Genomic DNA, 288,358 nt, shown 5'->3' with positions numbered 1-288,358 from the left:
GTGGCGGAACTAGAGAGTGTTGGGCCCAGGTGCGAGAATATGCTTTGGGCCCCCCTATGCAGTGTCCCCAGTAGTGGTCCCCCTATGCAGTGTCCCCTATGCATTGCCCCCAGTAGTGGCCCCCCCTATGCATTGCCACCAATAGTAGTCCCCCCTATGCATTGCCCCAGTAGTAGTCTCCCCTATGCATTGCCCCCAGTAGTAGTCCCCCCCCCCATACAGTGCCCCCAGTAGCGGACAGTGGCCCTGATTCAGAGCCGGGCGCTCTGACAGGTAGCTCGCTCTGAATCAGGACGTCTTTTTTTTTTTTTATGGAGCGGCCTCCTGGCTCAGCGCTTGCGACCGGGTCTGAATCAGGCCCACTGTCACCATACAGTGCCCGAAGTAGCGGCCCCACTATACAATGATCCTAGTAGCGCCTCACCCTATACAGCATCCCCAGCAGCGGCCACCATCCCCATACAGTGCCCCCAGTAATGCCCCCCCATATAGTACCCCCAGTAGTGGCTCCCCCTATACAGTGCCCCTAGTAGTGCCCCTCCATGCTGTTCCAGTCTCCGTGCCCCCTTGCACACACACAAAAACGAAACTTACCTGATCCCATGCCCACCGCTGTCTGCTCCTCCGGGCCCACTCTCGCTCTGCACTATGGGATGGGAGAGATGTCATCATGATGTCTCTCCCATCACCTGCTGTGAGGGGAACCAGAAGGCGGAGTTCATGGGTGAGCTCCTGCTTTCTCCCTCCATTTACGATGCAGCAGCCAATGAGAGTCTCTCTGACTCTCATTGGCTGCTGTAACAAACACACAGTTTGTAAACTGTGTAGTGCAGACCGCTACTCACTGCGGTCTGCCCTACACTTGGTACACTTGCAATACCAGAAATACGTATACGCTATTGTGCGACTAGTTGCATACACAACAATGCGACTACTACACAACACGTATTATGACATTAACGCTATATTGCGACTCGGTCGCATACACAATAATGCGACTTCCCCCTTTTAACACAAAAAACTATCGATGAAGGAAAACAAACTTTTTCCTCCCTCGTCCCTGGATTCTCAATCAGCGCTCCTAAAGCCACAATAACAGGTAGCAGACTCTCAGCAACAAAGTGATAGCAGATTTCGAAGGCACAATGCATTCTCCTGCTAGGCGCCTCCACCCTTTTGCTGAGAGATCGCTACCCAGTGGTACCTAGTGACCGGTAGTGTGATAAACACTGCGAGCCCCCAACTATCGATTCCTACCTATCTATACCATCTAACAATCGATTCCTGCCTATACCTTCTAAACAATATTCCTTCCTACACCTTCTAAAATTGTCACTATTCAGCATAATGAGTCGCACAAGAAATAAATGCTTTCAGACTTTGAATGTGGTTCCAAAGCACAAAAAGATATTATTCAATATAAAAACAGATGGTTACACGCTGTGATCTAAATACAATTAGCGCAAATAAATCATACAGACCCAAGGTACAGTTGTTATATACGCACGCGCTCTGCGCCCAGATACCGGCATCAGCATTAGAAACCTCCGTCAACAGCACAGCAAGAAGACTCAAGACTGGGGTCAGAGAGCGCACATATATACTCTTGCAGGGATAGGCAATACAATAGACAAGTTTGACATGATTCCATTGGTTCTTCTTAAAGGTGCTTTTGTTACATGATAGTTCATAGGTCAATTCAAATAGACACAAACAGCCTCCAACCGCTCTCTGTGTCCTTTTTCCTGCTGCATGCTAATCTAAGCTGCTAACATTACAGAGTACATTTTAATGTTTTAACTCTCTATAATCCATAGTTTGCGATCTTCTCACCAATGGTACCGGAAATCTGTTGAGACACAGTGGATCAGTACAACACCAAACACCGTCTGCTTACCATGTACTAAACCTTAGATATCAAATAATCTTTATTTCACAACATTAGTAATTACTGAATAAACCTTGAATATTACACATTAATACTATGGAACCTTTTACGTAAGTGTGCAGTGTGTAAGTCTTAGGGAAATTGGGCACTCCCATCCACCCAGTGGGGTACGGTCAGCAGAGTCACAGTACTTGTATACACAGTGGGCTACGGCCCAAGGAGTCACAGTGCTTGTATGCACAAAGGGGTACAGCCCAAGGAGCCACAGTGCTTGTATACACAGAGGGCTATGGCCCAAGGAGTCACCTTTTTTATACTTAAAAATATAAAATTTTACCTTTTTTTACACTGGAGCAGTTGGGCATGAGTACAGCACAGCATACATCAGCATGTCTTGTACACACAGCCACTTGTGAGTCTGGACATAACCACTTTAATCAGCAGAGTATAGCACAGCATATATCAGCGTGCTGTGCAACGTGCCCCCCTATACACAGTCCAGTGGCGGAACTAGAGAGTGTTGGGCCCAGGTGCGAGAATATGCTTTGGGCCCCCCTATGCAGTGTCCCCAGTAGTGGTCCCCCTATGCAGTGTCCCCTATGCATTGCCCCCAGTAGTGGCCCCCCCTATGCATTGCCACCAATAGTAGTCCCCCCTATGCATTACCCCAGTAGTAGTCTCCCCTATGCATTGCCCCCAATAGTAGCCCCCCCCATACAGTGCCCCCAGTAGCGGACAGTGGCCCTGATTCAGAGCCGGACGCTCTGACAGGTAGCTCGCTCTGAATCAGGACGTCTTTTTTTTTTTTATGGAGCGGCCTCCTGGCTCAGCGCTTGCGACCGGGTCTGAATCAGGCCCACTGTCACCATACAGTGCCCGAAGTAGCGGCCCCCACTATACAATGATCCTAGTAGCGCCTCACCCTATACAGCATCCCCAGCAGCGGCCACCATCCCCATACAGTGCCCCCAGTAATGCCCCCCATATAGTACCCCCAGTAGTGGCTCCCCTTATACAGTGCCCCTAGTAGTGCCCCCCCATGCTGTTCCAGTCTCCGTCCCCCTTGCACACACACAAAAATGAAACTTACCTGATCCCATGACCACCGCTGTCTGCTCCTCCGGGCCCACTCTCGCTCTGCACTATGGGATGGGAGAGATGTCATCATGATGTCTCTCCCATCACCTGCTGTGAGGGGAACCAGAAGGCGGAGCTCATGGGTGAGCTCCTGCTTTCTCCCTCCATTTACGATGCAGCAGCCAATGAGAGTCTCTCTGACTCTCATTGGCTGCTGTAACAAACACACAGTTTGTAAACTGTGTAGTGCAGACCGCTACTCACTGCGGTCTGCCCTACACTTGGTACACTTGCAATACCAGAAATACGTATACGCTATTGTGCGACTAGTTGCATACACAACAATGCGACTACTACACAACACGTATTATGACATTAACGCTATATTGCGACTCGGTCGCATACACAATAATGCGACTTCCCCCTTTTAACACAAAAAACTATCGATGAAGGAAAACAAACTTTTTCCTCCCTCGTCCCTGGATTCTCAATCAGCGCTCCTAAAGCCACAATAACAGGTAGCAGACTCTCAGCAACAAAGTGATAGCAGATTTCGAAGGCACAATGCATTCTCCTGCTAGGCGCCTTCACCCTTTTGCTGAGAGATCGCTACCCAGTGGTACCTAGTGACCGGTAGCGTGATAAACACTGCGAGCCCCCAACTATCGATTCCTACCTATCTATACCATCTAACAATCGATTCCTGCCTATACCTTCTAAACAATATTCCTTCCTACACCTTCTAAAATTGTCACTATTCAGCATAATGAGTCGCACAAGAAATAAATGCTTTCAGACTTTGAATGTGGTTCCAAAGCACAAAAAGATATTATTCAATATAAAAACAGATGGTTACACGCTGTGATCTAAATACAATTAGCGCAAATAAATCATACAGACCCAAGGTACAGTTGTTATATATGCACGCGCTCTGCGCCCAGATACCGGCATCAGCATTAGAAACCCCCGTCAACAGCACAGCAAGAAGACTCAAGACTGGGGTCAGAGAGCGCACATATATACTCTTGCAGGGATAGGCAATACAATAGACAAGTTTGACATGATTCCATTGGTTCTTCTTAAAGGTGCTTTTGTTACATGATAGTTCATAGGTCAATTCAAATAGACACAAACAGCCTCCAACCGCTCTCTGTGTCCTTTTTCCTGCTGCATGCTAATCTAAGCTGCTAACATTACAGAGTACATTTTAATGTTTTAACTCTCTATAATCCATAGTTTGTGATCTTCTCACCAATGGTACCGGAAATCTGTTGAGACACAGTGGATCAGTACAACACCAAACACGGTCTGCTTACCATGTACTAAACCTTAGATATCAAATAATCTTTATTTCACAACATTAGTAATTACTGAATAAACCTTGAATATTACACATTTTATGTAAGTGTGCAGTGTGTAAGTATTGGGGAATTGGGAAAAGATGCTAATTAGCGCTGTGCGGCTGTGTTTTGTGGAGTACACCATGGAACGTGTTATGCAGGGATAATCATTTTATATGTTGTAGTGACTGTCTGTATTAACATGGTGAGGACTTTTAACTTCTTTCTATTGCGTGGGAATCGCACGACGCTAAATAATAGCATCGCCGTATGTACTTATAATGGCAAATTTCACTAAAAATGGCGCTGGGCAGCCAGTCGCAAAATGGCGTCTCATTGCCATTCGCAAAATGGCGTCGCGCTGATCTAATTTTAAACCGATCCTGTCTCAGCCAATTATCCGGCTTCGACAGAAGACAAACCAATTTTAAATCCTGGGTGCTTTGTTGCAGTCACTAAGGTCAAAATCCCGCCAGGGAAAACATTCATAGCACCCGAACTCCGGTCTAAGTTACTCCAGTGGGCCCATTCTTCTCGTTTTTCAGGTCATGCAGGAATGGGGAGAACTTTGGAACTGATCCTTAGGAGTTTTTGGTGGCCGACTGTACGTCGCGACGTCAAGGACTTTGTGGCAGCCTGTACTATCTGTGCTCAGCATAAGGTGCCTCCTCAACTTCCTTTGGGGTCCTTATGTCCACTTCCAATACCTGATCGTCCTTGGCCCCATATATCCATGGACTTTATAACAGACCTGCCCTCCTGCCAGGGGTTCAACAATACAATCTGGGTAGTGGTCGACAGGTTCTCCAAGGTCGCTCACTTTGTCCCATTAAAAGGGTTACTGTCGGCTCCAAAGTTGGCTGAGGCATTTATAAAGGAAATCTTCAAGCTACATGGGTTCCCCAAAGACAGTGTTTCAGATCGTGGGGTACAATTCACTTCCAGGTTTTGGAGGGCGTTATGTAAGTGCTTTAATATCAACTTGAGTTTTTCGTCTGCATACCATCCTCAGAGCAATGGTTAAATGGAGCGTGTAACTCAGGATTTGGAGAAATTCATTCGTATATATGTCTCAGCTAATCAAGACGATTGGGTTTCCTTGTTGCCATGGGCTGAATTCGCTCACAATAATTTGTACCATGAGTCATCGGGGTACTCTCAATTCTTCATTCAGTATGGGCTACATCCCGTGATACCAGAAGTTCCTGCTGTTCAGTCAGTGTCCCTCCCGGCTGTTGGTTGCTCAGCGAGTCGGTTCTTCAGGATTTGGAGGGAGGTGAAAAAAAATTTGTGTAAAGCTTCTTCCAGGTATAAGCGGGTGGCAGATAAGAAAAGGAAAAAGAGTCCTGTACTGAATCCTGGCGATAAAGTCTGGTTATCAACTAAACACTTACGATTAAAAGTTCCCATCATGAAGTTTGCTGCTAGATTCATTGGTCCCTTCCAGATTCTGCAGGTCATCAATCCGGTGGCTGTTCATTTAAAACTTCCTGGTACTCTTAGGGTTCCCAACGTGTTCCATACCTCTCTCCTGAAACCATTGGTGCTTAATCGATATTCGAAGCAGTGCAACCCTCTTACTGCTATTCCAGTGGATCACCAAGAGGAGTATGAAGTCAAACAGATTCTAGATTCCAGAATGTCCCGAGGTGCAGTTCAATTCCTGGTGGATTGGAAGGGATACGGTCCTGAAGAGCATTGTTGGGTTAGGGCTTCAGATATTCATGCACCCCAACTCCTTTGGAAGTTTCATCAAAAGTTCCCTGGCAAGCCATATGTGGGGTGTTCGGTGCGCACCCCTAGAAGGGGGGGTAAAGTCACAGCGCTGCCGAATCTAGGTTGCCCTTACCTGGTCCGGGGACGCTGGAGTCCGGGCCGGTGTGTGACAGCAGGCGGGAGAACCTCGGCACCCGCTGTCAGCTGCTCTTCTTCTTCCCCGGCGGCTGTGTTCAGGCGGGCGCAGTTCTTTAAAAGCGCGCGCGCCCCTCTGTTAAATATTTAAAGGGACAGGCACCTGTAATGGAAGCAATGATTGGGGACTAGTTGAACTCTGACCTATAAAAGGAAGTTCCTGGGAGCACTCCAGTGCCAGAGTATAGGCTCCATTACCATACTCCAGCGTTCCTGTGCATATCCTGATTGTTGGTTCTGACCCTTGGCATGTTTTGTGACTCTGATTCTGCCTGACCCCTGGTTCTACGTTGATATCTGGTTCTGACCTTGGCTATTCCCTGTGACCCATTTACGTCTGCTCCCTGGTACCGCTTCGTCTGTTTGGTTCTGACCCAGCTATGTCGACTACGCTCAAGTCTCCTGTATACCAACCAAGTGCCAGCACCTGTATAGGGAAACCTAACCTGAGGGCCGTGACCTGTGTGTCGGACGCAGCCAAGTCCATACCTTCTTGTGAGGGTCCCTGGTGAAAACCGCCAGCACATTAGACTCTGCGCCTCAGGAATAGGTCTAGCCAATTCTCTGAATACGGGTAGCATCCACTATCCACCCGTGAGTTTGTGACAGGAAGACTGTGCACCCCAAATGTTCTTGGTAGCTGTCACAGATGTGGTTGCCACTAGGAGAGTCTATGACAGTGCAGTGTGGTAGTTCCTTTATGAGGAACTGATTGTGACATGGTTGAAATAGTGAAGGGCATCCGTTTTCTAAAGTACAGTTAAGCATGCTGTTGACAGTAACTGGTTTATGCACATTTCCAAGACTTCTATTATGACCCATCCTAGGTCTAATCTTTGAGCATAAGGAGCATTGTGTGGACCGTTAATCTGACTTCTGGCTTTGTGGACTCGTAAGATATCTCTCCCAATGAGTAGAATTATTTGGGCTAGTGGGTCCAGTTCTGGTATCAGATGTGCTATACGTTTCAAATGTGCATGATGGATAGCTGTGTCTGGTGTAGGGATTTCAGACCTATTATCAGGGATCTCATTGCATTCAGTGATAGTGGGTAAGGGAAGGCATGTCTTTCCATCTAAGGACTCAACTTGATAGCCGATTGCTCTTCTCCCCATTGTCTCAAAGCTCCCTGCACAAGTCCTTAAGGAGTATGGAGTGCTGGGTCCTTTGATATTAAAGGTCTCAAAGAAGGTTGATCTGGCTAGAGACTTGTTACTTTGATCATCTAGGATTGCATAAAGTTTGACGGCTTTCTCTGGTTGGCCGTTAGGGTAGACTCTGACTAAACAGATTTTGGAGCAAGATCTGCCACTAATAGTGTCTTTGCAGACTTCAGTACATTGTGGTTATCTCTGGTATGACTGCAGTAGTGTCTCTTTGCTCCACACTGAGCTCCCCGCCATGCTCTGTGTTACCATAAGTGTGTTGTAAAGTCAATGGGGAAGGTCCAGGGTATAGAGCTGTGTTCTGTGCTGTGACATTTTATGCAGTTAGCACTAACATTACAATCCTTGGCAAGGTGGGTTGTAGAAGAGCAGCACTTGTAGCAGATGCCGTTTTCTCTTAGGAATGCTTTGCGGTTCTCCAGGGACTTTTCTCTGAAGGCTCTGCATTTCAGGAGAGGATTCAGTTTGTTATGCAGGGGACACTGCTTGGCAGGATCTTTATCTTTGTTCTCTTGATGAGTAGAATAGGTAGACCTGTGGGAAGAATCTGTATAATGCACATTAGTCTTGTGAACTGCGGCTGACATTTTGCGGGGGTTAGGTAGAATAGGGGTTGAGCTAGTCAGTGTAAAGGCAAAACTAGGATCATTCCTGGTCTTAGCTTGTTGGTGCACGAAGTCCACAAAAACAGAGAATGGTGGAAAATGGCATGTTATGCCGCTGCTTATATTTGGAACCATGGATGAGCCACTGCTCCTGCAGATTGTAAGGTAGCTTTTGCACTATAGGGTTAATGCCTCTGGCTGTGTCGAGGAAGGCAAGTCCTGGTAAGTCTCCCTCACACTTGGCTACTTGAAGCTCCATTAGTAAGTCACTTAATTCTCTCAGTTTCTGATAGCTTTTGTTAGGCAACCTTTGGAAATCATCAATTCTTTTGAATAGTGCACTTTCTATTATCTCTGGAGAGCCGTAGCACTCATTTAATCTATTCCAGATCTTTTTAAGACCATTTTCAGGGTGGTTAATATTGATCCCTCTTAACCTTCTAGCATGTTCAGCGGATTCATTCCCAAGCCATTTAATTAAAAAGTCTATCTCTTCGCTATGTGAAAGGCCTAACCCTCTAATTACATTTTGGAAAGAGGATTGCCAGGCTCTGAAGCTCTCAGGGCGATCATTGAACTTTGAGAGTCCGTTTGTGACCAGCTCACGGCGAGCAAGAAACTTGGCAAAGTCTAATGTGTTTGATTGGCTCTAGGAGATGCTGTTTGTGCATTAACATGGTGAGTAAATGGTGCGTGGTCATACCTGTTAGGATTCTATGGTTCCTGTTGGCTTGTATCATACCACTTTTGTGTGCGGGTAGTTGTGCCTTTGTTGTAGTTTGCAGATTCAGACACCTGGTGTGGGGGAGAGTTGTCCCTCATGGGTTCCCTGTGTCTAGAATTCTCTTGTTTGCAAGTTTGCAGTTCACTGTTGACTAGTGGGGGCGCTGCATTGTGTGTTTGGCTTGTTTCACTGATGAAATCTGAATGCATGCTTTGTACTGATTGAGGTTTGCTGTCCATTTTGGATGCTTGATTTACATATTTTGATGTGCGTTGCAATGAATTCTGCGATCCAAGCTCTGCGTCAAGCACATTCATCCTCCTTATATTAATAAGTTCTACAGACTCTAAGAATTGTGCTTCGGCCATAGCAGCTGCTGCCTCCTTCTCTGCAGTGAGCTTCTCACTAATTGCTTCTAGGCGTTGTTTCTCCATAACTCTTTCTGCATCCAGACATGATCTCTCTATTCCTTTCTCTGCTTCTGAACGTGATTTTTCTATTTTCAATTGCATCTCTTGTTCAGCAAAGGTTGCCCGCGCTTTTGCAGCTTGCCATTATGGCTGCATTGCTGATGGATAAAGATTTGGAGGAAGTAGAGACTTGGGCCCTTGTTTTGTATGAAGATGTCATTTTCTGTGACATGATGGAATGGAAATGCTTGACTGTGTAGAGGTTGCTGTATTGTAATGTGCAGATAACTGAGCTGACACTGTAGCAGGTCTCTGAGTAGTCAGGGTCTTGGGACTGTTGTTAGGCTGTTTGACTGTGCAGGGACTGTTGTCTTGCCATATGCAGGTGGCTGTACTGACAGTGTGGAATTCCTGTGTAGTCAATGGCGGTACTCCTATTGCTGAGTTGCCACGGTTAGACTGTATAGAAACTCTTGTGCTGTCAAATGCAGATAGCTCTGGCTGGCAGTGTAACAGATCTGTGAGTCGGTATGTGTCCCACTTGCTGACAGACAATGTTGCTGACAAAGTCAGATATATGCATCATACGCTGGGAGCCGATGTTTTACTGTACTGCCCCGCACTAAGTGTCTGACAAATTTGGAGCAGCCAGCATAACCAATACTCTGTCTTGCAATAATCCAGTCAGATGTGATCTGAAGAACTGAGTTTATTATTCAATAGAGGAACTTGGATAGAAATAATAAGTAATGTGATAAGTGATGATATGACAAGTGATGTGATGAGATGAGTGATGATAAGTAAAGGTAAAACTGTAAACAAACAATGAAAAGCAATTACTATATGTACATTGGAATGCAAGGCAAACATATACATAACGTGAGATATGCAAACAACATGAAACATACAGTATGCAAATTATAGGCTGTAGTGTCACATAGTACAGCTAACATGCTTTACTGACTAAGCAGATCTACAATATGATGGCACAGTTGAAGCTTAGAACTCACCATTGGATGCTGTACCAGGTTGAGCATATGTAATGATGACTGTCTGGGACCATGTGAAAAGGAAAATGGCTGCTTACAGTTCCTTTGGCCCAGAATGCATTGCTAGACTGCTATGGAATGTTAAGAAAGACAAAATAGATCAGATTTAAACTGCTGCTGTCCTGACCACTAGGTGGGGCTGCTAATGTGAATTAGTGCAACATAACAAACCCTATGCTGAAGGCATGACAGTGAGGTATACCTGGCTGCGGTGTGGCCCCGCCCCAGAGCTGCAAGCAGTGTCTGAGAGGTGAGACTGAGCTCTTGTTGCCTCACCCCTCGTCTCTCCCAAGAAAGACTTTTTATGATGTAACAAGTCACATGGTCAGTATACTGAGATGAAAAATCACCTCCTGCATGCATGATTAAAATAAGCTTACACTACACACACAGTTATTCTGGTGGAGAGTTAACTCTGGGTGCTGAACCGGTCTGAGGTGCTCTATGGGGTTGAGGTCAGGGCTCTGTGCGGGCCAGTCAAGTTCTTCCACACCAAACTCCTCAAACCATGTCTTCATAGTACTTGCAGCCCTGGGGGGGTGACGAATGGCTGTGTGTGTCACACTCTGCTGTACATGCTGGCACCAACAACTGTGGAGCTGTGGTGGTAGTATATGCGTGTATATACTCGTGTGTGTGTGTGTGTGTATATATATATATATATATATCTGTATATATTTATGTGTGTATACTGTATAAACTGTATATATATCTATATGTGTATATACACTGTATATATATATATATATGTATGTGTGTGTGTGTATACTGTATATATCTATATGTGTGTGTATATATATATATATGTATATATACTGTATATATATAAAAAATCAGTGTGTTATGAGTTAAATGGGACTTCACTTTACACCAAAATTGCTCCCACTGGACCCGAAAGGGGAGTTTCCAGGATTGGAAAGATGAGGAGTCATGGTTATCATCATTAAACCGCCCCCCTAAATGAAAAGTCTAGATCCGCCCCTGCCCTCCACCACCAAACTTCACAGTTGGCACAATGCAGTCAGGCTGGTAACGTTCTCCCGGCATCCGCCAAACCCAGACCCGCCCATCTGACTGCCAGAGAAGCATGATTTGACACTCCACAGAACACGTTTCCACTGCTCTATAGTCCAGTGTCGGTGTGCTTTACACCACTCCATCCAATGCTTGGCATTGGACTTGGTGATTTGAGGCTTGCATGCAGCTGCTCGGCCATGGAAAATTAAGCTCCCACCGCACAGTTTTTGTGCTTACATTAATGCCAGTGTAAGTTTGGAATTCTTCAGCTATGCAATCAGCAGAGCGTTGGCGACTTTTACACACCTTAGCAGTCGTTGACCCCGCTCTATGATTTTACGTGGTCTTCCGCTTCATGGCTGTTGTTCCTAAACGCTTCCACTTTCTAATAATATCACTTACACTTGACCGTGGAATATTCAGCAGGGATGAAATTTCACGAACCGTCTTATTACAAAAGTGGCATCCTATCACCGTACCACGCTTGAAGTCACTGAGCTCTTCAGAACGTCCCATTTTGTATCACAAATGTTTGCAAATGGAGACTGCATGGATAGATGCTTGATTTTATACACCTGTGGCAAAGGGTCTGATTGAAACACCTCAATTCGCTAATTAACAGGTGTGGCCAAATACTTTTCCATAAAGTGTACATACAATCACAAACTAGTTGCGCGCTGTGGAGGGGGGCGGGGAGCGCTCAGCAGCAGTGAGTAGTCTCCTACTGCAGCCCAGTACACAACAGCATGTGCTGGGCTGCCTACAGGAAACAGTGAGGGGGCGGCATCGGACCTGAGCCCCCTCCGGCCCCTCCAGCAAGCCCGGGCCTGGGTAATTAGTACCCGCTCACCCCCCCCCCCTCGTTCGGCGCCCCTGGCCTTACATTGTGAGATGTCATGTCAGCAGATACAGTTGATAAATGACAGTTCTCAGTACAAAATGGTCAGGGCCAGATTAGCAATGGGGCGGATGGAGGTGAAGGGGACAAAAATGTAGAGATAGGTAATAGGGGGAAGGGTGAGAAATGAGATACAGGGAAACATGGGAGTGAGGGGTGCATTAATGAGAGACAGGCAGATTTAAGGTGTGGGGGCCATAAAGGAGAGATAGGCAATAGGCTGGGACAGAGCTGAGAGACAGGTAGATGGGCGGGGGGGGAGAGGGGGAATAGAGCTGAGAGCCAGAGGATAAAAAATAATAATTTGTGACCTGGAGTATGATGGGTCCATAATGCTAATACAGAATTAACTTTAATTGTCTTCTCTTTGAAATATAAAAGCTAGCACACTTTACAGTCTCTACTTAGCAAACACTGCAAAGGGCCACACAACAGTTACCAGTCATGGCACGGAGCCAAAAGGGGCAGTTCTTTTATTTGGGCGGTTTATTTGGATTAAATTTAACTTTTTATATTATGTCTAGATATATTAAATTCCTTTAAGTACCATTATCAATTTTAAATAAGATGATACTTATTCAAATGTTAATATTAAGAAGATTAGGCATTCCTGCTAGTAACAGAATTATAGGGATTATACATGCATTGCCCACATTTAGGAGCCAGTGTCACATTTTTAAGCAACATTAATTATTGGCTATACAATATGACAAGTAATATAATCTTGGTCCTGCTGCTAAAACAGCAGAAATATAATCCCACTGGCATTTAATGCATAACCTCCCCCCATGAATTTAGAGTTTCTTTTTACAACGAATGTGTTTCAACTAATGTGTTTCAAAGTGACCGTAAAGCTCAGACCAATAGTTTAGTTACCTTTAAAGCCAATTATCCTGGTCTAAAACTAAGTTTATAAATTGCTTCTTCTTTGACCTTTGAACATTGTTACAGGCAAAAGGAAATAAACTTTGATGAACAAATCTTTACTATATAATAATTATTCAACATACAATGTAGGCAAGTATTTTGGAAGCATAACTGTATACTTAAAAACGGTCAAAGGTGAAATCTATACAAAGGAGGAATTCAATTATCCACAATAATGCAATAACTTAACGCACATTAAGTTATCGTATCCTTCGCGGGTTATTTTTGCTTATTGCGGCTATGCCCAGTCACGTTTTTCATGCAATCCTATTGCATTCGTACAATAATTTTTTCGCAGAGGTACCACCCAAGATAATTATAGGTAAATATGGGGAAATATGCCTGTACCCATAAAAGCTGATATAGGATAACAATCTAAAAGTGTATTAGTGGCCCTAACAAAAGTATTTGGGGTTCTTAAAATGGGTCAAAGGGCTGTTATATAAATGTTTCTAAAACAGTAAATGTTTATCTTAAATTGGGGGTACATAAAAATTGCCTATAAGTACATGTTTGTGTCATTTAACCACTTAACTGATTGATTTTTTTTTTTTTTAAACTCAGAAATTGTCAGTTTTTTTAATGAGTGAATTAGGTGAAGAACATGTATTTTAACTTATAAAAAGAAAATATATATATATATTTTTTTAATGTTTTTAAAAAATAATTTGTTTTTCAAACATCGGATCACCACTATTGGAACATCGTGACCATCACGATCTTCCTTTTCCCAGCGGCTGCAGCCTACAGGTACACACAAAGGGACTGATGGGTGATTAATTTACTTTTCCCCAGTGGCTGCTTATCTCTGCAGCCGCTGGGTGGGGGTCCTGCTGTGCTGGCCGATTAGCAGTGATCGGCAGCATGGCAGACACTGGGGGAGGGTGCAAGCAGGCAGAACGGAAGGTCCCTCTGAGAACAGCAGCTGTGGGAAGATTCTCTTCCTGCAGCCGCTCACACTATTTATCTGACTGGTCACATTGTTAACGACCAGATCAGATAACGCACAGCCTGGTATGGTCGCAAACAATGCGGCCATGCCAGGCAAGTGCTTAAAGACACTTAAAGGCATATTTTAAAGGTTTTTTAACACCCACCTGCAATCTTTAAAACACATGTCTCATTCGTATAGCACCCCCATATACCTGTCCCACAATTTCCTGCACTTTCACTTTTTCACACCAAAAATGACATGTCATTATTGACCAAATTAATCTAATTAATTTTTTATTTTTTTTGCCTAATTAATCATTAGTGGTAATAGGGGTTTTGCACAACTTTTTACCTACTCAGGAGGTGATGAAAACTTTTTGCGGCACATGGTAAGGAGAATTTGCACCCTCGAAAAGTCACGGCTAATAGGATTGTACAAATTCGCACTATAAGCTGTTTTTCGCAGAAAAGCGTCTTATCGCGCTACTTGAATTTCCCCCATAGTACTACTATTACAAAAATTACAAATGCCATCTTGAATATACAGTGTGTTTCACTCAATATTGGCCCCAGCTGATCACTCATGCGGGAAGTGAAGGCCAGCTGTTCCCCACCCTAGTCAGCCACACCATCTGCCAGTGAGGATTTACAGTTGGTATGGTTCCCCTATTAGAATTTTGGTTTGCGCTGCACCCCCACCTCTGGAGCCGCCACTGCTAGTCAATAGGTATTCCTGCTTCTGACAGTGGTATGGTGTACTTGCCTGGATACTAATGGCAAACATGTAAGAGGGGTGCGGTGCATTGCCTGCTACCTTGCAGGTGTACTTCAGTTCTTTACCTTGCGTCGCACCCTCTCACCTTCAGGCTGTGTGTTGAACAGATGGTCCTGGAACTCCCAAATAGATCACACGGACACGATGACCTAGGACGAAGGAGACTATGTTAGTACCGTACCTCCTCACGTTGACCGACACGCCCTACCCTATATGGGGCTCAGGCCTATGGGCCTGCCTAACTGTGGGGCTCACTTAGTGGCCTGGGCCTAATACCCAGTCCACCTTATTGTTTGGGTGGCTCGGGCAAGCTGCCCACCTACTTTTCCCTTAGTGACCTAGACCTAGTACCCAGGTCACTTACACCTATATAAGGGTCAATCCTTTTATTGTGTGTAATGCCAGCTACTGAGCCCTGGGCTATGTGCCCGCCTATTTACCCATGGGCCTAGTGCCCGACAATGCCCCACAGGCCTAGTGCCTGACAACCCTGGTGGTCTAGGGAGGGGGGTAGATGGTAGGCCTCACGGAGGGCCTACCTGCTCCGTTGGAAGAGGCTGCGGGGGGGAACTTCATGAAGCTCTTTTACTTCCCTCCCCCGCAGTCCTCTCCAGTCCTCAGCCTCACTCTTCGGCCGCTGGCCCGTCCTGGCCAGCGGCGCCGCCTCTTCTTCTCTTCCTCCAGCCGGCGCCGCCTGTCTTCTTTCTTGACAGAGGCATCTTCTGGCCTCTTCCGCAGCCGCTGGATCTGTTGTCGCGACGCTCTCTTCGGAGAGGGGACACATCTCCTCTCCTTGTGTCGATGCTGGAATCAGCCACTTGATCCCAGCACGGCTCTCCACAAACACTTTAAACAATTGCTATGACTTCCTCTTTTTTTCATAGACCAAGGTATGTCTGTGGCACATTTCACTAAATTATATATACCCTGTATAAGGTATGTATGTGGGTACATGCCTGCAAACAGAGGAAAGTACTCGGTTTGTCTTCTAATCTGCAGGATAACACAGCTCGATGCCCTTTTGTTGCAGATTTAGGGGCATATGTAATTATGTATCAAAGCTTGATGTGAGATAAAATTGTAAAATATATATCACCAACCAATCAGCTCCAAACTCAGTTAGAAGTTGATTGGTTGGTGATATATCTCACATCAAGCTTTGATTCATATGCCCCTTAGTAGATGAAAGTCACATATTGAGCATAAGATAAAAACAGCAAAGGAAATGATACAGCTTCCTGATATGTTAGTGAAACACCGTCCACACCAGCAGAGATGTCCAATTAAGGAATGTACATTATCACAGGAAAGTGACTTTTCGTCTGTTTGTTTGTTTATTGATTGATTGGGGATCCGTTTAAACTTTTTAACAAAAACTCTAGTGCTCCACGACCAGGATAGATAGTATACAGACAGAACTGTACAGTCTGGTGTCAGGTTGGGATATTCACACGACAAGCAGCAGCAGCAGCAGGAGACAGAGTTAAGGGGAGGACTTTTAATTATGTGTGTGAATTAGTTTTTTTTAACCCTATGGGTGTGTAGAGGGGAGGGGAACAATATGGACTGTCCCTCTCCCAGCTGGTAGTAACACAGAAACTGCATTGTACCAGTCTCTGATTTGAGAATAATAACAAAGCAACAATTTAAAGAGCAACTGATGGAGACCCAGACACATGGTTAGGGCAGGAACTACAGGAACTTCCTCCAGCATCGTAAAACTATCTCAAAGTTTGGAAACGGAGCACTGCAAAGATAAACATCGTTACACTATATTACCAATATGACTTGTATTACATTTCTATTTTATATTTGTCTGCAACTTCAGGCTTTCTTTCCACCTGGTTAGTCACACTGTGTTGCCACTTGCACAGAACGGAGTAGTGTAGGATTCTCAGAGGGGTCCGATGTGTGGATATCATCTTCATTTCTATTCTGGATTATCAATCATGGACACTACTTGGATTATCGGTAAAAAATCACAGCGTTCGCCTTCCCACCACGTTATACAGGAAATCTAACAGAGAATGCTGTCATATACCCGATTCCCAATCCGGAGACACTCTTGTATATGGTAGGTGATAGAATTCTGCACTTACTTTTAAATGTTATAAAGAAGAATAAACAATGTTAATAATAATACTTTAATTGTCTAACAATGGACATTCAAATAACATAAAACAAACACACACAAAAAAAACGCTTTAGAAGGCTATGTAAGAAAAGTTATTGCTGCTATAAAGTGAACAGATTAGCAGGCAAGCATACATTTACTGAAAGCAGGGGTGTATTTATAATGGGTGCAGGGTGTGCGGTGATGGGTCCAGGGAGGACCGCACCGCACACCCTGCACCCATCCTTTTTTCTATACTGTACTTACCTCTCCGAAGTCCCACAGAGTAGCGCTACTCAAAACGCATGGAAAATGGGTGCCGCCGCCATTTTCCGGGTGTTTTGCACAAGCACAGTAGGAAATTACCAGGAAAATGGCTACCACGCCATTCTCCCGGTGACCTGCGCATGCGCAGTAGACTCCGGGCACATACTAGTGACCGGAGTCTACTGCTGCTGTCAGTTTGCTGACAGCAGCCGGGAGAGAGAGGTGGGGGCCCCCGTACAAGGAATGCACATGGCCCCTCCTCTCTTAAAACGCCCCTGATTGAAAGCGTTACAAATACTGTATTGGGCACACTGAAATTTAATAAAGCTTCACTGCAAATATATCTAGTCCCAGTTCGAAATCACTTTGGTGTCCCGAGTAGAACAGAGTCCTGATTCAGGTCTTCTTCAATTCAGAACTCGGATTTAAAAACTGAATCACGTGTTTTGGATTTGCCTTTAAGTCCCGTCCTCATGATTTCTGGTACTGTGGGGTGGTTAATATTGATTGGAAATAACCAGTGGTATTTGGAGCCCAGGGCAAATTTAAAAATGGACACCCCTTATGTGCGTGTGGCGAAAAATGGGCGTGGTCACTTAAAAATGGGGCGTGTTAACATGACACACACCCCTTTATCATCACTCTGAACATTCCTTTCCACATACACCTTAACCCCAGTAGTGCCCCTTATACAGTAACCCCAGTATGCAATGTCCCCAGTTGTGGTCCCTCTTAGGTAGGCCCATAGTAGTGCCCCTTATACAGTACCCGCAGTAGTGGACCCCCTTATGCAGCCCCCCATTAGTTCCCCCTTATACAGTACGCCCAGTATGCAATGCCCCCAGTAGTGGTCCCCCCCTATGAAGTGCCCCCAGTAGTGGACCCCTTATGCAGTGCCCCTTATATAGTGCCCCAGTAGCAGTCCCTGAAATGCAGTGCCCACAGTAGTGGTACACCCTTATGCACAGGGGCGGACTGGGCCGGAGGGCAGGGTGCCATCTGCCTCCCGGGCCGATACAATTTCAGTGTTCTAGAGCCGCCAGGCTGCGGCAGGCAGAGGATGCTTCTGCTCCTCGGCCGCTGTCCAGCTAGAGAGATCCGACTGAAGTAGCAGGGACAAAAAGAAAATGGCTGCCCCCATAACAGACTACAAAAAGATGGCCGCCTTCGACCAATGGGGAGCCAGTTTTCCCTACCCAGAAACCGAAGGGGCAGGAGAGTGGGAAAAGGGGGCGTGGCTTATCGAGTGGGCTGAAAAAAATTAATTTTATGGCACCCATGGAAGTGAAAGTCAGAGGACAGAGATGAGTTTCACAGAGTGGAGGAGAGCCTGCTTCCTGTCTTTTCCGCTCATACCAGGCAAGTGGAAGGTGGGGCGGGGCATATATATATATATATATATATATATAAATATAAACACACACACATATATCTATATACATTATATATATATATATATATATATATATATATGAAAGGATATATAACTATTACCACACAACTGTTTTTTTTTCTGTTTAATATGTATGACCAAAAAATTTGTTAATTAATAATAATAGCAGATAAAAACTTTAGATGTCTATGTAGTAAGACTTGGAGAGAGATAAAGTGGATGGAGAAAACATACCAACCAATCAGCTCCCAACTGTCACTTTACAGGCTGTTTTTGAAAAATGACAGGAGCTGATTGGTTGGTACTTTATCTCCATCCAGTTTATCTCTCTCCAAGACTTAGTACATAGACCCCTACGTACTATGGGCCTAATTCAGAGGTGGACGCTATTGCAATTCGCACGCAGGCTGAGCGATTATTTGCCATTGAGCATAAGATCTCCGTGCGAGTACGCAGACCACGGAGGCCCATTGCAGATTGGTTGACAGGAAGTGAACGTTTGGGGGTGGTGACGGGGGGTGGTTAAGGAAACGGAGGCGTGCCTGGGCGTTTGAACGCCGTTTCATGGGCGTGCATAAATTAGCCACTGCGAGTGTATACGCAGCCCTGCTGGCAGAAGAGCTCCCTAGGCTGCGGCAGATCAGACCTTCCGCAAGTGTAAAATGGCCACCGATGTCCTTTGATGTTACCGATATTTATGTGTGCATGCGATCGCACATGCAAGTAGGAACGCATCAGTGTGCGTCTTTATGCTCGGTGATCTTTGCTAACATTAGCATATTTTCACAGCTGCGAGCGCGGGGAAGCACGGCTGCGTACGCATTAGCGTCTACCTCTGAATCAGGCCCTATGTCTCCAGCAGCCCAATCCACGCAAGCACACCCGAACGTACAGCTTTCCCCTATGACTGCGAGACACCAGAGCACATGATTTACCTGAAGGATATGGAGCAGGCTGAAAGCTTTGGGCCAGGATCCGGCAGGACAGGCATTATTAGATGCTACACACACAAGCTGCTGGTCATTTTGTAATTGTGAGTGAGAGGCTTAAGCAGAGGAGAGGGCAGACTGGCGGCTAGACACAGGCAGATGGTAGAGGCTATAGCTGAATAACACCTCACCATGAAGAGGCCCCTATTTCCACTGTGACCTTAGCACAGTCTACGCCTTTTTCTTTTTTTAAAAATCGGCCCACCATAATAAACAGCCTTAATTGACCTGATTTTATGCAAACCACACCCCCAACATTATTGTCACGCCCATTTTTAAAATTGCATTTGCTGGGCCACTTGCTTGTGTTTGCCTCCCAGGCTGAAAGTTGCCAGCCAGCCCCTGCTTATGCTGTGCCCTTTATTTAGTGCCCCCAGTAGTACTCCCCCTATGCAGGTCCCACAGTAGTGGTACCCCCTATGCAGTGCCCTTTATATAGTGCCCCCAGCAGTAGTCCCCACCTGTGCAGTGCCCCCAGTAGTGGTCCCCCTTATGCAGGCCCCCAGCAGTGATCCCCCCTATCCAGTGCCCCTTATACAGTGCCCCCTGTAGTGGTCCTCCCTATTTAGTGCCCCCAGTAGTGGTCTCCCCAGTGCAGTGCCCCTAGTAGTAAGCCCCTTATATAGTGCCCCCAGCAGTCGTCCCCCACCCCCCGTGCAGTACCCTAGTAGTGGTCCCCCTTATGCAGGCCCCCAGTAGTAATCTCCCCTATCCAGTGCCCTTATACAGTGCCCCCAGTAGTGGTCCCCTAGTAGTGAGCCCCTTATATAGTGTCCCCAGTAGCAGTTTCCCTTGTGCCCCTAGTAGTAAGCCCCTTATATAGTGCCCCCAGTAGTAGTTCCCCCTCCCAGTAGTAGTCCCCAGTAGAGGTTCCCCCTCCCGATGCAGTGCCCCCAGTAGTAGCCCCCCCCCAGCTGTAGTCCCCAGTAGTAGCCCCCCACCCCGTAGTGCAGACACACAAGTTACAAAAAAGAAAAATACACTTACCGGAATCCACGCTCCAGCTCCGGCCACTGCTCCCGCCGCTGTCGTGCTCTGCAATTATGACGTCTCTCCCATTACCCACCGCAGGACCCGGAAGGTGGAGCTCCTGCCCGGCTCTTGCAGTGGGTGCTGCAGCAGTCAATAAGAGTCTGTCTGACTCTCATTGGCTGCTGGTTAACACATACATCGCCGCCGCGTGGCGGTGATGTGTGTGCAGCAGCAGTTGTAAATGAGATAACAAGTCTGAAGGAAGCGCTTCTGTAATCCAATGTAACGTGTATGTGTGACCAATTTACTGGACACAATAGGCAACAAATGTATTAGATATAATTAGCAACAAATGTAATCAATGTAACAATGAATACGTTATGCGTGAATTTAATCTTGGATGACCACCAAATAATGAAATCAATATAAAAAATAAAAATGAATATAAATAAAATTAAATGAAAAATATAGAAAAATGGATAATGCTTGGATGTTTAAAAACTGATAGACACTGCTGTGCTATTAGTGATGTATAAGCTCTTTTGTAAAGGTAAGTTGGGTGCCTGCTGCTGAAGTGCAATGCAGCGGCTGCTGTCCCTAGCTTACCCTAAAGCTTGACCAGACGTGGAGTTCCTGATCCTCTCCCCCTGCGCCGCTGGTGTCTTTGCCGGCGGTCGTTGAGGATTGCAGGTGAACACTAAGCCCCGTCTTCTTGTGCGGCATGGATGTCCGACTTAGATTTTTTTCAGGGCCGGCGTCCTTCCCGGCTTTTGGCTTCTGAATGTAGAGAGCCGTCAGCAATAGTGTGTAAAAGGCTCCAACGCGTTTCATGCGTTTCCGGACTTTATCAAGGAAGCCAGAGCACCCGTTGTCATTCCTATTTATGCCATTAGGTCCTTCGCAATTGGCTGCAGGGATCTCCTGCACTTGTGTTGTTTAACTCATTAGTTATCTTTATTGTTGAACTTTAAAATAGCTGTTAAGGTCACAAACATTATGGATGCTGAATAATGTGTGTAAAATGAAAGGGAATTAATGGTAAGGGAAAAAATTATATATATATATATATATATATATATATAAATTAAAAATAAAAATAAATAAAAATAAAATAAAAATAAAATTATAATCTTACACAAATAAAACAAAAACAAAAATGATTTCATATTAAGGTGGTCACTAAAATACTGGTATTAAGAGAACTGGTTGCTGAATGGCAAACGGTTACTTAATAAATGTAATTATTATTTATTAAAGGGTTGATTCATGTATTCTTCAAAAAAGAGCTGAGTTCAAAGTCCAAATTTAGACCTCCAGGATGTAGGGTTTTTAACTCGTAAATCCACTGGGTTTCTTTCTGTGACATCTGTTGTATAAAGTCACCCCCTCTCCAATCAGGATCAAGTTTCTGAATTGCCATGAACTTGAGTCCCTTGGGGTTGCTGTTGTGAATCGTGATGGGTGTGAAAGTGATCTGAAACACGTAAGCTCTTCCTGATATTATTAATATACATTCAGAAGCCAAAAGCCAGAAAGGACGCCGGCAGGGGCGGATTGGCCATTGATTTTACCAGGATTTTTCCCGGTGGGCCGGACTGTTTTGGGGCCACTTAAATCATTTATTTGTGTGTGTCATTTTTTTTAAATACATGATCCATCCAGAGCTGGCCGGAAGTGGCCCTTGTGGCTGAAGGTGGCCCGACATATTTTGTCAATGGTGGCTGACTCCTCCCTAGGGATCAGCCACCTATGAGTGTGGTTAATGGCCCGGCAGAGCCCGCCCCTTCCGTATTCGGGCGGGCACCGTGCTCCCCAGGCAGATACGACTGCTGTTTTAGCGCCACCCGCGGCTGCGCTGCAGCATGTACATTACATGGCACAGCTCAGGGAGGCAGAGGAATAGGTGCTCTTTAACCCCAGCCATTTATTTGTTCTCCCCGTGCCTGCGCTGCTGAAGTAATCAGCAGGCGCAGGCTTGCAATAACGAGTAGCTGGGACATGATGACCCAGCGCAATGAATAAAGTTTTCTTTGTTTTGTTTCCTTTTTTGGCTCAGTGCGCGTGACGTCATGACGTTCGCGTGCTGAGACAGAAGAACAGAGAAGGAGCCACTGCGATGAGGAGCTCAGCAGAGATCATGGTAGGAGAGGTAAGTGATGCTGCTGGAGACACTGGTGTGGAAGAAGCTGAGGGAGATCATGGGGAGATGCTGAGGGAAGGGGTTGGAGGAAGCGAGGGAGGCCTAGAGAGTAACAAAGTGGGAGCATGGAGAAACACTGGGGGGTGGAGGGAGCTGAAACTATGGAGGTACACAGAGGGGTGGGGGAGATAAGGCCATGGAGATACACGGGGGGGAGAGATATATATGAGACCTATGGAGAGTCACAGGGTGGGAGTGGGGGAGCTGAGGATGCTTGAGAGACAAGGTTGCATGTGGCAGCTTGAGAGATGTGTGGGTGGGGGGCTGGAGATATTCCACAACTTTTAAGATTAGCAGCAAAAGGCTGGGGCACAATCTTCCAGTTCTATAAAAACCCATATTACCTCTGTTATGATGATGACATTGGTTATATTCACATGCAAACAGATGCCTTCCGGACCATGTAATCGCCTACATGAATAGTGACTACCAACTGAGGTTACCGTCTGCCCAGGGAGGAACAATTTCTTCAGAGGTTCCCTGCTGCTGAGAAACCATGATATAGGTAAGAAAAGTCTCAAGCCGACTGTTCTGTTCCTAGGAGGGGATAGGGGGGGTGTACCAGGCCCCAAGATTTCTGTTATCTGCCCTGCATAGACCCTGCATTGAAGGGGATAGGGGAGTGCTTTGAGGTCCGGTGGTATGTCATACCGATTCCGTTTCTTAGACCCCACGAGCCATTCAAGATAGGTAGATGCAGGGGAAAAGGAATCCCATCCCTATGGGTTTCCCTTACTAAAGGTAGGTAGATGCAGGGGAAAAGGAATCCCATCCCTATGGGTTTCCCTTACTAAAGGTAGTTGGACAGTATATTGGGGGGGGTATCACAAGGTCTTTCAACATCAGATGAACCACCGGGTGAAATATGTCATGTTCTTACACTTTCTCCAGATCAATATGTGAACTATTTTATTGTAAATTACATAATGCACTCACATAAAACAAGATTGTAAAAGCCTATCATGTAGAAATCACATCAGAATTAGATGTTTAAAAAAACATGTCAGATTGATAATGAGGTGCTCAGGAATGATGGTTCCCAAAAGTCCCTCTGAACGTCCTGGCAGTTGGTGAATAGGGTGATTACCAAGAACCCTGCAATGGTCCCTTACATATGCTGGGCTGGAGGCAGGTAAGGGTATAGGGGAAGAGGTAACACTGCTGGGCTTTAGGCAGAGTAAGATATAAGGGCAGAGCTGGGCTGGAGGCAGAGCATGATATAAGGGCAGAGGTGGCAGAGCTGGGCTGGAGGCAGCGCATGATATAAGGGCAGAGGTGGGCTGGAGGCAGGTAAGGGTATAGGGGAAGAGGTAGCAGAGCTGGGCTGGAGGCAGAGCAGGGTAAGCAGAGCATAATGTACAGGATCTGCTACTGCATTAGGATCCCAGGGACAGCTGTCACTCGAGGCAGGGAACATGTGGAATCTCCTGCCCACTCTCAGGACTCAAGAGGACAAGCAGCACTCTCTTCAATCTCTCAACTTCCTCTGTGAAATTGTCCGGAGTGTAGCCAGGAATTCTCTACATCGTGGGTGCATTTTCTCCTCTGAAGTGAACCCCACTCCCATGATCACTGGCCGTACACAAGTAGGAGTGGTTTCAGTGAAAGGAACTGATAATAGGTAACATCAAGGTGCAGAACCTGCAAGGTACAGACCCCCCTATTCATTCAGTGTCTGTAGGTGGGTCCTTGTCACAACCCTTCTGTATTACCTGGCTGGTGGTCCCATGCACCAGCCTGGGGGCTTCTATAGCAGGTAACAGGTCTCTAGCATCACTCTTGGGGTATCTTATATTGAGTTATTATTATCATGCATAGTTGCTGCAGAACTTAGTGCAGCCATGATGCACCCTCCTGTTAGTTACACATGCTGTGCCTGACCAGCCAGCCAGGCTGCTGCACCCCATCACACCCTTTATATAATTAATTATTTATTGCTGCTTACAATTACATACTGATCACTGGTGTGCTGTTTTTGTTAATGTACAGCTTCTTAGGTCATATACTCTATTGTGTATTTTTTTTTACAGTACATATTTTAGTAATGATTCTACATCAGGTATTGTTGGACTACAACACTCAGCATTCATTTGACTTCTGGAGAATTAGGGGTCTATTTACTAAGCAGTGTTAGGAGACAGAGTGAAAAGTGATAAGGTGCCAGCCAATCAGCTCCTAACTGTCATTTTTCAAACACAGCCTGTGAGATGTCAGTTGGGAGCTGATTGGCTTGCACCTTATCACTTTACACTCTGTCTCCTAACACTCCTTAGTAAATAGACCCCTTAGACTTTAACAACAACCGAGAGACCCCTGTTGTTCTGATTAAAGTCACTGAGATGCCAGTCACATAATGTAGGTCACCAAAAGATCTGACTGTAAAGACTCTGCCTCTGGGTACAGTAGGTGCAAAGGTGCAAAGAGCATTGCATGGAGGCAGCAGAGAGTGAACAGTGCATTCTGTGATTATACACCTGGTTATAACTAAACAGCAACAAATGCCATTTCCAGACAAAGGAGCAGCCTAGGGAATACTGGGTTAAATATCAGCATTTTCTTGATTCTTTACCTTCTATTATGACATGCAAAGTTTGTTCCTACAGACTTGAAAGGGATGTGACTGGAGTATGGGGACCAGCATACACATCTATGTTATTACTGTGTGAACAGGGTTTCACTGATGAGACTGTTTTATATGCTTTATATGTCTTAACATTTTAAGATGTTCTGTTGTAGGTCCAGGGAGTATTTTAAATGTCAATATCCTGGAGTCACAACAAAATGGTACACAGCATACAATCTGACCTCTACATTAATAATAATAATAATAATAATAGTTATTATTATGTTATTTATATATAGCCCTTTTCTCCTAATAGGACTCAAAGTGCTAAAATACTTGATGTATAGCACACTACTTTATAGTCTTTTTTTTGTGTGTTAGGTCTGCCTACTATGATATTCTCTCCTTTGTGTTGCTGTAACTCCACATACTATTGCATTTTATTTTAACCTTGACTACTAATTGTGTGTAAGTCCCGCCTACTTTTGTGTTAGCCCCACCCACTGTTTTTGGTCCCGCCTACATGAGGCCACTTCTAAAAAATATTTCCAGGGCCACTTTAACTTCCCAATCCGCCCCTGGACGCCGGCCCTGAAAAAAATCTAAGTCGGACATCCATGCCGCACAAGAAGACGGGACTTAGTGTTCACCTGCAATCCTCAACGAACGCCGGCAAAGATACCAGCGGCGCAGGGGAGAGGATCAGGAACTCCACATCTGGTCAAGCTTTAGGGTAAGCTAGGGACAGCAGCCGCTGCATTGCACTTCAGCAGCAGGCACCCAACTTACCTTTACAAAAGAGCTTATACATCACTAATAGCACAGCAGTGTCTATCAGTTTTTAAACATCCAAGCATTATCCATTTTTCTATATTTTTCATTTAATTTTATTTATATTCATTTTTATTTTTTATATTGATTTCATTATTTGGTGGTCATCCAAGATTAAATTCACGCATAACGTATTCATTGTTACATTGATTACATTTGTTGCTAATTATATCTAATACATTTGTTGCCTATTGTGTCCAGTAAATTGGTCACACATACACGTTACATTGGATTACAGAAGTGCTTCCTTCAGACTTGTTATTACCTTCTTTCTATTTTGTTAAATAGTTAGTACGGAAGCAGCTACATCATTTCCAGGTGCGCTATTGTTATTTTACTTTTTTTGCTAGTTGAAAATGAGAGTCTGTCTGACTCTTATTGGCTGCTGGTTAACACACACATCGCTGCCACGCTGGCGGCGATGTGTGTGTTAAACTGCACAGCCTGAGCCCGCCTCCCACCCTCCTCCTGGCGCTATTGGGTAAGCGCTCAAGGGGAGAGAAGGGGCTCGGCTGTGCAGCACAGGACCAGCGCTGGGCGCAGGGAAGCCTAGCGCCGGTCCTGTGTAAATGTGTAGCGCTGACTGCACACACTGCGGTCGGCGCTACACTGCCTAACTAGGACAGGCCGGACCGTGGCCGGCGGTGCCCCCCACCCGCCGCCTGTCCTACAGCGCCCAGGGCACATGCCCCACTCGCCCTGCCCTAGATACGCCACTGGAAATAACAGACAATTAATGTTATTGTTGTTTATAATACTATACAAACAAAAACAGGTCAAAATTAAATGGCTTTAGCTGTATGTATAAATATTTTAAGAAATCCAAAACTGAAACCAAATCCAGACTGAAAAACTTGAGGGTGGTTTTGCCAAAACCAAAACACAATGATTTAGAAAAAAAAACAACAACATAATAGCAGCTGCTGCCTTCTATAAAGTCTTAATAGCAAATTCCATACAACGGCACTCACCGGACTTATTTTGTGATTCAATAAAGGACACCTGACACATAAGTGCTTCTTAAGGTGGGTACACACTGCAAAGATATATCTGCAGATTGAGTGATCTGCAGATATATCTGTAGATGATGGTTGTTCATATACAATGAAGACCATCATCTTCCAGGCAGCCATGGGTCCTGCTGGCCGCCACTGCATGTGTACGTACGATCGGCTGATCGCCCGTACACACTTGCCAATACACAGATATATCTGCAGATATATCTGTCCATCGGCACTGCAGCACAGCCAACGCGATATGTCTGTAAACGACGTCGCTGGTACACACTTTCCAATGGACAGGGCTGGATTAAGGCTTGCGGGGGCCCCGGGGCAACTAAGTTGTGGGGGCCCCCTCCAAGCCACAAGGCGCATGTGCCTACTAATCCCCCCACCCCAATCCCCCTGAAGCCACATGGCACCTGTGACTACGTCCGGTCCCGCACCCCCCTCCAGCCCCATACAGAGCCTCTCTTACCTTATGTGTCCTGGCTGGCAGAGCTACTCCTGGGTTCCCTCCTCAGCGCCACGGACATGTGTCACATGACGCTGATGAGGGGACCCGGGAGCCGCTCTGAGCTGACAGTGCTACTGCATTCAATAGAACAGCCGCAGCTTCTGAGCCCGGCCCTCATCCGGTAACAGGTGCTGCTGGACACCTGTTCTCGGCAGGGTCACATCAATGATTTTTTGGGGCCCCTCTATGTGTTGGGGCCAAGGGACGACCGCCCCTGTCACTCCCCCCTTAAGCCGGCCCTGCCGACGGGCACCAGATATATTGGCCGATCAATTGATCGGCCAATATATCTGCCAGTGTGTACCCAGCTTAACGTTTCAGGTTTATTAGACCCGTCTTCAGAGAATACATACATAATAAAAACACAAACTTACCTCACACGCGGCTCCGTTTTCCGTGTTAGCCAAACTTCCGGTAAGGACTCTGCTCAGTAACAGCAGACCACGCCACCCGTTGCCACGTTAGCCGACAGTGGGACACCTTCACCACAGTCATAATACAAAAAAAATACAATTTAAAAGCATCTGGACAGATCATCCTAAGTGCACATCATACATATCCTGACCTTATTATATTATTATAGATAAACTGAGGCTATGTATAATGAATTACCCCAAAATACAAGAATACAAGACGACATTAGACACAAAATAAGTCTGGTGGGTGCCGCTGCAGCAATAGTAGATACCGCACTCACAACCAGTAGTAATGCAATTAGAGGCAGGGTGCTCCACTAAGGAGAAAACCAATAGGTGCTCCATGTAAATATCCAAGAATGGCTTAAAATACAGCCAGAGAGGGCACTCACCGCAATGTTCAGAGTTAATCAATCAGATTTAATAGAATTTTTTTTTTGTACATGTCACCATAATTGTTGTCGATGTTTCGGCCCCAAAGGGTCATTATCAAGACAAGTGACATCCATCCAGCATGCTTACAAAAGGCATCTGGTGGTATTACCACTTACCAGTATGCCTTTTATTAGCATGCTGGATGGATGTCTGAGGTGACTTGTCTTGATAATGACCCTTGTCGACAACAATTATGGTGACATGTACAAAAATGTTTTTTTCTATTAAATCTGATTGATTAACTGAACATTGCGGTGAGGGCCCTCTCTGGCTGTATTTTAAGCCATTCTTGCATGGATATATATATATACTTGTTACTACTGAACAGGAGCCTTCATCACAGTCCACTTCAATTGAACTTTCAACAATAATCAGATTCCAGGATATTGGATATAAAATATATATTTTAATTGGCGGAATGTTACAAAAGACCACTATGGGTTACAAAATTAGATGCAATATTATTTATTTTTACTTATCGATAATTTTTTGACCAATATCCTGGAACCTGATTATTGTTGAAAGTTCAATTGAAGTGGACTGTGATGAAGGCTCCTGCTCAGTAGTAACAAGTAGGCCAAGGAAAAAGAGGGAGGTCTTCTCATACATGGGTGGGCTCTCAGAATCCACCTCTCCTAAACCTTTTTCTTATGAAAAAGCTATTTCTACGCCATCTGGGGTATGCAATAAACTTGAGCAAGAAAATACGATAAATATTTTCGAAATTTGAATGATAATCATTTCTACTATTTTTAATTTGCAAGACAGAGATTCAAGAAATTCAAGAAACAGAAAATTATCACAATCATCTTTCACAAAAAAAATAAAATTTACTGCTTTAATACATATGACTAATACTACATTAGCACATTTATAATGGGATAATTCATTTAATCACATTTTTTTATGCATAATCCAGCTTGATACATCAGCCCCACAATGTGTTCAGGTCTTTTTGCTAACATTTTTTTTTTTACCTATTGAGCATCAAAGTGTGTTTAATAGGCTTAAAGAACATACACTGCACCATGACATTAACACCCATGTGTATGATCCCTAATACATGTATTATATCCCGACAAATAATTTTCAAACTTGTTTGGTTACAAAATATAAAACTACTATCTGTGTATGTACTGAGAGACTAGGAGAGTCCCTTTAAATACGTTAGTGCCATTAGGATAGTTTGTTAATAAGAGGCCCTGACCCCTTAGACATGTCACTACCTGCATTATTTGTTTCCTTTGTATGTGCTTCATTTACAACAAATTTCGAGCTGTTGTAACATGCACCAATTTGTGTATTGAAATCATATGAAAAGTCACATTTTGTAGAGAGCAAACCACAACACATATGTACATATGAACAACAGCATATTACTCCTTGTAACAGCGAGAGTGACATCAACTCTTTCCTGTACAACAGCTATAAGTTACTAGCAACAGTACTACATTTAAAGACAAGCAAACAAAAACAGCCAGTAATAGAGTGGGTTCCATACAAAAAGTCGACAATAAAAGGTTGACAATGATTTGGTCGACATGGAAGAAGGTCGACGTAACAATAGGTCGACATGTCCAAAAGGTCAGGGTTAGGGTTAGGATTTAGGCACTTACTTGTTAGGGTTAGACACTATGAGGAACGGATAGGGTTAGGCACCAAAGGGTGGGTTAGGGTGAAGATTAGGTTTAGAATCACGTGTCAACCATTTCTGTGTCAAACATTTCCATGGCAACCTTTTGATCCTGTCGACCCTTTGTACTGTTAAACTTTTGTTTTCATGTCGACATTTTGGTGTTGACCTTTTTATCATCGACCATTTGTATCACACCCAACAAAGCATTATAAGTGGACACGTAGCTCCAGGAATTAAGGTATGGCTGTATGAAATTTGGAAATTATACCCCTTTTACACCAAAGTCCCGGGTCCGACCCAGGATTTGGAACAAGTTTCCAACCCGTATCAGACCCCCTTTTACACCGCGTAGCCCTGGTCGGCACCGTTCACACTGAAGCCGGGTCATTATGACTCGGATCGTGTCGTTTACAGTGCAGGGTGATCTGGTAAAGACCTGTGCTCAACCCTGCAAGTTACCCGAGTTGGAACCTCGGGTCCCTGGACTCGGGTTGATGCGCATTCACGTGCATCAACCCAGGGGCGTATTTAGAGGCCTCCTCCTCTCTCTCCGTCGGCTACTGTATACTGACAGGTTCTGTAGACTCCGGGCACTAGTCTGTCCCCGGAGTCTACTGCACATGCGCAGGACACTGGGAAAATGGCACGGCATCCATTTTGGCATGGCGGGATTTTTATGTAAAAGGTGTATTAGAGATCTAGACAGGAAATTGATTAGGTCTGGCTCTGTGGGAGGTTGTAGGACATACAGAATTACACAGACACATAAACTGTTTTGTAAATAAGTTGTTTTAGTAACACATCTAGTTGTACAGTACTGAATAGTTTATCAGTACTTGTCAATAGGTTGTAGGCTCACAATTGCTTTTGGTGCTGGAGCAGCCACTTTTAAGACAGCCTTCTTCCATTAGTACCCGCTAGTTCCTGTCATGCTGCTGATGACTAGTGTCTGATAGAGCAATGTAGTAGCTAACAATCCAAGCACAGATTCTAGTGGGATATGATGCAAATCCGAATCTTATACTGGACTCCATCCAAGTCTTTGCTAGCTAAACTGTAAGCTCAGTAAGAAACGATGTAGAAGAAATGTATTCAGGGACGTAACTAGGGCTGTGGGAGCAGTGCCGTCACACACAGCTCAGGGCCCTGCAGAGCTGCAGCATGTAGAGCTGCGGTAAGTTCTCTACTTCCTAGAGCTGATGGCCCTGCTCTCTAGACATTACGTCACGGGTTTAGGGAGTATGCACAGTACGGCATAGACCCCTGTTACGGTCCTGAATGTATTTATAAGAATTCATGCAATGATAACGAATGTTTGTGTGCAATTTACAAAAAGATACTTAGGCCGTGGTGTGAAAATGCACCAAACCATATATATAGATATGTAGCTACATAACACCAGTCGTCTGGTGCACCCATAGATATGGCTGTTTCTTTTGCCATGTGCTCACTTTATCGCCAGGGAAGTGGGGGAAGTGTGGAGAGGTGGGGGCCAGTCCGGGAGACTTGCCTTCTCTTGCAGGCAGCCGGGAGCGCCACCCGATTTTCAGGAGCCTCCTGGCCGTTCTGGGAGAGTAGGTAGGTATGATCTTAATAGTTCAGTTTAGCTGGTTGTGTTAGCCATATGCTCAGAGTGCAAATGTAATTTGATGGACCTGATGCCTGTGTGTTTATCCAGTATATAGGTACTTCTAGATACAGGCTTGCCTACCCTCCCGATTTGGTCGGGAGCCTCCCGAATATCGGGTGCCGCTCCTGACCCCCCGGAAAGGCAGGCAAGCCTCCCGGCTGCCGCCTAGCCCCCCCAGACTACTAGTAAAAAACCCCGCTGCCGGGGGGCCCGATGACGCGATTCGCGCTGAATCGCGTCACCGTGGCTCCGCCCCCTGCTTCACAATGCCTTTTTTCCGGCATTGTGAAGAGGGGGCGGGGCCACAATGACGCGATTGTGTGGTCCCGCCCCGGCTCCGCCCCCAAAACGGCATCATAGCCCGGCCACGCCCCCCACACAATGCAGGCATTCAGCTCCCTCCCGAAAGGAGGGAGCTGAATGTCGGCAAGTATGTAGATATACTTCTGGATGAATTTTGATTTTGGATAACAGTGAGGACATATTGGATACAGATCCAATTGCTTGGTCACAGTGTAGTAGCTTTAGGGGTCTATGTACTAAGCCTGGGAGAGAAATAAGGTGAACAGAGATAATGTACCAACCGATCTGTCATTTTTCAAACACAGCATGTAGAGTGGCAGTTAAGGTGGGTACACACCTGATAAATACAGTCTGCAGGATCCGTCAGTCACTGCCGGCCCGTGCAGCAAGTGACCCACCACAGAGCAGCACAATATATTGGGCATCGGATCTGCAGATATATATGTCTGTGAACGATAGCCCCAGTTTCCTGAGGACCAGCGCATGCGCAGTATATTCAGGCATGAAGCCAGAATCTACTGCATTGACAGGGAGGAGGGGCGCTCCCAGTGATAAGCAGCTTTCTTTTAAATGGCCAGATCACTGGCCAGGTAAGGGTTAATGTATGCTAAAGAAGCGCTTGTATAGTGGATAGTACTTAAATGTGATACCAGCAATAGTGAAACATACAAACAATAACACTCAATACATAGAACGTGGATAAATGTTTAAGCGCTTTCAGTGAAAAATGAAGTGTCCTGAAAAGGTTTCCCCATTAAGACGTGGGCGCTGGATACCAGGGTAAGTGGGATAAACTGACCCTACCTTTCCCTGTGTAAGATCTTCTCCTTGCGGGGGCTGGCTGTGCCCAGGCGGCTGCAGTATGATCAGCTGTATGACAATTCCGTCTGCCGCTTGTAATATCAGTGGCTCGCCGGAGCAGCGTCTTTCTGCACTCTTCTGCCTGGTGGAAATCTGCCGTTATCGTGGAGAGGAATTCGCGCTCACTAGAATAGTGACATCAGGGGTAGTCTGAACACCAACGAGTTTCATCCTGTAGGACTTTATCAAGGTGTTGCTGTGAAGCCCTTGTTCACCTTTTATCCTTGTGCTAGCCTGGTAATTGGCTGGTTAATTATGTCAATCAGACATGTCTCAATCCTGCATATTTAGCCGGGTAACAGGATAAAAAGCTGGGCAATCTAAAAGTGTGTATTTCTTTAATATGTGCATACAATAAAAATGATAAATGAATTTATAAAATCTATTTAAAAGTAGTGTGCAGTTATAATTGGTTTAATAATAAGCCAATTAATGTGAATGTAAACCACAGAATGCTGACAGACAAACATTTACATAACATTATCAGTAGAGTGTATCATGTTGTTCCATTTGTTGCTGGATTGTATCATATAATAAATAAATAAATATAAAATCAGTCTTTAAACGAAAAATTGATACAAATTATAATTTGAGAAAAGCTCCTAAATCAAAGTCTATATTTAGACCCTTGGGGTGTAGGGTTCGAATTCTGTATATCCATTCAGTTTCTGTTCTTGAAATTTTTATTTCGATATATCAGTCGTGTGTACCCAGCATTACGAGCTGGTTGGTTGGTACTTTTATATCCATCCACTTTATCTCTGTCCGAGGCTTAGAGCTCTATTTATTAACTTATTTTTACTAAAATAAAGTGAAAAGGGTGTTTTCACACCCTTTTCACATTATTTTAGTTTCACATAAGTTTACTAATGGGCAATTACTAATTAGGGCTTGTACTCCAAGCCCTAATTATCAAATGTTTTTAGTAAGCAGATTGCATTTCCCATAATTGTGATGGGCCAGATTTACTAAAAATAAAATGTGAAAAAATACCAGGGGAAACCCTGTGATAATAACGCCACATGGAGATCTCGTTATCCAGGCTTTGCGTTTGCCCTGGTTCCCCGACTCCTGCTCTGCCCTAACAGGGAGAGCAGAGCCGTCACTCGGCCCCCAGTGATCAGCTGTGTGATCTAAATAGACAACAAGCTGATCACTGCAAAAAAAAAAAAACTTACCTAAAGCCAGGGACTGGTGATTGGTGCTCCGGTGATGTCCTCTGGCGCTCTGATCAGCTGGTCAACTGCTGCATAGAACAGCTGACTGAGGTCACAGTGCGGTCGCTGGGGGGGGGGAGTATGGTGAGCCAGTTGGCGCATGTGCAGGCACCTTCCCACTGTATTGTTTGCGAAAAATACAGTGACAAGACTGCGGAGGGGATTCGCAGGGACAGAGCTTTATCCCTGATTTACAGGACTATTAACAGAACTTTTAGTAGTCCTCAAAATATTGATCAATATAACATGGAGCTGCGATCAGGGATTATCTATTATTTGAGGTCTATTTATCACTATTTTGATGTTTGCTAGTACTTGCTGTGAATGCTGCCAGGTTTATGACATTTAATTGCCAGGTCCAATAGCAAGGTTTCTGGTGCAGGGAGCAATACTGGTCCTTCTTTTGTTCTGTGTACATGTGCAGTGAATACCCATCTGGGCTTTCTGGTTGAAGCTCTGCCACTGAATACAGCACAGGAGAATGTGCACAGATGTATGCTTCTATGTACTCTTCTTCAAAGATGCATTTTAAGTCCAAGATTTGTATGATGCTGTGATTGGATTAGCCACAAAAACATTTTAAGTAACAATATTGAGGATAGAAATAAGACCACCTGTGACTAATTAAGCTAGTCAGGCATTCACTAATCTGCAGATCTATTTTTTGTGCCAAACTGACCATGATCCATGTTCAGTTCGGCCCTACATGTAGACAAGCCTCTGAAGAAGTACCACCTGAGGGGCAAAACTTATTAGGCTATGACTGGGTACACATTAGACAGCTGTCATCTCGTCAAAATCAACTGTGTACCCACTATGTTGGCCGTTGTGAGCTCCCATTTGGTCATCAGCGGCATCGTCAGGTCGTCCCTACATGCGGCTCAATCTGCCGAAATGACTGATGACCCCATGCAGCAGGATGTGGCGGGGGCCGACATATCGGGCCCGTCCATGGGGGGGGGTCGCCCGTCTCATCGCTGCTTGTTTTAGGGCTAGCTAGCATTATTGACGGGTCTCATGCTATGCATGTATTGAGAAAGCACCGCTCTCTCCAGGCAGTCATTCTGGGGAACTGTTTATTTTTGTACAAATACCACCTTTATCTTATCAGTCAGCTACTTAGGTTTACTTACTTTCTGGTTAAAAAAAGAGTACAACAACCTGAGAATTTACACTAGTTCTTATTTCTGGAAAAATATTTTATTTCTGGAAAAATTTGTTTTCCATGACCACTTTTTAAAATAGTAAATCCAGCATTTCATATAAGGTTTGTTGATAATACCAAATAAGGCCATCTTCCCAATTGGGAGATCCAGGGTTCCTTTAAAGTCCTCAGTTTTGCTTAATTTACTTCTAGTTGACAACCTCATTGTAATGTACTCTGGATGTTGACCCCTAGACAGTCAGAAATTAACGGCACTGACACAGGTTAATAACATCCAGAAAGGAAGTTGAGAGAAAACTGTGGCTGAAGGGAAGACCTCTACAAGCAGATTACACCAGCCTATTAATGAGAAACCTTCTGAATGTGGTATGAAGATAAGCCACGGCAGTTCTCAAACTTTTAATTAAATGGGCACTGTGTCTCTGGAAGAGTGGTGTTGGTGTGCTGTCTTTGTCTTTGAGTGTCAGCATGATATGTGCAGCGAGTTCAATACTTCATCATCGGAGGCCATACAGCCTTCGATGATGAATAGGCCCTTAAGTATTTTTTAAACAACAATGTTCATTTAAAAAAAAAGCCAAGCCATAGTTAGTTTAACTGAGTCACTTTAACATTGTAGTAATATACAGTCAGGTGCATAAATATTTGGACATTGACAGAATTTTCATATTTTGGCCTCTATTCACCACCACAATGGCTTTGAAATGAAACAGACAAGATGTGCTTTAACTGCAGACTTTCAGATAAATTTGAGGGTAATTACATCCAAATCAGGTGGACGGTGTAGGAATTACAACGGTTTCTATATGCGCCTCCCACTTTTTAAGGGGCCAAAAGTAATGGGACAAACTAAACAATCCTAAATCTGACTTTCACTTTTTAATACTTTGTTGCAAATCCTTTGCAGGCAATTACAGCCTGAAGTCTGGAACGCATAGACATCACCAGACGCTGGGTTTCATCCCTGGTGATGCTCTGCCAGGCCTCTACTGCAAATGTCTCCAGTTCCTGCTTGTTCTTGGGGCATTTTCCATTCAGTTTTGTCTTCATCAAGTGAAATGCATGCTCAATTGGATTCAGGTCAGGGGACTGACTTGGCCATTGCATAACATTCCACTTTTTAGCCTTAAAAATCTCTTTGGTTGCTTTTGCGGTATGCTTCGGGTCATTGTCCATCTGCATTGTGAAGCACCGTCCAATGAGTTCTGAAGCATTTGACTGAATATGAGCATATAATATTGCTCGAAACACTTCAGAATTCATTTTGCTGCTTTTTGTCAGCAGTCACATCATCAATAAATACAAGGGAACCAGTTCCATTGGCAGCCATACATGCCCACGCCATGACACTACCACCACCATGCTTCACTGATTAGGTGGAAGGGGTTTTTCTTCACCAGGGAAGTACTTCTTCTGTCATCCACCACAGTTGTTTTCCGTGGTCTTCTGTGTCTTTTGGTGTTGCTGAGCTCTCCGATGTGTTCTTTCTTTTTAAGAATGTTCCAAACAGTTGATTTGGCCACACCTAATGTTTTTGCTATCTCTCTGATGGGTTTGTTTTGATTTTTCAGCCTAATGATGGCTTGCTTCACTGATAGTGACAGCTCTTTGGATCTCATATTGAGAGTCGACAGCAACTGATTCCAAATGCAAATGTCACACCTAGAATCAACTCCAGACCTTTTACCCGCTTAATTGATAATGAAATAATGAGGGAATAACCCACACCTGTCCATGAAATAGCTTTTGAGTTGATAGTCCCATTACTTTTGGCCCCTTAAAAAGTGGGAGGCACATATATAAACCGTTGTAATTCCTACACCGTTCACCTGATTTGGATGTAATTACCCTCAAATTAAATCTGAAAGTCTGCAGTTAAAGCACATCTTGTTTGTTTCATTTCAAAGCCATTGTGGTGGTGAATAAAGGCCAAAATATGAAAATTCTGTCAATGTCCCAATATTTATGCACCTGACTGTATATGTGGCACATGCCATTCTGGACTAATAGAATATTGAACCATCTTTGTGTAAGGTATTCAGACCCGCTCGCGAGCGCTATGCTATGCGCTCGCGAGCGGGTCGATGTTTGGCCACAGCGAATGCGCGCGCCGGAGCCGGCTTCAACGCGCGCATGCCCTGTTAGAAATGGGCGCTCCGTCGCTCCGGGTCTCGCACTGAAAGGGGGCGGCTGTCGATTTTGATCGACAGTTCACACCGTTTTGGAGGCGGGCAGGGGGGGTGGCTGGCCAAACGGAGGCATTCCCGACGGAACGCCTGCCATTGGGGGGCGGCCCCACTGACATCACAGAAGCTCACTGGGGCTTGCGGGAACGAGACCATCAATGTCGTCAGGTTGCTTCATGTTGGGGAATAGGGGAGAGAGCCCAGCGCTGAATGATATCGTTAATGATATCGTTCAGCTCAATGACAATATCAGGGAGCATATCGTCTAGTGTGTACGCTCACTTTAGGCTTTGGGCTGGGTGCATCTGAGTCTGTCCCACTAACACTATTACTACTGTTGGGATGTAGGTATGAGAGCCGCCAGTCTCAATCCCTACACCGGAATCCGGACAAGGGAGTTAAGATAAGCGTTGAAATACCGATGCCATTTTAATCCCAGCGCCGGAATCCAGAAGGACGGCTGCCCGAAAGTGGTAAGTCTGGGGCGCACTTAGCATTAACCATGGGGGGAGGGCTAGCAGGGTTAGCGTTATTTTTTTTTTGGGGGGGGGGGGGTCGAGGTTACGGTTAGTCACCCCTAGGAGGGAGGGTTATGGTCAGGCACCACTAGGGGGGGTTAGGATTAGGTACTAAGGGGGGAGAGTTAGGTTTAGGCACAAAGGGGGGAAACTTAGTTTTAGGCACTAGCAGGGAGGATTAGGGTGCAGGGTGGGGAGGGTTAGAGTTAGGCTACAAGAAGGGAGGGTTAGGCGGAGAAACGGGGAAGGTAAGTATACTTACCCGACCCCTATCGGGATACCAACCATCGGGATGCCACTGTCGGTATTGTGATAGGAGGCATCCCGACAGCCGGCATTACATACCCATTCCCTACTGTTGTTTGGCAGCTGTGATCTATTCGTATTAATAGATTGATATTTACAACCACAGCAGGAAAACAGATTCCAATGACATTTTTTAAAGGGTAAGGCAATGAATGCTTGTATTGAGTTGAACATAGTAAGTAGCTTTAATTTGAATTGGAGTCTGGTTTTAATTATTATTATTAATAGTTACTTATATAGTGCAGCATGTTCCATTGTACTTTACAATTGGGATCAAACAGTAATAAAACAAGACTGGGTAATAACAGACATATAGGTAAGAGGGCCCTGCTCACAAGTTTACAATCTATAGGGAAATAGTATATATGCTACATATTGCATAATGGTCCAGTCAGATTGCAGAGGCTCTTGTTGGGCTGTATGACCCAATCACACAGGACTGTTGGCCAAGGGTCAGGACATGGTATAGTAGGTGCAGGGGCCCAGAGGCTTGGAGGGCCCCAGACCCGAGTCATAAAGTTGCATACCAATTTCCCAGATATGACTTCTAAACAATTGGGTCAAGCCAGCCTGAATGGGGAGACATTACATTTTTATTGAGAGGTGCGTGTAGTTGATATTATAATGGTAAAGGGGCACTGTAATTTGGCATAATCTGAACTAGGCACTGTAATGTTACGTAATCTGGACTGAAGGGCACTTTGATGTGGCATAATCTGACATGTTCATTGTACTGTGGTGTAATATGAATTGGAGGGCACTATAATGTTGCATAATATGAACTGGGGTATTGTACTGTGGCATAATTTGAACTGGAGGACACAGTAATGTGGCACAATGTGAAGCAGAGGCACTATAGTGTGGCACTATAGTGTGGCATAATATGAAACAGAGGCACTATAGTGTGGCATAATATGAACGGGGGCACTGTAATGTGGCATAATATGAAGCGGAGGCACTATAGTGTGGCATAATATGATATGGGGACACTATGGGGCCTATTCATGATGTTAATTATCGGGGACCCCGATAATTAACACTCTAATTTGCTGCGGCCACATGAGCAATTCAGCATTGCTCCGGTGCGGTAGCAGCTGATGTGAAATCAGCTGCCCCCTGTCGGAGCAGTGACGGCGGTGCGCATGCGCAACCTACAGGTCACGGATGCGCACACAATCCCCGACGTCCGGCGGAAGGAGCCGGACAGGGGCGGAGGGATCCTAAAGGATCCCTTCTCGCAACCAGGACCTACTTCCCATAGGGAAGAGCGGGTTGCGAACCCCAAGCGGGGGTATTCTCCATCTGAAGGTGGCGAATGCCCCCCGCAGTCAAGCGCAGAAAATATATTATTTTTTCGGAGCTTGATGAATTCTGTCCCCATACTAGTGTATGGGGACAGCGGGCCATTCCGCAAACAGAAAGTTAGTAGGAGATATCTGTGATATCTCCTGCTTTACCTTCTTAATGAATTGCCCAAATACTTAATTGTCACAATTGCAGGTGAAAATGTGCTTTTTCACCTGCTTTTGTGACAGTTAAGTGATGACGAATAGGCCCCTATGTCATAATGTGAATTGGTGATACTGTGTCACATAATGTGTACTGTCTACCCTACAATGTGACATAATTAAATAATAGGGCACTACTGTAGGGCAAAACATTAACTAGAGCGCTACTATGGTTCAAAAAATAAACTAGGAGCCCCTTCAAAATAGAAAAATATGTAGAGTTATGTGGACAGTGTTGTGGGGATGTAATTGGGTACCTTATGAGGGAGGTTCTGGAAATTGATAAGCTTGCATGAAGAGGTGAGTTTTCAGGGAACGCTTGAAGGTTTGGAGACTAGCGGAAAGTCGTATTGTGTGTGGGAGTGCATTCCACAGAGTGGGTGCAGCCCGAGAAAAAGTCCTCTAACTGTGAATGGGAGCAGGTAATGTCTGTGGATAAGAGATGCAGATCTTATGCAGAATGGAGAGTCCTGGTTGGAGAGATATCTTGAGATAAGTGAAGAGATGTATGTTGGTGTATTTTGGTTAATAGCTTAATGTGGAAGTAAAAATATTTTATATATAATACGGTAGGAAACAGGTAACAGGACTGACAGAGTGGTGCAGCAGGCAAACGTTTAGCAAGGAATATCAGACTCCGGCTGCATTCAAAATGGATTTTAGTGGTAAGAGTCTGTTTTGAGGAAGACCAGTGAGGAGAATATTGCAATAATCAATGAGGGAAATAATGAATATATGCATTAAATTTTTTGCAGTGTCTTGTGGAAGTTATGGTCGTATTCTGGATATGTTTGTTTAGATGTATGTGACATGATTTGGAGACAGATTGAATGTGGGGAACAAAGGACAGTTCACAGTCAAGGATGACACCTAGGCAGCAGGCTTGTGGGGTAGGGTAGATTGTCCAGTTAACAACAGTGATGGAGATATCAGGTTGGTATTTATTATTGGAATTATTATTAATTCTGTTTGGGAAATGTTGAGTTTGAGGTGGCGAAATGACATCCAAGATGAAATGGCAGAGAGGCATTCAGTGACACGGACCAATACAGATGGTGACAAACCTGGAGAGGATAGGTAGATTTGAGTATTATCAGATGATATGGAAATCTGGAAGAGCTGATAAGTTTGCCAAGAGATGTGGTATAGATTGAGAAAAGCAAAGAACCTAAGACTATGGGGCCTATTCATCATGACATAATTATCACTAATGATAATTATGTTTTAAGTTTGCTGCCAGTTTAAAAGATGTTTTAGAGGCATTCATCATGCCTCCAAAACAAAAGCTGCTCTTTTTGTGAGTCAGCTTTCGGAAAAGTGATACTTTTCCCCATGCAGCTGAGGTATCCACAAGGATTACATTACTGCTTCATGGCTCTCCCTCACTCTCTATTCCCCCGCTCTCTCACCATCTCCCCCCCTGCGCAACACCTCCGGTGTCCGATCCGGACCACCACCTGTGGGTGTCTGATGGCCCCCCCGCCACATACCCTCTCACCTCTTCCGTTGGTGTCTTTGGCCAGTGATTGTGGCTACATGTCTGTGGTAAGAGCTCCGTTGCTCAGCAGTACACACACAGCAGGCGGGATCTTAATAGATCCCTGTGCTGTGGCTGGCAGGTATTTCTTCACAGGCTGAAGTGTAAACAGCAGCCTGTGAAGGTTATCAGGGGCTGAACACCATCTCAGAATGACGCTCAGTAACACCATCAAGTTCCGAAAAAAAATGCTTTTTCAGAACTTATTGAATGGCCCTGACACTTATTTTTTACAAAAGTATTTGAAAATATTAATTTTCACATGCTTTTGTGAATAATAAGTGATGATGAATAGGCCCCTGAGCCTTACTCCAACTTATAGAGGTAGCAAAGAGGAGGTGGATTAAGAGAAACGAACACTGAAAAAGCGATTACATAAGTAGGATGAGAACCAGGATAGTGCTGTGGGATTGTAGTGTTTGTATAAGAATGAGTGCAGGGGCGTTTCTAGAGAGGAGGGGGCCCGTGTGCAGTCTCCGACATGGCCCCCTCCTCTCCGCCCGGCAGCGCACTGAGCTGTGCGCAGCCAGCGCCGGAGTTATAGACTCTGGGCACTAGAGTGTGCCCAGAGTCTATAATGTATGCACAGGTCACCGGGAAAATGGCCGCGGCGGCCATTTTCCCTGCACTGCGCATGCGCAAACGATGAGAAAATGGCCACCACAGCCATTTTCCAGTCGGTTTATAGCGCCAGACCCCCGCACCGACGTGGGATTGTGGAGAGGTAAGTAATATTATGGGTGCAGGGTGTGCGGTGCGGGGCCCCCTGGACCCAGGGGCCCGTGTTCCCTGTACACCCTGCACCCATTATAGATACCTGAATGAGTGTCAAATGCAGCAGAGAGATCTAGAAGAATATGAAGTGAGTAATGGCCTTTAGATTTAGCAGTGATCAGAGCATTCACTATTTTAGTCAGTGCTGTCTTATTGGAGTGTTGGGAACGAAAGACTGTCTGAAGTGGATCCAATAAGTTGTGTGAGTGAAGAAAGTATGTGAGACGCGTGTAGGTAAGTCTCTCAATTAGCTTGGAGGGGCATGGGAACTGAGAGATGGGACGGTAATTTAAGGGAGAGTTATGGTGTGTACACACTGGGCGTTTAAAGTGGACGACTGAACGATAACGATATTGTTCAGTCATCCACTTTATCGTCCATTTTTAACACAAAAACAATGAACGATAACGACGACGCGTGTTCCAGCGGGTCGTACGTCATCATCGTTCATCGGGTTAACATGCAGGCCAACCTGACGATGTCGTCAGGTTGCTGCATCTTATGGAATGGGGGAAAGAGCCCGGCGCTGAACGATATCGTTAATGATGAGAAGAGTGTAGATACTTCATCTTCGTTTGTGGGATCTAATGAAGAGCAGGTGCCAGAGGGTTAGGGGAAGGAATTGAGCCAGTCATTGGCAGAATCTTGTCAATCTTCTCCTTGAAATAGGAAGTAAGATCTTCTGCACGGATAGTAGCTGGCAGGGTTTGGTGTGGGAGGGGTAAGAAGCAATTGAGGCTCCAGAGGTCCAAAATTTAAATCGAGGAGCCACACCAAGCCCACCTCTGGAGCCGCCACTGGTAAGAAGTGATTTAAATGTATGAAAAAGTTGCTTTGGGTTAGAAGCTTAAGCAGAAATGTTAGTTTGGATAGATGTTTGTTAGTCTCATGCGAGGAAGTATGTACAGGTATGTGACCTTTTACATGGTTTAAGTTTTAGTAACATTGTCTACACATAACTGATTTTATTGTGTACACATTGTTTACTATGAGTATAGTGTTTATAGTACTGTACTTCTACCACTGTCATGCCACATCTTATGTTCTAATCTAGGTGCATATACTATTCTTCACTCTCCAGTCGCATACCCTGCTCTTGTTATATGGGGGGCTCTACAAGCTAAGTCAGATGCACTAAAAAATCTGTCTCAGTTCACATTAGCAACTCCCAAATGTTTATTTACAGATATCCATGTAGCGGTCTAACTTCATAATGTCAGAAGTTCAGTACTGAACGGCAACATTATACACTAAGCACCTATTCATTTCCAGCCTATTAAACACACACATTTGTTAAAGAATTTGAAAACTATTAAAATAATTCATTGTGTTCGCTGTCTTTGACTTGTGTTGGCATGAACAGAGGTTACCCAAGGGTATTTCTGAGGTCGGATTGATTTCCGCAGAACTAGACTAGGTCGATATCAATGGCAAAACAATAATGATGACCTCAGTGGCAGTATAATACCACCCCATAGCTCATCCCGTCCCACTCTCTACATGACGTTCATAAGCCAAGGCATTCACAGAAGAGATATTGTTCATAATCCATTTGTCACTTACATGTGGGTGAACTGGCCTGTTGGAATACATGTGTCTAGTCGCATTCTTTACTGGCTTAAAAGTCATCAATAATGCAATGTTATGTGAATCTCTTCAGATGCCAAAGAATCCTTGGATGATAGTTAAATCAAAATATATGTGTAATTTATTAATAAGAAAATATGCAGAGGTACAAGATGTTCTTTTTCTCCAATTTGCGAATATTTGTCTGTCGTGGCTGCGCAGGTACAACTTCCGCCATAATTTACAGTTACTTGCACCATTGATGCCAGAAAAAGTAAAACATTAGTTTAAAATTTTCTACTATTTTGGGACCTTTTTAATGGACCCAATTAATGCTGAATATTTGTATTTTTTCTCTTTCCTATTTACCCCTTAAAAAAATGACTGTTGGAGCTTTGTCTATGCATTAACTAAGGGCCTTATTCAGCAGTGCACGCTAGTCGGGAATCTGCGCAGGCGCTAGACCTGTACTGCTCATGTACAGTACGTGTCCTGCCTTGTCGCACACAGGCGAGCAGCAGACTGTCAGATTTCCTGGCCTCTTTGTTGTATCTGCGGCGGCTGGCTTGCGTGAACCCATGGGTCACTGAGCAGGCTGATGTTATCGCAGATTATCCGATGCTGCATCCTTGGACGCAGCTCGGATAAGTAATGTATACAGGAGGCATGACGCCTCCTTCTGCATTACCATAATTGCAAGGACGGAATTGCATAGCATAGTGCAGTTTGGCAATTCCGTCCTGTGCAGACTCAGGGCCTGATTCAGACCCGCTCGCAAGCGCATATCGCTTGCAAGCGGGACGATGGTGGCCCAGTGCTCACTGCGCTTGTGCAAAAAGCACTCGCTCCGTGGCTCACTACAAAAGGGGCGGCTGTCGATGTTGATCGACAGCTCACCCCGTTTTGTAGGCGTGGCCGGGGGTGGCTTCACAAACGGAGGCGTTCCCAAGCGAACGCCTGCCCTTTGTGGGCGGCCCCACTGACATCACCAGTGATGTCAGTGAGAGAACTTCCGGCTCTATTAGAGCCAGAAGCTCTCTTGGGGCTTGCGGCCACGAGATCCTACATCGCGACCATCATCCTGGCCGCTCGCAATAGCTGTGGTTGGTCACCCACAGCTATGCGAGCGGCCAGGAGGCCGCAACTAAAAAAAACTGTGCCCGCCCTGATTCAGAGCGAGTGCTCGCTTTTTGCACCTCTGAATCAGGCCCTCAGGCTCTAAGTCACTAATAGGTCTCTTTACTATTATATGGCATTAAGAAAGATTTTCTATCATCATTTATCTCAATTGAAAATCAGTTATCACCACAGATTACTAAGAAAAGATCGCTGGGGCAAATGAGTGACTTGGGCTTCTAGTTCCACATTTATTATTATTATTATTATTATTATTATTATTATTAAGTGTAGAAAAACAATAATAATGAAGTTGCAATTTGTTTTAGAAGAAAATGTTTAATCTAAGTAAATACTGTAATAATGCTGGCTGCTCCATGCTATTGGCACCCTGAGGTTGTAACAGCAATAAAAGGACTGCAGTAGAACAAGTACTGTTGCGATGCTTCTTAAATAAACTTTCCCATGCTTTGTAAGGGGACGTTTTTCACTGGAGAAATATAGCACATAGGACTCCATTTATTAACCAGTCTGTGTAGGTACGTTATTTAGCATTACTGCTCACTGCGGCTTTTAGGTTTTCTTTACTTGAATTTGTCAATAGTTCATTTCCCGGCGAGCGGTAATGCTAAATAACCTGTCAGCACTGTGTTTTCTCTCCAAACAGCGCTGATGAATGGAAGGTTTTTTTTATATTGGGCGCATGCGTCGTGAGACCTGGCTCCCTTCTTGTTTTCCCTGCGGCAGCAGCAATCTCCCTTCCAAGGTCAGCATGTTGTTTGCTGAGTTGGGAGAGAGGCTGCTCACAGGGATGGAGAGGTCTCTGTGCTGGGGTCCTACAGGAGGGATGAAGAGTGAGGGTGGAAGGAACTTTGCCACCAGTTGCTGCTGGAAGGAGGGAGAAGGGGGCCGCCGGCTGCTGCAGGAGGTAGGGGGCCGGGGGACTCTGGATGCTGCCGGAGGGTGGAAGGGGGTTCCACTGGATGCTGCCGGAGGGTGGAAGGGGGTGCCACTGGATGCTGCCGGAGGGTGGAAGGGGGTGCCACTGGATGCTGCCGGAGGGTGGAAGGGGGTGCCACTGGATGCTGCCGGAGGGTGGAAAGGGGTGCCACTGGATGCTGCTAGAAGGAGTGTGCCGGTTGTTGTGCACTGGGGGCGGGTGGGGGGGCGAGGCAGCCGGGTGCTATCCATGGAGGAGAGGGGAGGCGCCAGGTGCTGCAGCTGTACACTGGGGAATTATGGACAGGACGGACCACAGTGCTTTTTATGCAGTAATATATAGCATGCACACTTATTTTCCCTCACAAACGAGTTAACACACCTGAAACGCGTTAGTAAATGGAGCCCATAGTTTATCAAGTGGGATGTTTGTCTTTAGTTAATTGGTTACTGGTGGCAAGTTCTTGATACTTGGAGGAGATTTTCAAAAGTTCACACGTAGTCCCTCACTCAGCACGTGAAACAATTATCAAGAACTATCTGAAATCGTGACCACAATGGACACACTTCAAAATAATATCTCCTGGCACAGATCATGCGTACAAACCATAACGAGGTCGCATTCACTGAATTTCAATCTGCGGTTGGTTCTGGTCATGCCAATGTTCCAGATTTGCCTTTCATTCAAATACTAAATAAAAAGGTTATGCAAGGGTGACATTTTTTAAACAACATATGGCTCTAACATTCAAACCCGTCTTCAAAGATCATACTGTATTGATGCCTCTTTTAATCAGGGAAACTATGAGTATCTCTACAATCAGAATGTTCACAGTTTTGCACGGTCCTGGAATGGGGACAGTTATCTTTATGAGACAGTCCCTACTTGAGGGCTCTGCATTGTCTCGTTTGCTTGCCAGTCAGGCAGGAATGTCCCTTATCTGCTGTTCTACATAGCACAACAGCAGTGAATGGGTGCCGCATCTACCTGCCAATGGTGCTTGTGGCATGGAAAGGGTGATAGGAAAGGTACTAAAAAGAAGATAGGGTTAAAAGGCAGCTTAGCGCTTTTCCGTACAAGGCATGCATCCGGGGGACATTGCAATGTCTTTTCTGTGACACGGATATTCCCTGTTCACAAAGTGGCCGCGTCCCAGTCCCCACGATGGGGGGAGGGAATGGGTATGATATACCGCCGACCGCATGGCCGGCGGTTCGATTCCCGTCAGTGGCAGCCCGACAGGAGCAGAGTGCGAAGCAGCGGAAGCCCGACAGCGCTGGAAGTCCCGATCGTGGCTAGGTAAGTATCTGCTAACCTAACTTAACCCCCCTAACCCTAACCCTTCTTAGGGGTGCCTAACTCTAACTTCCCCCCCAAGTGCCTAACCCTAACCACCCCCTTCCCCGCTGCCTAAACCTAAGTCCCCCGGGGGGGTGCCTAACCCTAAGTCCCCCCCGGGGGTGCCTAACCCTAACCCTCCCTCCCCCTAGCCTAACCCTCCTGGGGGGTGCCTAACCCTAAGTCCCCCCCGGGAGCCCTAAACCTAACCCTCCCCCCCCCCGCGGCTGTCTGCTCGTGGCGCCCGGCATCACTACGATCGTGATGCCGGGCGCCGGTCTCCCGGTGTCGGGGAAATGCGGGCGTCTACATGTAGACACCCGGCATTTCACCCATGCCGGGATAAGACAGTTGGGAAGCCGGCTGCCGGTATTTAGGCAGTCGGCTTCCCGATTGCTTCCCGGGGGGAGTGGGGATGGCTGTCTTTGAACAGAGAAGTAGTCTCTGTGCAAAGGTAGGGAGTGTTTGTGTAAAGATGAAATTTGGGGGTCTGGTAAGGGCTTAATGCCACCGCCTTTCTTGTTTTTATTTTGCATATTGGTCACTAGAATGCTTTTGGTATTCTATATGGATCACTAGAATACTATCTGTAATGTACACATAGTATGTCACTAAGACATACTTGCCTACCCTCCCGATTTGGTCGGGAGCCTCCCGAAAATCGGGTGCCGCTCCCGACCTCCCAGGAAGGTAGGCAAGTCTCCCGGCAGCTGCCGATCCCTCCTGCCCCCCACCGCAATGACAGGGAAAATCCTCGGCAGCGGGGGGCCTGTGACGCGATTCACGTTGAATCGCGTCATTTTGGCCCCGCCCCCTGCTTCACGCTGCCTGTAATATCTGCAGTGTGTAGCGGGGGCGGGGCCAAAATGACGCGATCGCGTGGCTCCGCACCCCGCTCCACCCACAAACTCTTGTAGTCTGGCCGCCCCCGTTTGCTGGCCACGCCCCCCAGTCAAGCCGATCTGGCTGCTCCCTCCCGGAAGGGGAAGCCAAATAGACGGCAAGCATGCACTAATATTGTATTGTAACTACTTCCTGCCATATTAGATTAAGAGGTCAGTGGCTCTAAATCTCTCAAGCAATTGTTTTTTTTCATTGCCAGCCAAAGTGTGCAGTGAAGGAACAGGAACTGAGTGAAATGTGTGCTGAATGCAAAACACTTCTGCATTCAGTGGTGAGGAATGCTGGGATGTTTTTTATGTGCTGGGAGCCCCAATAGCAGGCTTGGGGAGATCCTTTTAGATTTAGTTTTACCTGGATCTAATAACAAACTGCTGTTGGTTCAGATGGGATCGGTATGAAATATGCGTCCGGCGCTTCAAATCCCGACGCCGGAAGACCGGCAAGAGAAGATCCCGACAGGTGAGTTTTTTAAGTATTACTAACCCTGTTCTCCCCCCTAACTCTAGCCCTCCCTTAGGGGTGCCTAACCCTAACACCCCCCTTCCCCACAGCCTAAACCTGTCTCCTGGGGGCGTGCCTAAACCTAACCCCCCCTTCCCCTAACCCTCCCAGGGGGGTGCGTAACCCTAATTCCCCCCAGGAGTACTTGACAACCCTCCCCTCCGCGGCTGTCCGCACCTGGCGCCCGGCTTACCTTCGTTCGGTATATGCAAACCTATACTACCACACATAAAAGACCTGGGAGCACACTCCTCTTTATAGGAAAGGGCCGGTGCTGTTGTAGGGGAAGGTGAGACGGAGACGCAAGTTCTAGAAGTTTACCAGGAAGCTTAGGTCTCTATTCATCGTCACTTAATTTCTACAAAAACATTTTCACATGCAATTGTAGAAATTAAGGGCCTGATTCAGACCCGGTCGCAAGCGCTGAGCACTCTCGCAACCTGGTCGATGGTGGGTCCATCGTGTGCATGCGCGAGACCCGGATAGCGACGGGCAATGCGAGAGGACAGGAGGCCACTCCACAAAAAAAAAAAAAAAGACGCCCTGATTCAGAGCGAGCGCTCTGATTCAGGGCCTAAGTACCCAGGCCATTCAGTAAGAAGGCAAAGCAGGAGATATCACAGATACCTCCTGCTTACCAGAATGGCCCGCAGTCCCCATACACTAGTATGGGAACAGAATTCATCAAGCTACGAAAATACAATATTTTCGGAGCTCGACTAAGGGAGCATTTGCTCCCGTTTGTGGCTCGCAACCCGAAGGATGCCTCCACCCCTGTCCGGCTTCATTAGCCGGGCGTTGGGGCTCTTGTGCTCATGCGTGACCAGGAGATCTAGCAGGCGCATTTGTCTCACTGCTCCTTTCGGAGCAGTGAAAAGATAGGAAGCCACTCGCGGAGACAGCTGATTTTCAGATCAACTGTCTCCGTGCCACAGCAATGATGAATTGCTCCGGAGCTCGCGGCGAGTTAGTATGTTAATTATCGGGGCCTGATAATTAACATAATGAATAGACCCCTTAGAGAGCAAAATTAGGACAGTCTCATGGGGATGCAGTCAGGAAGCCGACTGTGAAATCCCGGCAAGGTACTAATGACAGGCGTCGAAATCACGACGCAAGTCATTAGACCTACTCCAGGAGCCCGACGCCCAGCATACTGAATGAATGTAAGCCACGTGCGGACAGCCACGGGGTGGGAGGGTTAGGTTTTAGTGCTCCCGGAGGGGCTTAGGGTTAGGCACCCCCTGGGAGGGTTAGGTTTAGGCTAGTGGAAGGGGGGCTTACGGTTAGGCACCCCCCCGGGAGACTTAGGTTTAGGCTGCGGAGAAGGGGGGGTTAGGTTTAGGCACTTAGAGGGGGGTTAGGGTTAGGCACTAGGGAGGGAGGTTAGGGTTAGGCACCCCTAAAGGAGGGTTAGGGTTAGGTGGGGAGTAGGGTTAGTTAATACTTACCTTTGGAGCTGGCGGGACCTTCACTGCTGCCGGCCCTCCGGCATCGGGATTTGAACCAACATAGGTCCGGCCTTATTTCATACCGATCCCGTCTCATGATCAAAGTAAAATTTTTGACCATTTTTAGCCATGTCGGGTGATAAATTGAAGCCTTTGAACAAGAGGTTGAAAAAGTACTATGAAATATGGCATCTGACAGCATTGCTACATTTTAAATGATGCCTTTCAGGCACTGAAGTAACCAGAAACATGAAAGCTAGAATATAGACTTCTGTGTGTAAAGTTGCTCTTGCATGCTGTAATTCCACTAGCCTAAATATATTTGCCTGCAAATCTCATTGTACATGGGACCAAAAGTCTCCCAATCCCAGTCTAATATTTTTTTTATTGAGATGTTGATTAAAAGGGATGCATTCGGGATGCCGACTGTCTAAATGCCCACCGTCGGCATTCCGACAGTCATTAGACCTACGCCGGGAGCCCAACACCCGGCTTACCGATTGAAGGTAAGCCAGGCGGGGGGTTAGGTTAAGGGCTCCCAGGGGGGGTTAGGGTTAGGCTAGGGGTAGGGGGGGAGGTTAGGTTAGTAAATAGAAAAAATACTTACCTGTCGGGATCTTCACTGCCGGGCTTCCGCTGTCGGGATTTGAACCACCGGCCATACTGCAGGCGGTAAATCATACTGATTCCGATTAAAAGTGGAAGAAGATTCAGTCAGACAATGACAATGATCTGGCCATACGAATATTCTGACTACAGTAAATATCCCTATAGGATCAGAACATTCGACCTGAGGTCTTGATTCAGACCCGCTCGCTAGATGCATTCGCACGCAGTTAGCGTATGCAAGCCGGCAAACCCACAGCAAGGTAGGAGATTGCACGCCAAGGCATTAGCACGCCCACTATGTCTTGGCATGTGATCGCGGTGTGTAATAAGACGCCCACTAGTCTGTCTCAAGACGCCCACTTATGCACGTCATCTCCAGGAAGTGTATGCAACCATAGGTACCATCGAGTACCATCGGAAGCGAATGCAGCGCTTATGGTTGACCATAACCTAACGCAAGCACTGCGAGCACTACAGTGTAAAATTCAGCCATGTGACGTGTATTATGACGCTCCGTCTTAATTATGCACACCTCTAAAATGGCGTTGAGACGCTCAGGCACGCCTGCATTCGTACCACCACTCCCCCGTTTTCATCGACCAACCCCTGTCACCATCCACAAACGGCTTGTCCTGTCACTCATTCTGCCGGGCTGTCTATGCGCAGCGAGCGAACGCTTCTCGATCGCATGGAATAGTTTGCGCAGGCGCAATGCGATGCATACGCATGCGCACATTGCGAAACATCGGCAGCTATGAGCGAACGCAGCCTAGCGGTTCTGATTTGGTCCCAGAGCACAAAATGAGTCTATGGCCAAATTGGTTGAAAAACTGTGTGTTACAGAGCTGAATAATGTACAGTACATTAAATAAATGCAGTAGTTATACTTATCAAATATGTTGAAAAATATATAGGGAAAATAAAATTGTACTTCTAAAAAAAAATAGCTAAATATAAAGAAAAAATGTGTATGTGTTATCATGCATGTATTGCATGAAGTATTTTAGATATCTTCTATAAAAGTTTGATGGAATTGTTTGAGTTTTACTTTTTGTTATAGATACAGATTATTCTTAAAAGTAAGCCCCAAGCAAGCCACTAGGATTAAAAAGATCACAAGTATAATAAAGGGGAGATGTACTAAGCTCTGGAAAGTGATAAATTGGAAAGTTATAAACTACCAGCCACTTAGCTCCTAACGGGTGTGGTATAAGAGATAGACAGTAATTAGATAGACAATGTCTAGATAGACACCAGATTTTAGACAGTCAATAGTTAGGCAGGGACAAAAGGTTGACAGGTACAAAAGTCAGACACACTAAAGTTAGACATGTAAAAAGGTCGACAGGTACAAAAGGTTGACATGGTCAAACGTTCGACATGAAAATGGTCGACACAAAAATGGTTGAAATTTTTTTTGTTTGTTTTTTAGCCCTAATCTTCACCCTAACCCTCCCCTTGGTGCCTAACCCTTCCTCCTGGTGCCTAACCCTAATCATCTGGGTAAGTGCCTAACCCTAACCGTGGGGGTAAGTGCCTAACCCTAACCCTATAAAAAAAAAAATTGTCGACCATTTTGTGGTGACCATTTTCATGTCTAACTTTTGACTCTGTCGACCTTTTTACATGTCTAACTGTAATGTATCTGACTTTTGTCCCTGTCTAACTATTGACTGTCTAACATCTTGTGTCTATCTTGTGTCTATCTAGACATTGTCTATCTAATTACTGTCTATTTATAGTCCATAACCGCTCCTGTCATGTTACATGCTGTGTTTGAAAAATGACAGTTAGGAGCTGATTGGTTGGTAGTTTATCACTCTCTACTTTATCACTTTCCAGAGCTTAGTACATCTGCCCCGTAAAGTGAATTAATCTGATTATTAGCATATTGTTAAGAAATTCACATTAAAGTTTGCAGATCCTTAAGCAAAGTTTGAGTTTTGTTTTGTAACAACCTTTACTGAGTACAACAAACACTTTGATAATGTTTCTGAACATACAAGAGCAAAGCAGTTTAGACCCATTTACTATATGTTACATATGAATAATAATGTGATGCAGGAGGAGTCTGATTACCATGTTGTCATTTACACGCTGGCCCCAAGGTGCAGTAACCTACTTTTACAGTATATGGCGTTCGTTCAAAAAAGGCTATCTGTCCAGACCATACTTGCCTACTTTTGGAAAAGCATTTCAGGGAGATTGTGAAAGAAGAACCTATGAGCGTGACAGTAAAGTGGGCGTATACTGCTACATCTGAGGGGGCGTGTCATAACACTGATTGACATCCACATGTAAATGAGCCCCAAAGCAGTTAGTAAGATCTACTTGTTGATGAAAACACACTGATACTTCTCAGAAAATACATGTAACCATAGGGATCATTGTGCCTTATAACCAATGCAGGGAAATTATACTAATGATCCCATTTAAATGCATATATCTCTGTTTTTTCTTTTATACAACAGCTACATAATGGGGTTAAGGTGAAATGAGGGAGATTGGTAGACTCTTCAGGGAGACAGGGAGATTGCTGCTATTTCAGGGAGTCTCCCTGACAATGAGGGAGAGTTGGCAAGTATGGTCCAGACTGATGTATGTAGTCTGGCAAATGGCCTAATTAATCTAGCTGGACAGAGCAATAATAATTTTTTACAGCCCCAGAATATAATGAAAATGGCTTCTGTTGTTCAATGAGTAAATATTTTTATTTTTTTGTATATAACAAAATAGTTAAGGGTCGTTATCTCAAACAAATTTAATAAAGAGTTTGTTGAGCCTTCAGCGTTTTTTTAACAGCCCACATTGAATTGCAGTTCGGCAGCCAAATATTTCTTTGCCAACATTCAGCCATGTAAAGTATGTTCATGCAATTCAAAACAGGCACTTCTCTTTACTTAGCCAGTCCCATTAACCCTACTAACAGCCTCCTCAGTGCACAAAGGCAATGTTTTGTTCTATGCAGATAAAAGACTTGTTATTAACTAAGAGGTGTGGAATAGCGAAGCCTCAGCCGTCATCATAGCATGTGAACGGCCTGTGTCCAGGGAGTAGCTTTGCATTGGGAATCACGTCTGGAGCAAGAGAATGACCTCACAGATCACATTCCATAATACTCAGTCCTTGTGCTTTTATAAAAGACATTTAGACTACAGTAATTTAGGGAGAAAAATATTAAGTACATTTATTGTAGGAATATGTGCTCTAGGGGTGATATAATCTAGTTACACATAGTATCAACAAATCAAATACTGTTCAGGTTTGTGCAGAGGTTTGTATTAATACAGACCCTTATTGTCATTTGTTTGGGGTAATAATCCCTTGAATTGGGCAGCTCTGCTGTCTAATGACTGTAGCATTTATCCAGACAGACCCATCTCTTCTTTCAGTCAATGCACTAGATTTACTCCTTTCCTGCAGCTCTCCAGAAGAGTTTCCCAGTACAAATCAGTACAGGGAACAGCTGCATCACACAAATAGAAGGGGTCACCAAGTGAGGGATCCCTGTAAATATCTGTGGGGAAAAGGAGTTGTAAAATCTTGCAAAGTGGAAAAACCTTTGAGTCAGTAGTAGTTTGTGATGTATGAGGTCCGAGGACTTAAAGTGCCCTGTGCTGCCTCATATCCAAATAGCAACAGAGTCGGCAGTCTCTAGGACCCGTCACAGCTCAGCAGGAGGTCTGACCTCGACATGCGTTATTGCGCATGTGCACCCTGTTGGCAGGTCTTTTCTCAGCGTTCCAAGAGACTGGATGTGTCCTCTAAGACTCCTAGCCATAAGAATCACATATAGTACTACAGAGTACCCTGTACCACCACTGCTATTACTAAGGAGCATAGCGCCACTGACCACCGGGGCATACACCATCTTGGCTCCCGGGGCACTATAATGCCCAGCAATACCCTTACGCTACAGGCGGCTCCAACATTGTTATTGTACCTATTCATTCCTGTGCCTCTATGCCTCCTTGTTGTTCTACCTGGTTAAATAAACCTGAAACCTGGTTAAGCTGTACCACATGTGGACTAATCGCCACATGCACCTCTGCTGCACAACTCACCTATACAACAAGGGTGCAGTGTGCCCTCAGTGTACTCTGTGGTTATATACATATATTTACATCATACCATTTATCAAGTTACGGACCCCAACGTCCTTCCCTGGTCACTCTGCCAGTAGGTTACGTGCCCAGACGCACTCTGCTTATACACTGCTAATAGCTTGTATGCTCTCACCTGCTGGGTTCTCTTTCCTCCTGTCTTATTGTCCACCCCCATCACCTTTGTCTATTTCCTTGTACTGCGTCTCTTGCCTGTTCTGTATGCCACTTGTTTATTATATACATTACCTATTACATCTTATGACTGGAATTATACCTAATTTTTGCTATGCTTGTATTTATGCTTGAATGTCGTGTATTTTACTTTTTGGTCCTTTACATCTTTGTTCTGTTCTGTTTCCCCACTGTATGACGCTGTGGACTTATGTAGCTCCGCATAAACAAATTATGATAATATTCTTAATTTTGTTAAAATATCTCCAAACTGGCTGAAACATTTCTGTGAACACTTAGGGGCCTATTCATCAAAACATAATTATCACTTGTAATAATTATGATTTGAACTTGCTGCAAGATCAAACAGAGTTTAGGAGGCAATCATCATGCCTCCTGCCCTAAACTATCACTTACGAAAAATGGGTTGGGTATGAAATACCGGCAGTCGGTATGCCAGCTGTCAAAATACTGATAGCGGCATCCCGATGCTCAGTATCCTGACAGGGGGTACGTAAGTATCCTTACACTCTCCGCTTCTGCCTCCCTTCTTGCACCCTTACCCTTCCCACCCCGCACCCTAACTCTCCCCGTTAGTGGCTAAACCTAACCCTCTCCCCTTAGTGCCTAACCCTCACTGTCCATAGCCTAACCCTAACCTCCGCCCAACCCCCCCCCCCCGGAGCCTAACCGTAACCACTGTGGTACTTAACCCTCCCCGTGCGGCTAAGCTGTCCCACTATACTTATGTTCGTAGTGTTCACTCTAGCTCCGGCGGCAGGCAGGGCGCCAGAGCTAGAGAGGGCAACCTTGCGCGTGCGCCCAAAAAGGGGGCGTGGTCATGAAAAGGGGGCGTGTCTATAAGACACGTCCCCTTTTCATTATACTTGGGGGCGTGCCCGGCGCTTACGGGCAGCCCCCAAGTGCTGCAGAAAGGGAGAATAGATGCCGTGCATGCGCAGCTTGAAGGCAGGCAGTGAAAACTGAAAAGGAGCAGGAGAAAAGTCTGTCACTTCCGAAGAACGGACTTTGTGGAAACAGCAGCTTTTCGGGGGATGTAGTTAGTTTGCAGACGGACATGATGCCGGCTGTTGAAATCCTGGCGTCGGAATCCCGACCCGTGACTAAACAAAGGCGTCTAAATCCCAATGCTAGTTTAGATACCGACGCCGGAATCCCGACAGCCGCCATCTTGAACATAGCGTTCCCGCTAGGCTGTTTTAGCGGGGCGCGGCGCCCTGCCCTCCTTCTGGAGGGCAAAAAGCACCCTGCCCTCCAGGAGGAGGGCAAAAAGCGCCCTGCCCTCACAGCCTGCGGGTGCCGTTCTCACCCGCGGGACGCAGTGTCCCGCGGGTGGAGAAACATGCGGTGACCCGGTCACCGCCGGAGAATAGACGCCGGGCGCATGCGCACCCGCAGGCTGTGAGGGCAGGGCGCTTTTGGGATCGCAGCTTAGGTGGCAATAGCGTACATCTCTGCCTGCTTGCGATGCCAGTAAATCTGCGTAGACACTTGCATGCCCGTTTTCTGGAAACACTGCCAGCACTGCTGCCTCAATGCCTCAAATGGCCGCAGCTTTTCAGTCAATCTGTGTCTTATGGGGCACTGCAGGACCCGTTCTGCACATGCGCGGAATGATTCATGCGCATGCGCAGTCCCCCGCCATCAGTGATGTACGTAAACCATCAGGGTTGCGTTAATCTCTGAATCAGGCTCATGGTTACTTACAGGTGTATCTGCAACCCTCATATGAGTCTGCCTCAGTCACAATTACGTGAACATGTCGTTACTGTGAGTGCACTGCTTTTGCCAGCCCTTTCCCCGTCCCACCTCTCCACTCATAATCAGTCAATGTAAGATGCAATCAAATTCAGATATAACATAAGCGGATGCTTGTTTTGGTGGTCAGGCGTAGTAGGAGGAGAGGAATGTTCAACTCAGCATTATCTTTAATGCCAGTATTCCCATTTATGTAACTACAAACTGCAACCCTATTTCCCTGCTTTAGAGTAATGAGTTAGTGGAGACGGAGGAAGGTGATTTGAGCAATGCAATCCTGACTAACTGCCTACGTTCTAAGGGGTTGGTTACGCGATCCCGGTGCACACAATGCCTGTGGTCAGAATCCCCTTGCCAGAATCCCAACTGTGGAAATCCCGACTCGTGGAGGTAAGTAAACGCTAACCCTCCCCCCTTGCAGCCTAAAGCTGGGTAGACACCTAAAGATTTTCTGCCCAACCATCCAATTAGTTGATTGGTTGGGATGAAAATCTGGTAACGGATGGGAGTAACTGATGATCATCAATTTGCTCCTAAATGCCAGAAAACAGATGAAAATGGTCGTCAGAAAAGTTTGTTTAATGTTTGATCTAAACAATTTGTTCAAACAACATTTTTTGTCCATTTTCCGGTGTTTGGGAGCAAAGTGCTGATTGTGATTTGCTTTCATACCTTACCAGATTTTCATTCCAACCAATCAACTACATGGATGGTTAGACAGAAAATCTTTACGTGTGTATGCACCTTAACCCTAACCCCCCTCCCCCCCGAAGCCCAATCCCAAACCTCCCCTCCCGCAGCCTAACACCAACCCTACCCCTAGTGCCTAACCCTAATATTCACCACCGGGATTGCAGCTGCTGAGATTCTGATCGTTGGAATTGTGTGTGCCGGGATGCCGACTACATCCCCCTACTAAGAATAAGTGCTAGTGGAGATATCAAAAGTGTGAATATTCTTATGCTTATGTAATCTCCAATGCTTTCACTAAAGGTACAAGTTGAGTCTCCCATATCCAAATATTCTGAAATACGGATTTGTTTTTTTAGCATGACTAGTGACACCTTTGCTTTCTGATGGTTCAATGTACACAAACTTTCTTTAAGGCACAAAATTATTAAAAATATTGTATAAAACTACCTGCAGGCTGTGTGTATAAGGTGTCTACGAAATATAAAAGCATTCTGTGTTTAGATTTGGGTCCCATTCTTAGCTGACTTTCTGGCTGCCCCTTCCGGGAGGGAGCAGCAGATCGACATAGCAGGGGGGGGGTGGATGTCATAGGGGGCGTGGCTGGACATCTTACTGGCATTTGTGGGCAGAGCAGGGTTGTGTAGCAGGGGCAGGGCCAAAATTATGCGATTCTGTGTGAATCGCGTTATCAGCCACCCGCCACTGCGGGAGTTTCTCTCTTGTAACTGCGGGGAGGGGGGGGGGAGCCAGGGTCGGTGGCTGCCGGGAGGCTTGTCTACCTTTCCAGGGGGGCGGGAGTGGCACCCGATTTTCAGGAGGCTCCCGGCCGAATTGGGAGGGTAGGCAAGTATGTGGCATGTAAAAATTCCAAAATACGGAAAGATCCAATTTCCAAAATACCCCTGGTCCCAAGCATTTTTGATATGGGAGACTCAACCGTATTGCATTATACCCTTCGTAATAGTATTATTAGGTAAGCAAATACAAAGTCATTCTTACGAGTTTAAAGGCTCTGCTGCCGGACACTGTAAAATCCTGAAAGCAATATATGTAAGCTATTGTCTTTCACAAACAGTAATGAAAGAATAGGTTAATATTATTGCTTTCTAATAACTTGGTAATACTCATATACCAGCGATCCAGCATGAGTGAGATATTCAAGTAAAGTGTGATCTAAATACAAAACTAGTAGTGTTCAGTAGAAAACGACAAGTTATATGTCATTTATGTCAATTATTAACTGACTCCTGTCCATTAAGACAAACAGATTTACAGTACACTGCTTGTGCGTCAGCTAATGCAGTCAAGACCTTGGGTAACGCAGCTCTTGCACTTAATTGATCTTGGGTTATTGATCACTCCATTATCACTGTAAGCAGAACTCAGCGTCTTTCAATAAAGTTATATATGGTACTGAAGTCACCTTCAAGCCAACATTTCAGTTTTATGGTAACACTTTCTTCACAGACCATGAAGTCCTGAGTGCTGATTGGATGTAACACATTGGGTCTCTTTATTTCTATTTACATTTACTCATGCTGCTGAGGTCCACATAGGAGCAATACATATAAGCTTGTTTAGTTAACTGTATATGTAGGAACATTACCTTTCTTTCGCCTGTTTGTAAATATACTGTTGTACTTACTACACCAACAGATAAGCAAGGTTTTTTCCAAAGGCAAGTATTTTTGTGTGTGGTGTTCCAGCACACTGGTTTTGTATACAGTATTACGCTATGCATAGTTTTATTTCATATGTATGTATGTAATTTATGAGGAAACATTTGTTTAAAGTATCGCAGAAAAGCACAATAGTAACTGCAGTATGGTACACAGGCACTTTAAGAGTAAAAACAAAAAAACAATTCCCCAGGACACAATAGGCGGGCAAAAAAGATTTACGGTCACAATCCCGACAGATTCTGACGGTAAGTATTAGGGTTAGATTAAGGGTTCTTGGTTAGGCACTAGGGGGAGAGTTATGCTGGCCATACACCTGCACGACCAGCATCAGATCCGATTCATCATACATTTCCCTCAGATTCCCCGGAGCTCCCTGGCAGTCCCGGCAGCATATTTGTTGTTTTCCTTAGCACAGGATCTGTCATATGATCGATCCTGTGCCTCACGCGCTCATTAGGGAAACAGTCATTGAAATGACTTGAATTGCCACACTATGGATCGCATGAACAAAATAAACGGCACGATCTGCACACGATACGATGGAACATATGGGCTGCACATCTGATCATAAGATCCGATTATAGGAGCTGCGGGAGCGCGCATCGGATCTTATCTTACTAAAAAAATACAAGATTTTCACAAGATCCATCATATGACTAGTCGAAAATCGGGCAATTGGCCCGAAATCGTGCAGGTGTATGGCCAGCATTAGGATTAGGCTGCGGGAGGGGAGGGTTAGGCTGCGAAGCAGTTAGAGTGAGGGTTAAGATTTGGGTTAAAATTCTTACCAAAATCCGTTGATGGGCGGGATGCCGCTGTCAGTATTGTCACTGTTGGATCCTCTAACCAACCCAGACTTACATCCTACATAATAATAGTAATGTAATCTCAGTTACACCTGGTTAGCTCTCAGTTTAGAAATACATAAATGTATCACCCAAAGTGGTGCTATTATCATGTATTATCATGTAGTGTAGGACCAAAAGAGCAGAGACGTCTTGCTGTGGCTGGTGGCTTACCATATGTTTGCAAATGTACAGTATGTAACTGAGATCTCTGCATTACTATTATCATGTAGGTGTCAGGATTCAATGTGGGATCAGCTGTTACTTACCACAGAGCCGGCTTCCCCTGACTAGCAAGTGCCGTGGGTGACATGCTAAGTATTCTCACCAGGGCCCAGGTGACTTCTACGCGATCCTCCATTTCGGAGTTCCCGCAGCGGTGGTCATGGGCGCAGCCATATTGTCTGTATCACCTGACCGGTCTCTTATCAAATGGTAGCCTTGTCAGTTCTCAGCTGACTCTCTCCTCCAATGGACAGCTACCTTATAGTACGACTCCAGGAAACAGGAAGTTGCCTCTACAACTCTTGCCTACACCTAGAAGCTCCTGTTTCTAGCATCGTTCCAGGCTCCACGCTGAATGCTTCCAGTGACTATCTCCAGTGATATACTTTGACACTAATCTGCATGCTGATCTCCAGTGATGTACTTCAGTGCTATTCTTGTGTGCTGATCTCCAGTGATGTACTTCAGTGCTTTTCTTGTGTGCTGATCTCCAGTGATATACTTCAGTGCTACTCTGCAAACATTCTCCTGTGATTTTCTTCTGTGACTTTCTACAGTGATATTCTTCTGTGATTCTTCTGTGATTCCCTGCAGTACTATTTCTCAGTGAGATTCCACAATCACCAGTGCAAATCATCAGTGTTACTCTTCAGTAATAATCACCAGTGCAGATCTTCTGTGTTCTATTCCAGTGCTTCCCCTGCATCTGAATCACCAGTGTGTGTACTCAGGGCCTGATTCAGAGCCGGACGCTATTTGCGCTCGCTCGTTCAGAAAAAGGGGCCGTATATTTTAATAGAGCGCTCGATCTTTGCGGTCTGTTGACGCCTCTATGTCTGAGCGAGCATCATACGTCATCTCCGCTATTTATTAGATTCATCAAGTACATCGAAAGGCGTTTGAACTGCTCGCAGTGCTTGAGGTTGGATTTTCCTACCGCAATCATGCGAACAGTTCAGGCTAAGAGACAACCAAGTGACATGGCCGATGACGCTGCTTTGTTAATTATGCACACCCTTAAAACGCCCGTTGTGACCGTTTGGCACGCCTGCGTTCGGATCTCCACTCCCAGTTTTCAAGCACCTTCCCCTGTTACCACCCACAAACGCCTCATCCTGTCACTCAAATGAGCAGGCACTCGCTATTTTGCGAACACACGATTTCCGACCACAATGACTGGTTAGCGCATGCGCATTACGACCCATACGCATGTGCAGATGTGCGAACATCGCTTGGAGCGAACGAGCGGCCGCTTATGAGCGGCTCTGAATCAGGCCCTCAGTACATCATCCATGTACTAATTTCAAGTATTCTACTACAGTGCTTCCCCTGCATCTGAATCACCAGTGTGTGAACTCAGGAGCTCATTCACACCCGCCCGCTAAGATGCATACTCTCGCCGATGCCGATGGTATGCATTGTGTGCATGCGTATGCATCGCAGTGCGCGTGCGCATACCTTAGCGAAAGTTCACAATGCATTCGCTCGCTGCACATAGACTACCCAGCAGAGTGAGTGACAGGGGAAGCCGTTTGTAGGTGGTAACAGGGGCTGGCCATTAAAAACGGGGTGTGGAGGTTTAAACACAGGCGAGCCTGAGCATCTCAATGGCATTTTAGAGGTGTGTATAATTATAAGACAGCATCATAGTACATGTCACCTGGCTTGTTTTTAAACTGAAATTCTCGCAGTGCTTGCGGCAGGGTATGGTCAACCACAAGTGCTGCGAACGCATCCGATGTTACCGGATGAACCGATGGTTTCATACACTTCCTGGACATGATGTGCACAAGTAGGTGTCTTAAAACAGGCTGGTGGGTGTTTGCATACACTATGTGATCGCTCTCTAAGAAACACTGGGCGTGCTAATGCATTGCTGTGCGATAGCACTACCTACGGAATTTGCATACACATTGTGCGAGCAATCGCATCTAGCGAGCGGCTCTGAATCAGGCCCTCAGTACGTCATCTGAGTACTGTCTCCCGTGTTCTACTCCAGTGCTTATCCTGTGTCCGGATTCACCAGTGTGTACTCAGTATGTCATCTGAGTACTGTCTCCAGTGATAATCTCCAGCACTACTCTGCATCTGTATCTCAAGTGTTGTTATCTATCTTCAGTGATAGTTCTCTGTGTATCCATCTCCAGTGGTAAACTTCAGTGACATTCACTGCATTACATTTCCAGTGACATTCTCTACGTGATACTTTTCAGTGACATTCTCTACGTGATACTCCTCAGTGACAGAAGACACAGTGATGCAGGTAGGAGAGTGTAGTGACCAGGAAGTGCACCGCAGTGTTTAGAGATCAGAACTCAGTTTCCAGCAGCAAGAGAAGACACAGTGATGCAGGTAGGAGAATCAATGGACACTGATGCTTAGTGTAGTGAGGGGAGAGTTACAGTGAGTAGGGGGTGAGACAGACTCCCTACACTGAGACCTTTTTCCATGTGTACCTCTCCAGCCATTGACCTCACCACGACAGGGCCCCTAATAATGAATTTGCCCATTTTCACATGTATAATGGGCCCATATCGGACGATGAGTAGGCTCCTCTGTCTGTTATCTCCATATTTATACCTAATCAAACAAAATACTTCTAAGAAATGGCAGCCACATGAACATAGAATTGGTGTATCATCACATTTTGGTCTACTGGTCTCTTTTATTCAATGTTAGCAGGACTGAGTAACACTATGGCCACCTAGAATGGATGATGTAAATGAGACGCTAAGTCATATCTGCTGCATATGGTTTTGCAGATGCAGGATGTGACGTGCCTGCATTTTTAGCCGACACTCCCCCTTACCACCCACAAATGTTCCATGACTGTCAATCACACTGCAAATAAATACTTGCTGCGAGCGATTACAGTAATTTACCCTGACCCATGCACAGTGCGACTCAGACGCATACTTAGATGGACGATAAATGTTCAACTGCAAAAACATTGGCATAGTGTACAGCTCTGAATCAGGCCATTAGTACTGTACGTTGCTTGTTTGTTTTATATTGTGATTCTTAAAAAGCTGGCACTTACAGATTATATTGATAAATTGACTTGTATGCTTTTAAAATGTCACTCTTGGACAACACTTCCTATATCTGATACAGTACTGCACAGTATAGTGAGGAACACACATCAGCATGTGATGACATTAATGATCCAATAATAAAAACATTGTTCTTTCAGCTCAAATGCCCTTTCAAGAATTTCTTTACATACAATGCTTGTCTTTCACACATACATCCGTCACATTTTAGCTACCTGCTGTATGACAACTATTTGTAGATGTTCCAGCTGCAATAGGATACAACTAGACACATTGGGCTCCATACAGTAAATTATCAGCAGTTTTTTTTTACTTTTGTTTTGTTATTATTCTTTTTTCCAGAAATTGTGATACAGCTTGATAGTTTTCATTACTGTACTGTAGTCAGTAAAATTTAATCTTCTGTGCCCTCTAGTGGTTTAAATATCTAATGCAATCCACATGGTTATCTGCTCTTTAATTCTTGAAATAGGTTTTGTGTATATACAATCTTTAATAAATTATGGGTAATCTCAGTAAATGGCACTCCTATCTCTTCACATCATGACTAGGGGTGAGCGGGTTCGGATTTCTGAAATCCGAACCCCCCCGAGCCCCCCCGATCCGAGGCAGATCCGAGTCAGGCTCGACTTTTTCCGCCTGACTTGGATCTGAAATCGAGGCAAAACGTCATCATCCCACCTTCCGGGTCTCGCGGGTTTTGGATCCTATATAAGGTACCCGCGTCGGCGCCATTTTCTCACTCGGCTGTGGACAGTGAAGAGGGAGGGTGGGAGTTAGGGCTGGCTGGGCTGTGTAGTGTAGTGTAGTGTAGTGCAGAGTAGTGTTGTGCTGTGCTGCTGTTGTCCATAGGGGCTGTGTCCACTACTTCAAAGTCCATAGGGGCTGGCTGTGTTGTGCTGTGCTGCTGTTGTTAATAGGGGCTGTGTCCACTACTTCAAAAGTCCATAGGGGCTGGCTGGACTGTGTTGTGCAGTCAGTTCTCCATAGGGGCTGTGTCCACTCCAAAGTCCTGTGCAGTGTCCCAGTCCTAAAGGGGTGCTGTAGTGTTGTCCAGGGGGTGCTCTGTCCATCAGGGGTGCTCCCCCCAAGTGCTAAAAAAATAATATTTTTTCTGTGTTTGTGAATTGTGTGCGCAGTAGCCGCACGTGCATCAACAAAATAGTGCCAAGCGTGCGCCTGTGTCATAAGTAAAGGGCCGGCTGGCTTGACCGTTAAAGGGTGCTGTAACCCCCAAAGTACACTCCAGTCCAAACCAAATAAAAAAATATTTTCTGTGTTTGTGAATTGTGTGCACAGTAGCCGCACGTGCATCAACAAAGTAGTGCCAAGCGTGCGCCTGTGTCATAAGTAAAGGGCCCGCTGGCTTGACTGTTAAAGGGTGCTGTAACCCCCAAAGTACACTCCAGTCCAAACCAAATAAAAAAATATTTTCTGTGTTTGTGAATTGTGTGCGCAGTAGCCGCACGTGCATCAACAAAGTAGTGCCAAGCGTGCGCCTGTGTCATAAGTAAAGGGCCGGCTGGCTTGACCATTAAAGGGTGCTGTAACCCCCAAAGTACACTCCAGTCCAAACCAAATAAAAAAATATTTTCTGTGTTTGTGAATTGCGTGCGCAGTAGCCGCATGTGCATCAACAAAGTAGTGCCAAGCGTGCGCCTGTGTCATAAGTAAAGGGCCGGCTGGCTTGACCATTAAAGGGTGCTGTAACCCCCAAAGTACACTCCAGTCCAAACCAAATAAAAAAATATTTTCTGTGTTTGTGAATTGTGTGCGCAGTAGCCGCATGTGCATCAACAAAGTAGTGCCAAGCGTGCGCCTGTGTCATAAGTAAAGGGCCGGCTGGCTTGACCGTTAAAGGGTGCTGTAACCCCCAAAGTACACTCCAGTCCAAACCAAATAAAAAAATATTTTCTGTGTTTGTGAATTGTGTGCGCAGTAGCCGCACGTGCATCAACAAAGTAGTGCCAAGCGTGCGCCTGTGTTATAAGTAAAGGGCCGGCTGGCTTGACCGTTAAAGGGTGCTGTAACCCCCAAAGTACACTCCAGTCCAAACCAAATAAAAAAATATTTTCTGTGTTTGTGAATTGTGTGCGCAGTAGCCGCACGTGCATCAACAAAGTAGTGCCAAGCGTGCGCCTGTGTCATAAGTAAAGGGCCGGCTGGCTTGACAGTTAAAGGGTGCTGTAACCCCCAAAGTACACTCCAGTCCAAACCAAATAAAAAAATATTTTCTGTGTTTGTGAATTGTGTGCGCAGTAGCCGCACGTGCATCAACAAAGTAGTGCCAAGCGTGCGCCTGTGTCATAAGTAAAGGGCCGGCTGGCTTGACCGTTAAAGGGTGCTGTAACCCCCAAAGTACACTCCAGTCCAAACCAAATAAAAAAATATTTTCTGTGTTTGTGAATTGTGTGCGCAGTAGCCGCACGTGCATCAACAAAGTAGTGCCAAGCGTGCGCCTGTGTCATAAGTAAAGGGCCGGCTGGCTTGACCGTTAAAGGGTGCTGTAACCCCCAAAGTACACTCCAGTCCAAACCAAATAAAAAAATATTTTCTGTGTTTGTGAATTGTGTGCGCAGTAGCCGCATGTGCATCAACAAAGTAGTGCCAAGCGTGCGCCTGTGTCATAAGTAAAGGGCCGGCTGGCTTGACCGTTAAAGGGTGCTGTAACCCCCAAAGTACACTCCAGTCCAAACCAAATAAAAAAATATTTTCTGTGTTTGTGAATTGTGTGCGCAGTAGCCGCACGTGCATCAACAAAGTAGTACCAAGCGTGTGCCTGTGTCATAAGTAAAGGGACGGCTGGCTTGACCGTTAAAGGGTGCTGTAACCCCCAAAGTACACTCCAGTCCAAACCAAATAAAAAAATATTTTCTGTGTTTGTGAATTGTGTGCGCAGTAGCCGCACGTGCATCAACAAAGTAGTGCCAAGCGTGCGCCTGTGTCATAAGTAAAGGGCCCGCTGGCTTGACCGTTAAAGGGTGCTGTAAACCCCAAAGTACACTCCAGTCCAAACCAAATAAAAAAATATTTTCTGTGTTTGAATTGTGTGCGCAGTAGCCGCACGTGCATCAACAAAGTAGTGCCAAGCGTGCGCCTGTGTCATAAGTAAAGGGCCGGCTGGCTTGACCATTAAAGGGTGCTGTAACCCCCAAAGTACACTCCAGTCCAAACCAAATAAAAAAATATTTTCTGTGTTTGTGAATTGTGTGCGTAGTAGCCGCATGTGCATCAACAAAGTAGTGCCAAGCGTGCGCCTGTGTCATAAGTAAAGGGCCGGCTGGCTTGACCGTTAAAGGGTGCTGTAAACCCCAAAGTACACTCCAGTCCAAACCAAATAAAAGAATATTTTCTGTGTTTGTGAATTATGTGCGCAATAGCCGCACGTGCATCAACAAAGTAGTGCCAAGCGTGCGCCTGTGTCATAAGTAAAGGGCCGGCTGGCTTGACTGTTAAAGGGTGCTGTAACCCCCAAAGTACACTCCAGTCCAAACCAAATAAAAAAATATTTTCTGTGTTTGTGAATTGTGTGCGCAGTAGCCGCACGTGCATCAACAAAGTAGTGCCAAGCGTGCGCCTGTGTCATAAGTAAAGGGCCGGCTGGCTTGACCGTTAAAGGGTGCTGTAACCCCCAAAGTACACTCCAGTCCAAACCAAATAAAAAAATATTTTCTGTGTTTGTGAATTGTGTGCGCAGTAGCCGCACGTGCATCAACAAAGTAGCGCCAAGCGTGCGCCTGTGTCATAAGTAAAGGGCCAGCTGGCTTGACCGTTAAAGGGTGCTGTAACCCCCAAAGTACACTCCAGTCCAAACCAAATAAAAAAGTATTTTCTGTGTTTGTGAATTGTGTGCGCAGAAGCCACACGTGCATCAACAAAGGAGCAGCGCCAAGCGTGCGCCTGTGTCCCATAAGTAAAGAGCCGGCTGGCTCATTTCTTAAAGGGTGGTGTAACCCACAAAGTGCACTACTCTCCAGCAAAAATAAAAAAATATTTTCTGTGTTTGTGTGCGCCTTAGCCGCACGTATATATCAAATCGATATAACATAAATGGAGGACCAAACTTTCTCCGATAAAAATAAAATAGAGAAAGATCAAGAACCACTTCCTCCTAGTGCTGAAGCTGCTGCCACTAGTCATGACATAGACAATAACATGCCATCAACGTCGTCTGCCAAGGCCGATGCCCAATGTCATAGTAGAGGGCACATACAATCCCAAATGGCAAAGTTCAGGGAAATGACCTTGAAAAAAACATTTAAATCATCTGAAGAGAAACGTAAACTTGCCAATATACCATTTACGACACGGAGTGGCAAGGAATGGCTAAGGTCTTTCCCTATGTTCATGACTAGTAGTTCAGCTTCACATGACGATGGAAGCCCTCCTCCCACTAAAAAAATCAAAAGAGTTAAGCTGGCAAAAGCACAGCGAAGAACTGTGCGTTCTAAGAAGATATCACAAATCCCCAAGGAGAGTCCAAGTGTGGTGGTGGTTGCGATGCCTGACCTTCCCAGCACTGGACGGGAAGAGGTGGCTCTTTCCACCATTTGCACGCCCCCTGCAAGTGCTGAAAGGAGCACCCACAGTGCACTTGCTGATATGCAAATTGAAGATGTCACTGTTGAAGTACAACAGGATGAGGATACTGGTGTAGCTGGTGCTGAGGAGGAAGTTGGCGAGGAGGATTCTGATGGTGATGTGGTTTGTTTAAATCAGGCTCCGGGGGAGACAGTTGTTGTCCGTGGGATGAAAAAGCCCATCACGGTCATGCCTGGGCAGAAGACCAAACATTCCACCTCTTTGGTCTGGCAATATTTCTATCCAAATCCAGACAACAACTGTCTTGCCATATGTACCATATGTAAAGGTGAAATAAGTAGGGGTAGGGACGTCAACCACCTAGGAACATCCTCCCTTATACGGCACCTGCAGCGCGTTCATAAAAAGTTACTGTCAAGTTCAGAAACTTTGGCTAAGACCGTAGGCAGTCCAGGGACACCTAAATCCCGTTGTCCTGTTGTATCCAAGCGCCTGCAAACCACACCATCAACTCCCTCCTCGTCAATTTCCTCCTTAGTCAGGATCAGAAGTAGTCCTGCAGGCCATGTCACTGGCATGACTGACTCTCCTATCCATGATTCCTCCGGAGGATCCTGCATTGCTACGCCTACTGCTGCCGCTGCTGCTGTTGCTGCTGCTGGGAGTCGTTCATCATCCCAGAGAGGAAGTAGGAACACCACTACTTTTACTAAACAATTGACCCTCCAACAGTCCTTAGCGAGGAGGATGAAGTACGACAGCAATCATCCTGAAGCAAAACGTATAACTGAGGCCTTGACTGCTATGTTGGTGTTAGACGTGCGTCCGGTATCCGCCATTAGTGCAGTGGGATTTAGACAATTGATGGAGGTAGTGTGTCCCCGGTTCCAAATCCCGTCTAGATTCCACTTCACTAGGCAGGCGATACCGAGACTGTACAGAAACGTCAGAAAAAGTGTCCTCAGTGTCCTGAAAAATGCCGTTGTACCCAATGTCCACTTAACCACGGACATGTGGACAAGTGGAACAGGGCAGACTAAGGACTATATGACTGTGACAGCCCACTGGGTAGCTGTATCACCTTACGCAGCAACAGCAACAGCGTCACCAGTAGCAGCATCTCAGAAACGCCAGCTCGTTCCAAGGCAGGCTACGCTGTGTATCACCGGTTTCAGTAAGAGGCACACCACCGACAACCTCTTAGAGAAACTGAGGGAAATCATCGCCCAGTGGCTTACTTAGACTCTCCTGGGGATTTGTGATATCTGACAACGCCACCAATATTGTGCGGGCATTACATCTGGGCAAATTCCAGCACGTCCCATGTTTTGCTCACACAATAAACTTGGTGGTGCAGAATTTTCTGAAAAGTGACAGGGGCGTGCAGGAGACGCTTTGGGTGGCCCGAAAAATTTCTGGCCACTTTTGCCATTCAGCGACTGCGTGCCGAAGACTGGAGCGCCAGCAAACACTCTTGAACCTGCCCCACCATCACCTGAAGCAAGAGGTTGTGACGTGGTGGAACTCAACCCTCTATATGCTTCAGAGGATGGAGGAGCAGCAAAAGGCCATACAAGCCTATACATCCACCTATGACATAGGCAAAGGAGGGGGTATGCACCTGACTCAAGCGCAGTGGAGAATGATTTCCGTGTTGTGCAAGGTTCTCCAGCCCTTTGAACTTGCCACACGTGAAGTCAGTTCAGACACTGCCAGCTTGAGTCAGGTCATTCCCCTCATCAAGCGTTTTTTGCAGAAGCAGCTGGAGAAAGTGAAGGAGGAGCTAAGACGGAGCGATTCCGCTCGGCATGTGGGACTTGTGGATGAAGCCCTTCATTCGCTTTGCCAGGATTCCAGGGTGGTCAATCTGTTGAAATCAGACCACTACATTTTGGCCACCGTGCTCGATCCTAGATTTAAAGCCTATGTGGTGTCTCTCTTTCTGGCCGACACAAGCCTGCAGAGGTGCAAAGACCTGCTGGTGAACACACTGTCAGCTGAAGCGGAACGTGACACGTCAACGGCTCCTTCTTCATTTTCTCCCGCAACTGGGGCTGCCAGGAAAAAACTTAGGTATCCTAAGCAACCCGCTGGCGGTGATGCAGGGCAGGCAGGACCAAGTTTGGACATCTGGTCCGGACTGAAGGACCTGGCAACAATTTCTGACATGTCTACTGTCACTACATATGATACTGTCACCATTGACAGAATGGTGGAGGATTACATCGGTGACAGCATCCAAGTAGGCATGTCAGACAGTCCATACCTGTACTGGCAGGAAAAAGAGGCAATTTGGAGGCTCCTGTACAAACTGGCTCTATTTTACCTGAGTTGCCCCCCCTCCAGTGTGTACTCCGAAAGAGTGTTTAGTGCAGCCGGGAACCTTGTCAGCGAAAGGCGTAGGAGGTTGCTTCCACAAAATGTGGAGAAGATGATGTTCATCAAAATGAATTATCAACTCTTCCAGGGAGACCAGCCTCCAGAACGTACAGAGGGACCTGTGGTGGTGGATTCCAGTGGGGACGAGTTAATACTCTGTGAGGATGAGGATGTACACAACACTGAAGAGGGTGAGGAATCGGTGGATGAGTAGGATGAGGACGACATCTTGCCTCCGTAGAGCCAGTTTGTGCAGGGACAGATTAATTGCCAGCTTGTTTTGTGGGGGCCCAAACGAACCAATCATTTCAGCCACAGTCGTGTGGCAGACCCTGGCGCTGAAATGATTGGTTTGTTAAAGTGTGCATGTCCTGTTTATACAACATAAGGGTGGGTGGGAGGGCCCAAGGACAATTCCATCTTGCACCTCTTTTTTTTCTTTGCATTATGTACAGTTTGGGGCCTAGTTTTTCAAACTGCCATCCTGTCTGCCACTGCAGTGTCACTCCTAGATGGGTCACGTGTTTGTGCCGCCCACTCGTGTCGCTTAGCATAGTCATCCAGCTACCTCGGTGCAGCCTTTTGGACATAAAAACACTATTGTGAGGTGTGAGGTGTTCAGAATAGACTGGAAATTAGTGGAAATTAAGGTTATTGAGGTTAATAATAGCATAGGAGCAGAAAAACCAACACATTCTGTGATTTTAGCTGTGTTTATGCTTTTTTTAAAAAAAATACAGATCCAAAACACAAAACCCAGAACCCAAAACACGGAAGGGTGGTTTTGGCAAAACCAATCCAGATCCAAAACACGAAGAAAGATCCAGATCCAAAACCAAAACACAGAACACGAAAAGTGGCCGGTGCACACTCCTAATCATGATTAGTGTCAGTGGCAACACTGGGGTCTGTGTCACTACCATCTTTACATTCTTTGCGTGCAACACCAAGTCGCATGCTCACGAAAGGGGGCATGGTCTCATACTCATGAAGCCACGCCCCTGTTGTATTATGTTTTAGGGCCCTGACTGCTTGTCACACCCCCGTTCTCGTCACACTGGGGGTCTTCCCAGGGCTCCAGGCATACGTGTCATCTATAACCGCTGTTGGGTAACGCCCAAAAAAAACAGAGCAGCTCTGCTATTATGGTGTTTCCCCCTCGGATAGTGTCATCTGGGGCGAGGCGCAGCCCCATAGTGATGCCACTAGTGTGGCATTACTAGTCAGAGTAAAACAATCACTCTACCCAACAGCCCCCCTCAATGGATGACCGGGGATTGTTCCATCCTGGAAATTTGCCCTAGTTAGTAGGACATTGATAACGTAATTTGCGGAAAGCCCTTGCTACTCCATGATGAGGGTCACATTATTGTGCAGCGTAGGTCGGGCCATAGTGATGCAGGTTGCGTTGTAATGCCCCTCAAACTTGCCTACTTTAAAAAATAGGCTAGTATGGCTGCTTTAAGTATGTGGAACTAGCTATTTCTGACATATATAAGGTGAAAAAAATTTAAAATAATTTATTTAATAAAAGTTATATTTTATATATAATTATCCTCTATGTGCACCAACAAAGAGACAATACCATTTTCTTCTCTTTTTTGTAAACTCCTACTTATTGTCCTTGGTAGCACCCCCATAGAATGATTTCATATGTACCACAAATTGTCTAATTGGGGCCATTACACAAGTATATATATTTTTCTTAAACCTAAACCTAGTGCAGAAGTGCTTACCCAGCCCCCTACCCCTAATTTAATAATATATAAGCATATAATAAGGTTACCAACCTTTCCTAATTTTCAAAGCAGTTCCATTGTTTTAGAAATGTATCCCTCAATTTTTTTATTCCTAGATATTCCGCCATATTAATGACTAATTATTATTCAACTGCATAGTTCCTCCTGTGTGTAATCTATCTTTCACTAGCAGTTCTTTACATATATAATACCAATTAAAATAGTATACTCTCAGTTTGGAGAATGTGTTTTTCTTATATTTTTGTCAATTATTACTAAAAACTGCATATCCTGTAAATGCAAAAGGAAGCTTTTTTGGATACTGGGGAATCCTTGACTGCAATCTCATGTTACTTCCTGTGTCAGCTGCTGAGTAATAAGATGCACATTGGAACTGTTAAGCTCCATACACACGGGATGATCTATTCAGCTATCGTTATCGCTAAACGATCTCCCTTGAATTTCCCGGTGTGTTGGATGAACGATATAATTTATCCACACACCAACAATTTCACCCACGACCAACAACCATTCCCTCCTGCAGGTACTGATAGATATCATCCAGATTGGCCTGCATGCATGGACAATTAACGATATCGTTATCGCCCATGTGGGAACGACCATCGTTGATCGTTGGTCGATCGTTGGCAGCATAAAAATTAACGATTTAACGATGAACGATATCGTTAATATTGTTAATTTAAATCGTACCGTGTGTACGCACCATTAGAAAATCAGCGACAAGCACTTCACGTTGACAGGGGGGAGGATTACAAATATGCCTTTCGGCGTCATATTCATATGTTATATACGGGTTCGGTACGAGATCCCGGCGCACACAATACCGGCGCTCAGAATCCCGACTGGTTTCAAATACCGACACCTGTAGATAAGTACTCTAACCCTACTCATTACCCTACACTCAAACCTATCCTTCCCCCCTGCAGCATAACCCTAGCCCCCCCCCCCTGCGCAGCTTAACCCTAACCCTTCCCCTAGTGCCTAACCCTAACCCCTGACTCTAATACTTACCGTCGAGATGTCAGTGGTTGGGATCCTGGAGATGGGATTCTGACATGGTCGCCGTGTTACAGCCGGGAATATCCACTGAGAAGGGATGGCTGCCGTGCCGTGCCGTCCCTGCAAGTCAGTGGAGTATAGGATATAATGCATACTTACCAACATTCAGCTCCCTCCTGCCGGGAGGGAGCTTAATGCTTGTGTACAACGGGTGGGTTTGACCGTACAATGACTAAGTATTGGGGGTGGGGCTGGGACGGGGCCAGGGCATGACCACGCTAACGCATCATCGTGGCCCCACCCCCTTTTCCCAATGCCAAAATGAAAGGCATTATGAAGCAGGGGACGGGGCCATGATGATGCGATTCAGTGCTAATCGCGTCTCCGTACCACCCCGCTGTTTGTGTGTCGGGCTTGCCAGCCTTTCCAGGGGAGCCGGGAGTGATACGCGATATTCGGGAAGCTCCCGGCCAAATCGGGAGGGTAGGCAAGCCTGATACAATGTCTCCTTTCACACACGCCGGCCGGCTTGTACTGCTGCTGTGCATGCCCAATAGACATAGAAAAAACCCCAAAAAAACATTAAAAACTGCTCAAAGTCGTATGTGAAAGGCACTGAGGGCTTCATTCAGAGGCGGCCGTATGGTCTACGACCGCACGGCCACCTCGATGTTTGCCCAGTGCGCATGCGCACGAGGGAGCCGACTCCTTCGTGCGCATGCGTGAGACCCGCTACGAACGACAGCGCCGGTCGTAGCGGGTCTCTTTCCAAAGGGGGCGAGCTGTCGATGTTGATTGACAGCTTGCCCCGTTTGGAAGGCGGGCCGGGGGGGTGGCAGCCCAAACGGAGGCGTTCCCATGGGAACGCCTGCCGTTTGGGGGAGGCCCCACTGACATCACTAGTGACAGAGCCAGAAGCTCTCCGGGGCTTACGACAAGTGAGACCCTACCCTAGGGTCTCGCTGTAAGCCCCGATGGTCACGATGGTCTATGACCATCGCGACCATCACCCTAGCGGTCGTTAGAGCTGTGGGTGTAAACGACCGAAACAGAGGCGGCCGGTCAGGATGCAAGCGGCCGCCCAGTTTCTGAGCGACCGCTTGCATCCTTTTTTTTTGCCCTTTTTTTTTTGCCAGCTGGTGTGAAAGAGCCCTATGGCTACATGTATTTTCTGAAACCTATCTATGTTTTCATCAACAAGTAGATCTTACTAACTGCTTTGGGCTCATTTACAAATGGCTGCTAGTCCACTTTATGACACGCCACGCTCATAGGTGTTACTTTCACACCCTCCCTGATATGCTTTTTCATAAGTAGGCAAGTATGTGTAGCACCCATGATCTGCCAGGCATTTACTGTATATAAAATCCTCTGACTATAGAAATATTGTTTGTGACTGATCCTGAGTATACCCTAACCAGAGGCAGGAACTAATGGCTGTAGTCTTTCCCTAGCCGGTGCATTGCAGTGGGGCCCCTGGGGAGTAAGGTGCCTGCGAATCCCCCCATCTCTGATCGAATCATCTTTATTATCCATAGCACTGTCAGACTGATGGCTGTTGGAGTCTGCTACCCATCCGGAATTGCCTTTTACAGTCCAGACTGTCACCGATCCTGGATGAGCTAGGCTGCTGCTGCACATGTGCTGCCTGCTGGGCACCAAGGGAGCCTGGTGATCTTGTGAGTGCCGCAGGTGGGAGAAGATGGCCTCTTCAAGTCCCCAGGCTCTGACCAGCCTATCCACTGCTGCTCGCACTGTCTTTCCCTGTTACCCTCTTCCTCTGCCTGTCACCCTCTGCCTCTCCTCTCTGCCTCTCCTTGCTCCCTTTGGCTCTCCATGTCAGCCTCAGCCTGTCACCCTCTGGTCTTCTGCCTCTCCATGTCACTCACTGCCTTCTCCATGTCACTCTCTGCCTCTCCCAGTCACTCTCTGCCTCTGCCCCTAACCCCCTGCATCGGTACCCGGATCGACAGTGAGAAAATTGACAATGGAAAGGTCAACACCACTTGATCGACAACAATATGATTGACAGGTACAGAAGGTCGACACCACAAAGATCGATGTGGACATAAGATCAACAACAAAGATCGACAAGGATGATTCACCAACATGACAACCTCTGCCAGCAGACCCATCTGTGGAGCCCCTGAGCAGTGCTGCTAATATCAGACACAGATGAGTTTAAAAGGGGCCACAGATTGTTATTATTAGATTAAAGGTGGCAGAGATTATTATTAGACACTGGGATGGTGTCTGTATTGTTTGGCCGTCACATGGCGCACTACTATCTAGCATATTATGAACTCAGCATAAGGCCTATAAGGGAGGGGGTCTAAAGCATATTTTTGCACTTGGGCCCACCACTCGCACACAATACCCCCTAACACACAATACAGTATTTAAATGAATATAGTCATATCAATTTAAACTACAGTCTGATTTTGACAGGATGTGGCAGTTTGGGGACAGGTAGTGGACGGGACCGGCCTACGTTTCGGAAAAAGGAGGCGTGTGTTGCCCCCATTTTCTGGGAGTGTGAGGCCAGGGTCTGCATCTTCCAGTGAGTTCTGTCCTCGGCAACAGTGCTGCGAGGGGCAGGTTGCAGTGCTGTCAGGACTTGTCTATTTACACCAGACGCCTCCTGCTGCATTAGCATATTAGCTGTACAGTATTGTGCAGCCACTTCCCTGCAGCTGTGTAATACCATACAACTCTGAATCAGGCCCATAGAACACTAGGGTCCATTTTTTCCAGAAGCAATTAACTTACCAGTATGTTTTTGGACTTTGTGGGAGGAAAGTGATGCACCCAAAGGAATGTCACCAAACAACAAACTTCACACAGATAGGGCCTTGTTTGGAATTGAACTCAAGACCCCAGTGTTTTGAGCGATTAATGTAATTATCCAAGATGGTATTGTAGCAAGAGAATGCAACAATATGCTCCCCCAGTGGCAGTTCCAGGAGCGGGCAAGGGCGCTGCAGCCTGATTGCATGGCCGCAGCCACCCCACTGGCGCCATCTAATATGACGTCTCCCACCTGCTGTAGCCAGTTGCGGCGCCCGCTCTTGTCCACAGCTGTTTGATGTGCAGGGAACAACTGCACATCACAGTACCGCCGCAGTTTATTACTAAGAGAGTAATAAACTGCAGCAGCCCCATGATGTACAGTTGTTCCCTCCCACTGTCTCCCAGAATGCCGGGCGTGACAATGTTACATCGCGTGACGTTGTCAAATAAGACATTCTGGGAGCAGCCACGGTGAGAAGGGGACTAGTCGGAGCAGCAGAAGGAAGAGGGACCCATCTGCCTTCTCAAGGTAAGTTTAAGGCAAACTGCTCCCCCACCCCTATACAAATGACCTCCCCCCCAGCCCATAACTCCCAAGTTAGGGATTCCTCAGGAAGGGGCATTCACCTCTGAATTAGGATCTACGTGTGATGTGTCACTTAACTAATCGAAGCACAGCAAACACTGCTTAGGAAAACCTGCACTTAGCAGTAAACTCCTCATAGTGATGGTCATTGAAGGCGATGCCATCCGATGGTCAATGGTTTTAAACCATCAATGGTTTAGCCATCGATGGTTGGGTACTGTGCATACCTTGGGTATCAGGTCGGCATCACCAATGTTTTTTCAACGTCAGTCTGTTGCCATCAGTGGTGCAGCATTTGTGTTGTACTATTGATGGAAAACCCCTTGCCTTCAGCCATATGCCATTGATGTTTGTAAACCATGGATATTAAACCACTTACCATTGGTTAAACACCATCGATGTCTGTAAACAACCAATGGTCAATGGGCAACCCTAAATCCTCAGTGTTATAGATGTAGCTGCAGCAGTATGCACACGGAGAGGTGACTGTGGGCCTGATTCAAAGATGCACGCAATGTTGATGTCATATACAGTGGAGTGAGGTCCCTGAGTATTAGGTGAGATGCTCATTCTGAGACAACAGAGGCTTGCTCAGAGGTTTGATGTGCGACTAATGTTTTCAATGTTGTAGGTAAATCTGAGTCTGACACCCCCTGCTACATTTACAATCCCAGCACTGCAACAGAGGTTGCAATCTGGGATATGGTGAATGATGCCGGACAGCTGAGTAAGCCTCAGCTTATGCAGGCTGGTCGGCTTGCGAAGCCAGGAAACTGCATCCGTGGACCCAGAACCTGGCCTTGCCACTCCTGGAAAAGGGGAATGCTGGCTACCCTGCCCCCGCCCCGCCCCGAAAATGCTCCTGCTTGTCAATCAGGCAGAGGCATAGCAGGGGCTTCTCCACCACGCTAAATGGGCAAAGCAGCCTGAACAAGGTAAGTCCGTTGCGTCCTAAGCGTTAGCCGTGGAGGGGAGGGTTAGGTTTAGGGAGTGTAGCGGGTTAGGGTTAGGTTTTTGTGGGGGGTAGATTAGGGTTAGGCACCCCTAGGGGGGAGGGTTAGTGTTAGACATCCCCGGGGGTAGGTTATGGTTAGGCACCCCCCCAGGAGGATTAGGTTTGGGGTGTGGAAAGGGGGGGTTAGGTTTAGGGGGGGAGAGGGGAGGGTTAGGGTACTTACCAGCCGGCGTCGGGATCTCCTCATGTCGGGCTTCTCCTGTCGGTCGGTATTTCATACCGATCCTGACAGAAAAAATAGGGGCAAGAACAGTGGAAGATGGAAGAAATAGGTGGAAATGTGAAGAATAGGGGGATAGAAGGAATACTTGCAAGAATAGGGGCACACAGGAGAAAGAGGGGTAGAGAGGATAGAGGTGGAAGAGAAAGGGAAAACTGCACAATAGCTAATTGCCTGGTCCAAAATATAAGTTTCATATAAGCCCAAGCAGGTTCTTTATGTGATAATACAACTCCATTATATAATAGAAATATATTCACAAAGCTGGTGCAGACTATGGCAGACGTAGTGGCTCACCGTAATCCCTGAGGATTCAATGCTTATACAATAGATGTATAATATGAGCTTGTAGCAGGTTCTTTACATGGTCATCGTCAGCTCCTGGAAACTCCGGGATTGATTCCAGATGTAAAATGATATATAACAAGTCGTCACATACCGGCTCAGTTTCTGGTTATATCAACTTGCCTCAGGGTTTGAGGATGGATCCTAGCAAGACTCAGACTATTGTAGATTGTCCAATTCCTACAAATGTTAAGGTGATACATAGGTTCATAGGCTTTGCCAACATCTATACACGTTTTATTGAAGGTTTCTCTAATATGGGTTATTTTGCATTACCCTTCACTGCTTCACCAGTTTTAGGATTGACAATGACTTTTGGTTTTCTAAGCAAAATCTTAAAATAAAAGTGTCTACTCCTAAGTTTATAGTTCCTCTTAACATCCCAGAATCTATAAAGATGAATATGTTTTTTTCATGTTTCTTTACTGAAACCAGTCATTAAAAATCCTTAATGTCTGATCACTCCTTGCCTCCTGGAGACCCTGTATAGTTGATGAACATAAATAATTACTTTTAGAAATAATATAGGTTTGATGCGTACTTCAGTATTTGATACAATGGCAGGGATATGGTCCAAAAGACAATATATGGGAACCAAGAGAGAACATCCCTACTCCTTTGATTGTTGCATGAATTTCATCAACGGTATCCGGAGACTGTCAACGAAGCACCATCCAGACACATCATTGAAAGGGGTTAACACTGAGAGATGTCTGATAATCTTCAGTTTTCAAAAGTCACTGTGTTTTTGAAACTTGACTTTGCCCTTATCCTTTAATCCTTTAATGCATTCATAATTTGATGTGATTAAAGACGAGGACAGGCAGCTATAATACTGTACTTTACTAATTCAAATGACTGAATTGTTTAGATTGCGTTTGTGGCAATATAACAGATGGTTGGGTCCCTGTCAACAGCAGCTATTCTGTTCCTTTTCTCTAAAGAGAGAGCTTGATACCAAAACGGACAATGGGGTAAATTTATCATAATCCGCATTTTTTATATGTGTGAGATTAATATTTCTCTCAGAAATTTGCAACGTGAAAGTGGATATTTTCACCCAAATTTACTATTTGCCAGGAGACGTCCTGGCAAAGAGTTGGAAGCAGTGTGATAGTGTAAAGTGGCCAATCACCCAACCGCGTAGGTTTGCATTTTGACTTACTGGTGGAGGCCAACCACATGTAAATCAAAAAGCAAACCTAGGCCAAGGAAGGGAAAACCTAATCAAAAAGTCAGGAAATACTAGGCCAAAAACAACACAGAATGATGAGGGTAAAACGGGAATTGTGTGGGGGGGCAACGCAAGGAAAGTGGTGGAATATGTGACGGGGGGGAGGATAGGAATGGTACAAAAAGAACACATATGAACTTGGTGAGAGGTAAACAAAACAAAAAAAAAAATCCAATTTTGTTCATCTAGTGAGGAAAACACCTCCCTCCTCAAATCATCCAGACAGTGAGCTTCAAGTAGAGAAAAAGACAAATACACACAATAATAGATAAGACAAGACTGGGAGAAGGGAGAGGGGAGGTAAAACAGAACACTCAGCCAACAAAAGCAACATACTAATATGCACGCAAAGAGCCAGATGCAAGAGCCTTCCAGCAACGCCCTCCAATCTGGCTTGATGATCTCAGGAATCTGTCCAGTCTTCAACAGACAAACAAGGCAAAGAAGCGGTCTCTGGATTCCCATCCTTCAGGAAGGACAAATCTATCTCGGAATCTGAAAAAGAAGGCAGGTGAACATTCACACCAGAGTTAAGGCAAGGCGACAGTCATGCAACTCATCCAATGCTTCACCATCCGATAATGTACTTTACCAATGAATATGGATAACATGGGACAGGGGCAACAGCCCATAACTAGCATGTTCATACAATAACCATGCAGATAGCTGGAGCCTGCATGATGGCATACACTTCAGAAGTGATATGCCTCTCCCGTTAAACCCCAAAAGTATGAGGCCAGAAGAAAGCTGCATGTAGTGCAAAAAGAAGCTAACTTAAATTCAAATTAAAAAATAGCATAGATTTAGATATGACACACTTAGTAAAATAACTGATACATGTACCCTATGAATTCCCAGAAATATGAGGCCAAGGAAAGGTGGTAAAAGCATATAGCACAAAGAGAGTTAATCCAATATGGTGAATACCGACCCAAAAACTCAGGGAGAGCTAGCCAGCAGAAATATGATACAAAGCTAGCAGACAAAACTCAAATGCAGCCTTAGTCAAACCTCAAGAAGATGACGCCAGGGGCCTGTGGCATTGGGAGCCTAGTACTAAATTAGTTATCCCACAGAGAAATCCATACCAGATAAGAAAAGCTCAAGGAAGATCAGCAGGGAAAATATATATAACTAGTTAACCATACGCTCATGCATCGTCCGTCAATCCTCAGAAAGATGAAACCATAATTGCCAATGGAGCGTGAAGTACAAAAAGAGCCAACTAGCTGTGAAGAACTGAACCAGATAATAAAAGCTCAAGAAGGGCTAGCAGAGATGTGATGCCAACTAATAATATACCATCCAAGCAGCTCCTGATAATTCTCCAGAAAGATGAGGCCTAACCGTTTAATAAGAACACCAGGAAGGGCCAGCTAGCCACAGTATATGGTACATAGCTAGCAGAACTCACAGCAGAACTCATACAAATCTTCCATTAAACCCCAGCAAGATGAGGCCAGAAGAGAGTGAAAGTGGGCGTCCAGTACAAAAGGAGCTATACCACTGAAAAATCCTTAATAGATAAGAAAATGCTCATGGAGTGTCAGCGGGATATGATATATAAATAGAAGAAAACACCCTCAAGAATCTTCCCTTAAACCTCAGAAAGATGGAGCCAATAATGGCCCCAGAGCATGAAGGACAAATAAGGACTTAAAACATTTTTTAACCAACTAAGTTAAATTGAGGGAAAATAATTTACAAAGTATGTACTTACACAATAAAAGATGGAATGCTAAAGACTGACTGTATAAGAAAGTTAACGCAGATTTATCATGATATCATTGCAGGACAATCCTCTTTGGAAACACGTTAAGTAAATATGTTATTACGACTCAGTGCAATGTTCTGTGAAGTACCCACTAGCAGCCTGTAGATGGTGGTATTTACTTTACAATGTATGTACAACTACTAGTGGCAAAATTCTCAGTAGCTGTGCAGGTGCCTTAAAACTGAAACGTTCAGGATTAATTGTAAAACTAAAATAACCAAAACAGAGATTATTTTAAAATACATTCAATTTATTAACATGAAGTGCATAAACTGTACTTACACTAATACACAGTGAACTGGGTTCTAACAAGTAAATAGACTATTATAATTCCCAACAACTCTTCGAAGAGCCACACAAACTTGTTTAGTACTCTGCATGAATCCCATAATATCTAAATAGAAATGCATTTCAAGTAAATTTTTTAAAGTCATTCTCTTATACAGTATATGTTTAATTAGCAAGTACTTGGTTTTATGTAAAGCAAGATACTAAAATCTGCAAATTCCAGAATTTCAGCTTCCAGATACAGAAATCCTCCCTAAATTACGAATTCTCAATTTCAAATCTGTGATTACAAAAATAAAAAGCGTAACTCCTAGCTACAGAAATATAAGAATAATCACATTCAAAGTTTAATCACCATACTCCAATTTATGGGGCAACTGACGTTTGACCAGGCAATGGGTCAGTGTAAGGAAAAATCTTTGATTGTGATAGTAGAGGAAAGAGGTGTAGATGTCTTCTACAGCAGCGATTAACAAAAAAAAAAAGGAACAGAATCCCCCCCTTAGACCAGGTACACATTAGAACGACGGCCATACGCGCAGACGGTTGGAGCGATTTTTCTTCACTCCGTACCATAACAGATTGTCTGTACACACTACAATTTAATAAACGACGGAATGATACCTCGTTCCGTCCATCATTAAAATGCACAGCCGCACAGATGATTGTTTGATTGACCGTGCAGAGTGGTCAAGCAGTCTCATATGTCAACCATGTTAGTGCGCAATTGTGCATATACATTAGATGATATGCATAGTTTGTGATTCCGATACAGCAAATCGTACTGAGAGGGGGGGAGTGGATACTATTACCTCCGCCGCTGCTGCTTTAGTTCGGGCAGGGAGAGAGAGGACTGACTGCTACCTGCAGCAGCAGCTTCTCCCCAGCCCAGCACATATGCTGCTGTCATGCTGTGTTCTGGAGAGAGACTGCTACAGCAACGGTCAGTTCTCTCTCTCCCTGCGTTATATGTGGGGAGGAGCAATTGCGTTGGACATATTAAGTTTTTTATTATTTGTAAGGAGGGGGTCCGGCCACACTTCCCCAAGTTGGCTATGCCGCCTCCCTGCTTCTGGGCCCGGCAGAGCTGTCGGCAGCCCAGCGTGCTGATATCATTCTATTGTCTACCTGGACTTAGTGGCAGAAGTATAATTTTTCCTGAAAATTTAGCTAAAATGATACTTTACGCATGATCTTTGTTATAGAGCAGTGCACTCCGGCACTCTCTCCTCTCTCTACTATACATGCTGGGGACTAGGAGTTAGAGGTGAGACACCTTAATACCGATGTTAACCCCTGCAATACCATTATTCTGCTAACTTCTGATACTGTTGTTACCCTGTTGATATCAATACCCCAGCATCCTAGTTAAGGACTCTCTGCATGGCCTAACAGTCACTTTTACATGCCGCCTGTCATTATTGATATAGCCAAAATTTTAAATACATTTTCTCTACTTGTCAAAATATCTGATTCCTATCTATACACCCATCTACTCTCATTTTACATACAACTAACACTGTCCTCACTAGTTACTTCACTACCCAATACAGGGGTAGTCAACCAGTACCACTCCAGCTGCAGCGGAACACACATCCCAGCATGCCCTTCCATAGTTTTGCTGTTTGGGCAGGCATGCTAACTCTGCGGCAGGGCATGCTGGGATGTGTAGTTGTCTTATGCTGAGGCCATTTCTCGACTGTTCTACATACAATACAGCAGGAACATACACTTTTCAAATTTTAATTCACTTTTATACATTTGGGTGAAAAGTCTTTTATTATCTCCACGATAAAAAGTGATCATTTTACTTGAAAATCAATAATACTCGTACATCTGCCCTAATCTCTCCATTGGTCCCCCCCCATTTTTTAAGTACAGAACTTATGGAACTTATGGGGATGAGATGTGGCCTTATGTCACTGTAACCCCTAATCAGGGTTATCATAGGTAAACATGTGGACAAGGAGATTGTAGTATACAGGTGTATGCTTAGCAAGTATAATTATATTTGTATTGACTTGTGGCCTGGATTATATGTATTTGGTGGCATTGTGAATAATTACAGTAAATGTCATCATTATTGTCAGTGGACTTCTTTATTTAAGATGGGGACAGTGCAGGAGCCCTCAGGCAGCTATACATGCAGGGTTGGCAGTTAAGTCGAGGGCAAAACTCTTCAAAAGCCCCGCACACCATTGAGACTAGAATCACTGCCTGCTGGCCTGGGACTAAGAGTGGGCTGAAGGTGGGAATGAAGCAGTTCATGGAGGGCACTATAAGAGGAGACCGCCACTCCTGAGGGGGACTGTGCAGTTTACCTTGCAAGCCGGAGGGAGCTGATGCTGGGAGCCGCGGCTGGCAGAGCGCACTGCGCTGAGGCGGCTGCGGGAGGTCTGTGTTCCGGAGAACAGCGCTGCCCATCAAACGTGATGCCGGTCACAAAGAGGCGGTCCCTGACTGTGCAAGCCATCCCTACAGTAAAGGTCCGTCCCTCAAAAGGAGGTGCAGCTCATGATTAGAGACGAGGCCTTGGACGGAGATGTCTGCGTCTCTGAAGAAAAAAATTAGCGTGCTGGGGAGAGAGCGTGTAGCAGCACCGGCTCCGGGGAAGGTGGAAGCAGCGGCAGGCTACGGAGGACAGACAGGCAGAGCTCAGCCTTGGAATGCCCCTAGCATTCTGAGTTGCCCCTAGGCATTTGCTTATAATGCCTATGCCTAGGGCCGGCTCTGCGGATCATGCACCTGCGCAGATTCCCGAACATCAGAAATCTGCGTTCAGCAGTGCACACTGAATAAGGCCCTGAAGCTCAATCAGTATAAACCATTAATCATGCATTACAATATTTGTCTTCACATGGCCTCAAGTTGGACAATATTTGGTTGAAATGAGTGAGGATTTGTTGATTGCCAGTGCTAAAAGTAAGGCCGGGTACACACTAGAACGATATATTCACAATTTGTCATATTGAAACGATAAATCGCGAAGATTGCTTAGTGTATACTGTATACCCGCAATTGCGCGCTCCCATGGGTCACATACGAGATCTTCTGATTGGCCGTGCTGGACAGCCAATCATACAATATCGTATGCGGGGCTGTGCAGTTTAACTAAGGATGGAACAAGGTATCGTTCTGTCGGTCATAAAATCGCATAGTGTGTACGGGAAATCTTGGATGGCCCGGGGGAAAGGGAATTCGTCCTGACCATCGGCAAGATTGCTCGTTGTTTAGATGTGTACCTGGCCTAAGGGGCTTCCCAATGATAAGTTCAGAAAGATGGCGCATAGAAAGACTCTGGCACTGTGCCAGACTCTTTGTAAGGTCCTGTGCTGCGCCATCCGCCTGAATACATTACTAACAAGATGGCACAGTGTGAGAAACATATAGAGTCATCACACGGGAGGCAGTGGTGAGTCCTGAGTGTAGTGCACACAGGCCCCTGGACTCATTGGATTCATTTGCCCATGTGCACTGCACACCCTGCGTCCATGATAGAGATAGAACAATAGGGTAAGAGGGGAGGAGAGCAAGATATGGGATAGGACAGGGGGAAAGGCATACATTATATGGTTGATATTGATAAAAATGTGATAATTATCATTATCGCTTGTATTGATAGATTAACATATTCAAAAATCTGCAACCCAAATGAAATTTTACATTGCGGTATACATCACATATCTGAAGTATTTCACAGAAATGTAAAACCTAAATATGTTACCGGAGAGATGTCGTAGGTACCCACTATGCAGGGATGTTTTGTAATTCGACTCATAAGGGGGTGAGGTGAAAAGGGCTAAAACGTTTCCTTCCCCTGTGCAATGTCCCGCCTGACTGACTCATAGTGGCTGCAGCACAGTTCAGCATTCAAACACCAACTGTCACCCCAATTGCTGCCAAATATCACTGGCAGTTGGTGTGGCTTCTCTATTTCAATAGTTAGCAAAGTGAATGTGTTACTACAGCAGTAAGGTGGGACTGTCTTAGAGGTGAGGCAGGGGAATGTGTTACTACACAGGTGAGGGAGGGGAATGTGTTACAACACGGACGAGGGATGGGAATGTGTTACAACAAAGGTGGGTGGAGGTAATGTGTTACTAAAGAGGTGAGGGAGGGGAATAGAAGTTACTGCAGGTGTGAGTGAGAATAATATGTTAATACAGGTGTGAGGTAGGGATTGTATTTCTACACAGGTGAAGGAGGGGAATGTCGAATGTGTTACAACACGGGCGAGGGAGGGAAATGTGTTACTACAGAGGTGAGCGAGGATACTGTGTTAGTGTGAAAAGTAGCGATAACTCGTTAGCCAACACTCACCACTTTTCCACGGCAGAGTCCTAGAGCCTTCGTTCCCAAATTGCCAACTGATCTACGATCCGGATCCTCTTCACCGTTTTAGTATCAGGTTCAAACCAGCCTGAAGCTGTAAGAGAATGGGGTATTCAATAACAATCCTCCTATGCTTGGTGACACAATAACCGCTAGGGATGAACGCGACCTTCACCGGTTGGGTGAATGGTCATCATTGGCACGGGGCCTCAGCTACATAGTTTTCACCTATACAGTGCTCACACACTCAGGTGTAGTTTGGATCTCACGCCGTTGTGCGAGATCCCCTAACCGGTGTTCAAGGTAAGAACAGACAGAGGAAGAGAAAGTATAGAATGTTTGGATCTCTCACCGTTGTGAGAGATCCCCTATCTGACGCTCCAATGAAAGGCAGACAGACACTGAGAGATACTCACACTAGTCCCCTTGTCACCTTGACGAGTCGTCCGCGCCCCTGAAAATCAAACAAAACAATCCCCCTTCCTTCACGGACAAACACGCAAACAATGCTGTACCAACTGGGTTACCTCTTCGTATGCCTGGAAGCTTGAACTTCACTTCCAGAAACTTCCTCCGTAAACTCTCTGCTATAACAACGAGAAGATTCAGGGCAAACAACAAATAAACGTCTTCTTACACACTATATTAACTAGGCTTGGGAACAATACACCTCTAGCGGAAACACTCTCGTTTCAGCTGTCCCTCTCTTTCTCTTCACGGCTGACCGGCCCTGTCTGTGCCCTTCTGTGAACACACCGCTGCCTTGATCTACTAGGCTGAATCTTCAGAGTTCCCCCTACAGGGGTTCAGCACCGGAGCCGCACAGCCCCTTGCACTGACTCCTGAGAGGGGGGGGGCTTACTCAATATCCTATGCCCAGTACTCAACCTCACCCAGCTGGGGCTAAAGCGGGTGATCCGAGTCTATTACTCGGATTACTTTATTCCTCGAACCACCTATCAGCACTCTGTACCCAGTGGTACAGACCTCCAGCGCCGGTCACTCTGCTGCACAGGACCGCCGACCTGTGAATGATCGCTTCGGTTCTTGCCAGGACGCCTTTCACTTTAGACCCACCTTCCTTCGGCCGATCCCTAGGGATCTAGGCCTAACGCCCAGATCACTTTGAAGCTGGGCCACCTCTGGTGAATCTAGTGGTCTTTTAGTGAACTGGGCCTAATGCCCAGACCACCTTATATGCAGGGCTGCCTCTGAGAGTCGTTTAGTGACCTGGGCCTAATGCCCAGACCACTTTATATGCAGGCCTACCTCTGAAGATCGTGTAGTGATCTGGGCCTAATGCCCAGACCACCTTATATGCGGGGCTACCTGAGGGTCGTGCAGTGACCTGGGCCTAATGCCCAGACCACTTTATATACAGGCCTGCCGCCTACTTGAGCCCGAACAACCTGGGCCTAGTGCCCAGGTTGCTGACTGTAGAGCCTAAGAATCCCCTACAGGGCCTAATGCCCCCTGCTATCCCCGGGGCCTTGTGCCCCTCCTACGTGGCCACAGGCCTAGTGCCTGATTATACCCACGGGCCTTAAGCCCGACAACAAATGGTTTATTTGATTTTAAATATAAGTAAAGGTGGCCCACGGCCGCCTACCCTGTCCGTTGGGAGAGCCTGCAGTGGGGAACTTCGATAAGCTCTTTAACTTTCCTCCACTGCAGAGCCCTCCGGTCCTCAGCTTCGGCTCCACTGACCGCCGCCCGCCGCTGTCTTCCTGCTCCAGCAACAGCGCTTCCGTCTTCAGGGGTTGAGCACGGCGTCTTCCGGCTTTTTCCGGCGCCTCTGGAACTCTTCTCCTCCGCGGACGGTCTTCCTGGCTTGCTCTCCGCCGACGGACTGACTCGCCCCGCTCAGCAGCGCCTAATATATGGAGCCGCGAGGGGGCGGAGCCATGACACGGCGAGCCACAATTGGCTCGCCGTGCCAGACTCGGATTGGCTGTCCGCCCACGAGCCATTACTAGCTCGCCAGCGGCGCCAAATTCAAAATCCGCGCTGGTGGTTGGACAAGCTTGAATCTTTTCAGATGCAAGCTCGTCCAGCCCCGTCTCCCGCCGCCGCACCGCACTGCCCGAACCGCCGACGCCTGCCGGTCCAGTGGTCACTGGATTTCCCCACACTGATGACCCCGCTCACATTAGGGAGTGGAATGTGTTACTACACAGGTGAGGGAGGGTAATGTCTCATTATAGCAGTGACACATTACTATAAAGGTAAAGGATCATTGTGTTACTGGAGTGGTGATATGGAAATGGAAACAGTAAATATCTAAGGTCTACCCAGGCGAAACTGGGTACATCAGCTAATATATATATATATATATATATATATATATATATATATATATAATTTATTATTATTATTATTATTATTGTTTATTTATATGGCGCCACAAGTGTTCCGCAGTGCCTTACAAGGTACATAACCAAAAAAAAATGACTTACAGTAAAATACAATACAATGAAGGACAAGGACATGGATTATATACCTTGATACATTGGTGGCCATAACACCCAATTAAGCAACAGAGCATAAGCACCAAGTATTAGGTGTCCTAGTGGTGGGTAAGAATTAGATGAAAATAAAGTAAGGAGAAGCACAAGAGGGTAGAGGGCCCTGCTTGCAAGAGCTTACATTCTCAAGGGGAGGGGCAGACAGGCATGATACAGATGGGGAAAACAGGGAGGATTGAACATCTAGTAGCAAGTAGCATATTATTATGGATATATATATATATACTGTATATATATATATATATATATATATATATTTGTTATATATATACTGTATATACATATATATTTATATCCATTATAATATTAATCAGCTTGCCCCGATCTGTGCTAATACTTTTTATACTTTTGCACATATATCTATCTATCTATCTATCTACCTATCTATGTACACACAGATATATTTATTTACTTTAGCAAATAATTGTGAGTCTATTGTGTTGCATGAAAGAATATTTAGTAGACTGTCCAAAACCACCAGTGGAGCACACGGGAAAGCCTGGTGGTGCATTAAACTAAATATCAATGATGCAGGAGGGCTCAGTACTTAGTGTCAGGCATGAGAGCATGGCATTATTTTCTGCATGTAACTCTATTTTGGGGAGGAAGTGCTGCTTTGGAGAAATATTTGCAGAGAGCACGAGTGAGGCGTGCCCCTCCCCCCCCCCCCCCCCTAGCTGGAGTACAGTGACAGTGACATCACAGCTGCTACAGAGGAGAGATCGCTCAGTATCCTGCACTGGTGACATTTCTTTACTGCACTCTTTTCCATCTGTCACACAGAATCCCATAGCATACGTCTGAGGAGACATGTCGTCACTTCATCAATAAAAAGGAAATTATTCGTTTTTGGGGATTGGTATGAAAGCTATTTGGCCTTTTCATTCTAACACACCTGCTGAAATCTACTATTTTTAGGAATTAGAAGTCATGCCTACTTTTTTTTTTTTTTTAAATCTGCCTAAACCTGTTCACCAAGGTAACGGATACAGATAGAGACTTGGAAAATATACACAGTACTGGATCTGTTAGTGCTGCAGTGCTGATTCTACGAGTACAGATGGAATTTTTGTCTTCTTTGGGAGTATGGAGTTCAACTAAATTTGGTTATTTATTAGCAAATGTCTCTGTGACAAAATATTTCCTTTGCGTAAGTTTATATTATCCTCCTATTGTTTGTTCAAGAATCGAAAAAGAGTTGTACTTAAATGCGCAATAAACAGAAGAGATTCTGCAAAACATGATCTATGTATTGCAAGAGTGGAGTACCAATAGCAGTGGCTATCCCAGTATAAGATCATATAGCTGTACACTGCATAAGCAAGCCAAGGCTGGAAGGTCTTTCACCCTATTTGTTTTTTACTATCTCTGATGATGATGGAAATGTGCTTTAAAGGGAGATTTAAAGGGTGTTTTGTATGGGCCCTTTTTAAATGTAAGATAACTGCACTGTATGTGGCAAAACCAAACTCTGTACATTGGTGGTCTGTCCAGCACTGAAAACGTAGACGTGGATATGAGTTTACCTACAGACTGTGGGTTTCTGGCTCTTACGGACTACGAAGGGCGTAAGATATACAATGGACATGTATATGGGTCACCATGTGCAGTCAACAGACCCATTGATATTGTGCAAAGAAGAAGACGGTAACTACCTTTTCTTATTTTATTTTGCTGTATTTAGCTGTTAAAACATTGTTGTGAAGTTCCGGGATGAATGCTTAGTTGATTGTAAAAATAATGTACCATGATATGGCAACTAGTTTCCAGTCTCTGTGCTCTTCTGGTCTCTTAAAACTAAGTGGGGTATTATATGTTGACAGTCATAATATCGACATTCATAATGTCGACAATAGACCATGTGTACAATATGTAGACAGCGATGAACTATGGACATGTTAGAGTGTTGACATTTCATGCCTGCCGGCCAGCAGTGAATTACCTGCTCCCGACAGCTGCAGCGGTGTCTTCTTAGTCCCGGCGGTCATGTAACTGTGACATCCGAGTCAGACCACTTATCCTCTGGTGTTTGGGTTCCTCCCTAATCCTCCCTCTAGTGCCTAACCCTAACCTCTCTAACACCCCACCACCACCACCTTCACCTCCCCTGGCAGCCTAACCCTAATGTTGACATTCTTGCACTGTTCACATATCACCTGTTGACATTCTTAGAATGTTGACACATTGCCTGTCAACATTTGAACAATGTTGATAGTTATTGTCAACCTCTTGACTACTTCCCCTTATACATGATCACAGTTGATGGTGACACTGCCTTAGTCATTATGAGTATATACAGCCTAAATTAGTAGTTGAGCACTGTATCATGTCAATCTATCCACCAGCCCTTAATTATTTTTTACTAATGACCAAGTAGTAAAAAAAAAAGAAAGAAAGAAAATGAAAAGGAAGTACAGCTATGCGAGCGTCCAAGAGGCCGCTCCAAGTTTAGGTAGGAGGGCCCTGATTCAGAGCGAGCGCTCTGGTCAGAGCGTCCGGCTCTGAACCAGGCCCTCTGTGCGCTCTGCGCATGTGCGACCTCCACTCACTGAGCCTGCGCCTGCAGAGCATTACACCATAGTGGGGGATCCACCTGATATGGGGTCTGTGGAGCATAAGCATGTGTATAAGGGGTACTACTGTGTGACGTTACGTGCATTAAGGACACTACTGTGTGGCAGAAAGTGTATAAGGGGTACTACTGTGTGGCGTAACGTGAATAAAGGGTACAACTGTTTGATGTAACATGTATAAGGGGTACTACTGTGTGACATAACATGATTAAAGGGACTACTGTGTGGTGTAATGTGAATAAGGCCCATTGCTGTGTGGTGTACAGTCATTTGAATTGGCACTGATGTGTGGACATGCCCCTTTCCCATGAGGCCACACCCCTTTATTTTATTTATTTTTTATGGGGAGGGCACTATTTTTTTATAACTGACACTGACAGTATGTTGCTTAAATGTACAAACATGACTAGTATTATCTCTTGCTAAGTTATAAATATCAGGCAGGATCCGAGCTCGTGAACAGAAAGCTGAGGTATTCATTCTGCAACAGCATACACAGGCTCAGCTGTTCGTCTGTGATTACTTGCAAACAGTGTTGTCATAAGATGTGGAAATAGAAAAAGGATCATTGCGTAGGTGTGTACCACGTTATTCCATCCACTAAGCTGCTAACTTCCCAGTATGACCTCATGTAAATAGTTTTTTTTTAATTTGCCAAAAAGTTTTCAGGAAGAAAAAATGAGAATGCAAGTAGCAATTAGGGGTGTGCACCGGACACTTTTCGTGTTTTGTGTTTTGGTTTTGGATCTGGATCTTTCTTCGTGTTTTGGATCTGGATTGGTTTTGCCAAAACCACCCTTCCGTGTTTTGGGTTCTGGGTTTTGTGTTTTGGATCTGGATTTTTTCTTAAAAAATAAAAAAAAACGCTAAAATCACATAAATGGGCCTTTTTTTGTTCCTACGCTATTAATAACCCCAATAACATTAATTTCCACTCATTTCCACTCTATTCTGAACACCTCACACCTCACAATATTGTTTTTAGGCCAAAAGGTTGTACCGAGGAAGCTGGATGACTATGCTAAGCGACACAAGGGGGCGGCACAAACACGTGGCCCATCTAGGAGTGGCACTGCAGTGGCAGACAGGAAGCCAATCAGCGTTATGGTGCCCATTTGCATGTAGCACGAACCCGGGAGATCCGTGCTACATGCATCTGTGTGATTGGCACAGAGCAATGACAGGTCCGTGAGACCCGTCTGTGCTGCTGTGGTAAAAAAAAAAAAAAAACCTGTGTAAAAAAAGAAAAAAATGGCGTGCACCCCCCCAAAAAAGAGCAACCAGCCCCGGGCATTAGTAACCCAGTGCTGGGTGTGCTTAAATACAGGGGACAAACGACGTAGGGGTCCCCTGTACTTAAGCACAACCAGCACCGGGCTAGTCAGAACCAGCGCTGGTTGCCAAAATACGGGGGACAAACGACGTAGGGGTCCCCTGTATTCTGCGCAACCAGCTCTGGGCTCTGATCCGGTCCTGGTTCTGGAAATATAGGGGACAAAAAATGAGTAGGGTTCCCCTGTATGTTCCAGAACCAGCACTGGACTTTTTCTAGCGGGGGCTGATGCCACAGCCAGGGGAGCCCTTTCACCGGGCCCCCCAGCCGCAGCATCAACCCTGACCGCTAGTCAGCCCAGGCCGGGGATCCCTGGAGAGCTGGGGACCCCCCCAATAAAGGGGTCACCCTCTCCAGGGCACCCCAGGCCCAGGCTGATAGCCCGGGGCTATCCCCGCCACCCCTGGTGGTGGTGGGTGGCGGGTTGATTGTGTGGTGTGGTGTAAATAAAGAATATCAAACATTGTCTTTACAAGTAGAACTGCAAGTCCCAGCTAGCCTGCCCCGCATGCTGGTACTTGGAGAACCACAAGTACCAGCATGCAGGGCATTAAGGGCCCACTAGTACCTGTAGTTCACCTGTAAAAACAAATGTTTAAAAAAACACAGGACACACACACCGTGACAGTATAAGTTTATTAAACATACATACACACACACACATGTACACATACTCACCTATGTAACCTGTAGCATCGGTCCACTTGTCCGGTAAAGTATCCCTAGGGGACCTGTGAAAAAAAACATACTCACCATCTCCTATGCGAGGTTCTGTCCTCTTCGTTCCAAAGTAGGCATCCCTGGACTTGGCAAAAAAAAAAACGAAAACGCGATCCACGAACTTAGTACCGTTCTATAGAACGGTACTTCCCGAATGAGAGCTTAGCGGCGGGGTATCACCATGGAAACGCCGCTGCTAAGCGTTCATTGGCTGAGAGAGGTCATCTCCCGTCTCTCAGCCAATGAACGGCTCCCTCCATTGTAGTCAATGGTGGGAACCGCAGGGTAAACTTTAATAACCTTGCGGCTCCCAGCATTGACTACAATGGAGGGAGCCGTTCATTGGCTGAGAGAGACGGGAGATGGCCTCTCTCAGCCAATGAACGCTTAGCAGCGGGGTTTCCATGGTGATACCCCGCCGCTAAGCTCTCATTCGGGAAGTACCGTTCTATAGAACGGTACTAAGTTCGTGGATCGCGTTTTCGTTTTTTTTTTTTTGCCAAATCCGGGGATGCCTACTTTGGAACGAAGAGGACAGAACCTCGCATAGGAGATGGTGAGTATGTTTTTTTTCACAGGTCCCCTATGGATACTTTACCGGACAAGTGGACCGATGCTACAGGGTTACATAGGTGAGTATGTGTACATGTGTGTGTGTGTGTGTGTATGTATGTTTAATAAACTTATACTGTCACGGTGTGTGTGTCCTGTGTTTTTTTTAAACATTTTTTTACAGGTGAACTACAGGTACTAGTGGGCCCTTAATGCCCTGCATGCTGGTACTTGTGGTTCTCCAAGTACCAGCATGCGGGGCAGGCTTGCTGGGACTTGCAGTTCTACTTGTAAAGACAATGTTTGATATTCTTTATTTACACCACACCACACAATCAACCCGCCACCCACCGCCACCAGGGGTGGCGGGGATAGCCCCGGGCTATCAGCATGGGCCTGGGGTGCCCTGGAGAGGGTGACCCCTTTATTGGGGGGGTCCCCAGCTCTCCAGGGATCCCCGGCCTGGGCTGACTAGCGGTCAGGGCTGATGCTGCGGCTGGGGGGCCCGGTGAAAGGGCTCCCCTGGCTGTGGCATCAGCCCCCCGCTAGAAAAAGTCCAGTGCTGGTTCTGGAACATACAGGGGAACCCTACTCATTTTTTTCCCCTGTATTTCCAGAACCAGGACCGGATCAGAGCCCAGAGCTGGTTGCGCAGAATACGGGGGACCCCTACGTCGTTTGTCCCCCGTATTTTGGCAACCAGCTCTGGTTCTGACTAGCCCAGTGCCGGTTGTGTTTAAGTACAGGGGACCCCTATGTCGTTTGTCCCCTGTATTTAAGCACACCCAGCACTGGGTCACTAATGCCCGGGGCTGGTTGCTCTTTTTTTTGGGGGGGGCACGCCATTTTTTTCTCTTTTTACACAGGTTTTTTTTTTTTTTTTTACCACAGCAGCACAGACGGGTCTCACGGACCCGTTAGTGCTCTGTGTCAATGACACAGATGCAAGTAGCACGGATCTCCTGGTCCGTGCGTGCATCTGAGTCATTGAAATACACAGCAGCACAGACGGGTCTCACTGACCCATCTGTGCTCTGTGTCACTGTCAATCACACAGATGCATGTAGCACGGATCTCACGAGTCCGTGCTACATGCAAATGAGCACCATAATGCTGATTGGCTGAGAGCCGTGACAGACGGCTCTGTCAGCCAATCAGCACTTTGCCCATTAAAGGCAAAGGCATTTTTTTTTAAATGGCCGCTCGAGGCAAAACCTCGAGATCCGACAGCAGATCTCGAGGTTTTGCCTCGGGAGAGGGATCCGGGGCAGACAGGGAGATCCGAGCTTGGGCTCGGATCGCCCCGGATCCCCGAAGTTCGGGTGGGTTCGGTTCTCAGGGAACCGAACCCGCTCATCCCTAGTAGCAATGTGTGCAAAATTAGGTATGGATATTCCATGATACTACCCAGACAACATCTGCAATCATTTGGGTAACCATACACCCTTCATAGTGCTGTCTCCACTTGATTCTGTTGCATTTTCACCAGAGATGAAGTGTGTTAATGTCATGGGTGCTCTCTATTTAGCAGGTGACGAGTAATACTGCCCTGTGGTCATGTGTGGCTGGTCATGTATGACCACATGGCAGCACACAGCAAATCAGTATTAAATTTTTTAGGGGCAGCGTAAGCTTTAAAAATAAACTGACTCCAGCTTAGTTTAGTTACTGACATTTAATGTAGCTGAGAATACTAGTTACATTCATGTATTGCTTTTTATTTGTATAGTATACAGCAGAGGTTCCCAAACGCGGTCCTCAAGGCTCCCCAACAATTCAGGTTTAATGGTGCAACTGCATACACACGTAGCGATCAACCAGCGATACTAAATCGCTGGCTGATCGTCCTACACCCTCCCTGGTGTCCTGGATGATCGATCACCCAGTACACCACCAAGTCACCAATGACTACAACGACCCGCTATGAATGATCGCAGGTCCCTATAGTAACCTGCTCGATATCGAGCAAGTTGACCGGCATGCACAGCCAATGGACGATATTGCTATCGTCCATACGTGGCCGCGCATCGCTGGTCTATGGTGAGTTGGTAGGGGCCTTAAAAATTTACGATTTTAATGATATCGTTTTCGTTCAAATCGCTCATTTATATCGCTACATGTGTACGCACCATTAGAGTTATCATTGGTTGAACACAGGTGGTAAAATCAAATTGACTAATTGTGCTCAACCATGGATATCTCTAAAACCTGAACTGTTGGGGAGTTAATCATCCACATCAATAACTGCCCTTCTGTAGGGGCCCCTCTGCGTGGTCTCGCAGGGACTCCCAATAGTGTCACTCCGGGGGTGTGCCCAAAATCCCCGGAGATGCTAGGCTGTCCCCGGAGACTAGTACCTGCTTCACTACCGGCTCCTCCTCTGTGACAGGAGCCAAGTACAGCAGGAGAATGTCACATTGCAGTGTCCGGCTCCTGTCACTGAGGAGGAGTGTCACCCCCTCCGAGGGTGACACCCGGTGCAGCCCGCACCCCCATATTGGCGCCACTGTTTATCTGGCCTTGCAGTTCCACTTCCTCGTGTTAGGGGTCAGACATGTACTGTAAGTGCACGGTCGCATGTCTGTCTCCCCATCCAATGTTGATGTTCAAGTACACCGCTAGTACATGTGACCGGCACCTTCCTCGTATGCTGCATGATGTTATAGCACATGAACTGGAATACAAATGTTTCTTCCATGTGTTGACAGTTAATATGTATTTTGTAGGGGTGTGCACCGGCCACTTTTCGTGTTTTGTGTTTTGGTTTTGGATCTGGATCTTTCTTCGTGTTTTGGATCTGGATTGGTTTTGCCAAAACCACCCTTCCGTGTTTTGGGTTCTGGGTTTTGTGTTTTGGATCTGTATTTTTTTTTTAAAAAGCATAAAAACAGCTAAAATCACAGAATTTGTTGGTTTCTCTGCTCCTATGCTATTATTAACCTCAATAACCTTAATTTCCACTCATTTCCAGTCTATTCTGAACACCTCACACCTCACAATAGTGTTTTCATGTCCACAAGGTTGCACCGAGGTAGCTGGATGACTATGCTAAGCGACACGAGTGGGCGGCACAAACACGTGACCCATCTAGGAGTGACACTGCAGTGGCAGACAGGATGGCAGTTAGAAAAACTAGGCCCCAAACTGTACATAATGCAAAGAAAAAAAAGAAGTGCAAGATGGAATTGTCCTTGGGCCCTCCCACCCACCCTTATGTTGTATAAACAGGACATGCACACTTTAACAAATCAATCATTTCAGCGCCAGGGTCTGCCACACAACTGTGGCTGAAATGATTGGTTCGTTTGGGCCCCCACAAAACAAGCTGGAAATTAATGTGTCCCTGCACAAACTGGCTCTACGGAGGCAAGATGTCATCCTCATCCTCCTCATCCACCGATTCCTCACCCTCTTCAGTGTGTACATCCTCATCCTCACAAAGTATTAACTCGTCCCCACTTGAATCCACCACCACAGGTCCCTCTGTACCTTCTGGAGGCTGGTCTCCCTGGAAGAGCTGATAATTCATTTTGATGAACATCATCTTCTCCACATTCTGTGGAAGCAACCTCCTACGCCTTTCGCTGACAAGGTTCCCGGCTGCACTAAACACTCTTTCGGAGTACACACTGGAGGGGGGGCAACTCAGGTAAAATAGAGCCAGCTTGTACAGGGGCCTCCAAATTGCCTCTTTTTCCTGCCAGTACAGGTATGGACTGTCTGACATGCCTACTTGGATGCTGTCACCGATGTAATCCTCCACCATTCTGTCAATGGTGACAGTATCATATGCAGTGACAGTAGACATGTCAGAAATTGTTGCCAGGTCCTTCAGTCCAGACCAGATGTCCAAACTTGGTCCTGCCTGCCCTGCATCACCGCCAGCGGGTTGCTTAGGATACCTAAGTTTTTTCCTGGCAGCCCCAGTTGCGGGAGAAAATGAAGAAGGAGCCGTTGACGTGTCACGTTCCGCTTCAGCTGACAGTGTGTTCACCAGCAGGTCTTTGCACCTCTGCAGGCTTGTGTCGGCCGGAAAGAGAGACACCACATAGGCTTTAAACCTAGGATCAAGCACGGTGGCCAAAATGTAGTGGTCTGATTTCAACAGATTGACCACCCTGGAATCCTGGCAAAGCGAATGAAGGGCTTCATCCACAAGTCCCACATGCCGAGCGGAATCGCTCCGTCTTAGCTCCTCCTTCACTTTCTCCAGCTGCTTCTGCAAAAGCCTGATGAGGGGAATGACCTGACTCAAGCTGGCTGTGTCTGAACTGACTTCACGTGTGGCAAGTTCGAAGGGCTGGAGAACCTTGCACAACACGGAAATCATTCTCCACTGCGCTTGAGTCAGGTGCATACCCCCTCCTTTGCCTATGTCATAGGTGGATGTATAGGCTTGTATGGCCTTTTGCTGCTCCTCCATCCTCTGAAGCATATAGAGGGTTGAGTTCCACCGCGTCACAACCTCTTGCTTCAGGTGATGGCGGGGCAGGTTCAAGAGTGTTTGCTGGCGCTCCAGTCTTCGGCACGCAGTCGCTGAATGGCGAAAGTGGCCAGAAATTTTTCGGGCCACCCAAAGCGTCTCCTGCACGCCCCTGTCGCTTTTCAGAAAATTCTGCACCACCAAGTTTATTGTGTGAGCAAAACATGGGACGTGCTGGAATTTGCCCAGATGTAATGCCCGCACAATATTGGTGGCGTTGTCAGATATCACAAATCCCCAGGAGAGTCTAAGTGGGGTAAGCCACTGGGCGATGATTTCCCTCAGTTTCTCTAAGAGGTTGTCGGCGGTGTGCCTCTTACTGAAACCGGTGATACACAGCGTAGCCTGCCTTGTAACGAGCTGGCGTTTCTGAGATGCTGCTACTGGTGACGCTGCTGCTGTTGCTGCGTAAGGTGATACATCTACCCAGTGGGCTGTCACAGTCATATAGTCCTTAGTCTGCCCTGTTCCACTTGTCCACATGTCCGTGGTTAAGTGGACATTGTGTACAACGGCATTTTTCAGGACACTGAGGACACTTTTTCTGACGTTTCTGTACAGTCTCGGTATCGCCTGCCTAGTGAAGTGGAATCTAGACGGGATTTGGAACCGGGGACACACTACCTCCATCAATTGTCTAAATCCCACTGCACTAATGGCGGATACCGGACGCACGTCTAACACCAACATAGCAGTCAAGGCCTCAGTTATACGTTTTGCTTCAGGATGACTGCTGTCGTACTTCATCCTCCTCGCTAAGGACTGTTGGAGGGTCAATTGTTTAGTAAAAGTAGTGGTGTTCCTACTTCCTCTCTGGGATGATGAACGACTCCCAGCAGCAGCAACAGCAGCAGCGGCAGCAGTAGGCGTAGCAATGCAGGATCCTCCAGAGGAATCCCGGATAGGAGAGTCAGTCATGCCAGTGACATGGCCTGCAGGACTACTTCCGATCCTGACTAAGGAGGAAATTGACGAGGAGGGAGTTGATGGTGTGGTTTGCAGGCGCTTGGATACAACAGGACAACGGGATTTAGGTGTCCCTGGACTGCTTACGGTCTTAGCCAAAGTTTCTGAACTTGACAGTAACTTTTTATGAACGCGCTGCAGGTGCCGTATAAGGGAGGATGTTCCTAGGTGGTTGACGTCCCTACCCCTACTTATTTCACCTTTACATATGGTACATATGGCAAGACAGTTGTTGTCCGGATTTGGATAGAAATATTGCCAGACCAAAGAGGTGGAATGTTTGGTCTTCTGCCCAGGCATGACCGTGATGGGCTTTTTCATCCCACGGACAACAACTGTCTCCCCCGGAGCCTGATTTAAACAAACCACATCACCATCAGAATCCTCCTCGCCAACTTCCTCCTCAGCGCCAGCTACACCAGTATCCTCATCCTGTTGTACTTCAACAGTGACATCTTCAATTTGCATATCAGCAAGTGGACTGTGGGTGCTCCTTTCAGCACTTGCAGGGGGCGTGCAAATGGTGGAAAGAGCCACCTCTTCCCGTCCAGTGCTGGGAAGGTCAGGCATCGCAACCACCACCACACTTGGACTCTCCTTGGGGATTTGTGATATCTTCTTAGAAAGCACAGTTCTTCGCTGTGCTTTTGCCAGCTTAACTCTTTTGATTTTTTTAGTGGGAGGAGGGCTTCCATCGTCATGTGAAGCTGAACCACTAGTCATGAACATACTAGGGATCGACCTTAGCCGTTCCTTGCCACTCCGTGTCGTAAATGGCATATTGGCAAGTTTACGTTTCTCTTCAGCTGATTTAAATGTCTTTTTCAAGGTCATTTTCCTGAACTTTGCCATTTGGGATTGTATGTGCCCTCTACTATGACATTGGGCATCGGCCTTGGCAGACGACGTTGATGGCATGTTATCGTCTATGTCATGACTAGTGGCAGCAGCTTCAGCACTAGGAGGAAGTGGTTCTTGATCTTTCTCTATTTTATTTTTATCGGAGAAAGTTTGGTCCTCCATTTATGTTATATCGATTTGATATATACGTGCGGCTAAACACAGAAAATAATTTTTTTTTTGGTTTGGACTGGAGTGTACTTTGTGGGTTACAGCACCCTTTAACGGTCAAGCCAGCCGGCCCTTTACTTATGACACAGGCGCACTCTTGGCACTACTTTGTTGATGCACGTGCGGCTACTGCGCACACAATTCACAAACACAGAAAATAATTTTTTTTTGGTTTGGACTGGAGTGTACTTTCGGGGGTTACAGCACCCTTAACGGTCAAGCCAGCCGGCCCTTTACTTATGACACAGGCGCACGCTTGGCACTACTTTGTTGATGCACGTGCGGCTACTGCGCACACAATTCACAAACACAGAAAATAATTTTTTTTTGGTTTGGACTGGAGTGTACTTTCGGGGGTTACAGCACCCTTTAACGGTCAAGCCAGCCGGCCCTTTACTTATGACACAGGCGCACGCTTGGCACTACTTTGTTGATGCACGTGCGGCTACTGCGCACACAATTCACAAACACAGAAAATAATTTTTTTTTGGTTTGGACTGGAGTGTACTTTCGGGGGTTACAGCACCCTTTAACGGTCAAGCCAGCCGGCCCTTTACTTATGACACGGGCGCACGCTTGGCACTACTTTGTTGATGCACGTGCGGCTACTGCGCACACAATTCACAAACACAGAAAATAATTTTTTTTTGGTTTGGACTGGAGTGTACTTTCGGGGGTTACAGCACCCTTTAACGGTCAAGCCAGCCGGCCCTTTACTTATGACACAGGCGCACGCTTGGCACTACTTTGTTGATGCACGTGCGGCTACTGCGCACACAATTCACAAACACAGAAAATAATTTTTTTTTGGTTTGGACTGGAGTGTACTTTCGGGGGTTACAGCACCCTTTAACGGTCAAGCCAGCCGACCCTTTACTTATGACACAGGCGCACGCTTGGCACTACTTTGTTGATGCACGTGCGGCTACTGCGCACACAATTCACAAACACAGAAAATAATTTTTTTTTTGGTTTGGACTGGAGTGTACTTAGGGGGTTACAGCACCCTTTAACGGTCAAGCCAGCCGGCCCTTTACTTATGACACAGGCGCACGCTTGGCACTACTTTGTTGATGCACGTGCGGCTACTGCGCACACAATTCACAAACACAGAAAATAATTTTTTTTGGGTTTGGACTGGAGTGTACTTTCGGGGGTTACAGCACCCTTTAACGGTCAAGCCAGCCGGCCCTTTACTTATGACACAGGCGCACTCTTGGCACTACTTTGTTGATGCACGTGCGGCTACTGCGCACACAATTCACAAACACAGAAAATAATTTTTTTTTGGTTTGGACTGGAGTGTACTTTCGGGGGTTACAGCACCCTTAACGGTCAAGCCAGCCGGCCCTTTACTTATGACACAGGCGCACGCTTGGCACTACTTTGTTGATGCACGTGCGGCTACTGCGCACACAATTCACAAACACAGAAAATAATTTTTTTTTGGTTTGGACTGGAGTGTACTTTCGGGGGTTACAGCACCCTTTAACGGTCAAGCCAGCCGGCCCTTTACTTATGACACAGGCGCACGCTTGGCACTACTTTGTTGATGCACGTGCGGCTACTGCGCACACAATTCACAAACACAGAAAATAATTTTTTTTTGGTTTGGACTGGAGTGTACTTTCGGGGGTTACAGCACCCTTTAACGGTCAAGCCAGCCGGCCCTTTACTTATGACACGGGCGCACGCTTGGCACTACTTTGTTGATGCACGTGCGGCTACTGCGCACACAATTCACAAACACAGAAAATAATTTTTTTTTGGTTTGGACTGGAGTGTACTTTCGGGGGTTACAGCACCCTTTAACGGTCAAGCCAGCCGGCCCTTTACTTATGACACAGGCGCACGCTTGGCACTACTTTGTTGATGCACGTGCGGCTACTGCGCACACAATTCACAAACACAGAAAATAATTTTTTTTTTGGTTTGGACTGGAGTGTACTTAGGGGGTTACAGCACCCTTTAACGGTCAAGCCAGCCGGCCCTTTACTTATGACACAGGCGCACGCTTGGCACTACTTTGTTGATGCACGTGCGGCTACTGCGCACACAATTCACAAACACAGAAAATAATTTTTTTTGGGTTTGGACTGGAGTGTACTTTCGGGGGTTACAGCACCCTTTAACGGTCAAGCCAGCCGGCCCTTTACTTATGACACAGGCGCACGCTTGGCACTACTTTGTTGATGCACGTGCGGCTACTGCGCACACAATTCACAAACACAGAAAATAATTTTTTTTTGGTTTGGACTGGAGTGTACTTTCGGGGGTTACAGCACCCTTTAACGGTCCAGCCAGCCGGCCCTTTATTTATGACACAGGCGCACGCTTGGCACTACTTTGTTGATGCACGTGCGGCTACTGCGCACACAATTCACAAACACAGAAAATAATTTTTTTTTTGGTTTGGACTGGAGTGTACTTTCGGGGGTTACAGCACCCTTAACGGTCAAGCCAGCCGGCCCTTTACTTATGACACAGGTGCACGCTTGGCACTACTTTGTTGATACACGTGCGGCTACTGCGCACACAATTCACAAACACAGAAAATAATTTTTTTTTTGGTTTGGACTGGAGTGTACTTTCGGGGGTTACAGCACCCTTAACGGTCAAGCCAGCCGGCCCTTTACTTATGACACAGGCGCACGCTTGGCACTACTTTGTTGATGCACGTGCGGCTACTGCGCACACAATTCACAAACACAGAAAATAATTTTTTTTTTGGTTTGGACTGGAGTGTACTTTCGGGGGTTACAGCACCCTTAACAGTCAAGCCAGCCGGCCCTTTACTTATGACACAGGCGCACGCTTGGCACTACTTTGTTGATGCACGTGCGGCTACTGCGCACACAATTCACAAACACAGAAAATAATTTTTTTTTGGTTTGGACTGGAGTGTACTTTCGGGGGTTACAGCACCCTTTAACGGTCAAGCCAGCCGGCCCTTTACTTATGACACAGGCGCACGCTTGGCACTACTTTGTTGATGCACGTGCGGCTACTGCGCACACAATTCACAAACACAGAAAATATATTATTTTTTTAGCACTTGGGGGGAGCACCCCTGATGGACAGAGCACCCCCTGGACAACACTACAGCACTCCTTTAGGACTGGGACACTGCACAGGACTTTGGAGTGGACACAGCCCCTATGGAGAACTGACTGCACAACACAGTCCAGCCAGCCCCTATGGACTTTGAAGTAGTGGACACAGCCCCTATTAACAACAGCAGCACAACACAGCCAGCCCCTATGGACTTTGAAGTAGTGGACAACAGCAGCACTACACTACACTACACTACACTACACAGCCCTAACTCCCACCCTCCCTCTTCACTGTCCACAGCCGAGTGAGAAAATGGCGCCGACGCGGGTACCTTATATAGGATCCAAAACCCGCGAGACTCGGAAGGCGGGATGATGACGTTTTGCCTCGATTTCAGATCCGAGTCAGGCGGGAAAAGTCGAGCCTGACTCGGATCGGACTCGGATCGGGGGGGCTCGGGGGGGTTCGGATTTCAGAAATCCGAACCCGCTCACCCCTAGTATTTTGGCGGGAGAATACCAAGGGGAGAACACCAACACAAATGTTAGTTAAAGCATTTTAATTGTGTTGGAATTATAACTTTAAACATGATCATAAAGCATCATGTTTAAAGTTGTAATGCCAACAAGGTTGAATGCTGTAACTAAAGATGGGTACACACTGAACGATGTGTACCCAACCGATATGTCGGCCAGACAGGCCAACATATCGGATCCTAAGTACACATCAGAATGATGTAATGAACGACCGAACGATCTCTCGTTCCGTCCTTAATTACACTGCATGGCGCCGCATGCGATAGCGTCAGGTTAGATGTGGAGCACATCAAACCTGATGACATCACATGCGACCCCAAGAGTTGGTATATCTTGGATACACATACACACTGCACGATTTGTCATTCCGATTTGGCTAAATCGAAAATGACATCGCTTCAGTGTGTACACAGTCTTACATTACAACCATGTTTGCATTCTCCATTGACATATTGACTGTTGATAAAATTACTACTTCCCCATGGATTTGTGCATATTTTTTTTGCTCTGGAGCAGTGATTTTCAACCTTTTCAACTCGATTCACACTACACAAGATTTTAAAATTGCCAAGGCACACCATCCGGCTATGCGGTGTGGGTGACCAATGTAAAAACATAAACATCGGCTCCCACATAAAAATATACACACATAATGGCTTCCACAGGAATAAAACACACTACATTGGCCTCCTCCGGAATAAAACACACTACAGTACAAGTGCGCTGAGCTGACTGCCGCAGCACACTTGACAACCGCTTGGGACACACTAGTGTGCCACGGCACAGTGGTTGAAAAATGCTGCTCTGGAGGGTGAATGGATCAAGGAGGATTATGAAGTCTGCAATAAGTTTTCAAATGCAAAAAAGTATTATATTTAGAAACAAAGTGAACATTACATTTTTTTCAAGTATTTGCCAAAGGAGTTTATACAAAGTTGCATGCGCTCAAACCACTTGGTGAAGCAGCAGGACCATTCCGAAGCAAGTATGTGTTCTACAGGCTGGATGAAGGTCTCAACTGCAGCTTCCAGTTACTGAAAACTAATACCACGCATCTTGCGCTTGTTTTGTGGGTACAAAAAAAGTTACCAGGGACCAGGTCTGGGCTGTACAGCAGATGTCCACGCTCCTAGATGCATTCAAGGACCAGAAAATCCACCAATTGTAGGCAGGTGCATTGTCATGGTGGAGTGTGAGTCCTTGGACAGAACACTTGCGGCAGGTATTGGTTGGTGTACCAGTCCACAGTAATGGTGCACTGCTGCACGAGTGGTACAGTAGCTACATGACCAGTCTTGGCCACAAAAACAGCAACCTTCTGCTTGGCCACGCTGTGCTCATATCGAACTTCTGTGGTGGTGCACCTCCAACTGGGGTCCACTGGGCCGACTATTGTTTGTTCTCAAGGTCCTGAAGAAGATCTTCTTTTTTAACTGGGCCATGGTCATCCTGGCATCCACTTCAACTATGGCCTGAATGGCTGCAACATTGTCCTCAGTGATAGCGGACGCAGGTCAGCCGCAGCGCTACTCATCTTCCAGGGAGCGTCTCCCGCGTCACAATTCTGAAAACCACTCAAACACAGTGGCTCGGCATGGTGCTTCCTCCCCAAAAGCAACTTGCTGTCGGTCAAAACTCTCTTGCTGTCGCAGACCACTCTCCAGTGGCCTCTCTTGAGCTCCATAAGGAATTCATGAAGGAAGTGAACAAGCTGACTTCTTCGGTGTACAGTGCTTCTTATATACGGTTCTATATACGGAACTTTAGTCAGAGATTACAGTTCCCAACCAACCAGACAGTCAGCTTGCATCTACTCTACCCATGCACTGCACATCTGAAAACTTATTGTGCACCCTCTATAGGTAATTCCAATTCCTTACGGTGCAATTGCAATTATGAACTTGTCTACATGCCACTATTGCAATTATTTTATATGAGTTTATATGAGTATGTAAGTTTCCAGAGGTGGTATTATTCTCTACTGCTGTCCATTAATTTCAGAATTCATAATCATAATAGTAGAAAACCAGAGTTTTGTTTCCCCATATATTATGTACTAGTTACAGGGACAAATGCAGGATTATTTTTTTTTACACAAGTGATAAAGGCAATTAAGTCCATGAATAATTAATTTGGTCCTCCGGAAGTCCTGATTCCTCTTTTAGTGTCACGGCTGAGGGTTGGAACAGGCATGGGAGGCTGAAGTGGAAGATGATGGGCCCCAAGGTGAGGACAGGAATGCAATGTCTTTATTACAAATGAGAACTGGAGTTAATGATACTGTATAGATGAGCAGAATCGGGTTGGGACTGAATTGGTGAGTAGGGCCGGAGTGACCGGTAATGCCGAACTGAAGAGCTGGATCGGTTTGAGACCGATGTTGATGAATTAAAGAACTTGATGGATTTGAATCTGATGTTGAAGAATTTATGAACTTGGTCGGTTTCAGACCGATGTTGAAGAATCGAAGATGCACTGGCACAAAGGGCAGCCTAGAAATGGAATTTATAGGGGAGGATCCCCAGAGATTGGATGCTGCGATCAGCTGGTCTGGGAGCAGCACTCTGAGTTGTGTAGGAGAGTCAGGTGACAGAGTCCAACATGGCTGCGCCAATACTGTTATTCTGGCGGGAACTCTGGCATGCAGGTTGTATACTATTATGCTGGGGAGACACTCTGTGACTGTGGAGAGCCATATCCATGATCAGTGACAGGACACTGAGCAGACAGGGTAGGAGTAGACCTCAGCACCAGTCGGGAGCGATGTGCAAAGTTAGCGGACATCTGTGCTATCCGGGAGTGATGCACAGTGTGAGGGGACCTCAGGGCTAGCCTGGACAGGAACCAGAGAGGTAAAAAGGTGGTTTTAAGTGTCCGGAGCGTGACATTTAGGATCTGTTTCACTTTCTCGTAGCCTATTTAATGTTCTATCATTGAATAGAGGGAAGTGATGACACATGTCATAAGTGTGTATCCTTCTTTCCATTCTATCCCATTCGGAATGTTGAGTACATATGTTGTATCTTTGATGTAGCTTCTCTGGATTTTCAATTGTAGAAAAATGGTATATATTTGATGTGATTGAATTGATGCCTGCTACTATCGGCCTTCCTGGGGGTTTTGTCTGATTTTTATGTATTTGGACACCACTTCCAAGTTGCAGATCCGCCAACTGAACCAATTATATGCCCATTTGATGACCAGACCAGATTCACCGTGACTACAACACGGTAAAGGAGGGAAACGGGGGAAGGCCAGGGATATTCACTGCCAAGCGGTGAAGAGGAACATCTACAATTACTGGTAAGTTGAAACTAGCGGGACGCAGCTGACAAAGGAACTGCATTTGCCGCCGGAGGATCACTAAAGTTAATTTAACTTACTTACTGTCCTCACCACCGGCAGTAACAGACTACATAAAGCGGAATAGTCAAATCTTAGACTTCCCTTTGAAAAGCACATGTTGTCTTCATATGGATTACCGACAAATAACGATGCTTGATTTAAGCAACATGACCTGATATATGATTTCAGCATTAGAAGCTTTTGCATTGCTGACTGCTTATAATCTTTTACTGTTTTATATATATATTATATGAGTTAAGGGGCCAAATGTGAGAGTTTAGAAAATGTAAGAGTTTAGTAGTAAACTCCCACATTGGTCGAATTTTATCTTCAAATTGGGAAAACATCTGGATGAGAGTTTAAATCGTGAGTTTCTTTAGTCTAAAAACGAGATTGCATGTTCTCTATTACATTGGCCGAGTTTAAAACGTGTTTAAAAAGAGTTTACTGCTAAACTCTCACATTTATAAATCTCTCACCCTATTACATTTGGCCCTAAATGTCATTCAATCTATTTTTATGCTTGCAGATTTTCATGTTTATGAACTGCATGTGCAGGTTACACTATATGCCATTGTGTCCTGCTTATTGTACAGAACACCATCAGTCAGATACATTTGTATCCACTAAACCAAATTAGTTACAAATAAAAGTATTATTTTTAGAACCATATCCTGATCTAAGGATTTTTATTGTTCTGCTTACTACCTTATTGTCACTTTAGACGTATTTTTAGAAATTATTTGTAGTTTTCTATTCTATTTCTCTACCTATATCTTATTCAAAGGGGGGGGGGGGGGGCACTATATTAGAAAATGGCAGCAGAGTATTATTACTAGGAAGCGCAGTCAATCACCTAAATTAAGAGAATAAACAGTATTTTATTTATTATATAGTTGTATTATATGGTATTATATGGTTTTATTATATAGTTATCAAAAGTATATTTAAATGATAGTGATCAGTTTAGTAGAATGAACAGTTTTATTATTTATATATTTTCTTTTATTTCTTTTACAAACACACACACACACACACACACACATTTAATGTTATATTTTGCTAAGCAATGGCGTTTTCTGCAAACAGGAAAGCAAGGCCTTTTTTACTGGGGGGGTCTGGCGGTTTGAAATGTGTGCACAAATAAACAACCAGGCTTGTGGGGACTGCATCGGCTGCAGCCCCTAGAAGCTAGATAGGGCTGCCGTTATAGACGGGGAGTGGCTTTCCATTAGAAGCGTGGCCACGCCCCCTTAAAAAAAAAAGCTTTTCAGCGCCGGCTGCGCTCTGGGGATGGGGGGCTGTGTGCTGGGCTGCTGTGAGGGCGGCGGCGGACCCGGGCCCCTCAGGAAGACTGGGCCCGACCCCCCCTCTCGGCGCCCCTGATCTGGAGTGACGAAACCAGAATATCCATATTTGGTAGTGACGGAATGAACAGTCCTGGCACTGATGTTTACACCACATTGAATTGCCTCAGACGATTTTCTTCTGTCACTCAAGCACAGTTTTTTAATTCTTCTATCACTGCATAGGGTTGTGGATCTTTTCCTACCTTTACTAATTTTGTTTTGAATCGACTGAGTCTGTTGATACTTATTCCACAGTTTCGAAATGCCTCCTTTAGTTACCTTCTTCATGTAAAATAGTCAACTCTTTTTACTTTCTTGTCATCCTAAATAAATTCAAGAAATGAAAGTAAAAAAACACATAAAAAACAGCGACCAATTTAGTGATAATCAAACAACTAAATAAGATGTTCTACTATCAATTCTAGTAGCAACAAATGTGCTCCCTATCTTTATTTAGCTATAACTTTTATGCAATAAAGATAGTTTGTTCCGATGAACTGCATTATATTGTGTATAAAATTATCTTTCCAGTGATATATACCTTCGTAGGATTTTCTTGAAAAATAATGCAGTTGTATGCAATTAAACCCTAAAAGCACACATTTTCCAAAAGGTTTCCACTGTTTTGGCCACGACGGTACGGTACAGAGAATCAGGGGTAATATATAAAGGACAAAAAAAACTTAAATCTAAAGGCATATTAATTATTAACAAAAGCTCCCACTTCATAAGTGGGCTCTTTTATTATGTGTTAAAACCTAAACTATTGCTAGCCACAAAACATGAGACGGATATTTGTACTTGTGTAGTGTAAGTAGTTTATTGTTCAGTATAAACAGGGTGCTATCATGTAATCGCTCATTGTAACACTTGAGACTGAAATCAGGGAAGTTAAGGAAAACATAATTTCAAGCTACAGTCCCTTGTGAAGGGGAGCTACAGGCAAAAATAGTATTTTTTAATTGCAGTTCCATTGTTTCCTTATTTAGTAGTAAACTCACTTATATATAATATAGAATTTTGATTATTTGCTTATGGAATAGCTTTCAAACAAGTGAAACAATCATTGTGACTTTTTAGATTGTAGCTCATTTTTAAATCCTAAATGCAAAGTGCTGGTTGAGATCAACCATATTAATTTATGGTTTACAACCTTCAACGGGCTGTTCACACCTAGCGCTGTTAATGGATAGCACCTGAAAACCACATTACAAGTGTGATAACTGTTGTACAGTAACAATGTTATTTATATAGCATTTATAATAGGGCTCAAAGTGCTTTACATTTTAAATGAAAACAATATACAAAATAAACGTATGTATTAATAGCGTACAGAAAAGAGAGTTAAGCATTAGGGTTGTATTTTCTTTTTCTTTAGAAACTGAAGGGGCAGTAATGAAATGCTTGAGTAAACAGAAAAGTCTTGAGTTTGTTTTTGTAGGTTTCTAAGTGGAGACCTCTCAAACCAATGCCTGTCCCCTAACACCACTGCTAGCCACAGCAGCAGTCTCTGCTCTCTCCCAGCATGATGTGACGCTGCGCTGCTATACAGGGAATCGGTATGAATCACCGCCAGACCTAAGCCCGACGGATGAAATACTGACGCCGGAAGGCTGGCAGCTGAAGATCCCGACAGGGAAGTTAAGTAGGCTATTGCTAACCCTAACCCTCTTAGGGGTGCCTAACCCTAACCTGCCCTCCTGCACCCAAAACCTAACCCTCCCGGGGGGGGGGCACCTAAACCTAACCTCTCCCTGGTGGTGCCTGACCCTAACCCCCCTTCCCCTAGCATAAACCTAACCTTCCCGGGGGGGTGCCTAACCCTAAGTCCCCCCGGGAGTCCCTAATCCTAAACCCCCCCCCCCACGGCTAAGCGCTCCCGACTCCCGGCTTACCTACGATCGGTATGCATCGGGATTTTGGCCTGGGGCTGATAGGCGTTGGTATTTAGACGCCTATCACCGGCCCCTGCCGGGTTTTCACAGTCGGGAAGCTGGCGGTCGGCATTTCGACCGTCGGCTTCCTAAGTACATTCCGCTATACAGCGACCAGCGGTAGTTGACATTGGAGAAGTGTGATGGAGGGATTGACCTGTAAAAGAGTATAGGCATTTCTACTTTACATTTTATATATTGACACAAGCCTTAAATGAATGTCCTTCTGGCACTTCATTGGTTATATTAGCCAAGAGTAATGTACTTTTGATGTATTGCACTTTTACCAATCGAGGTGCTAATTCTGAATTGGAATCTTTTTTCCCATATGGCTGACGAAGTGCAGAAGCCTACTTACTAGCTTTTGCTATTGCGAATGTCCGCCCATGTATACAGATTTGGCATGGTGGTGTAGTTTGACCAGGATTAAGTTTTTGCCTAGGTTTGAACTTCGTCAGGGTCACACACTGTTACACAATTCCTAAAAATGGGGGCACCAGGGGTTAAAGCTGCCCGGAACGTTTCGGTCAGTTCTATTTGAAAGTCTCCTCCAGTCCAGTTTACCTGGAAAGTCGAGGTGCTGGGCGGGAGAGGTGCCGGGCGCCCGCTGAGATTTTGTTACCAGCGGGGGCCGAGCTCCTTCCCTACAGCGGCAGCCGGATGCTAAAGCTCACACCTGAGCACCACCTTCTGGCTCCCACAGTGGTTGAAGGGAGAGATGCCATAAATCCGAGGAGCAGTCAGACCGGACGGAAGCAGATGCTGGAGCGGGGATTATGGTAAGTATTGTGTTTCTTTTGTGTGTAAGGGACACTACTCATGGGGGCATTACTACTGGGGGCACTGCAAATGGGGGAATTACCACTGAGGGCACTACTAATGGGGCATTACCACTGGGGGCACTACTAATGGGGCATTACTACTGGGGGCAATACTAATGGGGACATCACTACTGGGGGCATTACTAAATGGGGGCATTACCACTGGAAGCATTACTACTGGGGGCACTGCTAATGGGGCACTACTACTGGGAGCACTACTACTGGGGGCACTACTACTGGGGGAACTAATAATGGGGGCATTATTACACTGGGGCCACTACTAATGGGGGCCTCATTACAGGGGCCACTAATACTGGGGGCACTACTAATGGGGGCACTACTAATGGGGAATTTCTACTGGGGCATTACTAATGGAGAATTACTACTGGGGGCACTACTACTGAGGGCACTACTAATGCTGGCACTACTAATGGGGGCAATACTACTGGGGGAAATACTACTGGGGCCACTACTACTGGTGGCACTAGCAATGGGTTATTACTACTGGGAGCACTACTAATAGGGGCATTATTACTGGGGGCACTACTAATGGGAGCATTGCATAGGAGGCACAGCCTAGGGGGTATCACTTCTGGGGGCAATGCATAAGAGGCACTACAGCTGTGGGCATTATGTGTAAGGGGCAATACTGCTGTGAGAAATGTAACTACTACTGTGAGCATTGTGTATAAGGTGCACCAATGTGGGCATTGTGTAAAAGCAGCACTACTGTGTGTCATAACATGAATAAGGAAGACTACTATGTGGTGGAATGTGAATCATGGGCACTATGTGCGGTGCAGTGTAAATAGGATTGTGCTACTGTGTGGCATAATGTGAATGGGGATACTATCGTGTGAACACGATCCTTTCTTATGAGAGCACGCCCCTTTTTGCTGCATGTGCCGTATCGCTGTGCCTTTATTGAAAAATCACTGAGGACTGGGGGGAGGTTTGTGAGTTCCACCACGTCTGCCACAATCCTGTGTGAAACAAAGTATCCTTCTAACCTCACAATCTGCGCGAAATTTCTGCAAGTTCATATTAAATCCTGAGTTAGTACTTTTTAAAGTGATAATACTGTATGTATTAGTCAGCTCTCTGTGTTGGTATGCAAGGGTGTAACTAAAACTTTGTGGGACACATAGCAAGTTCTTTAAGGCCCCCCCAGAGGTAAAAAAAAACACATACAGTATATTTGCCTCCTCACAGAGCCAATTCATGTTATGCCACACAGAGCCCATTCAGGTTATGGCACACAGTAGTACCCCTTATACACATTATGCCATTCAGTAGTAGTGCCCCTTATACATTATGCTAAACAGTAATGCCCCTTACACTACACAGTAATGCCCCTTACAGATTATGCCACATAGTAGTAGTGCCCCATGAGAGTTGGAAACCATTGCATGTATGGGTTATCTCAATGAGCAAACTGCATATATTTATTTTTGTATACAAAAAGCTGCACTTCTCAGAGATAATATTTTATCATACACATCAGCCCCCACCCCAGTGGAATTTGTTGTAGGCCTGTGGAAGGAAACTGGAGCACATGGAGGAAACGCCAACAAACACAGGGAAAATATACAATCTCCAAAAAAGTATCCCCTGTCTCTTGCCTGGGCCCCAGTACAGAAATGACAAATTAATATTGTTATCCATCACTAAATGGTGGCAGAAGGGGTGTGTGAAAGGGAGCACCAATTACAAACCTTAAGAGCTTGTGGCTTGTGATTGGTCCTCCTGCTCACGTTTACAGTTTATGGTCAAACTATGAGAGAAATGGAGGAGCTCAGGGAAAAATGTCACGTAGGAGGGGAAACTTTAAATAAAATATTGGTGGTGGCAAAGCTTCAAGACTGCATCAGACATTTGAACAAATTGTAGAGATGAAGAAATATATTCACCAATGTAATTGAAAGCTAAGATAAAAGCACATGTTCTTCAACTATGCAAATTTATATTTAAGTAAGTTTAATATGAAGTAAATGAACACTTAGGGGCATATGTATCAATATATATCACCAAGCAATCAGCTCCAAACTATCATTTCTTAAACACAGCCTGCAAAATGTAAGTTAGAAGCTGATTGGTTGGTCATATATAGCTCACAATTTTATTTCACATCAAGCTTTGATACATATGCCCCTAAAACTGCTAAAACTATTTTTTGACTGTCGTTCCCTTTTAAGTACATATTATTGTACTTTGCAATTTTGTTTGTCTTCTCTTACCTGATTTGTCACCATCTTCATGTTTACAATGTTTGTACATATTATTATGCATGTTTTGCAGAGTAATAAAAAGTTTAAATCAAAAATATTTTGACTTGGTAAATAATGTATTCTGCTTTATTACTCGTATGTGTTATGCTAGGCATTTTATCTCAGCCTGACACCCAGCAATATCGTGGCCATGTGAGATATGTCACAGTCTATTGCCACATGATATCTGGGTTCCTTCCCTGGGGAGGAGACATTTCCCCATTTCTGCGCTGTGAAGGAACAAGGGAAATGTCAGGCGGTCAGCTAGGGTCAGCATATACTGCCCACTGCAGCCGACTTGCAGCTCACAAATTATCTAACTTCTCGGACATGCCAGACGATTCGGCATTGCCAACACACTGATAATTTGTGGTTGGTCATGCAATAATTGTATAATGTATGCCCAGTATACATGTAGGCCAGTCGCTAATTAGCTGCTTAATCAGGAAAATATGAGTGTTAAGGATATTTCTCATATTTGACCAGTGAGCGCTTCCATTTTGCATTCATAGATTCAGAATGTAGGAATTGTACACTAGGCCTGATTTACAGACTGCCGCAATGCCGATGTTTCTGCAGTTCAGCAATTATCACAGTCTGTGCATGTGTCTGAGTTGCAGTGCGCAGACTTCCAAGTTTCATTAACGATGTTGCTGACAGGTAGGGACCATTTGTGTGCAGCAACAGGAGGTGGTGACTCAAATGCAGGAGTGTTGCGACTGTCTCTGAGGCGTGTCTCGGCCTGCGAATACGATTCCATACGCAATAAAAATGGCACTGGTGTCTTAGTTCCTGTGGCCATTTTGCACGACCATAGGGTTACTCAGAAGTCCTATAATCGTCTGATCTGCAATACAAATCCTGGTGGCTGCAACATTTATATATTTTCGCATAGCCGTCACATATAAATTTCCAGCCATAGCAGCATTAGCGTATATCTGTGAGTCAGGCCCTTTATCCCTATTATTGCTCAGTACTGGAAATGTTGGTTTGATACACACTATACTAAATGTAGGTCTGCCATAAGTCAGCTTTCTTGAATAAGCAAAATAATGATTAGGTTACAAACATTTTACTATTGTTAGATTAAAATTTAATGTAAAAAAGTATTAACCCCCTCCAGTCCGTCACCCAAAAAAAGAGCTACACTAGATGAACCTATGCATTTTGTCCTGCTATTACATTTTATATTTTTGTATTTATATGTGTATATTTTATGTAGTTGTTGCAAACATCTGGATTGTATTGGGCTTTTTTACTGTCAGTTTTTCTGTTATGGTGTTGTAGGATATATACATATATAACATTCACATTACCACCCATACACAGATACAATAACATTAAACATACTTCTTTAATAGCTTGTTTTTTTACATATTATCAGTGCTTTTCTTCTGAGATAAAAAGGTTGTTACTCACTGAAAGTTACAAGTTGATACAAGATTTACAGCTGCTTCCACAATAATTTTATTTATTCATTTATGAAATTATTTCACTGATTTCGTCCTGTTTCTGGAACTAGTTCTAAAAAATTTTAATTAGACCCAATGAAAAGGTGCATATTACTAACATTAAAATGGGTCACCAGGCAGTTTTGTGTGAGGCCCTTTGTAAGACTTGGTTTTGTAATAGACAAATTAATAATCATGTTTTAATACATTAGCGAATCATTTTTAATGTATGCCTGTGACTTTCGCCATGGGTTACGGTGATTCATCAAAGCAACGTATCATAATTGTATGTATTTTGTGTGCCCTGGGTAAAGTGTGTATATTATTATAATAATAAGTATATATTTCACAAATGTCTGCTTGCTATGAATTGGGACCGTATGTCAAAACTGCATTGCATCAACAACTGAGAACCAAATGGCCAAGTGCTACCTAGCCTTTGAAGACAAAGGTTCATTAAAGGAGTGTTTTCTCCTCACCTATGCACAGACAGCCCAGCTCAGTTTGTAGTTTTCCTGCCATAAAGGAACCTTTCCAAGTCAGGGAGATATATGACACTTAAGTCCTGGTTTACATCTACAGACCCTCCAACTATACCGTTTCAGCCGGTACAGTACCGTTTTTTCATGGTCTGTACCGGCAACAGGGGCTGTACCGTTTTGTACCGGGTTGGTACAATCACCCGATTTCTTAAGCAGCGCTGCTGGGACACAGGACTCCCGCAGCGCTGCTGAGTGACAGCCGGCTATTTTCAGTCCTCCTTCCTCCTCTAAAGTTTGCCCTGACCGTCGCTAGCGCCTGTATATAGAACTTGCAGTATAACACTTATACTGCAAGTTTTAAACCAGCCAGCGCCGATGCCTCCAGCCCCGTGGACACGCCCCTTTATCTGTGGCCACGCCCCTATGTACCGGGTTCATACTCTAAAATGTTGGAGGGTATGCATCTACACTGATGTGTGTATAACAAAGGACAGTGCCTTTTGAGCCCAGAAAGGGTGGGGCTGCTGGGGGGAGATGGTAGTTGGGGAACCATAAGAGCCAGTCACCCCTGTTCCACTGAGTTCACTCTTCAAGGGAGTAGCTGAGAGCTAGGAGTGCTCCCCATATTTGTCTAATGGTGGTCTCCCTCCACACAAATCCCATAAGATTCAGCCTAAGATAACTTAGGATTCTGCATCTTTATCATTTTCTGTTTTTTTTATCTTTTATTTTGAATACACAACACAAAAATGTCACATATAGTCAAACTTATACTTTATCATTTTCTTTTACTTGAAATCATGCTGTGCATTTATTTCTGTATGTCCTTGTAATTTAAGCCTGGAGAAGATATTTTCTCAATAAATCTTAAAAACTTTCTATCAGCGTTATCTCTGTGCTCTAATGAATTCACGGCCTGGAGAGGCCCATGCTACATTTCTGTAATAATTGTGAATTTAACTGTGATTTAAGTGTCTGGTGAACGCAAGAGCGCTATTCTAATACTCTTCGTGGTGGCAGCTTTAGTAAAACCCACATCACAACCGCCCATCTGCGTCAGGTTGGCGTATCTGAGCGCAGGCTGGGATGCAGTGTTGTGACAATGCCCCCTCCACTTAGTCATAAAAATATACTCTTTTATTTTTTTTTTCTAGCACATATACTCGTGTTATGTTTTTGATTTCCTTATTGTGCCTATATTGTTAAATGAATATAGTACTTTACAAAGTATAGGTGTTAGTAGATCTCTATTTAGAGCAGTAATATAGGATAAAGGATTGTTTTTGTATTTGGCATAGTATTTTCAAAATGAAATATATAGGTTTTGAAAAGTGGAGGAACTGCGTAGTTACAGTATGTGCATAAAGCAGGGTATCATCCTTTGTCTACACTGCTCTGTACAGGAGCCAGGAAGGATATGATTACTCCAGGGGACAGAGGCTTATTACAGTACAGGGACTGAGATAAGATCTGGACTATCCATGACTGTAAGCATCAGAAATATCTTAAAGGAAATTACTGTTTGCACAATTAGAACTTGTAGCGATATATTAAATATTTGATTGTTTTCATGTTATAGGAATTGAAGCACAGCAATACCAATAAAGAATTATTTAACCACAAAATACCACAAAATACCTGCCAGTTACCAGAGTTACAGTGATGACTAATGGGGTGGTATCATGTATTTTGAAATTTTAAGTTGTTCGGCTATCTCACAGGACAAGTCCCTGGAAACTCGGGGCCTGATTCAGAGGCGCACGCTATTTGCGTGTGCTCGCTCTGAATCAGTGTGTCCCTATTTTTTTTCATTCCGGCCTCCAGGCCGCTCGCACAGCTGTGGGTGCCCACCCACAGCTTGTGCGAGCGGCCTGGCGATGGTCACGATTATCGCGACCATCAACATTGTGAGGAGACCCTTGTGGTAGGGTCTCAGCACGAGTGATGTCAGTTGGGCTGCCCACAAACGGCAGGCGTTCCTTCAGGAACGCCTCCGTTTGTTCAGCCACCCCCTACCCGTCTACAAAACGGGGTGAGCTGTCAATCAACATCGACAGCCGCCCCGTTTTGCTGCGAGCTCCGGAGCGAGTGAAGGTCTCACTCGCTCCAGGGTTCGCGCATGCACATTGCGAGCGCCACGCGTGTGCACTGGGCTACCATCGACCCACTTGCAAGCGCTATGCACTCGTGAGCGAGTCTGAATCAGGCCCTCAGTCTGATTTGAAATTCTCCAAACACAATGACCAGTGAGAATTCAAAATAAGGTGGTCTGTAGTTATGGTAAGGTATAAAGTTTAGTTGAATGGATTTTAACAAATACTGTAGATGGAATCCACAAAGACACTATCTTCTACTTAGAGAGAACATGGTAACAGTTAACACCTCCTTTGCAAAAAGCCACCTCTATGGAGAATGACCAAAGCAGTAGCGTCACTAGGGGGGTGCGGACCGCAACCGAGCAGGGCAGAACTATAGAAAGACAATGGAGGCACCTGCCGCCGGGCTCCAGCACTGAAGGGGCACCTCCTCAATTGTCCACAACATATTCACCCCACTAGGGCTGTAATTATATACCCGGAGTGTACCGTCACGGCCACCCAATACATGGCACCTCTTCCCGGCACCTGAGAAGCCACAATACACTAGTGCAGAGCTCCATGTCGGACCATAAGCTGCCGCCTTCTTCTATATATAGCCTGTCTGCATGCAAATTGCTACATTACAGTGTCAGCAACTGTGATGGGGCGGAGGGAGGGGGCAACAAATTATAACTTGCCTACGGGTTTCTGGGATGAACTTGCGCCACTGCAACCGGGTATCACCCTCCGAGGGGGTGACACCAAAATACTGACTGCTCCTCATTGCCTGGGATCCAAGTTCTGCACTGTGATGTTATTGTGCAGCACCCGGCTCCCGGGCAATGAGAAGGAGCCAGCTGTGCAGGGAAATCTCTTGAGGCAGTCCAGCATCTCCGTGAGTGCTGGACAGCAGAGCCACATTAAAACTCATGGCCCGACCCATCCATGCAAATTTTAATAGTATAAACTTAATTAACATTAAATCATTTACTTCATAACCAGATAGAAATGCAAATCATTGCTAATGAGCAGTTAACCTTTCAGAAAACACAAGGAAATTACACTGTTGGAATAAGAAGGCATTCTAGTTGTAACTTGGCTTCTCTGATCATTAATTGTCTCTTAATGATCGCTTGCTGCTCAGAACTTATTGTGCTATACATAGTGCATAGTGCAATTTCCAATTTTCCAATCCTCCCTCATGTTAATGTTATGATTTGTGCACCTTCCAAACCCACCACCCATTTGTTATGGATTGTGCTTCTCCCTGACCCACTTATCTTGTTCTTCTCAACTCCTCTTGCTCTTCTCATCTCTGTCCTCTTCACTGGGAGCTGCGTCACAATGTTATGACATTATAATTGCAATCCTGCCGGGAATGTGTGCTGTGGAGAGCCAGGATTAAGTCAGGCACCACTCAGTACAGGTGCAATCACGGGAGTATCGACCCCTCCAATGCCTTAAACCATCCTTCCTAGAGGCTCCAGCACACTTACAAATATGAGGGCAGAGAGGAAGAGAACACATGTTGAGTAGGACAGCTCATTGGTGGTTGGCCTCGGGGAGAGGCCAGATTATACTTATACAGCAGTAGTTATATTTATATCACCAGTCTGGTGTGGACAGCTTGCACTCACTATGCCCGCAAATCCTGCCCACCACCGTGACTCATTAGCACAATGGCTGGCCTTAAAGTAGCACTGTAATAAAATCCTGCATCTTAAAACTTGATAAAGGCGGGTGGCAGGCCCCTAGGTCTCTCCACCTTATCTGTAATCCCGCTCTGGGTCCGCCCTGATTCAGTCCTGTCAGCAGGCCCCTGGGCCCTAAGTGGCTCCGCTTTGGTAGCATGGCCCCCTGAGTGATGAAACCGTGGGCATGCCATGAGGCCATGCCCCCTTTTGTAAGCGCAGAGGAGGAACTTATGTGTGCATCGGGTATCACCGACCCCAGTGACGCCACTGAGCCCAACATATAAATATATATATGTGTGTGTATATATATATATATTTATTCCATAGACAAAAAACCTTACGTTTCCCATTAAGGTTGCTTAGACATGATCTGAAAATTCACAAACCTATTGAATATCTGCCACTCAAACTCCAAAAAGCAATGAAATTACAATCATTAAGGCTGACGCCTTAATGGACGTGTTCCTTGCCTAATACAGATATGGTATGCCATGACACCATGTGATTAACTGCAGATTCAGCACTCTCACAGAGTGAGATTGCTGTCACTCACAAAATGGTGGAGCTGCTAATTCACAGAATTGTGTGCTCATTGGAATACACACATACAGTCTATGCAACTGAGGTTTGAGCAAAATATAGAGCTGCGCAGATAAGATAAGAGTATGGTGGATGGGGGGAGAAGACAGGGCGTTGTGGATGGGACAAACAGAAAGGCGTGCAGAGCGGAAGATTAAGCAGTGCAGATGGGGGCGAGCCAAAGTGATGCACATGGGTTGAAAACAGTGGTGCACATGGGGGGGAGACAGAGTGGCACGGTTTGGGGGAACAGAGCAATATGAATGGGGAATACAGAGTAGCATGAATGCGGGAAGATAGAGCAGCGTTGATGGGTAAATACAGATTGGTGTGGATGAGGAATACAGACTAGCACAATGAGAGACCACACAACAATAGGGATTGCGGAAGACAGATTGGTGTGGATGGGAGGGGAGAGACAGAGTGCCACGGTTGGGGGGGACAGAGTGGTGCAGATAGAGGAAGAAAGAGTGGCAGAGATGAGGGGAAGACAGAGTGATGTGGCTGGAGCCAAAGCAGTGGTGCAGATGGAAGAAAACACAGTGGCACGGATACAGGAACACAGGGCGGTGCACATGGGGAAAGACATATTGGTGTGGATGAGGGCATGCAGACTAGCACAAATGGGAGAACACAGCTGTAGGGATTGGGGAAGTTATAGGAGCATGGAGGCGAAGTTAGAGTACATGCATAGACAGAGTATGATAGTTTTAGCAATTAGGAAGCTGAATGTGTATAATAAATTAGATAGATGTATTGAGCTAGGATGTTGGAACCCAGTGGGATTATTGTGGTGACTGAATGGGAAGATTGTGGGCACTTTGTTGATGCTTCGGCTGGGGGGGCCCGGTGTAAGGGCTCCCCTAGCTGTGGCATCACTCCCCCACTAGAAATAGTCCTGTGCTGGTTCTGGTAAATACAGGGGGACCCTACGCATTTTTCCCCCTGTATTTCCAGAACCAGGGCTGGCTTAGAGCCCAGTGCTGGTTCCGCTGAAAACGGGGGACCCCTACGTCATTTGTCCCCCATATTTTGGCAACCAGGGCTGGTTCTGACTAGCCTGGTGCTGGTTGTGCTTCATACGGGGGACCCCTATGTCATTTGTCCCCTGTATTTAGCACAACCAGTACAAAGCCCGGTGCTGGTTGTCTTCGGGTGGGTGGGGCCACGCATTTTTTTTTTTTTAAACACAGAAGCAGGTATCATGGATCTTCCAGATCCGAGCCTGCATCTGTGTGCTGCTACCTCCCCTGGGTCCTAACGCCTGCCCCACCGCCACCCGCACCGCCGCCGCTAATGTCCGCTACCGTCCCCGCACCTTTCCCCCGGGTCCCGCTGCAGCTAACGCCAGCTTCCTTTCTCCGAACCCATCACCGCTAAAGCCTGCAAACGACAGCCATCTTTGTGCACCCAATTGAAGCCACAGTGACTACACCTGCTGGAGGCTCCTATTGAGGCTGCGCAACAAGTTGAAATTTCCTATCTATTCAATGACTCATTCTTAAGGTAATAGTTTAAAAACTGTAACTTTGTAATTTAACTGAACCCCAAAAACACATACCCTGGCACAATAGCTACCTAATAAAACAAACCCCAAGTCTAAATTCGCCCCCTACCCTGAGTTATTTCTTCCCAAAAAAAACCCATAGACTACAGCAGAAAAGTGATCCTAGGTGAGAATGTCAGAAAAAAGTGACAGTTGGAATTTTAGACTACTCCCAAATCCTCATTTTTTATATTTTTGCCCTGAAATTTGGCATGCAGCACCGAGCGACAATTCTACCTTGGTACCTCCTATAGCTTTTGAGGCATAGCCCCTTAAACACCATGCCCCTCCCCCCTCCGGAATTCGCAGTTTTTTAGATGCAGCCTTATAATATATATATATATATATATATATCAAAACACTCTAATACCAGGGTGGCCATAGGGCCAATAGCGATTAACCGGTCAACTGCGGACACGCGACCGGTCGATCGTGGCGGAAGTCCGGGAGCAGCCAGCAGCAGCCAATAAGAGTCAGGCAGATTCTTACTGGCTGTTGCACCCAGGGCCGGCGCAATGCACTTAGCTGGCCTTGCGCCACAGAGAGGTGGTGGGGGGGAGAGGACCCACCACTGCCTACTCCATTTGCCGGGCGCCCACTGAGATTTTGTTACCAGCAAGAGCCCGACAGCTCCTCCCTTGCAGCTGCAGCCAGAGGCTGGAGCTCTCTCCTGAGCTCGGCCTTCTGGCTCCCGTAGTGGGTGAAGGGAGAGATGTCATGACATCTCTCCCATAGTGCTAAGCATGAGGAGCAGTAGGGCGGTGGAGGCCGCAGGAGTGGGGATTTAGGTAAGTATAGTATTGTGTGCGTGTCTGTGTCTTTATGTGTAAAGAGCACTACTACTGGGGGCACTGTTTAAGGGGCACTACTACTGGGGGCACTGCCTAAGGGGCACCACTACTGGGGGCACTGCATTATAGGCACTACGAACACTGCATAAGGGGCACAACTACTGGGGGCACTGCATAGGGGGCACTACTGCAGGCACTGCATAAGGGGCATTACTACTGGGGGTACTGCATAAGGGGCACTACTACTGGGGGCACTGCATAAGGGATACTGCTACTGAGGGCACTGCATAAGGGGCACTACTACAGTGGGCATTGCATAAGGGGAACTACAACTGTGGGCATTATGTGTACAAGGGGCACTACTTTGGGCATTGTGTATAAGGGACACTACTGTGTGTCGTAATGTTAATAAGGGACACTATGTGCACTGTAATGTGAATAAGACTGTGCTACTGTGTGGTGTAATTTGAATTGGGGATTTCGGCAGGACAGACCCCATGCCCCTTGCCGTGAGGTTACGCCCACTCTTTGCACACCATGCCCCCTTTTTGAATGCCACACCCCCTTTTACGGACTAGGTAGATCAAGAAAGGTTTTCAGCTTTAACCACGTCATGGTGAACCTCAATAGGTGGGCTCTATTATAGGTAATTCCAAGATAAATTGATACAATGTGTCAGTATTAGCAATATTAGATACCCACTTGATGAGGTTCACCGTGATGTGGTAGGTGGTCATGCATTTTTGGCCAAACATGTTTTGTAACTATCAAAAAGGAGTCGTAGTACACTACAATCCCCTTTTGCACAACCAACTTGGGAGTTCAGGCTACCTCCTAAGTACGAGCAGCTCCACCCTACTCACTGGTCTAGTCTAGAGAGGAGGGATCCTCAAACTTCATTGGATGGCGCTTCACAGTGCAGATGGGCAATGACCCGAAGCATACTGCAAAAGCAACCAATGAGTTTTTTAAGGCTAAAAAGTGGAATGTTATGCAGTGGCCAAGTCAATCCCCTGACCTGAATCCGATTGAGCATGCATTTCACTTGATGAAGACAAAACTGAAGGGAAAATGCCCCAAGAACAAGCAGGAACTGAAGACATTTGCAGTAGAGGCCTGGCAGAGCATCACCAGGGATGAAACCCAGCGTCTGGTGATGTCTATGCGTTCCAGACTTCAGGCTGTAATTGCCTGCAAAGCATTTGCAACAAAGTATTAAAAAGTGAAAGTTAGATTTAGGATTGTTTAGTTTGTCCCAATACTTTTGGCCCCTTAAAAAGTGGGAGGCACATATAGAAACCGGTGTAATTCCTACACCGTTCACCTGATTTGGATGTAATTACCCTCATATTAAACCTGAAAGTCTGTAGTTAAAGCACATCTTGTTTGTTTCATTTCAAAGCCATTGTGGTGGTGAATAGAGGCCAAAATATGAAAATTCTGTCAATGTCCCAATATTTATGCAACTGACTGTATATTTCCAATGCTCCAACAGATTGTAATGTTACTGGATTCCCATTATTTTCAACTCCTAACTGGACATTTTGTGCCATCTCTTAGGTCTTTATTTTCACAAATGTCTTTAGTTTCATAGGCAAACGCAGGGGGGGTTTCCATCTGCCTAGTAATATAATAGATTGTTACTAGTGCTACATGTTCTTCTCAGTATCACAAATGAAATAATTAGCACCACATGTGGTTCTTTTAACATGTATCAGCCAGTAATAAATAACCTGTGCACCAACTAGAAAATCTGGAAAACAGGCACTATTAGAGATGCACTGCTATAGAGCCCAATATGTACAGATACAGTATGTCCAGGGTAGTGCTAGGTTCTTCTGCTGCTCCTCCAGGCTCCAGGACTTGCTCCAATAGTCTGGTATGGTGCTCACATCCAAAATAAATACATTCAGCTCAGGCAAGATGGCTTACTGACGCATCTAATGGGTTACTGTGATCGCTAGTCCTGTATATGCTGGAATTAATGCACACAATACACTTTGTATGACGCTTATTAAAGCTGGTTAAGTACTAATTCTGCCCTCTTCATTGACAGGCCACACTCACTCTAAAATTAAGCCTTTGGAAACCCTCCTCTGGAAATTTTAGGTTTAGGTTTCAGAGCAACCTGAAAACATAGGTTTACTGTGTATTGTAAGTTAAATCTACTGTTGGACCCAGTCCATAGCATGTTACAAAGAGCCTAACAAGGTTGTGCAGTATCTATGGAAACTCTGTTTAAAAATTCTGGTTAAATCCAACAAAGACATCTGAATATATGCGAATCAGAAACATTGTAAGATTGTCTAACACTTTTACCAAACTACAGACCTGTGGCAATCTAATTAGCCACTCATTACTGGAAACACTAAGTGAAAGGAGCCACCTTCAGTTTTACATCAAACTATAAACAAAGTGAGTCCTTTTTCCAGGGATAAAACTTTAAATTCTTAAAGACCCTGCTAATTAGGGAAAGTTGTCAACTATGGGTGTATCCAAATATAGTGTTCTATTTTTATGTGTAGAAAGATCTTATGATCTGTTCATTGGACCAGTTCTGTCCAAAAATGCACTGACAATTTAGTTCTGTATGGTAATGTAATTCATGTTTCCAACTGCAAGAGTTTAAATCAATCTTCTCCAGCAGGTTGGGTACGGGATGCTCGGGATCCCGGAAGTCAAAATCCCGATGCCGGCATCCTGACAGGGTTAGGATACCAACACTTGTCGGTAGATATCCCTACTCCTAACCCTCCCTCCCCGGTGCCTAAACCTAACCTCCCCCTAGTGCCTAAAACTAACCTCCCCCTCCCCACAACCTAAACCTATCTGTCTCCCCTTAGTGCCTAACCCTCCCCCTAGTGTTTAACTCTAACCCTCCCCCTAGTGTCTAACTCTAACCCTCCCCCTAGTGTCTAACTCTAACCATCCCCATAGTGTCTAACTCTAACCCTCCCCCTAGTGTCTAACTCTAACCCTCCCCTAGTGTCTAACTCTAACCCTCCCCCTAGTGTCTAACTCTAACCCTCCCCCTAGTGTCTAACGCTAACCATCCCCATAGTGTCTAACTCTAACCCTCCCCCTAGTGTCTAACTCTAACCCTCCCCCTAGTGTCTAACTCTAACCCTGCCCCTAGTGTCTAACATTAACCCTACCCATAGTGTCTAACTCTAACCCTCCCCCTAGTGTCTAACTCTAACCCTCCCCCTAACCCTGCTACTTACCTTTGGGATGCCAGCAGTCGGTATACCGGTGCCGAGATTCTAACAGGTGTTTGAATTCCGGCGCCGGTATTCTAAGTGCCGGCATCCTTCGCGCCAGCATCCTTCGCACCAGCACATGTACATTATTATATAGTATAAATTATACTACTGTATGTAAAGTCACAGCAAAAATCAGCAAATGTTAAGAAATAAGTCCACCTGCTGGCAAGTGCATGATAAAAAAAGTGATTCTCTTATTAGTGTTGTGCAAAAGTGTATTAAAAATATAGACTACAGGTCAGTCTTCAATATGACTGCCTTGTCTGAAGCCGCATCTTACACCTACCAAGTGGCTTTCATGGGGAATGGACAAATATTGCAAGGGAAAAGAACAAGGTCCTTTTAAAGTAATATTTTTAATGCAAACCATGTTCTAAAATGGTCTTTATAGTCCAAATTCCATGTAAAGGTGCCTGTTATACTAATCCCAATGTTCGTGTAACACTATATTCTAGCATTAACACTTGGTAACTATTGGAATTCTTGCTATGTGTGAAAAATAATAGGCAGTATTAGCAGGGCCTGATTAAGGCCCACATGGGCCTGGAGCTGAAAATGTTCAAGGGCCTATACTGAGAAGGGGAAGAGCTGTGAACGGTGCTGTGTGGCTGTGGTCAGAGTAACCTTGGTGTATACACCCCCTAAACTATGACCACAATGTCTGCCTAACTACATAGAAATAGATAACTTGCATAATTTTGGTTTTTTGGAGGGGACAGGGGACTAGAAAAACTATTTAAATACTTAAATTTATGGCCAGTTAGGCAGCTGGTAATCATTCTGTCATGTTGATGGGCCTATTTTTATTTGGAGGCCTGGAGCTGTAGCTCCATCCGCCCCATTGTTAATCTGCCCCTGAGTATTAGGTATTTACACAATCATATCTGAGTCTGTTTTACAACTTGCCATTATACGCCGCCTTACTGTCTGTGTAGGCATTTATAGGCGGATTTAAAAATCGTTTTCCCAGTCTGATCAGGCTCTCAGGTCCACAGGTTATAGAGTGACAATATTTACTGTAACATTCAGCATACATCTGGTTTGTTGGGATTTAGGTCAGAAAGTACAAAGATTTCACACACTTTATATATAACACAGCAAAATCAATCATTGAAATTTTCATCTTAACTTCCTTAAACGTTTATATGTGTACATGCTTTGTGTTTATGTGCATGTAAATATCTGTTTGGAAATGTTTGTGACTGCCTGAGAAGCTTGCTGCACTCTTTGTTTACACTTAGGCCTCTTGCCGGCAGATTCAGCATTCCTGTGGTGTGTGACCTACCCAACAGGCCTCTCTCTGGGGCTTATCTGCCAGACACAGGCCACTTGACGTCATTCAGCAAACGACTTTTTGTAATGTGGATAGAAAAGGAAATGTATTCAGCAACCAAATACTCATGGATAATTTATTGTATGGATCATTATTTCTTTAAATACAATAAATAGAAAACCAATGAATTTTATGAGGATTATCATTGACATGTTGTTACTCCTGTACAGTGTCTGCAGAGCCGGATTTACACTTCATGGGGCCCTGGGCAAGTTACTGGTAAACTCATCGGTGGGGGCACAAGTGTGTACACTTAACCTTGGAGGGCTAATCAGAGAAGGAGGGTGTGACTAAGAGATGGGTAAAGAAAACCTGCAGCATTACCATCGGAACTCATCCATTAATGGCGGAGAAACGTTGGAACTCAGCCATTGATGGAATCTTCATCAATCCATCAGTGTTTACTAAACAATAATGGTCAATGTCCCTATCTGCTTGTCTCTGGGAGGCTCTCTCCCTATCTGCTTTCTCTGGGGGGGGGGAGGGTTGGGCTCCCTCTCTAGCTGTTTATCTCTGGGGGCTCCCTTCCTTGCTGCCTCTCTCTGGGGGGCTCCCTTCCTTGCTGCCTCTCTCTGGGGGGCTCCCTTCCTTGCTGCCTCTCTCTGGGGAGGCTTCTTCCTAGTTGTCTGTTTGAGCGAAAACACTGTTGGCAGTAAAATATGGCAGTTTTTGCCAGTGGAGCTTCTACATATGAACAGCACAGGTATTATAACGGTACTTATATCGCCACAGTACCTGTTCTATCAACAGATTAAAATCCTTTTAAAAAATGCTCTATTCCATGCAAAATATTTTTAGTTTATGTAAAATTGTTATGTATTTATTTTCTTGTAGGGATTGGTGAGGTGGGCCCCAGACCAGTAAAGTGTAAATCCAGCTCTGCACCTGACCCCCATTATGAATCTGTTATATTACAAAAAAAAAATACAGATATATACAAATTGAAATGGGATTATTAGTATCATTTCCCTGCTTTGATTATAAGGCACAACACATGTTCCTCCATAATAAATCAATATTTCCCAGATTCAAACTACATAATACATATTATATATAAAATTAATTGGTCTGTCTGTCTATTTGTTTGTCTGTCTGTGTTATGCATTTGGACACCCCTGCACCAATTGGGATGAAATGAAACCAACGCGAGGTGGTCCAGTTGGATCCTGGCTAGGTTTTAAGTGGGTTAGGGACCCGGTTGGTGTACACTGGGTAGAACTTTGATCCGGGGAGCCTGTTCTGGGCCTTCCACTGGATGGATTTGGATGAAAACTTCACAGAGGGGTGGCAATTGGTCTGGGATACCTAATGGAGTGGTTGGGGTCCCGGTCGGATCTCACGGAGTGCACTGGACAGAACTTTGAACCAGGGAGCCTGATCTGGGCCTTCCACTGGATGGATTTGGACGATATCACATAAAAAATAACGTGAAGATTTAAACCCGGGCAACGCCGGATACTTCAGCTTGTAATACATAAATAATGCCCCTTACCATAACTAAATAAATAATGCTCCTTTCAGAAATAAATAAATCATGTCGTCATATGAAATAAAATTACAGGAATTATGCCACCAAAATAAAATACTGGAAATATATATATATTTTGGTGTGATGTAATCCAATTAGAAGACAGATAATCTTTATGTGAAATTAAAGAAACAAACACCTAAAACAAACGGACTGGTTCCAAGGAGAATTTGATAAAGAATGAACTACAGTAAGCTCTGGTCAGATAGGCTATTTAATAGGCAGACAACCAATCAGGAGTGGTCTCTTAAACCAACATTAGAAATAATAGTACCATAATTTTATAAACTGTGTATGTATTTGTTTTCAAAAGCCTTGCTTAAGTGATCACTTTCATAATATTCAGCAAGCTTACTTTGGACAACTTTTAAAAGGATGCAGTCATGTGACTGACGGCAGAATGCCGGCAAGGGATTATTGATAGGCGTCAAAATACCTGAGTTTTGCTATGGAGCCCGGGCAATGCACTGTACCTCCTTTGCCTGCGACCAACATTGTCTAGCCAAAACTACATCTTACCGCTGGATGTAACCCTAACTCTAGATTAGGACCCCACAGTCTCTAAGGAAATTTTCTGCTACAAAGTCACAAAACAATCTTCACTTTTACTCTTAGCCTTCCAGCAACAGCCAGGTTAAATATAACCAGATTTAATTTTAAACACAATTATTTATTCTGTCAGAACAAGAGCAGATGGCTGTGAGAAAGGCTTAATTGTTAAAATGAATGCTCTCCCTGTGGTAAACCAGTTAAGATTATTGCAAGCTGCCCTGAAGTGTTAATAAAACATGTTGTGGGCTCTTATTTATTCTAAGAATAATTTGAGTGCTATGTCTGTCCCCAGATCAAAGTGTACTAGTGGCATGGACAGAGGTAAAGAAGTGTTATTAGTATTAAGTGTGTTTTAAGGACCCTGTTCATCTTATGGGAATAATTGTTTGTAAACAATCTGACTTGTGATTCTAGTGGTGCACACAGGAGAAGATGTTGTGGAAAATTTCTTATGATAAACATCAGGGCCGTAACTAAGGTGGTGTGGCCAGTGCGCACGCACAGAGGGCCTGATTCAGAGCCGGACGCTCTGACAGAGCGCTCGCTCTGAATCAGGGCCAGCCCTCTTGTTTTTTAGAGCGGCCTCCTGGCCGCCCGCATAGATGTGGGTGACCACCCACAGCTATAGCGAGCGGCCAGGATGATGGTCGCGACCATCGGGCTTGCGACGAGACCCTTGTGGTAGGGTCTCGTTGCCGCAAGCCCCAGAGTTCTTTCGGCTCTAACATAGCCGTAATCTCTCCCACTGACATCACTTGTGATGTCAGTGGGGCCGGCCCCAGACGGTAGGGAACGCCTCCGTCTGGGCAGCCACTCCCCCGGCCCGCCCACCAAAGGGGGCGTGCTGTCACTCAACATCGACAGCACACCCCCTTTGGTACGAGACCCGGAGCGACGGTTTACCCGTCGCTATCCGGGTCTCGCGCATGCGCACGACGGAGCTGGCTCCGTCGTGCGCATGCGCACTGGGCCACCATCGACCCGCTTGCGAGCGAATAGCGCTCGCGATTGGGTCTGAATCAGGGCCACAGTGCACATGCCCTGTGGGCGAAACCAGGCACCTTCACCCGCAATCACCCCCACTAGCTTGTCTCTCATCTACTGCCTGCTGCAATGTATAATAGTAGCAGTGTCTCCGGCTCCTTCTCTGCCAGGCACACCGCTATTAATACATATTACCATGGGCAGCGCTGCAGCTGCCTGCCCCCTGTGCTCTGCCTCTCCCTGATCTTCAGGGGCTGGGAGAGACATCATGATGTCTCCCCCAGTCCAGTCCCACAGTGCCGTGCGCACAGGAGCGGTTCCTTCGGTGTTGGCTGCTGAAGAGACAGCACTGGCAGGTACAGAGACTGTGGCTTCCCCCGGCTCCCACAGTGATGCGCAGCAGGTAGGTGCTGCATTTAGGAGATACACTCGGGGGGAGGGGGGCATAATATGTAAGAGGGTGTGGGTTGTACTGTATGGAAATTGTGTAAGGGGGGCTTTGTACTGTGTAGCATAATGTGTAAGGGGGGCTTTGTACTGTGTGGCATAATGTGTAAGGGGGGCTTTGTACTGTGTGGCATAATGTGTAAGGAGGGAAAATTGTACTGTGTGGAATTATGTGTAAGGGGGGATTTGTACTGTACGGCATAATGTGTAAGGGGGATGATTTGTACTGTGTGACATAATGTGTAGGGGGGGATTTGTACTTTGTGGCATAATGCGTCAGGGAAGGCTTTGTACTGTGTGGCATAATGTGTTAGGGGGGAAAATTGTACTGTGTGGGATTATGTGTAGGGGGGGATTTGTACTTTGTGGCATAATGTGTAAGGGGGGCTTTGTACTGTGTGGCATAATGTGTAAGGGGGGATTTGTACTGTACGGCATAATGTGTAAGGGGGATGATTTGTACTGTGTGACATAATGTGTATGGGGGGATGTGTACTTTGTGGCATAATGCGTCAGGGAAGGCTTTGTACTGTGTGGCATAATGTGTTAGGGGGAAAATTGTACTGTGTGGGATTATGTGTAGGGAAGATTTGTACTTTGTGGCATAAAGTGTAGGGGGAGCTTTGTACTGTGTGGCATAATGTGTAATGGGAGGAATTTGTACTGTGGTCATAATGTGTAAGGGGCACTACTACTGGATAGCCTAACATGTATAAGGAACACTACTATGTAGTGTAATGTGAATAAGGGGCACTACTGTGTGGCATAACGTAAATTTTGGGTACTATAGTGTGGCCATGCCCTTTCCTTACAAGACCATGTCCCTTTTTTTGTCCCATGAGTCTGCGGCACGCACTGTCCCATACTTGCCTACCTTGTAAGGTCTCTTCCCAGGAGAAGTCCGGGTAAGAGAAGCAGGACGGTGGGGACGGGGCCTGATGAGTCACGTAATTAAGTCCCGCCCCTCACAGTAAAATTGCTGCAATTGACTAGAATTTACATAGGGGGCGGGGCCAAGTGACGTGATTCATGCAGTATTGCGTCATTAAGCCCCGCCCCCTACACAGAGACCTGCGGTCAGTGCGGAAATTCTCCTCATTCTGCCCACTTCACTAGGAAATGCCTACCCTTCCGGGGGTGCGGGGGGTTACCCGAAACATCGTGTGCCTCCCGCGAAAACGGGAGGGTATGCATGTATGCACTGTCCCTGTTTACGATATGGGGTGGGGGGGAGGCACCAATGTTCTTTCTGGCACAGGGCACCAAAATGTCTAGTGACGGCTCTGATAAACATGCCCACATCTCTAATTTCTCATCCAATGAAACAGAAGTTTGCACTCTGCCATTTAATATACCTCCCAACATTAGAAGATTCCGGATTGGAACAGAGTGTGAGGTTGTGGCACACTACGGGCATTGCTGCCTCCCCTGGTGGCCCTTTTTTTAACTAATATAACACCATTTTTTATGCCACATGAAGTGGAGGCACCCACCAGGCTCCGCAGCACAACTTGCCGCAATTCAGGACAAATATTTTGATCACAGGATAGCAGGACTGTTCACTCACATTAAGATTGTTTTCCTGAATTCAAGACAGTTGGGAGGTATGCATTTCATGTACACTGTCAGAACTCTATCGAGAGACCCCAGTATCAGACCCCGCCACTATGCCGGAGAATCTCGGCATTCTCTCTCATCTGTGGCCCCAGCGGGACTCAATGTCCTGACTCCACTGCAGTCACTAGCAGATGTGGCGGCAGGACAGAGTGCTGTTTACTGTGTTCCAATATCAGCATCCTGCTTCTCTCTACAGGCAGCCGTGTCACTGTTTCTCCGGTGTCCCACATGGGTACTCTCCCGCAGGCTCCACTTGCTGGGCGCAGCTATGGTGCTGCTAATCAGGTGACTTCCTTGCAGCCAACAAAATCCCTATTTGCTGTCACCTGACTTCAGCACCCAATCCCTGGCTAGCCAGGGGTATTTAAGGAAGTTCCCAGCACCGAGCCAGTTGCCAGTGCAATGTTGTTTTCAGCTTAGTTGTGAGATATCATTTGAGCTCTTGCAGTATCCTCTGTTATTCTCAGTGCAGATTCCCATCTCGCTCCACTGCTAGCTCCAGTTTCTAAGTCCGGTTCCATTCTGGTGAATCCTGTCCTGTTCCATTCTGGTGAATCCTGTCCGGTTCCATTCTGGTGAATCCTGTCCAGTTCCATCCCAGTGAATCCTGTCTGGTTCCATCCCAGTGAATCCTGTCTGGTTCCATTCCGGTGAATCCTATCCGGTCCAATCCCGCTCCTGACTGATTCAGCAAGGATTGCAATTGCAAAGCTGCAGGCAGGCAACTTTGCAATGCGATCCTTGCAATCATGCAAATGCAGCAGGAGGTGTATGACACCCCCTGCTCCATTTGCGATCCCAGCACTGCAAAAATTGCGAATATGGGAGTCCCCGATCTGTTGCTGAAGGATGCTGGCTAGTGTTATACAATATTGTATTTCTGTCGGTGGGCTTGTGGTATACAGATGTATGCAGAATATTATCAATTTAATTCCCGATTGCAGTGGCTGGTTCACGCACTGTGATGCATACGCAGAACGCAACAATCGGCCGATTGCATGCGTAATCGCAGTTGCGATCCTTGCCGAATCAGGCCCCAAGTTATTACGTTTTATTATGTGATGTTGTCCAAATCCATCCAGTGGAAGGACCAGAACAGGCTACCTAGACCTCTGTTGTATGGTCCTCAATGTTTCCGAAATACAAGAAGTGGAAACAAGCGCCTTATAGTGTAGTATATTTCAACAATGATTTCACGCAACACACGAAAAAAATTCCTGCGTACCGTATCACCCTAGTACATGGGCGTGTAATAAGGGGTCTTTTTAAGATATTCCTTCTGGTCCCTCTCAGTTCAATTTGGAGTTTGACACAGAACCCAGTGAGTCAAGGGGAGATAGATAACACTCTCATAGTTTAGCAGTAAAACATTTTATTACAGACACAAACATACATAAAAATTGCGTAATTACATTAAAATATAGGCTTATCTGAGTAAGTGGCAGAATCAGTAAACAGGGGTCACTTGGTCCACAACGCGTTTCATCTCTAATGCTGATTTAGCTGGACTTCATCAGGAGTATACTGTATATACATACACATACATTCTTCCTGATGACGGATTAAATTCCGAAACGTTGTGAAATCCGGATGAGTGCCGCTGATTTTGTTTTCTACATACACATACATATTTATATATATATATATATGTATATATGTATATGTAGATAGATTTTGCACGTTCTGCTCCCTACCTTTAGAATTCTCTCCCTCTCTCTATTAGACTATCACTGTCCACTTCTCTACAAAACTTCAACCAGGCTCTCAAAACCCATTCCTTCATCAAAGCCACCCATCCTAACCAATGCTCACTGTCTACCCCATCTGTGTCTGCCCATTCCCTTTAGAATGTAAGCACTCACAAGCAGGGCCCTCTACCCTCATGTGCTTCTCCTTCTCTTACTTATACTATAATCTACTGCATACTCCCTACAATGGCACCTAACCCTTAATTTCTGCCACCTTTGATCGCTTATACAACAATGTTTATAAACAATGTACTTGTCCTGCATTGTCTTGTACTGTAAGCCACTGTTTTCTTGTTCTGCCCATTTGTTTATATGCTTTGTTAGACGCTGCAGAACCCTTGTGGCACCATATAAATAAAGAATAATAATATATATATATATATATTTTTTTTTTTACTGGTAACGTTGGCACCTGTGTGTAGATATCAGGCATGCTGCCGGTAGGGGGAGGAGCGGCAGCAGAGCTGGCCATTTTGGTGCCCTAGGCAAGATTTTGGCTCATGCCCCCAGCAGATGATCCCAGGCTCTCCCCGCATAGCACCCCTCTCCCATCACAGCATACTGCCGTAACGAAAGAAATAAAGGACAGAGTTTAGAGGAAAGTCCTTTATACCCCCACCTCAGAATGCATTCTATGGGGCACATTCTCCGCTCACAGCACCACAGGCTCTCCCTTCACAGTTCCCCTCTCCCAGCACAGTATCTTTCACCCATAGCAGTGTCATATACCCCTGGGCTCCCACTATCAATATGTCTTCCTCTCCCCCCAATAGCAGTGTCATTAGCACCCTGAGCCACCACTCCCAAGGTCGGCCCTAGCCAAATTTTTTGGTAAGCAAATATATTAACTGGCACCACTAAGTGTATTGTTGTACGCGCCTAATATATATAAGCCATAAGTCATGGTTCTAAGTCATACTCACACACATATATTATTGCAACACACTGTCAGTCTGTCACTGACACACTGGGCCTGATTCAGAGCCGGACGCTCTGACCAGAGCGTTCGCTCTGAATCAGGGCCCTCCTACCTACAAATAGAGCGGCCTCTTGGACGCTCGCATAGCTGTGGGTTACCACCCACAGCTTATGCGAGCGTCCATGATGATGGTCGAGATGGTCAAGACCATCGCGACCATCGGGCTTGCGACAAGACCCTTGCGGTAGGGTCTCGTGGCCGCAAGCCCTGGAGTGATTTTGGCTCGATCAGAGCCAAAATCACTTCCACTGACATCACTACTGATGTCAGTGGGGCCGGACCCAGACGGTAGGGGTTCCCATGGGAACGCCTCCATCTGGCAGCCACGACTGGTCACCATCGACAGCACGCCCCCTTTGGTGCGAGACCCGGAGCGACAGCTTGGCTGTCGCTATGCGGGTCTCGCGCATGCGTCGTGCGCATGCGCATTAGGGCACCATCGACCCGCTTGCGAGCGTCCTGCGCTCGCGAGCGGGTCTGAATTAGGCCCACTTACTGTTAACAACTTATCAGCAGGCCAGCCATCCCAATGCCAGGAGGGACTTGATTAACGACGGTGACGGACGGCCCGGGAGGAACATGAAGATGGCCGCCAGCACCAATGATCCTTCCCCAAAAACAGGCGGTGGCTCTTGCCATCCTTTCACCCTCTGCGGTGTCCAGCCCTAGCACTGTTTGTGCACTGCGCTGCCATGTGGCGGCATGTTGTCACGTCGCTCCCTGCAAGCAAGGGGCCCATTACAAGTGCTTTACAAGTGTGGTTCACCTGTGTCACAGTGACAGTCTGCCCGCGGCCCACCTCAGCTTCTGGCTGCCTTGTTGTGGCTTACATAATAAATTAGCATGGTCGCAGCCAGCGCTTCCTCCTCGGCTACGTACCATGCGTACATGGGTCCCTCCCCCAATAGCACTGTCATCAACCCTAAGCCCCCACACGCCCATGTCTCTGCCTTTTCCTCCTCCCCATAACAGTGTCTTCAGCTCTTTGAGCCTCCACTCCCCATATGTATCTGCCTCCCACTCCCATAACATTGTCATCAGCCCCCTGAGCCCCTACTTCCCATCTGTATCTGCCTCCCCCTCATCCAACTCTTACCTTAATCCTAAATGGCTGGGGCAGGGCAGGGTCTTGCAGCTCCGCAAACGTTGCTTGGCTTTCACTTATGATAGTGAAAGTAAAAAACTCTCTGCCTGTGTGAGTCACCGCTCAGTGTCGTCCTGCTGCAGCCTCCTGACCTCTCCTGCTGGCTGGCTCGGATCGCTGAGATAGCGATCAGTGCCAGAGCCAGCTGAAAGTAAAAAAATGTTTTAACCACCCTAGGCTTGGGATGCCCCTAGGCATTCCAGGTGCCCCTAGGCATTTGCCTATTATGCCTACGCCTGGGGCCGGCCCTGAGCGGCAGTCAGGTAATTGTATGCTGCAGTTAAACTCTGGACTGGACTTTTTAATTAGGCTAGGTATATGCGTTATTCACAGCCTGGAAAGTTGAACATTAAAGGATCAGTCTTAGCCTTTATCCCCCAACATTAAATTAATAGTATCTATGGTATTCAATATGTATTTTTTGTTTTTTTAGCCTCTTGCAGTGCTGGTGCGTGATAATGTGGCTCCCACTCACCAATAGGTTGCTGGCTCAATGAGTGGTGATAAGGTCACTGTGTGAAGTGTTTCTTGCCCGTCAGTGACTGAGAGACGGCATAGAACCAGGCAATGAGCCAACTATTAATAATGGGAACGGGCCCACACCATCTGTTTAGGGAGGGGCCCATGAGTTCAGGGGCTGGTGCAAGGCCCTCTGACTTATGGACCTGTGGGCACTAGAACACTTACTATAGATACACTGATGCACTCCTATCCAGAATAGAAATCAAGAAGGTGGCATGTAGGTCATGTCATAAGTGATCTTATTCCATTCCTACATGCTGTCATCAATGATTCAGTTATACTGTTAGAGGATGGAGGTGCAGCAGGCAGCACAGAGAATAAGCTTCAAATATACAAACACCTATTACCATCTAGTGGGGGCGGGCAGCAAAGACGCACTGACATTGCCAAATTGATTTTGGTTCCTGGGATCAATTGAATCACGGTCCTTGTGAGCACTGCACACACTACATCCATTCCACAGTAGATAAAATAGTGAGCCCAGGCCATAAAATTGATGGTGGAGAGCACTCTGAGCCATCTCCTCTTCCATCCAGCACTAAGCCACCAAACTACCAGAGATGCGGCCTCCAACCCTGACCAAGTGCACTACTGCACATGCGTGGTTCTTCAGACGTCTTCTCTCCTCTATCCATATATACATCCACTTGAAGAAGTCCATTAGAGATGAAACGTGTTGGCAGCCTGTACCTTAGTGACATACCTAATCCTCTTCAACTAAAAACAAGATAAGTTACCTATTTGTTTTTAGAATCTACCGTATTCAGAGACTGTTTTTAAATTTTTATCTACTTTTTTATATTTTATTTACTTCTTTGTTGTTCTTGTTTTTATTGTTATCTCTGTTTTAATGTCCCATTCTTATTGTATCTTAAATAAATAGCATTTTTTTCATTATAAGTATGTAGTGTATACTTAAGTAATGAACGGTTCATATTTGTAATACAGTAGGTCATTTATTCTATACCGAACAGCTCAGAGCCGTAACTAGATTTTTTGGTGCCCTGTGCCAGAAAGAGCATTGGCGCCCCCCATCATTTTTCAAAGGGACATATTGCCATGGCCTCATGGGGAAGGGCCAGGGAAGAGATAGGGGAGGCCAGGAGATGCTGGGGATGAAATAAGAGGAAGCTACAAGCAAGAATGATAATAAACAGAAATTTGACAGGCCCAAACAGCGCCCCCTGACCTGTGGTGCCCTGTGCGATGGCACCGGCCGCACTACCCTAGCTACAGCCCTGGAACAGCTACACAGACAGCACTTGCACTTTATGTTGATTAGATGCACAGACAGCACTTGCACTTTATGTATATGTATTTTTCTTTGTGGCACTTTCAGGCGCTCTGACCCAATTCTATTGTCTATATGTCACTTTTATTTTAAGGGGCTCACCACCTCTTACCATCTATTGGACTGAGCTGACACCCCGTTATTGCTAGGGGGTGCCCTTTATGTTCTATTAAATAATTAATGTTCTTGATGTTAAATATTGATTAGGACTTAACACTGATCATTTATAATTTTCACGGATACATTTACACCTACACTTTTGGTAAACTACACCTACTGGCGCTCCTAAAATCCACTAGCGCTATATATATATATATATATATATACACACACACACTATATATATATATATATATACATACACACAGTGTATATATATATATATATATATATCATAGGCAAACGCAGGGGGGTTTCTGGTTGCCTGGAAACCCCCCTCCCCAGCACACACCATGACCACAGTAGAAATAGTAATATAATAGAATTTTACTAGCGCTGCATGTTTTTCTCAGCTTCACAAATACCTGTGGATAGATCCACCTGTGGATCTTTTAACATGTATCAGCCAGTAACAAATAACCTGTGCACCAACTAGGAGATCTGGAAATCATGCAGTTAGGGATGCACTGCTATAGAGCCCAATATGTACATATACAGTATGTCCAGTGCAGTGCTAGGTTATTCTGCTGCTCCTTTAGGCTCCCGAACTTGCTCCAATAGTCTGGAATGGTGCCCACATCAAAAATAAAAACATTCAGCTCAGGCAGGATGGTCTTCTGCCTCATTTAATGGCTTACTGTGATCCCTGGTCCTGTATATGGTGGAATTATTATACACAATACACTTTGTATGATGCATTTTAAAGCTGGTCAAGTACTAAATCTGCTCTCTGCATGAAATGGCCACACTCGCTCTAAAATCAAGCATTTGGAAACCCCCATCTAGAAATCCTGCGTTTGCCACTGTATATATATATACACATACACACTCATACCATATATATATATATATATATATATACACACACACACACTATATATATATATATATGTATATATACACACACACAGTATATATACCTACATACAGTTTATATATATATTTCACAGACTTTAATATGTTACATGCTGAGTGCCTACCTGGTGCCACAGGGGCAGTTTGCTGCTTGGCGCCGGCAACCTGGCACAGTGCTTCATCGCATCTGGTGTCTGTGAGGAGGCAGGAGGCGGAGCAAAGGCTCCGTCGGCCATTTTTTTTAACTGTACTAAGGAGCGGAATCCCGGGGGTTACAGTCAGAGAGTGAAGGGCGGGCAGAGCGGCTGCCGGCTGCCTACACTCCTAACGCAGCAGCGAAATCCAGGAGGGGGGGTTAGTTACTGAAGGGCGGGCTGTGCGGGAACTGGCCCGACGTCCCGGCAGCACACACCACCCCTGCCATCTAGCAGCATAGTGGTTCGGCCAGTGATGTCGCTGGACCCAGCTTCCGCAGCCTCTTAGGTTTTTGTTCCCTTCTCCAGGGGTGGGAAGCGGGTGTAGATAGGCGCCCGCCGCTGGGATTTCACCTAGTCTCTCAGCCTGCAGGACTGGGCAGGCTGAGACCATGCCCTCTCTCAGAGGCAGCCTCAGCAGGCCGCCCCTCAGGGCCCGGCGCCCTTAGGCAGCTGCCTAAAGCTGCCTAATGGCAGCGCCGGCCCTGGCCCCAGGCCATCACATTACCTTCACCATGCTACGTCAGGCACTCTTCCACCATCTTTTCACTTGTTCTACGACTCACAAATGTTCTTCTGTGTGATCGAAACACCTCAAACTTCGATTCGTCTGTCCATAACACTTTTTTTTTAATCTTCCTCTGTCCAGTGTCTGTGTTATTTTGCCCATATTAATATTTTCCTTTTATTGGCCAGTCTCAGATATGGCTTTTTCTTTGCCACTCTGCCTAGAAGGCCAGCATCCCGGAGTTGCCTCTTCACTGTAGACGTTGACACTGGCGTTTTGCGGGTACCATTTAATGAAGCTGCCAGTTGAGGACTTGTGAGGCATCTATTTCTCAAACTAGAGACTCTAATGTACTTGTCTTCTTGCATAGTTGTGCACCGGGGTTCCCACTTCTCTTTCTACTCTGGTTAGAGCCTGTTTGTGCTGTTTTCTTAAGGGAGTAGTACACACAGGTGTAGGAAATGTCCAGTTTCTTGGCAATTCCTCGCATGGAATAGCCTTAATTTCTAAGAACAAGAAAAGACTGTTGAGTTTGACATGAAAGTTCTCTTTTCCTGGCCATTTGGAGAGTATAATCAAACCCACAAATGTGATGATCCAGATATTCAATTAGCTCAAAGGAAGGCCAGTTTTATAGCTTCTCTAACGAGCAAACCCATTTTCAGCTGTGCTAACATAATTGCACAAGGGTTTTCAAGGGTTTTCTAATCATCCATTAGTCCTAAAGCGTTTAGCAAACACAATATTATTATTATTATTATCGTTTATTTATATGGCGCCACAAGTGTTCCGCAGCGCCTTACAAAGTACATAAACAAATAGGTTAATTTACAGTGACTTACAGAACAATACAATACAGGACAAGGATAATGTACATTGCTACATTCGCGACCATAACACCCAGATAAGCAACAATGCAAAGCAACCAAGTGTTACGTGCCCTGGTAGAGAGTAAGAAGTAGATGAAGGTAGAGTAAGGAGAAGCACAAGAGGGTTGAGGGCCCTGCTCATAGGAGCTTACATTCTAAAGGGGAGGGACAGACAAACAGGGGTTGACACAGATTGGGTAGGCAGGGAGGAAGGAGTATGTAGCAGCAAGTTAAGAAGAGAGCTGGAACGCTTTGATGAAAAAGTGGGTCTTGAGAGCCCGTTTGAAGGATTGAAGAGAGGTGGAGAGTCTGATGGGAAGCGGGAGAGAGTTCCAAAGGTGGGGAGCAGCACGGCCAAAATCTTGGAGGCGGGAGTGGGAAGAAGTAATCAATTGGCATGAGAGGCGGCGTGCATTTGTTGAACGAAGAGGGCGGACAGGAGAGTGAAGGGAGAGGAGATCAGAGATGTAAACAGGAGAGGAATGGCTGAGGGCTTTGTAAGTGAGTGTGAGAACCTTAAATTGGGGTCTAAAAGGGAAGGGGAGCCAGTGGAGAGCTTGTAGTAGAGGGGAGGCAGATGCAGAGCGTTTTGAGAGGAAAATGAGCCTAGCAGCAGCATTGAGGACAGACTGGAAAGGGGAGAGAAGGGAGTTGGGGAGGCCAGATAGGAGGAGGTTACAGTAGTCCAGTCTGGAGATGACCAGTGAGTGTATGAGGGTTTTAGTGGCATCCTGGGTGAGAAAGGGTCTAATCTTGGAAATATTTTTAAGATGAAAACGACAGGACTGTGAGAGATACTGGATGTCACGGCCAGGGTATTTCAGCATGGCGCTAGGCGGGTGTTACCTGTGAGGTCGTTGTGGCGCGGGTTGTCTGGTGGCGGAGCTGGTGTCTGGCGGGGGGCTTTGGCTGCGCGCGTTGTTGTGTGGCCCTGTTGTCACTCTGCGCTGGTGAGGCCTGGCGGTGTCTCCGTTTCGTTTGGCATGGGCGCCGCCATCTTGCCTTCTGGCCATGTGATGCGGCTGGCCAATCCTGGTGAGTCACATGTTCCCTCCGGCCAGTAACAGCACGGCATGGGGTATTTAGGAAGGGTCAGTGCCTTCCTTCTTTGCCAGTGCAACGTGTATCTCAGCCTAGCTGAGAGGGAGTTCTCTGTGCTTATCCTGTTCCTGTGAATTCACTGTCTGCCAGTCTGCCTGTCAGCTCCTAGCCCCCACTGGACTACCCCGCTTCCTCCATCACCCTTGCCCATACCTGAGTGCCTGAGCCTGCTGACATCCTGCGCTTCAGTTCACTACCTGTATACCTGGCTTGTTTATTTTCAGTTCACTACCTGCAAACCTGGCTTGATTATTTTCAGTTTCACTACCTGCACACCTGGACAGCTTTAATTGTTTCTACTTGGACATTAACCCTTTTACTCCCACCACAGAACTCTTGTGCACATTATATATTCCTGGACTTTTATTTACTGCCATTATCTGTCTACTCAAGCACTTATTAAAAATTCTAGTTTTATTTTTAAATCTGCTTCTGTGATCACTCCTGCTACCACCCCGGGTCCACAAACAACCCAGAACATCACAGTTTGCACTGGCCACATAGAGCCGGCCACAGATCAGGAGTCAGGAGTGGATTTGTTCAGGTGCATTTCTGGTCGTTTAGAAAATCTGGAAAACATGCAGCATCAGATGGCTCAATTTCTGCAAGAGATGTCCAAGCGACAGGATAGTTTGCAAACTTCCTTTTCTACCCCTGGAGTACCAGCATCTACATCCGCTTTAGCGTCTGGGAATACAGGAGGCAGATCATCTCCCCGCTTACATCTTCCTTTACCAAGTAAATTTGATGGCAACCCTAAACTCTGCCGAGGATTCCTAAATCAGTGTGACATACATTTTACCCTGCAGCCTGACAACTTTCTAACTGCAAGAACTAAAGTGGCTTATATAGTCTCTCTGTTATCCGGCCAGGCCTTGGAATGGGCTTCCCCACTCTGGGAGCGCTCAGATCCGCTGCTGGATAATTCCGCAGGCTTTGTGTCATCCTTCAGGAGGATTTTCGATGAACCTGGGCGTACTGTATCAGATCATCAAACATCATGACACTGAGACAAGGTTCCGTCCTGTCAGTCAATATGCCGTGCAATTTCAAATTTTAGCATCAGAGCTCAAATGGAATGAGGAAGCCCTCACCTCGACCTTCTGGCATGGGTTGTCAGACCGACTAAAGGATGATCTAGTCACTCGAGAGCTTCCTACTAATCTGAACGACATGATTTCGTTGTGTATCAAAGTTGACCTACGCTTCAGGGAACGTCAGGCTGAAAAAAACAGAACTGACCGGCAAAGGTCATTTACCCCCTCCATTTCTACCCGTCCCATTCCTTCCCCTATTGAAGAGGAGCCTATGCAGGTGAATCATACACACCTCTCTAAAGAAGAACGTCAGAGAAGAATGCAAAAGAACCTCTGTCTGTACTGCAGAGAGTCCAGTCACCTGCTGATCTCCTGCCCCCGTAAACCGGGAAATGCCAAATCCTAACTGACTCTGGAGACATCAAGTTAGGAGTTATGAACCCGTCTCCAAAAATTAAAGATTTCACGATTATCATAGCCTTGTATCTTAAACCCAAACCTGTCTTTGCTACTGCTCTACTCGACTCGGGAGCAGCCGGAAATTTCATAACGTCTAGTTTCATAGATAAATTTCAGATTCCTTGTTTGTCTCTCAACCATGCCATCTCTCTGACCTCTATAGACGGACGCCCTCTAACTAACGGGATAGTCACCAAAGAGACTCAACCAGTATTGGTCCGAATTGGGGCACTTCATTCTGAGTCCTTAAAATTCCTGGTGATATCAGAGGCCTCTCAAGAAATTGTTCTTGGTCTACCCTGGTTACGTCAACATAATCCCAGGATTCATTGGAGTTCTATGCAGATTCTGTCATGGGGTATGGACTGTCAGAAATCCTGTCTTCCAAAAATTCGACCTGTGAGAAAGACAGTTCCATTAGTTTCTTCTGCCATTCCCAAGGAATATCAGATGTTCGCCGACGTTTTCTCTGAACAACAAGCAAATATCTTACCCCCTCATAGGGAATGGGACTGTCCAATTGAATTGATACCTGATAAGATACCACCTCGTGGTCGTACCTATCCGCTGTCCTTGCCTGAGACTCAAGCCATGACCGAATACATCCGGGACAACCTGGCAAAGGGGTTCATTCGCCCCTCTACGTCACCTGCCGGAGCTGGGTTTTTCTTCGTTGGCAAGAAGGACGGTGGTCTAAGACCATGTATCGATTATCGAGGCCTTAATGACATTACTGTAAAGAATCGATACCCTCTTCCCCTGATTACTGAGTTGTTTGATACGGTCAAGGGCTCTGTCATTTTTTCGAAATTAGATCTAAGAGGGGCTTACAACCTCATTCGTATCCGAGCTGGCGATGAATGGAAGACCGCTTTTAATACCAGAGATGGACATTTTGAGTATTTAGTAATGCCTTTTGGATTGTGTAACGCCCCTGCTGTCTTTCAAAGTTTCGTTAATGAGATTTTCCGGGACCTGTTATATGTTTCTGTTGTTGTCTATCTGGATGACATACTGATTTTTTCACCCTCTGTGGCTAAACATCAAGAACATGTTAAAGAAGTTCTGACCCGTTTGAGAGAAAACCACCTTTACTGCAAACTGGAGAAGTGCGTCTTTGGAGTGCCCAGTGTACCTTTTCTCAGCTATGTAATATCTGGCTCCAGTTTAGAAATGGACCCCAAGAAGGTACAGGCAATTCTGGATTGGACCCGACCTCAGACACTGAAGGCCATCCAGAGATTGTTGGGCTTCGCAAATTATTATAGACGCTTCATTAAGGGATTTTCTACACTGCTGGCTCCCATTACAGCCTTGACCCGCAAAAGTGCTAATCCTGCCCAATGGTCACCTGAGGCAGAGTCTGCCTTTCATCTTTTAAAACAGGCCTTTATCTCAGCACCAGTTCTTCGACAACCCGATCTGGACAGGCCTTTTTTGTTGGAAGTAGATGCATCATCTGAAGCTGTGGGAGCAGTCTTGTCTCAACGTTATGAGGACAACCGAGTCCATCCGTGTGGGTTCTTTTCTAAAAAATTATCTCCTGCCGAAAGGAACTACGCCATAGGTGAGCAAGAACTACTAGCTGTAAAGTTGGCGTTGAAGGAATGGAGATATTTGCTAGAAGGCGCCAAGTTTCCATTTACTGTATTTACGGACCATAGAAATCTCCTATTTATCAAAAACCTCCAATGTGTGAGTCCTCGTTTGGCCCGCTGGGCAATATTCTTTGCCAGGTTTCAGTTCACCCTGACCTTCCGGTCTGGAGCACTTAATCAGAAGGCTGATGCCCTATCGAGATCTCTCCTCTGTGATGATCAATCTGAAAATCAAAGCAATACCCCTGTCTTGGAATCAAGAGTTTTCGCCGCATTACAACTTCAGCCTCCTACGGGAAAATCATTTGTGGCCCCGGAATTAAGGAAGCAGCTTCTCACTTGGGCACATTCCTCTCGCTTCGCAGGGCACTCAGGCACTCGGAAGACCTTAGAGTTCCTGAAAAGACACTATTGGTGGCCTTCTATGAAGGCAGATGTAATGGAGTTTATCTCTTCCTGCTCCTCCTGTGCCCAGCATAAATCATCACGACAAGCTCCAGCTGGGGAATTGCTTCCATTACCTACTCCATCACGTCCATGGACGCATCTCTCCATGGATTTTGTCACAGACCTGCCAGTCTCTCAAGGTTTCAACACTATCTGGGTTGTAATAGACCGATTTTCTAAGATGGTCCACTATATACCGTTGAAGAAATTACCTTCTGCCCCTGACCTGGCACAGTTGTTTGTCCAACACATATTTCGTCTACATGGCCTTCCTGCTGAAATTGTCTCTGACCGTGGTGTGCAGTTTACTGCAAAATTCTGGAGGGCTTTGTGTTCTGTTCTTCAAGTGAAGTTAAACTTTTCCACGGCCTACCATCCGCAAAGCAACGGCTCCACCGAGAGAGTTAAACAAGATCTAGAGACTTTCTTAAGAATTTTTATGTCATCTTCCCAGGACAATTGGGCTGCCTTGCTGCCGTGGGCTGAGTTTGCACATAATGCTTCCTACCACTCGTCAACTAACCAAACACCATTTCAGGTTGTATATGGCCTTCATCCTCGTGTTCCCGAATTCCGAAGTCTGCCTGTTTTCGATGTTCCGGCCGTGGAGGACACGGTGCGGAATTTTGCTGCCATCTGGACTCAAGTACGGTCTGATTTGTTGAAGGCATCCTCTCGCTATAAGACCCAGGCCGATAAGAAGCGTAGAATAGTTCCACGCATGCAAGTAGGAAACCAGGTCTGGTTGTCTACTCGGAACCTTCGTCTAAGAGTTCCATCTATGAAATTCGAACCCCGCTTCATCGGTCCCTTCACCATAACAGAAGTCATTAATCCAGTGGCCTACCGTTTACAGTTACCCCCATACCTAAAAATTCCCAATTCCTTCCATGTTTCCTTATTAAAGCCCCTAGTCCTGAATAAGTTCCATAATGCTCTACCTGCTTCTCCTCGAGTCCAGACGGAGAGAGGAGTTGAGTTTGAAGTCGCCCAGATCTTGGACTCTCGTCTGCGCAGAGGTCATCTTCAGTATTTGTTGGACTGGAAAGGTTACGGTCCAGAGGAACGTTGCTGGACCGATGCTCGTGATGTCCACGCTCCCACGCTCATCAGGAGATTCCATTCTGCCCATCCGGAGAAGCCTGGTGAGTGTCCTGAGGCCACCCCAAAAGGGGGGGGTACTGTCACGGCCAGGGTATTTCAGCATGGCGCTAGCCGGGTGTTACCTGTGAGGTCGTTGTGGTGCGGGCTGTCTGGTGGCGGAGCTGGTGTCTGGCGGGGGGCTTTGGCTGCGCGCGTTGTTGTGCGGCCCTGTTGTCACTCTGCGCTGGTGAGGCCTGGCGGTGTCTCCGTTTCGTTTGGCATGGGCGCCGCCATCTTGCCTTCTGGCCATGTGATGCGGCTGGCCAATCCTGGTGAGTCACATGTTCCCTCCGGCCAGTAACAGCACGGCATGGGGTATTTAGGAAGGGTCAGTGCCTTCCTTCTTTGCCAGTGCAACGTGTATCTCAGCCTAGCTGAGAGGGAGTTCTCTGTGCTTATCCTGTTCCTGTGAATTCGCTGTCTGCCAGTCTGCCTGTCAGCTCCTAGCTCCCACTGGACTACCCCGCTTCCTCCATCACCCTTGCCCATACCTGAGTGCCTGAGCCTGCTGACATCCTGCGCTTCAGTTCACTACCTGTATACCTGGCTTGTTTATTTTCAGTTCACTACCTGCAAACCTGGCTTGATTATTTTCAGTTTCACTACCTGCACACCTGGACAGCTTTAATTGTTTCTACTTGGACATTAACCCTTTTACTCCCACCACAGTACTCTTGTGCACATTATATATTTCTGGACTTTTATTTACTGCCATTATCTGTCTACTCAAGCACTTATTAAAAATTCTAGTTTTATTTTTAAATCTGCTTCTGTGATCACTCCTGCTACCACCCCGGGTCCACAAACAACCCAGAACATCACACTGGATATGTGGTTTGAAGGAGAGGGAGGAGTCCAGGATAACTCCAAGACAGCGCACTTTGGGGCTAGAGGAGATAGTTGTGCCATCAATTGATAGAGAAATGGTGGTAAGTGTGGTTATGTAGGGGGGTGGGAAGATGATTAGCTCAGTCTTAGACATATTAAGTTTAAGAAATCACTGGGACATCCAGGAAGAGATGGCAGAGAGACAGTTGGAGACACGAGTGAGGAGAGATGGAGAGAGGTCGGAGGAGGAAAGGTAGATCTGGGTATCATCGGCATAGAGATGATATTGGAGGTCAAAAGAGCTGATGAGTTCCCCTAGTGAGGATGTATAGAGTGAGAACACTGGAGTGAAAGTTGCTGGAAATGGGCCTCTATACACCTATGTAGATATTCCATTAAAAACCAGACGTTTGGAGCTAGTATAGTCATTTACCACATTAACAATGTATAGAGAATATTTCTGATTAATTTAATGTTATCTTCATTGAAAAAACTGTACTTTTCTTTCAAAAATTAGGAAATTTCAAAGTGACCCCAAACTTTTGAACGGTAGTGTGTACGTATGTATATATATATATATACATACACAACAACACACACAAGGGTGGTTCAATAAATAGCATATTCATGAAAACATAATTATCACATGTGATAATTATAGTTTGAACTCGCTGCAAGCTCAAATACAGTTTAGGAGGCATTCATCGTGCCCTAAACTATCACTTCCGAAAAACTGCTGTTTCTACAAAGCAGTTTTTCGGAAGTGAAAGACTTTTCTCGCGCACTTGGTCAGTTTTCACTGCCTGTACAATCCGCGCCTCCCCCCACAGGTGTACAATTCGCCCCCCCCTCCCCGCGGGTGTCCGACCTCTGATCCCCCCCTCCCACAGGGTGTACGCTCCAGAACCCCCCACTGGTGTCTGGCCCCCCTCCCGCAGGTGTACGATCCGGAACCCCTCCCCCCCAGTGGGTGTCTGACCCCCCTCCTTACCTCCACCGCATCTCCTTAACCCGGCTCACCTGTTTTCTTTCGGTGAGTCTGGGCCACATGTCTGCAGTGCCTCGGGGCTCAGCTGACACAGCAGGGAGGGATCTGAATAAATAGGCTGCTGTGTAAACAGCAGACTGTGAAGATGATCATGGGCTGAACAACATCTCAGAATGGCGTTCAGTAATACCATCAAGTTCCGAAAAACAAGTATTTTTCTGAACTTGAATGGTTCTGAAACTTATTTTTTACAAAAGTATGTGAAAATTAAAATTTTCACATGCTTTTGTGAAAAATAGTGATGATGAATAGGCCCCCAAGACAAATGTTATTAAAAACAAAAATTAAACAATACAATGATATAAACCTACCCCAAGACACCCAGTTTCCCCTGCGTGGAAACAAATTCAACTTTTGAGATCCACCCTCCAGCTCACGGATATATGACGCCTACTGAATCCTATTATCAGGTCCTTTACGTTTTATTCATGGGTTCACAGGTCTTGGTCTAGAATATATAACATCTTAGTGGCAGACTTATTTGGTCTTGCAGGTCAAAAGTACGGATATCCACAATATAGTGGTATCTGGCCATGTCCCGGTTTGAGTTATGCTGGAACGAGTAGTACGGGCAGGGGGAACACGAAAATGGCGATTTCCAAGTTACCTTTATCGGTCGGATGATTTTCGCAAGTTTCTTACCGATAAATGGATGAATTATATCGATGACAATTTAAAATATTGGGATAGACCCACAGTGTTCTGTGGGGCATCCAAGACAGTCCTCCGTGGTCACATAATAGATTATGTGTCCAGGTTGAAAAAGAAAACGGAAGCAGAATATAACACATTACATAACTCATTAACTACTGCCCGTCAGATGATACAACTAATCATTACACAACAGCAAAACAACTGTTGAATGATTTTTTATTGGCCCAGGCTAAGAGAGACTTGGTGTTCTCCCGATTTAAATATTATAAGTAGGGTAATAAAATGGGATATCTTTTAGCTACTATGTCTAAACCTAAATCTTCCAGGAGTTTTGTCACGGCACTCAAACTTCCACAGACTGGCCACATACTTACTGACTCCCGTTATATTTTGAACCAGTTTGAATCTTATTATACCGCATTATATTTAACCCCCCCCCATTTGACGCAGAACAACATAGCAGACTGCTTTGGGACGCGTGTTTACCCCCTCTCATGCAGGACCAGTCTGAATCCCTTTGTCAACCTATAACACTTCAGGACATTACTATGGCCATTTCCTAACTTCACCTTCACAAATCTCTGGGTCCTGACGAGCTATCCAATGAATTTTACAAAATACTATACTACAACCACACATTTGCACCTACTTTAGTAGAACTTTTTAATGGCATCCTCCAAAATCATACCCCATTTTCATATTTTAACTTGGCTCATACAGTGTTACTTCCAAAACCTCATAGTGATCCACAATTATTGGATTCATACCGACCAATCACCTTACTCAACACTGATATTAAGCTATTATCTAAAATAATGGCTGATCGACTCCAATGCCTGCTTCCACAAATTTTGACAAGTCATCAACTTTGCTTTGTGCATAAAATAACCACAGTAATATATACTGATGGAACGCTACTGGAGAGTGTAATATTCCATATAGTAAAGAGCAGCTGTATATAAGAGGATAGTCAGTCCTCAATAACAAAGAAAACTTAAACAAGCAATGATATAACAGTGCTCCATTCAAGATAATATAAAAATGAGAATAACTAAAAAAATGTATTAGCTTGGTATAATACCATGAGAAGTAAAATCAATACATAAAACCATAAAGGTACAAGAATATCACCCACTCCACCAATCACAGGACTAGTCCATAGATAATAGGAGGCATAATTGTAATCCAATGTTTAGTGAAGCTTGTGTGCTGTTGATAATAATCCAGACCAATAATTACCAAATCCAGTGTCCAAATGTAAGATGGGGTCCTAATTAGCAATACTTGCAAGCCTTTGCACGGATCCAGTCCCCTGGGCGCAGGTGTGGCGATATGCTGGTATAGCTGGATAAGCACGCTGGTATGCAATATGGATAGCTCTCCTTTAGTTCAGAAAGATGGTGGAGGGTGTAGCAGTAATTACTGACACGTTTCGCTGTGTCAAAATCACAGCTTTATCAAATGTGGTTATGACACAGTGAAATGCATCAGTCATTGGCTGTACCCAGTTTCCAGTTTCTTTGTTCAGTTAAGCAAGAAAAAAAAAAAGAGAAATTGACTATTTGTCGAATTGTTTGAATACTCTTTATTGTAATGCTCATTGCTTCAATAAAAAGATAATATATATATATATAAAAAAAATAAAATATACAATAATGCATCCGCATCCCAGGACAGTTCTGCTATCCTGATTCCATCCCATATTGTACGTTTGATACTTATCAGATGCCTGCGGATGCATCATTGTATTGTATTTAATATTATTTGTCTCGATGCTAATTCAATTATATTGTTTTTATGTGTAATCACATTGTAGTGGATATGTTATTTGTGGGAAATTGTCCCTACTAGTATTCATATCATGGTATAAAATTACAAGTGTACTCTATGAGACAACTGAATATTAACAATACGAAGTATTCTTTAATTGTCTATTTCTGTATTTTCATATCCCAATACATATTTATGGAATTGAGAAAAGTCTGAAGATCAAAAACATTTTAAGATAATATTTATATTTGCACACCTGCACTTTATTCACTGATTTTTGCACTAGTAGGCACTGTTATCACCTGTTGCACATTTGTATTATTTGATTCCAGCAGGCACCTAAATAAGAGAGTGCACACTCAATTATTTATGTCACATTTAAGGTGTCATTCACTTGGCGCCAAATAAATTTTTTTTTCACAGTATATATATATATATATATATATATATATCTGTGTGTGTGTTGTAGTTTGGTACTCAGGAACATGAAGCAGCATGGTGGGGTGCCCTCCTATTAGAATAAAAGTGTTCTATTCAAAGGAAGAAACAGCATTCCATGGGCATTGTAATAATACTAACACTGCATTAGCGCACACACGGGGGGTTCTGAGCACTCAGAAAACCCCCTGACAGACGAGAGAGCGAACAACATGTCTGTTAAGCCCTGCCCCCTGGCGACAAAATACTGGAGTATCCATTAGATTTGCATCATTTTGGCCCGCAAATCGCAGCATTTGGAGGAGGGGCCTAATTACATGGCGCTCGATCCTATCCGCATCTGCTACCTGTAGCTGCTGCAAGGTAAGAGAGAGAGAGAGTGTTGTGTGTATGTCATACTTTAAGTTTTTCCTGCCCGGGGAGGAGAAGCAAGTGGGCGGTGATGGGGGAGGGGCCGGATGGGTCGCTAAACCTGCCCCCTCACTGCAAATTACCGCGAATACATATTTAACTAGGGGGTGAGGCAACATGACGAGATTCTTATAGCATTGCATCATTAAGCTGCACCCCCTACTCGCCCGAACCGCCGATCCCAAGGAAAATTCTCCCCGTTCTGTCCACTTCACTAGGAAGTGAGCAGAATCCGGGAGAGGTGCCTACTCCTCCAGGGGTTTGGGGGGGGTTACCTGAAAAATTGCGAGCCTCCCACAGTTCCCGGGAGAGTAGGCAGGTATGGTGTATGTGTGTAATGCATGTATGACGTGTGTATATGTATGTGTGTGTATAAGATATGTGCGACTGCCATTTTCAGGTAGATTTGCGCATGCGCAATAGAGGTGTTTCTAGGACCATTGCATGGGTGCCATGTTACCGGAGACCTGCGCATGCACAGTAAAACTAGAGGAAATTGAGTTAATCATCTCATGTGACTATATTTGATACGGGTTGATAAGTCTCTTTTCCTATCTTTCCCCGCTTACAGCCCAGTAACTTTCCCCTTCTCTATTGTCCAATGCTACAATAGCAAGACAATAAAAGGGTAGAAATGAATGTCTGTTAAAGGGGTTAGATATTGTCTATTTTTCTTGGGGTTACTGTGAAGCACGGGTCTCTCACCTCCCAGCCTCTGCTTATTGCAAGATGGGAAGCAGCAGAACTCGTTGATGGATCAGGCTTCTTATGCCCCATACTTCTATTTTTCTGTACTACATGGTATTTATATTGTCATATTGCGTGGAGAGATATATATAATTTAATACTGACCATCGGTACACTGAAACTATACATTCTTTCACCTCCCGACTGCAGCCCAGTAATTTTCCCCCCTTCTTTTTGTCCAATGCTATTATAGTATGACAAATGAAGGGATTTAAATGAATGCCTGCTACAAGGTCGTGACCTTTCTTTATTTTCGAGGGGTTACTGTGACACACGGGTCTCCTACTTTCCATTCTCTTCTACAGCATGATGGTAAGCAGCAGAACTCTGTGATGGATCGGGACTCTTGACATCCCTCTCTTTATCTTCTTTCTGTACTATGCGGTATATCTCTATAATTGACAGGACCTGTATGTTTTGTTATTTCATCTGGAGATTTTTTTGATTGTATTTTCAGTTTGCTATAGTAACATAGATGTTTCTCCATTCAATGAATGTTTAACCATATATCCTTGACTAGTTTATGACCTGGGTGTATTTTATATCTTGTTTGTGATATACCAATACTGTTTAGTATTGGGTATAATTTTTGTGTATTTATGTTGTATTGTCTTTACTATATTTCGCCATTTTCATGAGAATATTCTTCTTCTCAGCACCTTTCACCATCACGACTTTTCTTTCATTAGTTTCTATGTCTGAATGTTATGTTAGTCCGTTTTTAGCTTGAACCCATTAAAAGTTATATTTTATTAACCACTAAATGCTTACTAGCTATAAGAGTGCGCCGTTATAGAGTCTTGGATTTGGCCCTAGGACCTCAATCCTTTTTCCTCTTGTTCTGCATTGATTTACTCTGAGCAGCACCACCACAACTCCATAGTAATACTGTGGATATAGCCCCTCTCCCTCTTTCACACAGGATAAACATATTCCTTGATATATTTCTTTAATTATATGGTGATTTTGTTGCTTGTGCGGTGGGCTTCTTTCCCCTTCCCCTTTTCTTGTCCTTCAATTTGGCATGCACAGTAGACTCTGGGACAATGCCAGAGTCTACTGCACCACTGAAAGAAGGAGGCCCAAACAAAGTAGTCTGCACACGGGCCCTCTCCTCTCTTAAACCGCCCCTGGGTATACACCAGGTGTGATAAAAAAAAAAAAGAAGAAATAATTTTACACTATGGTAAATCATGCTTGCCGACATTTACCTTTTCCTCACCAGGAGAAGCGGACCCGCTGATCTGCAAGAAAATTCTTCCCATTCTGCCCACTTCACTAGGATGTGGGCAGAATGCAGGAGAAGTGCCTACCTTTCTGGGGGTGCGGGGGGTTACCTGAAAAATCGTGAGCCTCGCGCGACTTCCAGGAGGGTAGGCATGTATATGGTAAATGCAGTGATCCACCAAAATTTAAAACAGGCAATACATTATTTTCACATGGAAATTCTATATATTTTTAGGCTAAGCTTAATGTACTAAAAATGTATTTTGGGAAAAATATCCAAACCTATAGGGCTATTTCACACACCATAGTTTTCTCCCTCCGGCAAAAAATGGATGGATTTTAACCGTTATTTAACTTCAGTGGATGTATCAATTATATTAGGGCCGTGTTACAGCCGTGAGAACCACTGACTTGGACTGCTGCCGTAAGGTTTCATTGTTGTAGATTGAAAAGAGATTCTTAACACACGGAAAAAACATCACACATGTCACAAAACTGTTGTGTGTGAAAGGGACTGCTCCTCAGGAAAGAAGAAAGGCAGGTTTTTTTCGCCTGGAGAAAACGCTGGTGTGTGAAACTGACCATAGGGGCATTTCCAATTGCAGGCGGGATATTTGAAAAACTCAACGGCGCAGGTTTTTGCTATTCAATAAGGTGTCTGAAAATGGGACGCTGTCATTTCTATAGAAATCACTCTGTCTTTTTTTTCCTAAAATCGATAATTTTAGGAAAAATCAGCGGGGCTTGCTTTGGGACCCCGGCGGCACCCCCCTTGAGGACTAATTAAGCGATTGGAAGTTTCACATTCTCTTAATTAGTCCTTCATTACTCACCTTCCGAAGAACCGTTTTCTGCATCCAGTGTCGGGTCCCGGTCTCCTGCAGCAAGGTGAGTATGTGAGTGTGTGTGATTGACTTCACACTGTGTCTGTCCCCCCTCCCTGTAGCCGGCACTGGGAGAGCTTGCTTCTCCCACCAGCCTCTGGATCCTCCCAGGAGCCCCCTCCCCAGTGACAAGATAGAGGGGAGGCACCCAGGAGCCGCTGAGACCACAAGAGACTCCAGGGCAGGTAAGTGTAATTTTTTTTCACGTGGCGCAGGGTTTTCAGCTCTGAAAATCCAGCGACCACTTTTTTTATTGGATACCGCAAGTCGTGGAGTCGGAGGTAGACGCAATTTTAGGTGGGTGTTCTTAGAAATGGACTGAATCCACCCCTCTGAATAGCAGAGCAAGCGGTGAATAGATGTTGTGCACAAGCACAAGGCATCTATTCAGTTAAGAGAGGTTCTGGGGGTATCCCAACAGCTATTGGACCGCTGGGCATGCCCCCAGCATGACGAAAATGGGGGACATGGCTTGCAGGTACAGCATTTCCTGATAGGCCACTTCCCCATGCCATGCCATGCCATGCCCTCTTCCCAGACCCGACCTCCAGCTCAAGAAAATTGGGAGATATGAGAAAGCCTTGAAATTGAAAGGGAAACCAAACCAAGAAAAAAAAACAGCACAGCAGTGGTTGTTCTATTGAAACAAGGATAAAATATTTATAGGAAAGCAATTAGTAATTTAATTATAAAAAGTTTGAAAGCAGAGGACAGTTTGTGTATTATCATGGTCAGAAAAGGTGCATACACACATAACGATTTTTTTACCAACGTTTTTCTGAACGATTTTATGAATCGATTATCTGTCAGATTTTTTAAAGTGTAATGGACGATTTTTTTTTACTACAAACGATTTTTGTAACTTCCCTTAATGAAAATCGTTCAGGTGGTCAGTCAGAATGAACTACAACCTACAAACGGGAACGTACATGAATGATAATCGTTCATCGTTATAACTCAGAAACTGAACGATTTTTGCAACGATTGAACGATAATGACGTCGTTATAGTTAAATCGTTAAAAAAATCATTACGTGTGTATGCACCTTTAGTCTTAATGTTATAGTCTTATTCTTCAATTTTAAGGTATAGCCTATGTTTGTTGTATATTTACTTGTACAGTTATCTTGTTCAGAAATGTTATTTATATTAAATATTTAAATTTCTATTTTTGTTCAATCAATCTAAGTAACATGATATATGTGGTGGTGAGGTGATGAATATGCAGTAATTTCACTACAGTACTTTTTTATTATTACTAATTAATATACATTAATACACATTTGCCATTAATGAAGGAGTCAAACTGTATTAAAGTACTGGAGGCGAAGGTTTGGTGTACCGATTCCACAGCCCTGAATATAAACACCATGCCAGCTTTCAGTGTTGCTGAGACACTGAAAAGAAATATGCTGTAAAACTGCTGACAGCTTTAATGAGCTTCTCAATTAAAATAATATGATTCCTTCAAATCCATCATCTGGTTAACTCCATTTGTACCACTATCAGGGGCACCGAGGGGGGGGGGGCGGTACTAATTACCCAGTCCTGTCCCCCCCCTTCCCCCCTCCTGCCTGTTAGCAGCCCAACACGCTGCTGTGTGCTGAGCTGCAGTGGAAGGCTCCTCGCTGCTGCAGCAGTCTCATCTGCCTGGGGGGGGGGGGGGCAGCATTTTCCCTGCCTTATACCAAGAAGAATAAAATGACTCCTACGCTGTTACTATGCCAGCCTCCACTCTGTATCCAAAAATAATTGGGATGTTCCAGACATTCAAATAGGTGGAAATGAACAGGTGCTTAGACAGCGGCAGTCAGACAGAGGCTTGGCTTCAGTAGTTTACTGCTGTCCCATGTTGTGTAGGCAGTGTGTTTAGCACAACAACGTTCCTAAGACTTTGTGAAACAGTTTAACATGCCACATAATTTTGCTTGTCATCGCAGCTGGTTGGAAGTAGCAAAGTGACATGCAGACAGCTGCATATATTACACTATACAGTTCATTCTTTTAATCACCTTAGAACATTCATGCCAACTTTGCCTGTATGTCGGGGAGACTCCCTGAAATAGCGGTGATCACACTGACTCCCTGGAGAGTCTAGCAATCTCCATAAGAGATGGATGTAACACAGTGACTCTCACATCACTCTCTGAGCCTGATTCTGACCTGAACGGAGGCGGCTCCGTCATGCGCATGCGCGAGACACAAATAACGACGGCCAAGCCGTCGTTATGGGACTCGCACCAAAGGGGGCGTGCTGTCGATGTTGATTGACAGCACGCCCCCTTTTGGTGGGCGTGCCGGGGGCGTGGCTGCCCAGACGGAGGTACCGTCTGGGTCCAGCCCCACTGACATCTCTAGTGGTGTCAGTGGGAGTGCTTTTGGCACTGATAGAGCCAAAAGCACTCCTGGGCTTGCGGCAGTGAGACCCTACCGCAAGGGTCACGTCGCAAGCCCGATGCGCTCATTTTGGCCGCTCGCTATAGCTGTGGGTGGTCACCCACAGCTATGCGAGCGGCCAGGAGGCTGCTCCAAAAAGGAGTAGGGACGGCCCTGATTCAGAGTGAGCGCTCTCACAGAGCGTCCGGCTCTGAATCAGGGCCTCAGTCCAACTTGGAGGAGGAAATATTGTAGAGTAGTGCTACAAGAAATAGCCGCTGCTCTCCAGCCAGGGGCATTTCTAGAGAGGAGGGGGCCCGTGTGCAGTCTCCGACACAGCCCCCTCCTCTCTGTCTGGCGGCCGGCAGCGCACTGAGCTGTGTGCGCGGCCAGCGCTGGAGTTATAGACTCTGGGCACTAGAGTGCACCCAGAGTCTACAAAGTATGCGCAGGTCACTGGGAAAATGGGCGCGTCAGCCATTTTCCCTGTACTGCGCATGAGCAAACGATGGGAAAATGGGCGCGGCGACCATTTTCCAGTAGTTTTTCCAGTGCCGGACCCCAGGGCCGCAACTAGGGGGGGGCTGAGGGGTCATGTGAACCGGGCGCCATCCTCCAGCGGCCCCGGCCACACACTTCTCTGTGCCGGAGGTCTGCAGATAGAGGCCTCCGGCAGCGGTGCGCGCCGGACACTGATAATCGGCAGAAGATCCCGCCCTCCCTCCTCTTCTCGGAAGTTAGGGTAAGAGCTCAGGGGGGAGGAGGGGGGCGGAGAGGGAGTGAGAGGGGCGGCAGTGCTGCACAGGGCGAACTGCCGTCTAGCTACGGCGCTGCTGGACCCCCGCGCTGACGTTCGACTCCGGAGAGGTAAGTAATACTATGGGTGCAGGGTGCGTGGTGCGGGGCCCTCCTGGACCCAGGGGGGCCCTGCACCCATTATAGATACGCCCCTGTCTCCAGCACACTGATGGCTACATAAGCAGCTGTGTACCTCAGGATTTTTAATGATTTACAGAGTATTTGTGCTCAAGGAAAGGTGCTGGCTTACTGGAGATGTGTGCTCCATTACAGAGCATGTGTGTTGCTTTACAGGATGTGTGTGCTTTATTAGAGGGTGTGTGTGCTGAATTGCATGGGATGTGTGACAGATGACAGGAACCTCGTGGAAGGAGAGAGTCAGAGGTGGCCAATTAAGATGCTAGAAAGCAGTGGAGTGCAGTATAATTTTACTGCACAGTCACATGTATGACACACTTGCCAACTCTCCCGCAATGGCCCGGAGGCTCCCGAAAATTAGGTGATGCTCCCGGCCCCCCACAGAAAAGGGCAAGTCTCCTGGAGGGGGCAGCCGAACAGTCGGCTAATATGGTCTATGGTAAAATATTTTGCGTTAGCGTGTTTATGTGCTAAAGAGCAGAATTATTGACCATGTCTGCAGGCCCTTCTATGACCATTGCAGGCTTTCTTTTACTGTAACAAATGTGCATGGTTTGCACAACTTACAGTACATCCTATCACAATTGCACCTTACTCCCATAATCTAGTTAGTTAATATGTGCCAAAGTATGTAACGGCTTTGGGGTTCATTTACAGTTGGAGATAAATCAATGTTATGACATGCCACTCAGTACACGCCCTCTTCAGTGCACATAGGTGCTGCTTTCACAATCTCCTTGAAATGCTTTTTCAAAAGTAGGCAAGTACAGATGTGTCCTCATACACCTATACTTTCTGTACTATATGGCGCAAGGCGCTCCTGTGCTTGAGTACTTTTTCCCAAAATATTGTGTCTAAGGGGCCTATTCATCATCACTTATTTTTCACAAAAGCATGTGAAAGAAAATTAACATTTTCACCTACTTTTGTAAAAATAAGTGTCAGAGCCATTCATCAAGTTCCGAAAAAGCATATTTTTCAGAACTTGATGGCATTACTGAATGCCACTCTGAGATGGCGTTCAGTCCCCGATAATCTTCACAGGCTGATGTTTACACGGCAGCCTGTGAGGATTTACATAACAGCCACAGCTGAGGGAACTATTCAGATCCCTCCCTGCTGTGTCTGCCCTGCCGAGCCCGAAGCTCAGCTCCAGGGAACTGCAGACATGTGGCCTGGACTCACCGAGAGAAGGCAGGTGAGCCGGGCTAAGGAGATGCGGCAGCAGGAGGAGGGGGATCGTACACCCGCTAGCTTGAACTCGATCGTACACCCGGTATGGTTTGAACTCGTAGCGAGTTCAAACCATAATTATCACGTGATAATGATGTTTTGATGAATAGGCCCCTTAATACACTGATAATATACTAAGTAACTAAAAGTGTACTAAGTACTCAGGATTAGTATTTTCTATCTCAAAGGAATTGGTATAAAGTAGCAGAATAAGCACAGCGATGCATGGAGCAGGACCTCCGTCTTTTGCCTTTTTACTTTTTTTTTATTTTTGTGTCAAACTTCGCTAGTAGTGTATTTAGGATTAGTATTTTTATTTGAAAAATTGTTATATAAAGTATCAGATTAAGCCACATATTTTAAGAAAAAGTTGCACAGTGCATCTAACTCACAAAGACAGTGGTGGCCAAATGGGGCTGTTTGGCGTGATTGGAGGATAGGTGTGTGTACACATCTGCATGCCTTAGAGTCATCAGCAATGCTATTAATATCTGCGTCTTTTTCCTAACAAATCCAAACTGTGATGACTTGGCAAACAAGTTATTTGGAAGATGATACATGTCATGTGTATTTAAGTAAATGTATATCATAATAACTACACTGCAGTCTGTTGAGGTCACTAGTATGGAGGCAGCAAGAGCAGGACCAAACCTGTGACTGTCACTGTATTTGCAAAGATGGAGGAATTGTCAGTCAGGAGGCCTGTAAGAAGGTGTACTATACATTTATTTTGTATGCACATTTTTTTTATGCTTCTCACTTGTTTTCAATGTCCACCACAATTATTCAGAAGAAAGCCTTATCCCCAGTAAGCCTTATCCCAGTAAGCCTTATCCCAGTAAGCCTTATCCCCAGTAAGCCTTATCCCCAGTTACCCTTATCCCAGTAAACCCTATCCTCAGTAAGCCTTATCCCCAGTAAGCCCTATATCCAGTAATCCCTATACCCAGAAATCCCTATCCCCAGTAAGACTTATCCCCAGTAATCCCTATCTCCAGTAAACCTTATCTCCAGTAAGCCTTATCCCCAGTAAGCCATATCGGCAGTAAGCCTTATCCTAGTAAGCCCTATCCTCAGTAAGCCTTATCCCAGTAAGACTTATCCCAGTAAGCCATATCGGCAGTAAGCCTTATCCTAGTAAGCCCTATCCCCAGTAAGCCTTATCCCCAGTAAGCCTTATCCCCAGTTACCCTTATCCCAGTAAACCCTATCCTCAGTAAGCCTTATCCCCAGTAAGCCCTATATCCAGTAATCCCTATACCCAGAAATCCCTATCCCCAGTAAGACTTATCCCCAGTAATCCCTATCTCCAGTAAACCTTATCTCCAGTAAGCCTTATCCCCAGTAAGCCATATCGGCAGTAAGCCTTATCCTAGTAAGCCCTATCCTCAGTAAGCCTTATCCCAGTAAGACTTATCCCAGTAAGCCATATCGGCAGTAAGCCTTATCCTAGTAAGCCCTATCCTCAGTAAGCCTTATCCCAGTAAGACTTATCCCAGTAAGCCTTATCTCCAGTAAGCCCTATCCTCAGTAAGCCCTATCCTCAGTAATCTCTATACTCAGTAAACCCTATCCCCAGTAATCCATATCTCCAGTCAGTTTATCCCCAAGTAAACCTTATCCCCAGTAAACCCTATCCTCAGTAAGCCTTATACCCAGTAATCCCTATCCCCAGTAATTCCTATCCCCAGTAATCCATATCTCCAGTAAGCCTTATCCCCAGTAATCCCTATCCCCAGTAAGCCTTATCTCCAGTAATCCATATCCCCAGTAAGATTGGTCCCCAGTAATCCCTATCCCCAGTAAACCTTCGCTCCAATAAAAAAAAGAAAGATATACACTGCACTTGGTCAATTGCTTTAAAATAGTCAAAGTGTGGAACAAATTATACCACGATACCAATTTTATAATAAGCAATAGATACTTTTATTAAAAAATAAACACAGACATATTATAAGAAACTGCTTATAAACATGACAGGCAAGGGAAATACATAGTAATAAAATCACATTTAAATATGACACAATGTTGCTAGTTGAATGAGAGAGTTTTTATTAATAAATGTGTCCGTGTCCAACACAGATTCCAAAAGTTCGAAGTGTGCTCAATTTCTGTTTAGCCCACTGTATGATGTCCAGGTAAGCATAATATATATATATATATATATATATATATATATATATAATGATAAAATGTAACAGTCATTCATGTAGATACCTGTTTTATATGGTGAAGACGTCAGCCAGTGGCGGAACTCCCGGGGACAATGGAGTCATTTGCCGCCGGGCTCCAGCCCTTACGAGGATACCTGGCTCCATTGTCCCCCGGGCCGTTCCGGGCACTGCTATGGAGATGGAGCACCGCTGATCGGCGCTCCACCTCCAGCGGCGTCAATACAGGGGGTGCGAACGCTCCCCCTATTTGCCAGGCACCCGCTGAGTGTGTTACCAGCGGGCGCCCGGCTCCTTCCTTCCACCCGGCGGTTGCTGGTGGAACAGAGCTCACTCCAGAGCTCCGCTTCAGGGTCCCGCAATGCACTATGGGAGTGATGTCATGACGTCACTCCCATAGTTCCGAGGAGCTGGCGCCAGGGACGGAAGGCAGCAGCACTGGAGCGTGGTTTCAGGTAAGTATTTATTTTTTTTGTATGTGTGTGCGCTCGCGGGGGGGGCTCACTACAGGGGGCATTATTGGGGGCTCATTACAGGGGGCATTATTGGGGGCTCACTACATGGGGCATTATTGGTGGCTCACTACAGGGGGCATTATTGGGGGCTAACTACAGGGGGCATTACTGGGGGCTCACTACAGGGGGCATTACGGGGGCTTACTACAGGGGGCATTACTGGGGGCTTACTACAGGGGGAATTACTGGGGGCATTATGGGGGCTAACTACAGGGGCATTATGGGGGTTTACAACAGGGGGCCTTACTGGGGGCTTACTGCAGGGGGCATTATGGGGGCTTACTACAGGGGGCATTACTGGGGGCTTTCTACAGGGGGCATTACTGGGGGCTCTACAGGGAGTTTACTACTGGGGGCTTACTACAGGAGGCTTACTACTTGGGCACTGCAAAGGGGGACCACTACTGGAGGTACTGCATAGGGGGACCATTACTGGGGGGCACTACATAGGTGGCACTGCATAGGGGTCCTGTACAGAGGGCACTGCACAGGGGGACCACTACTGGCGGAACTGCATAGGGGGGTGGCAGCTGGGGCTGGAATAGGTGCTGGGGGGTGGTACATTTTAATTTGGGAGGGCACCAAAATGTATCTTGCCACCGGGCACCTGGGATGAAGTTACGCCACTGACGTCAGCACTACTGTGTCTTCCACGTAGCAGCAGCGTGTTACCTGTCACCCGGAGTACTCCCAGAGTAACCTCACCGCTAAACCTGGACAGCAGAGCTTTATGCTAACAGAGCCGGACTAATCACTTACCAGCAGCGGTACAAGGAGGGAGAGCGGGCACTACCCCAGCCGCTAGCCACTAACACCACCATCCCCTCTGTGGACTATTACACATATGGGAGCCACAGTACATGGGAAGCCAACTCTGAGCACCCGTACTTCACAAGCTGCGGTTTAACAAGGCGCAATTATCTGTGATGGGATTATTTTTATCCACAGTAAGCCTTATCCCCAGTAAGCCTTATCCCCAGTAAACCTTATCCCCAGTAATCCTTATCCCCAGTAAGCCTTATCCCCTGTAAACCTTATCCCCAGTAAGCCTTATCCACAGTAAACCTTATCTCAGTAAAACTTATTGCAGTAAACCTTATCTTAGTAAACCTTATCCCCAGTAAACCTTATCCCCAGTAAGCCTTATCCCCAGTAAGCCTTATCCCCAGTACGCCTTATCCCCAGTAAGCCTTATCCCCAGTAAACCTTATCTCAGTAAACCTTATTGCAGTAAACCTTATCTTAGTAAACCTTATCCCCAGTAAGCCTTATCCCCAGTAAACCTTATCTCAGTAAACCTTATTGCAGTAAACCTTATCTTAGTAAACCTTATCCCCAGTAAGCCTTATCCCCAGTAAACCTTATCTCAGTAAGCCTTATCCCCAGTAAACCTTATCTCAGTAAGCCTTATCCCCAGTAAGTAACAGCATTCATCACTTCAGTAAACAAATATTGCCAAAAGTGAACAAACTCACAAATATACCTTCATCCACCCATTCATCCTTTTTTGCCCTATATAGTGCAAGATACATGACACGACTTATGCTGGGTAGAGTACACACTAGATGATGTGTGTAAACAGCCATGGCAGATGTGATGGCATGATATATGGGTAGTCCGTGTACATCCACCCGATATATTGTTCCCCCGCCACAACCAGAAGCATGGTGTCGGCCGCTGATCTTCTGATCTACCATGCATGCACAGCAGATCATAAGATGCAACGAAAGACACACGAGAGCGCGTAATCACCTGTGCACACTGAGCAACGAGGCCGATATCTTGTTCTGATCTGCGTCAGAACAATATATCGTCTGATATATCACTTAGTGTGTACCAAGCTTAAGACACTCCACCACTCAGGGCCGTAACTAAGGTAGTGCGGCCGGTGCCACAGGTCAGGGGGCGCTGTTTGGGCCTGTCAAATTTCTGTTTATTATCATTCTCACTTGTAGCTTCCTCTTATTTCATCCCCAGCATCTCCTGGTCTCCCCTATCTCTTCCCTGGGCCTTCCCCATGAGGCCATTCCCCTCTTTTGGGTGCATTATGTCACATTGAAAAATGAGGGGGGCGCCAATGCTCTTTCTGGCACAGGGCAACAAAAAGTCTAGTTACGGCTCTGCCACCACTGGTAGCGATTCTCAGATTTCATACCTACTGTATATCTTAATTTAGCTTCTGTATCACATCTGCATCTATAGTATAGTGTACTGGGTGCTTAGGATTTGTCATTTTGCAGCAATGGAGTTGGTATAAGGTCACAGATTAAGGACAACAATGCGTGGCGATATGCATGGTGCAGCTCACTCATATCAATCCTCAGTCCTTTGCCTTTTTCCCAGGTTAGCATCCAAGCTGCTCACTGCTGCTACATGCAAAGCCAGCAATCCTAGTGCAAATAAGATGCACATTCTGTGGCGCGCCAAACGTGGCTATTTGGCGTGATTTGGGAGTAGGCATGTAAGGACACATCTGTATCTATAGCAGTAGATTTTTTTTCAGTTTTATTTCCAGAAGCAACAGTGTGGTTTAAGATTTTTTTTACAATACATCATGTATGATTAAGAACTGACTGTTTGCCAGTAATAATAGTCCAAAGTGTAAATAATACTCATTCTCATAGTTTTTAAGTTTTATTTTCAATAACTGGACAATAACACATTGAATATGGCATTTTATGCACATACTTTTTTTCTCCAAGTGACTCCTAGCTAGATAAAATATGTCAGCATTGCCCTCTGCTGGCTACATGTTGCCATTAATGAAGTAATTAATCTCTCAGACAGTGGTAAACGAGAAAGAATTTGTTTTGACAGCGTGCACTAAATATTTTCAGGAACAGTCTCTCACTGAGGAATGATTTACCTTTGAGATAATATGTTTAATTGTGAAAACTAAACTGTGGTATACTTGTGTAACGAAATTGCACGCAAACCTCTTTGAGTACATTTGATCCAGTAAATGCTTAGCTAAAAACAAGAGAATGTTATCGTGTTTACCACTTGGCTATCTGTGGTAAATTAATGAAATGCATACAAACTGCCTGTGTTGAAAAAACGAGTATTGCACTTTGTTAATAATTGTTTTTTTTTTCCAAACAAAACTGTACAGTATGTTAATGTTTTTAATCCTATTTTCCAAAGAACTCTATATACTGTATATGTATGCTACTATTACATAAGAACAGGGGTTCCCAAACTTTCTTGAATCACAGCACCTAGAGTATCAGCATTTTGTTCACTGGACCCCTAGGCCGATAGTTTCTTATTGAGAAATTCAGTAAAAATTAAATGATTAAATAAACCACTTAACTAAAATGAATTTTTCATACCCCAATAGTAGCAGTATTTCCCAGTGGTTTTGCCCCCGCCACCTTAGTGTCTGTGGGTCCCTAATGATATTGACGTCATCATTATTACAGGGTCAGGCCGTCAATTTCAAAGGGTCCTTAGCTGGGTCGCACCCGGGATGCACCTGTGAACAAAATCCTGGATGCGATCTGGCATTCTGATGTGAAACGGGTATTAGTGAATGCTCTTAAATTACTAATGTCACATAGGTTAAGGTAAAGAAGACATTACAACTTGCCAGGGCCGGCACTAGGTGTCTCTGCACCCAGTGCCATCCCGTGCTTCCCCTCTGCCAGCTCCTTCCCTGCATTCTCCCCCTGACCATTTAATTATACCTACAGCCGGTTGGTGGAGGGCGGGGATTTTATTCGGCCGGACCCGGGGCCCCTGTGCGGCCGCACTGACAGAACGTGTCAGGTTACCGGGCCTGCAACTTGCCACATACTAACAGATTAGAGGAAATCTCCCTTAAGCTGGGCATACACGTCCAGACAAAATGCCTGTCAGACCGACAGACATTTTATCTGGCCGGCTGCCAGCCTGCAGATGCCCGCGGCATACACTGTGAGAGAAATCTCACAGTGTATTAGCCCGACATCTGCGCTCTGCCCCTGGGGGAGGAGACATTTCCCTGTTCATTCCATGGGAAGGAACACAGGAAATGTCTGTCTGTCGGCCGCGGCTGGGCATACACTGCCTGCTGCAGCCAACATTTAAATCATAAATATTGCATCGGACGGGCATGCTGGACAATCCGGCATGCCCGACCGAGCGATATTTAACCCTAGGGCTCCCGCATACACGCTACAATCAGGGCGATCCGCGGATATCGGGCAGATCGCCCCGATAATTGTAGTGTGTATGACCAGCATTAGGATAATTCAATAATCAAAATACCTAATGAACTCCCACATTCCCATATCTGAAATCTCACTATGCTGGATTTAATCACTCCTATAGTGATATCTTTGTATTGATTTTTGGACCTGGATGTGGCAGCACAACAGTGCAGCTTGAATCGTCGCAAAAGTGAAGATAATATAAGGAGACTATATTGCAGCGATAATCATTTGTTTTCCTATTTATCAGAGAAGACCTAACGGGACAGCAGCACTGATAAAAGCCTGACCCTCAAAGCATCTGAAGTAAAGTGACAGCAATAAAATCGTGAACATTTCTTCTTTAGTTTGCAAACGCCATGATAAATAATGTCATGCTGCAGATATAAACCTGTATTTTAACTGCAGAGTGACAAGAGAGTTACAATCAATTAACATATGTTTGGAACTATTGTTAATAAGTAAGTTGTAATATGTGATCTAATTTTTGACTTGTGATAAAAAAAATAAGAAAGGTAATAGGTCCATGTAAGAAGCCGTCCCCCATTGTGAGGACTGTGTGCTATGGCCCGGAAATACGTAGGGAAATTACAAATTTCTTCTCCAGCGTAAACAATAGAGAACATGAATGCAAACCGGACATCTATGTGACACAATGTAGATTATTGTACTTTTACGTAAGTAAATATTACATGTGATACACAGTGTTCTCCCCAAGCTGTTTTCTGTGGGCGCATCGTCCGGCAGAAACAGCCTACTGCCCGGCACTTTCTCCCGCCGACCCCTGCTGTGGAACGCTGGTGTCTGAAGTGACAGGAGGCTAAAGAAGCCTCCGATCGCTTCAGAGGCAAGCGTTCCCAGTGGTGCAGTGCGCCTGCTGAATCTAGTTAGATCCAGTCAGAGCAAGGTAGCGAGAGTGGGAGCGCCAGCGGCGAGCAAGTTAAGGTAAGTTCTGGGCTGGGGCTGGGACCGGAACCAGTCTGGGGGCACTGCCTAAGGGGCACTATTTAAGCCTGGGGGCACTGCATAAGGGACCAGTCTGGGGGCACTATTTAAGCCTGGGGGCACTGCATAAGGGACCAGTCTGGGGGCACTACATAGGGGCACTACTTCAGCCTGGGGCACTGCATAAGGGCAAAGCAAAACTACAGGGGGCAATGCATAAAGGGGAAAACTACAGGGGGCACTGTATAAAGGGCACAAATACAGAGGGCACTGCATATGGGGATAACTACAGGGGGCACTACATAATAGCACTTTTGACTGAGCGCCAGTGGGGGAGCAGCCTGAGGCCTGTTGGGCTGAAATGGTAAGGGAGATACCCCTTTTCCCGGCGCGCGCATAATTGCGAAGGCCCCCACCCGGCTACTTTTTGTTGCCACCCGGCTGGAAAAAATTTCTGGGGAGAACATTGTATACACAAGGAGACTGCTATGACAAGTCACACAAGAAATCTTATTTATTAATGTGCGCTTTAGTGAACATCAAGAACAACACTTAAATTTGGAACGTAAGCTGGGTACACATCAGACAATGTGTACCCAGCACGACGTTGCGGGCGACGGGATTCAGGATGCGGCAAGTGCGTACACACTTGCCGAAGCCAGGATGGAAGGGCGGAGGGACATGTCATCCTGCATTCTGCAGCATGGCATCATTAGCAACATCCCCCCGTCGACCTGCAGTAGGACCGTCTGTAGATGTCGCTAAGGACCTGCAGGAGCACGCAATTCATTGGTAAACACTAGATGATGTCCCCGATATGTGGCTCCGATCCATGGAAAAACATTGTGAGTAACCGAATTTAAAAGCCAGATAAATTTGTTAGCAACTTGAAGAATTCATATATAAAAACCTGCTTGAGATGCTCCAAACAAGGGAAAATATGGACAGTGCTAAGTTTATATAGAATAGTATAATATGGATAGTTGACAAAGGATATGAATTTATTACTTTGAAATATGAATAATCGGAGCCAGCTGCAGTAAGGAGAAATATCAAAAGAAACCACATTATAATATTGTTGTTGTTGTTTTTATTATTATTACTATTATTCATACTTACCAACATTGTTCAATTCTGTACTGGGAGAGGAGATGATTCTGTCCAGTTTGGGGGGTGAGGCGGGCTGTGGACGTAATTAGACCCCACCGCTTTCCTGGGAAAGCCCGCTATTCGCGGGTCCGCAAGGAGAGGGCGGGGCTAAATGATGCAATTTGCATAATTTAGCCCTACCCCCTCCCTAGGGACCCACAAATTCCCCATTACATCTCCCCATCCTACCCACTTCACTACAAAGTGGGCAAGATGCGGGAGATGTGCCTACACTTCCGGGGGTGCGGGGAGCCTCCCGGGACTTCCGGGAGTGTAGGCAAGTATGCTATTATCTTTTTGTTGTAAATGAAATGGACACTCTCCTGCCACATATCTTTATCTATACCTCCAAACTTTGATAATGCCTTATCAGATATCCACTGGCATACTTGCCAACATTTATTATCTGCTCCCCAGGAAATACACGGAGAGCAGACACAGCAGGCTAGGGATAGCCATTGACCATCAATGATTCATAATGGCCGATGTTGAATGCTTTTACTCTCAATGGGGGAGAACCAGATGGTTTCCCTCCATCGATGGAACAGCTTAACCGAATGTTGTTGTTTTTTTTACAAGGTGCTGGGACACGGAGCATAGATCCGCACATGACAACCGAGAAGCCCTGCCCCCAGCTTCTGATTTGCCCACGGACCAGTCAGTCAAAGAATTGGGATGACAATTGGTTGGTGAAACCATCAATGGTCATCTATAGCATAGTTGATAACCATTGATGGCCATTTGCTATATCACCATTGATTGTAGCCATCGATGGTAACCACACCGATGGCCATCCCTACAACAGGACACTTTGGGGTTTCTATGTCCTTAGGCCCCAATGAGCGCAAAGAGGGGGCGTGGCTAAATAACACTTTTTGCATCATTTAGCCACGCCCCCTTCATACAGAGCCTCAATTCCCAGCAATTATCTTCCCATCCTGCCCACTTCACTTGGAAGTGGGCAGGATGCAGGAGATCCGGATACCTTTCCGGGGGTGTGGGGGGCTCCCCGAAAATTTGGGAGCCTCTCACAAGTTCCGGGGCAGTAGGTAAGTATGACTAAGAGTGTACTGTATGTAATAATTGCCTTTCTGGAGGGAGGTGCAGTGAAGAACCATAGCAAGTCGTAGATGTTTTCCTAACATATGTTAAAGTCACCCTGCACCAGTCACTGTGTGACGAAATGTACCACAGGAAAGCTTCCTCTAAACTAAAGACTTGGATCATTTAGAGAAGCGGTTGTTGATAAAATGGTTGAGACCAAAAACATGGGTCACCATACCCTTTATGTTGGGTACCTCCCAAACATACCAACTCAACGCACTTAAACCTAACTGTCAACATTCTGAGAATGAGGGCATGTTGATCCATGTGGACATTATGAATATCAAAATGGTAACTGTCAATAATGTGACAGGATTCTCTTTGTTTCACAAAATAGCTGCCTTCACTGCATGTAAGTAACATCCCATTGTAAGGGCTGCTTTTGAGTTATTAAATTATTATTGTGTGTCTTCTCTCCCAGGGTAAAGATCTTTCTTGTCAGTTAATAACTAGTCTGAACCAGATAATAGGTCACACAAGTGTGCGTGTGTATTTATGTAGATGACAGAAGAAGAGATATACTGCTAATGAAATGCACCTTGACACAGTCAGACATATGTAAAGATTATGTACTATAAATATCTATGTATCTTGTCTATTTTTGTCCCATAAGGTATAAATATAGCCTGTTGACCTTGTACTGTCTGCTTTATTCATAAAAAATGTCACACTAAATGGTAGTGCAGTGTATTCTTAAAAAATATTGTGACACTGTAAGTAGTATTGCAGTGTATTCATAAAAATATTGTGACACTAAAAGGAAATGCAGTGTAATATTCAACATGTATTGTGACACTGTAAGTGGTAGCGTAGTGTATTCATAAAAATTATTGTGACACTGTAAGTGGAAATGCAGTGTAATATTCAACATGTATTGTGAAACTGTAAGTGGTAGCGTAGTGTATTCATAAAAATTATTGTGACACTGTTAATTAATGTCCTGTGCCCTTGCTAACAAATCCAATCTAGGTTCCACTTCACTAAAAAAGCAATTCCAAGCCTGTACAGTGACGTTAAAAAAACTTAATTAGTGTCTTCTACTGTCAACTTAACCACAGAAATGTGGACAAGTGGAACAGGGCAAACGTAAGATTACATGACTGTAACAGCCCACTGTTATTGGTTGTATTGCCATCAGCAGCACTAACAGCAGCAGCAGAATCTAAGAAACAGCAGCTCATTCAAAGGCAGGCTACTCTGTGTATCGCCGGTTTCTCTAAGAGGCATACCACTGACAAACTTTTCGAAAAACTCAGGGAAGTCATTGCAAAATGGCTTACCCCGCTTGGACTCTCCTCGGGATTTGTGATTTCTAATAATGCCACCAATATTGTGAGAGCATTACAGCAGGGTGAATTCCAACACTACCCATGTTTTGCTCACACAATCAGTTGGTGGTGCAAATTTTTTTAAAAATGATAGGGCCATGTAAGAGATGCTCCCGGTGGCCCGCAAAATTTCTGGACATTTTTGCCATTCTGCAGGTGCATGTAGAAGAGTGCAGCACCTGCAAGAAATGTTGAATTTACCCTGTCCCTGTCACCAGCTGAAGCAAGAGGTAGTTACAAGGTGGAACTCCATCCTTTATATGCTTCAGCAGATGGAGGAACAGCAAAAAGCCATCCAAAGCTACTCAACAAACTGTGACATAGGAAGAGGAGGGGTAATGTACCTTACTCAAGCTCAGTGGAAAATACTTTCTGTGTTGGGCTGACACCCTTCGAACTAGTCACCTGTGAAGTGAATTCAGACACTGCCAGCTTCAGTTAGATAATTCCCCTAATTACACTGTTGGAAAAGCAGCTTGAGGAACTGAAGGAGGAGCTGACACAAAGCGATTCCGCTAAGTATGTGAGACTTATAGATCAAGTCCTTTATTTGCTTTATTTGCTTTATGTCCTTTATATGCTCTAAGGGTTGTCAGGATCTTACAATCGGATCAATACATTTTGGCGACCATGCTGGATCCTTGGTTTAAGTCATACTTTCTTCCCAGTGGACACATAAATGAAGAGATGCAAAGAGCTTTTGGTAAGGAAATTGTCAGCTCAAGCGGCATGTGATGCAGCGATGGCTCCTCCTTCAGTTTGTCCATCAAGTGCGGCTGCCAGGGAAAAACTAAAGTTTCCCAAAAAAAGACCCACTGGTGATGCATAAAAAGAAAAAATAACAGCACTGTGTACACCAAAGATTAATAAACATAAAAATGGTGATATAAATAACCATGTACTAGATCAATAAAAAAGATCAGTTATGCCATAAAAAATTAATTAATAATTAATATTACAATTTATTATTAAATACATATAATTAATTGTATCAAAACAATAATAAATGCATATAGGAAATACACTGATGTGAAATTACCAGAGGATATTTGTGTGTTATCTATACCACAGTTGATAATTAAACAGTTCAGCAGAGTGGTGAATCTGTATCCAATGGTGCAGAACTGACACAATAATAAACAAAGTTACTAGATTCTTCATATGAGTTAGCTGTTATGGGTACCACAATTTCTATAGCCTTCTGTTTATATTTGTAATCCATTCCAGTCTGTGAGGATGCAGATGAGTCAACACAACCAAGTTTTGTCATCTGGTTGGGTCTAAAAGAATTGCCTACAATTAATAAGACTTCTACCATGACTCCATCTGAAACGGTCTTCATTCAAAGAACGGTTGGGGACTATTTTAATGATAGCATCCAAATAGGCATATCGGACAGTCCGTTTCACTACTGGCAGGAAAAAAAGCAATTTGGAGGCCCTTGCACAAACTTTTGCTTTACTTGAGCTGCCCACCCTCAGTGTCTACTCAGAAACAGTTTTCAGCACAGGAACCTTGTCAGCGATTGGCGTAGGAGGCTACTTCCTCAAAATGTGGAAAAGATGATGTTCATCAAAATGAACTACAAATTCCACGAGAAAGACCTTTACCGCCAATTACATCCAAAAATTACAGAGACACAAGAGGCTGTAATGGTGAATTCCAGTGGGGGCTAATTAATATTGTGTGAAGATGATGTACACACTGATGAGGGTGAGGAATCGGATGATGATGGCGACAACATCTTGCCTCTGAAAAGCCAGTTTGTGCATGGAGAGATCATTGCCAGTTGGTAGCTTGTTTTGTGGGGGGCCCAAACAAACCAATCGCTTCAGCCACAATTGGCAGTCCCTTACGCTGAAATGATTGGTTTGTTAAACTGTGCATGTCCTGTTTACATTACTATATACAACATAAGGGTGGGTGGAATGGCCCAAGGACAATTCCATCTTAATTTATAATATTAAGTGAAAAGGGGTCGCTTCATAAATAAATATTTAATTTCAGACTTTATAAGTTTTGAGTAATTTTTAAAAATCTTTGCCAGGTTTCCATCTCTAATATCCCATATTTTGCGGTATTGTCCCACTTCTTGAACTTAGAAAGGGACGAGGTCTTCGGAGAATGTGGTTTGGTGAATCTAGTTGTGCTTTGGGCAGATCATGGGAGGGGCTTATTATGCCCCATTTTTTTTCAAATGCATAATGCCCCCCTGAAAATTAGCCCTGATTTGAAATAGATGTTTACAATGATGAGGCACAAAAATTGGTCCTTGGTGATGTCACTATTCTAGTATGGCTGTTTTCCCTTGAATATGTCATTGTGTCAGGTGTAGTATATTAGGCATACCTCCTCACTGTCCTGCCACCCCCCCACCACCTGGGCCATAGTTTTGTGCAGTGTTATTCGGAGGCCCCTTCTCAACTGCTGCTCTGCTTAGCATAGAAAGCGGTGAATAGGTACTGGCATCTATTCAGTTGAGTAAGGGACTGGGGACAGCACAGCAGCTCCCAGGGCGCCAGGCATGCCCCCAGCTTCAAGAAAATGGGGGGCAAAACTCTCAAGTACTGCAATTCGTGCATGGGCACGCCCCCTTGCAATGAGGCCCGGGCCCCACCGGGGCGCACAAAAGTCAGATTATTTTTTTGTACAATGTTGCATCAGGTTGACATGGGAATATCGACTTTATTAAATTTTTGAAATGTAGCATATCAACATTCTTCATAGACAGGTGTGCCAAGAGGGGAATGGGCAGGTACTACTTCCCCGGGCCTGGGCTGGTTGGAGGGGCCCAGGTCAGCCCGATGTGCCCCCACTGCAGTGGCACATCAGGCCTCAATGGCTCTGTACACAGCTCTGAATGGCTCTGTACACGGGTTGGGTAAGGGATCCAGGCAGTCGGGGTGCTGGCGATCAGAATACCAACAGCGGCTTCCCGACAGTCAGAATCCCACCCACTTAGGTAAGTACCCTAACCCACCTTTCCCGCAGCCTAACACTAACCCTCCCCCCTGCAGCCTAACTCTCCCCCCAATGCAGCCTAACACTCCCCCCTTGCAACCTAACCCTTTAGTGCCTAACGATAAATCTAACCCTCCCAGTAACCCTAATGCATATCAACATGATAGAATGTGGACCTGGTGACCTAGCGGTCACTTACCAGGTCCCAATGGCTGCAGAGGCTCCAGGACCAGGGTCATGTGACCAGCACTTCCGGTGCAGTTTGAGTGAGTATTTTCTGCCTTTCCCTAATCCTAATCCCTAACCTTAACCCTCCCAGCGGCACTTAAACCTAACTGTCAACATTCTGAGAATGAGGGCATGTTGATCCATGTGGACATAATGAATATCAAAATGGTAACTGTCAATAATGTGACAGGATTCTCTTTGTTTCACAAAATAGCTGCCTTCACTGCATGTAAGTAACATCCCATTGTAAGGGTTGCTTTTGAGTTATTAAATTATTATTGTGTGTCTTCTCTCCCAGGGTAAAGATCTTTCTTGTCAGTTAATAACTAGTCTGAACCAGATAATAGGTCACACAAGTGTGCGTGTGTATTTATGTAGATGACAGAAGAAGAGATATACCGCTAATGAAATGCACCTTGACACAGTCAGATATATGTAAAGATTATGTACTATAAATATCTATGTATCTTGTCTATTTTTGTCCAATAAGGGATAAATATAGCCTGTTGACCTTGTACTGTCTGCTTTATTCATAAAAAATGTCACACTAAATGGTAGTGCAGTGTATTCTTAAAAAATATTGTGACACTGTAAGTAGTATTGCAGTGTATTCATAAAAATATTGTGACACTAAAAGGAAATGCAGTGTAATATTCAACATGTATTGTGACACTGTAAGTGGTAGCGTAGTGTATTCATAAAAATTATTGTGACACTGTAAGTGGTAGCACAGTGTATTCATAAAAAATATTGTGACACTGTAAGTGGTAGTACAGTGTATTCATAAAAAATATTGTGACCCTGTAAGTGGAAACGCAGTGTAATATTCAATGCATGTTATGATGCTGTAAGTGGTAGCATAATGTATACATAAAAAATATTGTGACACTAAGTGGAAACGCAGTGTAATATTCAACATGTATTGTGACACTGTAAATGGTAGCGCAGTGTATTCATAAAAAAAAAATATTGTGATACTGTAAGTGGTAGCACAGTGTATTCATAAAAAATATTGTGATACTGTAAGTGGTAGCACAGTGTATCCATAAAAAATATTGCGACACTGTAAGTGGTAGCGCAGTGTATTCATACAAAATATTGTGACACTGTAAGTGGTAGGGCAGTGTATTCATAAAAAATATTGTGACCCTGTAAGTGGAAACGCGTAGTAATACTCAACACATATTGTGACACTGTAAATGGTAGCACAGTGTATTAAAAATAAATATTGTGACACTAGTTCATTGATACCGCAGTGTAATATTTAAAATTGGTACAACTTGACGTGTGTGCGGTATCCCACTTTGTTCTTGTTTGTTGATATGGAGAACAATCAGTTGAGAGGATAGCAGGAACCACGTTCTATTGCTGGAGCTGCTGCCAGTGCCACCAGTCATGATGATACTAGTCTGTCTACGTCATCTACTAAAGCCGATGCCCAAGGGCATACAGGGCTTAAGTCAGGACATCTAAAATCAAAGAAACAATCTTTTACAGTGGTAAAGAAAAAACATCAAAAGGAAAGTTAGCTGCAGAAAGACATAAAATTGGCTATATGCCTTTCACCACACGAGGTGGCAAGGAAAGGCTAAGGTCTTGGCCTTTATTTATGACTGGCGTTTCTGCCTCTTATGATGATGTAAGCCCTTCTCCCTGTAGAGGTTTAAAAAAAATTAAATCGTTAAGGCACAGGAACCAACTGTGCGCTCAGAAATGTCACAAAACCCTGAGGAGAGTCTAAGTGTGTCGGTGGGTGCTATGTGTAAGCCTGACCTTTCCAAAACTGTACTCGAAGATGGGCCTCCTTCCACCACTTGTGCATCCTCTGCAAATGTGGGGATGAGCAGCACATGTCAACATGCTGACATAGAAATTGAGGATGCTTCTGTAGAAGTGCACCAGGATGAGGAGGATATTTGTGTAGCTGACGCTAATAAGGATGTTGATGATGAGGATGCTGATGATGAGAATGTTGTTGATGAGGATGTTGTTTGTGTAAATCAGGACCCAGTGGAAACAGTTGTTGCCCATGATAAGGAAAAGCCCATTGTCATGCCTGGACATAAAACAAAACAATCCACTTCTTATGCGTGGAATAATTTCTACCCAAATTCGGACAACAAATGTCAAGCCATCTGTACCTATTGTCATGCCAGTAAGTACAGGTAGGGACCATAACCATCTAGGAACCTCCTCCCTGTTATGTCATCTACAGCGCATCCATCCAAACTGTTTGCAAAATTCAGAAACTTTGGCTAAAAAGTAACAAGCAGTCCAGTGTCAGCTAGCTCCCTTCTCTCTGCTAGATCCAATCACCTGACATATTTACCACCAACACCTTCATCAACAATATCCTCAATCAGGGGTGGATCTAGGGATCTGAGCTCCCCTGGCAGTGTAATGGACTGGTGCCCCCTCCCATCATAATTTCAGGCAGTGCCCCCAGTAGTAGTCCCTTTGATGCAGTGCCCCCAGTAGTAGTCCCCACTATGCAGTTCCCCCAGTAGTAGTCCCCCCTATACAGTGCCCCCAGTAGTGGCCACTCCCCTATGCAGTGCCCCCAGTAGTAGTCACCCCTATGCATTGCCCCCAGTAGTAATCTCCCCTATGCTGCATTGCCCCCAGTAATCCCCCCATGCTGCATTGCCCCCAGTAGTAGTCCCCCCTATACAGTGCCCCCAGTAGTAATCTCCCCTATGCTGCAGTGCCCCCAGTAGTAGTCCCCCCCTATACAGTGCCCCCTGTGGTAATCTCCCCTATGCTGCAGTGCTCCCAGTAGTAATCCCTCCTATACTACATTGCCCCCAATAGTAGTCCCCCCATGCAGTGCATCCAGTTGTAGTCCCCCCTATACAGTGTCCCCAGTAGTAGTCTCCCGTATACAATGCCCCCAGTAGCGGCCACACCTCCCATAAAGTGGCCCCACTAGCAGCCCCTCTTACAGTGCCCCCAATATTAGTCCCCCCTCTACAGTGCCCCCAGGAGTGGCCACCCCTATACAATGCCCCCGTGCCAGGCTTACACACATACAGAAAAAAACAACTTACCGGATCCCCGCTCCTGCCGATGACCACCGCTGTCCACTTCTCCGGGCCCGCTCTCACTCTGCACTATGGGATGGGAGAGACATCATGACATCTCTCCAATCACCCACTGCGGGGGGAGTCAGAAGACGGAGCTCATGAGTGAGCTGCAGGCATCTCCCTCCGTGGACAACGCAGCAGCCAATGACAGTCTGTCTGACTCTCATTGGCTGATTGCTTTAACAAACACAGAGCTGGCGCTGGCGGCTGTGTGTTTGTAACTGTAGGGCAGACCGCTCACACCTCGGTCTGCCCTACACTTGCGGGGCCCGGGGCACTACCGGTGAGTGCGGTGCAAGACACCGGCTGTACCGCCGCTAGTCCCGGCCTGATTCTACCCCTTGGCTGCTGGTGGCACTGCCGGATGGCACCACTGGCGAGTGCCAAACTGGCCAATGGGTAGATACGCCCCGGTCCTCAATCATGATTGGAATTTGTCCTGCATCCAATTTGATAAGGCTAACTCAGTCTTCCTCTATCCTGGATTCTTCAGAAGAATCCTTGAGCACTACACCTGCTGCTGGGTAGTGGATCTTCATCCCAGAAGAGGACCAGGAAGACTACTAGTAGTAGTTCAAAAAAACAGTTGACTGTTAAATAAGGATGTGCGCCGACCCCCATGTTTTGGTTTGGGATCTGTATCTCATTCAAAGTTTTGGATCTGGATTTGGTTTTGCAAACCACCCTCAAGTGTTTTAGTTTTGATTTTGGATCTGGATTTTTTAAATAAAACATAGATAGAAAGTTTTAAAAACAGCTAAAATCATGTAATTTTAGCAATCCAAAACCTGAAATTCGGATTTAAAATCTGAATTTCCTAACCACAAAAAAATCAGAACCGCGACCCGGATTTACCCGGATCTCCTCAGGAGATTAGAACCGCAACTCGGATTTACCCGGATTCACGAAATTTGGGTGGATTCGGATTTCTGGAGAACCGAACTGTACATCTCTACTGTTAAACAGTCCTTTGCAAGGAGGAGCAAGCACGACAGCAGTCACCCAGTTGCGTTCGATATTCGCCATTAGTGCAGTGGGTTTTAGACAGTTAATTAAGGTCCTGTGCCCCTGCTAACAAATCCCATCTAGGTTCCACTTCACTAGAAAAGCAATTCCCAGCCTGTACAGTGACGTTAAAAAAAACTTTATTAGTGTCCTCCACTGTCCACTTAACCACAGATATGTGGACAAGTGGAACACGGCAAATGCAAGATTACATGACAGTAACAGCCCACTGTTATTAGGTGTATTGCCTTCAGTGGCACCAACAGCAGCATCTAAGAAACTGCAGCCCATTCAAAGGCAGGCTATTCTGTGTATCACCGGTTTCACTAAGAGGCATACCGCTGACAACCTTTTAGAAAAACTCAGGGAAGTCATTGCAAAATGGCTTACCCTGCTTGGACTCTACTCAGGATTTGTGATTTCTGACAACGCCATCAATATTGTGAGAGCATTACAGCAGGGTGAATTTCAACACGTCCCATGTTTTGCTCACACAATCAATTGGTGGTGCAATTTTTTTTAAAATGATGGGTGTGCAAGAGATGCTCTCTGTGGCCCGCAAATTTCTGGACATTTTTTCCATTCAGCAGGTGCATGTAGAAGAGTGCAGCACCTGCAAGAAATGTTGAATTTGCCCTGACACCAGCTGAAGCAAGAGGTAGTTACAAGGTGGAACTCCACCCTTTATATGCTTCAGCAGATGGAGGAACAGCAAAAAGCCATCCAAAGCTACACAACAAACTATGACATAAGAAGAGGACGGGTAATGTACCTTACTCAAGCTCAGTGGAAAATACTTTCTGTGTTGGGTTGCAATCCTTCAAAGTAGTCACCTGTGAAGTGAATTCAGACACTGCCAGTTTCAGTTAGATAATTCCCCTAATTACACTGTTGGAAAAGCAGCTTGAGGAACTGAAGGAGGAGCTGACATGAAGCGATTCTGCTAAGTATGTGAGACTTATAGATCAAGTCCTTTATTCACTTTGCCAGGATCCAAGGGTTATCAGGATCTTACAATCGGATCAATACATTTTGGCGACCATGCTGGATCCTTGGTTTAAGTTATACTTTCTTCCCAGTGGACACATAAATGAAGAAATGCGAAGAGCTGTTGGTAAGGAATTTGTCAGCTCAAGCGGCATGTGATGCAGCAATGGCTCCTTCTTCAGTTTGTCCAGCAAGTGCTGCTGCCAGGAAAAAATTAAACTTTCCAAAACAAAGACCCACTGGTGATGCATAAAAAGAAAAAATAACAGCGCTGTGGAGAACAAAGATCAATAAATAAACATAAAAATGGTGATATAAATAACCATGTACTAGATCAATAAAAAAGATCAGTTATGCCATAAAAAAATAATTAATTAATATTACAATTTATTATTAAATACATATAATCAATTGTATAAAAACAAGAATAAATGTATATAGGAAATACACTGATGTGGAATTACCAGAGCATATTTGTGTGTTATCTATACCACAGTTGATAATTAAACAGTTCAGCAGAGTGGTGAATCTGTATCCAATGGTGCAGAACTGACACAATAATAAACAAAGTTACTAAATTCTTCATAGAAGTTAGCTGTTATGGGTACTACAGTTTATATAGCCTTCTGTTTATATTTGTAATCCATTGCAGTCTGTGGCGATGCAGATGAGTCAACACAACCAAGTTTTGTCATCTGGTTGGGTCTAAAGGAATTACCTACATTTAATATGACCTCTACCATGACTCCATCTGAAACGGTCTTCATTCAAAGAATGGTTGGGGACTATTTTAATGATAGCGTCCAAATAGGCATATCGGACAGTCCGTTTCACTACTGGCAGGGAAAAAAAGCAATTTGGAGGCCCTTGCACAAACTTTTGCTTTACTTGAGCTGCCCACCCTCAGTGTGTACTCAGAAACAGTTTTCAGCACAGCCAGGAACCTTGTCAGCAATTGGCGTAGGAGGTTACTTCCTCAAAATGTGGAAAAGATGATGTTCATCAAAATGAACTACAAATTCCAAGAGAAAGACCTTTACCGCCAATTACATCCAAAAATGACAGAGGCACAAGAGGCTGTAATGGTGGATTCCAGTGGGGACTAATTAATACTGTGTGAAGATGATGTACACACTGATGAGGGTGAGGAATCGGATGATGATGGCGACAACATCTTGCCTCTGTAAAGCCAGTTTATGCACAGAGAGATCATTGCCAGTTGGTAGCTTGTTTTGTGGGGGCCCAAACTAATGCCGGGATAAGACAGTCGGGAAGCCGGCTGCTGGTATTTAGGCAGTCGGCTTCCCGATTGCTTCCCATTATTACGGTAGCACTTACATTATCATGTGGCTTGGAGTACTGGTGAAGATGTTGGATTTAGCTGTGTTTCATATTTGATGATATTTTAATGGTGTCATCTGGGAGATCCCAGAGGGGGTGTCATAGGTTTAGAGGCCGGAGGGGTCCCTACCACTGGTCAATGCCAAAACTCATCTAGTGAGGTGAGTGCAATCTGGGATGCTGAAACTGCTACTCTCCCGGAAGTGCAAGAGAACACCTCAAAATGCAGGAGCCTTTAATATAACAATCATGTTGGTTGTGACTAACTCTGTGCAGAGATATTACTGGTATTGATTTTACTAGTACTTGAAAATCTTTAATTTAAAGAATAAAATGGGTAATTTCCAAAACATAAGCTGTATACCAGCTTCTCCTAATGACTGACTCTAGCACTATACCCACTGTCATTCACTCCTTTTCATGTCCATCTGCTTTCAATAACAGCCAATATTTAGAATGTAAGCTCTCACGAGCAGGGACCTCTTCCCTGTTGTGCTTCTCCTTACACTTTCTTCTACCCCTTGCCCCCCATAAGGGCACCTAGCACGTCTCTGCCAACTCCCTGCTGCTTATTGTGAGTGTTTTAATCACTATGTGTGTACATGATAAAGAGCATGGCATGTGACTGGTTATGGAATAACCATATGAAGCTCTTTTCAGATTATACCCTATCACATGCCCCTCTTTGTCCTGGAACATACGTACTGCTATTTTAAAGACTTCAGTCTGGATGATTGCTTTCAATACAGCAGTATATAACTTTTAATAGGCTTTGGTCCAATCCCTAAACAAATGTACAGAGAAAAAATACAGGACATGTTAACAAATGTAATCGTGTATAAAAATAAGGTTCTCTCCTAAGTGACATTCGTCCCATACTCATTTGTGTAGCGTTTTATATATGTGTGTTCTGGCTAATTACTGAATAAGCTTTTCACATTGTTGCCATCCACCACGCTGGGCACCGCAGCCACTCTTGTTGCAGCTGCTCATGGCAGGTTTGGCTCATGTGGCCAGCCTTATTCACATTAGACAAATAGGAACAGTTTTTTGTTTTTTTTCTGATCACCCAGGGTGATCTATCAAACCTTCTAAAGAGGACAAGTATAGAAGTTGCCGATCGCAACCAAGTAATTTCTAATTCAGAGGTTCCCAAACGCGGTCCTCAAGGCACCCCAACAGTTCAGGTTTTAAAGATATCCATGGTTGAGCACAGGTGACTTAAATAGTACCTTAGCCAATTTGATTAAACCACCTGTGATCAACCATGGATATCTCTAAAACCTGAACTGTTGGGGATCCTTGAGGACCACGGTTGGGTACCTCTGTTCTAGTACATTCTATACAATTAAAGATGTAATCTGATTGGTTGCTATGGGCAATGTCTCCATATGTTCTAGAAGGTTTGATACATCTCCCTCCTAGACACCCCATTGACTATTGTCACTGTAACTACTGTAACACGTATGGTTACAGTTCTACAGTATCCGAGTACATGTTATCCTTGTATAGCTACAGAACTGCCAGTCTCAAGAATACTTGTGTGTCATAGAAATAATTACCCCAGTAATACACCATGGCCCTCATTCAGAGTCGATCGCTAGATACAAGCGGTCGCTCTGAATGAGGGCAGCCGCTTTTGGTGGGAAGTGCAGCCTCCTGGTTGCTAGCTAAGCTGTGGGTTACCACCCACAGCTCTAGCGAGCGACCAGGTTGATGGTTGCGATGATCAGGACCATCGCGATCAACAGGGCTTGCGACGAGACCCTAAGGTTGGGTCTCGGCAAGCGCAAGCCCCAGGGAGCTTCCTGCTCTGATCGAGCAGGAAGCTCCGCACTGACATCACTGCTGATGTCAGTGGGGCCGCCCCCAAACGGCAACCGTTCCGTCGGGAACGCCTCCATTTGGCCGGCCACCCCCCCTGCCCCCCTCCCAAACGGGGTGAGCTGTCAATCACCATCGACAGCTCGCCCCCTTTGGTGCGAGACCCGTAGCGATGGAGCGCCCGTCGCTAGCCGGGTCTCGTGCATGCACACGTCGGAGTCAGCTCCAACGTGCGAATGCCCAATGGGCAAACATCGACCCGGTTGCGAGCGCTCAGCGCTTGCGACCGGGTCTGAATAAGGCCCCATGTCCATAAAAGGTGCCCATACAAGGGGCGATATGAATCCGATCCAATATCGCATACGATTTCCTTGAAAATTCTTCCCTTGACATTCTGTACGATTTGTATTTAGAAAAGGTACGATTGTACTAACGATCATACGATCCGATGTATCTTAAACAATTGTAAATCGTTTACAATCAATCGTATGCATAAAACACACACACAATGCATCTGCTGGAATGTAAATAGGCGAGGGCTTATCTAGGCGGTTAATACACACTGGTGGGGCAGGAGAATGCATTGGTTGTGCAGGGGTAAATACACATTGGGGGCAGGGATGTATATACTTGCTTTGCAATCGCAAAGACAATTCCTGACACACAATGCTGTTTCTTGCTCTCTTGTCCACCGCCGTCTGTCACAAAATGGAGGATTGGAGTGTCCAGGGACATCGTACATCGCATCGTACTGCAATAAAAGTACGTACGTTGTGTTTCAAATCATACATGATAGGTCGCAATCTTTCTGCAAAACCATCTGATCTACGATGCCGATACACGACGCCGGGGACGCGCATCGCATCGTAATTGTGTATGAAAACACAATTTTTTACATGACTGGTCATTACGATCAGTCGTAAACGGCCATATCGTGTGAAAAATCGCTCCGTGTATGGGCACCATCACTGTAATAACTGTAGGAAATAACTGTATGTGTAGTGAGTTCTGATTTGATGAATTCAGTGCTTATTAATAATACTTGTGTTTTGTAGGGATTAATGTAGATATTAAAAGTTATTCTATGACCTGTAAGAAATCACTTAGCTTGAATCCTTTCTATAGTCACTGAATTCATCTGATATTATCCTTGTACTTTACAACATGGGATACAATGTACCACATATTATTCATGATATCTGTTTCCTTGATCTGTGTAGCTCTGTGTGCAGATGAGTATGGCTATCATATGATTATTCAAACATATATACCAACAGTATGACTGAATTCAGTTTATGCTTTATATTGGCTGATAATATAGTTATCCTGTGTTAATGATGATAACTATAGATTTAAAATTACATTGTGAATTCTGACTTTCCAGTATGATTGTTTCCAAGTTGTATCACTGATCAATTATTATTTGTTTATTTTGTAGCTTTGATGTTGAGAATGGCTTATCTGCAGGCAGAAGTCCCTTGGAATCCCACGCCAGCCCGGGATCTGGCCTGGTTCTTCAGGGCAACTTCCCCCACAGCCAGAGAAGAGAGTCCTTTCTATACCGTTCAGACAGTGACTATGACCTCTCTCCTAAAGCCATGTCCAGGAACTCGTCTGTTGCCAGCGACTTGTGAGTATAACTGTTTAGTTTTACTACTAAAGTTTTCATTATCATTACTATGGTGGCCATCACACTAGCCCAGAGGCAGCTACATGCAGTCGGGGACAGGAGTACCGATCAAAAGCTGCAATCTCTCAGCTAAGGAGAAGGGAACTTTATTAAGATATATTACCAATATGTCAGATGTAGTGCAGCTATAGGGATGATACAGAATATACAGTATAGTAGAGTATTTCTACACTGAGTGGCCAAATTATTATGACAACCAGGTGATTTTATGCAAAGTAGCTATTCTGCAGATAATTCTGCCGTAGACTGACTGAATCGATATGTAGTCATTAGGTCACAAAATAACTATGTCATCATTCATAATGTTGAGAGTTACGATGTTGAGATTGTTAAAATATCTACGGGCAACATGTCGACATTTTCAGAATGTCAACATGTGAAATGCCCACAGTCAGAATGTCATCATTAGAGTTAGGCTGCAGGATGCGAGGGCTATGATTAGGCACTATGGAAAGGTTAGAGTTAGGCTACAGGGGTGGTGGGAGTCTAGGGTTAGACACAAGAGGGATGGCTAGGGGTATGGATTCAGGATAGTGGGACTGTTCTTACCAGAACGCTGGTGCATCAGGTGTCTCCACTAGGACTGACCAGGTAATTGACCACTGGGCCACCACGGACAATATGTCGAATTATGTTATGTCGACATTTCATCAGTGTCTACATTATGAATGTTGACATGGTCAATGTTGACATTATGATCATGTCAACATTATAAACGTCAACATATCATGCCTAACCCGTAGGGGCGTTTCTAGAGAGGGGGGGCCCGTGTGCAGTCTCTGACACGGGTCCCCTCTTCTGTCTCCGGCGGCTGGCAGCGCACTGAGCTTTGCGCATCCAGCGCCGGAGGTATAGACTCTGGGCACTAAAATGCACCCAAAGTTTATAGAGTATGCACAGGTCACATGGAAAATGGCCGCTGCACCCATTTTCCCTGTACTGCGCATGCGCAAACGACGGGAAAATGGTTGCGGCTGCCATTTTCCAGTCGTTTTTAGAGCGCCGGACCCCCGCTCTGACGTGGGACTCCGGAGAGGTAAGTATGTTATGGGTGCAGGGTGTGTGGTGCGGGGCCCCCCTGGACCCAGGAGCCCGTGTGCCCCGCACACTCTGCACCCATTATAGATACGCCCCTGCTAACCCGTCTGAATCTGTATAAGAATGGAAAGGCGAAGGTATGCAGAGACTAAGGAAGTGTATCACTCATGAAATAATGGGTAGACTTTAACCATGAAAGGATTATTGGCGCTGGCAGCAGTAGTATAAGCTTTAGCAAAATAGCTGCATTGTACCAGCAGACAAAAAACTGGATCTGAGTGCAAGGCCTGCTGCGAGAGCCATCCATTTACCAATTATTTCATGAGTGACACACTTCAGTATTGTCTGCATACCTTCACATTTCCGTTCTTACACAGATTCAGACAACCTATGTCAGCGTTATCTGCGGAATAGCTACTCTGCATAAAATCCTCCAGTGGTCATAGTAATTTGGACACTAAGGGGTATATTTACTAAAGTGAGAGTTTTTAGAAATGGAGATGTTGCCCATAGCAACAAATCAGATTCTAGCTATTATCTTCTAGAAAGTGCTAGTTAAATGTTAAGTAGACTCTGACTGGTTGCTATGGGCAACATCTTCATTTAAAAAACTTTCACTTTAGTAAATATACCCATCAGTGTTTATTCAAAATGTAAATAATCACAGATAAATCAGGCTATTGTAAACAAATAGTCATGTTGTTATATATGAAAAAAGTAAAATGAACAGTAAAATAGTCAGTGCGATAAAGAGCCCAGGCCTACCGCCTGTTTTTCTTCTGCTGTCACTGTCCGTGTTTCTGTATAAAACTGGGGATTTATTACATTAAATTCACTCACCGTTACAATAGCATCATTTAAAGTTAAAATTTTAGGTAAAAAAACTACCAAACAAACAAAATGCTGCTAGATAGCAGATTTTCCTGAACTGCACACTAATGCTACTTGCGACTATGATTAGTTAAAACATTATTTATAAATGTAAAGGAAATACAATGGCCGGTATCCAATTAGCCCCAATATATTTTCAGGGGCGAACAACGGGCATATTTCGCTGATAATCCCCATTTTTCGCTGATTGTTTTTATCACTGTATCCTATTGGTTCAACTGAACAAATACGATTATTCGGCCGAAAACACATAGGATCCGAGATAAGTACACGGACCTACAATATGGAGTCAATCCTATTAGCAGCGATGATATCACCGGTGCGAGTTATCATGGCAGCCCGGATGTGCTGAATTTTGCTCGCAGCCCATAGGGCTTGGAGCAAAATTCAGCGAATTCAGGCTCGGAGCAGGCCGCGAAGTGTGCGAGGTGCCGGCGTTTTAACGCCGTTGCAACAGCAAGGGTGCAAGTTGCAACACCGTTGCAACTTGCACCCTTCAGACACATAACCCATGAGATTGACCCATATGTGTTTTCGTCATGTCGGCAGCAAAAACACAGTGCCTTTCGGGGATTATTTTTCGGGACACATCAGGTCCCCCAAAAAATTCCCTGATAAGTGTAGGCGTCGGGTGAACTTCGGGCCTAATTGGATAGCTCCCGGGGGATCCATTAGCAGCGATAATTTAATGTTTTTCATAATTATTACATATTTTTAATACATATTTTACTTCCCAGTTTGTATCAATATCTGTAAACTTTAGTTAACTGAGTACCTTTAAATGTTAATTTATAGGTCATATGTATCCAAAACAATCTGCCATAGAAATAAAGTAATAACACATTTATACGTAATCCATTAGGAAAACATAGTAGACAAATGTGTTTTTTCATCTTGATATTGTTTATCTGGATAATACTACATACAGAACATGATATTTTGGAACATCATTTCTTATGGCTGTGTTTACTTTCTAAACATCACCTAAACTGAACAATATATAAACATATGTATAATCAATGATACCTGAATGGTTTCAGGTCTTTTGCAGGAATGGAGTCACAATTATGTATTCTGCTTCCAACTCCCATCGTTTCTCACATACATTCTTTCCAATAAGAAATGATAATGGTTTTTTTTTTTACCCCAGTCATTTTTGATGAGTGAAAGGATTGATTAGACCAGTGGTTGCCAAACTTTCTTGATCACGGCACACTAGATTATCAGCATTTTTTTCAGGGCAGCCCAAGGCCATATATTCCTTATTGAGATAATCAGCAAAAATTATGATCCAGTATTAAGTAAATTGTGCCTACTTATCATTTTTAGGTTCTATTATGTGGTGTTAGACATGATTGTGCTTTGTTTGAGAGCATAATTTATGATCGGCAGCCACCAGCACTGGTTTTGCCTATCAAATTAATTTGATTTGGGACTGGACCACCAACCGTGGCACTCCTCCAACTGCCCTGCAGCACCCCAGGGTGCCACAGCGCCCAGTTTGGGATACACTGGGTTAGATTCTTGGTGGTTGACATTAAATGATCAGCATATTGGATGCATGTGTGTGATATAGGTGCATACCTGCCAAATACATTTTTTCTCCACTCAGGACAGTCTGTGTGTAATGCCACTTTGCGGTAGTGCTGTTGCCATGTTACAAGGGGCATGGCCACAACACTCTACTAATGCTTAGAAAGCACCAGGCTGCCCCCAGATGCATGGGGAAGTCCACTCAGATCAGAATAGTATGGACATATGTAGTCCTGCATTTTATTAGCTCATAAATTAGACAAAGTTTTGACTTCCATTTACATCCAGTTATAGTCCAAACCAGATCTGCATATACAGGTCCTGCTTCCTGGACAAGCACATTAATGCAGGACTGGTATGCCTGTCTGACAATCAGCTGTATCATACCTAACATGCTGGAATATGTGGATCTATAGTAGGCAACTTACAATTATGCACAAATTTGAAATGGTATTCGGGCACAATACATGTAAATATATGGCACTTTCCCGCCTTTCATTATTTGTAATACACCAGAAACTGTAAAGATATGGTGTGTAATTAGCTATTTTTGTTGCTTTCAGGCATGGAGAAGACATGATAGTAACTCCTTTTGCACAGGTCAGTAAATTATTTCCTATCTAAACATACAATACTTGATACTTATATAAATATATAATTAATTTTATTTGAATTCACACCAGAATGACTCAATAAAATTATAATATGTGTTAAAAGCTGATATACTGTAGCAGATTATTTAATATATGCAAAGTATCAGATGTGCAGTGTAAAATCAGCTCAAAGGAATTAGCAGCTGCTCTTCCAGAGAGACTGCACTCACAATCTATTTGATAAGACGCACTGCAGGCTGCTGTTAAGTAATATACTAAGGGCAGGATGCATCAAGCATCGCATTTTGGATGTGATACATCCCGCCACTGATCGCATGCATAGTGCCGTTTAGTAACGCCATATGTACAATACTACAATTGCAATTAAAATCACAAAGGACAGCTCTTCCGATAAGAGCTTACCTTTGCGGTGTGAGGACTTCCAGATTTATGACCCTGGAGTCCTATAGCGTATATGTGCGAGCCGTGGGGGACACTGATAGGGATCCTATAGTCATATATTGGGAGCAACTAAATGTCCAGATTTCCTAATCAAAATATATAGCCAAAATGTGCCTGTCTGCTTCAGCATGCCTCAAACTATATCCCAAGATGGGTTTTCCATGTGTCCTCTGCTGGTCTGGGCAAAAATTAGGATTTCCATTCTGTGTCTTTCCAAGGCTGCTGGCAGGGCTGTAACTAGGGTGGTGTGACATGTGCCATGGCACAGGACACCGCAGGGCCGAAGGTACTGTCCAGACCTGTCTCTTTTCTGTTTATGATCATTCTCTCTGTTAGCTTCTTCTTCTTTTATCCCGGCATCTCCTTGCCGCCCCTATCTCTTCCCATTCTGACTCCTCCATCTGACCACCTCCCCAAGCACCTTCAGTCACATCCACTTTTATTTAACGCAGACATTTCAAAATACCCGGGACTCAAACATATCACCTTTTACATGGCAGTAAGAAACCTTACACATGGAGCTATTTGCCCGCGCAATTTCTGTTGGCAGCCCTGAACACTGATTCCCGATCCAGGTGTTACCAGCACAACTCGAGTACCCTTGTCGGGGAGTTCAGCTGCCGACGCTGGGTACATACACGGATCTTCCCACCGCTGATATATGCTGCATATATTTTACAAGTAGCGCTCTTTCTATACCTTCAGTCAGTGATCTACACTGCTGACTCCTGGCTTAAGCACAGCTGTTCTGATGGACAAATCCTGCTGCAGGTGCAGCTTCCCCAGCGCTCTCCTACATCTTTAGCTTGTGAGTTATACTGCATAATTATTGAGTATCATCACTGCAGCTATTGGATTCACACTGTATTTGGAATTGACACCTGGATAACAAGAGTACAACGGGAACGGTACTCTTTCATCATTGTACAGGACAAAGCAGATTTGAGGCCATGCCCCTTTTTTGGACACGCATTTTATGTACCTATTTGAAAAATGGGGGAGGGGGGGTGGGCACCAATGCTCTTTCTGGCAAAGAGCACCAAAAAGTCTAGTTACGGCTCTGGCTGCTGGGATCTTGTGTCCACTCATTGTAAACAGTATTTTGCTTCCCAACTGTTCATTTAAGGGAGTGCTTGGGAATTTCTCCTGACGGAATGCTTCCTTGTGGGCAGATGTATCAAGCCTTGGAAAGAGATAAAGTACCAACCAGTTAGCTTCTATCATTTTTCTAACACAGCCTGTAATATGACAGTTAGAAGCTGATTGGTTGGTACTTTATATCTCTCCACATCTCTCTCCATGGCTTGATACATCTCCCATTGGGAGAGCAGACAGGGTCCATGTGTTCTCCTTTAAAGTTTCTGCTTGCAGACTCCAATCCCAGGAGGCTTCTGCTTATTCTCAAGCAGGCATTCTTGATTTTGGAAAAATGTTCACAAGCTATTGGACTGGACACACATCCAACGTATGCCCGCCTTTGTTTCAGTAAGAAGCTTCCTAAAATGATTACACTCTAAGAAAGTCATTTGGTCAGATCTATTCTGGTGGGTGTCTAAAATCATTTGGTCAGCTTAAATCTGAATTCTCTATAACATAGAGGCCCTGATTCAGAGCCGGACGTTCTGACAGAGCGCTCGCTCTGAATCAGGGCATCTTTTTTTTTATGGAGCGGCCTCCTGGCCGCTTGCATTGCTGTGGGTTGCCACCCACAGCTAATGCGAGCGGCCAGGATGATGGTTGCGATGGTCAAGACCAAACAGAGCCGAAAGCTCTCCCACTGACATCACTTGTGATGTCAGTGGGGCCGCCCCCAAAATTTATAAGCATTCCCATGGGAACGCCTCCGTCTGGGCAGCCACCCCCCCCGGCTCGTCCACCAAAGGGGGCGTGCTGTCACTCAACATCGACAGCGTGCCCCCTTTGGGGCGAGACCCGGAGCGACAGATTGCCCGTTGCTATCCGGGTCCCGCGCATGTGCATGACGGAGCCGGCTCCGTCGTGCGCATGTTCTCTGGCCACCATTGACCCGCTTGCGACCGGGTCTGAATCAGGCCCTCTGTACATTATTGCGCACTTATCGTTAATAATACTGTGCGGCACAAGTATTTCAAGTACAATAATAGCTGTGCCCTTCAAAAATTCAGGTTGCCTTATTCCTGTTTTATATTAGCTATATATCCTCCTTATGATAATAATAATAATAATAATAATAATAATAATAATAATAACAATAAGAATTTTATTAAAATAGAAGTTTTCTCCAGTCAGGGTGCTTTATATTTGCATAATACAGAGGTAAAAGAGACATTTTGGGTCATCAATTCCAAGGATGATTAACCCTACCCATGAAGGTACCAGATGAGGCAGCCATCTTACAAGCACTACATAGGTCAAAATGGGGAGACTGGGCAGTGCCAATGATGTAGGATACACTGGGTGGAATAGGCAATGCCTATGATGATGTTGACCATACATGCCTAACCCTGTACAGTCCAGTTGGTTCTTGGGTGCAGACCTTGTCTAGATGCCCCTTTCTTTTGAGATATCTAGGTACTGTTACATCACTGAGTTTTTTACTCATATGATTATGATGCCTGTGTTTGCTGTTGCTCCCCCACACAAACACATACACACCCTAATTTAAGGAGAAGCTGCTTCTCGAATATGTATGTTAGTTTAGTCTGTGCCACCCCCAGGACCTTGGACGATGGGACCGTAAAAAAAGTGGCAACGGAGATAGCGGGACCATATAGAAGGCTGTTAGTGACCATAATAAAAGTACTGGAGGTTGGCTGATTTATTGCACTTTTTATTAATGGTGGGAAAATGATATTCAGCAAGTGTTTTTCATCAAATGAAAGTCTTTCCAGCATTTTGGGGTACAGAAAAAATGTCTGTAAAGTGATTTTTTCAGTGTTTTGTAAAAAGTTTGAAAAAAGGCTTTTTAGCTCCCATCTTCGTGTCCGAAACCCCCTCTCCCATCACATCATTTAAGCCTCTTTTTAGACACATTCACTTGAAAACTGATATGTCTTTACTTGTTAAATGATGCTATTTAAACCCCTCCAAGTGGTTGAATAGTCATCGGGAGGGGTGAACCAGAGGTGGGGCAATCTGTCCCAACATTTTTACCTTAAAATAAAGATTTTCTCTACCTTTTCACCTGCTCAGGCAAGTGCACTGCATCGGGGCCCACCACAATATAGGGGTCCACACTGCCTGTATGGCAGGTGCTTGCCGGGCAGTCATCAAGGCGGTGACTGAGTCGGCCGATAGCTACACGCAGGGGACCGGAACACAATGCAGTTAGGCTCAGTACTGTAGTGCACTACTGGGTAATAACTCCCAGTAGTCTCTGCAGTGGGGTCAGAGGAGCATGTGCTGAGCTCTGACTGGAGGAGCCCATCACATGCTCCTCTGACCCAGCAGCAGCACAGCCTCATGGGTGTGACTCATTGTGAGGCAGTGACTTCTGCTCTGTCGGCTGCCTGTGGATGCTGCTGGTGAGTACACTGTGTGGGCACTATAGGTGGCACAATGTGTAGGGAGTAGTGTAGCATAATGTGTGGGCACTACAGGTGGCATAATGTGTGGGAATTAGAGGTGGCATAATGTGTGGGCACTACAGGTGGAATAATGCGTGGTGACTACAGGTGGCATAATGTGTGGGCGCTACTGTGTAGCAGTATGTGTGGGCACTACATGTGGCATAATGTGGGAGGACTACAGTGTAGCATAATGTGTGGGACACTACAGTGTGACATAATGTGGGGGGTACTACAGTGTGGTATAATGTAAGGCACCCACTGCATCTCCCCGTCACCCACTGCCTCTCCCCTCTCCCTGTCACACACTGCCTGTCACCCTCTCCCTCTCACCCACTGCCAGTGGCGTCACAAGGGGGGTGCGGGGGGTGCGGCCCGCAACGGGTGTCACCCTTCAAGGGGGTGACACCAAAAACAGCACCCCATCCACAGAGACGTCTGCCCCCTTCCCCGGCACCACCGCCGATCATGGCCTTGAACGCCGCCGCTGCCGGGGATCACTTCATTCCCTCACCGCAGCCGGCGTCCAGAGCCACACATAGGCACAAAGCACAGAGTATCTCTCTGTGCCTGTGTGTGGGTCCGGACGCCGGTCGCGGTGACGTCATCAAGCATGCGGCAAGCCGAGAAGACGAGGAGCGCGCCCGGACACCTCACTGCAAACCAGCCTGGACATCTTCAAGAAAGGTAAGTAGTAATGCACAGTGGAGGGGGCACAGCATAAGGGGCATTATTGGGGGCATTCTGGGGCTACTGCATAGGGGCACTACTGGGGGTACTTTATAGAGGGCACAGTATAAGGGCACTACTGGGGGCACATCATATGGGGCACTACTGGGGGTAATGTAAAGGGGGCACAGTAAAAGGGCACTACTGGGGGCACTGCATAAGGGGAGCTCCTGGGATAGTCTATAAGGGGCACTACTGGGAGTATTGTATAAGGGGCACTGCATAAGAGCACTACTAGGGGTACTGTATAAGGGGGCACTACTGGAGGTATTGCATAAGGGCACTACTGGGGGTACTGTATAAGGGGGCACTACTGTCTGGAGGCACTACTGGAGGTATTGCATAAGAGCACTACTGGGGGTACTGTATAAGGGCACTGCATAAGGGGCACTACTGGGGGTATTGTATAAGGGGCACTGCATAAGAGTAGCTACTGGGGGTATTGTATAAGGGGCACTACTGATGGCACTGCATAAGGGGGCACTACTGGGGGCACAGCGTAAGGGGCTCTAATACAGGAGGCATTGCAAAATGGGCTTTAATATAGGAGGCATTGCATAAAGGGCTATAATACAGGGGGCATTGCATAATGGGCTCTAATACAGGGGGCATTGCATATTGGGCACAACTATAGGGGGCACTACTAAAGGGGGAACTGCATAATGGGCACAGCTACAGGGGGCATTGCATAAGGGGCACTACTACAGGTGGCATTGAATAATGGGCACTACTACTGTGGGCATTGTATAAGGTACACTACTACTGTTGGCATTGTGTATAAGTGTCAATAATGTGGGTGTTGTGTAAAATGGGCACTACTGTGTGCCAGAACATAAATAAGGGACACTACTTGATGGTGTAATGTGACTCAGGAGCACTATGTGCGGTGTAATGTGGATACGATTGTGCTACTGTGTGACATAATTTGAATTGGGGATAGTATTGTGTGACCATGCCCCTTTCTTTCGAGATCACGCCCCTTTTTTGTGGCACAGGCCTTAGGCGCACGCTGTCCTTTTTTTGATAAATCGTCGGGGGAGAGGGGGGAGGGGGTTGTTCCACCACGTCTCAAGGACCAATTTAAGCACTGCTACCCAGAATATCGGGCGTGGCATCATCACGCCCGCCGGGTGTGCCTTACATTCTGGGAGGAGCACAGTGTGACTGCTAGACTGGTAAGGGGGCAGAGTTCGCGGAGCTGCGCACCTTTGTCCCGACTTTTTTTTGTGGAGGGGGGTGTCACCGTGCATTACAGCACCGGGTGACACCAACCCTAGTGACGCCTCTGCCCACTGCTTTTCCCTGTCACCTCTACCTATCACTCTCTCCTTGTCACCCACTGCCTCTCAACTATCCCTGTCACCTTCTCCCCCTCTTTGTCACCCACTGCTTCTACCTGTCACCTCTCACCCTCTCCCCTGTCACCCACTGCCTGTCACCTCTCCCTGTCACCCACTGCTTCTCCTTGTAACCCACGGCCTGTCACCTCTCCCTGTCACCCACTGCCTCTTTCCTCTCCCTGTCACACACTGCCTGTTATCTCTGATATACAATAATGGTAGTGGGGTATTGCGCTGGAAAGGAGCAGCCCAGGGTTCTGTCCAGTGTTATCAAGCCTGGACTAATATAATACACAAAAGAGATAAGTAATAGAAACCTAGCGCTCCACTGTAGGGTACAGCTCAAAATAACATCCTATTCATATACAGGAAAATTTGCAGTACAAAAATGGGGTACTTATGTTATCCAATTCTTTAGATTGTCCCGTAGTCCGAAAATTCTCTCCAGTCAATGATACGTATATAAAAAAAAAGAGAAAGAAAATACAAAATAGTGTTCCCTGTTTTTCAAAACAGATATATTTCACTTTTAAAAAGAAAATAGGGCAGAAGGTCCCAGACGAAATTTCCTTGAACCAATATCACAGCCACGCTGTGTATGTTTCTATATGTAAGCAATAAAGCATACATGTAAGCTTCTGTTTTTATACATCACAATGGATATATGATAAGTGTGACACTTACATAGTGAAGGGGATGAAAGATACCTTTATAGGATTGTCATATACCTTTTGATGTAAGCTTTGGATGTAAGCAATACCTATTGTGAAATCTCACCTCGGGTGTTCTTCTCATCTTTGTATCTGGACACGTGGCTGTGTTATTGGTTCAAGGAAATTTCGTCTGGGACCTTCTGCCCTATTTTCTTTTTAAAAGTGAAATATATCTGTTTTGAAAAACAGGGAACACTATTTTGTATTTTCTTTCTCTTTTTTTATATACGTATCATTGACTGGAGAGAATTTTCGGACTATGGGACAATCTAAAGAATTGGATAACATAAGTACCCCATTTTTGTACTGCAAATTTTCCTGTATATGAATAGGATGTTATTTTGAGCTGTACCCTACAGTGGAGCGTTAGGTTTCTATTACTTATCTCTCTTGCCTGTTATCTCTCCCTGTCACCCACAGCTTCTCCCTGTCATCCTCTCCTTGTCACCTTCTTGCCTCTCCCTGTCATTCACTGAACTTTGAACTTGGAGTAGGGCGGAGGAGGGGCCGAAAGCAAATTTTTGCACCTGGCCCACCACTCACAAGTTCCGCCACTGTGCTCAGGGGTGTGCGCACAAAAAAACCCTATGAATTTCCTCAGAAAAAGTAATGCAAGTTTGGAATTGAATTGCAAATGCAGTTTGCAGTGTGAGTTTCCTCATGAGAACAGCTTGCAGGATCCAACTCGCACCTAATTGGACTGACTCCTAAGATTCCATCTCCCCAACAGGTCCAAAAGTTTGAAAATCTGGGATGTTTGGGTTACCCGGCAGGTGATCTAACCCTGGTTGTCTGTGGTTGTATAAAATGAAAGGCTGCCTGAATAGAAGAGACCTAGGGGCCTATTCATCATCGATAAATGGCTCGGTAACCATATTTTAGTTACTGAGCTATTCATAAACAGGGGTCCCAAATTGACCACCTGATATTCAGCAAACTCTGAAAATTGATAATCTGCAGATGGCGCTTGTTCTCGGATCTCCGCTCCTTCATATGGGAAGTAGTTCTGGGGGTTTGCTGCCTCCTCACTACCTCCCTGGCGGCTTGTGTGACCTCAGAACGTGTTAGACAGCATCCTCACTGTCAGGACAGCACTATCATTGACAATAGACTGCCGACAGGGAAGGAGTAACCTCTCCTGTCAATGGGGACACGCCAGATTGGGTATATCAACTTAACCCCTGGACCCAGTGATGTATTTATAATGGGTGCAGAGTGTGAGGTGCACATTGGCCCCTTGGTCCAGAGCGGCCTACACAGCACACCCTGCAACCATGTCCTTTAATACTTACCTCTCCAGAATCCTGCGTCAGCAGCGCTGAACAAATCACCTGGAAAATGGCGCTGTGGCCACTTTCTTGGCACAGTAGAAAAGTCGCCAGGAAAATGGCCACAGTACCATTTTCCTGTAGCTGCACATGCACAGTAGACTCTGGCATAGCTTCAGGGTCTACTCTGTGCACCGCCATCTAAAGAGGAGGGGGCCCAGAGACTGTACAGGGTCTCTCTCCTCCCTTAATATGCCCGTTTGCATCCAAAGCTGATTTATTTTTTTAATTTAGTTTTGGATACAGCTATTATTATTATTATTATTATTATTATAATATATTATTTATATATAGAATCAATGTTATTATGAGAGTATGTGGAACAGTAAAGCAAAAAAACGCCACAAAAACATTAGTCGTGGTTGTCATATACTCATAAACTGTAATACTGAATAGAGGTGTTAGAAACAGCCGTAACATACTGTATGCTTAGGTGTAAATATATGCTTTTCTCACAGCTGAAGGCAACAGAAAAGTTAGTATTAGCATGACTGGAAAGATATGAATGAGAAAAAATGATTGCTGCATAGGTAGTATTTGGGAACTAAAGAGGATGGATGCGACATGTATAATTGGGTGCCCCTGTCACAACACCATTTCACTAATGGAAAATGTGAATTATTTCCCATGCTGAAGTGCTGTAGCTGGGAAGTTTTAAGTACTTCAGTGTTCTGCCGAGGGCACCAGGGATGAGTCTAATGGTGGGTACACACTGGGCGATATTACTGAGCGACTGCACGATTACGACATCGTAATCGTGCAATCGCTCAGTAATCGTGCACAAATCGTGCACTTTTATGTCGGAAACGACCAGCGATGCGCACTCCCGCTGGTCATTTCCGACATTGTCCATCGCCTGAACATGCAGCACAATCTGACGACCTCGTCAGGTTGCTGCATGTTGGGGAATGGGGGAGAGAGCCCGGCGCTGAACGATATCGTTAATGATATCATTCAGCGGCTGTGCTCAATGTCATGAACGACATTGAGCACAGCCTGCCGGGGACACACTACACGATATCGCTCAGGGAGCATATCGTGTAGTGTGTACGCACCTTAAGGAAACAGCATGTACTTTAGGGGAAGGACCACCACACTGGCCAGTGCTGTTATAGAAGCTTATTAACAAAATAAGCCAATTAATAGTTATCAATCAGTGCCTGAAAGTGTGAATATTAAGTTGTCTCTCTGCTTGTAGGTTCTGGCCAGCCTGCGAACCGTGCGGAACAACTTTGCAATGTTAACTCATCTCCAGGATAGAGTATCTAACAAGTGAGTCTTATTCTAGTTTTAATAATGTGACACATTGTGATTTTTTTTTTAATAATACATATAAAATGGATAACAATTATTGCTCAACTTCAAGAAATAAAAAAATAAATAAATAATTACTGTCACAACATATAATACAACTAATGGCATTGCACACAGGCAGAGTTAATGCGTGCAGAGCTAACATACAAACCCAGAAGTTTTCTTTGTGTTGGCCACTGATTAAAGGGTAATAAATGTGCATAAATAAAATAAAAATATGGCAATATATCCTACAGACATATATATGGTACCATGGGTGTAAGGGTGCAGCTGCTATGGGGCCCAAAGCTGAGGGGGGCCTATCTGCCTTGTCAAAGTTACATGTGTTATATACATTTTTTACCATTGGGTGGTACATGGGGGCCCACATTTTTATATGGGGTCTACGAATACCAAGTTATGCCCCTGACTGGCACCATGCACTTTCATTACTATTGAATATGCTTAGGATGAGGCTGGAGAAGTGATGTAATCATACTAACCCACTTTTGAAAACTCCTCTTCGGAAGTCCGAGATTCGCTTGTCCGAGATACACGAATCACAACATTTAGCAGCTCCCCCTCCCTACAGACCCACAATATCTCCCCATCCTGCCCACTATACTAGGGCTTATTAATTATTGCTTATTTATCACTTTCGCTTCATTGAATAGATTCATTATGGGCCTCAGACATATTGGAATTTGAAGGCCCATCCAAGGGTGTTCCAGCTTTATGCTGAATTCCTATACCTACACTAAAATGATGCCTCTAAATGGAATGTTCAATTACCACTATGAAGAATCCTGTGTTACTTTCCATTCATTACATTATTTTATAATAATGCTATTATCCTCTGTTTTCACAAATCTGCATTCACCAAGCGGTGAATTGAGCACACAGGGGCATATGTATCAAGCTGATTTTTACATAAAATTATGCAGAAACTGCAGTTTATGCATAATTTTATGTATTGTAGCTATGTACTAATAGCACAATGCAGGAGATTTCACAGAAATCTCCTGCAAAGTGCTAATTAGCACTGCAGATTGCAGCCCCTGTTATTATCAATGAGGCTACGATCTGACCCCTTATGTACTACAGGAATTTTGCCCCGGTAGTTTACACACCATCTTGAGATGGTGTAAACTGCTTTGAGCCTATGGGGGCTCCAGGGGCAGGAAAGCTTCCCCCAGGGAAGTCTTTCACATCTAAATGCTGGGGATATAACTCGCGGGGAGAGCGGTTACCGCAACCACTGTCCCTGCGAGTTCCCCGTGGTACATAGCCAGGATATATTTTTTATCCCTGGCGAGTTAGGTACATAATAATCGCGTAAGTACCACAATTATTAGTACATAGACCCCTAACTTACTGTAGCATGAGAATGATTTACCAGCATAGTAAACAAACAAATTACATATCATAGACAGTGAACTATAACACATGCTGCTTTCATGATCTGACATCTGGTTCATGCAAATCCTGTCTATACGATTGCCTGTTTCCTCACAAAAAGGCATGTTGCAGTTACTTGGCCATCTAAAGATACAATTAATAATTTGGATTGTAGTTGCACCTGGTTCTCCATATGCAACTACAAGTCTCAGTATACCTATCACCTGAGAGAGCATGCTGGGGCTTGTAGTTTCACAACACCTGGACGGTACAGGTTATCGAGATCTGTTTTATAATATATTTTCCCTAGGTCAGCATCATAGTCAATTCCTCAGCTATGCAAAAATTCTGACCACCACTTTTCCCTTGCTCTTATGAACGATTATTAATTATTGTTTATCGGGAAACTATAAGATCAGTGAAACCAATGGAGCAAAAGATGTAAGTGGCTGAATTTTAAAATGTGGAAAATATTTTTGTAAGTTATTTTCTATTTTTCTTGTATAAGTGACAAAAAGATTTTCCTGTTTGAACATTGTTATATAATGCTAGTATAATGTATGTTTACACAGAGCCCCACTTATTGTAATACCAATACCAATTTCAGAAGTTTTTGATGGTAGAACTTTCAATGCTAATTAAATAGTCTTATTGAAGATATAGGCTCGTTAAATGTCAAATAGAGTTAAAATGTTAACTTATTTTTCATACACTGGTGAGTTTGTGGTGAAAATAGATGGAGAGAACATACTTTTACTGACTGACTTATTAAAAAAAAACTTTTGTATAAGCTAAGGTGGTTTCCTATGAGTCTAGCATTTTTCCTATCACATGCAAACAGAAAATTCATAGTGTAACGCTGAAACATTGGAGGTGAAAAGAGAGCTGCGACTTCCTTCTTATAAGCCAAGGTTGAGAAGGGATAGTTGGATGTAGTTCAATATAAACCAATGAGATATAGAAATGCCTTATTATCACTTGGGATGCACTCACCCCTCTCAGTATTATTTATTCTTAATCTACTTGTATCTGAGCCTATCAATGTATCATGTGTTGTTGCTGCCACACCTATGGGTACTATGAATCTCCCTTTAAAATTTCACTCCCAGGGAACAATATATGAAAGAAAGAAGAGAAAAAACACATCTAGTGTATGATTCGTTATATAAAAAATGGTACTTTAATAAAAATGCACTGACAATACAACAAAGCAATACAACAATCACAAAAATATACAAATCTCTGCAACCTTGAGGGTGGCATAATCTTTTTTTTTTTTTCTTTTTTTTTTAGGAGATCATCTGGCAGCAACCCACCAACAACCTGTAAACCAAACTTGTCTGGTAAGGAGAAAAAAAAAAACATTACCATGACAACCATGATAATATAGTTTGCAATTGAAGTATTGTCCTTACCTATATTAAAACATACATTTGAAATTGATTTAAAAATCATATTTCAGTTGTAGCAAGATTGGTTAGCTAGAGATGTTTATGTATCTCAGGGGTGTTCTACCTTTTTCCACCAGAATGTACATGGCCGCCCAAATGGTTAGTCCGTTCATTGGCTGCTCACTGCAGGAACAGTGTGTGGTGACGGACACTATTACCCCTTTTACACCAGAGCAAAAACCTGGGTTATTGCTGGGGCTATCCGGGTCACAGCTCAGTGTAAAAGGGTCCCTAAAAAATAACCCGGGTCAAGTGACCCGGCAATCTAACCCAGGTAGCTACCAGGGTCGGACCCAGGATGGATCTGGGTAATGGTGCAGTGTAAACGACGCAACCCCCGGTTATCCGACCTGGGTCATGCCTAAAATGAGCTGACTGGTGGTTGTGGAGCAGTCACCTCCCACTTTTTATGACCTCACAAGTTTAGCATGGCAGACCCAGGTTCAGTGTGAACAGGGCTGACCTGAGAATAACCCAGATCGATGGTACTGTGTAAACGATGTCTGACCTGGGTTGGAACATGTCTGAAAACCCAGGATGGACCTGGGTTTTTGGTGGAAAAGAGGTATTAGAGAGTAGGGGTAGGAAAAGTTGGGTAATTGTATAGTTAATGCTAAATAGTGCCTTACATTTGTAAAAAGTTTTTTTAATTTTTTTTTAAATCAAAGTACATAGAATAGCACATGATAATAAACCTTGTGATTGAGGTAGCTCCCAGTTCTGTTCTTTACATATTTTGATATATATCGGTTTAGAACATATTGTCTGTTTCTTCAGCAAAGAATGACCCCACTTTACACAGTGGAAAAAGAGAGGAAACAATTGACGTCAGACATTCCTTTAAAAATACCACAGAACTAGTATCCTGAGGACTATTCCACTCCCGAGAGGCCCCACGAACCTTTTACTTCCTGCAAACAATACTATAAAATGGAAAAATGTTTATTTAACCCATACATTCCATTCAATATAATTGATTCTACCCCATATGTGGCGAGCTTCCTTAATGACAAATTATGAAATTTGACCATCTATTGCATTTCTAATTTGTGTCCCTGCAAAAGGCAGTCATAGCACAGCAGTTACTTCTTCCCCCAGTGATTGGAAGATTATCGGGTATATTTACTAAAGTGAGAGTCTTTTTAATGGAGATGTTGCCCATAGCAAACAATCAGATTCTACTTAACATTTAACTACAACCTTATAGAATATACTATCTAGAATCTGATTGGTTGCTATGGGCAACATCTCCACTTCTAAAAACTCTCACTTTAGTAAATATACCCCATATATGAATGGGACAGAGATTACAAGATTATTTAATGTAATCATGTGCACAGGATGTATAACTTTCCAAATACCCTTGTCTGTCTTTCTGCAGAGCCCAGGTTTTAATTAGAAGGCAAACTATTTTATAGACCTTGCTAGGTTTATTTAACACTATAAAATTAATTTGTTCTTTGACTTCACATTTTCAAAAATGTACTCATTGTACTCAAAAATATCACAATTTGTGATATTTTTTTTTTATAAAGCTATTTTTATGTATCCATAAATATAAATGAGGTTTTCTGAAAAAGTCTCTAAGACATATACAGTACTTACCTGCATTATATCTATGATGAGGTGTTGTAATAAGTGTGCATTACAGGTTAGTCTGTGCAAGTATCTTCACTTTTAGAAGACCTCATGGACTGAGGGCCTGATTCAGCAAGGATCGCTATTTCTAATGCGTACGCAGTTGGCCGATTGTTGCGTACTGCGTATGCATCGCAGTGCGTGTGCGCAAAGGCACCACTGCAATCGCACTGCGATCACGCAGACCCATCGCTAGATTACTCAATGCGTGCAATGAAGTTAGTAATTTCTAAGTAAGGTCAGGGCTGCTGTAATTCTGCGTGAGGGACTGATGGTATGTGAGATAGCAGTAGTGGGCGTCTCTATGCTGACTGTGCGATAGCATTGCGTTTGCCATCATTAGCATATTTTTGCAGTAGACCTGAGTGCAATAATGAGCTGCGACTGCAATAGCTATCCTTTACTGAATCAGGCCCTGAGTTAATGCTGCACTTTAATGAGGGATTAAACTCAAAACTTAGTGCTGTGGATTTGGGAAAATAAGTGGTGCAAAACTCTCTCCAATGTAGAAGACTTATACAGGTGCAGCAACAACTATAGTAAGTGCTACTACTAAGCAGGGGAATATCTAGGCTACCAATATGCTTTGGATCTTATCACAGTTTTTGATACTGTATATAGAATATCAAACTGGTTCATTTATAAAATGTCTGTCCCCTGATTGATCTGGATTAGGCACTTTCTGGTGTAATTATCTCCCCCACCCTGGCCAATCAGCTCTCTCCTCTCCCCCCTGGCCTCGCCCATCCACATCAGAGAGCGAAGCAGACATCGGTCCATAGCGCACCGCTATTTAGCTATGACTGAGCGGAGCTGTGGGTGGCACTCACTAGAGGCCGGGAGGAAGTGGTCAGTCCGTCCCCCTCACAATGTTCCCGATGCACACCGTGACCGTATTCCCCCTCCCCCAGTACACAGTGACACTGCTCTACCAGTCATTGATATTTTTCTGCGCATGCGCAAGCTGGGCCATACCATGAAGCCCCTGATTCGTCAGCAGCGAAATTGTTGTAAGTTTGCAAGCAGGGCCCTCTTTCCTTTATGTCTGTCCGTTACTACCCAGTTTGGTTCTATTAATGTTATTTCCATTTGTAAAGCGCAACGGAATATGCTGCACTATATAACAAACTAATAATAATAATTGTGTAAAAAAAAATGCTTTCCAAGACCTTAAATAACGTTTACACTCGCCAGACAGCTTGAGTTTAAATAAGCTGAAAAAAAATAGCTTAGCACTGAAAACGGAAGGGAAAGCGAGCGCTATTTTACATATGATTTTAGTATTGTTGATAAATGAGCATGCGAGTCTGCACTGCATATTACAGACTTTCATTCTCAGCATCTAGTGCTGGCCATACATTAGCATGATTTCAGGTCGATCACACAATTTTAGACACATTGTACGATGAATTGTGTGAAAATCGTGTAGTATTTAGGTAGGAATACGATCCGATGCGCGCTCCCTTCGCTGTTCTATCGTATCTTATGATCAGACGTGCAGCCCATATTATCCATCGTGATTGTATGCAGATCGTGCCGTGTTTTTGCGCATGTGATGCATCGTGCGTCCGACCATCCAAGCGGCGTCATTTAAATCTATTATAATCGCATGTTTTTGGTGAGGCACGTGATCGATCATATCACGGCCAGTCGTATAGGGGCGCGTGATCATACATCATATGCTCATCGTGTGTGAAAAAAGCACCACATCATGCGGCCGGGACTGCCAGGGAGCTGCCGGGAAGTTCAAGGGAAAATGTAGGATGAATCGCATCTTATGCTGGTCGTGCTAGTGTATGGCCAGCATTACAATTCCCTTGATGTTGGCAAATGAGGACAAGCTAACGGTATCATGGAAGTCGTTACTGGCAGTGTTGGCTCTGTAAGGGTTAAAGTGGACTGCAGTGAGTTTGGAGGTCGGTTGTCATAGTGATTTGGGCCTGGTCTCCCTCCTTTCATCCTTTATCTTCTCCTCCCCTCCATTCGCTCGGAACCTGCTATCATGCCGGATAGCTAAGAACATGGCACATAACATAACTCCCCAATCTAAATTTAGTTACCTTCTTTCTCACACCAGGATGTCATCTGCTACCCTTCGGTCACACACATGTCTAGTGTAAATACATATACATAGTATATGAACACTAATCAGAAGCTGTCTTTCTGTAGATGCACAACTCAGTTTACCTCCTCTGCAAGCTCATCAAATGAAAACAAAAAGGGGCAATAGGAGAGGATTTTATTTCTGCAGCAGATAACCCTGGTTCGCTTTGGTCACTATGGAAACACTACAATGGCTGCTCCCTCTACCAAATATTTACACCTAATGCATTCTCACATTACTGGTTAAATGCAGGATTTTGCCACCGAAGACTCAAACACTGTATTTTTAACGGTCATCACATCTTTTTTTTAATGCAATTTAACATTGGCTAATCTGTAAAGAAGCTAGGTAATGATGTATCTACCTTTGAATGGCTGAGAAGTAATGCTGCGTTAGAGGAAGAGAATGGAGATTATAGAATGCTCTAGGTGTGGATAGATCGTGCTGTACAAATGTGCCTCACTGTAACATCCCTATTCTTTATTTTTGTGCTTTTGCTGGATTTGATTTTTTTATTTTGTTTTTGGTTGCATAGTAATATATATATATATTTTCAAAATGCTGAGCACAGGTGGAATATAGAAAGAAATGAAAGCAAAACCTAAATGTGGACTTTCCTCAGTAACTTTTGGGAACGGATTGCGCTTGTGAGGAATACTGCATGAAATGACATCTTTATTCATCAGTATCACTGGCTCCATTTTAGAGTAAAACAGGATTGATCACCACAAGTTATTAATGCTTCAAAGTTTCTTGGTAAACTGCTGGACCTTGGATCTCTTATTTGAAATCACATTATCCAGAGAGTTTTGGAAACAAGAAAGGAAATGTAAAAACTATAGCTGCTTTTCAATAACTTTGTAATATACACCTATATGCTGCAATGTTTTCTTCTACTTACCATGGCTTATTTTCATATGTGTTTCAGTAGTTTGTTGGCATGGAGCTCCAGGTAATGGAAAAACAAATTTTTTCAGAAAAAAGTACCAAGCGTTCTGGATACTAGATTTATACTTGTACTAACTTCATGGTGCACAGTTTTCATAATTCCAAAATATTGTAAAAGTGAACTCGCCAAACATTCCTGGGTTACCTAAAGTCTATCACTGGTCAGACTATCATTGGTATCGAGAACAAGAAGTGTGGAAGCCTGGACATGGTTTTCAGGAGAAACAAAGAATCAGAATCAGTCAGTCTAAATGCCTCCTTCTCTTCCCTCCATAGAGGATGCCGTTCAGAAATTGGCCATCGAAACTCTGGAAGAGTTGGATTGGTGCCTGGACCAACTGGAGACTCTGCAGACCAGGCACTCAGTCAGTGAGATGGCCTCAAACAAGGTAAGTGTTTTGGTGATGTTATTGGTCATTTGGTTAAATAAAAAAACAATGATTACTTTAGTTTTATCAGTCAAGAATATAAAATTCTAAAATAGTTAAACATTTATTTTCTTTACTCCACTTTCTTAAGCATAATTTCTAACCAAGTATCAGTTGATATTTGTAGGACGAGGGGTTACATATGTGTGAAATGTCATAGGCCATAAGAGTTGCTGTTTAAAAAGCAAAAAACATCTCTATTACCCCTACTAGCCAATAGATAAAGGGTTGCTGTTTCTGTCTCTGCAAAGTATCTTGCTATGTTATTTTTTTATCCATTATAAAATGTGTCAACATTGGCTTCATGAAAGACTTCCAACGATGGGCCTCCATGATTTGAAAAATTGTGATACCCATATGTCATGAAGCTTGCTATACCTTTTCTAGTGTTCATTCTAGCACCCTGCACCTGTCACAACCCATAGAGTTCTTCTTGCCTGCCCGGGCTGTCGCTCTTTGCTCTGGTGCTTCTAGCACACTCAGCTGATGCAACAAACTGCTGAGATACAGACCAGAGTGTGCTAGAAGGACCAGAGCAGAGAGCTACACCCCAGGCAGGAAAGAGGAAGTGCACGGGTTGTGAAAGGTGCAGGGTGCTAGAATGAACACTACCTTTTCCATTCATTAGGGTAGAATAAACAGGAAATCCAATCTAGTCATGCATAGAACTGAATGTATTTACAACCCCATTCATGACTGTTCCAAATACCTGATGTATGGGAACCATCCAAAGCCCTGTAAATGTAATTTCATGGCGCTAGAACATTTACTTATTTATTGCTATTTACATAGCACACACATATTACGCAGCACTTTAGAGACAATATTTCAGTCATTCACATAAGGCCATGCACAAGTGGAGCTAATAATCTATATTCCCTACCACATGGACACAAAGGCCACTAAGCCTACCAGTATGTTTTTGGACTGTGGGTGGAAACCAGAGCACCCAGAGGAAACCAATGCAAACTCAGAGAACATACATACTCCACAGATAGTGCCTTGGTCAGGAATTGAACTCATGGCCATGAGACAGTAATGGTATCCACTCTGCTCTGCACTAACTATGCTGTCAAACATGATCTTGCCTGCAGACACTAGGCAGTATACTTGTGTAGTTGATCAGGTGCGCTGACAGCTCTGCCGGGCCCCGCCACAGAGAGGACTGACTGCTGCTGCAGCTTCTCTCCCTAGCCCAGCACACAGCGTGACAGCAGCGTGTGTGCTGGCCAGGCTGGGGAGAGAGAGGTTCCCTGCCTAAAATACTGCATCAAGAGGGGGCGCGTGTGGGGGGGTACCCACTCACCCCGCGGCGCCCCTGTGGTTGATTAACTGGAACCACGGTGAACAGTAAAAATAAAAATGTTTTAAAATGTTACCTCTTGGTGCACATACATGAGTGACTTGACATGAACAGAACAGTGTAAGAAATGCTCTCCTCCAGTGTTCACATCAGTCTCAGGCGCTTATAGGATAAACTCCCACACAATCACAGGTAAACTATCTATCTACTACTACTCTGTGTTGGATCTGCAGCAGGACACAGGGAATTCCTACACAAACACTGGGAGAGCATACAAACTTCACACAAATAGGTCCCTTGTTGGAACAGAGGGCCTGATTCAGACCCGTTCGCAAGCGGGTCAATGGTGGCCCAGTGCGCACGCTCGGCGTGCGCGAGCCCCGGAGCGAGCGCAAAAAGCACTCGGTCCGTGGCTCACTACAAAAGGGGCGGCTGTCGATGTTTACTGACACCTCGCCCCATTTTGTAGGCGTAGCTGGGGGTTGGCTTCACAAACGGAGGCGTTCCCAAACGAACGACTGCCGTTTGTGGGTGGCCCCACTGACACCACCAGTGATGTCAGTGAGAGAGCTTCTGGCTCTATTAGAGCCAGAAGCTCTCTGGGGCTTGCGGGCCACGAGACCCTACCACGTCGCAAGCCCGATGGTCGCGATGGTCTTGACCATCGCGACCGTCATCCTGGCCGCTCGCAATAGCTGTGGGTGGTCACCCACAGCTATGCGAGCGGCCAGGAGGCCGTAACTAAAAAACCAGTGCCCGCCATGATTCAGAGCAAGCGCCCGCCCTGATTCAGAGCGAGCGCTCGCTTTTTGCAAGCGCCTCTGAATCAGGCCCAGAATCCATAGCCTGAGTGCTGTGAAAAACAATGCTAACACTGTGCCATAATACTGCCCAAAGCTAAGAAACATCATCAGTTTTAAACTTCTAGCAGATAGTAATAAATCTGTCTAGTATAGACAAACTATTTTCAGAATGTATCTGTATTCTTGTAAAAAGCAGCATTTTACATATAACAAATTGCAAAAGTTATAGGTTCTGTTAAAATAAATGCCAGACATTTCTGTTAAAATAAATGGGCCATGCTAAATAGGCTTACATGGAGATGTTTTGCCATGTGAAGCCATCAGTGGAAAAATGTTTTAAATCTTTACAGTAGAATATATATTTTCTTGTACTCATGATGTACAGTATATCAGATTAGGTTTAAAAGGCCCAACACTAAAAGAAAAAAAACGTGTTATGCATAGACAATTTGTTAAACTTCATTTGCCAGTTAGAACCTGAACAGCTCATCCGGAATTGAGAATGGAGTTAAAGTTATAAATAAATGACACATGGATGAATTAAACAAGTATTTCCTTTTTTTTTTGTAAATATAAACATCACTACGTTTTAACAGCTGAAACTAATTTAAGAACACAGAGACAGACATTTCCCAAATCAAACTTCTCATTAGTTATTATTATATACACAACTGAACACCTATTTATTTTATCTGTTATCAATATTCCTTCAAATGTCTTGGGCCCTTGGTGTTGTTAATTCCCATAAATCCAGGGGTTAAAGTGGGCAGGAACGGGGTGGAACTGAGTTCCGTCACCTCTAATGGTAGGTGGAACTAGTTCCACCTCCACCAAGTCCCTGCACAGAAGTCCCACAGACAGAGGGCCACTCACTGTCTGCCTAGGGAGGCTCAATTTCTTCAGCGGTCCCTTATTTCAGAGAAACCAGCATATTGTATAGGTAAGGAAAGAATCAAGCTAAGGCAATACATAGGGATTGCATAAAAACATTGGCCAGACTAGTTTGTGAGGACCCCCCAAAAAAATCAGAGGCACGGCAGAAAAATAACACTGATGATATAGTGTCTAGGCGGCCACCAGCCATTCACTTTACCAATTTCCTATACACACCAGTGTGTGTGTAAAGAACAGTTTTCACTCTTGTTTTGGCCTGTTAGACTAGCGTTGCGGGTGGGTGGGGAGTAGGCGGCTGGAGAGATGAGTTCCACCATCTCTCCAGGACCACTTTAAGCCCTGCATAAATCCGTAGTCAAATAAAGAGAGAATATAACAATACTTAGTGGTCAATCCAACATTACTTGTGTTAGCCACACTCAAATTTAGTATCAGCTCACTGTAAATTGCAGCAGTGGATAATAAAATACCAGAGCAATTCAACATTGTTCCGGAGTAGGGACAGTTGATCAGAAAATCATCAGTGCCTGCGATCTCTATCACCGCTACTTCCATGGCAGTGAAACTTAACACTGGGTTCATACCAGACCAGCTACCGACGGATCCCTTTTTGCAAACTGGACCTCCTTCTCATAGGAAGGAGCTGGGGTCTTGGAATTGTTGCCATCTGAAGATGGGGTCACTTCCCTCAGTCATGTTCCAAAAGTTTTGTATGTTCGGAGCTTGATGAATTTAGGTCCCTCTATTACTGTACAGGGACGACGTGCCACATCGGCACTGAAAGGTAAGCAGGAGATAGCTGTGCATTACCTTTATTATGAATGGCCTCATTGCTTCATTTCTACAAAATTAAGTACTTCACCTACTTTTTTAGAAATTAAGGGACAGTGAATAGGCATCTTAATGCTGAAACTCCGAAATGTAAATCTCTAATCATGTATTGTTGTCCTGGGATGAATGCATTTACACCTTCTTGTAATGCCTACTGAAAGCATCATATTGCAAGTTTCAAATTCCGTTGGAGATTTCTTATAAAAGTTTGCCAATACATCCCAAGTGTGGCATTCCCAATCTCTGTCCCTCAGACAGTGGTGGGCAACAGGCGGTCAGATGAGCCCACCTGCGGCCCCCAGTTGAAGTTTTAGTGCATCTTCCTGAACTATACTGACAATGAAGATTCAGAAGTTGTGCAGATGAACGTAATACTCACATTAAACACCGACAACCTCCCTTACTGAAACGGTATACAATCGGGAAGCCGGCTTAGGGCATCCGGGGGGGACTTAGGGTTAGGCAACCCCCCTGGGAGGGTTAGGCTTGGGGGAGGGAGGGTTAGGCACCCCGAGGGGGGGAGACTTAGGGTTAGGCAGCGGGGAAGAGGGGGGGTTAGGCACTTAGAGGGGGGATTAGGGTTAGGCAAGGGGGGGAGGTTAGGGTTAGGCACCCCTAAGGAGGGTTAGGTTCGATTAGACAATACTTACCTTACCACGATCGGGATTTCCAGCGCTGTCGGACTTCCGCTGCCGGGCTCTGCTGTTTTGTCGGGCTGCCGCTGCCGGGATTCCAACTCCCGACCATGCGGCAGCCGGGATATCATACCGATTCCACTGAAGCAAGTGCTAGGGAGGGCTGGCATTGAAGTTTTGGGAAATGAATTGAAAGTAAATTTAGGGCCTGATTCAGACCCACTCGCGTGCGGCTGTCCGCTTGAAAGTGGGTCGATGGTCTGCACTGCGCATGACGGAGGGAGCTCCGTCGTGCACATGCGCGAGACGCGACGAGCGAAGGACTTTCCTTCGCTCGTTGTGTCTGATCAAAGGGGCCGTGCTGTCGATGTTGATTGACAGCACGCCCCCTTTGGTGGGCGTGCCTCCCAGACGGGGGCGTTCCCAAGGGAATGCCTACTGTCAGAAGCTGGCCCCACTGACATCACTAGTGATGTCAGTGGGAGTGATTTTGGCTCTGATAGAGCCAAAATCACTCTGGGCCTTGCGGTTGAGAAACTCAACCGCAGGCTTCGGCTCGCAGTGGCGATGGTCGCGATGGTCAAGACCATCGTGACCATCATCCTGCACGCTCGTATATGCTGTGGGTGGTGACCCACAGCTATACGAGCGTCCAGGAGGACGCTCCATAATTATGGAGGTGGGCCCTGATTCAGAGCGAGCGCTCTGGTCAGAGCGTCCGGCTCTGAATCAGGGCCTTAGTACATTTGCTTCATTGAGAAATAGCAAGCAATACACTTTTTTGAGACAAGTGTCACTTGAACCAAAGTACTCTCTTCGCCATAGGCACAATTAACTTTGTATAGTTTGAAATATTAAACATATTACTGTATTATTACTTACTGTAGATCAGTGGGTCTCAACTCCAGTCATCAAGTTCCACCAACAGGTCATGTTTTGTGGATTTCTTTAATCAAGCACAGGTAAATTAATGTCTTTTGCTGGGTCAGTAATTATTATACCTGCTTCCACAGGCAGAAATCCTCAAAACGTCTCTCCCATTAACCCACTGCATGAGCCGGAAGGGAGCTCATGAGTGAGCTCCAGCCCGGCTCTTGCAGTGGGCGCTGCAGCCAATGAGATGTCTGACTCTCATTGGCTGCTGATTCACACACACACACATCGCCACTGCTCGGCAGTGATGTGTGTGCAGCAGCAGCAGCCAATGAAAGTCTGTCTGACTGTCATTGGCTGCTGGTAAACACACACATCGCTGCAGCGCTGGCGGCGATGTGTGTGTTAGCCCAGCAAGAGCCCACCTCCCACCCTCCTCCTGGCGCTATTGGGTAAGCGCTCAGGGGGGAGGGAAGGGGGGAGGCTGTGCTGCAAAGGACCGGCGCAGGGAAGCCTAGCGGGCCGGGGGAGTGGCTGCCCAAAAGGAGGCGTTCCCATGTGAACGCCTCCGTTTGGGGGCGGCCCCACTGACATCACGACTAATGTAAGTGGGAGAGATTTCGGCTCTGTGAGAGCCGAAATCTCATTGGGGCTTGCGGCAACGAGACCCTACCACAAGGGTCTCGTCGCAAGCCCGATGGTCTTGACCATCGCAACCATCTTCCTGGCCGCTCGCTATAGCTGTGGGTGAACACCCACAGCTATGCGAGCGGCCAGGAGGCCGCTCTAAAAAACAAGAAGGCTGGCCCTGATTCAGAGCGAGTGCTCTATCAGAGCGTCCGGCTCTGAATCAGGGCCTAAGGGCCTGATTCAGAGCCACTCGTAAGTGGCAGCTTGTTCGCTCCGAGCGGTTTGCCCAACTGCGCATACGTACGGATCGTTATACGCATGCGCGAACAAGTCAGTGCGGCCGAAATTCATGTGCTCGCAAAATAGCGAATGCCTGCTAATTTGAGTGACAGGATGAGGCGTATGTGGGTGGTAACAGGGGAAGGTGCTTGAAAACGAGGAGTGGAGATCCAATCGCAGGCGTGCTTAAAGGTCAAAACGGGCGTTTTATGGGTGTGCATATTTAAAACAGCAGCGTCATTGACCATGTCACTGGGTTATTTTATAGCCAGAACAAGAATAGCGAGCAGTTCATACCCTGTTCGATGTACTCGATTAATCTAATAAATAGCGGACATGACGTAGGATGCGAGCGGACAGGGGGCGTAGTTTCCCAAAAAAGTTTTGTTCGCTCGTTCAGACCTAGAGGCGTGAACAGACCGCAAACAGCGAACGGTTCATTTGAATAGCCACCCCTATTTTCTGGACGAGCGAGCGCAAATAGCGACCGGCTCTGAATCAGGCCCTAAGTGCAAAAGCAGCCAGAATTTACTCAGCATTGCAACATCACTTGTCCAGTTGAAAGGTTACTTGCTTTTTCGTTTTGCTCCCAACTCAGAATCAGCCCTAGAGTGCAAACTAGCAGATAAAAAACCAGTATGAAAACCATCAGCAACCAGTAAGCATCAGTAACCAGTAGCCAGTAACTATCAGGACCTTTTACTGTTCCGCTCAGTCCCCCCCTCCAACATTTCTGACCAATATCTCCTGGCAGCTGTTTCTTTTCTTCCCCATTGTTTAACTTTGGCAGGTCAAAGCGAAGCAAAGTGGACCACAAAAAGGAAAAAAACAAGTAAACAATATGGCTAAAGCAAATGACTTTGAAAAAAAAAAAAAAGGCGAGCATAGGTGGTTTGTCATTGTTAAACAAATCATAGGTAATAAGATCAAGCTGCACAAAAGGAATGAATTCATATTTTATTTCCATTATTGCTACAAAGTATGCGTGTGAACCTACTCTAGAGAAAACATTAATAGGCTCTTGCAAATCCATTCCTCGCGGGCTGGCAACGAGCTATCATTTGTGAATATCCTCTGAATTTTTGGCTGAGGATAAACTAACAGTCTTGCTACCCACCTTAGAGCAATGGCATTGTTTAGAGGCTATGCTGTTTGTGAAACTAGTTAGTACTTGCTTAAAACTTGTAATTTATGCGAAATCTAATTAGTTTTACAAATACATTAAATATGATAAAGATATGATATCCATTATCAGGCTGAATTACACAGGTGCTTTCTGCATCAGTGTAAGGAGCGTTCAACTGATTCAAACTTTTTTTTGTGATCGTACCAGTTCGCTTCTACACGCAGAGAAAGCCATACCTACCTCAAGATTCATTTTTCATGGGACACATTACTGCATTCCCATGTTTCCATTGACTTCCCTATTTAAAGTAGGCTTGTAATGATGGTGGTGGTGGACAGGACTGCCATCAGAAATTGTGGGGCCTGAGACTGACAAACTAGGCAGGGCCCCCCTAGCCCCCAACCCCCCTTGACATCACGCCGTGCCAGCTCACAAGAAAAACTTTATTGCGGCATATGTAGGAGATGGAGCAGGAGGGCGGCTGAGTGAGAAGTGACTCTATTGTGCTGCTGCAGCAGGAAGGGGTAGCCTAATTGTGCTCACGGGCCTAGTGGCCCATCTAAACGCCCACGAGCTTAGTGTCCGCCTAACACCCACTTAACATGCCCGTGAGCCTACCGCCTGACTGCGTGCCCAGGGAATAAGGCCAGCCACCCTGGTAGTGTAAGGTGGTAATGAGGAAATGTTGTCCCACTGGGACCTTATTTGCTCTGCCGACCTTGGTGGGCATGGAGGGGTACCCTCTGCGCCAGGCCTTCCCTGCAGGGGTCAGCACCGCTCCTCAGCTTGCCAAGCGCTGGATCCTCACTTGTTTCTGGGAGGTAGCTTGATTTGGCAGGCTACTTGACTTCCGACTGACTTAACTTGAACAGCAAAGAAGCAGATATAAGCTCTATATATATATATATATATATATATATATATACACATACACACACCTACTCATACACATGTAAATGAATACATCTTATGATTGCATTAGTATGTTAGTATACTGTTTATCAGTCCTCATTTTTCTTCTTTACGAGATATTTTATATATAGCTTTTATACTAACATTACTATTGCCATCATAAAATATATTATTTTTACACTATGCTTCCCATTTGTTTTTCCTTGTCTTGACCTCTCATATATCTGTATGTATGTGCCCCCCCTTTTCTGTATCCCAGTGTTCCCCCGTCCCTCATCTCACCCACACCGTGCGCCCCGGGGTTCCCTCATCTCACCCACACTGTGCTCCCTGTCCCTCATCTCACCCACACTGGGCCTCCCGGGGTTCCCTCATCTCACCCACACTGTGCGCCCCGGGGTTCCCTCATCTCACCCACACTGTGCGCCCCGGGGTTCCCTCATCTCACCCACACTGTGCGCCCCCTTCCCTCATCTCACCCACACTGGGCCTCCCGGGGTTCCCTCATCTCACCCACACTGTGCTCCCTGTCCCTCATCTCACCCACACTGGGCCTCCCGGGGTTCCCTCATCTCACCCACACTGTGCGCCCCCTTCCCTCATCTCACCCACACTGGGCCTCCCGGGGTTCCCTCATCTCACCCACACTGTGCTCCCTGTCCCTCATCTCACCCACACTGTGCTCCCCCTTCCCTCATCTCACCCACACTGTGCTCCCCCTTCCCTCATCTCACCCACATTGTGCTCCCTGTCCCTCATCCCACCCACACTGTGCTCCCCTGTCCCTCATCCCACCCACACTGGGCCTCCCGGGGTTCCCTCATCTCACCCACACTGTGCTCCCCCTTCCCTTATTTCACGCACACTTTTCCCGGCATCCAACACTTATCTATACCAACGCTGAAAGGAAAAGTCATTCCGGGCCATCTTCATTCTGCTGCTTCTTAGTCTGCATGCCTGATATGCTGGCTGCCAGGGTCCCTTGAGAAGCTGAACACTGCACTAACTGGGGTGGGGACGGAGCTTCCTGATAACTCATGGGTTCTCTCAGCCAATGATCAGAGGAGTCTGAAGCAGACAACTCAGCTCACTTCAGACTCTTCGGATCACTGGCTTATATATCCGAGGAGTCATCAGGTAGCCAGGCCCCACCCCAAATACAGTGCTGCTCAGCTTCTCCAGAGCAGATGGCATCTATGCAGCCCAGAAGATCAGGCTAAGCAGGTTATGCTGGGTACATACTAAACCAGTGGTCTCCAACCTGTAGCTCGCGAGCTACCGGTAGCTTGCGGTCTTCATTTTGGTAGCTCACCTAGTTGCAGTACTATTGAGTAAAACTAGGAGGAAGTGACCTCTGACGCGTGCTCCCCTGTGGTGTAGACACCCTGGATGGAGCCACAGGGAAGCAGGTCAGGTGATTGCCGCAGCTGTGCTTCCCTGTGGTGACTCTCGCCTAGCCCTACCTATACAGTATCTTTTACTCCTCTACTGCACGTACCTCCTTAGAATAGAATTATAGCGGCAGGTGCACAAATGTAGAATTTTTAAAAATGTACTTTAGGGACATCAAAATATGCTAGTACCCATTTTCATGTACCCCAAATTTGATGGGACCACTTAAAAAAACGAAAAAAATAACCTAAGTGCTCTTCTGCATCACTTCTTCAATGTCGGAAAAAAACACCTGCTGCGGCTATTTAAATCCCTGACTTTCAATTAAAGGCTAAAACGGGGGTACCCATAGTGTTCCCCATGTTTTTACAACTTTAGGGGGGGTCTTACAATTATTTTAAGGAAAAATTCATAACTTTACGCAAATCCAACTTCGGAGTTTCCCATTTTCGTTAATTTTATATTGAATACGGGAATACCATACTTTAACGCAGGAAAAAACTCTGATATGAAACGTTAACTTCGACAGTGAAGTTAACGTTTCATATTGAATACCCCTCTTAGTGTGCCTTGAGGACAGAGGTTGGGAAGCACTGGTTTAGATATTAGCAAGATTTTATTTCTACAATTTTAGTAGCTCTTCAGGTTTTATTTTACTAAAGTAGCTCACACCCCAATTAAGGTTGGCGACTACTGCACTAAACGATGTGTACCCAGTGACGCGTGATGCGTAGTTCCATGGGACAATGCGATGCACGATCAGGCATAAACACTATGCGATCTGCATGATATATTGTTCCATTCCACGTTGGAACATTATAATGCACAATGGATCACGTAGCATATACTCACTTTTAGTTTGCTACGGAGGTCGCAGTGTTGCCACCAGGCCCTGGTCCTAATGGTGCACTGCATCCCCCGGTTATCCCCATAGGAAGTAGAAGCTCCACTAGCTGTATATAGATATATTTATTAACATTAGTTATAGTTACCTAATAAATTCAGTTAGGAAATTGTGTGGGAAAACAGGAATAGAGGAAATGTGTCCCAAGTAAAGTTGATCATGCCGGGCACCACGTTTTTAGATTAAACAATTTAAAAACACCATTGAAAATTCCATGGCTGCTGTGCAGTAATAGACAGATGCACTAGCAGTGTACATCCATACAGATACAGACCCTGCATGAGCCCTGTCACCAGGTACATAGACTTCCCACCTAATTATTGACCTAATCAACGGATGAGAAGGGTGTTTCTGACACAGGTAATAAACAGAGTGGGAAGCCCAGGAGCAGAGCATTGGTACCTGCTGGAAGGGATCATGCTGGAGGGTTTGCAGCTATGGCTTGTGTACGGCAACAGCTTGGTAAAAATGGCTGATTCTGGAAGTACCGTTAGTCAGTGTGTGCTGATGGTGCCCGCACAACATGCTACCGCTAATTCGTGTACTACACGCGTGTGCGCCACATGTATGTCACGCACATTAAGTGGCTGCTGCTGTTGAACTAGGGCTCCACCCCCCCGCTCGGTCACGCCCACTGCGCGTTACGATTTGTCGTATCTCCTGCTATAGCCCCGCCCATTAGCTGTCCCTGTCCTTGGTGACGCCTCTTTCTGCGTACTCCGGCAGCTGCCGCATCGACCACGCCCCTTCGCTAGTTGTGCTTTGTTATTGGACAGTTTTCAACCTTGCTATTGGTCGCACCCCCTCAGTCTGACTCGCCTCTTGCCTGTGGATTGGCTCACTCTCTGCTGTCCGATTGGTCGGCTGTCCCCTGGGCTGTGTGTTGTTGGGGGAGCGGTGCAGGGACTCCCGATCACCGGCATGTCCCCCGGGTCTCCCCGGGCACCTCCTTGGGCTCCCAAGGGGGTGATGAGAGGCTCTCGGCTCTGTGCATGGGGGATCCCCTAGCACTCCCCTGGGTGCTGGGTGCAGGATGATGGACTGCTCTCTGTGGGCAAAGGTGAGCGCTGTGTGTGAGGGGAGGAGTGTGTGTGATGGATGCATAGGGATCACATATATCAGAGGAAAGATGGAGAGGGTAACCCATCATATGCCGAGGGCACCCCGAAGCAATGCATCTATCACTGTGGCATATAAAGCGTCACATCCTGGCATTCAGTGCTTGGGGCATCAATCCCAGCTCCATAGTAAATGCTGCTGATCAGGGTAGTGCTAACATTGTATGCATGACTATTACTATCAGTACTGTCATACATTACACGTTGATTCCACAGCAGGATTCAGCTTCATTCAAGTAACAGAAATGTAAAATGACTCAGTTTAGCAGCACCAAAGTGTATTATTTTTCCCTACTAGCTCCTTGTCCTATAAAGACTGAACAAATATTGTGATCAGTACATAGCTTATTTGGTTATACAGTGTATCAACACAATGAAAGTTTATTTCTTGAAAATAACAGAGAGGCCTACATAACAAGCTGTTTTTTTCCAACTGACATCAGTAATAAGTGTGCTATATTTTTCTATGCTTGTTCAGTGCTAGCATATACCATGATCTTTCAACTTGCCTTTTAAATACATAAGCCAGTGTACAGGGTGCTATGGCACATAAATCTACTATATTAAAATATTTTATGGACATATCCCACAACCAGAGTAATAATGAACACATAGCGCATGCTAATTATCATTAATGCTAAAGTCTGCCACTTATTGTGAAGGTAACTTATTTAACACGCTCTGGACTAGATGATACTTATACTGGACCAAAAAATATCCCTCTTTCTGGGGCCTTTAAAAGCTAGAGGCATAGGCCAATTGCCCCCCCAGGCAGGCATGAAACAACTACAGTATAATTGCAGTAAACAAGTATATTGGAAGATTCCCTGGCTTGTGCCAAGTATATTGCTCATTCTCGCTTTTCTTCTTTCTCCAGTTTAAGAGGATGTTAAATAGAGAACTGACACACTTGTCTGAAACAAGTCGCTCTGGAAACCAGGTGTCTGAATATATATCTAATACCTTTTTAGGTAAGTGTATTGCTATGAATGTTTTTTTCTTATTTTACCAATTGTCCTACTGTTATATTGCACATATATTTATGTCGCTAGTCTCATGCCACAACCGCCATAAGGGCTGACATCTTGTTCTTACCAGTGTTGTGGCAGAGTAGTAAATATAATAATTTGTTTCCACTAGATAAGCAGCATGAAGTGGAAATCCCCTCTCCAATATCAAAAGAGAAGGAAAAGAAGAAGAGGCCCATGTCCCAAATTAGCGGTGTTAAGAAGCTGACACACAGCTCCAGCCTAACCACCTGCAGTATCCCGCGGTTCGGAGTGAAGACTGACCATGAAACACTTCTAGAAAAGGTGATCGGGTTAAACTTATTTTTTTCCATATTGTTTGTTGGACTCTTAATAGTGTTAAAACCAAATTTAGTTTAGAAAACAAACACACCCATATACATCCATATTGTTTCTTACATTGCAGGAAATAGAAGATGCAAATAAGTGGGGTCTGGATATATTTAAGATAGCTGAATATTCTGGAAACAGGCCTTTAACAGTTATCATGTACTCAATCTTCCAGGTAAGAAAGTGAAACATTTTCCACTGGTACTTTGTGGAGCAGATATTACACAGTGCTGTACATTGAGGGGATCATGATACAAGTAAACAACATGCAGTGACATGAAATATAAAGAAAAGATGGCCCTACCCAAGCGATCCCTACATTCTGTGGATTAGATTTCATCTGTTATTTGCCTCAGGTGACATCCTGCACAATAATCCAAAAGGGCAGAGTTGGGACACACAGGGTGTTTCAAACAGAAGATAATCAATAATTGGTTGCTGTGGGCAACTTCTCCACTGGTTCACTTCTCCACACTTTTCACTGCTTGATAAATAGACCCCATAATGTTAAAAGTGAGCGTGGGTAGGCTATAAGCGCTTATGTCAGTAGCTATAATGGTGTGCCCTTAATGGTGCAGCAAATAAATTTGGACTGCAAATGTGATAAAATGAAATTTAATGGAATATAAAGTATCAATACATACTATTAAAATCACATATCAAGTAAATGACCTATAGATTTACATAAAAAAAAATCGGTGGGAGCTGCCTTTGATAGACGCTGGCAGCCGCCTGTTGCAAGTAGGGAACTGTTGGTGCGGGGAGGGGAGCTCCGGCCGTGAGCCTGCACCTTCTCACTGCCGTCTCTTCTCTTCCGGGATCAGCCTTGCAATTGGAGGCGTGGCAACGGATTTTTAGGCACAGATCACCCTGGACGGTATCAGTAGAACTGTGTTTCTATGCGATTGATTGTTATGACACAGTGCTAATCCCCTTACATTAATTTGTTCTTCTCTCACATACTAATAGCACTATATACTGTGATTAGTGTACATCATACTGCTATACTATCATCACACTAACTTCTTACTGCCAACACCATGTCATTTATAAAAAACAAATGCACACTCTACCTTATGCTGAACCTAATAATAATAATACTGCTAAATTGTATCCAAGAGGTTCTTGGCATAATGATGGCCATAATTATGGACCTGCCCACCGCGTCCAGGTAACCTCCATCAGGCAGGTCCCTAACACAACTATGGAACAAATACAGGGCATGGACCCCCCAGGCCATCCCAGCAGAACCGCCCCATGGCATCACACTAGCGTGAGATTTACTACTGGGGGCACTGTATAAGGGGCACTGCATAGCGTGATCACTACTGGGGCACTGCTGGAGGCCTGCATAAGGGGATCCTCTCTTGGGGTACTGCATATTGGCACCACAACGGGGCTGTTCCTAATCTTTATTTTTACTTTACATTAATCCCATATGGACCCGCCTCCTCCCTGGAACACTTGAGGGGGGGCGCCGTAGCACGCATGTTCTTCGGGCACCCTGGCTACATGCTACCCCTCTGCCAGGGCCGCCTGCATGCATTTGCCCCCCAGGCTAAAAGTTGCCAGCCAGCCCCTGGGTTCAGCATAGTTAGAGTGTGCATTTGTTTCTGATTTTCTGCTTGCAGCACTACAAGTCTCAGCAGGTAGCACCTCACACTGTGCTTAGGGTGTGCAATCTAGGGCCCCTCCCCCTATGTACCATGTCATTTATATACTAAGTGTTTTCAGCTCTACTCTTCATTTTTATTAGTATGCATTGGTACTATTATACTTTTAACTGAAGCATTACTATCACATCGATTTTTTTTTTAATTTATATCTATATGTCAATTACTTAATATGTGATTTTAATAGTATGTATTGATATACTTATTTATGCCATCACATACTTTATATTCCATTACATTTAATTTTATCACATGTGCAGTCCAAATTTATTTGCTGCGCCATTTACGGCACACCATTATACCTACTGAACTACTAAAATTGGTGAGAACGGGGAGCACACCAGTGTCCTAAGGCTGCAACATTGAACCCACTATTACGAAGTAGTTACTCCATAGAAGAGCGCTACACCGTACATTCATCTATAAGCGGTTATGTCTTCTTGCCAATGCTTATTACACAGATGGTCATTGTTACATAAATGTTTTCTCTATACTTCAGGAAAGGGACCTTCTAAAAACCTTTCGAATTCCAGTGGACACTTTTATCACCTACATGATGACACTGGAGGATCATTACCATGCGGATGTGGCTTACCATAACAACATCCATGCAGCAGATGTGTCTCAGTCCACCCATGTCTTGCTTTCTACTCCTGCTCTAGAGGTGATTATATTCTACTCCTTTACCATTATTTGTGCTGGCTGTGAACATTGTGACTAGTTCAGTGATCTTCAAAAGCAAACTGTTTTATAGTCCTCTAAATGTTATTTAAACTGACTTAGAATTCTTACTAATGAAATATATATTTTCACAATTATACTCCAATTAAAAGTAGGTAAATGAACTATTGGGCCTCAAACCCTCATTATTAACGACAGTGCCCATCTACTATCCAATGCCTACATTGTCTGTTTGAGCCACTGCATAGGGTTGTACCACAGCTTCTGCACCAATTTATGCACAAAAGGAGGGTGATACAGTACATACATAAAATAAGTATTGAAGTTACATGCGCAACAAGGAACTCCTCAATCATTATGGGTCCTTAGCCACCTTCCCAGTATTTCATGCAGTCACTGTGGCTTCTCTAGAAAGTCATTACGGGTGTTAAGACAGAGCAAGCAGACTTCCACCACCCAGCCCCCTCAAAACCCCATTAGTCTTTAAATGGAGGTCTGTGCATGGGGAATTTTGGAGTGTACTGTATCAGACAGAATGGTTTGATAATGAAAATGTTTTGCACAGTTTAAGACTAGAGACATAATCAGTAATATAAAATTAGGGATAACCATTCACAGCAGCTGTTTTATTTACAATAGCAATGCTCCAAGTACACATATTCTAACAAATTCTATTAGAAACTGAAAAAAATATATATTTTACTTTAATATACAAAGGGGAAAAGGATTTTCAAACATTGTTAATGGTTTTTTTTTTTTTTGCCTCTTATGGTTGAGAACCATTTTATATAGAGTAGGGGTGGGCAATCAGCGGTCCTCCAGCTGTTGTTGAGCTACAAATCCCAGCATGCCTTGCAACAGTGTTAGTATGGCCAAAGAACAAAACTGTGGCAGGGTATGCTGGAATGTGTAGTTCTCCAACAGCTGGGGTGCCATTTATTGCCCACCCCTATTTTAGAGCAACATTTAAAGTGATGCGCTTTTCTACAGTACTGAGTTTGCCCATGTATTTTGGTTATGTACACACGATACATACATACGTACGAGCACTGATAATCTGGACGGCTCTGATGGTTGGATCTGTCAACATGCTTATGCTGGGTATTCATTTAATGTGTACCAAGCGCAATCTTTCTAACGACAGGACCTGGTGGGGGGTCCCGGCATCGGCAAGTGCATACACACTTGCCGATGCCAGGAGCGACAGCTGAGGCCATGCTGCATGCGGCAGCATGGCCCCCCGTTGACGATATCGCCCATTGGACCTGCATGCAGGTCCAACGAGCAATGTTGCTGATGACGTGCGGGACCGCGCATCGTCGGCGACATAGTGGGTACACACTGCCCAATGTGGGAGATATGTTGTCCGATCCGCCGGATCGGACGACAAATCGTCTAGTGTGTACCCGGCTTTATAACATGCAATAAAAGTATTTTGTATTGTTTACGCTCTGACGACTGACAGGCTGACATTTTTGCAGCTACATAGGCAGATTATCTGTGATGTGTGTGTACAACAATATGATATTTCCATCAGATCATTCGGACAGATAATAGTAAGAATTGGAAGGAATAATTGTATCTGATGTTCTCTGAAATGTTTCCTCACTGGAATAATTGTGAGTAGATTGCATCTTAAGTGTGTACCCAACATTAGTCATATGATATGCCTGTCAAGTTTTATTTTAGTGAACAGGATTAGAGGGGGCTGTGAGAGCATGGACTACTCTTTAAACTTCATTCAGTCGTTTACAAATTCTAGCTCACAAGTAGATAGGATAGAATTAACTTTTAATGAATGCATATTTTTCTATCAGACATCAGAAAAGTTAGTAAGAACATTGTAAATTAATCATTTGTTCTGCTTTGCATGAAACATGTGATTTATATAGGAGAATTTGACACCTTTTGAATCGTCCATTTGTGTCATAGTACAGGGTTTCCCAAACTCAAACCTTAAGACACCCTTAGCTGCATACATACGTAAAGATTTTCTGTCCAACCATCCAACTAGTTGATTGGTTGGAATGAAAATCTGGTAACATATGGGAGTAAATGATGATCAGAAATTTTTTCCTAAATGCCAGAAAACAGATGAAAATGGTCGTTCAGACAAGTTTGTAAAATTTTTGATCTAAACAATTTGTTCAAACAACAGTTTTTGTCCATTTTCCAGCATTTGGGAGCAAATTGATTGTCATCTGCTTTCATACCTTACCAGATTTCATTCCAACCAATCAACTAGTTGGATGGTTGGACAGAAAATCTTTACATGTGTACCCAGCATAACACTCCAGGTTTTAAAGATAGCCATCTTGTGCACAAATGGTATGATCACACTGACTGAGGTACTAATTAAGTCCTCTGTGCTTAAGCATGCATATAATTAAAACTTGGACTGTTAGGGTGCCTTGAGCAGTGATGTGCGGCGAGGTCAATTGCCGGGGAGGCACACATTAGATGGGTATGAGTGCTGAGAGCCTGTCTCCCCACCCACCCCCACTCACTGTAACTCTTCCCTCACTACACTAAGCTTCAGTGTCCATTGATTCTCCTACCTGCATCACCGTGTCTTCTCTTGCTGTTGAGCTCCGATCTCTAAACACTGCAGTGCACTTCCTTGCCACATGATGCATCCAAGGTGTCCATTAGTGCTCAAGGCACGCCCCCCACACTCAGAGGCATACCTCTATTAGCTCTCTTTGTGTGCAGCCTACTTCCTGTGTTGTGGCCCCGCCCCCAGCTCTACAAGCAGTGTTTGACTATACAGCAGTGAGGTTGAACTGTTGCTGCCTCATCTCTCATCTTTCTGCAGTCCCAGGGAGCTTCACAAAGCTGGTGAGTGATAACTGTAGAAATTATTACAATAAACAAAGAATATGTTTATAAGTTATAAATATCTTCTTTGTATTATTCTAATCATATTTATAGTAAATCTCAGGATTATGACAAGGTAGGCTGTGCCTCACCTGCGTACTCTGACTGCACATCCCTGGCTTTGAGGACCAAGTTTGGGAACCACTGTCATACTACATGCAGTTTGACCAATGCTTTGTATAATTTTGGTTATTCATTTTGAAATGTTTGTGTGTCTATTGTTAGAGATGTAACATGCTAACTGCTTTGTTTATGCATTTCTGTGCCCTGTTTGTCTGTCCATCAAATTTCATCACTGTACCATGTGTTCTGTTAGTTGCAACCCAAAAGTCTCTTTATAGACAGACTTACTAAAACTTCTAAAATGGGAAAAGAAGTAAAGGTGTTGACCATCGCAAGCATGTAAAGTGTAGCTATTATTTACTAGAATGTAGTGTGCTAGTTACAGGGCCGCCATCAGGGTGGGACTGCCGGGCACGGAGAGAGCGGGGGCCCGGGTGACAGCAATACAGAATATATGAATCGGCAGCCGGGGAGACACAGCGCCACCGGCGGTACTTGAAATATGATGCCGGCCGCAAGACATTGCAGCTCGCGGACCGGCAGCCAATCAGGAGCAGCCATTGCGGCCGCTCCTGATTGGCTGCCAGTCTGTGAGCTGTGATTGGCTCACGGGCAGCGTCATATTTCAAATACCGCCAGCGGCGCTGTGTCTCCCCGGCTGCCAATTCATACAGTCAGGTGCATAAATATTGGGACATTGACAGAATTTTCATATTTTGGCCTCTATTCACCACCACAATGGCTTTGAAATGAAACAAACAAGATGTGCTTTAACTGTAGACTTTCAGATTTAATTTGAGGGTAATTACATCCAAATCAGGTGAACGGTGTAGGAATTACAACAGTTTCTATATGTGTCTCCCACTTTTTAAGGGGCCAAAAGTAATGGGACACACTAAACAATCCTAAATCTAACTTTCACTTTTTAATACTTTGTTGCAAATCCTTTGCAGGCAATTACAGCCTGAAGTCTGGAACGCATAGACATCACCAGACGCTGGGTTTCATCCCTGGTGATGCTCTGCCAGGCCTCTACTGCAAATGTTTTCAGTTCCTGCTTGTTCTTGGGGCATTTTCCCTTCAGTTTTGTCTTCATCAAGTGAAATGCATGCTCAATCAGAGTCAGGTCAGAGGATTGACTTGGCCATTGCATAACATTCCACTTTTTAGCCTTAAAAAATTCTTTGGTTGCTTTTGCAGTATGCTTCGGGTCATTGTGCATCTGCACTGTGAAGTGCCGTCCAATGAGTTCTGAAGCATTTGACTGAATATGAGCATATAATATTGCCCGAAACACTTCAGAATTCATTCTGCTGCTTTTGTCATCAGTCACATCATCAATAAATACAAGGGAACCAGTTCCATTGGCAGCCATACATGCCCACGCAATGACCCTACCACCACCATGCTTCACTAATGAGGTGGTATGTTTTAGATCATGAGCAGTTCCTTTCCTACTCCATACTCTTCTCTTCCCATCACTCTGGTATAAGTTGATCTTTGTCTCATCTGTCCATACATGTTGTTCCAGAACTGTATTGGCTTTTTTAGATGTTGTTTGGCAAACTCTAATCTGGTCCAGGGGTGTCACTAGGGTTGGTGTACCCGGTGCTATAACTCGTGGTGACACCCCCCCCCCTCCACCCAAAAAAAATAAAAAAATCAGATCCAAGGTGCACCGCTCCACGCTCCCTCCCCCTTACCAGTCATGCAGTCCAGTACTCACACTCAGTTCTCCTCCCAGAATGCCGGCGGGCATGAGCAGAGAGAGAGAGGGACTCACAAGATGATGACATCATCATCTCACAGGACCTGTAGCTCTGCATTGGCAAGATACAGCGGGCACTAACTATGATGGCAGCATAGCCACATAACACAACAGTCCTCCACCTTTAGTGATCCCAGACAGCCTGTCCCCCCTTCTCTGTTCCCAGACAGCCTGTCCCCCCTTCTCTGTTCCCAGACAGCCTGTCCCCCCTTCTCTGTTCCCAAACAGCCTGTCCCATAGGCAAACGCAGGGAGGGTTTCCATCTGCCTGCGAAAGCCCCCTCTCCAGCACACACCATGACCACAATAGAAATAGTAAAATAATACAATGTTACTAGTGCTGCATGTTCTTCTCAGTATCACAAATGATACCCAGACAGCCTCCCCCCCCTTCTCTGTTCCCGGACAGCCTCCCCCCCCTTCTCTGTTCCCGGACAGCCTGTCCCCCCCCCTTCTCTGTTCCCGGACAGCCTGTCCCCCCCCTTCTCTGTTCCCGGACAGCCTGTCCCCCCCTTCTCTTTTCCCAGACAGCCTGTCCCCCCCCCTTCTCTGTTCCCAGACAGCCTGTCCCCCCTTCTCTTTTCCCAGACAGCCTGTCCCATAGGCAAACGCAGGGGGGGTTTCCATCTGCCTGGAAACCCCCCTCTCCAGCACACACCATGACCACAATAGAAATAGTAAAATAATACAATGTTGCTAGTGCTGCATGTTCTTCTCAGTATCACAAATGAAATGATTAGCAACACCTGTGGATCTTTTAAAATGTGTCAGCCAGTAATAAATATACCTGTGCACCAACTAGGACATGTGGAAAATATGCACCGTTAGGGGTGCTCTGCTATAGACCATCAATAGGGTTAATTATTAATACTGTATAATAATACACTATCCAGTACATAAGGAGACCGATATGTACATATACAGTATGTCCAGGGCAGTGCTAAGTTCTTCTGCTGCTCCCCCAGACTCCTGGACTTGCTCCAAAGCTGTGGAATGATGCCCACATCTGAAAAAAAAACATTCTGCTCAGACAGGATGGAGCTACTACCATATCTAATGGCATACTGTGATTGCTGGTCCTGTATATGCTGGAATTATGCAACACAATATACAGTACTTTGTATGATGCATATTAAAGCTGGATAAGTGCTAATTAAATCCTCTTCATGGACTGGCCACACTCGCTCTAAAATCAAGCATTTGGAAACCCCCTCTAGAAATCCTGCGTTTGCCACTGTGTCCCCCCCTTCTCTGTTCCCAGACAGCCTGCCCCCCCTTCTCTGTTCCCAGACAGCCAACCAGTCCTCCCTTCTGTGTCCCCAGCCTGCCCCTCCTGTTGGGTTTCCAGACAGCCAGTCCCACCTCTTGTGTCCACAGCCGGCCAGTCCTACATTCTATATTCCCAGACTGCCAACCAACCCTTCTTCTGTCCGCAGCCAGCCAGCTCCCCCTCCCCTGTCCCCAGCCAGCCAGCCAGCTCCCCCTCTTCTGTCCCCAGCCAGCCCTTTTGCTTCCCTTACCTCTTCTTGACTGGCTCCTCTCTTCCAGCAGTGGCGGTGGGCAGGCAGCGGGCTCCTAACTTCCAACAGCAGCGGCCAGTGGGAAGGTGGGCGGGTGGCAGGCTCCTCTCTTATACAAACGGTGGCAGCAGGCGGGCAGCTGACTCCTCTTCCACCGCAGCGGCGGTGCAGTTTGACGTCACACGCCGCGCACCTTTTTTTAGAAAAAAAAAAAAACACTTTTAAGCATAGCGGCCAGGATGGGCGGCGGCCGCGGAAGAGAGTGGGGCAGTGGGCGGGCAGCAGTGACCTTGCAGCAGCTACTGTATGTGACGGTGGGGGAGTGTGTGCAGTTTTTGGTGTCACCCCCTTGGAGGGTGACACCCGGTGCGGCCCGCACCCACCTTGTGACGCCACTGATCTGGTCTTCCTGTTTTTGTGGCTCACCAGTGGTTTACATTTTGTGGTGAACCCTCTATATTCACTCTTGTGAAGTCTTCTCTTGATTGTTGACTTTGACACATATACACCTACCTCCTGGAGAGTGTTCTTGATTTGGCCAACTGTTGTGAAGGTTTTTTTCTTCACCAGGGAAATAATTCTTCTGTCATCAACCACAGTTGTTTTCAATGGTCTTCCGGGTCTTTTGGTGTTGCTGAGCTCTCCGGTGCGTTCTTTCTTTTTAAGAATGTTCCAAACAGTTGATTTGGCCACACCTAATGTTTTTGCTATCTCTCTGATGGGCTTGTTTTGATTTATCAGCCTAATGATGGCTTGCTTCACTGACAGTGACAGCTCTTTGGATCTCATATTTAGAGTCGACAGCAACTGATTCCAAATGCAAATGTCACACCTAGAATCAACTCCAGACCTTTTACCTGCTTAATTGATAATGAAATAATGAGGGAATAGCCCACACCTGTCCATGAAATAGCCTTTGAGTTGATAGTCCCATTACTTCTGGCCCCTTAAAAAGTGGGAGGCACATATAGAAACCGTTGTAATTCCTACACCGTTCACCTGATTTGGATGTAATTACCCTCAAATTAAATCTGAAAGTCTGCAGTTAAAGCACATCTTGTTTGTTTCATTTCAAAGCCATTGTGATGGTGAATAGAGGCCAAAATATGAAAATTCTGTCAATGTCCCAATATTTATGCACCTGACTGTGCATACAGTACACACAGTGACCCAGTTGCTACCCACTTCACAGCGCTCACTGACCCTCCTCACAGCACCACTTACTGCCCCCTTCATAGCACAGCATCCCTCTCCTTGCTCAGCACAGCACCCCTCTCAGTACATCAACCCTCACAGCACATCACCCCTGTCCCCTCACAGCACCCCTATCCCAGCACAGCACCCCTCACAGCACAGCCGGCTCTGCACACGCATTTCAACTTGACTTAAGAGTCACTGACAGCCACAGCATCCCTGTTATTACTGGCACGGTAGCCGCTGTCCGACCAGGCAAACAGTGTGGGGCAGCCAGGCGGCCCAGCTGGGGGAGCAATGGACCGGCTCAGCGGAAGCTTCCTGCCGTCCTGGTGCCCCTGCCGCTACCTCAAGGCTTTTCCGGATGCCTAGGACTGGCTTTGTATGTCTTATTGGAACCTACCTATGACACTTTTCCCCATCCTACATGTATAATACCCATATAATAACGTATAATGACCCAAGTGAGGATTTCCCCTGTACCCCTGTGGGTCAGTCCGATCCTGGTCTTTGGTCATGTTTTTACAATTGCCAGAGTTGTGGAAACATGGTTTCATCCTCCATCAGGACAATTCAGCAGCCCATACAGCTCTATATGAAGCAGTGTTTGGCTGAGAAACATATAGCAGTGCTAGAACACCCTCTACACTCGCCAGACCTAGCAACATGTGACTTCTTTCTTTTCCCTGAAGTCAAATCTGTACTCAAGGGAACCAGTTTTGCATCAGTTACTGAGGTAAAGAAGAAAATGACGGAGCTGTTGAGACAGCTGACAGATAATGAGCTACAGCACGGCATTGACCAATGGAAAATAAGAATGTAGTGTGTGTGGATGCAGAAGGGGAGTACATAGAAGGGGAACACAGTTAAAATGTACTTAACATAATTAAACATAAAATTATAGCATCAGTATTGTCATTTAATAGCCACACCTTGTATTGTATTCAGTCTTCATCTCTTGACCAAGATTTTCCTAGTTTATTAGTCAGATGATCACAATGGTCACAGCAGCAGGAAATGAGTCTGTGACCTGTGACGTCTGGTGTGATTGTGTTTGTGAGGGCTGAGCTGTAAGTGACGGGGTAGTGATATGACAGCAGGAAGGAACAAGGTCTCCACTGCAGTAGTGATGTGAGACTTCTGTAAAACTGATGCAGTGTTCTGGTGTCAAAATCACCTCTGTGAAATATAAATCAATTTGCAATTACACCTATCCTTCTTTATCTACCCGAAAGCTTTCTCTTTTCTTCTTTTATTTTACTTTCCTTTTCTTTAGCTGTAGAGAGAAAGGTATAACTACCATGGTAGCAGGCCCACTTCCCCTGTCAAAGCCACGTGTGATTGTTGTCACCTGGACGTAACTTGAAGACCATTACAAAATATTGTTTATTGAGAAAACTCCCTGAAATTATTTAAACAGCAGTGATATTTTCTATCTCTGGATCTTGTGGTTACATATAAACACTTTAGATTATAATGCAATTGTCTCTTGGAATACAAATAGGAAGTCCTTTCCTTTTGTAAAGAGAACCGATACATATAAACATAACAAAACAACCCTTGCATAGTAATGGACTCAAGCTTGTGGCAAATATAAAATTGAAGTCAATTGGAGCCTGACCAAAAGCACTACAGATTTGCCTTTTTTTTTTTAGTTTTTTTGGAGGCCGCAATTAAAAAACAAAATGAAATGCACCTATTAGAAAAAAAGAAAAATGTGTTTTCTTGGTGCACATTCAGTCCCACTATACAGTTGTTTTTTTTTTGTTTTTTTAGTGTTCACCTATCGGAATGTAAAATAGTGAAATGAAACACAATCCAGCAGACTCCATAATTACCCATTCTGTCTATTTGGGTTACATGGTCTATATACTCTAATACATTAAAACATACTTATCTAAATGACTGAGGTTCTTTATCTGCTTTGTAGAGAACTGGATGTTATGTAGTTATATTGAAGTTGGTTACTGTGCAAACCTTAATATTATATAATTGTAGCAACACACTCATGTTTGTACAAATACTATAATAGTGTCTGGAATGTATGACGTATGCTGCCATTGATTACACCCACAATCATAGGCTCTGATGTATTCAGTATGGTAAATGTTACTCTTCCACAATGTGGTGGTGTTGATTTAGTCTGCATGCAGAGTGGTATTTTGCATTGCAAATTAATGTGATGATTTTTCACTTTTGCAGGCTGTGTTCACTGATCTAGAAATCATGGCTGCAATCTTTGCTAGTGCTATCCATGATGTTGATCACCCTGGAGTGTCAAATCAGTTTCTTATAAATACCAGTAAGTGGGAACATGAAGATGTCTAACATAATAAATGTTGTGAAATGACATATTCATCTAAGTGAAAGGTATCCTTTCAGACTTCATCTGTTATTTACTTAATTAACTATATTGACTTGGAACATTATAAAAATAAACTTTTCCAAAGCAGAATGGACTTCTGGGTAATGTCATTTACATGGCGGTGCTTTCAGTATGTACCCCATGTAGATGGCATTACCTGTGGATTATAGCCTGGAACTATAAGTCATGCAAAACAGTGGTGGGTTGCTGTGTAAATACCAGATATCGCATGATATAGTTCAACAGATGTTGCCGCTGAGGTTCCAGAGCCATATTCTTCGACCTCTCTGTTTATATTACATTATAATATAAGTAAGTTAAAAGCATATTTCTAAATTCAATTTGCATATTTGTATCTCATAAACTCTATATTAGGTGTGCGACTGGAGCTTCTGCTTAAAGGAGAGCCTAATCTAAAGTGCAAGCTGATCCAAAATAAACATGTATTTTGTAACATTCACCATTCTATCCAGATTTCCTACATAATAACATACTTTATTCCACATTGTCTGCGCTTCATGCAAAGCTCTTTTCCTTTACTAGAAGCTATTTTATAGTCTGAAATGCTGCCTACAACATATGGCACATATGTCACACATCATGCCATTAAACTTGTGTTGCCAGGTTGAAACTTAGGCCGAAACTGGTTGTATAAAGAGGGTAAAAGGATGTAATTGGTGTCTGTTAGTTCATATTTCTTAAGAGATGGTACATGCATATATATTGTGGATGCTGTGATAAGCCTTATCACTTGGACCAAATTATAATTATAACAATTGCAGGAATTTCACAGGCTGGTTTCCATGGTACCTTTTTACCAGTCTTTTCATTCTTGGGGGAGATGTATCAAGCCTTGGGGCCAAATGTAATAGGATGAGAGTGTAGAAAATGTGACCGTTTCCTAACACTTTTTAAACTTGGCCATTGTAATAGAGCCTGTACACAAAGCAACAGGGCAAACTCGCATGTTTTTCAGATTCAAAAAACTCTCACAATTTAAAATATCTTCCAGATGATTTCCCATTTTGAAGATAAAACTCGGCCAATGTGCTAAACCCTCACTTTTTCTAAACACTCACCCTATTACATTTGGCCCTTGGAGAGAGATAAAGTGGTGAAGTTGCCCAAAGCACCCATTCAGCTTGTAATTGTCATTTTCTAGACTGTGCTGAATAAATATTAGCCGGAAGTTGATTGGTTGCTATGGCCTACTTCTCCACTTTATCTCTCTCAATGGTCTGATACATTTCCCCTGTGTCTGCACAGTTAAAAAACTGGACATTTTGGAGTAAATTTACTAAGAATCGTGTCTGGTCGAGATTACAATCACAGTTGTGTTTGGCCTTTTTTTAAAATAAATACGTCATCGGCCAAACTTGCAAGTACTTTCCATAGACAGGAACACAACACAGGAATTTACCAATTTCAGTGTGACCCGTGTATGTTTCTGCCTGTAATAAAGCAAAGAAAAGGTTAAAAAATTTTTTTTTAAAAACTGCGTGTGGTCCCCCTCCTGAGCAGAACCAGCCCGGAGCTCTTTGAGCTGGCCCTGGTTAACACAATACAAGGGGCAAATAACATAGGGGTGCCCTGTATTTAATGAACCAGCATGAGGCTCTTAGCTCTATGTTGGTAATAAAAATATGGATAAAAAAATGTTGTGGTGTTCCCCCATATTTTTACTACCAGCACCAGCCAGGTGTAATGCCACAGCCAGGGGACTCTCTCACCAGGTCCCCCGGCCAAAGCTTTAACACCCCAAACTAGTCAGCCCAGACCGAGGATGCCATGGAAGGGGTCTCCCCTTCTGAGCACCCCAAGCCTGGGCTGAAGCCCGGGGCTTTTCCCCTGGGCGGTGGGTGCAGGGGTGATAGTGATAATAATAGTGTAATATTGTTTTTTACAGTGGGACTACGGCTGGCACCGATACGCCCACTGTATAAAATAATATTAAAACAAAGACAGGACACACACACACACACACACACACACACACACACACACACACACACACACCATAGAAAGTAAAAGTTTAGTACATACACTCATGCTCTCACTATACTCTCCTTGTCCCCGGTGTCCAGTCCTTTTCTCCAGTAGCATCCCGTGCTTGCATGAAATAAATAAATACTCACCTACCCCTTGGCTCAGGTCGGTCCTCTTCTCCAATAGAGTCCATTAAAAACAAAAAAAGGCATTGTCCCGACACAGACCGGACTGAAGAGCTGTATGTGCTTACACATGCAGCACTTCCCCGTAAGTGATAGGATGCATGAGGTTTCCTGCACTTTCCGGACCGCCAGCCAATCAGCGGCTGCTACTATAGTAAATGGCCGCTGATTAGCTGTGAGTGGCCTGGCTGTCAATCAACAGCCAGGATGCTGATTGGCCTGTCTGTTAGCCAACTCAGGTGAGTATTTCTATAATTATATTTATCCATACACCGGGATGCTACTGGAGAAGAGGACCGGACTCCTGGGACAAGAGGAGTACAGTGTGAGTGTATATAATAAACTTTTACTTTCTACGGTGTGTGTGTTCTGTCTTTATTTTAATATTTGTTTTTACAGTGGGGGTACCAGTGCAGAGAGGGGGACCCCTTACCTGTCCCCTTGCTAACTTTCCTGTACGCAGTGAACACTCAAGCTGCGTATGCCATCGCAGGGGCGCATTTATGCATGTAACTGTGTTTAAATGCACTGGCATGCCTGCGTTTCTCCGACCACATCCCTGTCACCACCCCCAAACGCTCTGTCACACTGTGTGATGTTTTACCCTGTTCTGTGTGTACACAGTGCAATCGTAGTTCAGCGGTTGCGCACACGAACTGCGCTTTGATACATGCGCAGTGCGTAACAATCGACCGACTGCGTACGCGATCGCATCTGTGATCCTTGCTGAATCAGGCCCAGAGCCTGGTGCTGGTTCATTAAATACAGGGGACCCCTACATATTTTGTCCCACATATTTTTGTGATCAGGACCTGATAACAGCATGGGGCTGGTCATGCTTTTGAGGGAGGACTTCACGCAGTTTTATTTGCACTTTTTTATTTTTACACACACGCAGTCTGCACGTATCTCACTGATGTATGTAGGCTGCATGTACAGGAGTGTTTGGCCACGTGTGGAACACAGGCAACACGGGGATAAAACACTATCACATACCATACTTGCCTACCCTCCCGATTTGGGCAGGAGCCTCCCGAAAATCGGGTGCCGCTCCCAACCTCCCGGGATGGCAGGCAAGTCTCCCGGCTGCCGCGGATCCCTCCTTTCCCACCGCAATAACTTGTAAAAATCACGGCAGCGAAGGGGGGCGGTGACGCGATTCGCGTCATTTTGGCACCGCCCCCTGCATCACACTGCCTGTAATATCGGCAGTGTGTAGCGGGGGCGTGGCCAAAATGACGCACTTGCATGGCTCCGCCCCCCGTCCCACCCGCAAAAACTTGTCATCTGGCCGGCCCCGCCCCTGTTTGCTGGCCACGCCCCCCAGTAATGCCGATCTGGCTGCTCCCTCCAGGAAGGGGCAGCCAGATAGTCGGCATGTATGTCACATACACCATCGAAAAACATGATTCAGCAAAACACGATTCTTGGTAAATTTTGAGTGTTTCAGCTGACAAGTCACCCGTGTTCCTGCGATGCTATGCGTGTTTAAACTCGGGCAGTGTCAGACCAGAAACAATTCTTAGTAAATTTACCCCTTAGTATACATTTATGGTACTGGCCGGGGCTTCAAATATTAGCAGAGAAAGGGATTTGGTAGTGTCACAGATTTTCTTTATATTTTAAATATAACTTTTAGTATTTGTGTGCTTTAGGGTGACCTAGACATATTTAACACTCTTTCTTTCTCTGCACATGCTTATGCAATTTATGCAGGCTATTTCCTTATACTGTAATCCTCAATTCTGTTGTATACCTGTATTTCCTATTTATTTTTCTCCTATTTCTTATTGCAGACTCTGAGCTGGCACTGATGTACAATGATGCCTCTGTCCTAGAGAACCACCACCTTGCAGTAGGATTTAAGCTCCTTCAAGAAGAGAACTGTGACATATTCCAGAATTTGACCAAGAAGCAGCGCCAAACATTAAGAAAAATGGTCATTGACATGGTACGTCCGGGATCACAGAGAGCATATGTGACATCCACAAGTCTCCTAGTTGCAACTGCTTATATCAGGAGTATGTGTATCATGTCTCTTTTAAAGAGTATTTAGAATTATCCATTCAGCTAAGCCTGGCAGATACAAGAGGATAGACTAAATATGTGAAAAGAAAGGTACCTGCTTCTGCAAAGAATGATCACAATAGGGATCGTCTCTATTAGACACCTGCTTCAATTACGGTAGCCTGAATTCTGCTCAAACCTTCATGCAATCATAAATCAGCTAGAGAGACCATGCTGAAGGGTGGCTGTAACAGCGTCTAGAGAATGATGACCTTGGGGCAAAGGCCCTAATCAAAACAGACTCAATATCAAGAGTAGTAGCCTGGTGGATTAGATGTGCAAGTGACATACTGTGTAAGCCACGTGGCATACCAGGACATACAGTTATTAAGTGCTTTTTCCAATCAGTTAAAATTGTTGTTCACTTATAGACAACCCACCCTTATTAATGTGATTTATACTGTGCCTTTAATCCCATCAAGGCTCCTGGTGGTTTACACCTCCTAGAGAGAGTTACTTTTACTTTTCATTTTTCTAGCCTATCCAAGCTAATATTATATTATCTTTACTGAACATATAGGGGTTTATTTTGGTAACATATTGAAATAGAGCTCTTATAATGTTCCAGCATTGCCTATAGTAATAGACAAAAATCACCAAAAATATGCTTTTCTGCTATTTGTCCCATTACTACTTTTGCAACTTCACATAATGCCAACAACTTGCCATAAAATGTATTTTGTTTAGTTCTAACATATGACAGAAGCACTATTCCGTCATTTAAAAAAATTTAATTTTGCATTTTATTGGATACATTTATATTTGCCAGCATGTACAGATTCTGCAGGAGACCACTGCTAGACAAGTAGTGTATATCTGACATCACATGCATGATACGTAAGCACAAGGCGCTACACTCCTCCGTGTGATCTGACCACTTCTATTCTAAGCACACTTTTGTGAAATCTTAGCACCTGTCACACAATGTGTAAGAACTGGGCTTTCCGGAAAATGTAGTCAGCATGTCATCATTCAGAATGCTGACACATGAAAGTAGGGTTAGGCTAAAATAGGAGTGTTGGCATTGTGAATGTTGACATTTTGGACATATAGACATCATGCCAGTGTTGACATATTGACATTCAGACATAATGAGTGAATGTCACATTTCATACTACACCCAGGATCTCCATCTGCCATACAGAACAGGAGAAAAGGAACTGTACAGTTGACCTTGCATACAGACTAAGAGCATATACTTAAGATGGGTACACACTACACGATGTTTACCCAGCACGACATCGCCAGCGAGGGGACCCTGCATATAGCAAGTGCATACACACTTGCCGATGCGAGGTCCGACGGGGGGTGGGACGTGTCATGCTGCATTCTGAAGCGTGACATCAATAGCGACATCCCCCATAGGACCTGCAGTATGGCCGACAGGCGATTTTGCTAGCAGCCCGTGGGAGCATGCATATCATGGGTACACACCTAGACGAGCTTGAGAATTACATCCGGACACAGAATAAGACAAGTTAGTATATGCAATTGGTCAGTGAACTTTTAAAACTGCAATGAAATAGTTTAGTCTGCTATGAGCAGAGAATGTGTTACATAGTTATGTAGGGCGATGCAAGTCACACATCCGCTAGACTTCCACCAGGTACTCGAGCAGAAACAAAAAGAGGATAAAACCCACACGGCATTAAGTAAACTATTTATACACATAATAGATCCAATCTTTGAAATAGTAATATTATTTTGAAAAGTATAATAATGATATAATTAATTGTCAGGAGTGCTACCACCAAAACTATTAGGAAATCAGTACAGTACAAACAAGAAACATGAAGAGGTTTTTTTAGGTTGGATACACATTAGGTCCTATGACTTTTATCAAGTATTTTTTTCTTTTTATGGGATTCAGAATTTTTTATTTAATAAGTGTATGAAAAATATATATACGTAAGGATGATCAGAATTATTCTTTGTTGGTGCCTTTATTATTTATTCTTTATTAAACAAGGCAGGTCTGCCTTGAGAAAGCTCGGAGTGAAACACTTTTAGATGTTCGTCTGGGCACAGTCATATCATTCATATTGTTATGTTATACTGGGATATGTTCAATATCCAGACAGCGGGGACTCTGGCGGTCAGAATGCCGACGCCAGAATCCGGAAACTTATCGTAATACTGGCGCCAGCATCGCGCCCGCCGGAATCCCGAAGGTAAGTAGCTGGGTTGTGGGAGGGTTAGGCACTAGGGGGAGGGGTTGGGTTGGGCACTAAGGGGGGGGAGGGTTAGGTTTAGGCACGAGGGGGGGATGTAGTTAGATTACTGTCGGTGGGATGCCGGCTGTTGGAAACCACGACAGTGGAAGCCCGACCTGGGACTAAAGATAGATCCCGACGCCTATCTTTAGCCCCATGCCGAAATCTCAACAGCCGGCATCACGAACGAAGGTTAGCGGGTCTTCTTAGGTCTTAGCCACGGGGATGTTAGGTTTAGGCATCCCCCCGGGAGGGTTAGGTTTAGGGTGTCGGGAAGTGGGGTTAGGCACTACCAGGGGAGGTTTGGGTTAGGCACTAGGGGGGAGTTAGGGTTAGGCACCACTAAGGGAGGGTTAAGGTTCGGCACCACTAAAGGAGGGTTAAAAGGGCAGTGAAACAAGAAGTGGGCACAGCATCAGTGGCAGATAAAAAGAAAATGACAGGGGGTGCATCATGATGGGGGGGGGTGGTAGAGGAATAGGGGTATATTTACTAAAGTGGGGGTTTTTAGAAGTGGAGATGTTGCCCATAGCAACCAATCAGATTCTACTTAACATTTTTCTAGCACCTTCTGGAAGAAAATGGCTAGAATCTGATTAATTGCTATGGGCAACATCTCTCCTTCTAAACACCCGTGATTTAGTAAATATACCCCATAGGGTTTGGCCACGTACCCACTTTCTGTTTAGCCATTGCAAAGGAGTTAGAGTCCTTGGTGGCTCATTACATTGCTGCCTGAAAGTATTAAACAATCTAGCCCCTTCCCACCAACCAGCCCCCTACACTAAAATATAAACGACCAGAACAAACATGCAACAACAAAAATGATATATACTATAAGCAAGGTAAAGATAAGTTTTTGCCCTTGCAGCTTTCACAACTTAGTACAGCTGCCAGCTGGTGTTCTAATCTTTGTTGGTGCTTGTTTAAATCTTGGAAAGTGTCAGACCTGTCTGGAAATGAGATTGGTAATAAATACATGCATTTAAATTAGCAAATAATTTAGGGCCTGATTCACTACGGATTGCAATATTGCGTACGCACGCAGTTCAACTGCAATAGCAAGCCAAACCACTGCCATCACAATGCACCACATTTACGCCCCCCACTTTATCATACGCATATCCGTAATGTCTAGCAGTATAGCGAAAACATCGGTACAATCGAGTAACATCAGACCTATACGCACACTTGCACAAGCCCCGACTTTACTCAGAAATTGCTAACAGCCACGTACGCTAGCAGACCTCAGATTGCGTATGGCTTCGCAGTGGCTAATTTATGCACACCCCTGACACGGCATGTGAACGCACTGGCACGCCTACGTTCGGCAGACAACCACCCACAAACGGCACTTTCTGTCAATCACTCTGTGATAGGTCTGCGTAGCCTCTGCAGTCGCAGTCACGATTGCAGTGGGCAGCAAGCACACTGCGATGCATGCGCTAAACTCAACAATCTGGCCGATTTCTGTGCGTCTTAGCAACAGCAATCCAAGCTGAATCGGGCCCTTAAGGGGCCTATCCATTAGCAGATGTTTTTCTGAAAGATGAAAGACATTCCGGTGGCTGTGGAGAAAGATATCTGTCATGTACATAACAGATTTTTGCGAACGATGAACGATATCGCATGACTTCATTCTGGGAGTGGATTTTTTTTTATAATTGTTTGAATATTCATTAAAGAAGGGGTTTACATTACGATTTTTTTTTTTAAGGGATGGGTGGTGCTCTCTGCAGCCCTCTACATTCCTGATTACCTATTTAAAATTCAGCATTTATTGTTTGTTGCTAGTTCGGTTGGGTGTATACCTTTCTGAGCGTCATTTCAAAGATAAATTTCTGGTTTGAGTTTTGGTGTGCCATTAATTAAACTGCGTACTGTACTCATGGATGCTATACTATAACTATATACTATGTATATGTATACTATAACCAAAAGCCCAAGACAATTGCTAAAATTTAACTGAACCCCTTCCATTAACGGCTAAAAACCAATTCCGCTTTTAGACCTAAATGCCAGGTCTGATCCGGGAGGAGGAACAGTGTTCCCGCTGGATCAGACCCTGCGCCGATCCAGCATATTCCTGAGTCGGCACCGTTTTACACCAGACCCGGCTCTTCTGTCATAAAAGTGGACGCTTGGAGATGACGTCAACGCCAAGCGTTACTTAAGCCAGCCAATTGTCCGGCCTGCTTTGTTATGCAGGTCTTGCGCCGTTTACACTGCAGGGTGACACGGGAACAACCCGTGGCCAACCCTGCAGTTTACCTGTTATGGATCACCGGGTTCGTGGACCTGGCTGGATCCATTACACCGCCACAAATCCTGGGTTGATGCGCATCAACCCAGGATTTTTGACACTGTATAAAAGGGGTATAAGTACTTACCTTGTTGCTAATAATGTCCATCTTAGTTCTGCCATTGTAGTTAACATAGGTGTCCAAGTAAAGACACATATGTTAATTCAATGAGGCCCTTCTCCAGTTGTGATCCAGATAGCTAAATGTTGTAGAATTGCCTCTAAAAACCATTGTTCAATTTATCTGCTAATGGATAGGCCCCTTTAGATCCCTCCCCCTGAATCTGCAACTGCCAGCCAACATTAAGCATTAGAATGCATAGATCTTTCATTGCCACCTCCCTCAATACTCCTTACTGTCCATATCCATACGTCGACTTGTGATACGTACCCTGTTGAATTAATAAAGCCTTCATTTTCCTTATACTGGTGAGTGCCCTCTTTTGGCCCAAGTGACCATAACTTTTTCTATTATTGTTATAGGGATTGCCATTTACCTTAGTGGGGCACCCCTTTGCTGAATATTGTTGGTGTGTGAGTGCGGACTGTTGGGACTAATATATATGTAATATTAGTGCCTTGCAAAAGTATTCACATCCCTTGGCTTTTTACCTTTTTTGTTACATTATAACCTGTAATTTATTTATTTTTTTATCTGAATTTTATGTGATGGATCTGCACAAAATAGTCTAATTTGGTGAAGTGAAATGCGAAAAATATATATAAAAAAGAATCTTTATAAATAAAATTCAGAAAATTGGCATGTGCATATGTAATCACCCCCTTTGCTATGAAGCCCCTCAAAAGTTTTGGTGCAACCAATTACCTTCAGAAGTCACATAATTAGTGAAATGAAGTCCACCTGTGTGAAATCTAAGTGTCACATGATCTGTCAGTATAAACACACATTTTCTGAAAGGTCCCAGAGGCTGCAACACCACTAAGCAAGAGGCATCACACCAAGAAGACCAAGTAGCTCTCCAAACAAGTCAGGGACAAAGTTGTTGAGAAGTACAATTCTGGGTTGGGTTATAAAAAAAAAAAAATAACCAAATCTTTGATGATCCCCCGGAGTACCATCAAATCCATCATCATCAAATGGAAAGAACATGGTACCACAACAAACCTGCCAAGAGAGTGCCGCCCACCAAAATTCACAGACCGGGCAAGGAGGGCATTGATCAGAGAGGCAGCACAAAGACCAAAGGTAACCCTGAAGGAGTTGCAGAGACTAGTGTATCTGTGCATGTGAATACAATAATAGGAGTTATGGTATGACATACCTTTGTTAACTCCTTTTCTTCGAGGTCCATGGGGTCCACAGCCATCACATTGGGGTTTATGGATTCATCCAGGCACCAAACAGTTAATCCAAGCTCTCAGCTCCCAGGATGCACTAGGTCCTCCCCCATATACCCCGCCTCTGGTCACAGGGCGTCATTTTGTCACAAAGCCCACCACGAGAAAAAAAAAAAAGAGGTAAGAAGGAAGGACATATGTTCTCTAGACATTCTCTCACAACGTGGGAAACACTTAAGAGATACAACAAAACTACCCATTAACACTAGGTGCGTTAGGGTGGGTGTCCTGTGGACCCCATGGACCTCGAAGAAAAGGAGCTAACAAAGGTATGTCATACCATAACTCCTATTTTCTTCTTCGGGGTCCATGGGGTCCACAGCCATCACATTGGGGATATACCCAAGCAGTACCCCTAAGGGCGGGAACGCTCCTGTGTCTCGGAAGGAGGATCCTGCGCCCAAAGGAGGCATCCTGAGAGGCAAAGATGTCAAATGCATAATATTTTATATATAAAGGTGTGGACAGACCACGTGGCTGCCTTACACAATTGTTCCGCAGACGCGCCCCAGCGGGCTGCCCATGAAGGACCCACAGACCGCGTAGAGTGTGCCCTGATCGAGTCTGGCACTCTACGACCCACCTGAGTATATGCCTGTGATATGGTCATAGGAAACCATCTTGCTAAAGTCTGCTTATTGGCTGGCCATCCCCGCTTTTGGCAGCCATAAAGAACAAAAAGAGAATCAGACTTCCTCAACTTGCTGGGTCGCTCCACGTAAATACGTAAAGCACGCATAACATCCAGGGAAGCCTCACCTAAGGACAGCCCTGACACATGAAAAGCTGGGACCACAATTTCTTCGTTTATATGAAATTGTGATACCACCATAGGGAGATATCCTGCTCGGGTCCGCAGCACCGCTCTATCCTGGTGGAAAAATAGAAAAGGAGAGCGAACTGACAAGGCTGCCAGGTCGGACACCCTACGAGCAGAAGCAATGGCCAAAAGAAAAATAGTTTTTGCTGTTAACCATTTGAGATCTACCGACTCCAATGGCTCAAAGGGGGAAGCCTGTAAAGCTTTAAGAACTAAAGACAGGTCCCGTGGTGCTACCGGAGGAACGAACGGAGGCTGCACCCTCAAAACCCCCTGAAAAAAGGTTTTTACATCAGGCAACGAAGCAACCCTATGCTGGTACCAAACTCCAAGCGCAGAAGCCTGCACTCTTAGGGAGGCCAGGCGAAGACCCCGCTCTAACCCTGACTGGAAAAAAGCGAGTACTCGGGAGATCCTAAACACACTAGGATCATATTTTCTCAGTTTACACCACTGAAAAAAGCACGCCAAACCCTATAGTAAACCTGGGCAGAAGAAGGCTTTCGTGCCCTCATCATGGTCTTTATAACTGGCTTTGACAATCCTTTGGCTCTTAAAACGGAGGCCTCAAGAGCCATGCCGTCAAAGCTAACCGAGGGAGATCCGGATACCAGCAGGGACCCTGTAGCAGCAGATCTCGCCTGAGAGGAAGTGGCCAAGGCGTTTCCACTGAGAGGTTTTGTAGATCGGTGAACCAATGGCGCCTGGGCCAAGCAGGGGCTATCAATATCACCATGGTGTCTTCTTGTTTGAGTTTTCTGACTACCCTGGGAAGAAGAGCTAGGGGCGGAAAAAGATACGCCAGCCCGAACTTCCAGCTTACTGACAACGCATCCGTGAAGTCTGCCCGTGGGTCCCTGGTCCTGGACCCGTACCTGGCGACCTTGTGGTTGCGATTTGAGGCCATAAGGTCTATCTCTGGAATACCCCATCTGTCCACCAAGACCTGGAATACCTGCGGTGGAGAGCCCACTCCCCCGCGTCTATGTCTTGCCGACTTAGAAAGTCTGTCTCCACATTTTGTACGCCTGGTACAAAAACTGCTGTTATCGCAGGAAGATGGTGTTCTGCCCATATTAGGATCCTTGACACTTCTGCCATGGCTCCCCGACTTCGGGTGCCTCCCTGCCGATTTAGGTAAGCTACCGTGGTAACATTGTCGGACTGTACTTGCACCGGCCTGCCGTGCACAAGATCCTGGGATTGTACCAATGCCCTGAAAACTGCCCTCAGTTCCAGTACATTTATGGGTAGACAACTTTCTGCCCTTGTCCATCTTCCCTGGAAGACATGCGGGCCTAACACTGCTCCCCAACCCCGAAGACTGGCATCGGTGGAGAGGAGAGTCCAATCTGATATCCAAAACGGCCAACCCTGGTTGAGGTGGTCCGTCCGTAGCCACCAGGACAGGGACAACCTGATCTCTGGGGAGAGGTAGATCTTCTGAGATTTTATCGACCGATAATCCCTGTTCCAGCGTGAGAGAACCCACCGTTGCAACGGCCGGGAGTGGAACTGTGCGTATTGCACCATGCTGAAGGTGGATACCATTGACCCCAGCACTCGCATGGCCGCATGCACTGATACTTGCCTGTTGTGTAAAAGATTGCGTATGCGTCCCTGTAGGACCGCAATCCTCTCTTCCGGTAAATACAATCTCTGCTTTACCGAGTCCAGTCGTGCTCCTAAGTGCACCAACTGTTGTGCTGGTTGAAGGAAGGATTTCTTCCAGTTCACAATCCAACCGTGCCTCTGCAAACAAGAGATTGTCATCTCGAGATGCCTCATCAACTCCTGCGGAGACTGCCCTAGCAGAAGGGGATCGTCTAAGTAGGGCAAAACTCTGACCCTGGCGCCTGAGGGCTACCATTGTCACCGCCATGACTTTTGGTAAAAACCCGGGGGGCTGTGGACAGGCCGAACGGTAATGCCTGAAACTGAAAATGGTCCTGCCCTACTACAAACCGCAGAAACTGTTGATGGGATACCACAATGGGCACATGTAAATAAGCGTCTTGAATATCGAGGGATACCATGAAGTCCCCCGGTTCCAAGGCTAATACTATTGACTTCAGGGTCTCCATATGAAACCTGGGTACCCGTATGAACGTATTGAGGTCCCTTAAATTTAGAACTGGTCAGAAAAACCCATTTGGCTTCCGAACCAGAAACAGGTTGGAATAAAACCCTTTTTGAACCTGTTCCTGTGGCACTCAGACAATCACCCCTGTCTTCAACAGGGAGAGAACAGCTTGCTGTATAGCCAATGCTTTCGCCGACCCCACAGGCAGGGGTACGGAAAAAAACCTTTGGGGCAGACTTCTCCAAAACGTTAGGGCATAACCCTGGGAAACTTTCCCGAACCCAGGCATCTGTTGTTGTGAGACGCCAGACGCTTGAAAACCGAAGAAGTCTGCCTCCTACCCTGGGATCCCCCAGGGGGAGGCCCGTCCCATCAGGCCACTGTTTTATCCTGTGGCTTGGAACCCGGGCGTTTGGTTTGCCAGGGCTTTTTAGGTGATGGCTTTCTACCAACACCTGCTCTACCAAAAGACTGCTCTCTGACCTTTGCCTGAGGCCGAAAGGTACGAAAGGAAGAAGACCTTTGTCTAGACCCTGATGCTGAGGGTAACCCAGCAGCCTTAGAGGCTGCCACCGAGGCTACAATTTTGTCCAATTCTGAACCGAAAAGGACTCCACCTGTGAAGGGTAGAGACTCTAAGGCCCTCTTGGATCCTGAATCAGCCTTCCAATCTCTTAACTATAATGCTCTACGAGCGACCACAGAGGCTGCTGAAGCTCTGGCAGACAATATTCCTGCTTCTAGAGCTGCCTCTCCAAGGTAAGAAGAAGCCTCATTCACATAGTAAACTATATCCTGCTGTTCTTTGGACAACTCAGGTAAGGACTCAGCCAAAGCCTTCATCCATTCTTCTATGGCTCTAGCCACCCAGGCTGTAGCCATTGCCAGCCGGGTAGCTGCCCCTGAGATTGAAAAAATCGTCTTAAAGCAACCCTCCAGCCTCCTACCAGTAGGATGTTTAAGGGAACAGGCTGAAGGTACTGGTAAAGTGGAAGACTTCATTAAATGTACCACATACGTATCTACTGATGGTGGAACCTCCCATTTAGAACACTGCTGAGAAGAAAACGGATATAAAGCCGAAATCTTTTTAGCCACATGGAACCTCTTGTCCGGAGCTTTCCAAGCTTCGCCCAAAAGTTCCAATAAATGCTCCGACTCGGGAAACTCCGCTTTGACCACCCTCTGGCGTTTAAACACCGGAGCCTTCTTATGTATAGGCTCTGCCTCCTCGATATTCAAAACCACTTTGACCGCCCTAATTAAGAATGGGACATCAGCCACTGGGAAAAGATCCCCCTCTTCTGTGGAGAGAGATCCCTGAGAGGATACTTCATCCTCCTCAGAAGACAAATCAGAATCTGTGTCCTGACTTGCCTGCGCAGCCAAACGCCTTCTAGCTTTTGGCTGTACAGGTTTGGCCAACTGAGGCGGTTGCTGAAAAGTCAAAGATGACGAAGGGCCTGCTTGCCCATGCGCATACATATCCATCCAAAATGGCAACATAGGAGGCATAAATACAGCTGGCTGCAATTGCTGCTGAACTTTCATCCCCGGAGCAGCTGGAACTAGCAATCTTTCGGCCACCTGGGCCATGATCTGGGAAAAAGCAGCACAAGGGGGTTCCTGACCCGATGGCGGCAAATTTGATTGCTGTGGAGACTCTCTAAAACAGCGAACACATAAGCCATTTTGCACAAAATCCTGAGAGGACAAACCTGCCTTACAGGCTACACATGATATCAAAAGAGAGGCCTCAGCCACCTGCCTTTCAGAATCTTTTGACATATATATAGAATTTACACTTTAAAATATATGTGACCCCACCCCACACACCGGCTGCAGGGAAAGAAACGGTAATGAAATGTAAGCAGTACATACACACAGTTTCACAGGTCACAAACAATGCATATATACTTAGCAGAGTCTATTCAATTTGCTTAGGCTCCCATGCACTATAATTAGCAAAGCCTAGTAGCATATATGGAGCTTCTGTATAAATGATCCCAGAGGAGAAGTATACAGGGAGACTGACCCAATGCTTCCTGAGCAACAGCCATAGAGAGCACTGAGTGTGGTGTGTAGCTGACTCAAATAGGAAGCTGGGTGGAGCAACCCAAAGGCGGGACCTCAGGAGGGCCGTAGTTCGGGTTGGGGGAGGGGCCGCCAGGGAAACATACCTCCCCTATGCTGCATGGACCACCCGGCAACTGACATGGCCGCCGCCATACTTCCCCCCCCCCCCCCCCCCCCCCCGGCTGCAAGACTTTACATCCCGGTGGTCCTCTGAAAGCAGACCCAGGTAGACTGGCTGCCCACACAGCAGGCCCCCGGCCAGTCTCTATGCCGGAGGACGGACCACTTGTGACCGTGGCGTCAGCGGCCGCCCATGGTCCTGCTCACCTGCATCCCAGTCGCAGTCCAGAGTCTAAGCCCCTGCTGAAAGCACTAGCCGAGACTAGCATTGCGGCGCCGGCGGGGGTAGATGAAGCAGGGACCCGTGCGTTTATTGACGCATGGTTCCCCAGGGAACACGTGCCACCTGCTTTAAAGTAAATAATAAAAAAAAAAAAAACTAGGTCTTCAGGACTGCTCCAGCAGTCCCACTGTTAGTGTGGTGCCTTCTCGCACCAAACAGAACAACTGACGTCCTGTGACCAGGGGTGGGGTATATGGGGGAGGACCTAGTGCATCCTGGGAGCTGAGAGCTTGGATTAACTGTTTGGTGCCTGGATGAATAAACCATAAACCCCAATGTGATGGCTGTGGACCCCATGGACCCCGAAGAAGAAAAGCCGTACACTTCATAGAGCTGGGCTTTATGGAAGAGTGGCCAGAAAATAGCCATTACTTAGTGATAAAAATAAGAAGACACGATTTGAGTTTGCCAAAAGGCATGTGGGCAACTCCCCAAATGTATGGAGGAAGGTGCTCTGGTCACATGAGACTAAAATGTAACTTTTCGGCCACCAAGGAAAACGCTATGTCTGGCGCAAACCCAACACATCCCATCACCCCAAGAACACCATCTCCACAGTGAAACATGGTGGTGGCATCATGCTGTGGGGATGCTTTTCAGCAGCAAGGACTGGGAAATTGATTTGAGTCGAGGGAAAGATGGATGGTGCTAAATACAGGGATATTCTTAAGCAAAACCTATTTCAGTTTGCCTGTGATTTAACACTGGGACGGAGGTTCACCTTCCAGCAGGACAATGACCCAAGCATACTGCTAAAGCAACACTCCAGTGGTTAAGGGGAAACATTTAAATGTGTTGGAATGGCCTAGTCAAAGCCGAGATCTCAATCCAATTGGGAATCTGTGGTCAGACTTGAAGATTGCTGTTCGCAAGCGGAAACCATCCAAAATGAAGGACCTGGCCTTGAGGAATGGGCAAAAATCCTAGGGGCAAGATGTGGCAAGCTCATAGAGACTTATTCAAAGCAATTTGCAGCTGTAATTGCCACAAAAGGTGGCTCAACAAAGTATTGACCTTAGGGGGGTGAATAGTCATGCACGCTGAAGTTTTCTGTTATGTTGTCCTAAATGCTGTTTGATTCACAATATAAAAAAATCAAAACTTCACAGTTGTAGGCATGTTCTGTGAATGAAATGATGCACACCTTCACACAATCCATTTCAATTCCAGGTTGTGAGGCAACAAAACATGAAATATGCAAAGGGGGGGGGGGTGGAGGTGAATACTTTTGCAAGACTGTGTGTGTGTGTGTGTGTGTGTGTGTGTGTGTATAATATATACAGTCAGGTGCATAAATATTGGGACATTGACCGAATTTTCATATTTTGGCCTCTATTCACCACCACAATGGCTTTGAAATGAAACAAACAAGATGTGCTTTAACTGCAGACTTTCAGATTTAATTTGAGGGTAATTACATCCAAATCAGGTGAACGGTGTAGGAATTACAACGGTTTCTATATGTGCCTACCACTTTTTAAGGGGCCAAAAGTAATGGGACTATCAACTCAAAAGCTATTTCATGGACAGGTGTGGGCTATTCCCTCATTATTTCATTATCAATTAAGCAGGTAAAAGGTCTGGAGTTGATTCTAGGTGTGACATTTGCTTTTGGAATCAGTTGCTGTTGACTCTCAATATGAGACCCAAAGAGCTGTCACTGTCAGTGAAGCAAGCCATCATTAGGCTGAAAAATCAAATCAAACCCATCAGAGAGATAGCAAAAACATTAGGTGTGGCCAAATCAACTGTTTGGAACATTCTTAAAAAGAAAGAACGCACCGGAGAGCTCAGCAACACCAAAAGGCCCGGAAGACCACAGAAAACAACTGTGGTGGATGACAGAAGAATTATTTCCCTGGTGAAGAAAAACACCTTCACAACAGTTGGCCAAATCAAGCACACTCTCCAGGAGGTAGGTGTATATGTGTCAAAGTCAACAATCAAGAGAAGACTTCACAAGAGTGAATATAGAGGGTTCACCACAAGATGTAAACCATTGGTGAGCCTCAAAAACAGGAAGACCAGATTAGAGTTTGCCAAACAACATCTAAAAAAGCCATTACAGTTCTGGAACAACATCCTATGGACAGATGAGACAAATATCAACTTGTACCAGAGTGATGGGAAGAGAAGAGTGTGGAGAAGGAAAGGAACTGCTCATGATCTAAAACATACCACCTCATCAGTGAAGCATGGTGGTGGTAAGGTCATGGCGTGGGCATGTATGGCTGCCAATGGAACTGGTTCCCTTGTATTTATTGATGATGTGACTGCTGACAAAAGCAGCAGAATTAATTCTGAAGTGTTTCGGGCAATATTATATGCTCCTATTCAGTCAAATGCTTCAGAACTCATTGGACGGCGCTTCACAGTGCAGATGGACACTGACCCATAGCATACTGCAAAAGCAACCAAAGAGTTTTTTAAGGCTAAAAAGTGGAATGTTATGCAATGGCCAAGTCAATCCCCTGACCTGAATCTGATTGAGCATGCATTTCACTTGATGAAGACAAAACTGAAGGGAAAAATGCCCCAAGAACAAGCAGGAACTGAAGACATTTGCAGTAGAGGCCTGGCAGAGCATCTCCAGGGATGAAACCCAGCGTCTGGTGATGTCTATGCATTCCAGACTTCAGGCTGTAATTGCCTGCAAAGGATTTGTAACAAAGTATTAAAAAGTGAAAGTTAGATTTAGGATTGTTTAGTTTGTCCCATTACTTTTGGCCCCTTAAAAAGTGGGAGGCACATATAGAAACCGTTGTAATTCCTACAACGTTCACCTGATTTGGATGTAATTACCCTCAAATTAAATCTGAAAGTCTGCAGTTAAAGCACATCTTGTTTGTTTCATTTCAAAGCCATTGTGGTAGTGAACAGAGGCCAAAATATGACAATTCTGTCAATGTCCCAATATTTATGCACCTGACTCTATATATATATATATATATATATATATATATATATATATATATATATATATCAAGAGAGATAGATATTGTGAGATTGATATTCTTCTTTTAATGCATACCAAATAAAAGTTTAACTTTTTTAATTACACATAGATAAATAAAAAGGCGCAAACATAAAATTAATTTGTTCATCCTAATGTATTCCACCAATTATTGTAAACATCTTCAGTAGATCCAGGAAGAAAACATTAAAACTCAGTAAATCATAGCCAAATTCCTTCCTAATCCTGTGCTGGCAATCTGTCTATTCCACGGGTCGCGTGGTATCATATATTTGTTTATTAATGGCAGTAGCCAAGGTTTCTGCTAGAAAATGTCTTCTCCTTTCCTGAATCTAGTGTTTGCTTCTACCAGTTCTTGAACAAGGTCATGGCTCAGTGTCACAGCACTTACTGTAAACAACCTTACCGGCTGAGGAGTTATGCCAAATGATGGGTATCCCCTTATGTCATAATTATAAACAGGTTACAGAGTTTGCTGTATGGTCCTTGGTTGTCCATGAAAGTCTTTATTTTTTTCATTTGAGACATAGTGGTGACATAATGCACAGGAAATAGGGTACACAAAGGCAAAATGATTGGTCCACACACCATATTTGATGCATAAAATACAAACCAGAGCATAGCTAAAACTTAAAGCACTAGATCTTTTCTAAACACATTGAGGAACATATGTATAGTGAACGCTGCAAAACTATGGAATTAAGATGAGGTTTTTGGTACTAGAAATGTGCGCGGACGGAATCGGTATGAATTACCACCCGACATGGGTGAAAATCCTGATCGTCCCCAGGTAAGTATTCACTAACTTAACCCCCCCCCCCTATCCCTAACCTCCCAGGGGGATGCCTAACCCTAAGTCCCCCCCTGGAGCCCTAAACCTAACCCTCCCCCCCCCCCCCCCCCCGCGGCTGTCGGCGCCCAGCATCACATCAATCGGGATGCCAGGCGCCGGTCTCTTGGCGTCGGTAAAATGACAGGCGTCTAGATTTAGACGTCTGTCATTTAACCCTCGCCACGATAAAGCAGTCGGGAAGCCGGCCGTCGGGATTACGTCCGCCGGCTTCCTGACTGCATACCGCGCGGACTCCCCGTGTTTTTGATTTGATTTTGCCAAAACCACTCTTAAGTGTTTTGGTACAGATTCGGTTTTGGATTTATTTAAAAATTGACAAAAACAGCTAAAACCATGTAACTTGGACGTGTTTTTTTCTATAGTATTAACACCAATAACTTTAATTTCCAATCAATTTTGCCCACCTCACAGCACCTGAAACCACGAGGAGGGTCTTAAATGCAATCCAAAACACACAAGATCTGGTTTTTAAATCTGAGTTCCGAATTGCGAGAAGACCAGAGTCAGACTCTATTCCACTTGGAACCTCAAAGCGATTTGAATCTGGGACTCTGTTCGACTTAAACCCCCAAAGTTCTTGTGTGTTCGATAATCTCAAAAACCAAATTGTGTCTAGCTACTATATATACCACAACACTGTGACCTCAAACAGACTGGTACCTATCAGGGGCACCGAGAGAGGGTGAGGAGCAGGTTCTAATTGCTGGAGGGGCCTAGGTCCGCCGCCTCCCCCCTCCCTTACCTGTCAGTGGCAGTGCCCCCCCCCCCCCTTGGATTTGCATACGGGTTCCCCCCCTTCACCCCCAAATAACCAGGACCTGGCAAGACTCACAACAACCCTGGTACCTATACCTGTATTTCGGTAATTGGTTTTACCTTTTCTGTTGCAGCATTAAGTATACATATGTATCAAGTTAGGTATAGTATGGGTCCTAGTGCTTAAACGGTACACCTGCCCTTTGATTTCTATTTTTGTGGAAGAAGCTAACTGTTCCTTAAATTAAATGTCTGAAAACTCTTCACCTCTGTGAACTAAATTAATTATCTTTTTTTAGGTACTGGCTACAGATATGTCCAAACACATGAATCTACTGGCTGACCTGAAGACTATGGTGGAAACCAAGAAAGTGACCAGCTTGGGAGTCCTGCTGCTGGATAATTACTCTGATCGCATACAGGTAACAAAAAGGAAAATTGTCTGTTTTTGGGATAAAACAATTAGCAGATTTGTGGTTATTCCTAGTCTTGGCCAAATTACAGCCAAACAAAAACATATTTAAATTTTGCATCACTGTATTTGTGGGACAGCAATTTACGCCCAATCAGCTGCCACCATTTTTCCAATCAGACATCACCTTTCACATGTAACGGTTGAAAAATCTATGTACAGTTACACTTTTTAAAGGCCAGCTAATTCTCCCTTTCCCAGCTAACTGTGCATATAGGCCCACATTGCACTCGGGTAGGGCGCTGGGAGGATTACTGGGCTCCAGTAGTGGCAGCTTCTAAGGGCCACCCCTTGGTGCAGGTGCATCCGTGACAAAAGCAGGTTTTGCGCCTGAAGCCTAGAGGGGGCGTGACCCCCAGCTAATAATCCTGCTCAGATGGGCTGTGGACTCTTTTGCTTCAGTCATGTTTTACAGTTTTTTTTTGCTTCTTATATTTATTCAAATTGTATGTACAGAAAAACAATATGTATTTCCTAACATGTTTTTGACTTGAACTTAACCTTACAAAAGTACATGTAAATATTTAGAATAGTAATCTATATTCCCCCAGACCAAGCAGGCAAATCTCATTGGCGTCTGTTAGTGTAATTGGCAGATCACTGCACACACAGGCAGATCGCAGTGATCTGCCAACTGCAAATAGAGGGCTAGATGTACTAAGAGAGAGATAAAGTACCAACCATTTGGCACCTAACTGACATTTTTCAAACACAGCCTGTAACATGACAGTTAGGAGCTGATTGGTTGGTGCTTTTTCTCTCTCTAGTATCTGATAAGTTTCGAGCACAGTGATCTTGGTGCATGTATGGTTTGCATTATGGGAAGATGGAGTAGATGTGAATAACGTATCTCTCTGCCTAGGTCCTTCAAAACATGGTCCACTGTGCAGACCTCAGCAATCCTACCAAACCGTTGGAGCTATATCGCCAGTGGACAGATCGGATCATTGTTGAATTCTTCCATCAGGGTGATCGGGAGAGGGAAAAGGGAATGGAGATCAGTCCCATGTGTGACAAGCACAACGCTTCGGTTGAAAAATCACAGGTACTCTTCAGCTGTGATAAACCCTTCATTAAAGGCAATCAGAAATCATTCTTCTTGCTGGTTGTAATATAGATGGGACAATAGGGCTGATTCTGAGTCGTGTGCTGCTGCGACCGCTTTAGCGTCTTTTGCCATAGTTGTGCCTCTGGCTTCATGCTGATGTTAGTAAAACCCCTTCCACTGGTGTGGAGGCGTGTGTCTGTATAAGCAAGGACTGGGACGCCTACTATGTGCATCTTTAGTCACAACCATCGGACTCACCATCAGAACTTGCATCTGTCCCATGCTAGGTGCAGATACTCTGTCAGAGTATGGTCTCCAATGTAAGTCATTTAGCAACATGGCTGCGACTCTCCCATAACACGCCCATAAGATAGTGCATCTACGCGCGTCACCGCAAAGGAACGCCCAGGACATTTCCAGTACAATTCTGAGGCTGTGCGTCTCAGTCGGTACTGTGACTCTACGCACACACCGTGCGCTGTGACCTTTTTAGCTTCTTAGACGCATTTGCAGTAGAAAAACCTCAAACATTTGCGTTAATATCAGCATTGTGTCCAACTCAGAATCAGGCCCAATAAGTGCTAAAATCCTGTCCTAATTGGGTAGTAACTCGCACATGGCATTCACCTCTCAGATACATCCTCTCTTATCATGCCTTAACTTTACTTATTTGTGCATATAAAAGAAAATGAAACATTCAATCAATGCCTAATAAACTTCATAAGATTGAAGTGTGTGAAGTTGCATGGTACCTGCCTGGCAGTTGTGCATTGTGCCTTCCTGGCAAAGGTTGGACATCCAGCTTACTTACTAACATGATTAGGAACTGAAGTGAGGCAGTGAGTGTACTGTACGAGCACTATATTATATTGATACTAAGGACTGTGTCATTGCTTTTTCTCTTCAGGTGGGTTTCATTGACTACATTGTACATCCTCTGTGGGAGACTTGGGCAGACTTGGTGCACCCTGATGCCCAGGAAATTTTGGACACATTAGAGGACAATAGGGAGTGGTATCAGAGCATGATTCCCCAGAGCCCATCCCCGCCCCCAGAAGACCAAGATCCCGATCGGGGGAGCTCAGCAGGAGACAAGTTCCAGTTTGAACTGACACTGGAGGAAGAAGGAGAATCTGACACTGAGCAGGATGATACCGAGAGCCCAGTTGATGAGGAAAACAGTGACTCAAAGACCCAAAACACCGATGAATCAGCCCAGGGTAGTGATGAGGCTGATCAGCCTTCTCCAGGAGACACGTGCAGGAGTGTATCCAGCAAGCTTGATCATTTAGAACTCCCATCCAAGAATACGCTAACCAAACAGAAAAGGATCTTGAACTTTGATAACCTAAAATTAACAGCGGAAAGGACGCTACCACAAAAGGACACTGGTACCACAAGGGCTGCACCCGCTAACATGGCCAAGCAGGAGACCACGGGCAAAGCAGAAGTCTGTTTGGACGAAGAGGGAAATATCACATATCTTCCATTAGGAACGTAACATGAAATGGTCACACCACTGTTATTTTATTTTTAGCCACGCACACTTTGCATTTTATTTTTGTGGAGGAGGGTTGGAATTTTTTAGGAAAAAAAAAAAAAGTATTTAAAAAGGAAAAAAAATTAATGACAGAACTGATATCTTAAGAAACAACTTCGGTGGAACTGCATGGGACATGACATGTCACTTGCTTTTATTTCATTTTTATCTTTGGCAGAGAGGCACTGACTTGCAGACCCTGTGCTGCCAGTGGGTTACTGTTCTTTTTGGTAGGAAGGAGGTGAAAAGGGAAACTATAGCTAAAATATTTGCAGTATTAGTTATTTGTAAAAGTTTACATACCCTAACACAGGCTTTTGCTACCTGTGACTCTCTAACTGCTCTTGAACTACATGACCAAGCATGCCCTGCAAGTCCTGGGATTTGTAGTTCAATAGCCAATAAGAAAGACATAGTTTGCCTGCGTCTGCCTTAACAAAACTTTCTGCTTTAATTCCTGAAGAACAACACAAGTGATAATGATGTATGTAAACGGGTACACCTATAGCTATGAATGTTAAGACTCTCATTCACATGGGGTCAGCTTGTATTTAAGTTATAGTTTTCCTCTTGTTGTCTTTGCTATGTGTGATACAAATGGTTCTAATGCAGAATGCAGGCCTCTAATGTATGAAGTTGCTTGGAAATAGATGCTAGCATTATATACATTAACTCTTCCTTTCCCCAAAGACTGTGTCTTACATTATGTATGATATATGCGTCATAATCAAATACGATATGCAGTACATTGTGTTGAATTAATCTTACATTTCTCCATCTGAAATCATATTATTCTAATATTAATTGTTTCTTCACAGGTTCTTTTAATAACTCCCTTTTTTTTCTGACTGTTCCATATTTAATTCCCTTAGAATGTATTTAGTGCTATCTCCTAATACTGCTGAGTGTGAGTAGTTCTCAGAAATGGTATATTGTAATTATATAATAACATGGCTAAGTACATGTATACAAATGATCTGTAGTCCATAACAACCACAACTGTAGTTTAATTGACAGCAGATTTTGGCACATTACCCCATGCAATGTAAACCCAATGTGTGTTTATTGACACCAACATTTAGCGGTATATTTACTAAACAGCAGGTTTTCAATTAGCTGCTTTGACCACTGAATTTAAAACGGCGTTAGTAATAAATGCTAAAGCCTGCTTGTTTTGTTTTTATTACTAATGCTGCTTTAAATCAAAGTCAATAATCCTCGGATATGAAAACTGGATCTATGAATTGAAGTGTAGTCCAGACGATAATATAACATGTTTACAGCAATTATTTGTTGTTCCAGTTCCATATATAACAATCTTTATAAAACAGTAGTTATTTCCTGGAGTTTTATAACATTCATCAAACTGCAACACATTTCATGGTGCTCAGTTGTGAAATACAGATCCATGAATATTGTAAAAACACAGGATAGTAATGACTGTTTTATAAGGATTGTTTTCTAAGGGACTCAAGCAACAAGTAAATGCTCTGCCTTTTTAAACCTGTGAAATGAAAGTTTGGACTACAATTCCTATAGCCCATTTTCTGAGTAAGAAGAGTATAACCACTGGGACACCACTAAGTTTGGAAATAATATCTACATATACAGGTCTAAAAAGGGGTGTATTTACTAAACAGCAGGTTTTCAAAGTCTGAAGGCTAAATTTGTAATGGGTAGCTCATGAGTTTGTATATACTTTCCAAGCAACTACAAACATTAGGTTGTATATCTGTTTCTCAATAAAAATAAAAACATAAAAATGAAATCGGACATAATAGAGCTTATTGCAGACACAGAGCAAAGAGACAGAAAAGATTCCCTGCACTTCAAGTTATAAGTTATACTGTTGGAGCACAAAGATCTAAACTAGTATTTAATCCCCAATATATGGACCTTGACAGAAGTTCTTGGACTGAGGTCAGTGTCACCTGGCCAAGCTTTTTTATCACCATGAGGCACAATACATGGCTGAGTGTGTCTGGGTCTATGATGGCACGGGATTAATATTGGTGTCTGCATTTGTGTATGTGCTATAAGGTATCCGAGTCGCATTCTTCTATGATACAAAGCCTCTAAGGATTATGCATAACATGGGTCTTTGGCTTTATTTTTCCATGTTAAAAACCTTCCTGATCATGGAATGTTGGGGGGAACAGGTGTTGTCTACGTGTGTAACACTCACATAGGAACACTCAATTGTCTAAACCTCAGGGTATGATGGAAATGTTGTATGTACTTATTGACGAATTGATGTGTAGCAGGCAGCTGACGGGTGTTCTTACTTTTCTAAACTCAAATGTGACGCAAAGCGGAGAGATTAATTTATTATAGGAAAACTATCTTTTCACAGTTAAGGTTAAAGCAATTGTAGCAAGTAATCATTCATGGGCTTAGAGGCCACAAAGCCAGACACTACTTTCACTTAATAAATATTACAGATATGCTTAATCTATGCTAAAATGTTAACATTTATGTTCAATCTGCTTAATTTGAATATGCAAACTTGGTTCGGAATTTGGATTGGTAGTCAGATAGAGCTTTGGTTTTAGAGTATTCTAATGAAATTCAATTGTAGAAAATACTGAAGCAACGGTAAGACCTATTTATTAAAGGGAGAAGAGCACTAAACCCAGTGCAAACAGATGTTTTTGCCGGATTTATTGTCTCTCCCTATTTATCAATCCCTTCATCCTGGGGCTCTCTGCATATTTATCAATGAGAGCGGCAGTACTCCTGTCTGTCCTCCTGTGCTCTGGATGGCGACAGCAGATAGTGCTAACAAGGAAAATGCTTATTATTCAGATGAAGCATTTTTCTTTCACATTTTTTTCCTAGCTTTTTATTTAACTCTTTATTTATTTGTTTGGTGTCTGTAGCTGAGAGTCTGAGGTCGGGCTCCAGGGGCATTCTCAAAACTGATCTGACTACTGAGCATCTCAGCTGCTTCAGCAATTTTGTATTTATTTGTTTTTGTTAAATCGCCCTGAAAAGATAGGGCAGTGATAGTAAAACCCTATTTTTGGGGCTATTTGATCAATAGACCCAATGTCTTTTATATTCTCCAATCATCATGTGTTTAGTTAATTCCAGCTACTTAAGCGAGAGCAAAATACGAACACTCTGTGCCATTTGATGGCAGTAGCTAAAACACTGCCCCATAGGGGCCTGTAACTGTTAGATCAGCTTTACCTTCCAGCAGCCAGCACCTAGCAGGAATATTGGGACACAGAGATCATCCATAATGTGCAGTGATATATATTGTGCTGCCAAGTAGCAGATTTATCTTTCTCAATAGACAGTGTTGCTGGCACTGTAAAATAAAAATGTGAATTCTTCCGTTACCCAAAGGATGCTGTTTAATGTGTAAATGTTTGTATTCAGTGCTTCATTAGTGGAAGACGTTCCATTTGGCTTGAAAAATAAGAATACCCGCAGAAGAAAAATGGGCTCCAATTTTATTTATTGTGCAAAATATTTGCTTTATTTTAGTGTATTTTGTAGTTCACTTTGAACCAAACCACATTTCTGTGCACACTTCTCTTGTCTCTGATCTAATCTTACTGTGATTTGCACTCAAAATGCTGCATTACTATAACCTTGCACTTCTCAGCAACATCAGTGTAATGATGCCGCTCAGGCAGAGGGATAAAACGCTGGGTGAGGGCTGCAGTGGGTGTTAATGGCATCTTTCCACTTCATCAGAGCAGACATTTGTGAAATAATCCTGTACAATAACCACTGACTAAGGATATCTTTTATGGGAAAACAATTATACTCTTCATAATAGGTGGTGACCAAGCTTCATCTAAATGGAATACATTTTACTGAGTAACTAGAAAGAAAACCAGGTAAATATGGAGTTATATGTTAAACAACGTGTTGTACAGTAGTGGAAATGAGGAATGTTGACAGTTTTTAGACACTACAACGTTCCCTTTATACAGTGACCGTTACACTTTTGAAGGACAAATGATGGCTGAATGTTGCACCAATGTCTGTGCTGTATGTGAGGAAGGCTCTTTAATCAAGCTGGGTTTTATTTTCCTCAGCTTCTGTGAGCTCAACAAAGATGCCTATAACACCCAATTGAAGCGGTTTTTCACAGCAGTTTGTTGGGTGGAAACTCATGAAGGTCCTTTTGTTAACAACAGATCAAAATAGGTAAGCCATAGAGGACCTAAGTGTAGAAGATGACTATGTGCCATTTATTACTGCTGCAATAGTGAACAATTGTTGATCATTATTGTTTCTAAACCCCTGATTAATAAAAGGACACTAAGATATTGAACTTCGTATTCATGCAATTGAGCTGTAAGAGGTTTACATATAAAGTACCTTTTTATAAATGAGGGCCTAAGTTTCTTTTAGAAATGTCACAAACCATATGTGTTTTATTATTTTTCTTAATAAAATACTTTTATCTTTTTTGCGTTTTGTCTAAGAATTGTTTTTGTTCCAGGGCATGTTTCATTCTTTACTAACATTATAATGCTTAATATTGAATTTCTTTTTCTGCCTTCCAAAAATTCCTATCACTCTATGGGCATAATTTACTAAGTGTTGGCTTTGGGAGAGCTTTAAACCCTACAGGACCTGCTGCGATTTCACTGTGAGATTTACCTTCAAACCACTAAATTTACAAAAGATTTATCCACTAAAGTAAATCCTCTGTTGATCGGCTTAAAAAGTCCAACCCAACAGCACTTTTGTAGTGCTGCAAAGATCCCTTAAAACCAAGTAGCATTGTTGTTTTTATTTTTGTTAATTATTTAAAAGTGTGTTTGTGTTGCCCATCCTCTCACATAAAAAAAAATATATATATATTTATATATATATATATATTTTTTTTATGTATTTATGTGTGTAAACCACACTACAGCTTGCAGCTGATAATAGCAAAATCAGGGAGACAAAAAGTCTGGGGTCCACAAGTAATTGCTGCAGCCAGCACTAGGTAGGGAAACCCATAGCATGGGGCTGTATTTGCTGGGGGGGCTCAGGTCTGCAAAAATTGCAAGGAAATACCAGCCCCATGATAATAGCACTTGGCATCTTCCCACACAGGGATAGCGGTGGGTGTGGGGTGGTAAGTCATGGTAATTTTGCCCAATTTTAATGTCAAGTTCCAGATGTCCTACCATCCAGGGTCCCCTATGATACTTTCCCTCTTTTACACGTGTATTAGTCTTTTAAATCCATTGGAGGCTGCTCTTCTTTCTAGGTAACATCCATGTCCTGGCTTGGCACAATAAACACCAAATAGAACGATGGTGATCGACCCATGAGGGACCCCTCCGCAAATGGCAGGCATAGCGTCTGTCATTCTCTTTAAAATGTATTGTTGTCCTCAGGTTAATCAAAGTGTGAGAACTGTCATTCTGATTGGTTAGCACCACGTGGGACTGTGGGAACCATGCAGCTGTTTAGACTAACTCCTTTGTCAGATGAGACTCTTATTTTGAGCTTTGTCATTGCCGCTTGATAATCTGATACAGTGGCATCCCTACCTCTTGTGACACCCGGTGCAGGTAGGGGTGGGCGTGCTTGTGGTCTTGGCCTCACCGGTGGGCGTATTTTTGTCACTCCATGAGTCCCGGAGATGCGGATTGCCCCCAGGGACCAGTTTGTTTGCAGTGCCAGCTCCCACACCTGGCTCCTGTCACTGAGTAGGAGTCGCCACTATGGTGACACCCGGGTGGGGGACGCCACTGATCTGATTATAAAGTTTATGATGGTTTAATTTAAAAAAATGGGTTTGCAAATTGCATTCTAAGCAGTAGTATTGCAGTGGTATTGATCATAGGAGCTCAGTGGAACACAAAACCACCAGGACAATGCTCAAAACATGGCAGCTTTGCAAACCTGTTGTTTGGTGAATTATGAGAAATGAAGATAACTCACACCAATGAAAAAGGAGGTTAGGAGTATGCAGCTCAAACTTTTGGAACTCGACCAACAAGTTCCTAGAAGATAGCGACATCGGGGGGGGGGGATGTGGAGGGGGAAAAAGGAAAACAAATTTAGTGTACACTGGGTGAGTCCAAAAACATATGATATATGCTCACTGATTCTTGAACATGATCAAGCCTTGAGTAATCTATTGCACAGCTACCGACTGTTGATTGCAGTTTGCACTGGTGTCTTTCAAATCTTCTGTTGGTTGTTTCTCAGGATACTCAGGAAGGTTTACAGAAAAGATAACATAGGGCCTGATTCAGAGCCGGACGCTCTGACAAGAGCGCTCGCTCTGAATCAGTGCCCTCCTACCTAAAATTGGAGCGGCCTTCTGGCCGCTCGCATAGCTGTGGGTGGCCAAAAAGATGGTCGCGATGGTCAAGACCATCGCAACCATCGGGCTTGCGACGAGACCCTGCGGTAGGGTCTCGCCGCCGCAAGCCCAGGAGTGCTTTTGGCTCTATCAGAGCCAAAAGCACTCCCACTGACATCACTAGTGATGTCAGTGGGGCCAGCCCCAGACGGTAGGCATACCCATGGGAACGCCTCCGTCTGGGCAGCAACGCCCCCGGCACCCCCCCCAAAGGGGGCATGCTGTCCTCACCATCGACAGCACGCCCCCTTTGGTGCGAGACCCATAACGACGGGTCTCGCGCATGCGCATGACGGAGCTCCCTCCGTCGTGCGCATGCGCACTAGGGCACCATCGACCGGCTTGCGAGCGGGTCTGAATCAGGCCCATAGTGTCTAATGTCACGTATGGTGAAGCCGACCAAATAAATCCTTCAAGGATCGTACTCCCCTTTATAAATGTGTTATTCGCCTTGGATATTCATTATAATCCCAATGTCCATAGGTTTAATAGTAATGGAATCAGAGCCGGATTAAGGGTACCTCATCCTGGGGCCCCCTCTATCAGGGGGTCACTCTGCCAGTGATTACAGTTTCACTGCAGCAGGACTGCACTTCGAGCTATAGGAGGCTAAAAGGGAGGTGGAGTCGGGGCAGGGGACGGAGGAGCAGCTTTTTTTCGTGTGCACTGTAAGGAGAGGAAGAGGGAGGCACTATACTGGGGGATCCAGTCAAAATACCGACAGTCTTTGCTGCTGGCGCTTAGAATGCCGGCACCAGAATCCCGGCTGTCAGAATCCCGCCGCCGGCATCCCAAAGGTACAGATGTGTCCGTATACATCTTAGCTAAAAAGACCCTCCCAGCGCCCCGAGTCCAATGAGACTTTGCTAGTGCCAGGCACCTTTTTTTTGCCTAAATGCGTCTAAGTAGCAATGAGATGCGACTAGTATGCACCATCAGACTGAGCTAGCAGAGTAGTATTGGACCTTTCGGCCCACTCCAGTCAAGTTGCGCTGCGTGGTGTATTGAGGTTAGACAGGGGTGTATCTATGAGCGCAAGTTTCGGTGCACATGGCCCCTGGGTCCAGTGGGGGCCCGCACTGCACACCCTGCACCCATATTATTTAATACTAACCTCTCCGAGGTCTCGCTTCGGCCCTGCACTAAATGGCGGAAAATAGCTGCCGGGAAAATGGTGGCCGTGCCATTTCCCCTGGCAACATGCTAAGTAGACTCTGCGCACACTCTAGTGCCCAAAATCTACTGCTGCTGCGGTCGGTGGTCAGACGTGTTAGTCTGTTACTGGCCGCCCGGGAGAGAGGAGGGGGCCCTGGGCTGGGAATGCCCCCCTCCTATCTTAATACACCTCTGAGGACACATCCGTAAATTAGGGGGAGGGTTAGGGTGTGGGTAGGGGGAGGTTAGGTTTAAGCACTAGGGGGAGGGCTAGGATAGGTAGAGGAGGAGGGTTCGGATACTGACCGACAAGTGTCTATTCTAACCCCGGCTTCAGATTCTGACCACAGGATCCTGAGCGCATGTATCACATACCCAACCCCTATAATGTATGTATAAATGTGTGTGTAGGTATGTATGTGTGTAACTGTGTGTCTGTGACTGTATTTATGCATGTGTGTGTATATAAGTATATGTATGTGTGACTGTGTGTGTATGTATGTATCTGGATGTGTGACTGTATTTCTTTGTGTGTGTATAAGGCTGTGTATTAGTGTGTGTGACTGTATGTGTTTGTGTATCAATATGTGACTGTGTGTATTAGTTTGTGACTATGTATGTGTGTCTGTATTAGTGTGTGACTGTTTGTGAATGTGTCTATGCGTGTAACTGTATGTATGTGTGTGGCTATGTATTTGTATATATGTGTAACTGTATCTGTATATGTGCGTGACTTTGGGCAAGATGTACTAACAGCAAAATATGGTCAAAACTCTGAAAACGGCTGTTTTTGGATATTTGACTGCTCTCCCCATATGTATCAATCTCCGGAAAGCAAAACTTTCCAGAGCTTGTACCCGGTAGGTCACACCTTGTATAGATGGCGCTGCCTATAGGAGTCCATGGGCTTCTTTCCGCATAACTCCCCAAAAGGGTTCAAATAGGATCCCACCCAGTGTCCCCCATGGCTGCACATGTGTAGTAGGACTTCCAAGTCATAAACCCAGAAGTCCTCACATCACAAAGGACAGCTTATCGGAATAGCTGTCCTTTGTATAAATAATCAGAAATCTTCGTGCATACTGCGTTAATAAACGCCACTGCTTATGGTAAGTGTTGGGATGTATAACATACAAAAATGTGATGCTTGATACATCCCATCGCTTCCCCAACCTACTCTGCTAGGTTGGGGAAGCGATGTACACAACCCCAGTGTGACATGAATGGGGGCTTTATATGTGGCCATGCCCTTTTCATGTGCAAACCAAAGGCTTGTGCGCGAGAACATGATCCCCATGTCCCAAATTATGCTCTTTAGAGCCCCCCCAGTCTTAAGTTCCCCGGGTCCCCCAAAGCCTTAATCCAGCTCTGAATGGCATAAAGTTCTGTTATCTGATTACAGAGAGGTATAAGCACCTAAATAATATAGAGTGTTAGGATGTTCCGAGAAAAAATGTCTACCTAGGGCTGGTCCCCTAATTTAAGAAGACGCAAGATACTTCAACCTTAAATCATAAAATAACTACAATTAAAATGAAATATAGGTATTAAAAAAAGGAGAAAACATACTAAAAGCAAAAAATTAAATATTATTAGATAGAAAATAAGAAATGCAGGATGACTGGGAAAATAGTCGTCTCAAAATAGCAGCTTCTGATACAACGATAGAGAGCTGGAGGTTTGCAGTGTATCCAAACCCGTTGATGAGAGGCCTGAGAACTGGTTAGGTGTCAGAAAATCTCTCCAAGTACGTTACTTTGGCTCAAAGCAAGGGCTCCTAGAAGATGCACACTTTCCCCCCTCTACAGATAAGCCTCCCTCAGCATAGTATGAATGACGTGTGCTTCCACACTTTACTGCTACACTTTTTACTGCTACTGTCATAGCAGTGAAAATTAGCACTGTCAAGTGTGACTCGGCAGTGCTATTGCATCTGTGTGAACTAGGGTTCATGTAGGCAAACAAAGCCCCGGCATCCAGCAGAAGGGGCCGGACAGGGCTTTCTGATCCGTCATCAAAACAGAGGACTCCTTCCCATAAGGAAGGAGCAGGGTGCAAGAGCAAACGCCATCTGAAGATGGAGAATGTTACCGCAGTCAAGCTCCGAAAATATTGAACTTAATGAGTGTATGGGGGCGCTGGCCTAGATCTGGAGTGAAAGGAAAGCAGGAGATACAGTATCTATGTTATCTCCTGCATAACCTTTTATAATGAAGAGCCTTGATACCTAATTTTTACAAAAGTAGGTGAAATTTAATTTTCACCTACTTTTGTGGAAATGAAATGATGATTAATATGGCCCCAAGTGTTGATACTACATGTCTGATACAATGCCAGATGTCTGCTATCTGTCCGCTATCTGGCAGAGCATTCTGGGGCTGTATAGTAATTCTATATATTTATATAGGTTGTTACTGTTGCTTATCACGTTTTGGCACTAGAGGGAGCTTTACGCTGTGGCTTTATTAGTGTGTGCTCTGAATTTGATACATGCAATATACCACTACTGTTATTTTACAGACAGCTTCCTAGAAAAAAGTAATACACAGTCCATCAAATTCAAAATTGGGTGAATTAGCTGTGAATAAAGTACAATATTTCATTGTCACTTTCCAAATTCCATGTTGGCTTTAAAACTGAAGTTTTACTAAAACCTGAATTAACTTTCAAGCTATTCATCTCAATATTTCTATATTATGAGTTTGTGAAAATGTAAATATAAATTTGCCCGGTTCAGAACAAAATGCAAAGAACGCTCATCCAGACCTAGTTGTGCAGACCAAGCTGTGCATATGTTTAATGGTTCAGAAAGGAGCCTGCAGATTTGGAATTGTTACCTGTTGGAGTAGTTATGGGAAGGGTTTTTTTTTTTTTCTGCATTAGCATCATGCTCCAGTTCTTCCTCCATCCCCGGCGTGGCTTTCATGATGCTACTGTATGACCCCAGGCAGCTCCAGACAATCTGATCATCAGCCAAGCTCTGCAATAACAAGAGGAAGCAGAGTGACAGGAGTCACCTTTTCTTCTTACATCATTTATAACTTAAATTTGCAAACAGACATATTTTTCTGTCCCATTGCTCCCTTATCAGAGCTGAAAGAGGAACTTTACCTCCTGAGGCGTTTTGACCTCACCCCCTCTGCTTCTTACCTTGGCAGGTGCGAGATGTGTGCGGCATCCTTGCAAAACTGACTTTGAGTGTGGAAGTGACATCGTAGCCAAGTACCACTCTCCCAGCCTAATACTAAAGCTGGGCACGCACGTAAAGATTCTCTGTCCAACCATCCAACTAGTTGATTGGTTGGAATGAAAATCTATTAAGGTATGAAAGCAAATGACAATCAGCAATTTGCTGCCAAACGCCAGAAAATGGACCAAAACTGTTGTTTGAACAAATTGTTTAGATCAAATATTTAACAAACTTGTCTGACCGACCATTTTCATCTGTTTTCTGGCAATTAGGAGCAAATTGCTGATCATCAGTTACTCCCATACGTTACCAGATTTTCATCCCAACCAATCAACTAGTTGGCTGGTTAGACAGAAAATCTTTACGTGTTTATGCAGCTTGAGATGGGGAAGCAGCAAAATGAATGAGTGACATGGACAAGACACAGCCAGCAGCTTTATATATGTTTTAGCCGCCTCATACATCGTCTGAAACCAACTAGGATGGCCTAGGGGCATATTCAGTTAGGTGCAAGCTTAACAAAAATCTTGCACCTGAAAGGTTTTTCCCGCAGGTGCGAGATTTTTGGTATTCAATTGGGTGAGGGGTATTAATTTATTTTTAGCGCTTTTTTTTCTTATTGTTTTCAGACCAGTTCCAAGTTTTCCTAAAATCCTTATTTTACGGAAAAATTGTTGGCATCTGCTCTGGACCCCATTGGACACCCCCCTTTAATGACTAAACAATTGGAAGTTTCCAATCAGCATAATTAGTCTTTAATCACTTTCTGCAGCACTGTCTTCCTTCTCCGCAGACAGCTTCCGTGGACAGACACCGGACATGTACTACCCTACTAATCCTTCACCCCCTTCCCGCACACATTACCTACACTCCACTAACCCTGTACCCGCTCCCTGCACACACTACCTACACTCCACTAACCCTGTACCCGCTTCCTGCACACACTACCTACACTACACTAACCTTGCACCATCTCCCCACACACACTACACTACCCCTAACCCTGCACCCGCTCCCTGCACACACTACCTACACTACACTACCCCTAACCCTGCACCCTCTCCCTGCACACACTACACTATAATACACTACCCCTGCACCCGCTTCCCGCACACACTACCTACACTACCCCTAACCCTGCACCCACTCCCTACACACTACACTATATTACACTATTCCTGCACCCGCTTCAAGCACACACTACACTATATAACACTAACCCTGCACCCGCTTCCCGCACACACTACCTACACTACACTACCCCTAACCCTGCACCCGCTCCCTGCACACACTACACTATATTACACTATCCCTGCACCCGCTTCCCGCACACACTACCTACACTACACTACCCCTAACCCTGCACCCACTCCCTGCACACACTAGACTATAATACACTACCCCTGCACTAGGGGTGAGCGGGTTCGGATTTCTGAAATCCGAACCCCCCCGAGCCCCCCCGATCCGAGTCCGATCCGAATCAGGCTCGACTTTTCCCGCCTGACTCGGATCTGAAATCGAGGCAAAACGTCATCATCCCGCCTTCCGAGTCTCGCGGGTTTTGGATCCTATATAAGGTACCCGCGTCGGCGCCATTTTCTCACTCGGCTGTGGACAGTGAAGAGGGAGGGTGGGAGTTAGGGCTGTGTAGTGTAGTGTAGTGTAGTGCTGCTGTTGTCCACTACTTCAAAGTCCATAGGGGCTGGCTGTGTTGTGCTGTGCTGCTGTTGTTAATAGGGGCTGTGTCCACTACTTCAAAGTCCATAGGGGCTGGCTGGACTGTGTTGTGCAGTCAGTTCTCCATAGGGGCTGTGTCCACTCCAAAGTCCTGTGCAGTGTCCCAGTCCTAAAGGGGTGCTGTAGTGTTGTCCAGGGGGTGCTCTGTCCATCAGGGGTGCTCCCCCCAAGTGCTAAAAAAATAATATATTTTCTGTGTTTGTGAATTGTGTGCGCAGTAGCCGCACGTGCATCAACAAAGTAGTGCCAAGCGTGCGCCTGTGTCATAAGTAAAGGGCCGGCTGGCTTGACTGTTAAGGGTGCTGTAACCCCCGAAAGTACACTCCAGTCCAAACCAAAAAAAAAATTATTTTCTGTGTTTGTGAATTGTGTGCGCAGTAGCCGCACGTGCATCAACAAAGTAGTGCCAAGCGTGCGCCTGTGTCATAAGTAAAGGGCCGGCTGGCTTGACCGTTAAGGGTGCTGTAACCCCCGAAAGTACACTCCAGTCCAAACCAAAAAAAAAATTATTTTCTGTGTTTGTGAATTGTGTGCGCAGTAGCCGCACGTGCATCAACAAAGTAGTGCCAAGTGTGCGCCTGTGTCATAAGTAAAGGGCCGGCTGGCTTGACCGTTAAAGGGTGCTGTAACCCCCGAAAGTACACTCCAGTCCAAACCAAAAAAAAAATTATTTTCTGTGTTTAGCCGCACGTATATATCAAATCGATATAACATAAATGGAGGACCAAACTTTCTCCGCTAAAAATAAAATAGAGAAAGATCAAGAACCACTTCCTCCTAGTGCTGAAGCTGCTGCCACTAGTCATGACATAGACGATAACATGCCATCAACGTCGTCTGCCAAGGCCGATGCCCAATGTCATAGTAGAGGGCACATACAATCCCAAATGGCAAAGTTCAGGAAAATGACCTTGAAAAAGACATTTAAATCAGCTGAAGAGAAACGTAAACTTGCCAATATGCCATTTACGACACGGAGTGGCAAGGAACGGCTAAGGTCGATCCCTAGTATGTTCATGACTAGTGGTTCAGCTTCACATGACGATGGAAGCCCTCCTCCCACTAAAAAAATCAAAAGAGTTAAGCTGGCAAAAGCACAGCGAAGAACTGTGCTTTCTAAGAAGATATCACAAATCCCCAAGGAGAGTCCAAGTGTGGTGGTGGTTGCGATGCCTGACCTTCCCAGCACTGGACGGGAAGAGGTGGCTCTTTCCACCATTTGCACGCCCCCTGCAAGTGCTGAAAGGAGCACCCACAGTCCACTTGCTGATATGCAAATTGAAGATGTCACTGTTGAAGTACAACAGGATGAGGATACTGGTGTAGCTGGCGCTGAGGAGGAAGTTGGCGAGGAGGATTCTGATGGTGATGTGGTTTGTTTAAATCAGGCTCCGGGGGAGACAGTTGTTGTCCGTGGGATGAAAAAGCCCATCACGGTCATGCCTGGGCAGAAGACCAAACATTCCACCTCTTTGGTCTGGCAATATTTCTATCCAAATCCGGACAACAACTGTCTTGCCATATGTACCATATGTAAAGGTGAAATAAGTAGGGGTAGGGACGTCAACCACCTAGGAACATCCTCCCTTATACGGCACCTGCAGCGCGTTCATAAAAAGTTACTGTCAAGTTCAGAAACTTTGGCTAAGACCGTAAGCAGTCCAGGGACACCTAAATCCCGTTGTCCTGTTGTATCCAAGCGCCTGCAAACCACACCGTCAACTCCCTCCTCGTCAATTTCCTCCTTAGTCAGGATCGGAAGTAGTCCTGCAGGCCATGTCACTGGCATGACTGACTCTCCTATCCGGGATTCCTCTGGAGGATCCTTCATTGCTACGCCTACTGCTGCCGCTGCTGCTGTTGCTGCTGCTGGGAGTCGTTCATCATCCCAGAGAGGAAGTAGGAACACCACTACTTTTACTAAACAATTGACCCTCCAACAGTCCTTAGCGAGGAGGATGAAGTACGACAGCAGTCATCCTGAAGCAAAACGTATAACTGAGGCCTTGACTGCTATGTTGGTGTTAGACGTGCGTCCGGTATCCGCCATTAGTGCAGTGGGATTTAGACAATTGATGGAGGTAGTGTGTCCCCGGTTCCAAATCCCGTCTAGATTCCACTTCACTAGGCAGGCGATACCGAGACTGTACAGAAACGTCAGAAAAAGTGTCCTCAGTGTCCTGAAAAATGCCGTTGTACACAATGTCCACTTAACCACGGACATGTGGACAAGTGGAACAGGGCAGACTAAGGACTATATGACTGTGACAGCCCACTGGGTAGATGTATCACCTTACGCAGCAACAGCAGCAGCGTCACCAGTAGCAGCATCTCAGAAACGCCAGCTCGTTACAAGGCAGGCTACGCTGTGTATCACCGGTTTCAGTAAGAGGCACACCGCCGACAACCTCTTAGAGAAACTGAGGGAAATCATCGCCCAGTGGCTTACCCCACTTAGACTCTCCTGGGGATTTGTGATATCTGACAACGCCACCAATATTGTGCGGGCATTACATCTGGGCAAATTCCAGCACGTCCCATGTTTTGCTCACACAATAAACTTGGTGGTGCAGAATTTTCTGAAAAGTGACAGGGGCGTGCAGGAGACGCTTTGGGTGTCCCGAAAAATTTCTGGCCACTTTCGCCATTCAGCGACTGCGTGCCGAAGACTGGAGCGCCAGCAAACACTCTTGAACCTGCCCCGCCATCACCTGAAGCAAGAGGTTGTGACGCGGTGGAACTCAACCCTCTATATGCTTCAGAGGATGGAGGAGCAGCAAAAGGCCATACAAGCCTATACATCCACCTATGACATAGGCAAAGGAGGGGGTATGCACCTGACTCAAGCGCAATGGAGAATGATTTCCGTGTTGTGCAAGGTTCTCCAGCCCTTCGAACTTGCCACACGTGAAGTCAGTTCAGACACTGCCAGCTTGAGTCAGGTCATTCCCCTCATCAGGCTTTTGCAGAAGCAGCTGGAGAAAGTGAAGGAGGAGCTAAGATGGAGCGATTCCCCTCGGCATGTGGGACTTGTGGATGAAGCCCTTCATTTGCTTTGCCAGGATTCCAGGGTGGTCAATCTGTTGAAATCAGACCACTACATTTTGGCCACCGTGCTCGATCCTAGGTTTAAAGCCTATGTGGTGTCTCTCTTTCCGGCCGACACAAGCCTGCAGAGGTGCAAAGACCTGCTGGTGAACACACTGTCAGCTGAAGCGGAACGTGACACGTCAACGGCTCCTTCTTCATTTTCTCCAGCAACTGGGGCTGCCAGGAAAAAACTTAGGTATCCTAAGCAACCCGCTGGCGGTGATGCAGGGCAGGCAGGACCAAGTTTGGACATCTGGTCCGGACTGAAGGACCTGGCAACAATTTCTGACATGTCTACTGTCACTGCATATGATACTGTCACCATTGACAGAATGGTGGAGGATTACATCGGTGACAGCATCCAAGTAGGCATGTCAGACAGTCCATACCTGTACTGGCAGTAAAAAGAGGCAATTTGGAGGCCCCTGTACAAACTGGCTCTATTTTACCTGAGTTGCCCCCCCTCCAGTGTGTACTCCGAAAGAGTGTTTAGTGCAGCCGGGAACCTTGTCAGCGAAAGGCATAGGAGGTTGCTTCCACAGAATGTGGAGAAGATGATGTTCATCAAAATGAATTATCAGCTCTTCCAGGGAGACCAGCCTCCAGAAGGTACAGAGGGACCTGTGGTGGTGGATTCAAGTGGGGACGAGTTAATACTTTGTGAGGATGAGGATGTACACACTGAAGAGGGTGAGGAATCGGTGGATGAGGAGGATGAGGATGACATCTTGCCTCCGTAGAGCCAGTTTGTGCAGGGACACATTAATTGCCAGCTTGTTTTGTGGGGGCCCAAACGAACCAATCATTTCAGCCACAGTTGTGTGGCAGACCCTGGCGCTGAAATGATTGGTTTGTTAAAGTGTGCATGTCCTGTTTATACAACATAAGGGTGGGTGGGAGGGCCCAAGGACAATTCCATCTTGCACCTCTTTTTTTTCTTTGCATTATGTACAGTTTGGGGCCTAGTTTTTCAAACTGCCATCCTGTCTGCCACTGCAGTTTCACGCCTAGATGGGTCACGTGTTTGTGCCGCCCACTCGTGTCGCTTAGCATAGTCATCCAGCTACCTCGGTGCAACCTTTTGGACATAAAAACACTTTTGTGAGGTGTTCAGAATAGACTAGAAATGAGTGGAAATTAAGGTTATTGAGGTTAATAATAGCATAGGAGCAGAAAAACCTACAAATTCTGTGATTTTAGCTGTTTTTATGCTTTTTTTAAAAAAAATACAGATCCAAAACACAAAACCCAGAACCCAAAACACGGAAGGGTGGTTTTGGCAAAACCAATCCAGATCCAAAACACGAAGAAAGATCCAGATCCAAAACCAAAACACAAAACACGAAAAGTGGCCGGTGCACACCCCTACCCTGCACCCGCTTCCAGCACACACTACCTACACTACACTACCCCTAACCCTGCACCCACTCCCTGCACACACTACACTATATTACACTATTCCAGCACCCGCTTCACGCACACACTACACTATATAACACTAACCCAGCACCCGCTTCCCGCACACTACCTACACTACACTACCCCTAACCCTGCACCCGCTCCCTGCACACACTACACTATATTACACTATCCCTGCACCCGCTTCCCGCACACACTACCTACACTACACTACCCCTAACCCTGCACCCACTCCCTGCACACACTACACTATCATACACTACCCCTGCACCCGCTTCCCGCACACACTACCTACACTACACTACCCCTAACCCTGCACCCACTCCCTGCACACACTACACTATATTACACTATCCCTGCACCCGCTTCCCGCACACACTACCTACACTACACTACCCCTAACCCTGCACCCACTCCCTGCACAAACTACACTATAATACACTACCCCTGCACCCGCTTCCCGCACACACTACCTACACTACACTACCCCTAACCCTGCACCCACTCCTTGCACACACTACACTATATTACACTATTCCTGCACCCGCTTCACGCACACACTACACTATATAACACTAACCCTGCACCCGCTTCCCGCACACTACCTACACTACACTACCCCTACTCCTGCACCCGCTCCCTGCACACACTACACTATATTACACTATCCCTGCACCCGCTTCCCGCACACACTACCTACACTACACTACCCCTAACCCTGCACCCACTCCCTACACACACTACACTATCATACACTACCCCTGAACCCGCTTCCCGCACACACTACCTACACTACACTACCCCTAACCCTGCACCCACTCCCTACACACACTACACTATCATACACTACCCCTGAACCCGCTTCCCGCACACACTACCTACACTACACTACCCCTAAACCTGCACACACTACACTATATTACACTATTCCTGCACCCGCTTCACGCACACACTACACTATATAACACTAACCCTGCACCCGCTTCCCGCACACTACCTACACTACACTACCCCTAACCCTGCACCCGCTCCCTGCACACACTACACTATATTACACTATCCCTGCACCCGCTTCCCGCACACACTACCTACACTACACTAACCCTGCACCCACTCCCTGCACACACTACACTATCATACACTACCCCTGCACCCTCTTCCCGCACACACTACCTACACTACACTACCCCTAACCCTGCACCCACTCCCTGCACACACTACACTATATTACACTATTCCTGCACCCGCTTCACGCACACACTACACTATATAACACTAGACCTGGACCCGCTTCCCGCACACACTACCTACACTACACTACCCCTAACCCTGCACCCACTCCCTGCACACACTACACTATATAACACTACCCCTGCACCCGCTTCACGCACACACTACACCACCCCTAACCCTGCACCCGCTCCCTGCACACACTAGCTACACTACACTACCCCTAACCCTGCACCCTCTCCCTACACACACTACACTATAATACACTACCCCTGCACCCGCTTCCCGCACACACTACCTACACTACACTACCCCTAACCCTGCACCCACTCCCTGCACACACTACACTATATTACACTATTCCTGCACCCGCTTCACGCACACACTACACTATATAACACTACCCCTGCACGCGCTTCCCGCGCATATTACCTACACTACACTACCCCTAACCCTGCACCCGCTCCCTGCACACACTTAACTATATTACACTATCCCTGCACCCGCTTCCCGCACACACTACCTACACTACACTACCCCTAACCCTGCACCCACTCCCTGCACACACTACACTATAATACACTACCCCTGCACCCGCTTCACGCACACACTACACTATATAACACTAACCCTGCACCCGCTTCCGGCACACACTACCTACACTACACAACCCCTAACCCTGCACCCACTCCCTGCACACACTACACTATATAACACTACCCCTGCACCCGCTTCACGCACACACTACACTATATTACACTACCCCTACACCCGCTTCCTGCACACACTACCTACACTACACTACCCCTAACTGTGCACCCACTCCCTGCACACACTACACTATATTACACTATCTCTGCACCCGCTTCACGTACACACTACCTACACTACACTACCCCTAACCCTGCACACACTACACTATATTACACTACCCCTACACCCGCTTCCTGCACACACTACACTATATTACACTATCCCTGCACCCGCTTCCTGCACACACTACCTACACTACACTACCCCTAACCCTGCACCCTCTCCCTGCACACACTACACTATTTTACACTACACCTGCACCCGCTTACCGCAAACACTACCTACACTATACTACCCCTAACCCTGCACACACTACACTATATTACACTACCCCTGCACCCACTTCCCGCACACACTACATACACTACACTACCCCTAACCCTACACCTGCTCCCCACACACACTACCTACACTACACTACCCCTAACCCTGCACCCACTGCCTGCACACACTACACTATATTACACTACCCCTGCACCCGCTTCCCGCACACACTACCTACACTACACTACCCCTAACCCTGCACACACTACACTATATTACACTACCCCTGCACCCACTTCCCGCACACACTACCTACACTACACTACCCCTAACCCTGCACCCTCTCCCTGCACACACTACACTATATTACACTATCCCTGCACCCACTTCCCGCACACATTACCTACACTACACTACCCCTAACCCTGCACCCACTCCTTGCACACACTACTCTATATTACACTATCCCTGCACCCGCTTCCCGCACACACTACCTACACTACACTACCCCTAACCCTACACCTGCTCCCCACACACACTACCTACACTACACTACCCCTAACCCTGCACCCACTGCCTGCACACACTACACTATATTACACTACCCCTGCACCCGCTTCCCGCACACACTACCTACACTACACTACCCCTAACCCTGCACACACTACACTATATTACACTACCCCTGCACCCACTTCCCGCACACACTACCTACACTACACTACCCCTAACCCTGCACCCTCTCCCTGCACACACTACACTATATTACACTATCCCTGCACCCACTTCCCGCACACATTACCTACACTACACTACCCCTAACCCTGCACCCACTCCTTGCACACACTACTCTATATTACACTATCCCTGCACCCGCTTCCCGCACACACTACACTATATTACACTACCCCTAACCCTGCACCCTCTCCCTGCACACACTACACTATATTACACTACCCCTGCACGCGCTTCCCGCGCACATTACCTACACTACACTACCCATAACCCTGCACACACTACACTATATTACACTACCCCTACACCCGCTTCCTGCACACACTACCTACACTACACTACCCCTAACCCTGCACCCACTCCCTGCACAGTCTACTCTAGATTACAAAAATAACTGAGGTTTGCATAGAACAGAGGGCATATAAAACTCTTGACAGGGATGGATGGGGTTAATAATGTGAAAGGAGTGGTAATTTAGGATTGACAGTTGCTAAGTTACAGGGATAGGTTGTTTTTCGTTAAGGGGGGAGTGGTTACTGGGCTTATGGGTAATGTTTGTAGGTTAGTCAGCCTCTTTGATTCTGATCTCCCACCCTCCCTTCCCTATTGTGTCTTGTGTCGGCTTTGTTTCATGGCGGGGAAAACCGGCAGTCTGTAAAGCGTCCATATTGCTGCAGTAAGGGCGGTGCACACCCGTTCAATGCACGGGTTAGGCTGATTTCACCCTACTGGGGTCAGCAGCGTCTCTCATCCGGGAGGGCTAAAATCGTGCATCGGTATGGGTGTTGGATACCGTCTCACTTGCTAGAAAGGGAGAGTTGGCCCTTGCAAGTATTATATTGACATGGGTGTCTTACTTGCTTAGAAAGGGAGAGTTGGCCCTTGCAAGTAGCTCACTTACAATTGTGGGATAGTTGGCCCTGGTAAGTTGTGCACATCTTTTGTCTTTTGCCTAAGTCAAGCTGGCGCCGGTGGTTTGCCGTTCTTTCCTCTGCCACCATACTCATTATTGTAATAAATAAAGCTGACCTTTTATTTTCAAATGGCATTAACTTGGTCTTTGTCGTTATTTGGAAATAGTGTGGTTTAAGATTATGGTTACATCCATCATCTGACAATAGAGGTTTATACCCCTGCACCCGCTTTCCGCACACACTACACTATATTACACTACCCCTGCACCCGCTTCCCGCACACACTACCTACACTACACTACCCCTAACTAGGGGTGTGCACCGGCCACTTTTCGTGTTTTGTGTTTTGGTTTTGGATCTGGATCTTTCTTCGTGTTTTGGATCTGGATTGGTTTTGCCAAAACCACCCTTCCGTGTTTTGGGTTCTGGGTTTTGTGTTTTGGATCTCTATTTTTTTTTAAAAAAGCATAAAAACAGCTAAAATCACAGAATTTGTTGGTTTCTCTGCTCCTATGCTATTATTAACCTCAATAACCTTAATTTCCACTCATTTCCAGTCTATTCTGAACACCTCACACCTCACAATAGTGTTTTCATGTCCAAAAGGTTGCACCGAGGTAGCTGGATGACTATGCTAAGCGACACGAGTGGGCGGCACAAACACGTGACCCATCTAGGAGTGACACTGCAGTGGCAGACAGGATGGCAGTTAGAAAAACTAGGCCCCAAACTGTACATAATGCAAAGAAAAAAAAGAAGTGCAAGATGGAATTGTCCTTGGGCCCTCCCACCCACCCTTATGTTGTATAAACAGGACATGCACACTTTAACAAATCAATCATTTCAGCGCCAGGGTCTGCCACACAACTGTGGCTGAAATGATTGGTTCGTTTGGGCCCCCACAAAACAAGCTGGCAATTAATGTGTCCCTGCACAAACTGGCTCTACGGAGGCAAGATGTCATCCTCATCCTCCTCATCCACCGATTCCTCACCCTCTTCAGTGTGTACATCCTCATCCTCACAGAGTATTAATTCGTCCCTGCTGGAACCACAGGTCCCTCTGTACGTTCTGGAGGCTGGTCTCCCTGGAAGAGTTGATAATTCATTTTATGAACATCATCTTCTCCACATTTTGTGGAAGCAACCTCCTACGCCTTTCGCTGACAAGGTTCCCGGCTGCACTAAACACTCTTTCGGAGTACACACTGGAGGGGGGGCAACTCAGGTAAAATAGAGCCAGTTTGTACAGGGACCTCCAAATTGCTTCTTTTTCCTGCCAGTACAGGTACGGACTGTCTGACATGCCTACTTGGATGCTGTCACCGATGTAATCCTTTATCAGACAGACGCACGCTTGTCGCTGCTGCTTTGAGGATTCAAGTGCGGCTACAGCCCACACAATTCACAAAGACAGAAAAAAAAAAAGAATATTTTTATTGTTTGTGGAGCACACTTTGAGGGTTACACCACCCTTTAACAGACAGACGCACGCTTGTCGCTGCTGCTTTGAGGATGCAAGTGCGGCTACAGCCCACACAATTCACAAAGACAGAAAAAAGAAGAAGAATATTTTAATTGTTTGTGTAGAACACTTTGAGGTGTCACCACCCTTTAACAGACAGACGCACGCTTGTCGCTGCTGCTTTAAGGATGCAGGTGCGGCTACAGCCCACACAATTCACATAGACAGAAAAAAAAAGAACAATATTTTAATTGTTTCTGTAGCACACTTTGAGGGTGTCACCACCCTTTAACAGACAGACGCACGCTTGTCGCTGCTGCTTTGAGGATGCAAGTGTGGCTACATCGCACACAAGTCACAAACACATTAAAAAAATAGTTTTTTATTTTTTGGAACACTTTGAGAGTTACACCACCCTTTAACAGACAGACGCACGCTTGTCGCTGCTGCTTTAAGGATGCAGGTGCGGCTACAGCCCACACAATTCACATAGACAGAAAAAAAAAGAACAATATTTTAATTGTTTCTGTAGCACACTTTGAGGGTGTCACCACCCTTTAACAGACAGACGCACGCTTGTCGCTGCTGCTTTGAGGATGCAAGTGTGGCTACATCGCACACAAGTCACAAACACATTAAAAAAAAAGTTTTTTATTTTTTGGAACACTTTGAGAGTTACACCACCCTTTAACAGACAGACGCACGCTTGTCGCTGCTGCTTTGAGGATGCAAGTGTGGCTACATCGCACACAAGTCACAAACACATTAAGAAAATAGTTTTTTATTTTTTGGAACACTTTGAGAGTTACACCACCCTTTAACAGACAGACGCACGCTTGTCGCTGCTGCTTTAAGGATGCAGGTGCGGCTACAGCCCACACATTTCACAAAGACCGAAAAAAAAAGAACAATATTTTAATTGTTTGTGTAGAACACTTTGAGGGTGTCACCACCCTTTAACAGACAGATGCACGCTTGTCGCTGCTGCTTTAAGGATGCAGGTGCGGCTACAGCCCACACAATTCACAAAGACAGAAAAAAGAACAATATTTTAATTGTTTGTGTAGCACACTTTGAGGGTGTCACCACCCTTTAACAGACAGACGCACGCTTGTCGCTGCTGCTTTAAGGATGCAGGTGTGGCTACAGCCCACACATTTCACAAAGACCAAAAAAAAAAGAACAATATTTTAATTGTTTGTGCAGCACACTTTGAGGGTGTCACCACCCTTTAACAGACAGACGCACGCTTGTCGCTGCTGCTTTGAGGATGCAAGTGTGGCTACATCGCACACAAGTCACAAACACATTAAAAAAATAGTTTTTTATTTTTTGGAACACTTTGAGAGTTACACCACCCTTTAACAGACAGACGCACGCTTGTCGCTGCTGCTTTAAGGATGCAGGTGAGGCTACAGCCCACACATTTCACAAAGACCGAAAAAAAAAGAACAATATTTTAATTGTTTGTGTAGAACACTTTGAGGGTGTCACCACCCTTTAACAGACAGACGCACGCTTGTCGCTGCTGCTTTGAGGATGCAGGTGGAATCTAGACGGGATTTGGAACCGAGGACACACTACCTCCATCAATTGTCTAAATCCCACTGCACTAATGTCGGATACCGGACGCACGTCTAACACCAACATAGCAGTCAAGGCCTCAGTTATACGTTTTGCTTCAGGATGACTGCTGTCGTACTTCATCCTCATCGCTAGGGACTGTTGGAGGGTCAATTGTTTAGTAAAAGTAGTGATGTTCCTACTTCCTCTCTGGGATGATGAACAACTCCCAGCAGCAGCAACAGCACTAGGAGGAAGAGGTTCTTGATCTTTCCCTATTTTATTTTTATCGGAGAAAGTTTGGTCCTCCATTTATGTTATATTGATATATATACGTGCGGCTAAAGCGCACACAAACACAGAAAATATTATTTTATTTTTGCTGGAGAGTAGTGCACTTTGTGGGTTACACCACCCTTTAAGAAATGAGCCAGCCGGCTCTTTACTTATGGGACACAGGCGCACGCTTGGCGCTGCTCCTTTGTTGATGCACGTGCAGCCACAGTGCACACAATTCACAAACACAGAAAATAATTTTTTTTTTGGTTTGGACTGGAGTGTACTTTCGGGGGTTACAGCACCCTTAACGGTCAAGCCAGCCGGCCCTTTACTTATGACACAGGCGCACGCTTGGCACTACTTTGTTGATGCACGTGCGGCTACTGCGCACACAATTCACAAACACAGAAAATAATTTTTTTTTAGGTTTGGACTGGAGTGTACTTTCGGGGGTTACAGCACCCTTAACGGTCAAGCCAGCCGGCCCTTTACTTATGACACAGGCGCACGCTTGGCACTACTTTGTTGATGCACATGCTGCTACTGCGCACACAATTCACAAACACAGAAAATAATTTTTTTTTGGTTTGGACTGGAGTGTACTTTCGGGGGTTACAGCACCCTTTAACGGTCAAGCCAGCCGGCCCTTTACTTATGCCACAGGCGCACGCTTGGCACTACTTTGTTGATGCACGTGCGGCTACTGCGCACACAATTCACAAACACAGAAAATAATTTTTTTTTAGGTTTGGACTGGAGTGTACTTTCGGGGGTTACAGCACCCTTAACGGTCAAGCCAGCCGGCCCTTTACTTATGACACAGGCGCACGCTTGGCACTACTTTGTTGATGCACGTGCGGCTACTGCGCACACAATTCACAAACACAGAAAATAATTTTTTTTTTGTTTGGACTGGAATGTACTTTCGGGGGTTACAGCACCCTTTAACGGTCAAGCCAGCCGGCCCTTTACTTATGACACAGGCGCACGCTTGGCACTACTTTGTTGATGCACGTGCGGCTACTGCGCACACAATTCACAAACACAGAAAATAATTTTTTTTTAGGTTTGGACTGGAGTGTACTTTCGGGGGTTACAGCACCCTTAACGGTCAAGCCAGCCGGCCCTTTACTTATGACACAGGCGCACGCTTGGCACTACTTTGTTGATGCACGTGCGGCTACTGCGCACACAATTCACAAACACAGAAAATAATTTTTTTTTTGGTTTGGACTGGAGTGTACTTTCGGGGGTTACAGCACTCTTAACGGTCAAGCCAGCCGGCCCTTTACTTATGACACAGGCGCACGTTTGGCACTACTTTGTTGATGCACGTGCGGCTACTGCGCACACAATTCACAAACACAGAAAATAATTTTTTTTTTGGTTTGGACTGGAGTGTACTTTCGGGGGTTACAGCACCCTTAACGGTCAAGCCAGCCGGCCCTTTACTTATGACACAGGCGCACGCTTGGCACTACTTTGTTGATGCACGTGCGGCTACTGCGCACACAATTCACAAACACAGAAAATAATTTTTTTTTTGGTTTGGACTGGAGTGTACTTTCGGGGGTTACAGCACCCTTAACGGTCAAGCCAGCCGGCCCTTTACTTATGACACAGGCGCACGCTTGGCACTACTTTGTTGATGCACGTGCGGCTACTGCGCACACAATTCACAAACACAGAAAATAATTTTTTTTTTGGTTTGGACTGGAGTGTACTTTCGGGGGTTACAGCACCCTTAACGGTCAAGCCAGCCGGCCCTTTACTTATGACACAGGCACACGCTTGGCACTACTTTGTTGATGCACGTGCGGCTACTGCGCACACAATTCACAAACACAGAAAATAATTTTTTTTTGGTTTGGACTGGAGTGTACTTTCGGGGGTTACAGCACCCTTTAACGGTCAAGCCAGCCGGCCCTTCCTTATGACACAGGCGCACGCTTGGCACTACTTTGTTGATGCACGTGCGGCTACTGCGCACACATTTCACAAACTCAGAAAATAATTTTTTTTTAGGTTTGGACTGGAGTGTACTTTCGGGGGTTACAGCACCCTTAACGGTCAAGCCAGCCGGCCCTTTACTTATGACACAGGCGCACGCTTGGCACTACTTTGTTGATGCACGTGCGGCTACTGCGCACACAATTCACAAACACAGAAAATAATTTTTTTTTTGGTTTGGACTGGAGTGTACTTTCGGGGGTTACAGCACCCTTAACGGTCAAGCCAGCCGGCCCTTTACTTATGACACAGGCGCACGCTTGGCACTACTTTGTTGATGCACGTGCGGCTACTGCGCACACAATTCACAAACACAGAAAATAATTTTTTTTTTGGTTTGGACTGGAGTGTACTTTTGGGGGTTACAGCACCCTTAACGGTCAAGCCAGCCGGCCCTTTACTTATGACACAGGCGCACGCTTGGCACTACTTTGTTGATGCACGTGCGGCTACTGCGCACACAATTCACAAACACAGAAAATAATTTTTTTTTTGGTTTGGACTGGAGTGTACTTTCGGGGGTTACAGCACCCTTAACGGTCAAGCCAGCCGGCCCTTTACTTATGACACAGGCGCACGCTTGGCACTACTTTGTTGATGCACATGCGGCTACTGCGCACACAATTCACAAACACAGAAAATAATTTTTTTTTTGGTTTGGACTGGAGTGTACTTTCGGGGGTTACAGCACCCTTAACGGTCAAGCCAGCCGGCCCTTTACTTATGACACAGGCGCACGCTTGGCACTACTTTGTTGATGCACGTGCGGCTACTGCGCACACAATTCACAAACACAGAAAATAATTTTTTTTGGGTTTGGACTGGAGTGTACTTTCGGGGGTTACAGCACCCTTTAACGGTCAAGCCAGCCGGCCCTTTACTTATGACACAGGCGCACGCTTGGCACTACTTTGTTGATGCACGTGCGGCTACTGCGCACACAATTCACAAACACAGAAAATATATTATTTTTTTAGCACTTGGGGGGAGCACCCCTGATGGACAGAGCACCCCCTGGACAACACTACAGCACTCCTTTAGGACTGGGACACTGCACAGGACTTTGGAGTGGACACAGCCCCTATGGAGAACTGACTGCACAACACAGTCCAGCCAGCCCCTATGGACTTTGAAGTAGTGGACACAGCCCCTATTAACAACAGCAGCACAGCACAACACAGCCAGCCCCTATGGACTTTGAAGTAGTGGACAACAGCAGCACTACACTACACTACACTACACTACACAGCCCTAACTCCCACCCTCCCTCTTCACTGTCCACAGCCGAGTGAGAAAATGGCGCCGACGCGGGTACCTTATATAGGATCCAAAACCCGCGAGACTCGGAAGGCGGGATGATGACGTTTTGCCTCGATTTCAGATCCGAGTCAGGCGGGAAAAGTCGAGCCTGATTCGGATCGGACTCGGATCGGGGGGGCTCGGGGGGGTTCGGATTTCAGAAATCCGAACCCGCTCACCCCTACCCCTAACCCTGCACCCACTCCCTGCACACACTACTCTATATTACACTACCCCTACACCCACTTCCTGTACACACTACCTACACTACACTACCCCTATCCCTGCACCCACTCCCTGCACACACTACTCTATATTACACTACCCCTACACCCGCTTTCCGCACACACTACACTATATTACACTACCCCTGCACCCGCTTCCCGCATACACTACCTACACTACACTACCCCTAACCCTGCACCCTCTCCCTGCACACACTACACTATATTACACTACCCCTGCACCCGCTTTCCGCACACACTACCTACACTACACTACCCCTAACTCTGCACACACTACACAATATTACACTACCCCTGCACCCGCTTTCCGCACACACTACCTACACTACACTACCCCTAACCCTGCACACACTACACTATATTACACTACCCCTACACCCGCTTCCTGCACACACTACACTATATTACACTACCCCTACACCCGCTTCCTGCACACACTACCTACACTACCCCTAACCCTGCACTCACTACACTATATTACACTACTCCTACACCCGGTTCCTGCACAAACTACCTACACTACACTACCCCTAACCCTGCACCCACTCCCTGCACCCACTACACTATATTATACTACCCCTACACCCGATTCCTGCACACACTACCTACACTACACTATCCCTAACCCTGCACATACTACTCTATATTACAGTACCCCTACACCCGCTTCCTGCACACACTACCTACACTACACTACCCCTAACCCTGCACCCACTCCCTGCACACACTACTCTATATTACACTACCGCTGCACCCGCTTTCTGCACACACTACACTATATTACACTACCCCTGCACCCGCTTTCCGCACACACTACCTACACTACACTACCCCTAAACCTGCACCCTCTCCCTGCACACACTACACTATATTACACTACCCCTTCACCCGCTTTCCGCACACACTACCTACACTACACTACCCCTAACCCTGCACCCACTCCCTGCACACACTACACTATATTACACTACCCCTGCACCCGCTTTCCGCACACACTACCTACACTACACTACCCCTAACCCTGCACCCACTCCCTGCACACACTACACTATATTACACTACCCCTGCACCCGCTTTCCGCACACACTACCTACACTACGCTACCCCTAACCCTGCACACACTCCCTGCACACACTACACTATATTACACTACCCCTGCACCCGCTTCCTGCACACAATACACTATATTACATTACCCCTGCACCCGCTTCCTGCACACACTACCTACACTACACTACCCCTAACCCTGCACCCACTGCCTGCACACACTCTACTATATTACACTACCCCTGCACCCGCTTCCCGCACACACTACCTACACTACACTACCCCTAACCCTGCACACACTACACTATATTACACTACCCCTGCACCCGCTTCTCGCACACACTACCTACACTACACTACCCCTAAACCTGCACCCTCTCCCTGCACCCACTACACTATATTACACTACCCCTGCACCCGCTTCCCGAACACACTACCTACACTACACTACCCCTACCCCTGCACCCTCTCCCTGCACACACTACACTATATTACACTACCCCTGCACCCTCTTTCCGCACACACTACCTACACTACACTACCCCTAACTCTGCACACACTACACTATATTACACTACCCCTGCACCCGCTTTCCGCACACACTACCTACACTACACTACCCCTAACCCTGCACACACTACACTATATTACACTACCCCTACACCCGCTTCCTGCACACACTACACTATATTACACTACCCCTACACCCGCTTCCTGCACACACTACCTACACTACACTACCCCTAACCCTGCACTCACTACACTATATTACACTACTCCTACACCCGGTTCCTGCACACACTACCTACACTACACTACCCCTAACCCTGCACCCACTCCATGCACCCACTACACTATATTATACTACCCCTACACCCGATTCCTGCACACACTACCTACACTACACTACCCCTAACCCTGCACACACTACTCTATATTGCACTACCCCTACACCCGCTTCCTGCACACACTACCTACACTACACTACCCCTAACCCTGCACCCACTCCCTGCACACACTACTCTATATTACACTACCCCTGCACCCGCTTTCTGCACACACTACACTATATTACACTACCCCTGCACCCGCTTTCCGCACACACTACCTACACTACACTACCCCTTAACCTGCACCCTCTCCCTGCACACACTACACTATATTACACTACCCCTGCACCCGCTTTCCGCACACACTACCTACACTACACTACCCCTAACCCTGCACCCACTCCCTGCACACACTACACTATATTACACTACCCCTGCACCCGCTTTCCGCACACACTACCTACACTACACTACCCCTAACCCTGCACACACTCCCTGCACACACTACACTATATTACACTACCCCTGCACCCGCTTCCTGCACACAATACACTATATTACATTACCCCTGCACCCACTGCCTGCACACACTCTACTATATTACACTACCCCTGCACCCGCTTCCCGCACACACTACCTACACTACACTACCCCTAACCCTGCACACACTACACTATATTACACTACCCCTGCACCCACTTCCCGCACACACTACCTACACTACACTACCCCTAACCCTGCACCCTCTCCCTGCACACACTACACTATATTACACTATCCCTGCACCCACTTCCCGCACACATTACCTACACTACACTACCCCTAACCCTGCACCCACTCCTTGCACACACTACTCTATATTACACTATCCCTGCACCCGCTTCCCGCACACACTACCTACACTACACTACCCCTAACCCTACACCTGCTCCCCACACACACTACCTACACTACACTACCCCTAACCCTGCACCCACTGCCTGCACACACTACACTATATTACACTACCCCTGCACCCGCTTCCCGCACACACTACCTACACTACACTACCCCTAACCCTGCACACACTACACTATATTACACTACCCCTGCACCCACTTCCCGCACACACTACCTACACTACACTACCCCTAACCCTGCACCCTCTCCCTGCACACACTACACTATATTACACTATCCCTGCACCCACTTCCCGCACACATTACCTACACTACACTACCCCTAACCCTGCACCCACTCCTTGCACACACTACTCTATATTACACTATCCCTGCACCCGCTTCCCGCACACACTACACTATATTACACTACCCCTAACCCTGCACCCTCTCCCTGCACACACTACACTATATTACACTACCCCTGCACGCGCTTCCCGCGCACATTACCTACACTACACTACCCATAACCCTGCACACACTACACTATATTACACTACCCCTACACCCGCTTCCTGCACACACTACCTACACTACACTACCCCTAACCCTGCACCCACTCCCTGCACAGTCTACTCTAGATTACAAAAATAACTGAGGTTTGCATAGAACAGAGGGCATATAAAACTCTTGACAGGGATGGATGGGGTTAATAATGTGAAAGGAGTGGTAATTTAGGATTGACAGTTGCTAAGTTACAGGGATAGGTTGTTTTTCGTTAAGGGGGGAGTGGTTACTGGGCTTATGGGTAATGTTTGTAGGTTAGTCAGCCTCTTTGATTCTGATCTCCCACCCTCCCTTCCCTATTGTGTCTTGTGTCGGCTTTGTTTCATGGCGGGGAAAACCGGCAGTCTGTAAAGCGTCCATATTGCTGCAGTAAGGGCGGTGCACACCCGTTCAATGCACGGGTTAGGCTGATTTCACCCTACTGGGGTCAGCAGCGTCTCTCATCCGGGAGGGCTAAAATCGTGCATCGGTATGGGTGTTGGATACCGTCTCACTTGCTAGAAAGGGAGAGTTGGCCCTTGCAAGTATTATATTGACATGGGTGTCTTACTTGCTTAGAAAGGGAGAGTTGGCCCTTGCAAGTAGCTCACTTACAATTGTGGGATAGTTGGCCCTGGTAAGTTGTGCACATCTTTTGTCTTTTGCCTAAGTCAAGCTGGCGCCGGTGGTTTGCCGTTCTTTCCTCTGCCACCATACTCATTATTGTAATAAATAAAGCTGACCTTTTATTTTCAAATGGCATTAACTTGGTCTTTGTCGTTATTTGGAAATAGTGTGGTTTAAGATTATGGTTACATCCATCATCTGACAATAGAGGTTTATACCCCTGCACCCGCTTTCCGCACACACTACACTATATTACACTACCCCTGCACCCGCTTCCCGCACACACTACCTACACTACACTACCCCTAACTAGGGGTGTGCACCGGCCACTTTTCGTGTTTTGTGTTTTGGTTTTGGATCTGGATCTTTCTTCGTGTTTTGGATCTGGATTGGTTTTGCCAAAACCACCCTTCCGTGTTTTGGGTTCTGGGTTTTGTGTTTTGGATCTCTATTTTTTTTTAAAAAAGCATAAAAACAGCTAAAATCACAGAATTTGTTGGTTTCTCTGCTCCTATGCTATTATTAACCTCAATAACCTTAATTTCCACTCATTTCCAGTCTATTCTGAACACCTCACACCTCACAATAGTGTTTTCATGTCCAAAAGGTTGCACCGAGGTAGCTGGATGACTATGCTAAGCGACACGAGTGGGCGGCACAAACACGTGACCCATCTAGGAGTGACACTGCAGTGGCAGACAGGATGGCAGTTAGAAAAACTAGGCCCCAAACTGTACATAATGCAAAGAAAAAAAAGAAGTGCAAGATGGAATTGTCCTTGGGTCCTCCCACCCACCCTTATGTTGTATAAACAGGACATGCACACTTTAACAAATCAATCATTTCAGCGCCAGGGTCTGCCACACAACTGTGGCTGAAATGATTGGTTCGTTTGGGCCCCCACAAAACAAGCTGGCAATTAATGTGTCCCTGCACAAACTGGCTCTACGGAGGCAAGATGTCATCCTCATCCTCCTCATCCACCGATTCCTCACCCTCTTCAGTGTGTACATCCTCATCCTCACAGAGTATTAATTCGTCCCTGCTGGAACCACAGGTCCCTCTGTACGTTCTGGAGGCTGGTCTCCCTGGAAGAGTTGATAATTCATTTTATGAACATCATCTTCTCCACATTTTGTGGAAGCAACCTCCTACGCCTTTCGCTGACAAGGTTCCCGGCTGCACTAAACACTCTTTCGGAGTACACACTGGAGGGGGGGCAACTCAGGTAAAATAGAGCCAGTTTGTACAGGGACCTCCAAATTGCTTCTTTTTCCTGCCAGTACAGGTACGGACTGTCTGACATGCCTACTTGGATGCTGTCACCGATGTAATCCTTTATCAGACAGACGCACGCTTGTCGCTGCTGCTTTGAGGATTCAAGTGCGGCTACAGCCCACACAATTCACAAAGACAGAAAAAAAAAAAGAATATTTTTATTGTTTGTGTAGAACACTTTGAGGTGTCACCACCCTTTAACAGACAGACGCACGCTTGTCGCTGCTGCTTTGAGGATGCAAGTGCGGCTACAGCCCACACAATTCACAAAGACAGAAAAAAGAAGAAGAATATTTTAATTGTTTGTGTAGAACACTTTGAGGTGTCACCACCCTTTAACAGACAGACGCACGCTTGTCGCTGCTGCTTTAAGGATGCAGGTGCGGCTATAGCCCACACATTTCACAAAGACCGAAAAAAAAAAGAACAATATTTTAATTGTTTGTGTAGAACACTTTGAGGTGTCATCACCCTTTAACAGACAGACGCACGCTTGTCGCTGCTGCTTTAAGGATGCAGGTGCGGCTACAGCCCACACAATTCACATAGACAGAAAAAAAAAGAACAATATTTTAATTGTTTCTGTAGCACACTTTGAGGGTGTCACCACCCTTTAACAGACAGACGCACGCTTGTCGCTGCTGCTTTGAGGATGCAAGTGTGGCTACATCGCACACAAGTCACAAACACATTAAAAAAATAGTTTTTTATTTTTTGGAACACTTTGAGAGTTACACCACCCTTTAACAGACAGACGCACGCTTGTCGCTGCTGCTTTAAGGATGCAGGTGCGGCTACAGCCCACACAATTCACATAGACAGAAAAAAAAAGAACAATATTTTAATTGTTTCTGTAGCACACTTTGAGGGTGTCACCACCCTTTAACAGACAGACGCACGCTTGTCGCTGCTGCTTTGAGGATGCAAGTGTGGCTACATCGCACACAAGTCACAAACACATTAAAAAAAAAGTTTTTTATTTTTTGGAACACTTTGAGAGTTACACCACCCTTTAACAGACAGACGCACGCTTGTCGCTGCTGCTTTGAGGATGCAAGTGTGGCTACATCGCACACAAGTCACAAACACATTAAGAAAATAGTTTTTTATTTTTTGGAACACTTTGAGAGTTACACCACCCTTTAACAGACAGACGCACGCTTGTCGCTGCTGCTTTAAGGATGCAGGTGCGGCTACAGCCCACACATTTCACAAAGACCGAAAAAAAAAGAACAATATTTTAATTGTTTGTGTAGAACACTTTGAGGTGTCATCACCCTTTAACAGACAGACGCACGCTTGTCGCTGCTGCTTTAAGGATGCAGGTGCGGCTACAGCCCACACAATTCACATAGACAGAAAAAAAAAGAACAATATTTTAATTGTTTCTGTAGCACACTTTGAGGGTGTCACCACCCTTTAACAGACAGACGCACGCTTGTCGCTGCTGCTTTGAGGATGCAAGTGTGGCTACATCGCACACAAGTCACAAACACATTAAAAAAATAGTTTTTTATTTTTTGGAACACTTTGAGAGTTACACCACCCTTTAACAGACAGACGCACGCTTGTCGCTGCTGCTTTAAGGATGCAGGTGCGGCTACAGCCCACACAATTCACATAGACAGAAAAAAAAAGAACAATATTTTAATTGTTTCTGTAGCACACTTTGAGGGTGTCACCACCCTTTAACAGACAGACGCACGCTTGTCGCTGCTGCTTTGAGGATGCAAGTGTGGCTACATCGCACACAAGTCACAAACACTACCTACACTACACTACCCCTAACTAGGGGTGTGCACCGGCCACTTTTCGTGTTTTGTGTTTTGGTTTTGGATCTGGATCTTTCTTCGTGTTTTGGATCTGGATTGGTTTTGCCAAAACCACCCTTCCGTGTTTTGGGTTCTGGGTTTTGTGTTTTGGATCTCTATTTTTTTTTAAAAAAGCATAAAAACAGCTAAAATCACAGAATTTGTTGGTTTCTCTGCTCCTATGCTATTATTAACCTCAATAACCTTAATTTCCACTCATTTCCAGTCTATTCTGAACACCTCACACCTCACAATAGTGTTTTCATGTCCAAAAGGTTGCACCGAGGTAGCTGGATGACTATGCTAAGCGACACGAGTGGGCGGCACAAACACGTGACCCATCTAGGAGTGACACTGCAGTGGCAGACAGGATGGCAGTTAGAAAAACTAGGCCCCAAACTGTACATAATGCAAAGAAAAAAAAGAAGTGCAAGATGGAATTGTCCTTGGGTCCTCCCACCCACCCTTATGTTGTATAAACAGGACATGCACACTTTAACAAATCAATCATTTCAGCGCCAGGGTCTGCCACACAACTGTGGCTGAAATGATTGGTTCGTTTGGGCCCCCACAAAACAAGCTGGCAATTAATGTGTCCCTGCACAAACTGGCTCTACGGAGGCAAGATGTCATCCTCATCCTCCTCATCCACCGATTCCTCACCCTCTTCAGTGTGTACATCCTCATCCTCACAGAGTATTAATTCGTCCCTGCTGGAACCACAGGTCCCTCTGTACGTTCTGGAGGCTGGTCTCCCTGGAAGAGTTGATAATTCATTTTATGAACATCATCTTCTCCACATTTTGTGGAAGCAACCTCCTACGCCTTTCGCTGACAAGGTTCCCGGCTGCACTAAACACTCTTTCGGAGTACACACTGGAGGGGGGGCAACTCAGGTAAAATAGAGCCAGTTTGTACAGGGACCTCCAAATTGCTTCTTTTTCCTGCCAGTACAGGTACGGACTGTCTGACATGCCTACTTGGATGCTGTCACCGATGTAATCCTTTATCAGACAGACGCACGCTTGTCGCTGCTGCTTTGAGGATTCAAGTGCGGCTACAGCCCACACAATTCACAAAGACAGAAAAAAAAAAAGAATATTTTTATTGTTTGTGTAGAACACTTTGAGGTGTCACCACCCTTTAACAGACAGACGCACGCTTGTCGCTGCTGCTTTGAGGATGCAAGTGCGGCTACAGCCCACACAATTCACAAAGACAGAAAAAAGAAGAAGAATATTTTAATTGTTTGTGTAGAACACTTTGAGGTGTCACCACCCTTTAACAGACAGACGCACGCTTGTCGCTGCTGCTTTAAGGATGCAGGTGCGGCTATAGCCCACACATTTCACAAAGACCGAAAAAAAAAAGAACAATATTTTAATTGTTTGTGTAGAACACTTTGAGGTGTCATCACCCTTTAACAGACAGACGCACGCTTGTCGCTGCTGCTTTAAGGATGCAGGTGCGGCTACAGCCCACACAATTCACATAGACAGAAAAAAAAAGAACAATATTTTAATTGTTTCTGTAGCACAC

General features: G+C 45.2%; 1 protein-coding gene across 1 annotated transcript; it reads left to right on the top strand.

The window, feature by feature from the left end:
* Positions 1-88,569: 88,569 nt before the first annotated feature.
* On the top strand, positions 88,570-256,494 carry LOC148501159 (3',5'-cyclic-AMP phosphodiesterase 4C-like). The gene is made up of 15 exons (XM_088450876.1): positions 88,570-89,469; positions 182,046-182,237; positions 186,323-186,359; positions 195,668-195,741; positions 198,454-198,503; positions 203,578-203,690; positions 216,307-216,400; positions 216,570-216,742; positions 216,864-216,962; positions 218,960-219,124; positions 228,765-228,864; positions 232,895-233,049; positions 249,304-249,426; positions 250,339-250,521; positions 251,432-256,494. Exons 1-15 carry the CDS (start codon positions 89,276-89,278, stop codon positions 252,023-252,025), a joined length of 2,346 nt encoding a protein of 781 aa, XP_088307002.1. The 5' UTR covers positions 88,570-89,275; the 3' UTR covers positions 252,026-256,494.
* Positions 256,495-288,358: the final 31,864 nt, after the last annotated feature.

This window comes from Taudactylus pleione, unplaced genomic scaffold, assembly GCF_031769625.1.
Source record: "Taudactylus pleione unplaced genomic scaffold, aTauple2 ptg000532l, whole genome shotgun sequence".
Taxonomy (NCBI): Eukaryota; Metazoa; Chordata; class Amphibia; order Anura; family Myobatrachidae; genus Taudactylus; species Taudactylus pleione.
This window is presented reverse-complemented; position numbering and strand designations above follow the sequence as displayed.

Coding starts and splice junctions, on each gene's coding strand:
- LOC148501159 (XM_088450876.1), top strand. CDS start 89,276: ATGTGGCAAAACCAAACTCTGTACATTGGTGGTCTGTCCAGCACTGAA. Junction 182,238..186,322: donor TCGTCTGTTGCCAGCGACTT/GTGAGTATAACT, acceptor TGTTGCTTTCAG/GCATGGAGAAGACATGATAG. Junction 216,743..216,863: donor ATGAAACACTTCTAGAAAAG/GTGATCGGGTTA, acceptor CTTACATTGCAG/GAAATAGAAGATGCAAATAA.